A 279,579-nucleotide genomic window follows, 5' to 3' on the forward strand; every position below is an offset into this window, starting at 1 on the left:
CACCTTGCTTGCATTTACCCATAAAAAAAATAACAAAATAATTCAAAGGGAGAAACAACTCTCTCGTTGAGAAGCTTACTGTTATTTTAATTAAGTTCTCCTGAGATCCCCTCTCTAAGCAGCAGCTTCCCCTCCACCACTGGAAAGTGGCCAGGGACCCCACTAAACATCGTCTGAACTGGTCTGAGCTTTTCTCACTGGAGAGATACTCCAGCGAGCACTTGGCAGTAAGTGTTTTGGATTAAGCCAAAGGAACAGTTAACTGCTCACTGCCAGGCTTTTTGCAGCACTAAATTTCTCACAAATGGGAGATGAGCCTCCTAAATTGCCACCTTCTGGCACAGCAGCCGATTTTCACCATCCCCAGGCCTTTGATATCAGCTGGATGGTAGGCACAAAGCTGACTCATCCGATGTCACATGCAGGTTAAGGCTCTGTATGTGAGTCACTCCCTGTCACAGCGCTCTGGTGGAGGTGACAGCCGTGTCATCGGGAGTATTGAAAGCCAACAGAGTAACTGGGGGAAGAGGTAGAAGGAGGAAGCAAGCGTAATCACAGTTTAGGTAGGGGATGAAAGGTGGGACGACCACGATGTAGTCCCAGTAGAGAGTAAAATTGGCAAACAAAATCAGCCATTTAGGAGCCCATCTGTCACCTTGCAGACTAATTCACCGGGTACAGAGCAGCAGACACTGTCATGAGGTACTTTATGCCCCAACCCAAAATGGGGGAGCACAGAGGAGCCTGCAATCACAGCAGAGCAACCTGAGCTTAACCCCAGGTGCGCTGACAGCCAGTTATTAGTCTGTACAGAGACAGGGCAGCGACAGGTGATTTTTTACTCCACTGGGGAGCTGGTGGGAGCACTGCAAGTAGTTCATTCCCAAACTGAACAGTTCTCAGGGTATCGGAGCACTGCTGGGATCAGACACAACCAAATCATGGCATTTCTTTCAACACTGAAAAAAAAAAAAGTCTGTCTGATTTTAAGCCTTAATTCATGTTGGTTTGTGTTGAAGTTAAAATTGTATTTGAAGGTAACTACGGAAGCTACTGTCACACAGGCGCTGCTGTGCGAGCCACAAAGGGTGACGAATCCCTGCCAGCGGAACAGCAGCGGGAAACACAAACGCAGGCAGAGATGACTGCAGCCATCCCTCCCACCGGAGTTCAGCATTGAAACACTCAGGAGATCCAATTTGCTGTCAAAAACCTGTTTTCACTACAGCAAAGTGAGTACAAAAATAGCATTAAGCAAAAAAAAAAAAAATCCAACTCTATTCAAGTATAAATGAAGAGAACTAAACTCCCAAACTAGCATGCTTGTGACAGCTTGCTGAAGTGCCGCCCGCAGCCCAGCCATCAAAACACCAACACTTCAGGACAAACAGGAGAGCGGTTTTTTCCCTGAAATTGCGGGCTGGGCAGTAGAATTTGGCAGTGTTTATGACATAACCTCCTCCTCGGCTTTTTAAACATTATACAAACAAACCTTGGAAAGATATATGGATTTATTTTGCCCAGAAAATTGGTTTCTGTCTAGAATTGTAGTAGAGTGAAGCCTTTCTCTTGTCCTTCCCAGCCTCCTATCTCCAGCCAGCAGCACGAACCAAAACACCACCAATGCAAACAGCACCTCACAAGGGTTCTTTCCACTAGATTATATCTCTGCTTACTGTGGAAAACAAGCAAGAGGCAAGTAATTATTTGATTTACACCTTAGCATGGAAGTGTTATTGCCCCATACAAGACAGGCATGAAAGCAAACAGAGACCATGATCTGGAGTGTATTTATTTTCTTCTCCTCAGCTGGAAGACCCACCTCAGTACAAAAGTCATGTTGGGAATCTCTATTGGGTCCACATGCCAGAGAACACAAGTATTGTATTTACAAATCACAGGGAGAGGGGAGTGAAAATATATCTCACAACCAGATGAAGCCACCCAATAAGCATCTGGTTTTGCCAAAAATCAGAGTTACAGATCTGGACTCATGAGACCAACACCCTCCTTCCAGGTAGTTGCTGTAGTTAGACACAAGCGAAGGTGTGCGTGAACTACCATTGGAAAAGAACAAGATGTTTCCCCACCACCACCAAAAAACCTCAAAAGCAGCCTTCTCCACCCAGAAGAGAGTCTCAAAAGAGCCACCACAAGCCCTGCTTGTTCTCAGCCAGGGCTTCAGCTAATGCTGCTTTAGAGGTGAGTTACTGTCACATGCAATTAACACCTTCAGTCTAATAATCCTGATGGTGTTTGGGGGCATGTAGCTCAAAAATGCACCCTTCTCTCCTCTCTACACCACTCAGTATATACTCATTTAAACCCAGCCAGCAGCACACTTAAGACCAAACTAATTGCAGGGTTTACCTGGTTGGCACTTTACATCAGGGATGGCCGCTTTGATCTTATTACCATTAAATAGCATTTTACCTCCTCACCCAAGTTCCCAGCTAGTGCAATATTTGATTACGCTTCCCTAGGAATTAAGCGGAACAGGCTGCCTTGACGAGGAGCAGACTAGGTGGACTACCTGTGCCGCAATTCAGTCTTGATTCCTTAACATTTCGCCACAACCAAAGGTCCGATTTTTTCCCAGAGGCAACACCTTTAATCTTAAATAACTCTGTAGACTGAACAGAAGAAAAAACTGTCTCTTAAGGTTACGGCAAGGGCTCTTCCTCTACCTTCCTACTTGCTAAGTGCTCCCTTGTACTGACTTGGCACACCAGCGTCTACACAGTCACTTTAAATACTCACTTACAGGTTAATCCACTGATTTATTTTTTTCCTGTGAGTTGCTCTAATCATTTGAATCCATTTAATCCTCCTGAATTTCCATTTCCTGCCTCTGTGACTTGATTGTCATTATGCACTGAGCAATTGCCACCTCCCCTGGATAGGATTGATAGGTGCCTCTAAGAGAGGTCAGGAATTTTACATGCTGAGAGGTCCCCTCTCAGTAACCTGTGGGGTTCAGCTGTCGAGTTTGCAGCAGTTTTGTGTCCAAACACAGGCTATTCCCCACATGGTCACTGATGTCCCCTTTCCTGCTGTTTTCCAGGTGCGCTGCATCCTGTCAGGGATGAAGGGGAGAGCAGCCCGCAGCGCTAGGGACAGGAATGAAGCCCGCGGCTCCAGGGGCACGGTAAGCTGTCCTGCTGTGTCAGCTCCTCTTTCCTGAGGATCCCTTTTGTCATCAAAGAGCATTAAGCATTATTTCACCAGGCTGCCACCACTCCAAGAGCTCAGTGGAAACAGCTGCTGGAAGCTACCATAGCCTGCCCCTATTGCAAGTTACCCAGGCATGTGCATTTCAGCTCTAAAAAGTTTTGTTCCATTTGGCACCTGCACTGTGAGGTCTCCATCACAATGAACCTGAGTGCACAGGTTGAACCAAGCTCCCTCCACTCCCCTAAAGCCAGTTGTGGTCAACAAGCGGGAGCTGAAACTGTTGTTCCCGGTAGCATTTGCTTCTGTATTCCAAGCAGCTTGTGCTGAAAAGTGTATCTATTTGATGGGCCGTTAAGCTGTCTTCATCTGTTAGTTTGATTATGTCCCTTAAATACCATAACCTGTACCAGCCCTACCACAACACTGCTACCAGCAAGTGGCTGCAACAACCTAGTTTTATCCACCAGAAAGCAACAAAAAACCCCAGGCACCCTCTAACCACATTGACCAGGGTCACCTAATGACTAGTAGCATTTTAAGGAAACCCTCGGCGTCAGAGATTTTAGGCTTCACTTGTGGTGACAGTTGAACACACAGAGTGCAGTCCCTCTTCTAAAGGCAGCATGAATGATTTCCTTCGAGAGAGACAACTGCTTTTCTGTCACTGCAGAACTCTTGATACCTTTCACTTACCACGCCAGGAAGCTGGAATTAGTCAACAGGCTCCAGCTAAAGTCCTGCTACAAGGAGAGGTCAGGCCAAAGTTTTCAAAAAAACCTTATCCTTGGATTTTAATGCCATGTGGGGAATTATTTCAGTCTATAGTCATCTATCAGCATGGAATTAATTAGTCACCTCTCTTGGTTTAAGGGCATTAATGCATCTGATAGTGGCATCAGCTACTACCAGCCTACCAACTGTTTAACTTCCATATCAATGGGGCATTTCTCACCCAGCACACATGAAGTCCTGCCTTCAGTTTGCTGCAGTTCAGGGCCTTCAGCGGGCCAGTGGCCAAAGGCACAGATGTCCTGGTGGCCAGGACCCTGTCAGACTCAGCCTACGCTCAGCTTGCCCTTGAGGTGCCACAAGCAGGGAGAGCCAGTCCCGTCCTGTTTCTTCCGTGGCTATGGCTGTACCGCACAGGCATCTTCATCTCCTGGGGAACTGCAAGTTCAGGGTCAGTTTTCTCACGATCCACATAGAAACCACCCATCCATAGAGCCTGATGAGGTCAGATCCCAGGTCACAAGATGACTGGAGCCACGCTGTGGAAGCAGTTGACCCAGCTCAATCCACTTGCAGCTTTGGACCAGTCTCCTCCCCATCTTTTGTTGCTCCTTTACAGAACTCTGCAAGCTGGTACTGCAGCAATGGCCACGCCACCCCAGGCAGTTTACTACCCAGCCCTCTCTCGATAACCCTGAGAGTCCCTTGGCCTTCAGCACTGCTGTACACCACCGTACAAACCATCAGCCCCAGGGGATTCAGCAGAAGTGTAAGTCCAGAAGCAAACACAGTCACTGAGGGTGACAGAACCCCATCATATGAGGACTCCTGCCAGTCTGAGGTCTACATGATTTGATTGCTTACCAAATCGCACGGTACGTAAATTCAGCTTCTAACCTTTGAGAGTCTTACATTAGTGGGGGAGCAAATAAGTTTTACTGAGATGCTCATTGAAAAGAGTAACCTCAGCACAGGAGTGAGGCCATGCAGTGGGCATAAGGGAAACTAAGCCAGGGTTTAGGACCTGTAATGGCCATCAGGGGAAATATCAGATTGCTGCTCTGCCTCAAGCAGCAAGGACTGGAAGTAAGTTTTCCTTGCCAAGATTTTCCCTGGAGAAGAGCAGCGGCCCAGGTCCATCCCTTTGGTTCGAGATGCCATCTTACAAGTACCTAACTGCAAGCCTCCAGAGATGGTTCTCCCTTGCAGAGACTTACATCCAATTAACTGACCCTTTCTCCAGCAAAATACTTGAAACTGATCCTGCTGCGCTCCATGCTCTGCAGCCCCTGAGTATGGTTCAGGCTTAAAGAACAAGGCACTATTCTTTCTGTGCCTAGAGTTCGATAACAAAAGGTACTTCGAGCTCCAGATGCTTTTCTCCTGCTGGAGGTAGTCTGCTATTGCTATACAAGCAAAACAAGAGCACGTAAAACTTTTCTTAATCACTGCGGGGGGGGAAAATGATCAAGTCACCCCTTGGAGAGCCATTCTGATGGTAATTAGTAGTTCCCTGACTAAACCAGGTTGTCCTGGACTTAAAGCACCCCAAATGTATTTTTAATGAGAGTTTTCATGTTTACTCCCTTCAAAAAAACATTGACATTCAGGTTGTGTTCTCCTCTGTGCGCGTTTGGTGGGTGATGTGAGCACAGTTGCACTGCTAGCACAAACAGAAATACAGCACAGAGACCACAGAAAACTTAATTAAAATGCTGTACTAGGCTTTCCGCACCTTCCCTCACAGCCAAGCTAACATAACTCTGATTCCTGGCATGTCAATTTCCCAGCCTCAGCAGGGCAACCGTGTTAACCAGCAGCATTTGATAACTGACCTTTAAAACATTATTTCAGCCCTCTTCAATTGGCAGCCGCTTGTCCAGACAACCAGGAACAAAGCCAAGCAAGTCCCAGGACTGGCTCTGCTCGCCCCCGGTCCACAGCCGGGCTCTTAGTGGCAACAGGCTTGGTTTGTTTCTTTTTTTTAAATAAAAGCCCGGAGCCCTGCACAGAGATCAAACCCCCAGCCCATTTAGACCCTCACTCTCCACAGCAGCAGAGATGCTTTCCCCCCCATCACACACAGTGGTCCTTGCTGGCCATACCGCTGACTTGTCCCTGCTGGTGGGAAAGTGTTGTGTGTGTGTCCCCCAGCTTCCAAACCACTAAATGCATCAGAGGCATCTCCTGCCACCCCCTGTCCCTCCCCTGTGCAAGAACTGGTCACTGCCACAGCCCTGGGACCAACTTGAGCAGCATGCGGAGGGGGGGGCTTGCCTGGCAGAAGGCAGATGCTGGCACCCCCAGGACCCCAATGCATGCGGTGTTATGTCAGGGCACCCCCCCATCTCAGAGCAGCCAGATCAGCACACCACCACCCCCCACACACAAACCTGTTGCTAACAAAGCACCTGCAGTTTCCCCTCAGCTCCCAGCTCCAGCAGAGAGGCAGGAGCAGCCCGACCCAGGTCCCAAGCAGCCCCCCCAGCCCCAGGGTCCCCCCACTTACAGGTGCCCGAGCTCCGCAGCAGCCCCTTGGTGTGAGCGAGGAGGAGGAAGGCTGCAGCCCCCGGCGCAGCAGAGGGAGAAGAGACCCCGCAGCTGCCGCCTGATGCAGGAGGAGGCAGAGAGAGGAGGAAGGAGGGACTGGGGAGCACAGCCCAGAGCCAGGCTGGCGAGCCCTGGGGCTGGGGGGGTGTCCCCTGCGGCCACCCCTGCCCTGGGGTGGAGGGGGACGCCTGCTTGGCACATCAGGACTGGCTTCCTCGCACAGCTTTTGTTGTGGAGCCTCCCCCTCCTGCTCTTCTTGAGGCATCCCTTCGCCTCAGGGAGCTTGTTGTCAGGCACCAACAGTCTTCCCGCCCCCCCCGGCAGATGCCAGCCCTCTGACCCCCCCCCTAGCCATTACAGCCAGGGGAGCAGCAGTCCAGAGCCTTCCCCGACACAGCATGGAGCTCCCGGGCTCTCCTCCTGCCTGCTGGGGGGCAGCGCTTCCACCAAGCCTCTCTGGGGAGGGGGCAAGGGCAGCTCCAGCAGCTTGTAAATCAGCAGCAGGAACCAGGGGAGAGAGAACAGTCTGTCCAGCCCCCCTACCTGAGATGGCACCTTCTGCCTTCCCTGCTTCTGCCTCCCCAAAATCCAACTCCCACCCAGCCCCATAGCCAAAGCCGGGAATATTCATCCCAACACAGTCCCCAGGAGCTTCCTTCCTCCTCATGGGGCTAAAGGGGGGAGCAAGGGGTGCTCCAGGCCCAACTTACATCTCCACAGCAAGGAAAAAAACTCCAGGGCTCTGCCTTAAATTGTAAAGCACATCCCTGCCCCCAGGGGCTTCCCCACAACACCTCTCCATGGGTACAGGTTACCAAACCAGCCCTGGGATCTGACTGAGCTTAAACAGATCACAGACATCTTACCAGAGACCAGGAGAATAAGGACTTCTGCCACAGGGCTTTAACCAGACTGAGCATTTCTAGGTGTAAGCAGTAAGACAAGAGTTAACAGGCACATCCTAAGAAGAACATGCTCCAGCTTTATTTTATCAGCCAGAAAAAGTAAAACAAAAGTAGAAATAAAAAGAGTCACATCCTGCCACTAACTCAGGTAATCTAAACAGATGACAGTAAAACTGAGACACACACAAACCCCATGATAGCAGCAAACCACTACCCCCTTCCACACACACTGCCCCACAGCACCTACATAAAAGTCCAAGGCAGTGCAACACCACCCCCCAAATAAAAGCAGAAAATAAAGAAAACAATAACACATCAAGACAAACAAGGAAGCCACAACACAGCTACCAGGGAAGTGAGAAACCAGCCCCCTGGCCGCAGTTTAAATGCAGAGCTGTGGCCAATGGGGAGGGGGGGGGCGGTGGGGGCTGCAGGTGAGGCCGTCAGGGTGATGGGACCTGCTGGGGCACTGGGGGTGCTCCGCCAGCACCTGGGACCCACCGGTGCTGACATCTCCACTGACACCTCCGGGGCTGTCAGCGTCCTTTGGGGCGAAGCAGGGACATCATCTCCATTTAGGAGGCGTCAAAGTGTCTTCTCCGCGGTGAGGGCGAGCAAGGGTGAGGGTGAGAAGCGCGTGCGTGTGTGTTCCTACACCCCACGCACATCTGATCATCCCCGTCATTAGGTCTGACTACGTGATGACTCCAGGCCCGGTTTTGCTCATCATAGTCGGAAAGCGATGGATGGGCACAGACTGCCAACGGAATGTTTGCTACTTGATTTGCCAACTGCCCTTCAAATCAACCAACGGCTGTTGAAATTAGAAAGACCCATTAAAAATAACAAATGTGGGGACAGACATGACAAGGGAGACGCTTTTCCGGATCCCGGGCCCGTCCCAAGCACATCGAGCGCGAGCACCAGGCTGTCAGGGTTTGCGGCCAGCAGCACGGAGGCAGGAGCGAGGAGGTCTCTGGATTCTGCATAGGGATGGCAGCACCAGTCTCACGCTTAGATGAGGCGTGTGTGTTTGTTTTGTAACGGTCCCATCTGGCCTGACGAAGGAAAAAAAAAAAGATCATCTGCGATTTGAAACCCCTCGTTCCACAGAAGCCTTTTCTGCCAGGAAAAAAACAAAACGTGCCCGTAGAGCTGGAGGCACCGGGTTTGCGTGTGCGCACACGGAGCGGGGCTGCTGCCGCGGGCAGGGGGGTCTGCCAGCACAGTGACATTCCCCTTTGTGTCTGCCCTGGGGTGAGCGACACAGGACTAATTTCTCTCCTAATGCTGGGGAAACTCCACTTTTGGAAGGCTCTAGTGTCCGAATTTGTGAAAATATTTACTTTAGAGCCAGCTAGGCTCTGTGGGATTCGAGGTCCTGGTGTTTTCAAGCCTTGCCAGGTGCAGGGACGAGGAGGAGCGAGACCTGGGTGTTTGACCCAGGCTGGCCAACAGGGTTATTTCATACCCTGAACGTCACATTTGATATAAATTAGAAAGTTTGCTGCGTAGTCTCTCTCTCCCTTGATGGCGGCGGTCCAGAGAACTCCTTGCTCCGGTGTGGGAGCCCTCAGCCCTTCCCTTCCTCCCGAAGCCGCAGCGCTGGCAGTGTCCCACGTGTACTGTCCCCTGCTGGGAGTGCATGGCTTCTGCTGATGGAATGGACTGAATATAATCCTTGTAGATCTTACATTAGTATCGGGATTAATGCTGGTTCTTTAGTATTATTGTTAATTATTTAGTCTTACCCTATTAAATCTATTCATATTTCAACCCTGGTGTTTCCTCGCTTTCCCCAATTCCCCTTGCCGGGTGGGGAGGGGTCCTCAGGTGATAGACTAATTGTCTGAACGACAATAAATAGTTATGGGTTTTCTCAAACCATAGCAGCATCCCAGGTGAGCTGCTCACGGATGCGACGGTGTGAATGTTGGCTTTCTGTTCCCGAGAACGGCTCACAAAGTGTCGGCGCGTTGCGGGGCGACCTCGTGGTCTCGTTTCTTCCCCTAATTCCCAAGTCTTTGAGTTGTCCAAGGGGAAGTTCCTGTGCAGGAGATGAGCTGTGCTTGGGTGTGTGTTTATAGACTTGGTTTTGTTCTGGTAGGTCCTGAAGCAGCCTGTGACATTGCTGCGGCGTGGGGTGTCACTGCAGGCGCTCGCGATGGCCTCAGAGGGTAACGACCCCCTCTCCTCTGCACGCCGGAGCAATCCTTCCCAAAGTAAACCCAGCTCAGGGTGAGTGCTTTTGGTTTTATCCTCAAATAATGCGTGTGTGTAGGGGTTGCAGCTTGCCTGCTTTCTGCCTGCCACCGCAGCCATTAGAGGGGGTTCCCTGTCCTTCGGGCAGTGTCACAGGCGCGCGTGCCATCGGTACCTGCTGCCCGAGGACTGGCCGAGAGGGCGGGATGGCCTCGGAGGGAAGAGAATAAAACCGGTGTCAAGCTGCACACCGAGGGTAAGGCGGGGAGTTACGTCGCAGCCGTGATTTCTGGCTGAGAAGCCTGGGAGCTCGTCGGGGAGAAGCGCCAGGGAAGAAGGAAGCTCTGGGTTTATTAACCCAGTGAGCAACTCGCTGGGATCTTGGGAGAGCGGGACACGAAGTTTTTCTGGTGGAGTTCTCTTCTGAAAGTTCCCCGGAGTATTGGGAAGCCTTCACCTGGCATAGTCTGTATTAGTCAAAGCCCACGTGTTCAGGAAAGGTTAATTACAAACAAATTCACAGAGATGCTGCCGAAGGACCGGGAGAGGATGCCCTTTGTAGGAGAGACGCTGCAAAGAGCTCCCCATTGCGTAGCCCGTGCAGGACGCGCCGAGGCAGGACCTCATTTTTCACTGTTCTGGAATCTCAGAAGTGTAAATACCAGGAAATACACCCAACACGTTTAGCTACGAGAAAGTATGGAAAGGGTACCTATTGGCAATGAGCAAATTTAGGTAGGGAATTGGAAAGCTTTTTCATAGGAGAAACGTAAGCAAAAAGTACCCCCGAGTATTTTTAATAGGGGGATTTTTTCAGTTTGAAAGAAATGCTCCCTTGCGAGTTCTGAACTCCCGGTGAAGGCAGTGAGATTCCTGGGAAAGCTGTGTTAAATGGCATTTTGAAAGCTGAAACGGCCGGCTTTTACACCTCATCCTCTCCTTCCTCCCGGGGTGGCAGAGCTGCCCTTTCTCTCAGTCTTTTATTAGATGAGAATTTAAAAGGAAACTGGTTTTGGCTACAGTAATTTTGTGTAGCGAGTGACAACAGCCGAAACTGGAGATTTGTTTTGAGTCCGATGGGTCGCTGATTTATTTTGGGTCAGATGGGGACGAAAATGGGTCTGCGGTGGCTTTGTCGGTGTCGGGGGAGTACGGACTTTTATATGGGGGGAGAGAAATGAGGGAAGCGTTGCTTCTAGGAGCCGAGTTCCTCATCCAGTGGGGACATTCGTGCGTCTGGGGTGTGAGATGTAGTGCGACGGCGGGACAGCGGGGGAGTTTGGACCTTCAGCGTTTGACTTGGTTCCCCACGGGTGACATTCTGCTGGCCGGCCTCCAAAACCGCATTTCAGCTGCAGGGAGGCTGCATCAGAGGTGCGGGGGGGTAAGTCCTGGATGCTTCTAAGCGCATTTCTAAACGCAGCATCCTAAAAAACTAGCTGGGCTTCAGTCCCAACAGCCAAGGCAGCACTGCTGTTGCTGGAAATTCGTCTGCGTTCATTCCTGCCTTGATTTCTCACGATGAGAGATGTTTTACTGACATACTCTGGCTTGGAAGGGAACGACCACAGCCGAAGCTTGCTACAGCCGCAGACCTGCCTTTCGGGCTCGTTTCTGTGCTTGACCTCCCTTGTGGCAGCCTGACACCGATCTGTAGGTGGTTTCTTTTAGCGGCTTTCTCTTGTTTGCAGGATGGAGACATCCATCCCCGAGGAACACGTCTCCTGTTCTCCCTTAGTCAGTGCAAAACCCACTTCTCCGTGTTTCCCTCTGCTGCTGCGCCCTTGCTTGAGGGCGAGGGTTACTCTTTTTCCATCAAAACCAACAGCAATGGGGGTTCCAGGCCCTCCGGGCAGCGCTGAGGTGGTTTTCTCGCTGCTACAGCAGTTGTTTTCTCTGCAAATTCTCGCTGCCCCCCCATTGCCCCGGGAAGGGACCCCGTGGCGCGGTGCAGCCGCTTGCCCGGGGGGTCTTATCAATGCCCTGTGGGGTTGGGCTAGTGCCTCCTCGCTCCAGCTAGCCAGCAAAGGCTGCTTTGTCCCGAGAGCTTGCTGTGCATGGAGAGAGGGAGAAGTCTGGGGCTCCTCTGCTCCCCGCTCCCCGTGTCCCAATTGGGGTGCCCCCCCCCACCCCCCAGCTTGCTGCCCTGCGTTCTTCCTCCAGCAAGGGATGGGCATGGAAAACAGGTCACCGGGCACAATCCCTCGGTTGGGTCTGGGCAAAAACCCCCCAGGTCCCTCCAGCAGGTCGCCAGGTGTGAAACACCCCCCCCTTATTCTGGTTTTGGGCACGTTAATGAGAAATTAGTCTCCGTCACCAACAGCATCCGCCCGGGCCGGGCCAGCGCTACGGGATGCTGACAGCGTTCTTTAGGCCGTTGGGTGCCCTCAGGGCCTCTCCCGGGACAGAGGGGCCGTGGCGGCGGGCTGACGAGCTCTGTCGCTGATGCGCTCCCTGCCTTTTTGGGGGAAAAAAACCGGGAATTGGGGACTCTGGGGAGGACGCGGCTGCGGGCGGGCGCGGTGCCGCCGCTCCTCCGCCAGGCGGCGCCACCGCACCCCCCGCTCCCGCCCCGCCATTGGCTGCTGCCCCGCGGGCGCCGGCGCCGCTGATTGGTGGGCGCCGGGCGGGGCCGACCCCGCCCCGAGGCGACAAGAAGCCCCGGGGCGCAGTACCGCTCGCCACCGCCAGGGGGCGCCGCCGCGGCGGGAGCAGCGCGAGGGAGCGGGCGGCGCGCGGAGGTACCGGCGGGGCGGGCGGGCCCTGAGGGGAGAGGGGGGGGGTCCCGGCCCAATGGGGGGTCCCTGACTGCAGGGGGGGTCCCTGCCGGGCCCGGCCCTCGGGGCCCGTCTCCGGGCGACCTCGGGGACCAGCCGTGACCCTAGCGAGTCCCGGGCCCGGCCGCGGTGAGGGGGGACCGGGCCCGGTCGGGACCGGGGGGTGGTTGGGCCCGGCCGCGGCTTCTGGGGGGTGTCCGGGCCCGCTCGGGGTCTGAGGGGTGCCCGGAGTGGGGTTTTTTTCCCCCCGGGTTGGGGTGCCGGAGCCCGGTCGGGCTGTGTGGGCGGTGGGGCCCGGGGTGAGGGTGTTTGGGCCCCCCCGGTTGGGGCGGTGGGGGGGCGGCTCTATCCCGGAGCAGCCCCGGAGGGCTCGGCCGGGGGCGCGGGATCCCTGTGCGCAGGAGGTGGGGGGCCCTGGGTGCCAGGCCCGTGGGGTGGCTGTGGGTGACCCGTCCCCTGGGAACACCCCCGGGGGGTCGGCGGGGGGGCCTGTGTCTGTGTTCTGGGGGGGTTCCCAACCTGCACAGGGGGACATAACATTTCTCTCTGCACTGTACTGCGTTTTGGGGGGTCGGTAGTGACTTTGTGTGGGTTCTGAGGTGGGGGACAGGGCCAGGAGGGCTTTCGGGGGCTGGGGTACGCAGCCGGGCACTGCTGGGAGCCCCATCTGAGGTCTCCTTTGGTGGAGTTAATGCGTTTTTGGTGCAGGTTTTATGGTCCCCGTGTAATGCAAGCACTGCTGGTATTCGCTAGGATCCCAAAATGAGCCATTTTACATGGCTAGCTCTGGACTGCACCCGTTTCCAGGCCAGGGTGGTTTGGGCTGCACAGACGGGGCGTTCCGGGGACACCAGGGCATGGTCTTGGCACCCAGACGCACAGACCGGATGGCTGATGGACTCAGAATTTCCAGGGATTCTCCAAAGAGGGTAAGCAGAGGTGCTGGATACTGCCCTAATCCCAGTGAGTACCAGGAGGCATGAGGAGAGGCACCTGAATTGGCTCCACCTGTGTGCTGCTGCCTGGCTTTGTCCACAGTTTCTTCTGCTTCTCAGTTTCAGGCATTGGCTGTTACTTTGAAGAATGTTTTTTATTCCTTCCTGCAAAACCCCAAGAGCTGCAGCTGTTTCCCAGCAGGGCCGAGGCTGGGGGGTATCATGTCCCCTGAGGTGCTGGGGGCAGCAGGGCTGGGACCAGAACGGCTGCGGCATTCCTGCAGGTCACCTGAACAAGAAGAGCCTTTCTGCCTTTCTGTAGCAGTTTCTGATGAGATCAAGGGTGTAATTAAATGCACAGTTAACACAGTTTCCCAGCTGATGTGTTTAGGCAGCTGTTTACCAGTCCCCTGTGTGTGCTTGCTGGCCCTGGTTTATGGTTAAGATTAGAAGTTAAAGTTTTGAATTCACACAGTAGTAGTTGTATTTGTGCATTGATTTTTACCACGCTTTTCTTTCCCGCCAAGGAAACAGACTGTTTTATTGTCCCTTTCTCTCTCTGATCCCTTCCCGTCTGTGTGCCTGACCCCGCAGTCTCTCAGCCACTGGGTTATTGCCAGGACCCACAAGTGACCATGGACAGATGCGGCACTGGCTGCTGGCCGTGATGTTTCATGGCTCTAGGAGCTGCCGGGCATGACGGCCACTCGCTCACAGGGCTGCTGGCATCGGAGGAACCGGCTGACACCGCGGCTGCTCCCACCGCTGGTTAGTGGGGACTTTGGTGGTGCCTGTGGTGACTTTGCTCGGGGTGCAGGAGAGAGGAGCGGAGCGGAGCTCCTGGGGGTCTGGGGCCACTGCAGATCCCTTGGGCGAAGTCCTGGGGGCTGACACCTCCCTGCAGGACTCGGGGGAGCCCGGGGGTGGCGTGTACCCCCAGCCTGGGGAGTGTGAAGAAAATGCCCTTCCCTAACGATGACGTCGGTCGGTCTTTATCGTATGAAAGCGTATGGACTTTGCTGATCTGTACTAGGTCCCGTTCTACACCGCAGCGTGATGAGTGGTGTTTTACTGCAGATGTGGGTGGTGTTTGTGCTGAAGTAAAACAAACTAAAGGACGTCCAGGCCCTGGACATGAAGACTTTGCTGTGTGGAAGCCGAGAGCTGTCCCTGAAGGACAACGGACACCCCAGGACATCCAAGGTAAAGCCAGCCCCTCTGACGAGGCTTTGAAACCTTCCTGCATCGTCTGGTGTCAGAGGGAAGTGGCTCTGGCCAGACGGACTGCAGGGACATCGGGATCCAGCCAAGCAGCGAGGATGCTGCAGAAATAGAGCTGCTGTGCCAGGATTTTCTGTGATCAGTAATGGGCAGGGTGGGTGCCAGTGAGGAGTGAAACGTGTTGGACCCGCACGTGTGAAGGGTGCGAGAACCCCGGGTTTGGGGAGCCCCAGTTTGGCTGGGACGCCTCATGTGCAGGAGTCAGTATTTCCTCCGGTGAGTCTGTGCTTTGTGTTCCAGCCTCTCTCCTCGGGCAGCACGGACCGAGTGCGGATGTACGGACCGGTGCTGCGCCCTGCTCTGCTCCTCTGCTCCGGGACCTCACGCAGGCAGCCGCGGTGAGTTCTCTGTTTCCCTCTCCCCGGTGCGGGATCCCCCGCGGTGCCTGGCCAGGGCCCGTTAACTTTCCTGGCGGGTTTCGGCACCAACCCTCTGGGGTCCCCTCTTGGGGGCCAACGGCTGTGGCTCGGCCAGTGGGGCTGGGGGTCCCCGCAGCTCCCGATTTCCACCATGGGATCAGTCCTCACTCGATGACGCTGGCAGCTCCTGGGCCTTGCTCCCATCCGTGTCCTCGGGGGAGGAGGGGACTCAGTGGGGCTGGGGGTCTCCTGGGGTGGCCGGTGACCCCTCCTGCTGCCAGGCTCCCTCCTCCTGGTGCAGGCACCGGCTGGTTTCTTCTCCGCAGCTCTTTTCCAGAGCGGCTGCTGGCAGGACAAACCCCTCCAGCCTGGCACAGGCTCTGCCAGAGCCAGGGAGAGCTCAGACCAGGGGAACTGGTTTGCACTGGGGTTCAGCCCTTCGGCCCTGCTCTGCATCATCCTCGCAGGCAGATGGCCCGGGGCAGGCAGCATTAGGGCACTGCCACAGCAGGGCCTTGGGCTGGCTCTGAGCCCTGTTTGAAGCTGTGCATTTACCTAAAGTCTTTTTGTTTCAGTTCAAAATGTGCTGCGGTGGGAGCAGAGGCCGCTCCAGGGACCCGCCCCAGCTCCTGCAGCCCCGTCGGTGGATGGTGAAGCCAGGCAACAGGGAGCAATGGCCATCCCAGAGCTGCTGGTCCCTCGGGAGATGTTGGTGGCCCCAGTGATGCCTGTGGCTGTGCCCATGCGTGGGGAAGGCTCATCCCAGTGCCCAGGCGAGGAGCGTGGCCCCGGGGCGGGGGAGGCCGTGCCTGGTGAGGTGAGTGCCCTGGGACAGCGGGGAGTGGAACCGGAGCTGCGCGGGGGGACCAGGACACTCGGCTCCCGGGGATGGGGAGGGCACGTGCTGCTGGTGCTGGCCCCGGCTCCACCTTGGGGCTGCTGGAGTCGGTCTGTGACGCTGCTGCGTGGGCAGGTTTTCAGCCAGATGTGGCTGTCACCCACCCTTCTGGGGAGAAACGGGACATTTCTGGTGTCCCGTCCCCTCTCGGGTGTGCGGTGCCGGGCTGCTGCTGCCGAGGGTTCGGGCAGAGCTGCCCGTGCCTGGGCAGCCGCAGGTTTGTCCGTCCCAGTGCCACCAGGAGCTGATTGTCCCACCTCTCTCCCTCTGCAGGGATGGACGGATGGACAGAGGAGCCCCAGCCATGCCGGGACCTGCGTGGGGTGAGGAGCCCCGGGAAGGAGCCGGGCTGCCTGCGCTGAGGCTGATGCTGCCACCTGCCCTGCGCCTGGTTGGGGACAGGGGACAGTGTGGCCTGCAGCCCTCCGGAGACCTGTGAGGACTGCAGCGCTCCAGGTCCATATGGCTTCAGGTCGGTTCTTTGGGCCCCCGTTTGTTTCTGTTTGTTTGTGGGTTCACTCCCATTTGTTCCCATTTGTTCCAGGTCCAGCTCGTTTGTGGCTCCTGTTTGTTTCTGCTCTGGTTCCAGTCCAGCTGATGGACGGCTCCAGCTCCATTCCAGCTCATGGATGGCTCTGGCTCATTTCAGCTCCTGTTTGCTGTGCCTCCAGCTCATTTGCACCTTCAGGTGAGTTATTTCTGCACCCATTTTGTTTCTGGTCCAGCTCGTTTGCAGCCCCAGGTCATTGTTCCTGTCCTGGTTTAGGCTGGGGCACAGTTAATTTCTTCCCAGTAGCTGGTGTGGGGCTGGTTTGGGTTTGTGCTGGAAACAGTGTTGATCCCACAGGGATGGTGTAGTTTTTGCTGAGCAGAGTTTGCAGAGCTGGGTACGGGTCAGCGGGTGGTGAGCAACTGCACTGTGTGTCACTTGGTTTTGGATATTTTATCATAATTAATATTGTTACTACTACTATTATTATTATTTCTTCCTGTGTTGTCCTATTAAACTCTCTTTATCTCAATCCATGATATTTACTGGTTTTTTTTCCTTTCTCTTCCCCAGTTTTGGCTCCAGCTCGTTTGCGGCTCCTGTTTGTGTCTGCTCTGGATTCAGTCCGGCTCATGGACGGCTCCAGCCCCATTCCAGCTCATGGATGGCTCTGGCTCATTTCGGCTCCAGCTCATTTGCACCTTCAGGTTGGTGGTTTCTGCACCCATTTTGTTTCTGTTCAAGCTCATGGACGGTTCCAGCTCGTTTGCAGCCCCAGGTCATTGTTCCTGTCCTGGTTTAGGCTGGGGCACAGTTAATTTCTTCCCAGTAGCTGGTGTGGGGCTGGTTTGGGTTTGTGCTGGAAACAGTGTTGATCCCACAGGGATGGTGTAGTTTTTGCTGAGCAGAGTTTGCACAGCTGGGTACGGGTCAGCGGGTGGTGAGCAACTGCACTGTGTGTCACTTGGTTTTTATATATTTTAGCATTATTATTATTATTATTATTATTATTATTATTATTATTATTATTATTATTATTATTATTATTATTATTATTATTATTTCCTCCTTTTTTGTTGTATTAAACTGTCTTTATCTCAACCTGTGATATTTACTGGTTTTTTTCCTTTCTCTTCCCCAGTTTTGGCTCCAGCTCGTTTGCGGCTCCTGTTTGTTTCTGCTCTGGATTCAGTCCGGCTCATGGACGGCTCCAGCTCGATTCCAGCTCATCGCGGCTCCAGCTCATGGATGGCTCTGGCTCATTTCAGCCGCTGTTCCTTGTGGCTGCAGCTCATTTGCCCCTTCGGGTTGGTTATTTCTGCACCCATTTTGTTTCTGTTCCAGCCCATGGATGGTTCCAGCTCGTTTGCAGCCCCAGGTCATTGTTCCTGTCCTGCTTTCAGCTGGGGCACAGTTAATTTTCTGCACAGTAGTTTGTACAGGGCTGTTTGGGGTTTTGCTGGAAACAGTGTTGGTCACACAGCGATGTTTTACTTTCTGCACCCATTTTTTTTGCAGGTCCAGCTCCTGGTGGGCTCCATCTCCTGGGCAGTTTTGGCTCCAGCCCATTGATGGTTCCAGCTCGTTTTCGCCTCCAGCTCTTGGGTGGTTCCAGCTCTGGCTCCAGCCCCAGCCCATCACAGCTTGTGCTTGTTCAACTGCTCCTGGCTTTTGGCCAGGTCGTAAATCAATCACTGTCATGGCTTGTATATGAATATGAACTGTCATAATTGTACACGTGTTGCCTAATGAGTGTGTAATAAATTACTAGTCCGGTGAATAAACAGTTGGACTCTCAAATGAAGTGGGAAAAGTGCCTTTTCGCCCAGAGACTATCTCAGACGTTTAATTCGGCCTGGTGCATGCCGGCGTCCCGCACTTTGGGGAACAACGCGACCGGACCCCCACCTCCGGCGGGGGTCCACGCACCCTGCCTACCCCCCCTCCCGCCCGGGCCCCAGCGCCCTCCCACCCCCCTCTGCCTCCCACCGCCCAAAGTGCCCCCCTCCCGGGCCACGGTTTTGGGGCTGAAAACAGACGACTGAGCCTCCGTTTCCAAGTCCCAAAAACGCAGCACTTGGTCATTTTTCTGAGCCCAGACCCGCAGGACTCCGCCAGCATTTTCAAGCACAGAAAACGCACGACTTAGTCTTTTTTCTGGGCTGCAGAAATCCCCGGGCTCTGCCCCAAAACTGCCCCAGAGCTTGTTCCCAAACCCCCAGCTGGACCCAGTGGGAGACCCAAGCCCTGAACCACCCCCTGGTGCCCAGATGAGCCCCAAAGCTGGGCCTGAGCACAAACCACCCCCCGGTGCCTGCTCCTGAGCCCCGAACCTGCCCCCAGCTCCCGGTCCTGAGCCCCAGATGGCCCGAACCCGGTCCCGAGCCTGAAGCTGCCCCTGGTGCCTGGTCCTGAGCCCCAAACCTGCTCCAGTGCCCGGTCCTGAGCCCCCAACAAGCTCCCAGTTCCCCGGTCCTGAGCCCCGAACCCCGTTCTGAGCCCCGAACTCTCCCCAGCGCCCGGTCCCGAGCCCTGAATCTCTCCCCAGTTCCCGGTTCTGATCTCAAACCGGACCCGTTTCCCGGTCCTGAATCCCCAACCCCTCGCTGCCGCCCCGACACCCACAACCGGACCGGACCGGGGCTCCCGGCCCCCAGCACCCACCGCTCAGCCCCGGCACCGGCTCCCGACTCCCCGCAGCCCCGGACGAGCCACGAATGGGCCCGCACCCGGGCGCTGGCGGGACGAGACGGGGAGACCCGCCAGGCGGACCCGGGGCGCCGCTCTCCGGCCCTCCGGGCTTTATTCCCCGGCGCCCCGAGCCACGGTGGCTCCTCCAACGAGACCCCGGCAGCGCGGACGAGCCTCCGGGCGCGGGCCCCGGCCTCGGTCCGACCCTCCTCCGCTGCCAGCCGCAGGCCGAGCCCCCTGCGCCTCACCTGGCCCCGCCGGGGGAGCCCAGCCCGGCCGCTGCCGCCCCGGGGCCGCGGACGGCGCCGCCGGCAGAGAACGAGCGGAGAGAGAAGGCGAAGGGACGGCGGCCGGCGGGGCCCAAATACCCTCGGCCCCGCCCCGCGCACGCGCCCTGGGGCCCCGGCCCCCGCGCCAGGCCCCGCCCCCCGCCCTGCGCACGCGCCCCGAGGCCCCGCCCCTTCCGCCCCGCCCCGCGCACGCGCCGCTTCTTCCGCCGGCAGAGCGGGGCCGGTGGGTGCGGACGCGGGGTCTTCTCCCGGGGCTGGTGAGCTGGGGACGGGGCTTGTGTTGCGGCTGAAGCTGCTGCTGCTGCGGCCGGTGTTGGGTCTGGGAGCGGGTCTGGGTCTCGCGGGCGCGCGGTGCCGGGTCCCGGGGCCGCGGCGGGGTCGGGGCCGGGGCTGGGCCCGGTCTGCCCCGAGCCCGGCCCGGCCGCCCCCGTCCCGGCGCCGCGGGCCGGAGGAGCCGCGCTGCGGGGCCGGGCCCGGCCTGGCGGGGAGCGGCCCCGGGGCCCAAGTCCGGCGCTGCCGGCTCCTGCCCGCCGGGCTCCGGGCCCGGCCCCGCGGGGAGCCGGGGGCTGCCGGGGCCGGGCACGGGAAAACGGCGGCGGCTTCGTGCGGGCGCGGAATAATAAAGGCTGGAAGCCGCGTCGGGGCGGGGGTTGCCCCCTCCTGGGAGAAGCGGGGCCGGGCCGGGCTGTCGGTGCGAGCCCCGGGAGCCCGGGCTGCAGCCCCCAGCGGGGCCGGGGCTCTTGCCGGAGCCCCCCGAAGGCGGGACTCGGGCTGTGCTGCCCGGCCCGGACACGGGCACACGGGGCCGAGCCCCCGAAGGCGGCACTCGGTGGCTCTGCCGAGCCCCAGCACTGGCCCCCGGAGCCTTGTCTGGAGCCCACGCACCCCCCCGGGGCTGGGGCTCTGCTGCGAGCCCCCGCAGGCGGGCACTGACCTCTGTTCCTGAGCACCAACACACGGGGCTCGGTCCCTGTCTCTCAGCTCTGACACTGGCCACAGGAGCCCGGGCTGCAGCCCCCAAAGGCAGCCCTTGGTCTGTCTGGGGGAGCCCTGACACTGGCCCCATGAGCCAGGTTTCAGGTCCCCAAACACAGGGCTGGGTCTCTGCTGCCAGGCCCCAAAAAGCAGCACTTGGTCTCTGTTTCTGAGCCCAAAACCTGACCAAATGAGCCCTGTCTCAAGCCCCCTGAACGCAGCACTTGGTCTCTGATCCCAAACACACAGGGTTTGGACTCCATTTCAAGCCCCCAAAATGCAGCACTTAGTCCCTCGCTCTCCACCTGCCCAAATGAGCCTGGCTTTGACCCCTGCCACCAAAACGCAGCACTTTTAGTCTCTGTTTCTGAGCCCAAAACCTGACCAAGCGAGCCTGGTTTCCAGCCCCCAAAACGCAGCACTTTTAGTCTCTGTTTCTCAGCTTGAACACGGGGCGAGTGAGCCTGGTTCAGAGCCCCCTCCCCAAAACACAGCACTTAGTCGCTGTGAGCCTTAAATGGTCCCAGTTTCAGGCCCCCTCAAAATGCAGGACTTACTTAGTCTCTGTTTTTGAACCCAAAAACTGACCAAATGAGCCCTGTTGCAAGCCCCCCAAAACACAGCACTTAATCTCTCAACCTGGCCAACTGAGCCTGGGTTTGACCCCCTGCCACCAAAACGCAGCACTCACTTACTTAGTCTTTTTTTGTGAGCTCAAAACCTGACCAAATGAGCCCAGTTTCAAGCCCCCCCCCCAAAACACAGCACTTAGTCACTGTGAGCCTTAAACTGGCCGAATGGACCCAGTTTCAGCCCCTCCTCAAAATGCAGGACTCGGTCTCTGTTTCGGAGCCCCCAAATGCAGGACTGACTTAGTCACTCTGAGCCCTGAAGTGGCCAAATGAGCCCAGTTTCAAGCCCCCAAGACGCAGCACCGAGTTGCCCTTTGTGAGCCCCAAAACTGCCTTAGTGACTGTCCTGGTTGGCAGTAAAACAGCACCAATTCTCTGTTCAGTCACTTCACTTTTTAGCTAAGCCCCTTCCAAGGAGCTGAACTCTGAAGTCACCCATCTCTTCACCCCTCTCCTCGGGGACAGCATCTCTCCTTTGTCCCCGTGGCCAGAACGGCCCGAACCGCGACAGTGACCCCGGTGTCCAGCCCCCAGAGCGCAGGACTCGGTCTCTGCCCGGACACGCAGGACGTGGGCGACGTGTCCCGGCTCCGTGTGCCGGAGCCCCAAACCCGCCGGATTCACCCCGGGCTCGGGGTTTAACCCCAGCGGGGGCCGGGGGCCGCTCGCTCACCCCCCCCCATGCAGGAGGGTGGGGAGAAGAGGGAGAAAAAGGAGGAAAAACTCGTGGGTTGAGTTAAGGCAGTTTAATAGCACAGTAACGGCAGAGAACATCATCAGAACAACAACAATAAAAAATATAACAACAACAAGACCATCGGTCCAAGGACACACACAGTAACAATGCAATAACGACACCCACAAGAACAATAAAGTATCGATCACAACAACCGCATCGGTCCAAGGACCCACACAAGGAAGCGACACAGCCCAGGCGGCTCTCAGCCCCCGGGGGCCGGTTGCCCGTCCCGTCCCCGCCCCGGCAGCCCCCGTTCCCATCCCCTCCCCGGTCGGACCGTTCCTCGCCGTGTTCCGGGCGCCGTTCCCGTCCCGCTGCCGGGAGAAGGGAGCTCCGTCCCGCCGAGCCGGTCCCGGCGCCCCCGGGCGGACTCGGGCCGTGCCGGAGCCGCCGCAGCCGCTGTCCCGGGCGGGAAGGCGGGACTCGCTGCCGGCTCCGCGCCCCGAGCCCGGCCCGGAGCCCCAGCCCCGGTTCCCGAGCGCTGCCGGGGGGCGGCGGCGGTCCGTCCCGGCGGGCGCCATTGCCCGGGTGTGGGTGTGTTCCCCGCCCCTCGCCCCGCCCACTCCTTTTATGGACATCGCCCCGCCCACCGGGGGCCGCCCCGGGTCCTGCCGCCCGCCCGCTCCGCGCTGCTCGCTCCGCCCCCGGCCCGTGGCGTCATCAGCGTCACTAGGGCGTCACCACTCACCCCCACCCCCGGTTGGCTGCGGACCGTGACGACACCGCGAGGGTGTGGCGGCGGGGGAACACCCGAGGGGGGGAAATCAGGGGAAATACACACACACACACCCCCAACGCATTTGTGGCGTCGTTTTTGACAGCGGGAACTCAGGGGTGAGAAATGGAAAGAGAAATAAACAATGGAAAGAGAAAAGTTGTGACGCTTCCCTTGATCCAGTGCCCACGGGGCCAGCAGGGAAAGGGAATAACGGGAAAAGGGGAATAACAGTAGAAAAGTTGTGACACTTTCCTTTACCGAGGACCCACGGTGCAGCCAAGAATAAAGGGAAATAATATAAAGAGAAAAGTTGTGACGTTTTCCTTGACCCAGTGCCCACAGTGCAACCAGGGAGAAGGGGAAATGGCAAAAAGGGGGGTGGGATGGCAGAGCCAAGTGACCGCTGCCTGCCCTGCGCCGGCCTGTCCCAGTCCGGCCACCCCGACCCCTCCGGTGGCTCCTCTGTCCCCGGCCAGGAGAAATCCAGGGATTTCCCGGCCGGAGCTGGGGGGGGGTCGGGGGGCAGACGCGATGCCCCCGGCCCCGAGTCACTCCCGGCCCCGTCAGCCGAGGGGGAGCTGAATGGGGGCCTTATTGATACCTGGCCTACGGTTATCCAGATCATAAATCTCCCCGGTTCTGCATTTCCAGCCGGAAAAAGCATTTCTCTGCTCCGCGCAGAGACACGGACGGGCCCCGGCTGCCCCGGGCAGGTTTGAGCCCAGAACCCGGCTGCTTCCCCCCAGACCCTCCTACGGCGGCACACCCCACACCCCCCCATAGCAATAGATACATGAAAACGTATGAATATCGATAAAAACACACACAGAAACCTCCGTCCCCTCGGGCAATGCTCGCTCCATCCCGGCCGCTCGCCCGGAGCCGCCTTTTGCCCGTTCCCACGCGTTCCTCCCCCAGTTTGGGGCATTTCTTTGGAATCCCCCCAGGGCGAAGGCGCGTCCCCGAGGCCGGGCTGGGGCTCTGGCAGGGGAAGGACCCCCCGTGTCCCACGGCAGCCCCCCCCCAGCTCCCCCTCCCCTTACCGTGCTGCGGGGAGAGGGGCGGGGGCGGCGACGGAGCCGTCGCTCTCTCTGCCGGCGGGGCCGGGGAGCGGGAGGGACCCCCCGAAGCCCAGCCCGCCCCCGGGCTGAGCCCTGAGCAGGCTCAGAAGAGCCGCCCCCGGGCGGGGGGAGCCTGGGAATCCGCCCCGAGGGGCTCCCGCTGCCCTTAAGGAGGAGTTTGGGAAAGGGCTTGTTAAAGGAGAAGCTGCTGCCTGGACCCAGCATCCCGCCCCCGTCCGTGGGGGCACACACAGACACCCCCCGGGCATGGGGACACACACAGACACCCCCCGGGCATGGGGACACACACACGCCCAGGCGCTGGATGTCATCAAATAATCCGTTTAATCGTAAGGCCCAGCAGCAGGGAGAGCCCGGGCTGGTGCCTCCAAAGGGAGGGATCCCAAGCAAAGGGATCCCCGGGCAGCGATTCCCTTGTGCCCCACACCCCCCTCACGCGCTCTCCATGGGTGTCCAACGGTGACTGTGGCTGTGGGGTCTCCTCACATCTCCTCGGGATCCTGTCCCGTGCCCAGGCGGGCTCTGCTCTGGGCCCTCTGCAGTTGCCATCAGGGCTTGGAGCCTCCGTGTCTCCGGGTTGACGTTCCTTGTGCCCCTGCCCTCGCTGGCAGAACCCGGGGAACCGGAGAGTCCTGGGCTGGGGAGAAACACGACCAAACCCTGGGGGCGACGCCGACCCCCGTCCCCGGGGAAAAGACGGAGCCCAGCGGGAACCAGCTGCTGGGAAACCACCCAGAAGAACGACTTTCCCATGGCCCAGGGCCAGCAAATCCCTTCCCTCGCGCTCAGGAGAGCCACAACCAGCACAAATCACCCCAAAGCATCGCCCTGAGTCACAATTCTACTTACAACTGGCCAACGCCACCAGCGAGGCTCTGGGTCACCCCGCGGCCGGTCCCACAGCCCCAACACGCCGCCCGGGGGCTCGGGGGGAGCCCGGGGCAAGTCCCCGCAGCCGGGCACCCCCGGAGACCTCGGGGCGCCCAGAGCCACCTCGGAGCCAAGCCGGGGAGCAGGGCTGGTCTCCTCAGCGCGGCCAGGCCCCTCCCAGCCCCTCTGCGGGGCCCACGGGGACCCCCACGGCCAGCGCTGGGGACCCGCTGCCCCAGGAGGGGGACACAGGCTCCGGCCACCCCCGCCCCCAGGAGATGGGGGGCTTCAGGCAGCCCAGGGGAGGGAGGGCAGCCGCAAAACCAAGACCCTGGCAGGGTCAACAGCTCACCACCCCTCCCTGCACCCCCCCGGCCCAAAAGCACCCAAGCCCCACACCCGACATCACATGCCCCCCTCCACCCCCAGCCAAACCCCCCCCAGCTGAGGGTCATTTCTCATCAGCGTCAGCCAGGGAGGGCCCCCAGCTGTGGGGCTGCCCCAGGGGATGCTGGGAGGGAAAGAAAAGGTGGGGAAAAAGGAAAAAAAAAACAGAAAAAAGAAAAAAAAAAGAAAAAATTGGGGAAAAAAAAGGAAGAAGAAAAATGAGAAAAAAACAGATTTAAAAGGGAAAAAATAGAAAAAAAAAAGCAGGAAAAAAAAAAACCCAGAGAAAAGGTTTGAAAAAAAGAGAAAAAAAGGAAAAAAATAGGGAACAAAAAAAAAGAAAAAAGTAAAAAACCAGAAAAAAGATGAAGAAAATAAAAAGCACTACAATAAAAAAGCATAAGTATAAAAAGTAAAGGTGGAAAAGCAGCAGAATGAGCAGCAGACCCACCTGCCCCCCCTGCCATGGGCAGCCGGTGGTGGGGAAAAAGCAAAACAGGCCCTGCAAAGCCCAAAAAAAAAAAAAAAAAAATCAATGCAAAAAACCACCCAAACCCCCAAACTCCCCAAACAAATCACACCAAAAAAAAAAAAAAAAGGGAAAAGAGGAGAAAAGCAGCAGCGGGGTCTCCCCGGGGGTGCTGGGGACGGGGCGGGGCGGGGGGGCGGTCAGGGAGAGGGACAGGTTTGGGGGGGTCGGACAGTGCTGTGTTGGTGGGGGTGGGGGCGATATTATGTGATGGTGGAGCATCGCTGTGATGGGGGGGGCACACACTGCTGTGATGGGGGACATTGGTGTGAGGGGGGACATTGCTGTGATAGTGGGGACATACTGTGTGATGGGGGGGCATCACTGTGATGGGGGACACTGGTGTGATGGGGATGTCGTCGGGGGGGCAGAAGGGGCCAGTGGTGATGCGCCATGACGTCACGGCGCCGGGTGGTGACGCAATCCCGGAGCAGGGGCTTTGCCCCAGTGACACCCCCCCCGGAGCAGTGACACCCCCCCCGTCTCCGTCCGTGGGTTTGGGGGGGGTTTCCCAAAGTGACGGTTCTTGGGGGGTGACAGCAGCGTTGGCAGAGATTTGGGTGGGAGCCCACGCGGCGGGGGGGGAAGCGGCACCTCACGCGGGGTGGGCGCGGGTTGGTGTTGGCTGTGACAGGGAGAGTTCCTCCCCTGCCAGAATTTCCTCATTCCCTCAGGATTTTCCTGACATTTCCTGCTCATTTGCTAATTATTGTCACCTGCCTGTGCCGCGCCTTCCACGCAATGAAAAGAGCGAGACGGGGCTGGGGCTGGTCAGAGCTGTTTGCCAGGATGCTCTTCTGGCTGTGTCTTAGTTCCGGGGGAATAGAAAGGTCCTTCCTATCCAGAGCCAAGGACACAAATTCCTCATCTCCTGGCGCCTCGCAGCCCGCAGAGGTCGTGTCCAAGGCTGCCCTGGCCTGTGGCATTCCAGGTGGGAACGATGTCATCAGGGAAGAGGGAGAGGTGCTGATCTGTATGGTGTAAAAATCCGCTCTGCGTCGATGGGAAGCGATTCCCGGGTCCCCAGCGCGGTGCTCGGACATCGGGGCAGCCGGGGGCTTTGCCCCAGAACAAGGGATTTTGTGTTCTCTTGTGAGATGAAGCTCAAATGTGTCGCTGTGTCTCAACGGCTCCTCTCCAGAGACCATGGAGGCGATCCAAAGGGGAAGCCGCCGGCAGCACATTCTCTGTCCCTCCTCTTTGTGCCATCACTGCCCTGTGTTGGGTTTCCCGTGAAATTCCCGGAGCCAGGGAAGGGCAGGGAGAGCTCCCTCTATGCCACCTGCAGATGCTGCTCCATGGGAGACGTCTCCAGGGCAGACACGGTCTCCGTGTCCCGCTCCGCCCCACTGCGCACCAGCGGGGAGGGACGGAACGGGCCCTGGGAGGCATGGCGGGGCCGGGCTGGGCTCCGGAGGGCTTGGAGAGGGAGCAATATTCCTTATATCCCAAGGTTCTGGCTGTACAGCAGCCTCTGGGGCAGTGGGAGGGGACGGATGCCTGCGGAGGCTCTCCGGAGCCCGGCAGAAGAGGGTGAGGGCCACCCCAGGGAAGAGGCTGCGAGTTTCCCTTGGGAAACACCTGAGGGATTCCAGCCCGCTGCAAAGGGAGGGGGATATCGAGCAAACCACCCGGGACTCTCCAAAACGCACGTCCTCGGGCTCAGGAAGCACCTGCAGGGTTACACAGACTCCCTGGGATATTGTCTGGGATTTACAGAACCGCTTTCCCAAGCCACGGGAACCTGGGAGCGTGTGGAGCGTAACCAGTTGCCGGAGGAAGGCACATGGAAAGCGCTGAAATCCCTGGAGCCGCCTGCGCTGGTGGGATGGACGTGGTGTAAAACCTCTGGGGACAGGGAATCCGGTCCGGCATTCACGGATTTGCTCATTCTGACTAACCAGAGTTTTGTCACGGGCCGGGAATACTCCAGAGAGGGAGGGAGATGCCGCCAGGGCCGAGACGGCCATCCCCTGCCCCCGGTATTCCTTCAGTTTATTGGGAACTCATCGCCTGCCGTGGCCATCACTGACCGCAGCCAGGAAGAAGATCCTGGGCTCCGTGGTCCCTCTGTTCCCGGGGGCCCCTTCCTTGCCACCAGGTTTCCCAGGAAATAAAAGGAGGACAACTTTGAGTGCCCACTTTAGGGTTTTATTAATAATTTTTTTTCTTGGCTGCTGTTGTTTGTTATCCGCTGCGTCGTAGTCTCTGCGGGGAGAGCTGTGTCTGAGAGCAGCTCCGGCGATGGACGGCGGCCGCTCTCTCCTCCCCTCCAGCAGCGGAGCCACTGCGGGGGGACAACGCGGGCGCAGGAAGGGCTGGGATTCATCTGGAGATGGTTTAAGGCGTTTGGGATGGGGACTAGGATGTAAGAGACCCTCCTGCACCCTTTGGAGGGTCACCATCGCGTAGAAGTCTTGGTGGTTTGGGCCCAGCACCTGCGGGCTACAACACCCCCAGAATGGATCGGTTTCAATCTGCCATTCGAGCTTTGATTTCATGTGAAATGCAAAGCGGTCACCCCAAAATGGAGGGGAAGGAGTGGCGGGGACTCTGCCCTACAGAGCAAATCCCGGCTTTTTCACACGCGCCTACGTTCGGAGCCATCACCCCTCGGTTTCCCAAGGGCTTTTGCGCTTTCCTTACGAGGCGGAGCGTGGGGAAAAGCAACGGGCTGAAATATTGGGCCTTGGACCCAAAAGGAAAGGGAGGAACTGGCCCATGTGGCTCTCAAGGAAACGCAGGGCATCTGTGGGGGCTGGAAAAACCACAGGGCCAAAAGTAAAATGCAAATATGCCCCCCTTTATTTATTGGTTTTAAAAGTCATCCAGGGTGACACATTCCTGTAACTGGAAGGACAGAAATCTCTCTGGGAACAGCCTGGAAATCTGCTGCTTCTAAGCGAAGAACAGGCTCCATCCATGGGGAGGGGGATTTCTCTTCCACATCTGGGCAGCCGCCTGGTCCTAAAACTAAATCGTTCCGACAAAGACACAGATATTTTCATGTGAAATTTAAAATAGAGATTTCCGCCCCCCCTGCTCCCTTTTCGCTGCAATGGGGTCCCGCCCCCGCGGCACCTGCCAGGCGAGATCTTACCTTGGGCAGGAGTTTTCTCCCAGAGAATTAGGGGGAAAACCCCCATGTGAATAATACATGGAAGCGCGAAGACCCTGGAAGAAACTGGCCCTGTTTTGTGCCACGTTAATATCAATTTGCCTAAACCTGAACTTCCTTTGGGCACTTGAAGGACGCGAAAAGGACAAGGACGACTCCTAGTTGGAATAGAGCTGGTCGGCACCTTCCTTCAGGGGCTGGTTGGAGCTGCTGGAATCTGCCTTAATGGCAACTCAAATGCCGACAGGCTCCGACTGTCCCTTCAAAGACACCCCTAATGCTTTCTGAGAGTTAAAAACTGAATTTTGTCACGTGAAAAGCTCCCTGCCGCTCTGGCAGAACTGTCTGATCCCTATTTGAGGCGGCTCTCACCTGGTAACGCCTTGAAGTTGGGGCTTCCCGTTCAAATTCCTGCCCCGCAGGTATTGCTGTGCCAAAAAGCCCCCTCCAGTGGGGCAAAAACGCAGCCTGGAATCTTCTTTAAGGCTCCTGGTGATGCAATGTCAGCATTAGCGCTCTCTGCACCAAGGTGAATGCCACTAGACACTCCCTTCAGGTTTGCTGGCCCAGCTTCAAACTGTCGGGGACGTACCCAGAGACCGTAATCCTTGGCAGAAGGTGGGAAAACAGAGGTTGAGCTGAGACCTGAAGCCAAACTGAGTGACACAAACTTCTCCTGTCGGTGCAGTAGGTTGGAAATTTGGCGTCTCAGCAGAGCAGTAGTAGAAACTAGGTAGAAACTCCTTCCTTTCCCCCTGTTTCCCTGCAGCCCGGCCTCTCCGACGGCAAAAGCAGGGCCTCAGTGGTTACAAATCAAGTTATTTAATTCAAAGGAACATTTTTTCCCCCCCCACAAGACAATTAATGTCGTGCCCGGGATGTGAACGGCCCTTCGCTTCACAAAGGACGAAACTGAAAAACACGAAACCCAGAGCCTGCCCTGTGAATCAAAGCAGAGAAAGACTTGTTCTGGTCAAGATTTTATTGCTCCGTGCTCCCCAGTACAACCGACAGGGTCAGTGGTGTCCACTTTATAGAACGAGAAATGAGCTTGGCAGGAAAGAAATCCAAAAGGCACAAGGGTGGGGTGGCTGACACATCGGAAGGCTGTGCCACCATACAGAGAGACCTGGACAGGTTGGAGATCTGGGCAGAGAGAAACCTTATGAAGTTCAACAAGGGCAAGTGTAGGGTGCTGCACCTGGAGAGGAATAACCCCCCGCACCAGCACAGGTTGGGGGCTGACCTGCTGGAGAGCAGCTCAGTGGAAAGAGGCCTGGGAGTCCTGGTGGACAACAGGATGACCATGAGCCAGCAATGTGCCCTTGTGGCCAAGAAGGCCAATGGCATCCTGGGGTGCATCAAGAAGAGTGTGGCCAGCAGGTCCAGGGAGGTCATCCTCCCCCTCTGCTCTGCCCTGGTGAGGCTGCACCTGGAGTACTGTGTCCAGTTCTGGGCTCCCCGTTCAAGAGGGACAGGGAACTGCTGGAGAGGGTGCAGCAAAGGGCTACCAAGATGATGAGGGGACTGGAACACCTCTCTTATGAAGAAAGCCTGAGGGATTTGGGTCTCTTCAGTCTGGAAAAAAGACGCCTGAGGGGTGAGTGGGTGTCAGGAGGATGGGGCCAGGCTCTTTTCAGTGGTGCCCGGGGACAGGACAAGAGGCAATGGGCACAAACTTGAACATAGGAAGTTCCACCTAAACATGAGGAGGAACTTCTTTACCCTGAGGGTGGCAGAGCCCTGGCACAGGCTGCCCAGAGAGGTGGTGGAGTCTCCAACTCTGGAGACATTCAAAACCCACCTGGACGTGTTCCTGTGTAACCTGCTCTGGGTGACCCTGCTCTGGCAGGGGGGTTGGACTAGATGATCTCCAGAGGTCCCTTCCAACCCTATGATTCTATGATTATCTACCCCCACGGGGTGTGTGTGTGTGTATATATATGTAGAAGATCAAGACAGAGAGAAAAGAGAATTGGGCTTTTGGGGAATGGGAAAGACACACAGACACCCCATTTGTCTGTCTGAGGCTCAGGGATTGTCGGTACCGTCTACACCCGAGTTTCTGGGCCCTTCCGAAGCCTGGCAGAAAGGCAGCAGCGATGCGTTAGCGGTGTCAGTCCAGGGGTTGGGTCACGCCACGGCCCCACGGCATCCATCCCGCGGCCCCGCGCTTCCCCCCCGGCATTATCCCACCCGCCGCCTCCATTCCCTCCCAACGCCTTCTGACAGCAACTCCCACCCTGCTCTCCTCCTGGCCATTCCGCTAAATCCCTACAAACGCTTCTGGAATTTAAGCTTTCGGGGTCCCCATCTGCTTGAGAGCGCTTTAGAGGTCGGTATCCCCTGATCTGTTAAAGGAGTCAATCGCCAGGACTTTTTACGGGGAAGGAAAAATTGCACGCCAAACTTTAATAACCTCTTTAGAAATTAAAGGTGCCTGGAATAAAAAAACCCCCAAACTGTCATAAGACTTTTTTTTTTTTTTTTAAAGAATAAGATCAACAGTTTCTCTACAGCAGTTGAGTTAGCTTAAATTTCTGTTCTGTGCGTACGACCCAGCACGTACAGGTACCTAATTCCATCTCTCTCTTTTATCTTGGCAAAAAGAAGAGTCACCTGCCCCTAGTGTAAATAGTTAGGACACAAAATACTATCAAGAAACCAACTTTTAATAAATCTCTTTACTTCTCAATGCTATATACAAGTACTTTACAGCAACCCGCAGGAGAGGGTGCGACGGGGCGGGCTGTGAACAAGATGGTCAGGGACAGAAACGACTCGTCCCTTATTGCAGGCAGATGCCTTGTGGGGCTGGAGAGTTTGAAGGGAACCGCGCCGAAAAATAAATCTCTCTCTCACCTTCACATCAACGCTGCCGGTAGGAAGGGAAAAAAAAAAAAAATCCTCTTACTTTCAGTCTTGCTACAGCTATTTCTCGTCAGCACCTGTTCCACCTCCGGATGCTTTTTTCAGCTTCGGGAATCACCGCGGGAGCGTCTGGAGAAGAGAACGGGTTGGGGACTGGGGAAGGTGACAGCGCTGACGGCACGTCCAGGGTTTCCTGCGCTGGCGGGCGAGAGGAGAGGGACGGGACGGGACGGCGCTGCTGCTCCTCCGCGGGGCGCGGGGCTCATTCCACAGCCGCCCCCCGGTATTTTTCCAACCTCCGACGACACCAAAGTGTCTAAACCTGCTTTGGACGGGCGGCTGGCTCTACGCGGACTCCTACCTTCAGCTTTACACCTTTTTTTTTTTTCTTCCCCTATTTCAAAAGAAAGCGTCACGTTGGTGATACTCAAGACAAAAAAAACCCCTTTCCCAGTGTCAGCAGCTAGAAACGGAACTCCTCCTTTCATGATAATGCTGCTTTAAAAATCAACTCCTGGGATGTGAATAAGGCAGCACTCGATGGCAGGCACCCAGCAAGTGTCCAGAACGCAACAGAGGTCAACAGTTGTCTGACAGCACAACACTCTTCAAAATAATCCTGACTTTCCGCAATATCCAGTATTGACACAGCAGCTGCAAATTCGCTCAGACAATATCCCTTTAGAGAGATAAATCAGCAAAACGAGTCTTACGGAATCAGTCCTTCCATTGCAAAAAAAAAAAAAGAAAAAAAAGTGTTTTGTATAGTGTAAACGTCTGGTACCTCTTGGAGTGGGGCGTTTTCTACGTGTGAGCCCTAAAACCCAAAAATAAGGAGGTGAGTGCTGAGGTCATGGCCGGAGCGATGCCCTTGGTGACTTCTGCTCGCGGGCAGGAATAGTCTTTGGTGCTTGCCTCCCAGGCGCTGAAGCTAGCCAGATAACGCAGTACGGGAGGAGGATGGGAGCAACCAGAAAGTGACCCAGCACTTCTCGTTCGTCTCATTGACAGGGAAAAGGAGTCGATGACCTGCAGCGTCCTGCTTGTGGAAAGCAGCGTGCCCCAGGGCATCCAGAAGGAAGGACGTGAAACCCAAAGTGCCAAACAAAGCCTCTTCCCGTGACTCTCCTCCACGAGGCGTTCATCTTTCCACGGCGGAGGACCTGGAAGGCCAGCTCTTCTCAACGTGCTTCTTGCTCTTCCCGGAGGCTCTCGGTGGCGAAGGAGCACCCGCCGTGGTGTTATGAGCTGGCACCACGGGAAGAGCTGCTGCCAAGGCCAGGGCACCATGAGGACCGAGGCTGCTGCTGTTGGAAGGCGACTGGTGTAGCCAAGCAAACAGCCTAGAAGTCTTCCTGGCTGGTGGAGCTCTCCATTGCGGAAACTCAGCGCCTTTGGGCTTGGTGTTGGACGGGGAGACGTGCGTATCGGCGTCTTCTTCCCAGAGCCTGCCCGGAGAACTTCTGCCAGGCTGGAACTGCGCGGAGCGGGGCACTGCAGGCGTTGGCATCACCAAAGCCCTGGGCAGGTCGCTCTCCTCAAAGACGACGTCCTCAGCAGCTGGGGCCGCTTGGGTGAGGAAGGGGGGCGGGAGGGTGCTGCTGCGCTTGCTGCAGGACTCGCAGCACAGCTTGTTGTAGCCAGGGATGGAACAGGAACGGGCAAGCACTTCCATTTGACAGGAGATGGATTTGTCTCCCATGCAGGGCTCATCTGCAAAACAAACGTAAAGTCAATTGTAAACACAGCGAAGAGCACCCAGATGCCCAACAGCATTTAGGTGGGCACCCAGAAAGTTCTGCCTGCGTTTCATGAACGACTGGTTACTCGGAACAGGCAACCTGAGATGCTTCATCCCCCGACAAACCCTAAAAAATACCCCTCGCTGGGAACCAAAGAAATGGGCAGTCCCTTTGAAAACGTCAGCTTCTGTGCACAGCAGAAGCCAAGAGCTGCGGCAAGGCATGTTGTATTTGCGGAGGGCCACAGACGTCCATTTCCAGTGCTGACCTACCAGAGCTCCCACGTACCCACCACAAACCACCTTCACTTCCAGCCTGAGGACGTTATCCATCATTATCTATCAACAGGATTTGATAAAAAAGGAAAGCCAACATTTCTAAAGCATTCACTCCCCCCACCTTTTACTGTTCCACTTTGGGTCATTTGTCATTCGTTACGAGAAGGTGCTACATCATCGGTTTACCTCCACCACAGGGTTTGTAGCACTGCGACCAACTCTTTAACACCCACTCAAAAGTGTCTGTTTCTTCCTGCAGGACATTGTTGCTGTTGATAGTTGGTACCGAATCCTCGTGAATGATGTATTTGTAGGTCAGGCTGGATCTCGTGTCATTCTCCCGAGGAACGATCTATTAATAATTAAACGGAAACAGTGGGACAAAACCAGAGCTATTATTTATTCCTTTGCAAAGTAAAGAAACCAAGGCCTGGCTCTTAGGGGAAACACGGAAGCTGCTGGTTAACTCACTGGGGAAAAAAAATTGGGTTTTGTCTTCACAGTTAGAACTAACGATAGTAAGATCAACAAGAAATGGACTGCAACTATCTCACTTCAAATGAGATGCATTTCTAGGCCAGCATTCTAAGCTGGCCAAGCAGGACACCATCATCGGGGACGAAAGGATGGCGTGGCCACATCGTTTACTTGGCTGAAGAGTCTGCTCTCAGACACGGTTTGACATGCAACGCGCTTTTTTGGGCCGCTGGAAGTGTCCCACTGATGTCCGACAACACAATACGGGGCTTCTGACGGACTCATGACATGAGCAGGCAGCCGTTTCCAAAAGAGGGTGACAGCTAGGGAGAAAAGGGCTTCAGGCGACCAGCCGTCCCACCACACGTGTCTTTGGGAGAGGCGTCACACAGCGGGGTTTTATCTCAGCACAAGCTCCACGCTGGCCGTAGACGTTTTATGAAAGACAAACCCACCACATCCCCACCGCTTGACACGTAACCTACCAGCACAACCCCCGCGTCGTGCAAGGGCCCGTCCGTGTGGAGGGTTTTGATGTTGTCTTCTATGTTGTACTCCCACTCCACGCCCAGGTCGAGGAAAGATTGGGATCTGGCCTCCTCCCCTTTCCCGTTCAGAATATAGTGTCCCGTAGCCTGGTTCTTAATTGCTGAAAGGATTGAAAACAGCAGCAGTCGCGCCTCCCATCACATCGTCGGCCATCACGGTGAAGATCTCATAGGTGGCCTTTTGCCGAGAGCCCCAGCGCAGCAGCAAGGGCTGTAGATGCGTTGCCGCAGAGAAAGGCCCTCCAAGCCCACCTCATGCACCCGCCAAATTCCAGTTTGATGGCAGACGTATTCAATTTTGTACCTCCTTATCCACGTGAATTAAACAGAGATAGAGAGCTAGAGACAGGCCAAAGCTCCTCTTCCTATGCAATGTCCCAATTCCCCACACGAGCTTAGTTCCCAAGAAGCACGAGTAGGAGCTCAGGTCAAATCTTCACAATCACCCGTCTTCCTTATTTGCATAAGACCAACATCATTATTACTGGGAATGCCTCTTAGTATAACAGGCTCCTCAGCAGACTTCAGCTGCACTTCTTAGTTTCCTCAGATTATGAAAATGACAACTTTTGCATCACATTTTAGTTTCTTTTGAGTACGTATGTACGTACCAGCTGCTAAAATCGGTAAGCAAAGAGCCGAGGTATTTGAAACCCCGGGAAACTACTTGGGTTTGGGTTCCTGCACCACACCTTGAACATCACACGCTCTCAGGATCATTATTGTTATTATTACGATGGTCCAATTAGAAGCCAATACATTAAAAATCTGGAAGGTGGATTCTCATTTTTTCTTTTGTCCAATTTTTTTCCAATGCACCATACAACACGATGAAAAACAACTAGGCAGAAACCTTCCAAGTTCCTGGGATTACAGCAATCCAAGCGCAGGAGCTCTGCGGTACCTACTGAGTAGCTCCATGAAGCCGCTTGCTGCCAAAGCAAAGCTTTGCTTGTCTCAAAGGCTACGCTTGGTCCAAAATGAAGCTCTTGGACCTCAAAAGCCAGCTTTCCCCCTTTGACATCATCACAGTTGAAACAAATTCTTCTTTTTTTTTTTTCCCCTTTCCTATTCCTACTTCTTTTCCGTAACTAATCCAACTCTGCCTGAAGGGTTTACAACTCAGACGCTGCCCTAGGGCACGAGAAGCTGATTAAAAGGACAATAAAATCCACAGAAGATCTCACCCCTCTCCTGTGAGCTAAAAATCCCTTGAGCGTTAGAAAACGGTAAGCAGTAAGATACAAACTCGTTGATGACGCTATGACCCGTCCTACGTGGGAAACATCTGAAATGAAATGGACTGCAAACATATCACAAGTTCCCCAATCTGCTTTCCTTAAAAAAGCTGTTGCTGACCATCTGCAGCAAATAAGAAGAACTAAAGACACTGCATTTGAGTCACGTAATAGAATACATAGTTTTTACCCATTTAAATGTGAGTGATGACGGTATTTTCTTAGTAAACATGCAAATTAGGATCCGTTTAATATTTTAAAGAACTCAAACGAGAAGTAAATACTTGTGCGCTGAGCTTATGCTGTAGGACTCGGGCCCGAACATGCCATTTTTGAGTGCCCATCTTTACCCTGAACACTTGAATTTGGGTATCTCCTTTCTCAGGTTCTTCTGCACGACTGCCCCGTGCTTCTGCTTCTCACCATGCCTCAAAGCCAAACCTGAGGAGAGAGACACTTCCCAAGAAAGTGAGGAGAAGCCTCGTCTTCTTGGATAAACACATGTCGAGCACCAGGAGGGATGTCAAACATCTTAAGGTACCCTTTGGCATGTGTGGCAGTCAGTGGAGAAAGCAGAGATGGACAGAAAAAGTAATAGCCATGGTTAGGAGCGCGCCACACGATCCAGCTTCCGCTTGCAGAGGAGTGCATCCATCACCAACAAAGAAGCCGGGGCAGAAAGAAAACGGAGCAAGTAGTTTGTAACGTGTTTGACGGGACCTCCTTGCGTTTTTCCTCTTTTCGGGGAGAAAAGAGAAACCAGTTACAAACCTATTTGCCACTTGCCTAGCTGCACTGCTGTAGGCCACATCCGTTAACAATTCAGGCAAAAATATGTTTCCTATGTTCCTCGGCAAACAAGGGGGGAAAAACACGCGTTTTCCTGATTATTTTTTCCAAATCCCTCATCAGCCAGGCTGGTAGATTGGAGTTTACTTACTGTCAGGTTAGACGTTAGCCTCTGAAGTGTGTCAGCTTACCTCCCAGACACCAAAGCCTGGAGCAAGGTGCGTGTAGTGCGGAGCGTTTTGTCGCTACACATCCACCTCTACGGGAGTTCACCCAAACTACTTACGACTGTGGATGGAAAATGCATCCATTAAATTGCTGCTGCTGAAGCGACGGGGCTGAATTTGACTCTCCACAGCTCAAAGTAAAAAGCTGTTCCCAAAGGAAATGGTTCTTCTTTTAAATTCCAATTATTTATCAGTCCAAACCACGGGTAATCAGTGTGACATTAAGTAGGTATTGCCTTTAGGAAGACTAAAATCCCTCCGGGGGACCTGTCAACAGGCACTTCCAACAGGCAACCTGTCAACAGGCACTGGATTGCCAAAGTTACGGCAGCAACAATAAACATTCCATAAACACTTCTAGCACTTCCACAAACTTCTGCAACTAAGTGGCCGATGAGCAGCAGCAGTCCTTGCTCTGTCTCCTAGCACTGATTCCTGCATTATTCCATGTCCGATCCATCAGCCTCCGGGGAACCATCCCTTTCGGAAAGGCGCTCTAGTCTAATTAGATAATTACAATCAGCAAACTTTTCCACTTGGTTTGTAATTATTAATAAGCATTTTCAGCAGAGTATTTGATGTATTTTATTTCCAGTCGCACGTTAGCTTATCTTTGTCCAAGTTTATTTTGGCTGCTCACTGCCCAACTGTAATTATTAATGCTGCAGTAAAGCTCGTTTCACGGCAGCAATTACCAGCCTCTCAACTTTAAATGCAGATATTCACGTTATCTGTGCCTCAGCCTTTCTCTGCTCCGTCTTAAAACGCTTAGTCCTATCAGACAGATGCTCCTGAAATAACCGGAGATACACTTCCCTGAGTAGCTTCCCCAGGCTGGAGAAAGAAAAAGCAATACGGGAAAGCCTTAACAGTACCCAAAGCACAGCAAAATGTACAAGATGATACTGCCCTGGCTTAACGAATAACTGACAACATAGAAATTGCAGAAGTCGTCCAAAGAGATCCTGAATTATTATTGATAGGAAACGTGTTGCAAAACGCCCCAGAGCGCAGCCTGAAGATTGGAAGCGGGCGACTCTTAGTTCTGAGCGAGAAAAACGCCATCAGGTGTCCCACTGCGCCTCAGTCACACACCTTAAAGGGTGCGAGAAAGGAGGATTCCTGCCAAAATGGTTTCATATTTGGTTCAGAATTCAGCTGAATGTATTTTTGATGTGTTTATTTGACTAAAGGGCTGTGATTTGTGAGAAAGCGTCATAGAAACCCACATGGACAGGAGGATCCACGTGCTCATTTCCTAGGCACAGAAATGCAGATTTCCATTTAAAACTCTTTGACTTTAGGTTGGAGAGGAAAAGCTTCATCTTTAACGGGAGAAAAAAATGTTTCCTTTAGGCCTCCTACAGTGAGAGGCACGCTACCCTTAGCGCCAGGGAAGCACCTCCATTTCTTCTGCATTTCCCTGCGAGAAAAGTTGGGTTTTGTTTAGCCCAGCTCAGCGTATCCCCACGTTATCACAAAACACCGTCTGGCTGGGCTTCAGCACGCCCAAAGGAGAATTCAACACGCCCTGCACGGTATTTCTCGGTACACTTGACTGAGCAAGCTCTCATCTAACAGCTCCTTCAAAGGACAGAAATAGTACGCTGTCTTAAAAATGGCATTTCCTTATCAGCAACTAAACTGGTTTTGCACATGAGCTGACAAATTGTGTTTCGCTACCCGAAAGTCAGTTGTGTTTCTGCAAAAAAGCCTGACAGGAAGAGCGGAGAACGATAGAAATTATAGCGAGCAGTGGGAAAATGCTATTCCTACCAAGCTTTTTGGGAGTGCGCGTGAAGGTTCCCTTCACCGTTCGGCAATGAAAGTTATCCCCGCCGCAGACGCCACACTTATCTTCCACCTTGTTGGAGCCGATCTCCTTGTCACAACCCACTTTCTGCAGGAGGAAGAGCAAAAACAAGAAATAAGAGAAGGCATTGTCATCGGTCGTTGGTTTCAGTTACGGTGGGAAGCCATCGCAAAATCAGCGCGCAGAGGAAACCACTGCCCAACGCTCATCTATTTTGTTGAAACACAAATTACTTGCAAATCTGGTGCTGGAGAGTGGTTTTCACGTGAAAAATAGGGAGTGATTCTTGCTTTATGGTCACGGACCTTCAAGACTAAGATGGGAAAGACAGAAAAATAGACACAATTCTTTTCAGACACGAAACCAAGTGCATAGAAGGCAAACGAAACCATCAGTTGAAGGGGAGGGGAGTGTTTCCATGGAACAGGTTCATTTAAATCTCAAGGAATCATGAGAAATACGACACTGCAAATATCTAATTTGGAAACATCTGCCAAGTCTACCTCCGGCCTGTTGACGGAGCTGTTGTGGGCGATGCTGACCAGAGCCATTCCGTGACTTGGCGCAGCTCAAAACCTCAACCGTGACCTTGGGCAGGTGACACTCACCGCGCGTTCTCCGTGGACACAGATGCTGTAGGGATCTTTATAGGAGCAGCGAGTTCCATCATGTGCCAGCTGCTTCATGGACGCAACATCTCCGGTTTCCTTGGACTGGCAGTACAGGTGGCACCGCTTGTTAGCTGAGGGAAGGGAATTAATTGCATACATTAACAGCAATCCAGATGCGCTTCAGGAAAATATCCCACTAAAGGAGTGAAGAGAATACGACAGAGATAGAAAGGACCTTTTACAGACAGCTATGGGGGGGGAAAAGGGCACTAACTTGCTTTTCTGTGGATTACGGGCCTATCGCTTTGAGATATTCCCACAGAAATCAGTTCCCTTCTAAAGAGGCTCCTCGGACTGGGTTCCCGACTATCCTGGAAGCAGCTTTCACTCCGACGCTGTTGGGAACGGGGCTGAGTTTACAAAACCACAGGGATGCAGAAAAACGACACCAGAAAAATGAATCCGTGAGAAGGTGGTGCTAAAGCCCGGGAAAAAGCACAGAGGATTTGGATCTCTGTCTTTACCCTGTTTTGAAAATACCAGCTGAACACGTATTTCCTGGCTAAGGCTGCATCTAACTCCTTAGCGCATCAAACCCTACGAGCACCCACCAGCCGTTCCAGCAGGAGCCACGAGCCTCTCGCTCCAGCATGTGCTCACTGAGAGGAGGAGGAAAGTCAAGGGAAGCCTAGGGTTGGGGAAACGACAACTGTCTCGCATGGCACCCGTTCTTTCCTTCCGGGACCATCCTTTTTTCCTGCTTTTGAGTCAAGACCCTGGTGTCCTGGGTTGAGCGACACAGGACTAATTTCTCTTCCCATGCTGGGGAAAACTCCACTTTTGGAAGACACTAGTGGCTGAATTCATGAAAATATTTACTTTAGAGCCAGCTAGGCTCTGTGGGATTCAAGGTCCCGGTGTTTTCGAGCCTTGCCAGGTGCAGGGATGAGGAGGAGCGAGACCTGGGCACTTGACCCAGGCTGGCCAACAGGGTTATTTCATACCATGAACGTCACATTCGATATAAATTAGAAAGTTTGCTGCGTAGTCTCTCTCTCCCTTGATGGCGGCGGTCCAGAGAAACTCCTTGCCCCGGTGCCGGAGCCCTGAGCCCTTCCCTTCCTCCCAAAGCCGCAGCGCTGGCAGTGTCCCACGTGTACTGTCCCCTGCTGGGAGTGCACGGCTTCTGCTGATGGAATGGGCTGAGTATAATCCTTGTAGATCTTATATTAGTATCGGGATTAATACTGGTTCTTTAGTATTACCATTAATTGTTTAGTCTTACCCTATTAAATCCGTTCATATTTCAGCCCTGGTGTTTCCTTGCTTTCCCCGATTCCCCTTGCCGGGTGGGGAGGGGTCATCGGGTGATAGACTAATTGTCTAAACGACAATAAATTGTTATGGGTTTTCTCAAACCATAACACTGCGCAAGCTCTGGGAGATTCCAGGATTGAGTTGTACTAACGGCAAGCAAGAGGACGTACAGTCAGGGTGCTCGTCGGGCAGCCAGTGGTGCTTGCTGTTCTGATACTCGAAGTGGGAGTTGCGCTGCTGACACTGCTGCGCTCTGAAGTCCTCAAAGTGCTTGGGACACTCCTCCGTATTGCAAAGCTGAAACTCAAAATTGACCCCAGCACAATCTTCGCCTCCATTCATGGTCCTGCGAAGAGAAGAAGAACATTCAAGAGGTTCCAAAACCCTCTGGGCGTTAGGTCTGGGGACTCCTCTTCTGTCTCAGGTGAAATCTCCCATTCTATTTTAAGAGGCAATTTTGCAAAAAAGGCACGTGAAGTGACAGAAACGGACACAGAGCAGTCACCCGCCACAGATAACGCACTTGTGCAATAACCTCCGCGCTTGCCCATCCATCCCCAAGGCAAACGCTGAAATGCAGAATTAATCCCCGTGCACGTACAGGCTGCCAGCTGTGGATTTACAATTCGAGATTATCTAAGTTCATCCTGCAGCTTGCTAAGCTCACACACCACGTACTCTTCACTCTCTTACACAGCAGCTAAATCCTTGGGATGGTTTTCCACAGGCTTTCCCTCTGGGAATTCCTGGATTCCCCAAAACCGATCCTGGCCCCCTGCAAAAAGCCACGTTTCAAGGGGCTGGAACAGAACGGGAATTTTGGCCGACTCCATCCAAACTGTACACGCCATTTAAAGTGACACCTGTACAGACTCCCAGTTGACTGGAACCACCCCCTAGAGCCAGAAGACCTACATTGGATTGTTGCACTGGCGTGTTCGAAAGCAAACTCCGGTTCCGCAAGTTCGGGAGCAGGAGCCAAATTTTGTCCAGGGTCCCCAGTTGCCATCCTGCTTCAGCCGGTTAGCGTTCTTCCACATGCAGTGACCTTTAGAGCACCACTGAGGGAAACGGGGCAGGGAAAACAGATGAGAACAGACACAAAACCACACCGAAGGTCCCACCGCAGCACCTGGGGACAGCAGCAGGACACCCACTAACAGGGATATTAAAAGGGAAAAATGAAGAGCTAATCCTACGCCCAGGCAAACATTCAGCCACAGGACATCTGGACCACAAGCACTAATAAGTGGTCCTACAGTAAGGGCATTATCTGCTCCCGTGGATTCCTAAAGACACGCTGCAGATGAGACAAGAACCCAAAAAAAAGGTAACAAAAAGGCCACGGAAGAGGCTGAGAATGGGTTACACTTCAACAGGGGTTTTCCATGTCCAAAATTTGCTTGTACAGTTGACAGAGTATCCCAGTGGGAAAGCATGGCTCCCTCTTTTCCCTTCCTCTGGCCCCACCCAGGGGACGCCGGGCAATTCCCTGTTTTCCTCTGTGCCCTTCAACCCAAATGAATGCAACTGCTGGGTTGTCTTTTTCAACACAAACACAGCGGAAACCCACAATACTCACTTTTCCAGGGGCACACTGTCCCATCGAGCGGAGGTCCTTTCTTAGTCTTACAGAAATAGGGGTTATCTGGATGGCTGCACCACAACTGCTCGCACAGGTCAACAGTTCGGAACTGCCATGGAGAACCATTTATGAGATGAAACTCAACATTAGATCACGCATACCTTTCAGATAAGGATTGAATCCACCCAGTCAATTCATCTCACACACGCGGTTACCAAAAACTACAGTATCTTCAGCAAGACAAGGGCAGTGCTTATTCCCTGCATCCCCCAGCTGGTGAGAAGAGGAAAGGAGGAAACACCCACAAGTGGGAGCAAAAGGAAGGTTTTTTTCTCTTTTCCCTTGGGATCACTACCACCAGCCTGTGTCACGTGGACTGTGCTGCCATCCACCTGACCGTTACACCCAATGACCCAGATGACTGTGTTTCACCCATAAACATCTCTCTCCCTTTTTATACATCTGTTTAAACTATTAACTGCTCGTCAACTCTGAGCAAATGCATGTATTGCAGCTCATAAATAAGGCCAGACACCAGCTGAACGACCGTTTGTCTTTGCAATGCCCGCCTTGGACATACCGCCGTGCATATTTTATAGCCAACGCCAACATCAAAGCAGCACTGTTCGTCCATGGAGTAATTGACGCCTGGCAGCTCGGGAAGCTTGGGCCAATCATGTTCAAAAGGGTCGTCAAGAAGACAGTCGTAAGAGCTGCGGAAAGATACACAGAAAAAAAATAATCATGAGAAGATGCAGTAATTCATATTTTTCTTTGGATCAACACGGTCATAGTACCTATTCTTAGTAAGGCGATACTCCTTTTCTCCAACCTGTTTTCTTCCTGTTTCCATAGTTATCACTCCCCAAAGCACAGGCAGATCCTACAGCAAAATCCTGGGGCTGGAGACTGTGGAGAGGCATCTCCAGCCCTTCCCTGCCCCAGAAGTACGTATGGAATTTGCACTTGACCCTCTTGTCACCAGAGGTGGAAAACAAACACTGCTCCACTCTGGGAGCCAACGGGCAACATCTCCATGGGCTTCCACCTGGTCCCAATGCCAGACCCAACACAAAGCCCCCTGTAGTCACAGGGGGTCTCTTCCCATGGACTTTGTGGTGCTTTCCAACAGGAGAGCAGTCTGAGAAGAGGCCTTCTTACCCGGCATCGACTGTATTCACAGGGATGAAGCCCTGCCCGTGCAAAGGGCGAGAATAAGGATTGCTTTTGTCTCATTCCTGTTCAACTCTGATATCTTGAAATAGCGATACTGGTGGGCTGCTCCTCCCGCACTGGGCTATTCCACTTCAATCAAGCTCTAAGGTCTCAATCAATTACTCATTGATGCTTTAGGTTACAAATAGTGTTTCTTCTGTAGGAGATGTGGGTCAACGCATGAAGTTTTCACTCAGTTTTGACTGGCAAAACCAGCTATTTGCAACGGAGAAGGAATCACAGAATTACGGAATCATAGAATGGTCTGGGTTGGAAGGGACCTTTAAAGGCTGTCGACTCCAACCCCCTGCCCTGGGCAGGGACACCTCCCACCAGACCAGGTTGCTCCAAGCCCCGTCCAACCCAGCCTCGAACACCTCCAGGGATGGGGCAGCCGCAGCTTCCCTGGGCAACCTCACCACCCTCACTGGAAAGAGTTTCTTTCGTATATCTAGTCTAAATCTTCCCTCTGTTAGTTTAAAACCGCTATCCCTTGTCCTATCGCAAAGAAGCCTGAGTAAGCACTGGGTGAAGAGGAACACACATGGAAGGAGACTAGAGACTTTTCCCCCTAATTCGAACACACGCACACATGCCGCCTTCTCTCTTCCACAATTTTCACTAGTTCCTTTTCTGAGTTTAGGGCTTCATCCTGCCAGTTGCGCAGCCTAACTCCTAGAGGAATGACAAACCTTGGGAAAACACCAGCTCCCTGACACAGAGTCTGCCAGAGCGACTCCTGCCGTGCTCCCCAGACGATGCTTTGGCGGCACCCCTCAGTGAGGAAGCATCACACTTGGTTTACGGCTTTTCTAATACAGATTTGAAGGGGAAAAAGAAAGAGCATGGTGGAGGCCAGAGGTGGAGATAGAGGTGTCTAACTGGTGCCCCAGAGCACAGAGCAGGAACCGCAAAGAATTCTGTTTCCTTTAGTAAAACGACTACCACTGAGTCCTGGCCGGGCCTTACTGTATGTGTCTTTTGAGCTCTTGGCTGCTGCCCCTGGACCAGTGGTACTGATGGAAGGCAGCCTGCACCAAGGGAGCCAGAACGCTGCCCATTGCTGTCTCGTCCCCGCAGCGGTTCCCTTGCCTGTCGTGCTCCATGCCCAGCCTGCAACAAAGAACCCGGCATCAGAGCCCAGGCATATTCCCCTCTTCAACCGGTCAAACAACTGTAAAGAAAAGAGTTTCCCATCCACATGTAACCACGCAAAATGAAACTGTCCTTTGCATTCTGCAGATATCACCTGCACTTCAAACTGATCTTCTCTGATGCCAAAACGTAAGGACTCTGAATGCTCTTTCACTTATACTTTGTTGTATTTATTATCACCAGGAATGAACCAACTAGATGATGATGACTTCTTATGCTTCGGATAAAGGAAAACAACAATCCTGCTCATTCAGACATTGAATTGTTCACGGTTGTACGCTCATTTAGAAAAGCACCCATGTAAACACAGAGCTAACACAGTTATTGTGTTGCACCTCCAAAGAGCTAACGTGGTTAGCAGGCTACGTCTCCAAGTGTGCGCCTGGCACAGCTTAACATAAAGTGACCTGGTCATCTCCAGCTGGGCTCAATTCCTCCCAGTGAGCTGCACTACTTCGGGAAGGCAAAACTCAGATCCTCAGCGCTGACGTTCATTCATGCGGAGAGCTAACAGAGATCCTTGCTTCATCAGTTACTCCCATTTTATCATTCCTGAAGAGGTGCCAAATCTCACACAACGGCACTTGGAGTCAAGGAGAAGAAAGGAGTTACGGAGGCTCGACAAGCTACTGTCTGCACTGCCTGGGCCTTCTGGGTTTTACTGACCTCTTCAAACACCTTCCCCCTCTCTCTTCCCCCTCCTTTCTTCCCCCAGTTATCTCTTCATTGCTTAAACCACTGATGCGTTCCCAGGGGATGGAAACAAAACGGGCACAGCTTTCATACAGCCACTAAAATTAAACCGCTTGAAGCAAGGAGGAGATGCGGCACCTTATTTTGTTGGTAATCCAATTGTAAAGGTCAGACTCACACGTGCCCAGTTTCATGAGCAACGACAAAAGCCGATGAAAACCCATCCTCGTGGTTGAGCGTACAGCTTCGGACTGGCTGACACATGCCGGTAACAGGAGCATGTCCTGTTGAGAGAAACCACGGCTGATTCTTTCACCCATTACATTTATTTCAAACGAGACCTCCCCCAATAAACTGACTACCTGAGAAGAACCCAGGAGTATTTTTTTCTGATTGTCATTTTTTTCTCTGTCTTTTCCTCAGGAAAAGATAACATCTTTCTGGCGACAGGGAAGTCTGCCGAACATCTCGACCTCACCACTTTCGCTCCAGGGATGCCAGCCCAGACCTAAGGAGAACTCAGACCCTTATCTGCCCCCCAGAAGGAGAAGGGAGCATGGAGGTACTGAACACAAATCTCTAAGACGTCTCCGGCTGGACAGACAAAGCACGGTCGCACCCAGACTCTTATTTAACTCTGACATAAATCACACTTGGTGTAGTTAATTCCCGTTAGCATTAGTTCCTTCAGTCATCAAGATCAAGGCGGGTATCAAAGCGGCTGGGAAGCTGTCTATGAAAAGAAACCTCCAGTGAGCGATGCAATAAACTACAAGCGAAGTTGGCCCTTTCTAACCCCGGAACAGGGAACTGAAGGTCACGATGGGTGGCCGTGCTTTCCCCAACAGGACCAGGTTTCAGAACATCTATAAAATCGAATGCTTCCTTAAGTATTTGCTGAATGAAGGCCTAGGTTGCTTATTGTCTCAGGATCACGTAACAATGCAATTTCCAAATTTTCCTCTTTTCTGGCAGATGCTAGCCGAGAAACACCAAGGCCAGAGAGTTGTGCCCCACGTCAGCTGCATTACCTTGCATACCAGCAGGCCCAAAATCTTGCCTGGTTAAGAAGACGGCATGATCGTGGTGCTCAGAGTGGTTGGGGTCCCACTTCTGCTGCTGATACGCCCAGCGGCAAACGTTCTCCAGGCTTCTCGAGGGATTCCCGCTCTCAATCAAGCTAATGGACTGAAAGAGCACTGATGAGCACGTAACGACACACACAGCTGTGTCGTGGGAGAAGTGGGAGAAGTGACTGAGCAGAGGCAAAAAACTGGCAGAACTGTGCTGAAACTTGGGCTTTTCTGGCAACCTTTTTATTCAGAGAATTTTTAAAAGCTTGATGCTCTTCTATGTCTGTTATCTCTCCCTGCATTTATTTTGCATCACCTTTTCTTCTCATCTCCTGTTTCACCTGCATCTTCTTTAGAAAGCCATATAAAAAAGACTACCGTTGTTAAAATCTTGATAGGAAGGACTGATTTGGTACAAAAGCATTCCTTCCAGAAGAGGTAAACCTCTCTACTGTAGTCGACTCTGGCTTGCACAGGCTCTGCATCGACAGCTAGTCACAGCAGATGGAGCCACAGGTGGGTAAGAGAAGATGGAAGTGTTTGGGGAGAGTGTATCAGCCCCCCTGTTTACCAAGTTATATGTTTCTAAACCTAAAAAGACAATATTCCGCAATCGTCTTTAGCAAAGACTGACTGTTGATGTTTCATGAGGCGTGTGGTAAAAAGAAGACGATTCCCTGCTAGCACGAGAGAGAGAATATCTAGTTATTCAAGCAAAGAAAAACTTGGAGCCCTGTGGCAGAACCTCCAGACGTATCTGGCAGTGTCTGTTCCTGCTGCTGCTGATCATAAAGCTCTCACTGATGTGTGGAAACAAACTCAAAGAGTTATTGAGAAAGAAGGCAATACCCACGGAACTGCAATGCTGAGTGGTCAGGGACCACCGAAAGAGGAATTCTGTCAAAAGCACCTTGCAATCCGGAAGGAAGGAGGCATGGAAGTACCATGCTGCTGCTGCCTAATTTTGGTTTATTCTCAAGAAAAAAAAAAGATATAAATCCTGCCAAGTCCAAACCTGCTTAGGATCCCTCGCTATAACCTGCTGCCCCTGTGCGTGTCTTTCTGATCTCAGTCACTTTAATCCAGGGAAGCTTTGTCTGAAGCAACGACCACGGGAGAAACAAATGTCAGTGGCCCAGTGCAGGAGACCTTTAGTTTCACAACGCACACCACAGCGCTGAAAACACCAAGGATTTTTTAAGTGTCCACTTCAATAGGTGTACTAGCTACCTCTTGCTGAAAGCAATCGTGAGGAATGTTTCACTGTTCTGGATTTTGTTCACAGAAAACCCAAATTCCTCTAAACTGAAGGCAGTGCCTTCAAGGTCCTCTCTTTTCGTTCGAGGTTTCCCCGAGGCAGCGCGGAGGAGAGGAACGCCGTGTTATGAGGGACAACCCAGCACAAAAGAAGAGCTAGCTGCAAAGCACCCCATACACCGACAGTGCCACGTTCCCAGCAAACATTACACAAAGTGGTGAAAACCCATTCTCCTCTTGCGAGGAGTGACCTCCGCACCAGCGTGGCACACCTCCACACGACAAGAGATGGGACCCCTAGAGTCACTGGGGCATAACCAGGGTGGGGGAATGAACAGAGAGGGGAGGAAGCGCGTCAGGCTTTCTCAGCGCTGCTGGCACCCCGTTTCCCACTCCTCTGCCAGTTTTCACTCTGCCTGTTTTCCCGCTGGACTGGTGGTTCTCCCAGGGATGCTCCACCGGGGCTGAGGAACCATGCTGACACCATGGCAGGCTTGGGGAGATGGAGGGTACAACTCCTTATGTGCTCCTGGTAAAGGTAAGATCAGGAAAATATCGATTCGGTCACCTCAAAGAACTCAGCTGAAGCTGCCCAGTAGTCGAGAGGCCACCAAGCTACCCAAAACAGCTCCAGGGGAATGGCACCCCTCTTACCTCCAGAGGGTGATTGTAGCCCTCAGCCCTTCTGGAAGGCAGGCTGCCAGTGACTTTGGCCGTTCATGCAGGGAGATAACGGTAAAGCTTCATCTAGAAGCTAGGGACCATGCTGGATTGTATGGCTTTGGAGTAGACGAGCCCATTTGGGCGTCTGGCTGCCAGTGCTGACCCTTCGCAGCTGGTTCTGACACATCACTGATGCTGGGTCTTCCAGCCTGTTTCTTAAGCCAAGGCTACGTACAGATGAAACACGTCAGGCCTTTCTTTAGCTGAAACATAACCTGGAGCTCCTGCTGGCACAGCAAGGCCAAGTGCATGGTTCCTGGTGAGCCAGGCCTGGCACCGAGAGCCGTACGGTTGTGCCAGCGTGGCACGGTGCCCAGGACAACCAGGCTTGGCACAGGGTTGAATGAATGGGACTTAATACTGCTTTTTTGCACTTGAGCAAAACAGCATTGCTTACGATACCTCCTTATATTTGTTCTTTTGAAGCTTCTCTTGCGTTTGCTGCATCACACGTGGCAGAACTGCCCTTAACTTCCCTGCTGGGGAAGGACAGTCTCAGCGAGACACCATCAGCCTTGCAAAAAACCCCCACGAATGCTCCTGACTTCCACCACAAATTCCCTCCCATCTCCAGCCTCGCGTTTGCAGCAGAAGATACAAGTTTAGACGTGCACAGTTCATCTCTTGGACCTTCACACCACTAGATCCAAACCTAAACCTGCTCCAAAAGACAGGGCACAATGTCTGTGGCCAAGCTCAGCTGCGTGACCAACAGCGGTCCCAGGGCCTGGTCATCTTCTAGGAAGAAGCAAAGACTGGCTCGTGTGCTTTCTGATTCCCTCAAGACTAAAAAACCAGCTCCTCCTAACAAAGATACGCAGCTACGGGACATACATTGACGGCCACGCGAGCCCTGCTGTCGACTCACTCGTGTCTCAGAGGTGATCACGGAGCAGCACAAGCATTCACTGGCTTGTTTCTCCTCAAAGAGCTTCACAGGCGGCTTCCCAACACACCACAGCCAAAGGGAGGACTGAATGCCTTGGGCTCCAAAACCAAACGCACAGACATTACTCAACTTAAAGGCCCTTTTCCTCAAAGCAAGGTTCTACAGCATCCGTTGGCTCCTGGTAGGAGAACAATTTCCCCGGCATGCTGAAACACCGCAGGGACCTAAAACGTACCAGCTCACAATGACAGAAACAGCAGGAAAGGCGTAAGACTGAACAAAGCTCCAGGTTGTAAACCTAGCAGACTAAACGCCATGTTTCAGTTACAGCGTGCGTGCACGGCTGGAGTTTCTTACTCTAGATTTATAGCACAGGATAATTCTACACAGAGTTATTACAATGCGACACAGAGTTATGCTGGAAAAGGTATCAGTTGCTTTAAATTCATTTAGAGATTTTTTTATTTTTTGCCTCTCTGATTCTAGGGATTAGAGTTTTAAACTGCTGGTCTTCATTCTGGGAGCCACAACAGGTGGGGCAGATTTTCAAAGACCCTCCTCATGTTTGTGCGCTTGGACAACTGAGGTGGGACTGTGACAGGCAAAAGCTGTGTGATGCTGAGGGTTGGGTTGGGTTTTTTTTTTAAGAAAGGACCAGGCTTTAAACATCTCAAAGGTAACTGGGGCCTTATGACAATGAGCCCATACCTGTGGGTACGCTTCGGCCCTGTGCTTCCCCCTCAATGCTTGAGGGGTCTCCTCTGTACCTAAGCGGTACGGCCTCTCACGCGTGGACACGTGTGTTGTTGGCAGCACAGTTCCTTAGGAAGGAAGAGATTATTTAACTGTTGAGGCACTGTTTTGAGAGGTCTTGTACATGACACTGAGCCCTGACACCTCCTTTCCCACCCTTGACGGCATCGCTGGTCTCACCTCTTCCACTCACCCCCTGGGAGATGTTCCACCAGCCTCATCAGAAGCAAGGGGGTTGCTCCTGTCACCCCAGCGAGCGCTCGTCCCCAGTTACCAGCACAAGTGCACTAACTAACCATAAAACAAGGACTGAAGGCCAAATTCACCGTACGTGTGATTGGGATGGGCTGTCCCTCCTCAAGCAGAACGCTGTGTACCACGGGGAGCTGAAACAGGGTTTGGGGGATGGAGGGAGAAGGTGGTTCTGATGCTTTGCGATAACGAAAGGACCAAATTCTCTCAGTCAGGAATGATGGCTGATGTGACACACAATAAAGAAATGTTACAGAGATGATTGGCAAGCCCAAGGAACTGTTTTTCAATTATTCCAGGAATAAAAAGGTGAGTGTGAAAAATACAAGAATCATTTGTACATTCATCAAAATCATTATTAATTGTAAGCCTGGTCTCTTGTAGTCTGTCCTTAGGATATTGGTTTTTCTCTCCTGGAAAACCTTATGATCGCCACAGCTTCTAAGATGTATCCATATGGGTCTGACAATTAGATGCGTTAAGAAAAAGCCGCCCATTGCAAGGGATTATACATCTCCTTCCCATTGCTCTCATGTATTCTTTCATGAGAAAAAACAGAAAACATTTCGGCTTGAGCAATTCCAGCATTCAGTGCTGGTATAGTACACGACTTTTAACGTACGGTGCGGACCGTGCTCTTCCATAAGGTGCATTTCCATAGAACCTGACAGCGTAGCTCAAGGCTGTATCTTTAAGCATAGCACCTTGCCACTGATTTTACAGCTAGAAATGCAGACGTAGACCAAACAATACTTGCTAACCCCATAAGGCACACCAGGATCAAGCGGTTCTATGAGGCTCTGTTCCTTCGCAGGTTCTACACAAAGATGGATATTGCCACGCGAATCGAGGAAGAGACGCTACTAGAAGGTTTGCTTTCTGTCAAAGGGCCGTTAGGTGTTTAGAACGCTTCTTCACCCTGCATGTTTATTCTTTAACCAGGTTTCCTTCAGAACTGTGTAGCGGCAGCAGTTGGGAATTATTAGAAATGTATCAAGTTTGCAATTTTTCCCTGCTGTTTATCAACCATTTCCAAATTCTTGCATTTACCCTAGAACGTGCCCTAGAAAACTACTGCGAAAAAGATGAATTAAAGGAACATCTTGAGAAGAGAGACCCATATCCACCAGCAGACAACATGATCCTATTTGTGTCAAGCGGGGTCTCCTGGATGCTCCTGCGAGGGATTACAGAAGCCTTTCACGCCCCAGGACGAGCAGTGCCGCCCCACGAAGGTACTCACGACGTTCATGAGGGTGAGGAGGTAGTTTTGCAAGTGTTCTTTGCTGTGGAACCGGACGACGGAGTCGTCCACACCCAGCAGCACCTCGATGTTGTAGTCGTCGTCCCCGGCGTGCTGGCATCGCCGCAGGGTTTCGTTCAGGTGCTGCTCTGCGCTGCCGTACAGGGAACTCAGCTCTCCGGGGCCGCCCAGAAGAGACCCTACAACAAATAGCAAGGCATCAACGTCTGCTTCCAGTTCTGTCTCAGAAACACCCTCCCGCAACAACATCCTCGCCTGTTCAGTCACTGCTTCTTTGGATAAAATAAACGGGGAACTCAGAAGGGATTATTCTAGTGGTGTAGGGACAGGGGAAATCACCCAAGGAGAAAATTCATTCAACCCTATGGTTCCATAATTTATCACACGGATCTTATTTCAAGCATAAAACTCATCCCTGAGGAGATTTAGGCCCAGTACTTCTCTTCCTAACCCAGAATTTCCCCCTCCTGTTTTCCAGGCGTGCGTTACGGAGTGCCACAGACACGGGATGCCTCGGCATTCCCCGGGGATGCTGCACGACCCCCAACTTCAGCGCTCGGCAGCAACGTGGGCAGCCCCAACTCACGCAGAAAAGATCTCAGCCAGCAGTGTCTTGTGTTTCCCCCTCGTACCCCACTGCTGGGACAGCTCAGATAGAGTTTCTGACTGATTGGGTTTTGTCTCTGTTTAAAAAGTAGGTGTTGGAATATCCTCTCCTGCGAATATCACAGAATACCAGGAGGGTCCCTTGAAGACATGGGTCCAGGGGCCGAGTTCAGATGGACCGTTCTCCATGGGCTTCTCAGGGGATGCATTCATGTATCTGCAATGACTCCAAAGCTACTTCTTCCACTTTAGACAGTAAAGCAACACATCACCATCGATTTTTGACAGGAAGGAAGTCCCACCCGTAGGCTACTTAGTTCTTCCTAAATCTAAGCCAACACACCAACAGGCTCTAAGCAATAAAAGCAGTGAAGGGGCCAGTCTGCAACACCCTACAGTGCAAACCAGTAGCTGTGAACTGCAGTCCTTCCCGAGGCTCCGGCTTGGAGCATCCCCATTGCCCCGCTCTTCCCTTGAGAAGGACGAGATGACACCACCCTTAAATGCACAGGGACCCTCCTGGTCCATGAAGCCAGCAAGAGCAACCAGCGTCCAATGGGCAGGATGGTCCTGCCTTGCTCTCGCGTTGACTCGTACTGCACCGGGGCACGTCCTCAAAGGACGGCACAGCTCTCAAGCCCCTTTTCTCCACACGGGAGCTGATGAAAGCCAAGGTGGCAAGGACACAAACTGTCCCCTTCACATGTTTTCAGGCGAGACTCCCAGTAACCTGGATGTCAGTTTTGCTCGTGGAAGAACAGCAGGACCAGGGCCAAGGATGCAAAATGTGCTAGATCACGCCGTAATCCATCGTGAGCAGATTCCGCTCCTGGCAGAACCGCCGGGAAGCCTCTCCCTCCTAAATGTCACGGTGGTAACACGTAAATAACTCTCCCCAAACCCCACATCAAATGGCAAGGCTGGCCCCAGGGGTTTTGAGAAGCTCAGCCCCGCCACCGTTGCGGGGAGAGACCGGCTCTGCAAACAGCTTTCCGATTCCACCGCAAGCCCTCTCGCGCTCAAGAATGCCAACCCTGTGATGGCGCACAAGTGGGAAATTCATAGACAAGCTCCAATTCTAAAAATTGCTGCAGCTGGCGCAGCGTCCAACGGAAATACACCCGTAACATCCCCGTACCGCGGCACCGACGGGACAGCGCGAGATGCCTTCGGAGAACCCACCACCCGCGCTGCGCGGCACCTCCGGTTGCGCCGTCACTTCCTTTCCTAAAAAGGTGGTTTTGCGGTTCGAGCGAAGAGGAGAATCTCTTTTTGTGTGCCTGGCAGCAGCAGCGCGGCTCAGAAAGGATTCCTTTTACTTTGCCACCCCTCTCGAATACGTAGGTGCTTTCTGCACACACGGGGTATTCTCAATACACCAATATTTTCCATGCGGGCACCCACAGAATGTTTTTCAAGTGTGCAATCCCAACAAAGCAAGAAAAAATAACCTCACTCTAGGAAGACCACTTTCGGCCAAGAATTTAAAGAAAAAAAACCCAACCAAAACAGAAGTAGTACTGGAAACGTTTTCAAGCGTTGAGCCTCCCGCCTCCTGAGATGCAACTTGCCCACTTTTCTCTGCAGAAACACCAAACCTCCCCCGGACTGGGCTCACGCGGGAAAAACCCAACCGTTTCACTCGGCGTGCAGCGTATTCCATGAAACGCACCAGGATTTCTGCAGATCCTACAAGCTACGCTTTTCCTGCTACTATGTTTTAATTTTTTTCGCCTGCCATTCTTGGCACTGCGTAAGCGCATCACTCCTTAACAGAAACGCTAACATCGGAAAACTGCTGACTTTAAGGCTGGTTGGAGCCACTTATCAGCTAGTAATTACTTATCAAGCCTCACTGTGTGCTGCCTTTGCCCATACCTTGCTGGGAAGTGAAGCTGTGGCTCCTCTCCCTAATCACACCCGCTGTAAATCGCTATGCCCTGTCCAAAAAGTACCAGTGGATTATTGCTTGTTTTTCTCTTTTCCATAATCCAGCGACTTCAGAGTCAAACAACCAGAATCAGACCCAGGTTACGCGCACTAACAATAGCTCTGGTTGCAAATGCCACAATCTGCACCCATTGCCAAGCACTTGATAGGACATACGGGCAAATGGGTGATGGTGCGACACGTGGGAGCAGCAGCCCAAGGTGGGAAGATGCCCACGTTCCTACAAACAAGTCATTACTCCTCTTTCTTCACACTGTTTTTCGTGATTCAGCCGAGTACTCGGGCGCTAGTGGGAATTTCAGAAGAGCTCACCCAGTCAATGAACCTTTTCACAGCATTAAAGTCTGTCCCAAATGCCTCAATCAGCCTGAAGGTATTTCCCGTAATTGATGACCATTAATTTTGGCTGGTTCTAAGAAGGTTGTTGGGTGCTCGCTGGCTTCAGCGGAGGCACAGGGAAGAGGGATGAGCAGGGATCCCTTCTGAGCAGCACAGAAAGCCTCCTCACATGTGTTCTGTTCAGGACATGCAATTATTATTCTTATAAATACAAAATACACACATGTCATTCAGAACCCCCCAGGCAGGCAGACGCAGAGACAAAAACATTAGGTATTTTATCTAATCCACTCCGCAGAAGACTGTCCAAGTTTGCATCTGCTCTAGGCATCACGTTGCTCCAAATGAGACTAATTACAAAGCCAACCCCTACATTTACCGCCAAGCTGCAGTGAAAACCATCTTCTATCTCCTTTCTGTGCCCAGAGCTTCCCGGCTTCAGAAGGTGAGCTTTTCAGAACGCCACAACCCCTACAATTGCGAGTTCTTTCAAAAATTTATGGACGCCGCAGCAGGAGAAGATATTACGGAAAAAAAATCTAAGAGGAGAGGTATTTACTGCAGTGAGTGCCACAATCAGTGAAGACATCAGCATTCTCCACCTGATTCACTCCGTAGGGACTTAGAGGTGCCCGTGAGAGAAGGGCAGAGCTCCGTCTGAACGCTTCGTGCACAAAATCTGTGTTCACACAGAAGTGAAGACTGTTGGCTGCGCCCGGCGAGGCTTCCACAGACTTTCTGTATTGCAATAAATAACAAACGCCACCACCCTTTCCATAGAATCATAGAATCATTTAGGTTGGAAAAGACCCTTGGGATCATCAAGTCCAACCATCAACCCCACTCTACAAAGCTCTCCCTTACACCATATCCCCTAACACCACATCTAAATGAGTCTTAAACACATTCAGGGATGGTGACTCCACCACCTCCCTGGGCAGCCTATTCCAGTGTCTGACCACTCTTTCTGTGAAGAATTTTTTCCTAATGTCCAGCCTAAACCTACCCTGCTGCAGCTTGAACCCATTCCCTCTTGTTCTATCATTAATTACCTGTGAGAAGAGACCAGCACCAACCTCTCTACAATGTCCTTTCAAGTAGTTGTAGAGAGTGAGGAGGTCTCCCCTCAGCCTCCTCTTCCTCAAACTAAACAGTCCCAGCTCCTTCAATCGCTCCTCATAAGATTTATTCTCCAGGCCCTTCACCAGCTTCGTTGCCCTCCTCTGCACTCGCCTGTGCTGAGTACAGGGGGACAATCACCTCCCTACTTCTGCTGGTCACACTATTTCTAATACAAGCCAGGATGACATTGGCTTTCTTGGCCACCTGGGCGCACTGCTGGCTCATGTTCAGCCGCTTGTCAATTAGAACCCCCAGATCCTTTTCTGCCAGGCAGCTCTCCAGCCACACTTCCCCAAGCCTGTAGCAATGCATGGGGTTGTTGTGGCCCAAGTGCAGGATCTGGCACTTGGCCTTGTTGAAGCACATTCCATTAGCATTGGCCCATGGGTCCAATCTATCCAAGTCTTTCTGTAGAGCCTCCCTATCCTCATGTAGATCAACACTGCCGCCTAGCTTCGTGTCATCTGCAAACTTGCTGATGATACAGTTTATGTCCTTATCAAGGTCATCAATAAAGATGTTAAACAGAAATGGTCGCAACACTGAGTCCTGAGGGACATCACTTGTGACTGGCCACCAGCTGGATTTAACTCCACTGACCATCACTCTTTGGGACCACCCATCCAGCCAGTGCTTGATCCAGCGGATCATATGCTCATCCAGGCCATGAGCCGCCAGTTTTTCCATGAGAATTCTATGCGGGACAGTGTCAAATGCTTTTCAAAAGTCTAGGTAGACAATGTCCACAGCCTTTCCCTCATCCAATAATCGGGTCATCTTGTCATAGAAGGAGATCAGGTCCGTCAGGCAGGACCTGCCTTTCATAAACCCATGCTGACTAGGCCTGATCCCCTGCTTGTCCATTATATGACTTGTAATGGCACTCAGGATGATCTGCTCCATGACCTTCCCCGCTACCGAGGTCAGACTGACAGGTCTATAGTTTCCTGGATCCTCCTTTCTGCCTTTTTTGTAGATGGGCGCTACATTTGCTACCCTCCAGTCCATTGGGACCTCCCCAGTTAGCCATGACTTCAGGTAGATCATGGAAAGTGGCTTGACGAGTATGTCTGCCAACTCTTTCAGCACTCTTGGATGTAACCCATCCGGTCCCATAGACTTGTGCGCATCCAAGCGGCGTAGCAGGTCACTGATCACTTTCTCTTTAGTTGTGATGACCTCGTTCAGCTTCCCCTCCCTGTCTCCTAGCTCACGAGGCTGGGTGCCCAGGGAACAGCTCGTTCCACTGCTAAAGACTGAGGCAAAGTAGGCATTGAGCACCTCAGCCTTTTCCTCCTCCTTTGTGACTATGTTTCCCTCTGCATCCAATAAGGGAGGGAGATTTTCCCTAATCCTCCTTTTGTTCTTAATGAATTTATAGAAACATTTTTTGTTATCCTTAACAGCTGTAGCTAGGTTGAGCTCTAGCTGTGCTTTGGATTTCCTAATTCTCTCCCTGCATAGCTTCACTATATCCTTATAACCTTCATGAGAGACCTGCCCCCTCTTCCAAAGGTCATAGACTCTCTTGTTGTTCTTGAGGTCCAGCCAAAGGTCCCTATTTAGCCAGGCCGGTCTCCTTCCCCGCCTACTTGTTTTTCAGCACACAGAGACAGCCTCCTCCTGCGCCTTTAAGACTTCTCTCTTGAAGTATGTCCAGCCTTCCTGGGCTCCTATATCCTTCAGGGCAGCCTCCCAAGGGATTCTGTCCAGCAGTCTTCTGAACAGGTCAAAGTTTGCCCTCCGGAAGTCTAAGGTGGCAGTTTTACTAATCCCTCTCCTTGTTTCTCCAAGAATCAGAAATTCAATCATCTCATGATCATTGTGCCCTAGACGGCCACCAACCTTTACTTCCCCTACAAGTTCTTCCCTGTTCACAAGAAGCAGGTCCAGGAGGGCACCTTCCCTCGTCGGCTCACTCACCAGCTGTGTGAGGAAGTTATCTTCCACACACTCCAGGAACCTCCTGGATTGTTCCCTCTCTGCTGTGTTGTATTCCCAGCAGATATCCGGGAGGTTAAAGTCCCCCACCAGAACAACGGCAAGTGACTGCGAGATTTCCCCCAGCTGCTTATAGAAAGCTTCATCCGCCTCACTGCTTTGGTTGGGAGGTCTATAGCAGACTCCCACAGCGATATCAGCTTTATCAGCCCTTAACCTAATCCAAACACTCTCCACCCCATCATCACTATACTTGATTTCCAAGCTCTCATAGCGTTCTCTAATACACAGGGCCACTCCTCCACCTCTCCTTTCCTGTCTGTGCCTCCTGAAGAGCTTGTAGCCATCGATTGTGGCTCTCCAGTCGTGTGAGGCATCCCACCACGTTTCTGTGATAGCCACTATGTCATAGTTTTCCTGGTGCATCATGGCTTCAAGCTCCCCCTGTTTGTTGCCGCATACTGCGCGCATTGGTACAGATGCACTTCTGTCGGGTCTGCCAGCGGAAAAGTGCAAGTATGCAAGAAACTCGAGGGCATGCCGACCTTGCAGACCTGAGACAAATAACTCTGAGGAGTCAGGGAACAGCTGGCCTTGCAGATCCCAGACAAATAACCTTGAAGAAGTAGGGAGTTAAGCAACAAGTTATAACTGTAGCTTCTAGCACACAGCAAAACTGTAGCTTCTAGCATGTAGGGAAACCGCAAGTAGGAGGGATTATTGTAATGAAACATTTAGAGCTAAGCCAATCAGAAATGATAGAATTTATGTAACTGTTAAGTAGCTGTACAAAAGGCTTTCCGATGCGTCTAATAAACTGACATTTTGCTTGCATCAAGCAGCGTCCCGTCTCTCAATCGCGGCAAATTGGTGACCCCGACGTGATGGGTTGGTGAACCGCCTAGCTGAGCGGCTTGCTGCGAGTCCCACGGAACGTTGAATGAGCTGCTGAAAGGAAGCAGGGACTGGCCAGGAATCCCTCTGGATTTAAGAGGTGAGCTGTGGGAAACATGGGGAATCAGATGTCCCCCGCAGAGAGAGACGTATATGAAGTTATGAAAACGCTCCTCCGGAAACATAAAAAAGATATTTCCGGGCAGGACTTAAAGATTATGCTTAAGTGGGTACAAATGAAGATCCCCACTGTTACGGCCTCCAGTATTTTTACCCGGGAACTTTGGGACGACGTGGGGGTAAAGTTGTGGGACTCAGCGACGTCAGGGAACGCCGAGGCTCAGCGTTTGCTTCCGTGGTGGAGAAATATCTTTGAGGCTATTAAGGCACAGGAAAGGGGCCATAAAGACTCTCCAGATACTAAGGGGGAACCTCCACCAGCTCAGCCTTTGCTTCCCCCTCCGCTACCTCTGCGACGCGCTAAGTCGCCCGGACCCTTAAAGGTCTGTGCCGCAGGCTACCCTCCTGAGGAAGAGCCGCTTGACCCGGGGCCCGTTGATCCTGATAAAAAGCCTGACTTGTACCCCCCTGACCCTCATGATACATGGGCGAATATTAAACGTCAAGCTTTAAAAGAAGGTGACTTGGAAATAGCGCGAACGATAGTCGCCCCTGTTATTTATCAAGGCCGGGGAGTGCAGTGGGAGGCTTTGTCCTTCCCGGTGATTAAAGAGCTGCGCCGTACCGTCACAGAACACGGGCTCTCTTCCCCATATTTTGCGAGCCTGCTGTCTTCTGTCTTTGATGCGTACGTTATGACTCCCCATGATTTAAAATCGCTAGCGCAACTGTTATTAACCCCTACCCAGTATTCCCTCTGGGAGTCGCATTGGAGGGGGGGCCTTCAAACTCTCCTCACCAGCTACGTGGGTCATAATAATGCTGCTCTTGCCGCACTGACCATGGAGCACCTTATGGGTACGGGTCAGCACTCTGATCCAGCGGCACAGGCTCGAGATTGTCCACGAGAGGCCCTGGAAGCGATCCGCGAAGAAGCAAAAAAGGCTTTACTCAAAATACCCGATTCCCGTAAACCTCAAAAGGCATTCACCTCTATTACGCAGGAACCTCGGGAGCCGTACATGCAATTCATTGATAGACTTAAGCAAGCTTTAGAACGCCAAATAGATAATACCGAAGCTCGAGAGATTTTGCTATTAAAATTAGCAGTTGAAAATGCTAACGCCGACTGTAAAAAATTACTTAAATCTTTGGTTGAAATGGTGGAGGCTTGTAATCGTATTGGTACTGTGGACCACAAATTTGAAGCGATGGCAGCTGCTTTCGCAGCTATGAGAGGCATGTCTGGAGGAGGAAATTGTTACGGTTGTGGTAAACCAGGCCATATCAAACGAAATTGTCTCGCTTCTAATGGGGGAGCTAAAGCCCAAGCCCCTGGGATCTGTCCCCGATGCAGGAAGGGGCGTCATTATGCTAATCAATGTCGTTCTAAGTATAATTTGCAAGGGCAGCCGATACAGGGAAACCGCTTGCGGAGCGCGGGGCAGCGAAGCGCACAGACACAAGTATCGTCGCCGGTGAATCGAGCCATGCAGATGGGTGTGACCCCGCCACAAGTCTTCGCCCAGCAACAGCCGGTAGCGCCGGATTGGACCTGGCAACCTCACACGCAGTAACGCTGCTTGATTCCTCTGTTCATTTATTAGCAACTAATGTTTCAGGTCCTTTACCCCCGAAAACACAAGGGCTACTATTAGGGAGATCATCGGTTACCTTAGCTGGACTTTTTGTATTGCCTGGAGTAATTGATGCGGATACCGTTGGGGAAATTAAAATCATGGCCCGGACCCCATTTCCCCCTTGCACAGTACCCAAAGGAAGCCGCATTGCACAATTACTATTGATCCCGCAGAACGCAAGCTCTCTTTCGCCTCACCCACCTCCACAGCAAAGACAAGGAGGTTTTGGATCTACTGGGGATCCACAGATTCTCTGGGTACAGTCCATTTCCCAGAAGCGACCGCTTTGTCAATGTACTCTTATTCACGGCACTCAGCAAGTAATCCTGAATGGGATTATTGACACAGGGGCCGATGTTACCGTAATTTCACAGGCGAAGTGGCCTCCACAATGGCCTTTGGCAGCTGTGCCTCAGGTGCTAGCCGGAATCCGAGGATGGATCAGAAGGCTGCGTGCTTTTGCTACCTTAGGCATCCCTGCACAAATCAAAACAGACAATGGCCCTGCTTATATCTCAGCTGCACTTAAAACCTTTTTTATCTCTTGGGGGATCACTCACATCACCGAGATCCCGCATTGCCCTACGGGCCAGTCCCTGATTGAACGCTCTCATCAGTCTTTAAAGCGCTTGTTACAGCAACAGAAAGGGGGAGTAGGGACAGCCACCCCTGAAGAACGTCTACAGAAAGCCTTGTATGTTTTTAACTTTTTAAATTGTTCTTTAATAGATAACAACCCTCCGATCGTTCGCCACTTTAACACAAACACTTCTTTCGAAGCCAGCGTAAAAGCTCCAGTCCTGATCCGCGACCCTGAGACAGGTAAGGTCTTGGGGCCATACCCCCTTGTCACATGGGGCAGAGGCTATGCTTGTGTTTCCACAGAACGAGGCCCCAGGTGGATCCCAGCGAAGAGCGTGCGACCTTTCCGTGAACCCCTACCACAGTCGGGCGGCCACAACACCAATCCACAGCTAGATCATTCCCCTGAACAGCATACCGGAGAACATTCGGAGGATTGATGCAGTGCTCTTATGGACAATAGAGCAGAGACTCCAGTAGAACATATTCATTGCGTCACCTGTGGTAATTGTGACCCTTGGGTTTTATGTGACTGCTATCGCTGTGGTAAGAGATGGTAGCGATGGGTAACATTGGCCAATAGATGGTGTGACAGTTGCCTAATATATGAAATATATGCAATTAGCATTGTGAGAATTTAGCATTGCAAAAAAAAAAAAAAAAAAAAAGGGAAAAAATTCCTTCAAACATCGTGATCCTGATCCTGTAAACACTTTTTTGTATATGTGCGGCCTGGACACATGCCAATCCTTTGCCAGGGTACCACCCTCACCTTTTTGACCCCCGTCAAAATGTCTGGGTTACTCTGGCCAGGTCGCTCAATACAACTAGCTTTTGTGCCAGTCTTGCTACCCCCAGCTCGCCCTTCATCACCTGCTTAGTAGGGCTACCACTGAATAACTCGACCTTTTTCCTGTTTAATAACTCTATGACAACCTTACGGAAGCAGTACAGTATTTCTGGAAGGTTTCCTTTTTCATGGAAAAATCTTAAGGACCTTTTTGAAAAATACGATAATTGGGATGATAAATTGCCAATAGGGCCCGAGCCGCAGGAAATTGACTTAGTAGATTCTCTTAATGCTTCTCACTGTTTGTTTATTGGCCTTAGGTCATGGTCGGGGGCCCAAAAAGAGGGGCGCTTAGCAAAGGATTCTCCACCGACCGCCATCTCACCTATTGGTAATGCTACCCTCTGGCAACAACAATGGTGCTTGAGCATTGCTCGAGACGCCACTCACTCAGCCCCCGGTACCATGCTCCCTAGGCGGCTCCCCTTGGGGTTCTTTTTTATTTGTGGAAATAGAGCTTGGTCTGGGATCCCTTCCAACCCTAGAGGAGGCCCGTGTACTATTGGACAGCTTAGTCTTGGCACTCCTCACTATCATCCAAGCCCAAAACAGCGGTTACGTTTTACTCGTGACACAACACAAGCATTAGATAATACTTGCGACGATAATGTTAAGCTATGGAATCGCTGGGAGGTTTTTTTCGCCTCGCTATTTACCCCTGGGGTGGCAGCAGCGAGAGCCCACAGAGACTTAGATGCAATTGCCTGTTGGGTTGTTGAGCAAGCAAATGCTACCAGCCGCATACTATCTGAGATGGCTGAAGACTTGTCTACGGTACAACACGCAGTCCTGCAAAACAGAGCCGCTATTGACTTCTTGCTACTGGCCCACGGACATGGCTGTGAGGATTTTGACGGAATGTGCTGCATGGACTTAGAGGACCACTCTTCTTCGATACGTAAGCGAATTACACAACTCCTCGCGCATTCACAAAAGGTGCAATCTGATACAGACTTCTTCGGATTGGGTGCTTTGGGTGATTGGTTTGGGCTAAAGGGCTGGCTTAGGAGCCTGGTACAATCTGCTGTACTCATATTAGTTATTATATTGGTAGGCCTTTCGATTCTAAGCTGCGCTCTTTCCTGTGTCAGGTCTATGGTGACTAAAGTTGTTCGACATACATGGTTTATTCAAAACGGCGATATTCCGAAGATTTACGATAGTGTTAGTTCTGTCCAGCTCACTGAGTATGATGACCTCTAAACCCGCGCCTCAGTTCTGCCTTTAAAGAAACAAAAAGGGGGGAGATGTCGCGTCTGCCAGCGTAAAAGTACAAGTATGCAAGAAACTCGAGGGCATGCCGACCTTGCAGACCTGAGACAAATAACTCTGAGGAGTCAGGGAACAGCTGGCCTTGCAGATCCGAGACAAATAACCTTGAAGAAGTAGGGAGTTAAGCAACAAGTTATAACTGTAGCTTCTAGCACATAGCAAAACTGTAGCTTCTAGCATGTAGCGAAACCGCAAGTAGGAGGGATTATTGTAATGAAACATTTAGAGCTAAGCCAATCAGAAATGATAGAATTTATGTAGCTGTTAAGTAGCTGTACAAAAGGCTTTCCGACGCGTCTAATAAACTGACATTTTGCTTGCATCAAGCAGCGTCCCGTCTCTCAATCGCGGCACACTTCAGATGTGCTAACGATTCCAACACCTTTTTGTGAGTGTGGGCCCCATTTCCCACCAGTTCCCTCTCAGGTGCTTCCATGATTTCTAAATGTCTGTCCCTTCTCTCAAATGAAATGGCAGAGTGAGAGTCCTCGCTACTCAACCATCCTTCAAGCCCTGGCGTGCTTCCCTTGGATTTATTCCTGACAGGCCCAGTTATCTCCCCTTCCTCCCTCCTATCTAGTTTAAAGCCCTGTCAATGAGCCTTGCTAACTCCTGCCCCAAAATTCTTTTCCCCTTCTGGGACAGGTGCGTCCCACCTGCCACCAGCAGGTCAGGTGACTCATACAGCAGCCTGTGATCAAAGAACCCAAAGCCCTGCCGATAACAGCGGTCCTGGAGCCACAAGTTGACCTTTTGCCTCTTCCTGTTAATTTCCTTATTCATGATTGCCACTGAAGGGATAGAGGAGAACACAACTTGCGTTCCTGATCCTTTAAGCTGCCGCCACAAGGCTCTAAAATCTCTTAATCGATTTTGGGTTCCTTCTACCCACTTCATCACCACCCACCTGAAATACTAAGAGGGGGTAATAGTCAGAGGAGCTCACTAGGGCCGGAAGTTTGTCCAACTCATCCCTGACCCGTGCCCCAGGGAGGCAGCAGACTTCCCTGCGAAGTGGGTCTGGATGGCATAGTGGCCCCTCCACCCCCCTCAGTAGAGAGTCACCCACAACAATGGCCCGTCTGCTTTTCCTTTTGGAGCCAGTTGTGATGCTGGGTCCATGGTGACTTGGTTTTTCTGACATTTCTGGCCTGGGTGTATCGTCCTCCCCTCCAACAGCCAGTTCCTCCTGCAGGGCTTCATACCTGTTCTGCAGGGGCAACCGGGAAGGTGGGAGGGGATTTGCCTGTTTCCCCGAGCAGGGACCTGTTTCCATTCCCCCTCTTCTCTGTGATCCCCTCCTACTGCCTGGTGACGAGAGGGGAGGGGGCCCTCTGATCTGAGTGGGGCCTCAGCCTCTTCCCTTTCAGGGAGGGGGTCCACCAGTCACTCTCCCTCTCACATTCCCTGATACTCCTCAACCTTTCCACTTCTTCCTTCAGCTCAGCCACCAGAATGAGCAGATCATTTACCTGTTCACATCCGACACAGGTGTTGTCTCCGCTGCCCTCCATGGCGAGTGCCAGGCTCCGGCACTCTCTGCAGCCAGAGGCCTGGACGCCCATATGTTTGTGCGGGGCCTCTGTCTGCGTGTCCCCACTTTTTTTAACAGCAGCCTTCGACCGGGTAGCAACCACGGCTGGATCTCTACACGCAAGTGACACCTTGTGACTCGACGGTCAGTTGGGGTGAACACTGATTGCTCACTCTGTGGCCAGGGACTAGTCCCTCCCGGAGGCTTCTTATAACCTGGTGGCTTGATCAACCGGGGGAGGTGCTGTCTCCACCCCCAGGCTCACTCAGCAGCCCACCCACCAGCTGACAGTCCTCAGCACAGGCCAAGGGCTTTTGCCGGCTTCCAAAAGCCCCAAAAAGAGCTTTTCGTCGGCCCTTTTCATTGCAGATCCCTTCCCCAGCGCAGTCTTACCTGCCCTGAAGCTGGTCTCCGCGGCAATCATGGTCTCCTGTCATCAGGTCTCGGGGCAGCGCATAAGTTGTGGCACGCTGGTCAAACCGCTGCCCGTCTGTTCAGCTGCCAGCCACCCTGTCCTTGCAGTTCTGGGTCATTTCGGTGGGATTTCTATTTCAGCTGTTATCATACAGGGTTGGGCTTTTTGTTTTTTTCACCCCACTTTACTCATCATCTTAGAGTGTAAATAAAACTGCAATTCCCAGTGAGGACATCCTAAAGAACTAACCGTCAGGTTTCCTGAACGTGGAACATTGGTCTGAAATCTGTGAACCGGTCCTTGTCCCATGGGGAGGGACGTGCCAGTCCTCCCTCTCACAGCGGCTCTTCACGTGCTGGCACACAGCAGTGGCCTGGGCGCGGGAGAGGCACAATGTCTTAGGGCCCCAGGGAGGAATGAGGATGCCAAACCTTCGGCAAAATGGAGTCTCCAGTGGGAAAAGATGTGTGAATAATTGAGGGGAGAAGACTGATGTGTTTGACTTCAGCACTGAATCCACACTCTGAGGCTTCTGTGAATTACAAGTACCTGCCTTTTATAGTCCTTGAAAAAGACAAAAATCACATCTGCGATACAACATTAAAAAAAAAATCTGTCCAAAGAAATCGTGCCACCGAACTTTTGTTTGTTTGCCTTCTGTATTGAGGATGAGTTGCTGTGCGTGTGGCGGTGCGTGTGTCTGTGTGTATACAAATATAAAATTAAAATAGGAGGTTTGACTTGCTTGTCTTCAGGTTCTTTAGATGAGAGAGATGTTGGTCAAAATTGTCAAGATGAAATTAAAACCAAGCTGCCTGGGCAGGGGGAATGTCTGGCTTTGCTGAGACGTCTCAGCCTCCTCTGTGCTCTGCTCACGCACAGTCGCACGAGCAGTCCAGGCAAGCGCAGCTCTGCTTGGAGGTGAGGGTTGACGTGGCCGTGCGATTGGTGATTGTGCCGCGCATCTCCCTTGGTAAGCGGTTGCATTTCTTGAAATACTCGACAGCACGAACTTGTCACTGTCCTCACCTCATTCCCACCTTTTGAGGGAAGACATCAAAATGTGGTGTTTCAAGTTTTTCAACCTTGAAGTTTGAAATTCAGGTGTCCATCCTGATGAGACTGTGATGCTGGGATTCATTTGTAAGTACTACTTTGGCAAAATACTCGAGCATGTTTCCAAATCCCATTGATTTTGCCTGAGGCTGGGGTATGTGTTACTGGGCCAAGTGGCCTCAGAAGCTCCGGATACCTGGTAAGTACGGATTTTCCTTTTTTCCTCTCTCCTAATGCCTGCACGTGTACTAGTCCTATGCTGCCCTCTGTCTTTGGGTTTATAACACGAAAAAGAAGACAGAATTAGTCTTTTGTGTTACCGGTTCCTTTGGCCTGACAGCTTTGCCCTTCCTTCAGTGAGGATAACTTTAATTAAGGGCAGTAACTAACCTTCTGCTAAAAACCAGGCATCGGTGGGTGTGAATCGGCACCACACACATGCGGAGGGATGAATCTCAAGGGGCCGGAGGCAGCAGTGCCCTGGCTAACGACTCCAGCAGGGCTGTGCTGTGTGTTTCTGCGGCCGTGGCCTTTACAGAGCAAGTGTATGCCCACCTCAGCTTTCCTTTTATGGACTTTCCAGGCGTTTGTCCTAATTAAGCTTGAACAGGTTAATTGGCTGAATTGTTATGGCCCGATGACAACCCGTTTGTAAAACGAATCTCGTGTCATGTGGTGTCGGAGCTGTGCTCCCATCGCACAAGAGCAGGCTGAGCATCCTGCAGCTGTCCCCGCAGACAGAGCGGAGGACATGCAGCAGACGAAGTAAACGCAACCGCGTCTGCTTCTCGTTGTGGTTCAGGGCAGGTACGTTGGGCTGGAGTTGTTGGGAAGCTGCGCAATCAGCGTTGCGTTCTGAGCACTCAATTTTACCTTTAACAAACCTTTACGTACTCGGGAGTTTCCCTGAGTCGACCAGGCCTGCCCCCCATTCCTCGGCGTCTGCCGCTTGTAGATGTTTTTGCCCGTTGACGTGGATTTTCTCAGGCAGCTCGTTTCCAACTCCTGGAAGAGATGGAATCACTCCATCCAGAGCCAAAATGTTGTTGCAAGTGGAGGTCAGACACAGAACTGAGCTCATGCAGGCGGGACGCAGGAAGGCAGCCTGATTTTAAGTAAGTGCACGCAGAAGTTCAGAGCAGCAAAGCCATCTCATAAAATTTCCCGGGGCTTTGGTAGGCTTATCGCTGCTGGGCTGCCTGCATCTCTCTTGCTAGCGCTCGAGCTCAGCCCGACTGTTGGTTTCAGAGTCTGGTGGCGATTGCGCTTTTATTTAATTACTCTTACCAAAGACAGGTCCCTGCTTTGTTTCTAAAATGATTGTTTCTTACTAACCTTCTTCCCGTGTGAGAAAATGGGTAATTACTGACCACCTTACTGCGTAAAAAAATAGGTAGTCACTGAGCTGATGTTACAGATAGTGATAATGAGGAGACGACCAGAAGTAGTTAATCACCAAGAATGGAATAACAAGAAGTAGTTGATCACTTCGAGGTTCTTCTATACGTCAAGTATGCACTCCTATACCAATTAGGACAGAGTTATGGCTACTTCAAAGAGCATCCTTACTATCTTCAAGAAGTTGGCAAACTTCCAGTAAACTTTTACTGTCCTGAGATGACTCAATACCTTAAAAGGATAATGTGAGGAAGGGTCTCCTTACCCAAACGACCACTGAGACACTCACGCTTGCGCAGAAGTGTTTTGCTGACACGGCAAAACTTGATAGGCATGTGCAAAAAGATTATTTGGTCATCCTAATGAATATGTAAACCTAGGTGGAGTTATGTATTAGGTAGGCGGAATTATGAGACTATTTTGTGTATAAATAATGGGTGAATATCCCCAGTAAGGTGTGCTAGATTCGTGGGGTCTTGCCCTAGCACCCGACGTTGAATAAAGCAATATCTCCTCTCTAAAGTACTTTTGGTTTCGAGGGCTTTTATTTCAGGTAACATTAGCTTCCCACTGCTCTAAAAAAAGAAGTGTCTTACCAGGTCGTGAGCAAGAGAAGTTCCTTGGTTTTGATGAATCAATGGCTTCCGACGTGTTCAGTCTCTGCAAGGGTTAACAACCCTGACGCTGGAATAACTGCCTCCAGATCCCACTGCATCTGCAAGGAGGTCCTGGAGACAGGCACGGCATCCCTCCAGCGCCTGCCTGGGATCAGTGTTACCTCCTGCTTCCCGGCAGCAGCCCAAGGCCGTGGGTTCGCTGCCTCTTGCTTACGTGGCACAAATACACGGTGCGTGCAGAGCCCTCTGCGAAGGCTTGGTTATTTGCAGGGCTGCATCCCCCTCGACAGGCGGACATTTCAGTGAAATCATTTTCTCGCAGCCAGTGTTCAAACCAGGAAGAAATAGTCTCTCTGATGGGACTACGAGCGCAGGCACCTATTTTGTTGATGTTTTAAGACAATGCGAGTAGCAGGTTGTCGTGGTTTAGCCTCAGACGGCAACAAAGAACCACGCGGCCGCTCTCTCAAGCTCCCCCCCACCGCCATGGGGCGAGAATCGGAAGAAAAAGGCAAAACTCGTGGGTTGAGACAAAGGCGGTTTAACAGAACAGCAAAGGGAACAGGAAAACAATGGCAATAACACGGATAGAGGAAAACGACAAACACGATGACAGTACCATCGCTCACCGGCCGGATCCGGGACGCCCCAGCCCACTCCCAAGCGGTGACTTCCCGGTTCCAGACTGGGCATGGCTCACATGGAATGGAATACCTGTGTCCCTGCCGGAGCCTGGGGAGAACGAACCCTGTCTCCGCCGGAACCAGGACACGGGTGCATCGCCTTCTAAAGACTTCTGTCCACATCGGACTATTTTAGCAGGATGTCTCATCCAAACAGTTTTGCTGCAAGCATGGCTCTATTAGGAATGAGATGCCTTTGGGGAAGAGCAATATTTAAAAGTAATCAAAGCAGTGAAAATACAAACAAGTTATCACAATGCCCTTTGAATGCAAATAACAAGCTATGAATTTAAGATTATTTGGAAAGGATGTAATTTACAAAACTGAAATAAACACCGACACATCTGAGATCCTTGCTTCATCGTGGTCTTATGGCATGTCCTGAAAAAAACACAGCAGAAATTACTATTTTAATGTAGTGATCGGAAATCTAACTTCAAGGGTAGAAATCTAACTGGAGGGGCAGCAGGAGAGCTAGGACAGGGAGGCTGAGTCCCAGAAGCTGGGGCGGCAGCGGGGTGACTCATAAGCACTGGCTGCACAGTCATGACTGGAGATAGGCGGCCAAGGGGGCTGCTCAGGAGTGGTCCAGAGTCTGGTCTTGCTCCTCCTGGAAGCCCATGACACCGTTCAAATCAGCAGGCTGGAAAGTTCGATGTGAGTAACTGTGACCACACAGGATTCTTACAGAATTATTTTTATCTTGTGTTTAAAGGATGTCCTAACAGACGTCTTTGGGTTAATGATTTTTATGGGTGAGTTCAAGGCTTTGAGATGCAGGAGAAACCTAATTAACAGAAGCAGTAACAATTCCACGTTTGGGATCGGATATGCATCACGTTTACATGCAATGAATTCATGACCCTGAATGTTTGAAGACTTTGCTATTGCAAATCCCGAGTTTAGTTTTAAATTAGAAGATGCAGCGGGAGTTAGGGCCTGCTGCCGCTGGAGGGCTGCCTCCCCACGGGGACCAGGGTGGGCTGCTCTCTTCCCTCAGCCTGGGGGGGGTTCCTTCTTTGTCATCATTATGCGGTTGCCAGTACTGGAAGAAGAAAAACGAGTTTACTGGTGTTAAATCACAACGGCTTTATATGCAGGTAAGTCATTAGTGTGTTGCCACAGTCATCCTATCCTTTTTTTTTTTGTCGATGCTTTGACATCAACATCACATTTCCAGCAATAGTGTTCCTAGAAACAGTTCTGCACGAAATCTTTGCGGTTCTGGTGCCATCTAAGATTGAGAACGTGGACACCACTCTACTGGCAACAGGGTTGTTCCTTGTAAACCTTTTTTGCAGTTTTCCCGCCAGCCTCCAGCAGCCTGAGCACAAATGTTGTTGGGGGCGGCGGCGTGCAAACTGGAATACAACAGAAGCCAGGAAACGTATTGAGAAATTTTATTGTTAGCCAGGACATCCATAGAAGAACCTGTTTGGTTCCAGAGAGGGAACCTGCACCTCTTCTTCCCACCCCTCCTAGCCTGATCAAGAGCCACAGGGGTGACCACATCCTTGCAGGGTGGTACAGCTTGCGGCTGCAATGCAGGATTTTCCCTGCTGATAAAGGCTTCCTGTTGAGAATTATACTCTGCAGAAACCAAAAACTACTCAATGTTGTAATGTTTCCCCACAATAGCATGCTCCAGTCATACTACAAACAAGGTGCTTTGAGGTACAAATGTTTTATTGCAACGTTTCATTATTTACAGTACCGTTCACTTTGTCCCTGGGTGCCACCAAAGTGCAGGCCATTTGAAACAGAAAAGCTACATGATGGTAACTCGACAGCAAAACATGGCTGTGCCTTATGCTCGCACTGTTCTGCCTCTTCCCTGGTACCGAACGCAAACAAGTGTGCCGCTCTCCCTGGTCACTTGGAACAACCCGGTAACGCGTAACTCTGGTCTCAAAGGACCGCCAGTTGTTGCTGTCTTCAAGGTGATGCAGTCTTTCCAGCTGGACTTTACTTGGAATTCGGGGTTTCTGAGTGCGTAACAAGATACCTTTGTACACAACACCGTCAAGTTCCTATTTCAATTTTTGATGTTTATTTCCAATTCTTATTGTTGCCGATTCTCTTTGGTTTATGTAAGCTTTAAGTCATCTCTCTGTTTGGAGGCTGGATCTTCCTGGCTTAACTATCGTAAAAGAGCCAGTACCTCTAGAATTACCATAGAGTTGCTACTGGATACTGAAATTGGACATGTCATCTCCTAGAATTGCATTTAAAGCTCTTTACAGAACACCGCAGCTTCTATTGTATGTTTCCATTCCGTATAAAAATGGTGATTCAGACACCACTGAAGCCTACAATTTCACACACTGTCATCTCAAAGTAGGACAAATTTCACTGCTTACTTCAAGAACGATCTCTCAAGGGAAACTTGTCTTTTCGGGGGGCGTAGTTACTACAGATTTTATTGAAGACTTGAGAATTCCAGTGTTCCAGTGGCTAAACTCAGGTCAAGAATCTTTGCAGCTTTCTAACAAGTGTATTAGCTCGAGAAAGGCCTTTGAAAGACGGGTTTCAGGCCGCGTACCTGCAATTTCCACTGCTCCCACAAGTCCCTTGGGAGGTGGGCAGTGACCTCCTCTGCTCGTTTACCTTAGTGTGCAACAGGGATGTCGTTACCTTCTAAAACGTGAGATGCTTTGTGCTACAAAGCTCTCGTACAATTAGGAAATGTTTAAGACTACATTCCCCAAAATAACTTACATTAAATGGCACTCGAGTCCTCCAGAAAACATGTAGCAGAGCTGTTGGGTAAGCCTCAGCAGTAGTAACTGCTGCTCTCTCTCCTCACCCCAGGCCTCGTCTACAAACGAGTCCCTGTAACAGTTGCCTGAAATGAGTCTGAAATTACAGCTTCTCAAAAATGGGATGAGTGCAGCTCTTGGCAGGTTTTCTCCCGTAAGCCACGCTTTTATTCCATGTTTTCACAGGCTTTTCTGTATCGCTATGGACAGAAAGCCACCAAAAGCTTTACAGTGGCAGAAGGTAACATTTTCACAAAGAAAAGTTATTGGTTTTATTTCTTAACCTACCATACAAAACACGGTGTTTAAAAGCTGTGCAGTGCCTCCCTTACTCTCCTTCCTCGGGAATTTGGAGGAGGCAGCAGAGCTCACATGCAGTCCACAACGTTGCTGGATCCTTGGCCCGCGTCCCGGATCTGGCTGCTGAGACAAGAGCACACAGCCACGCCTGCCCCTGCCCTGCAGTGTGACACCGAGCCCACCAGTTCCCACCTAAAGAAGATGGCAGAGGGGAAAAAGCAAACCAAAAATAAGTTCCTGTCCTTTCTGAGCAACTCGAAAGTATTTCTTTTCTGTGGCTGAAATTCTATTACACAGCCTAGTTGTATACTCTGCACAAAAATACACCCCGCTAGTTTATTCGCATTATTGTCCTGGTCAATCAGACTGAAACAACCAGAAGAACGTCACTTCTTATTGAATGCAGGGAAGAGGACAAGGGATGGAAAGAGGGAGGAGGCGGTGTTTAGATATTTACAACCAGAATCTAGTGGCATAAGCAGCACTCCTGCATCACTAGGCATGGACATTACTCAGTTATTACCGGGAAACAACAGAGGAACCTCCTGCTGCACACTATTCTATTATGTTGTGTTTTCATATGGGCAGACTTCCTTGCCTTATAAAGCCAAATAAAAAATTTCAAATTACCTGTTCACTATGGGATCAAATGCTTCTACTGTATTCAGGTATGCGTTGCCATTATGTCCTCCAACCGCAAAAATTTTACCCATCAGTGTCGCTATGCCGACGCCACCCCTCGGAGTTGTAAGCTCTGCTACATATTCCCATTTGTCACTGCGTGGGTCAAACCGCTCCACTGAGCTCAGTGGAGAGTTGTCATCAAAGCCACCTGCAAAGAATCACGGTATTATCAGTTTTTAGCTACTTCCAGTGCTGGCTGACATCCAGGCCTGGCATTATCAGGCTGTTGTCAGCATTCAGTGGGCTAGTGTGCAGCTCCGTTTCTTTACATGAATTTTACGAGCTCCTAAAAATTAATCTAACAGCTCTCCCTCCTGTCAGCACACAGGCATCACCAAGAGTGACAGTTTTCTTCTACTCGACTTGCAAAGAGAGGAGGTATTATTTTCTATTCTTTTTCTCCTTGAATTCATCTTACACAGAGTTATAATGAAGCAGCTTCTAATTTGGAACAGAAAAAAACTAAGAGCAGTTGAAAGGATGATCCTGATCTTGTTTTGGCTTAAGCAAGACACACTCCTGCAGTGTTTTCAGAATACAGCATTGCTGAATACTCGCGTAGCAAAAAAACATCCTCAAGTAAGACTTCAGTGATGCATTCCCCTTGCTGGGGCAGCTGTCAGAGAAGCGTTTCACTTGAAACTTTTAAAATCACTTACGATAATACACAAGGCAGAGCTCTGCAACTATCGCTATGGTGTGCTGGCATCTTCCTCCCTCAGGCCACAGGCAAATGCAAGGCGGAGCAGAACAAGACAGGCCTAGGACAACAGGCTGTGGAACAAGTGCGGTCACCGTGCAAAAAAGCTACTGTTGTCTACGCTCAAAATAGAACTAGAGTGCTTTAAAAGTGTGTGAAGTAAAGAATCATTTTCCTAAAAGGAAACCAGATTAGTGAGTCTCGAGAGGATTTCCTATGTAGACATATTGTCCTGAACCCTGAAATGTGGGTTAGAAACTGCTCTTTATTTCCTTGCTAATACACCTCCATTTAAGCCTGCCCCGGTTGTGCTTGCTTTCTTCCCTTGCCCAAGAACACAAAGTACAGGTCAGGTCTATCTGTTCCCCAGTTCCTCTAGCAGCAACAGCCTCTTCCATATGCCAGTACTTGGCAGAAACAGCACTGCAAAATGCCACATCCCTACTCACCAACAACATACAAGCAGCCGTGGAGCTCGCTGACACCATTGCCAGCTCTTCGCTGACCCATCTCTTTCACTTCCATCCACTTATCCAAATGGGGATCGTATTTCTCCACACTGGAAAGAGATGCTACGCCGTCATTGCCACCCACAGCGTAAACGTGGTTCTGTTGTATAGAGAAAGATTATTTGTAATGTATATGTATTTACTCAGCGTTTCGTAAGCAGTGGTAGGGAAACATGGTATAGCCATGCAGTTTTTACTTTTATTTAATTACAATTATTGACTCTTATTTAAGAATTCCAACAACAGACTTAATGAGCTAACAACTTGTAAAGACTATCTTCCAGTTAAAGACGTGAAAAAGTTATGTCGCGTAGCAGGTATTTTGCAGAGTATACGTGGTGCAGATGCATTCAGTACCTTTAAACACAGTAACCACGACAAACCCGAGTCTTCTGAACGAGACATGAAGCGTTAGCCTGGTGTTGTTAGAAGGGTCCTGGTACTTGCTCCCAGTACCTCAAATATTGTTGGAACAGGGAGCGCAGTTCAATTTGATAGGAGGATTCTCCTAAACAGCTTCACCTTTTGCACAGTTCCATAGGATTTTGATGACCGCAGGTGCTCAGACCCACCAGCCGCACTTTGTTTAAAATCTTGTGTTCTGCCTTGAAAAAGCACATTTGAAAAACAGGTCGGTTCCTCGGTTGGGCTCGACTTGGGAGGAAAGCGTCACTTACCACAAGGGCTACGGAGCCCACTCCTCCCCTGGGAGTGTTCATTGGGGCAACTGCACTCCATCGATCGGAATCGATGTCATATCTTTCCACATCGCTGAAGCAAGTGTTGTCATCTAAACCTCCTATTGCGTAAATGGGGCCACCAAGGGAGGCAAGAGCGATTCCTCTCCTAAGAAAACCACGGGATCAATACCTCAGTGCAAATCCTTACGGAAAGGGAACGGGAAAGACACATCAAGTGCAACGTTACCTGACTGGCACCTGTTTCAAACTATGGGGAAAAAGGAATGAAAATTTAAAAGGTGAAGTTTATAATAATAATGACCAGTGACTGTGGCTCTCCCTCTGCGCACCTCTGTCGGTTTTGCAGCTTTGTCCTGAAAGTCTTTTGTATGTTTGCAGCCTCTCATTAGAGGGGCTCCAGAGTTTAATCCTAACTTCATCTCAGCTTTCCCAGGCACCTGTATGTTACTGTGTGATCCACGAACAGGACTGTTGCAGCTAGAATATTTTTAGACTGCCAAAAGGGAAAGCTCCTGTTTAAAACATAAAGGCAGGGGGGCGTGGAATAATGTTTTGACTGAATGTCACCTAAAGCCTAAGTCCATTACTTACATGCCTGGATACATGACATTGTCTTAGTTGTTTGATTTCTCGCCACTGAATTCTACACCTCCTATTTTGTTTTATTGAATCTGATGGGGAACCAAAACCCCAACAAAGTTTTAACTTTGTTGGTATAGCTGCTGCTACAATTTGGGAATGATTTTTTGGGGGCTAATATTAATACCTATTAAAAGGCAAACTTGTGCTGGGTACTAGATGACTGAACTCTAGCGAGATTTAATTGCAATTTCTTCCATTCTGTGATTTTCTGTGCTAAAATAGTTGTCAGATTTTTTTTTTCTACTGAATCTACCAATACAAGAGCGCAATCAGTACTCCAAAATGAAAAGTATGGTCTAGAATCAGTAGAAGCATTAAGTTTCTGCTTTAACTACCAAGACAGGTGGTTTACCATTTCACTGAGAACATTCTTGTCTCATTACGCAGAGGGCAGGTTCGGAGATACTTAGGCAGGGGCAAGGGAGGCACAATCTTTCTACAGAACAGACACTGTGGCACTCTCCTGGGCTTATCTTCAATTGCCTCAGCAGATAATGTAGACACCATCAATGGTGGCAGCTTTTTTCTCAACTGAGTATTCGGACACCACCTCTGCGAATGGGAGGAGTGGAGGGCAGCCCAGGCGCAGCAGCCCTTTCAGTGACCCAAGTACTGAGTAAGAAATGTCATGGAAATCCAAGGCTGATGTTTGCCAGGAATATGCCCTGGGCTGCTGGCAGGAGGGAGGAAGAGGAGCAAGAAGCCACTTCTAGGAGTCTGGGAGCCACTTCTACTTTGATTAGGTCACACCTACAAATAGCTTTAGGACTTAGCCATGCTCAGTATTTCACTCCTACTTGTATGTGATGCTTTTAGAAACAACAAATAACAAAACGGAATGTAGAATTAAGGAGGCTGATTTAAATGACAGCAGAAACAAAAAATTACACATCTGTGAGTCCAGTACCTCCTTAAATAGAATCTTAAAGCTCCAAAGGCAAGAAAAATCCTCAACCTGCCTTTCAGTGTTTTAGTGTTTCTGGCCTTTTGTGGCAAAACCATACGCAGCCATTGGTTTCCCAGGCATGAAGTACTACACTGCGCATGTTCTGATGGCAGTTGTCTTGCTCATTCTTAAAAAGAGCAAAAAACCCACAGAAGTTAATCAGTTTCAAGTTCTTTATCAGGCGTAGCAGTGAGGCCCTAGATATCAGAATGTAAGCACAGATGGAGTAGAAGAGCTCTCTGCTCCAGAAGCCAGCCCCCCAACAAAGAAAAAAAGAAAAGGATAATAGAGGGACAACAGAAAGCCAAAGTGTAAACGTAACCAATGTCACCAGCCAGGGCCTCTCCCTAGAGAGAGGGAGTATGCAGTTTTGCCCTGAAATACTTACTGTATGTTATGCACAACTTTGTGTTTGTGCAAATATGTGATGCATGCAAGTACACGATGCAGATTTGTGTTTGCTTTACAGCTAGTTAATAAAAGCGTTCGAGAGCATAAAGAGCCAGAATAGGACAAACATATCCAAAAAATAGGACATTTTGGAAACCCAAATAAAGGCAGGACAGACGTGAAGTTTTTCGGCATCAGCAAGAAATGATGTATCACAGACAGGGACTTAAATATTGGATGACGGGGCACATACCTCTTCGTGTTCATTGATGCCTTCATCATCCACTTGTTTGTGAGCGGATCAAATACTTCCATGCTTCCTAAGTGTTCATTTCCATCATGTCCACCTACTGCGTAGACTTTACCTGAAACACAGATGCATCTTTCAATACAGAGATTGCTTGGCAACGTTTCAGCTTTCATTTATTTAATATCCCCTGACTACGTGGAGACAAAAAGCTCAAATAAAGGTTAAAGTTTTCACATGTTTCCAATATCAAGATTTTGATAAGTACAGACTTTATATTTTTATATGGTGTACTGAACCAGAGATCTGTTCTAACGTGGAGTTTTATACAAAGCTTGAGATATGCGGACAAAAAAATTTTCCCATCACTTGAGTACTGCAGGTCAGGTCAGTTTTGGACATTTATATCAGTCTCTCCAGGTTTTCTATGGGGAAAAAAAAGATCTCTGTTCTGCTGCAGCAACACAGGGGCTACCGTTTACAAGGAAAAGTTGCGTCATGGGCGCTAAGCTGCTCTGGGCTGCACAGACCTGGTTTCAGAAGATGGAGACCCAAAAATAAAGGTAAGTCTGCTCTTGGAAGAGTTGCAGTCTTTGTGACTTGTGTGTACAGAGTGCAGTATGAAGGGAGCTAGTATGAGTACTAGCAAATTCTGGGTGACTCTGCTGTGGAAGGCCATTTCTTTATAAATGGATTTAAAAAAAAATAATAATCATCACCTAGTTTGGGTTGGAAGGAGCCTTTAAAGGTCATCTAGTCCAGCCTCCTGCAATGAGCAGGGACATCTTCGACTAGATCAGGTTGCTCAGAGCCCCGTCCAACCTGACCTTGAACGTTTCCAGGGACAGGCCATACACCACCCCCCTGGGCAACCTGTTCCCGTGTTTCACCACCCTCATTGTAAAAAATGTCTTCCTTTTAGCTAGTCTAAATCTACCCTCTTTTCGTTTAAAGCCATTACCTCTTGCCCTGTTGCAACGGGCCCTGCTAAAACGTCTGTCCCCATCTTTCTTACAAGCTCCCTTTAAGTACTGGAAGGCCGCTATAAGGTCTCCCCGGAGCCTCCTCCAGGCTGAACAACCCCAACTCTGTCAGTTCGCAGTAATGTCTTTTCAGTAAGCGTGCTCTCAGATTGTTTCAGAATCAAAAACCCCGTCATGGAGAAGAAGCTTTACTAAATTGAAGAATATCCAACAGTTAAGCCCCTGCAAGACAGATTTACTTAGGGAAAGTACCAATTCCAGCAGAAGTAGCAAACAAGTGCCTTTTGAATAGGGTTCCTTGAATAGGGTCACTGACCTCCCACAGAGATCACACCCACGTGCCTTCTCCTGCTGTTCATTTCAGGGCCGAAGAACCAGTTGTTCTTACTGATAGAGTAACATTCAATGCTGCGAAATGGGTCACCAGATCCACCTCTACCACCGACGCAGAACAGCACACCTGAGGAAGACAATACAGGTTTCCAGAAAACTAGCAGGAAGATGGGAGATAAAGTTGTATAGCAGAGCGAACTGAAAATTACAGAGTTTGGGAGAAGTCGCATTTCACGTCAATGCCCTGCATAATTGGCTGCTGGATTTTGGCCTTTGCTTGGCATGCGGCTATGGCATGCTGCTATGGCAAGTTCACTATCTATGCTCTTGCAAAAACAATGCATATTTCAAATACACTTTTTGTGATTTTTGTTTAGGGAGATAAACGTTGTTTGTTAAATGTAATGATGTACAAATCAGGATTTGCAGCCTAATATTCATCACTCACTTTCGGTGTAGGTTAGACAATTTAAAAGTTAGCTCAACCTTCTCGCACCAAAAGATAAGTGTCCAGGGTTTTCGGTATAGCTTTGAGCATACTGCTTGGTCATAACACACTTAACAGTTCCAGCTTTAACACAGATAGAGCTGATCAGGATAAATAAATAATGCTTTAAAGAAAGAAAATGACGGCTAAAGTTCTGCTAGGAAAACGCAGCACATATTACCTAATTACCAGAGAGGTACACGATGGCTTTCCCAATTTTGCACCAATCACTAGTAACCACTTATGCCGAGCTATCTAACCCTGCACAGATGCGCCGCCTTTTCTCCACACCACTCCCTACGGGATAATCAGACACACATTTAATTACCAGCAGTCTGCTTCCTTGGTGTTGTGCGAATGGAGTACTCAAAGTCTGGCACTGCCCTGCTGCTCAGGTGAAGGTGGTAGTTTCTTGCTTCATCCAGCAAATCCCTACATTTTAGATTCTGCTTGACAATCTCTTCCTTTGCCACAACACCCATAAGGAAACAAATGGGCAAGAGAGGCAGCCGTACCTGACAGAAATGAACACAGTTGGAGTAACTGGCTGAACCGCTGAGTCTCACCATTCACAGTGACGCACACAGAACAGATGGCAGCTTCTGAGCCAGCTGCCAGCCCCACGCTCTTCACTAAAAAGGGTGGCTTTCGTTTGTTTTTTTTTTTTTTCCAGAATAACAGCGATACGCACAGTTCTTTTTAGTGACAAACGTTTCCTACAACCATGTGCATTTTGGCAGCAGTGGAGAACTGTCCCTCGGCCCAGGCTGAGCGGAGGAAGGAGAAGCGCTGCTGCCTGTACTGCAACTGCACCTGCCCGGCGTGACACAGGCAGCAGCTGTGACTTTACCGGGACAGCCCGTGCCACGTCAGTCTGCTGAGGGTATGAATTTTCAGCTCATTGCTATGCCAACGTAAGAGGGCTTTTGCTAGAATGGTTCATTTTCTTTGGGTGGCAAGTCAAAAAGGAAACACTGTCAGCATGAACGACATGTCCATTAAGGAGGCACTGCTAGTGCAGTAACACCTTTCTCTACAGTGGACTTGACACACTACAGGATTTAAAAAAAAAAAAAAAAAGAAAGAGGTTGAGAGCTAATCGTTTCTTTCCCCAAGTCCTTCCTGTTCTCCAGAAAAGAGCTGGTGACCAGGCTGAGGAATGGAAGGCTCTTTCTGGTTGAGGCTACAGGCGGTCACTGCCCAGAGCAATCGCCACCGAGTGACAGGGCAGATCTGAAAGACGGTCAGCCCCTCCAAGACTGCCTTGAAACGTCCTCCTCCCCAGAGTCACTTATTTCTGCAAACCTTTCATTTGTCCGTGTGAGAGAAACAGTGAGGAATATCGAGTACAATCAGGTGCAAAGATTGGACAGGCGTTAGCAGGGGGGAACTGAAGTAAACCACCATCTGACTTCCTAAGGTCTTCCTAAGTCAACGCTGTCAAGCAGCTCCCAGTTTGCTCAGCAGCAATGGTGAAGGAGAAGGCCAATATCTCAGGTGCTTCTCAGAGCAGCAGGATGGTGCTCTTATACGGCTGACAAATGTCCCTGTCTTCAAGTAAGCAAGCATCTCTACCCATTCTTCATTACCCACTTCCTTACCCAATTGCTTCTTCCTTTCCTTTGGCCTGGCTTATTTTAGGCTGATTAAAAGCACCACCGTAGCCCTCTCATAGACTCAAGAGGCAAGTGATGCGTTACAAACTCAAGGCTGAGAAATTCATAACCGCATTATAACAGCAAAACCCCTAAGGCTGATGACGACGTGGATAATAACTGTCAAGGAGCCCAGTTGTGTTTTCTGCTAGCAGTAATGTCCAAATCAACTGATGGCTCAATATACTCTGGCAAATAACCCATATTTACAGGAAGGGGTTTCCTTTTTCTTTGCTTTGTTCTAGACTCCGGTTTCCATGAATAGAGTAAAGCTGTTAATCTCACCTGCTAGCACACCCAGGCAATAAAAATGATCTAATTAAAAAAAAAAAAAATCTCAAATTATATTGCCTGTAAGTTTAATTAGAGTGTACTAAAGAAGTCGTTTTGTACCAAAAACCTCATGCTAGTCTAGAGGAAACTGAAGGGGTTTGGAAGACAGTTAATAAAAAGTTGTGATCTTTTACCAGGAAATGTGGAAAACTATGCATGAAGACAAGGACAGCAGTACGCTACTCGCATGATGCCAGTATTAGCAATTCTGCCAAATGCAAAATATTCAAGTTGGAGTTCAGCGACAACTGCAGCAGCACAGTTGATCCCACCTGCTAAGATACCTAGGGCATATTGCAGCGCATGGCAATTACCCCCTCCTCCCTAGCACAGATTCTTCATACCTGTCTCAAATACTCTATTTTAAACTCCCGTGACCAGCACATATGGAGCTTGAATAACTGAAGTACCTAATGCTTTGACAGGAGGAGGTCCAACAGGTGTTTAAATAAGTTCAGCTGAGTGACGTTTTGAGACCTATATGTGTTTCTGTCAGAAGCAGCAGACTCGCCTCAAGTCTAGACCATTAAATGGCAAACTCCTTTTGGATCCTATAGGTAGCAGTGCTAGTCTAGTGAGCATTAAAGAGTCTAGCATATGTTTCCTAGCCTGCTCGTAGGGCTAACGCATCTTGGTCTTTTGTTAATTAAATATAGGGAACACTCTAGAAGTAACACGACTTCATACAACGCATCTCCGTTACAGTTGTACTTTCCTAGTCATGTTAAAAACCTCCTCAACAGCTTTGCTCTCCTTTCTTAAGTACAGATACTTACCAGCAAGGGAAGAGAGCGTTTCAGGCTGCAGTAGTATCAAACCGAGCAAAGTGATGCCTTTATGTTCTCCACTGTGTGTAAATCTAAGAAGTTTCTGCTCTAACACAGCTGCAGCTTTTTGTTGGCTCCCCACTCCCCAGCCATGAGCGTAAAGCGAGTACTCTTCTCTCTACAGAAACTGGAGAGTACGACTTCTTCCTGATATTCGAGGTCTAACCTGCTTCCACTGTCAACTCACAACTGCGAATACCAGATGAGGCACCAACTGCTCAGAACATTTTTCATCTTGGGATCTACCTAAGCGCAAACAGCTGATGACACAACTAAACCAGTGACAAGACAGGCACGCGGCGCCTCAGCCTGCCCTACCTGTGCAAGTATTTCATCCAGCCACGTAGCGTGATGCTGTGGATTGGCTAGCAGCCACTTGATAGCAGCGCTGTAAGCTTGCTTTTCGTTTTCAATATTCAGGTCACTAGAGGACAGGAGTTTGTGGAGGTGCTGTGGTGACACGTTCACAAAGTCTTCGCACTCCACCACTTCCGTAAAATGTTCGCAAGCATACTGATCGGCCATGTCCATCAAGTCAATGCGGTTGTGACTCTCTGCAAATGCCCTGACTGCCAGGCAGTTGGAGGGATGGAAGTGCAGCTTCATGTATTCACAGCACGCCTTTGCTACCAGTTCCACCTGAAGAATGCAAGCAGCGTACAAGAGAGGCTGGACGTTATCCACTGTCAGAGTAAGCCGAGAGGAGTACACAAACTTCACCAGGTCTTCTATTGCATCGCCATCGAAGTCCCTGATCTCGATCAACGTCTGCTTGGCTTCAGCCATTTCCGAAAGAAACATGGCTCTGAAGTAAGGTATTACACAAGCTAGCACCAGTTTGTGGCAAGAGATAAGCTTCGAACCAACCTGAAAAGAAAAAAAAACCCTCAATCCTTTACTGGAATGTCAGTTTCTGCTATGATAGGATGGACAGTCAAGCTGAGGTAAGAATTCTGAACTCGATATGCACTGAGCTACTGTATTTCATTCAAACAAGTTAACTCCATTTACCCTGTACTTCTGACACCAGATCCATATATCCCAAGCAGATCTGAGTTGTAACTTGGCCGCCAGAGCAGGGCAAGGCCGTAACACAAGGAAGCGATAGCACTGATACACTGAACTTGCTTTTCTTTAAGAGCTATGTCCTATTTTTTTAAATGAAACATCCTTAGGAACCTTCTAGATGCATCCTGGAGTCAGGAGGAGATTGTTTGTTTTATGTGTATTCACACTTGTTTGCGTGTATTCACACTTGTTTGTTTTTTTGTATTCAGAGACTTTAAGGCGAGTAGGGGGGGAATTGTAAAGTGACATTTTTAGACAATTTAAACCCCTGGACTTTTACTACTGTTGAGGAATTGATAATGCTGCTTATTAGAAGCAAATTCATGTAAAACAGCACTAACAACAGCTATTACAGGGATGATTAAAAGTTACCAGTCACTTCAAGATTTTTAGAAGCTGTTTAGCTTCTAGAACTAGGTGGAGTATTCCCCATAAAGAGGAGGTATTTCTCAAAACTCTGATCAGAAAGAACAAAACAAGCTTTTCACTTATAAAATTCTAGAATTCATGTGCATTAAAAGTAAATATTGAAGGTAAAGGAACAATCCACTACTTGTCTGTGTTACATGAGTGCTTTCTTACAGCCTTGGTCAATCTGCAGTCTGCACTAACATAAAGGGATGGCTGAGTTAAGCAACGAGTTTCCCTGACAGACTCGAATTACATGTTCATTTTCAGATGAACGTGTTACAGTGAGCTGTCTTGCAATTTAAAAACACACACCAAAAAAAAAAACAAACCCAACCCCCCAAAAAAAGGATATTAAATTATAAAGGATAATTTGGAGTTTTTTCTAGCTCTGATTCACAATGTCTCTACCCTTTTAAAAAGTGTGTGTTACCAACACAAGCGTAACCTGCCTGGTGAGCAGGAAGTTGAGTACAGAAAAGAAACACACATGAAAGAGTACGCAGACTAAAAGCGAGGAAAAGATGGATGGTTCGGTGTGAGTTAATAGATCATTCCAGAAGGAACAACTCACAGACCTACCACATGAACAACAAAACCAAACCAGCAGGAGAAAAGCAGACGGTAAGTATCTGCCACTGTCTGCTTTCTAACAGGGAGTTCTTCATATGACAGTAGCAGTCCAGTAGGTGGAATTCCAGATGCTAACTCTTTGGAGCAGAGGAAGTCTCCTGGTTTATCAGTGCTACAGTGTCAGCGCTCCAACTAATTATAGTACTGATGCAAAAAGACGGTACCAGCTGGTCTGCTATATCAGGGAAAGCTCCTAGGCCATTCCCGCCCTCAGAGATTTTTTATTCTGCCCATCATCCCACTCTCTAATTAGATCTTTCTTTTGAATTAAGTGGCTTCGCTATTTTACCCAAATCTGCTTAATTTTAAATATCTAGCATGTTCTTGTATTTCATAATCAGTTTCCTTCCAGTTATTAATCTTCATATTTTAGAGTCCAGCAGTTAAATCCATAATTGGTCTGACAGCAGCAATGCCAGAATTGCTCACTATCAGAGGTCATGCACAAAAGCAGAAAGTTCAGTAGAGAAGCAGTTATTCTTAAAACATGAGAAATGCCTAAGCACTACAGAAAGAAAAATCAAGCCTTCCAGAAAATTCTAGTTCAAGATACAGTTACAAGTTATTTGAAAATCACTAATCTAGGAAACCTTACGGTACGATGTACGTAGGTTTCTCTAGCCTCCATAGATCATATTCTCTACTTGAGGACTGGAAGCCAAGTCAGGCAATCTAATATTCTTAAATTACCAAAGTAGCTCCATGAAAAAAATGCAAATGAACATTAATACAAGCCTAACTTAGGGAAAGTTAAACTGCAGCCACAGTAAAGTGCATTTTCCAAGCCAAGTTTCCCTAGCAGGAGTATGTCTATGTTTAACTATGCTTACAAAATAAGACTTTCTGCCTTTTTTGCAAGGGTGGGTGGAAAGGGAGCAAGGCGAGGATGAGGTCAAGAAAAGGGAAGAGGAGGGTGGTTACAAGTTCTGCCATGAACCTTCTTCCCCAGCATGCCTTTTAAAATGACAGATGTAAAAAGACCTGATGATGAGCTCTCAGGCGAGTTCTGTTTCACGGCTCTCGTGCTGTCCGGAGCAGCTTCAGTATTGTCCTTCAATGTCATTTGTTCTTGGTATAGGAGATATGCTTCATCTCCTTTTCTTAAAATAACTATCTTACACTAGTAAGATGTCTAGCTAAGCAATACTTCACATTTGTAGGTGCTGACAACCACTGTTAACGGATGCTAGATATAAATTTATTGTCATCAGCATATAAGTAAGACAACTGAGTTACAAAGAATGCATTAAAGCATTGCTATGCAAGAATCATAAAACTGGTTTCCTCCTCCTTTACTTTTTGTTTGGTTGTAGAACATAATTGCCTGTTTGTTTTTTTCTTTCTTTGAGGATGCTGGAAGTTAGATTTGTTCCAGCAATCCTGTGTGCCAGGAAAGATTTAGCAGAGCAACACGGGATGCAAACATTGATATAAAATTGGGGATGAAGCTGTGTGAGAACAAAGAGGCTACAAGGAGCTGAAATTGCACAGTAAGATATTGATCAACTGTGGGAACCTGCTTAGAAGGCAAGCTGGGTGAGGTCAAAGTCATGTATGTCCTCTCTCAGACTGTCAGTATCTTAAGTGTTTACAATTCAGTTGTAAACTTCCTAAATAAGAAAAAAAAACCATAAGCATATCTAGAGATGCCTCAGATCCAACAGATATTCTATGGCTTCCATACTCCTGCCCAAATTCGCAGACACCTCCAGCACACTTATTCGTAGCTTAATCTTCAAACTGTTAAATGCAATGGATGTGTGACAGTATCACCTTCAGTGTAACATCGCAGAGCTCTCCAGCTTCAAAGAAGTGAAGGAGAGAGCTGTGAAAATCCTTCCAAGCCTCATTTGCTTCAAAGACAAAGATGTCATCTTCACCGTCACTGTTGGAAGACCTAATTTGCTGCTGCTGCTGTTGCTGCCGCCTTTTTCCCTTTATCGCATGTTGTTTTGCCTGCTCTGGGACCATGGATTCTGAAGCCATTGGCTGTTTCTTCTTTCACTGCATGAATCTTCAAAAACTCCTGCCAAGACAAAATCCAGCCCATCAGGAGTCAAGTCCTGAAACGCAGTTAAATTCTGTTCATCTTCCTGTTTAAAAAAAAAAAAAAAAAACACACACAAAAAATGATGAGACATTAGGTACTCCCAGTAGCTAACATTTTGATTACATGTTATAAATACTACCTATAATCTTACTTGGGGAAAGTGGGAGGAGAAAAAGGGAAAAAAGACCCACACTCAAGAATCCTACGCAGGTACCTTTAGGAAAAGCCATCGTTTGTGAACTTGTTGCCCACACTTCTTGAAAAAAACACATGAAAAAGGAAAGGCAAAGATGTCTCTTCCAACATTCCTGATCTCACTGCTGTGGATGGCAGAGGAACAGAAGGGACACGGCCCACAGACACCTCTGCTTCTTTAGTACCTCTCATTGCTGCTGCTGCCACAGACAGACTATTGATCTAACCCGCAACAGGTGTTTTATACATATTTATTACTCTGCTTTCCTAGGTCTCTTTGTGCATTTAATGCAACTGTCAGCAAAATATAGAAAGCTTCTACAGAACTAGAGAACAAGAATTTAACTTACAGAAAAATCTTGGAATGAAAATTATTTCCTTTTATCTAGCAACCTTATTAATCCAACAGATTGATATTTAAAGCATGACAATGAGGAGCAAGTTTGTTCCTGCTTGCTAGCTTTTATTTTAGACTGTTTACCCAGCTTAACTGAAGATATTTAAGGTGTGTAAGATTTATACCGCTCAGACTGAAGGAATCTTAGCTATACTGACATCGCAGCTTTCCCACGGCTGAAAGACAGATCAGGGATACCACAGATAATGGGGAGAAGGCTTTTTCTGCCTCTGTCACTCAAATATTTTACTCTTCTTGCTACTCTGTGCTTCAGTTAGGTTAAGCTTGAAGTCCACCTTTTTATTTGAAAAAAAAAAAAGCTAAGCAGTAGGGGAAGAACAGATTTTTTTTCCAGTGCAGTAGCATATTTTAAGTTTCATCTCTGTGTGTCTAAAAGCCACGAAAGCCAACTCGGTGAGACTCAGGCTGGACATCTACATGCTTTGTGGAAGATGAAGTCCACAAGAAAAAATGATGCACTGTTTGAAAGTGTGGAGTTACTGATGCAGTTTACAAGCAAGAGTTCTGTTAGATTTTGGCATGGGAAGCAAATGGATTTGTAAGGTTTTAAGACAGAGTCTCTGGAAAGTATATTTAGTAGCGTGTTCTTCTCTTACACTGGATAGCTTTGGTTTTCATGTTTTCTGGTTAATTTATTAGGTGTTCATTCTTCATTCTACACTACGAGTTGATGACTGCTGCTGTAGTAAGCAGATGATTTCTGCTTATAGACTTTGGTGTTGGAGGAAGTGGACTGACTGAAGTAACAAAAAATTATTCTACAATAAAAATGTAAGTCACGTGTCCAGGAGCAGAACTGATTTTCTTCTGGGATATTTGGAAAGTGCCCATGCCTCTTACTAAATTTCCTACTCCTCACGCATTGGTACTGGAGTAAAGCAGGAAGTGACTGGAGGCGATCATACTTATTTCTGCTGTAGGCCATAGGGTTGTTGCCAGCTCTGTGTCCTGTGCGGTGACAAGGCTGTTGGCTGCACTGGGCCAGCCAGATCAAAGGAAGATCAAATGTGCATTGAATATTCACTAATGGTGCTGTAAGCGAGGCAAGTATTCTTCCTTTAAAAGATATCTAAGAGAAAGGTCTTACTTCTTCCAATATCACAAACTAGTTCAAAGATATTACGGGTCACGGGATATTTATATAGTTTATAGCAAGGAATACCTACCTTTTTCTGCTGAAAACATAACTTCTGTTATGACAGATTTGACAAATTAGTATACTAAGATGTCTTACTAGTTCGTTAGGAGGAAAAATCTTGGTATTTTGGTTCTCTTTCAACTTCAAATTAATCCTGCACTACTGGTACTCACCACGTTTGCTTTGTTTAACATGCCTTTCGAAGAAATCACTGTTACCATTGAAATATGAAGCTAACACAGAGCTTCAGAGGCAACCTACTGAAGTTACAAAAGTGAACATAGACAAGCAAGAGGAAAAAGAAGGAACTTGAAATGCCATACAAGGGTTTCGAAAAGCACCATGTATTACTCATTTAGAGATCAGATATAGCATCTTTAGCCTACACTTCTAGGGAACTCTTGCTTATTTTAGTCCTTAACTGACACTCTCACTTCACCGCTCCCTAGCTACTCAGACCGAACAGTATTTTTACAGCCGAGTAGAAATGCTGCTTACAGACAGAACTGCCACTGACTACTAAATAAGTTCACAGCTCCCAAGTCCTAAGGTTTTTCCATCTGGCATACTTGCTACATTTATCTTCATGCTTTAACTGCAACTGCACATACACTTTCCAAAACAATTCTGTGTCTCACCGTGAAAGAGGCTGACGATGTGTGTTTTACCTATTCTGGTTATGCCATTGCAAACACCAACACAAAACCCATGAGTCTTAAGATAAATCAGTGCTGTTGCGTGACTTTTTTTTTTATGTTTAAAATAAACTGAGCAATAACATAAAATTCAAACATAACTGATTTTAAGCGATGTTTTTCATCCATACTTGACGCTTACATCAAATGAAGCTCTTGGAGATGCTCTGAGCTCTCACCTGTAAGAAAAGAAGTTGAGTGCATATTTGGATGTATGTATTTAGTACATACTAAGCACACACTTGACACTGCAGGGGAAGAAACCAGAAATCACACCAGAAGAGACCGAGGCCATTACTTGGGCACATAGCCATAGATAGGAAAATCATACCTACTAGGGAGCTCCCAGTAGGGCAATATCAAATAAGTGTATGGGAACATGAGAGCAAGTCACTGCTCCTCAGGTAAAAAGAAGCTTCTGCGGCACATTAAAAATTAACACGTTTAATATAACCTTAAGGAAATATTCAGATAGCAATAGCTTGACACACTTCAGTTTCATTTTGATGAGACTTTGTGACAGATAATAATATCTTAGATAAGACTTTTATTCTTCCTCCAAGTCTCCAATTCAGGAATATCTTGTTTCTGTGATACATTTTGGATCATCCAAATCTTTTTAGATATCCATCCACCAATCCTTCGCTTGTCTTAATTACAGCATCTCGCAGTTTGAGTCTTCAAACAAATCACCATCTGCTGTGGAAAGTACCAGCTGTAGCCATGAAACACGCAGTCCTCCCACTGTATATATCCACTTGGCTGTTAATTGTATCTGGCTTGAGAAATAGCACTATTACGAATTATATGATTTCTCTGAAAAATGAAAGGATTTTCACAATTGGAGGTTTAAGGTAAGTCAAAAGCCACTATCATACTTAACTTCTGTAAAGAGCCAGCGTTACCAACACGGTGCACTACTAGAGTTAAACACAAAGAGAAGTAATATTACAGATGTAAAACACAGTATTAACATAATGTATTGAAGTGCGAGATACAATCTATCACAACCAGACAGAAGGAGAGAACAGATGTTTCATTTGCAGAAAATACTGCTTTGGGCTGATCTGAATGCTTAGCTGCAGGCCTTTACTGTTACCAGATTTTAAATAGAAGAGAAATGAGTTTTAGTGGTGCTTGAATCACTGAAGTCTGGAAATCTGAAGGTCACTCAGAAGTCATGAAGGTTAGTATATTTCAACTCCAAACCTACTCCTCCTTCCACCTTGAAGTGGAACAGTAAATAGTTTTGTCATTGCACAGCCTTAAAGGGATAGCATTTTAAAAGAGCAAGAAGTTGAAGTTGTATTTTCACATCTTTAATTATATAGAAGTTCACTAGTTTAAGAACCACTAGCTAGGAGGATTAATCAGCATTTAGGTTAGCATGCATGATGCTCTGTTAATTATATGCTAAGAATCCACAAACTGAGAGAGAAGGGCCATTTACAGATTTGCTCCCCAAATCAACAGTAATGCAACAATAACATCCAGCTACTTGAGGTTAGTTTACAACTGGGTGAATGCTGCAGACTTACACACACCATCTTTCCTCTCTAGAAGAAAACACCGACATGGCCATTCAAAACCTCAATAACATGTGCTCCCTTCTCATCTTGGCAATTATGTCTTCCAGCCTTGGTACAGTCTTGTATTTTGACTAGACTAAAGAGTGTAAGTGACCACCACAGAAAGTGACTGACTCTAAAGAAACTAAAGGAAGTGCCTCATTCATAACATCATCTGTTATTCCTTGTAGACAGCTGCTTGACACTTTCCATGAAGGAGTAACTGTCCGAATAAAAAAAAAAAAAAAAACCTAAACCACACGTTGTTTATAGCTCACCACTGTTTGCTGAGAGTACATCAGCAATTTTCTTGTCCAAGTTAAATATTTAGAAATATTGATGGTGTCTGCTCTTCTCAGAGTGTAGCTGTTCCAGACCCCAGAGCTGATGTTCTGGTGCTCAGGCGAGGACTGAGGACCCCCTCCTAGCTATTCCTCACTATCAAACTTAGAAAAGCAAGCAGTGATGGCAGGTCAGAACACAAGCACGTTATCTTATATCTGATGCAATTCAGGTAACAGTAACATCCTAAAGTGAAGCAATTTTGATTTAGACATTCTAACTAAATCCGAAACTGAATTAAGTGTAAAATTCCTAAAGTCACATACAGTACTTAGGTCCAGTAGAGGTAAAATGCCTCAAATAATTTTAAAGCAAAAAGAAATGGAAGACGTTAGTGGCAGGACATGAATGAACATCGCTCTGTTTTCCCCTGTCATGAAATTAAACCCCAGCAATCCTGGCCAACAGGCCAATCTAGATGTTGGAGTACACGGCTTCCTCCCCTTGCCAGGTACCTCAGGAGACAGTGCCCCAGAAAAAGGGGATCGTCCTCATTCTTCCACTGGCACAAGGAAGGAAGATATTTCAGTGATACAAACAGAAACAAAATGAAGACTCCCACTATAACCACAACTAGGCAGTGTTCAGATGAGAGGTATTAGGATACCCACAAATCCAATGCTCTTTGTGAGCAGTGGTACTGAAGTTGGAAAACAGAAGGCAGAAGTCCAGGAGAAATCGAGATAGAGGTGAAGTTTCACTAACTATCCAGTATATAATTTTGGTTACCGACCCACAAGACAGACAAAAAAAAAAAAATCACATCATGATCTGTGCAGAGAAGGGCAGTTAACTTCAGTCAGAAAACAAAAGGGCCTTTTAATTGAAAGAGATGAAAGAAATTTGCTTTCTGTAAATGCAAAGTTTGTAGCCCTATGAGCAGGGAGGTTTCGGAAGTGACTTGAGTACGAACAGAGTGCATGCATATAAATACACAAGTTTGTACATGCCGCTGCGTAAAACTAACTTGTCTAATAGAGAGCCTGATGAGTCTCTGTGGGTAATTAAATGCTGGTGTTGCTGACCACAAGGTTAGATAAGCATACGCAATGACAAGATCTTCTCCAGTTTCATCTAGCTAGTAGAACAAGTCTAGCTGTTGTCCTGTGTTGTACTAAGAAAACTCGAAGATGAGAAAAGAGGGCAGCTGGCAGAGCTGAGGAAGAGACAGAGGGAGAGAAGTAAGAGGGGCAGGAGGCAGCTGCAGTGCAAACTGCAGCCAAGCAGCAGCTTTGGCAGGGACTGCCCAAGCAGCTGTTCGCTGTTCAGTCTGGCTACAGCTGCATCACCAAGAAGGAACGCGGGGGGAAAAAACCTGGTAGACAAAATAGTGTAGAAAAACCTCAGTGCTCTCCCCTTCTCCGTTTACCAGTTCCGTGAAAGGAGTTATGGAAACTTCATGCAAAACTGCTCAGATTCCCATGCTAATTAGGTCAAATAAGACAAGGTTGGAAAACATGGGAAAGTTCAAGTTACACACTGTACTGCAAGTCTAAACCTACCATACTTTTCAGCAGAAAGTAAATTTAACAGAAAAAAAAAAATCCGAAACCGCACATCTAACTCATTTAGCTTGTTTAAAACCACCAGGCTCCCTTTTGTAGAAACCAATAAAAAAAATTTCTTAAGACAATACTAATAGACAATTTCTAGATCCTTTCAGTATTTCAAAGGTTCTTTGTAGCAAAAACTGACACGTATTATTTTTTTTGTGTTACTTGTCACACGGGTAACACAGGCCCTTAACAAGGAGAGGCACTATTGTCTTCTCTGATGGACCTGATTAAAAATAACAGTAGTTTAATGGTCTCCACAGCAGTGCCTAGTCCAGCCCTTCCTGGGAAGTGTTAACAGAGAGCAAAATAATTTTTAACTCATTTGCCAGCTGCCCTTTATCCTGGACGTGTAAATCAAGGCACAGTACCCACCAGAGCATCCCAGAGCTGTTTCCCATACACCCACCATGCCCATCCTTTCAGGGCTCCCTGCCTTAGCTGCCAACCATTATCATACTCTTGTCTAGATGTGAGATTCACTGAGGCTGCAACCTCATGTTACAGTCACAAGTCAAATGGCTCAAATAACAAAGCAATATCATCTTCCTTTTGTCCTAGAGCTGTAAGACTCCTTCAAAATCTCTTTGAAATCAGGAGCAGGGGGGGCAGAGGTAATACATTAAAAGGCTTCACAACCCAAGAAGCTACAACTATTGATGCAAGAAATTATTATTGCAAAATCTGTTTGGTGAAGCCTGTTGAGGAAGAACTAAGACACTGGCTTACATGCTACTATGCATCACATTACTGGCAGCAATTACACCATCATTATATCCTCTTGTCACCACACCGATTAAACTTGCTTTTACAAATAAATGGCCAACTAGAAAACTGGATAACAGGCTACTGACATCCCACTAACAATTTATAAAATCAATCAGGTCACGAGTACACTACTAATCACACACTGTACAGAAACTACAGGTACAACATTGGCATGTTACACTTCTTACACAGCACAAGAGTTCACACAGAGATTACAGAGGAGTCCACGCAACTAACTCAAAAACCTCAGACCCAATTGCTTAAAGGTGACTGAACCTTTTGCAGCTTAACCTCCATTACAAGCAATCGAAGCCATATATGACACAACTGGTCTGGTTTTAGCTTATTAACATTTGATGAGCTATTTTACCTGCTGTGGCACTTTGCTATAGTCACACGTGTTAATTGTTTCTTGATTATACTTCCAGAAGCCTTTGCAACAGGCACAGAAAGCCAGGTATCTCTGAATTTTTATAACTTTTACTACTGCAGGATACATAGGAACGACTAGGCAAAGGCAGAAACGCCGATCTATGAACCAGGAGGCCCTATCTGGTTTGTGAACTACCTCCACGCTCCTTAAGGATAAGAGCTTGATTAACTGGTAATTCCCTGCAGCCAGTAAGCAATCAGCTTGTGTGGAGATGTGAAAGTGGAACCTATCAAAGCAGGAAGGAAACTCAAACAAGGAATATAAAGAGCTGGTGGAGCTGCAGTATCTGAAATTCTCATTTATTTGCAAAGGAAGGAGAGGCTAGGAATTCCTGAGGCCCTCCCCAGTAGCAACAGGTCATTTCTTGCTGTTTTTTAAGACAAGAAATATCTGGTTTGGGATAACTCAAGTGATTTTACTTGTTATCCTTTACAAGATGTTAATAGTAAGCTGACCAGGGCACTAGTTTCTTGGGCTGCGGTCTCCACCGTAGTGCGTTACACGCAGCATCTTGAAAGGCGTAGACTCCCAGCCGGGTTTATTTGCGTGTTTTTGTCTCTGTGCTCAAATCGTAGCGTAGCTCCACGCTCTGTGAGCGCAGGGCTCCACGGGTGCCTCCCGAAGGCCAAGCTCCCTGCTGCTGAGGAGAGGCCAGCCCAGGCAGCCTGCCACCCGTGGGCGCTACTGCAGGGGATGTAATCCATCCCTGTGAGTTTTGCACCAATCCTAGATTAATTTACACGAAATCTACGCTCAGTTCGAGTTTCTGAAGTCAGTCCTGGCAACAGCCGTTTGCAAGGAAAGGGAGCAGGGCCCGTTACCGTCCCCCCGGCTGAGGGAGCGCCTCACAGGCGCGGGGTCCGGCCCGACCCGCCCTCCGGCCCGTCGTGGGGCGGCCGGGGGCGTTTCCGGGATAAGAACGGACGTGCGGGACCGCGAGGAGGCGAAAAAACCATCCCGTCCGCCCGCGCCGGAGCAAGCGGGGCCGCCACTCCGTTACACCTGAGGGGAGGGGGAGGCGAGTTACATAAAAGGCAAGAGGAGCCCACCATGGCGGCGGGCCTCGACCAAGGGCGGTACGGCAGCCGCGGCGGAAGGGCCTGGGGGACGGCGGCCCGGCCGGGACGAGAGACCCGTTTCCCTCCCGCTCCCCGCCCCGCTCACCTGCAGTGCAGCCGCCGAGAGCCGGGGTCCGGCGGAGGGCCGGCCGAGTAGGAGCGGGGGGGGGGGCGCGGCGCATGCGCCGGGGCGGGAGGGCGGTGCCTGCCCCGCACTACTCCGCGGCGGCGAGGTGGTGTGCGCCGCGTCCCGGGCGGGCTCCTCCGTGTGGTGCGCCTTGCAGCTTGGGCCTGCAGCGGTAGGAAAACCAGGCGGTTCTCCTCCCCTGCGCCCTGTGGTGAGGTGGGGGGGCGGTTTGTTCCGTGCGTGAGGCGGTGCTGCAGTTCGTACCTCTCTCGGCGTTCCACGGGAGCCGGGCCGTACCTGCCCGGGCGGGAGGGAGGCGTGTGCTGCGAGGGCTGGAGTGGGCCACGGCACCTGTAGTTCCAGTGCTGCCTTTTAAGAAACGAAACGGGGAAAACGACGCGCTGAGGGGAGGCCACTGCACGTGAGGGTTTTGCTGCTGCGGCAGGATGCGCTGTTAGGAAAGAGGGGGAAAAAAAACAAGCTTCACAGTAAAAACAGGAACGTGCGCTCCGTTGGTGTTGAACAGTGGGCCAGCAGCAGAGTTCTGTTTTAGGCCAGGCAGTTTATGGTGATTGCACAAGGCTTCTGCTGCTGCTCCAGGGGCAGGTTTTGCTGCAGCACTGCTGATGTGAGGTGCCCTTGTTACATACCAGTGGTGTGGTAAATAGGTAAATGTGTAACTAGAACTCCTTGTGAAGAACAAACAGCGAAGAATACCACATCCTCGGAGAGACTGGAGGGACCGATAACAAGCTTGCAAAATAAATGGAGAAGTTAAAAAAGCTTCTGCATTTATCGTCCCCAGTCCACACAGAGATTCCTCAATTATCAGCTCCAACCAGCCATAGCGGTCAAAGAGCCCGACAAACAGAATGATGCTCCAAGTTAAGGCCTTATAAGGCAAGAATGACCAAGAGTTCAGTCCTGCACGAAAACCACTAGGAACCACCCAAAACCTACCGTGAAGCTCCCAGCCGACTTGATGCGCATGTGCCAAGGTGATGTGAATATGGAAGTGATTGCTGGGAAGTGTAATGAATACGGAAATGAGTGCTGAGAAATGTAATGACCATGCATATTGTGTACGGGTATAAGTCTCTGTGAATCTCACATTTGGTGGACGTGTTAGATGGAGAGATCCCCCGTGTCCCTGGTGCTGAATAAAAGAATGCCTGCTTCTTAAGACTACATTGGTGTGAAGAAGTTCATTCCCGATTTTGGTGACACCCTGGCCATGGCTTTACTTCATTTTCTCGGACAGAGGAGAACCATACAGGTCAGCAAGAGCTGATGGCTGTGCAGGGTGGCTGATCCTTCTGTGCCAGCTCCACTTGTTCATCAAGCGGTGTATGAGAATAGTTACTCTTCTTATTTTAATTGTTCTCTAACTTTGACTATTCTCTTTCCATTAGAGAGCGGTTTCTGTGAAAAATATGTTTTCCAGGCCAATTTGAAAAGAAAACAAAAATTTGCGCCTGAGTAAAGGCACACAAGTGCTGCTGGAGCACATGCTAGGCATCCGTCCCAGGACAGTTTCACAGTGAAAATGAGTTTGTTGGCTTGCTATTATCTCATAACCATGTTTCCCTTTTCTGGTGCAGTGCCATGTGCTAACGCTTATCTCCTTTCCTCTTGGTCCATAAAAAAAGCTGCCCTTCAATGTGAAGTAGAGGCAGGCAGAACAATCCCCAAGAAATAGCATCACCTTGTCGCCCCAAAATCTGAACTACTGCAGTGTCCTAGGTAATACAGATTAGAGTGATCCCGCTTCAGACTTTGGAGAAACTGCTCTCTGTGAGTTCAGAGACGCAAGGATCTAGGAGAGCGAGGGGAGAAAGCTGTACCAGTTCCTTCCTCCCCACCTATCCACCAGCTGTGGCCCATACACGCTGCCATACACGCCCGTCAGTGCAGGAATATTTTTCCCCACTACACACTTTCCCCCAGGTTTGTTTCAGCCTTTCTGTTTGTAGCGCCTCTCTCTGCCTGTGGAGCAATAAGGGTGAGTCTTGGTCCCATTTTGCTTAAAGCTTGACTTGAGAACTTGAAAAGAGTTGGCTAGGAATGTTTTACAGGCTGTTAGAATCAAAGAAAGACCTTATTAAAGAAATACATGCCCTGTGAAAGTACGGAGTCTTCCTAAATAACTGCCTTGCACAAAAGCAAGCACAGCTCGCCAACTGAAAATGCCTTCTGCCTCCAGCCCCACAGCTAAATAGCTCAATAGTTTTTCCCGTTACGTACTGCAAAGCTGAAAGCTGGACTCTCATGCTGCACGCCAAGTTCACCTCTATAGATGTGCATAATAATTCTAGGATTTCCTTTTTTCCTGAATAGAACACAATTCTGCTGAAAAGCAGGAAGATGTCTTATAAATCCATGCTTATCTGAGAATGAGTGGCTGGAGGTTTGCAGTTCCACACAGAATACACATATACTATGTTTAGGAGGAGGTGCACATTTTAGAGTTTTTAAAGGCAAAAACATCCAACTAAATAACACTGCTATTTGAGTTGGCCTGTTTGTGAAAGAACCAGAACATTATCCATGGAAAAATGGGGATAATCGTAATTACCTAAAATATAACTATTTAATGGGTTTGGGTTGTTATTCCCTACCCCACCTCCGTGTATTTTATAGAGGTCAGAGGTGATGAAAATTCAGTAGAAAACAGCTGAAAGGATTACATGATGTGCCCAGAGTGCCCTAGTTTTGATCAACCCAAAGCATTTTAGGTTTTGCATAAATACATTTCAGCAAATTCCAATTCAGCAATGCCTCACTGGCTAAATTTCTGAATACAAAAAGCCAAGCAATCCTTCCCAAATCCATCCCTGTGTTTGAAAGGTACTAGCCTGTATGTACGCGGCACAGACGCTGCTGGCCATGAGCAGCTTCCAGAAGGCTGTGACCGGACAAACTGACACAAATCAGGTTACAGTGCTGTGGGGAGCTTTAATCTGTGCTATTAGAAATTCAATAAGACTCGATGTGACCAAGGTGAGATGAAGCCACTTAGGGACTCTTGAAAATGTTACCTATCATGATGAAGACAGTAATTATGAACGTTAAATATTGTCATTAAATACTGCTGCTAAATGTTATTCTTCTAATAATGAACATCTCAAATTTCAGTCAGGTCTGCTTATATAGTGGACAAAGAGAAACTATCACAGCCGCTCCTTTGTTTTATTCAGTGTTGATTCGGGTGGTGTCCTCAGAAGGTTTCTGTGTGCGTGAACTTCCACTCCTCTTGCAAAACAGATGGTCTCACCCACATTGCATGCCCAAGCAGCTCTGTACCCGAGTAAGCACAGCCCCCACGTTATGCAGGAGCGTGTGCTGTCAGACACAGTTATGGACCAGGAAGCATGCTAACGCTTCGACAGCATGGATGTCAAAGGATACGGATGACTGCAAAACAGTGCATGAGAATGGTGCCTGGGCATGTAGCTTACAAACACAGCTATAGGGCCTGTGATACCAATAGTTCTCTTTCATGCTTCCCACGCTGGGTGACAGAGCCTCTTGTCAGGTAGCAGGGAAGTCACAGCAGCGGTATCTGCATGCTGGGTCCAGCAGCTCAGGGAATGCATAGTGCATCCGGTACATCAAATCCCTGGGGACTTCTCACACTTCTGTGCTTTCTGGATGTGGAACATCTGCAAGAGCTGTGGAAGGAGCTCCACAGACCTCTAGCCAATGTCCCAGTGCTTAACCTGCACCATTACTCATCTGGTCTGCGGGAGACTGGGTCGGCTCCAGCAGGGAGATTCAGAGCTAGGCACTTCCTACTTTCCTCTTGGAACTTCATTCTGTTCCTAATTAACACATCGGCATTTGGGCCAGACCCTAATTGCACAGCTCAGCAGTGCTGTCATTTCCTTGGCACGAGGCTCCAGTCAGTGCTGTGGCCGAGACGGAGGAGGCAGGCAGGGCAGAGAAGTGCCAACTCCACGAGACACATCAGGGAGAGGCAGAGCGCGAGGCCAGAGTCGCTAACCTGACCCATAAGGAGTCCTAAGCCAGGGTGCGAGGTTCTGCTCTTCAAATTTGGCACTTAGCTGTAGGCGGCTCTATGAAGCTTGCTCGCAGAGGCTCCTGCTAGGCACCCATAATGATCCAGACTTTGGGATAAGGTTCAGTTGTTTGTTGTGGCCAGGAAGAGAACCGAGGAGCCCAGAAGCAGAAGGCTTGATGGTTCAATTCTGTCGCTGGTGTTCAGGAGACGAAGGCTTAAATGCTTGCTTTGTGTCTGTTTCTTTATGCCAAGCAGAAGGCTTGCAGTCTCGGGCAACGTGGAGAAGTGGCTCTCAGTTGTGACAGGCCCGTCCTCGTAGCAAGTGCTGAATTTTCAGAGTAAACAGAAGACATTAAATCCCTCTTCTCAGATTTGGGGGCTGCCTCCGAGGCAGGGAAACCAGAGTTACAAAATTACTTGCTGAACATGCATGCAAATTGGCCTCCTTTATCCTTCAGAACTCAAAATGGGCTTCTCAAATGTTTTGGGGTTTGGAAGGTCTTGGTTTTAAATACAACCCATGCCTAATATGCTTTAATTGACTTTAAAAAAAATTTTTTTTTGATGCCCTGAATTTTGCAAGCCCCTTCTTTCTTCTCCTTTCTTGGCTACAGGAATCTTGCACTTTGAAGCAGATGTTCCCGAGCAGGGAACTTGTGCTTTGACACACCCCGAATGTCCTGTTAAATGAATGTTACGCGAGCAAAAGGGAACCCATTTTTGTGTCATTTACCACCCCTTTGTGCTGCTGGGAGCACAAACTTCTACCTGTTGCCACTTAAGAGCAGGAGGGCTGGATGACGAGAGCTCTCCCTTTGCTGAAGAACCTCAGTTTACAGAACAACGTGAAATGTTTAGGTGAGCAGGATGGATTCTACTGGAAGCCACCCATTTCCAGCTGCGCCGGAGGTGACAGTGTGTTCAGACCTCCCTCAGATGGCTGCGAGCCAGCAAGTGCCTGGCACAGCTGGGAGTTGCACAAGTAGGTGGAAAGATGATCTGTGCTCTGAAGAGGTCTTTGACCCATGTTTCATCAGGTGCTGTTCTCTTGCACCAAAGGCCAAAGACCTTTGGGGGTTTAACTCCTGGTCAAGGTAGGTCCCGTCAGAGCAAGCCACTAGCTTGTGATGAGGAGCGGTGAGAAGGCCACCTGGAGCCTTCCCCTGCGCACGCTCTGCTGCCTGGCCCTGGCACCCGCATTTAAGCCCTGGCCTTGGCCCCAGCCCTTGCATGGGCTCTGCTGTGGGTGTGCCGCGCCTGGCTCTGTACCTCACGGATCCTGATGTGGCTTCGCTTCTCGGTGTGACCAGGGACCTGCCTCGTCCCTGCAGCCTGGCCTGGTGGTCGGCAGACTCTGGCTGACCCTTTCACTGTTGTGGCACCTTCTCTACGTCCTTGTCCTTGCTGAGGAGCTGCGGGGCAGTGCCCCGTCGGTGCAATGCCGGCGTCACCCCCACCTTCTCCTGCCAAGAATCCTCGCTGCCCCGCTCCCTTGCACCTGGAAGGGGCAGAGCAGGGTTGGGAAGGTAAAGAGCACGATCACACAGAGATGTTGTTGCTGCCGCATCTTCTCCAGTCAGCGAGGCAGCGTTTCAGAGAGGTGGAATACATAAGCCCTTAGGCTGATGCAGATGTGTTTGAAGAGACGGAAGTAAAAGAGGTTCTGTGGAGGCACATGTGCTCTCCGGTGTCTGGATGGGTGTAAATTAGTGCTGTGATGAATGTGTAATTAGTCAAAATGAACACGTATTCAGGAGTTTCCAGGAGTTCAGGCCTTCTCTTGCATTGTGCCCGGGTGCAGAAGCCTTGTGGATTTCAACTTAAACTTTCCTGATGCACATGAACAACGGCTTTCCCAGCTCAGCATAACATTGCTCTTTGAATACACGAGTCCGACTTAGGCATACTGAAGCAGACAGACTGCAGGATTTTCATTAGGTTGGATTATTTGCCTTGTAACGTAAGGAGAAAAATAGTCCAGCTTGGTCTGCATTCTCATGTAATAAATCACATGCTCTAGCATGCACGAAATTTAGGAGGGCACACTAATTTTTAGAGAAATACTGCACAGTTTTCACAGGAAGGTGCCTGGGAATTGCAGATGAGCAGTGTGAGAAATGATAGGCGCAAAGGGTGTATTACTTGAACCTCTAGAACCTGGTCATGACTTTCACTGCTGAAGACGCCTTTGTGTTAACAAACTGTATTTATTTGGAATAAGGCATGGTGCTAATGCATAATTGATAATGGATGTAATTAGGTATGACATTACAAATGAGGCTGTATTCTTTCAGGTACTCACTACAGAAGCACACGAAACTGCGAGTGTTCAATATAGAGCACATCATTGCTTTTAAATTGGAAAAGAGACACTGAGGTGAAACAGGCCACCCACCTGCTCTATAAATTGCTTCTTGCAAGATACCTTTGCTCTCGGGGATGAGTTTGGATTAACACGTTCTCAGGCAATGCCTTTGCACTTAAGTAGGCATCTGTGCTGTCCCAAAAATGGCCTTCGTGGGAATTCCCCTCTGCCTCAGCACTAGGAGACGGAGGCAATGCGATGCACAGACAAAGCAGCCCTTCAGACTTCAAGAGCTGCATCTCTGCTTTGTTATCACTCCACGTTACGCAGGCGTGTCCCTGCTGCAGGTGTGGAACAAACCCTTAGGTGCTTGGCAATGGGGGCCTGGAAGCATCTGTCTTAGTTCTGCTCTGCATCAAACCAGCTGTACTATGCTCAGCACATGTTCTGTTTTCACTTGCTTGTGCCTCTGGGAAATGAGAATCATTTTTCGCGTTTCACTGGGTGCTTCTCTGCCCAACGACTGCATCAAATTTGACATCAGTCAGCTTTTTCAGAACATTCAGGGCACGTTCTGGAAGCAACCTGAAAGAGATAATAACATGACAGTAAATGTAGGATAAGAGACTTAAATTATGGAGAAAAAAGCAGCGCCACAGGTGAAGGAAGAGCTGCTCTGGGAGCGGAATGTGTGCGCACACACATGGACTGAGACCAAGACTTAAACCAGGTGTTATTTCCAAAGAGCATGTAGGCCTCATCAATATGTGAATAGTTTTAACTCCAATCCCACCCATCTGCTTTAATGACCGTTCCAGGACAGGTATCTACTGGGCAGTATTTGGCTTGCAATATTGCCGCAGAATCCAGGAATTTTAATATTGAACACAGATGTGTGCATTTGCTTTCTCTTTGCTCTCACAAACCTATCTGGTTAATTTGGAGAATTCTTTGGGGGAAAAAAACAAACACCAAACATCTTTACACCTCCTCATAAAAAGAAATATGGGGTAGACCCAAGTTTGCTAGCTTTCCCAAACAGGAAATTACTGTTTCATGAGATACTGTAGTAGTTAACTGAAAACTTAATTTAGATGTTCTGATGTTAATTCCAGATTTGGAACCTGAACTGTGGTGAAAACATCCCCTCAGCAGAGCAGCTGCACTGGATATTAAAGACATCTGAGAGGACAAATCTTGCTACATGGCAGAGCTAAGCTATAGAGACGTTTTGAAGCAACTTTACCAGCCCCCGTGAACTCAGTCTTTGGTGTTGACATGAAGAAACAAATACTAATAAGTAGCAGGTCCTCAGCTCTGTCTGAAACTTCTGTGAAGCTGCGGTTTCACCGAAAGTGTTGTTTGCAGGCAAAAGGGAAATGGCGATCTGTGAGGAAAATGTGTTCTCTTGCACTCCCCCTCCCTCCCTATCAGCTTGTAGAGCAGTTGGGTTCTCCACTGAGAAGAGCTAGCTGGAGAAAGTGCATCACAAGGACCTATAAGAGGGCTCAGAAAAATCTTTATGTATGATGTCTGCTGTTGTCATTAGAAAGAATCACTGCACTATTTGGTTAACTTGTGATGTGTTGTGGAATAAAACTCAATGTGTTCTAAAATGAAACTTAATCTTGAATCAGATGTTACAAGCTTGTAACTTCAGGCTTGTACAGTCAGCAAGTTATATTTGATGCAGGTGAAAGGTTTTCAGGGTTTTTTTGTTTATTTTTCTACTTACCTTTCAAGAAGTAAAGCAATGCGTTGATTTGATGGAACAAAAACCATTTTCTGGTTGGTCAGTATTCCTTCCATCAGGGCCTCTACAACTTCTTCAATCTCCAAAATCTTTCCAAGCCTACACGGGAAAGCATACACGTAAGAGCTACTGTGGTAAAACAGGGGTGGGACCAGCTGATGTAGGATGCTTCACATATGCACAAACTCAGGTCAGTCAAAGGCAATCGCTATGTGGGTTGAAGAACACCGCAGATTTTCTTTAGCCAACGGTATATACTGGTTTTATATCGTCAGCTTCTATAGTCAGCCTAAAGCTGGGGCTAATATGTAGTGCCTTGATGCAAAGGAAGGACAGGAAAGCAGAGTTTCGATAGTTACCTTGTACTGGGGTTTTTGACAAATCCCGTGTTTATAAAAACCGGACAAAGACACGTAGTTTTTATTCCATCCTTTCCCAGGGTAGACAGCTCCTCTGTCAGAGCTTTATGAAATCCAACCGCAGCAAACTTGCTTGAACTGCAGGAGCGGAAAAAGCCCACATGAGAAGGCAGAAATACTATTTTTAACTTCCTACACCTGGAAATGGCCTAAAAGATCACACAGCACTTACTAGAAGGCAAAAAAATGCAGTCCACCTGAGAAGAAAGGGCAGGGAATAAATCTAACTTCCCCTGTGCCAGAGTGTAGTGCTGGCATCGATATTGCTGCTTAGAGCAGTACTTGTGGGACGCAGAGCGGGTGTCTCAGAAAAAGTCACCTTAGTGGTGAACAGACAGACGAATGTTCTTAGAGTTCTCAGAAAATGGGAACTAATCTGCATCAATTGATGGACTTCCTTCTAAGAATCTTCTCACGTGGGAAGAATAGGAATTCAGCTTCAGTCTGTAAAATTAAGAAGGACGGGCAGAGTCGAAATGGCGAAAAAATCTCCACTGTTTCTCATACCACGCAGGAGTGTCTTGGGACATTTGCATGTGAGCTTTGAAATAGAGGAGCGATATGCAGGCAAAAGGTGAGAAACATACTGCCACAGACACGGGAGCAGGCCAGGAGTATAAATTAACTCCAAAGACAGCGGAGCCAGAGAATCAGTTTATTGAGTGCTATTCATTTGGACAGTGTCATCCCAGTAAAATCCCTGGCTGGGGAGTTCGCACGTTGCTGACAGTGAGTGAGGCTCTAAGGAGTGTTCCCAGGGGAAGATTGCTCTGCCGGGAGCTGCTGTTATAGAAGGCTAGATCTGACGCAGAATGACAATATGCAATCTACCAGTTTTTCTGTTCACGTACAGTGATTTTTCTAGATGTGTTTCAAGTAGAAAGGCAATTTAACCTCATGATGGCAGAAGTATTTCTATACACTAGTCACTACCACAATGGTAGAAAGACCAAAAGCTACTCATTAGGGGTTTACTTTACAACACTACAACAACTCACAGAAGCGCTGCTTTCTCAGAAGGAGAAGGGAAGGGGATACCTTTTTTGCTGCTAAGCAAAAGCCTGGATCGGTGAGGGAGAGAAAAAAAGGAGAAGCTTTCATTAGTCGATGAGTCACATGACCCTTCCTTCATGCAAGCATTGCTCCTCATTCAGTCAGAGCTAATAAGCAAATCGGTGGGAACCTCCAGGCATCCTTAAGTGCTGGCTGTTGTGCTTTTTTCCACCTTGGCATGGTCCTTTGGACGTACCGTATTCAGTGGGAGGATTCTTTGAACCAAAACGTCTGTGCTTGCAGACGGCGAAGACACAATTAAAAAAAAAAAAGGAAGAGAGCAGATTTTAAAATCACTTACCAGTAAGCCACCATGAAGGAAGTCACCAAATGACCCGCTGCTGAAGCCACCGTGACAATGTGACCGTGGTTGTTGTTCATCATGGTTGGCAGAAAAGCTCTTGTGGTCTTGAAAGTCATTTAAAACAGGAGACAAAAATGCAGGGGGAGACAGGGAAGGAGGAAAAGAACAATGTTTTCTTAGGCATATTCAACACTGACCCTGACTATCATTAATTCAGTGACTAATGCTAGTGCTAATGCTATGCCCTGCACAGCACCTCAGATTCTCAGAGCCACAGAGATACCTGTTCTCCATTCAGGTGGTACAACTGGCAACCTAGTTTCCAAATGGGAATATTTCAGGAAGTCCGCTATAAACAGCAGCTGATTCTCCCATCTTTCCTATGCTGCTCTTTAGGTTACGGGTGTCAGCAGCAGCGCTGGCAGTGTCTCACCCCAACAACCTCACAATAAAACGTTTGTCAATCTATAGCTTCTCTTTTCGTCTGCCACAAACAACAAGTCCTTAACAGCTGAAACCCTCCCACTCTGCAAGCCCTGCTGACAGCTGCCCTACCCCAGGGGTCAGCTGCAGGCGTGCCAAAGACCCAGTGCCCAGCTCTGGTAGGGCCCACCTCGACTCAGGCTGCTGGGAGAAAGTCCGCAGAGAGATGAGAGGCAGCAGTCACGAGGAGGGGCAGGAGTGATGGGAGATGGGCTCGGAAGTACCTCGTGGAACCAGGAGGGAAGGCGGTGACACAGCGAGGTACAAACCGCGAGGGGAAGAGCACCCGGGGAGACTGGCCATGCTGGTGGGTGCAGTCAGGGAGGGGCCAGTCCTCACTGTGCCGCTCTGGCTGGGCTCTGCTGGGAGCTGCAGGGCTGGCCCTCCCCAGCCCTGCCCAACCCGCACTTGCCTGGCCATTCGGTGGCCCAGTGTGCCAGTGTGCCAGCTGCCTTTTGTGTGGGTCAGCTGATAAAAGCTTTGCTTTGTATTTTTCAGCCGTGTATCTTCTACTTGCAGGGTCTCGGTGCTCAGCTGCGGGTGCCGGAACTACCTGATGCGATAAGGATCACAAATCCACCTACAACAGAGACCAACCCACGCTCGGATGAAGCCGAAATGAAAAAACGGGGCCAGGCTCAGGTCAGCGTGAGTCAGGTCAATCAAGTTTCCCAACAGTCAGTCTAGCTGGGTGCCCCTGTGCTATACACGTCCGAAAGACACTTTTGTCATTCACTGGCAGCTGAAAATAATTGTTAGTCTAAATATACCTCCTCAACAACGCTCCCAAATGAAGGTAGGTATGAAGATGGTAGTGGCCCTTACCCACATGTGAGCAAGAATGTTGACTTCAAACATCCTTTCAATTTGGTGGTCCTGAGTCGAGAGCAGGTCGGCAGCTGTAATCACACCAGCGTTATTCACCAGGATGGAGACATCTCCAATGTCCTTTTTCACCTTTTGGACAGAAAAACACCAGAAAGGTGCGTGTCATTTGTTACCAAAAAAATGCAAGGCTGGGGAAGACAATTCATTCAACTCTTAGCGTTGTTGCTTTTAGGGAGAGGAAGACCCTGTGGGAGGAACTGTGCAGTAGTACCAGGAAATCTGCTTTTGATCTGATGCTTCTCCCTTAAATGCTACCAGTATTTACAGTCTTCCACACGTTGCCTACAGACACAGCGTGCTCTGTGTAGTCACAGTCGGGACTACAGACGTTCAGACTGTTTTGAGCCAGCTGGGCCATATCCTTTACAATGAAATGTTTCAAATGTCCCCACTGTTGTCCATGTGCTGTTCAGGAAACTAAAAGGTAGAAGTTCCTTCAGGGGCCGGAAGTCAAAAGAACAAACTTGGCAACGAGGCGTGATAGGCTGGAGCCTCACAAAACAGGATGAGGCTGGCTGTGATCTCGGAAGCGCTACTTCGCTCTCCGCACAGGAAGCGGCAACAAGTGGGCAGATTCCAGGGCTTGCATGATTTGCACACAACCCCTCTTTGTAGGAATGTGTCTGAGAGAAAATGGCCATGTGAGCCAGCCTCCCTACTGTGAGAGATTAGATTAAGAGCAAAACAGGTGGTAGAAGATGGAATTAGTACATGGGAAAAACGGGAACTGAGAAGGTAGAAAACATGTTGTGCTAATGACTGAGCAATTTACTGTGCGAATTCTTGTAACCAATCTGATGTGTGAATGAACTGCATGGACAGCGCGTGGACAGTGTAACTAGCTAATCAGAAACAAGCGAGTGGCGTGTACGGCTACAACACAGGGTCTAAAAGATGATGATCTGTGCTTAATAAGCGGCTTCTGTTGATTCACATTGGATCGTCTGGAGTCCAGTTATTTCTCCTCACCTCTTCTCTTGTTTTCCTGACTTGTCTGAAAATCGAGCACGTTTGGGTAAGCCTTTGGATGTGCCCTTGCTCCCCTACCTTCTCTGCAGCACTGTAGATTTCCTCCCTTTTGCTGCAGTCCACCACAAAGGCTTGAACAGTGGCTCCCAGCCTTTCGCATTCTGCTGCCGTGTCCTCAACGCCATGCTGTAAGAGGCAGAAAAGAAAGACATGCATGTGAAACCGTACCCTGCCCACGTGCTGCTGCCTGGGCACTGCGGCAGACCAGGTAGAGGCTGAAGATTTGTCCTGATCGCATAACCGCTGCCAAGCCCCTCAACAGCTCACGGCTACCCAGGCAAAGAGCTGTAGCCGGGTCCACGGGAAGACGAGTATTCCAACCTTAAATTTTGGAGCAGCGTAGAGTGACTGCCAGAAAGAATGTGGCAACAAGAGTGAGTTTGCCTTTGTAAAGCATACATAGCTAGGCTGCAGAAAGGGGGCACTCGGTGACTTTCACAGCACAGCAGGCAGACACCGCGATTGTAAGCAGAGCTCTTCAAACACAGGCCCAGCTGACTGCCCCCAGATAAGAAAAGTGCCTTCCTGTATTCACAGGCCGGATGGGAGAACAGAGGTGGGCTCCAAAGTGCACAGTGCAGAGACACATCTCTCATGAGAAAAGCATTTGACACACACAGAACAGAAGGCTCCCCTAAGGCATTATGTCAACCCGCTGAGTGAGTGCGGAAGTCACTTTGCTGTAGGCTTGTCCCCAGGTGCCAGAAAGCCGTGCCAATGGGGAGCTGTGCAGTGAAAACCCCCACTTCACAAATGGCCTGGGACAGGAGCTGTGCGCGCCCCTGGGGTGGGTGACCGGGCAGCTCCACTCCGCTCCAGCTGCTGCTGAAGGTTGATGGCCCCCAGGAACGAGGCCTTTCTCAAGGCAGTTGGATCCGGGAAGCACGCTCCTAAAACCTTCGGGATCCACCACCTCCTTCGGCATTGTATTTCAGGGCCTGCTTACACCCACCCTTGTAATCTATTTCCCAGCACCAAAGCCAGGTTCACTCGCTACTAAGTTTATTCGTTTTTCCCCCACTCCAGTGAACACGGACAACACAACAGCAGCCCTTTACACATGGAGAGACCGGTACCATGCCTCCTCCCGCCCCTCCAGAGCCTGGCCTTAGCTATGATGCCTACCATGAACAGACACTGAAAATATGCAACAATATCCTTCCTAATTATGCAACCCCTTACGCTACGCTTGTCTTGGGGTTTCATTGTTTGTTTGCTTGTTTCTGGTGGGCTGGGGTTTTTTTGCAGCTTCAGGATGACACCATGAACTCCTCTGCAGTTTCTAATCCACTGTGTCAGACGTTTCGCGTGCACTGCTGCCCAGCCACTCACTGACTCTCTACAGCAAATCACTCCTATGCACACCAGTTTGCCTTGATCCCTACTGACTGATACTCTGCATGTTTGTACCTGTCCGTCCTCCACTTGCCAATGCCTTTTTGTGCTCTAGAGCATTTAGCTGAAGTAGAGTTTGAGCTAGGGTAAATGTTTAGCAAGGAGCCCTCTACACGTGTAACTGCGCCAGAAGGCAGCGGGGCTCACACACAGCTCAACGCAGCGATGCCCATCAATATGAGTACACGGACACGTCTTCCAGCTATGTACGCAAAATATCTGGGGCCAGAAAGAGAGCACGCAGAAGGTACACCTGCTTCTCTGTAGAAACGAGCTTCTCATCCGCGCGTGCCTTTTTCTGCCAGCTTGGGCAGCGGTTCCAAGAGCAGCTTGCTGACCACCGCCCTCCCTCTCGCAGGTACTCTTTGCCGTGCTGTGCATGCTGCCTCGCTGCCTAGCACTGAGTCACTCTGGGACCCGGACACCCACATCCTCCGGTGCCAGTGGGGCCAAACCCTCTCCTGGCGCTCAGCGTCCCAGCTGGTAAGCCGACCGCAAGCCCATGGGAGCGGAGGTGGAAGGAGGTGCTGCGGTTGCAACCTGGATGCAGCCCTTCCTACACTACTAAAAGCCCGCGGCCTCGAACGTTAACAGGTCAGGACACAAATTGTACCATTACCTTATTGATGTCCCACAGAACCAGCCTGCTTTGACGCTTGGCGAACTCGAAGGCAGTCGCTCTCCCTACGCCATGGCCAGCACCCGTGATGAGCACAAGCTCTCCGCTGACAGACTTTCTCTTCACGGGGACAAACAGCTTCACAAAAGCCTCTAAGTAGGAGTAGATGAGCGTACCCAAAAACAGGAGAAGACCCACAAACGGATTCATCGTTTTTTCTGAAAGTCTTCTGATTGCAGAACGGAACTTTAATCTCTACTGACGAGGACGTGGGTTGTTGATTTACCAGCAGGTCGCGGCCCGCCGGAGCACGCCCCGTTCGCACTGTCAGTCACGGCCCTCTGCCCCGGCAGGCCTCACCGCCCCGCCCCGCCCCGGCCCGGCTCGGCCGGGCCTCAGCCTCCCCCCGCCGCCCCTTTCACGGAGCCCGCCATCGCCGAGGCGGGGCCGCCGTCGGGGCGCGAGGAGCGGCGGCAGCCAACGGTCCAACCGGCCGCGCGCCCGGCCACCCCTCCCAGTGGGCGCAGCAACCAATCAGAGAGCGGCGGCTGGGGAGGCCCCACTTGTAAGGGGCGAGGGCCGTTGGGGGCCGCGGCTGTCGGGCGGGAGGTTCCCCCGAGCCGGCCTGCAGCGGGGCGGTCCCCGGCGGCTCCTGCCCGGGAAGGGGGTAACTCGGAGCGGGCTGCCTTGCCCAGCCCCGCGCTGAACTCGCTGTCTGGTGGCCCGGTGCTGGGTGCGCAGGTCAGTGGTGTCGGAGCCTGCACCTACGTCCTGTTGTAGCAGAAGGCGTACGGATTGACCCTCTCGTTATGGAGAAGCACAGCTGCAGCTCGCTGAGCGTTACAGCTGGTAGGATGTGCTGGACGTAGCTGTCAAAGGAGCTACTGCTCTTTTGTCAAAGGGGCTACTGAAGTGTGGCTCTTGGGCAGTTTCTGCCCCTTTGGCTGAGCAAAACACGGTTGGTGGAGCTGGGAAAAAACCTCAGTGTTTCGCCCTTTGTTGTGATCTTGCCAGGTGGCATCCATCGGTGTCGCCCTGCCGTGGCTGTTCTTTCTCCCCTTTGTTTGCCCCTGCACGGGTGACAGTGTGGGTGCCTTAGTGTTCCTCTCCCAGGCCTTCATCTCAAGAGCGGCAAAGCATGTTCTTATTTGTTGTTTGCTGCAGGTGGAAGAGGGACAGAAGCGGCAATAAAAAATCGCTCATGCAGTTACTGGCAAAGACATCGTGAGGGTCCCTTCTGCTCTGTATTGTAATTCTGTCTCAAATCCTGCTGTGTGACTGCCCAGTCGCTCAGTCTCGTGAGGTCCTTGAGCAGTTTTCTTCATGTTGAGTCCAAGTCCATCCTTCCTTCTTTTGCATACCTTGGTGTGGTCAACAGATTTGTCACCTACCTATCTCTTCCAGGTCACTTAACGAAATCTGAATGGCACAAGTCCTTTCAACCTGTGGGACTCCACGGGTTAACTCCTGGCTGGCTCTTCCCTCTTATTCTGTCTTTTTAATTAGTTATCCATGGTCAGACTTTCCATCTTATGCTATGGCTGCTTAGTTTCCTCAAGTCCTTTGGAACATGCCATGAATTGGGTCGTCCATATCTAATTGACTCTAAATGGCACAACTCACACTTGGACTTTCTTGTGTGTAATGAAGTATCCAGAACCTTAACCAGAACAGAAATGCTTAGAGCAAATGGGAGAAAACTAGTTTCAGTTGACCCATGCGCTCTAATGGTGTAACTCCATGGTCTTATTTTAAAAGCATTGCTGACCTTACTCCTTTGCTTTTCAGTTAGAAAACTAGATGCATCCAGGTCATGTTCATAACGTTACTTACGGATATTTTTGAGCTGGTTGGGGGAGAGTGAAGGCTGCATGAACATCTGTCCTCTGACCAAAATGAGTCCCCACTTAAAACTAGAGCCGTTGAAAAGGATTTTTTTTGTACCGATGTTTTGGTTGCACCGTTGCTCATCTTGTCTGCAGGAGACTGGGTCGGCTCCAGCAGGGAGATTCAGAGCTAGGCACTTCCTACTTTCCTCTTGGAACTTCATTCTGTTCCTAATTAACACATCGGCATTTGGGCCAGACCCTAATTGCACAGCTCAGCAGTGCTGTCATTTCCTTGGCACGAGGCTCCAGTCAGTGCTGTGGCCGAGACGGAGGAGGCAGGGAGGGCAGAGAAGTGCCAACTCCACGAGACACATCAGGGAGAGGCAGAGCGCGAGGCCAGAGTCGCTAACCTGACCCATAAGGAGTCCTAAGGCAGGGTGCGAGGTTCTGCTCTTCAAATTTGGCACTTAGCTGTAGGCGGCTCTATGAAGCTTGCTCGCAGAGGCTCCTGCTAGGCACCCATAATGATCCAGACTTTGGGATAAGGTTCAGTTGTTTGTGCTCTGAAGAGGTCTTTGACCCATGTTTCATCAGGTGCTGTTCTCTTGCACCAAAGGCCAAAGACCTTTGGGGGTTTAACTCCTGGTCAAGGTAGGTCCCATCAGAGCAAGCCACTAGCTTGTGATGAGGAGCGGTGAGAAGGCCACCTGGAGCCTTCCCCTGCGCACGCTCTGCTGCCTGGCCCTGGCACCCGCATTTAAGCCCTGGCCTTGGCCCCAGCCCTTGCGTGGGCTCTGCTGTGGGTGTGCCGCGCCTGGCTCTGTACCTCACGGATCCTGATGTGGCTTCGCTTCTCGGTGTGACCAGGGACCTGCCCCGTCCCTGCAGCCTGGCCTGGTGGTCGGCAGACTCTGGCTGACCCTTTCACTGTTGTGGCACCTTCTCTGCGTCCTTGTCCTTGTCCTTGCTCGGGAGCTGCGGGGCAGTGCCCCGTCGGTGCAATGCCGGCGTCACCCCCACCTTCTCCTGCCAAGAATCCTCGCTGCCCCGCTCCCTTGCACCTGGAAGGGGCAGAGCAGGGTTGGGAAGGTAAAGAGCACGATCACACAGAGATGTTGTTGCTGCCGCATCTTCTCCAGTCAGCGAGGCAGCGTTTCAGAGAGGTGGAATACATAAGCCCTTAGGCTGATGCAGATGTGTTTGAAGAGACGGAAGTAAAAGAGGTTCTGTGGAGGCACATGTGCTCTCCGGTGTCTGGATGGGTGTAAATTAGTGCTGTGATGAATGTGTTAATTAGTCAAAATGAACACGTATTCAGGAGTTTCCAGGAGTTCAGGCCTTCTCTTGCATTGTGCCCGGGTGCAGAAGCCTTGTGGATTTCAACTTAAACTTTCCTGATGCACATGAACAACGGCTTTCCCAGCTCAGCATAACATTGCTCTTTGAATACACGAGTCCGACTTAGGCATACTGAAGCAGACAGACTGCAGGATTTTCATTAGGTTGGATTATTTGTCTTGTAACGTAAGGAGAAAAATAGTCCAGCTTGGTCTGCATTCTCATGTAATAAATCACATGCTCTAGCATGCACGAAATTTAGGAGGGCACACTAATTTTTAGAGAAATACTGCATAGTTTTCACAGGAAGGTGCCTGGGAATTGCAGATGAGCAGTGTGAGAAATGATAGGCGCAAAGGGTGTATTACTTGAACCTCTAGAACCTGGTCATGACTTTCACTGCTGAAGACGCCTTTGTGTTAACAAACTGTATTTATTTGGAATAAGGCATGGTGCTAATGCATAATTGATAATGGATGTAATTAGGTATGACGTTACAAATGAGGCTGTATTCTTTCAGGTACTCACTACAGAAGCACACGAAACTGCGAGTGTTCAATATAGAGCACATCATTGCTTTTAAATTGGAAAAGAGACACTGAGGTGAAACAGGCCACCCACCTGCTCTATAAATTGCTTCTTGCAAGATACCTTTGCTCTCAGGGATGAGTTTGGATTAACACGTTCTCAGGCAATGCCTTTGCACTTAAGTAGGCATCTGTGCTGTCCCAAAAATGGCCTTCGTGGGAATTCCCCTCTGCCTCAGCACTAGGAGACGGAGGCAATGCGATGCACAGACAAAGCAGCCCTTTAGACTTCAAGAGCTGCATCTCTGCTTTGTTATCACTCCACGTTACGCAGGCGTGTTCCTGCTGCAGGTGGGGAACAAACCCTTAGGTGCTTGGCAATGGGGGCCTGGAAGCATCTGTCTTAGTTCTGCTCTGCATCAAACCAGCTGTACTATGCCCAGCACATGTTCTGTTTTCACTCGTGCCTCTGGGAAATGAGAATCATTTTTCGCGTTTCACTGGGTGCTTCTCTGCCCAACGACTGCATCAAACTTAGCATCGGTCAGCTTTTTCAGAACATTCAGGGCACGTTCTGGAAGCAACCTGAAAGAGATAATAACATGACAGTAAATGTAGGATAAGCGATGTAAATAATGGGAAAGGCAGCACCACAGGTGAAGGAAGAGCTGGTCTGGGAGTGCAAGTGTGCACAGGCAGCCTGAGACCCAGACTTAAACCAGGCATTATTTCCAAAGAATCCCTAGCCCTCTGTCTATTTTAACTCCAATCCCACCCATCTGCTTTAATGACAGTTCCAGGACAGGTATCTACTGGGCAGTATTTGGGTTGTAATATTTCTGCAGGATCCAAGTAAGTTCAATATTGAGCAGAGGTAGGTGCGTATCGAGTGTTTTATGCTCTGAAAAGCAGCAGGCCTACGGAAGGATGAGACGTTAAAACTCAATTGCAATTTCCTCTCCTAGGATTTCTTCTCTTATGAGTCATGTCTCTTTGTTTGCCTCTGCCCCAAATTAAGACAAAAAAGCAAAGTTATCCTAAAGGCTTTGACAGCATTAGGTTTGACTTGTCTATGCTTCTGCAGACTTCCACTGTCAGCATGCAGCTCTTGGACATGCAAAAAGGCTTTTTTCCCACTGTCTGGTGTCAGGTTTTACAAACAAGATGTTACCAAGTGTTTCATGAAATACTGCTGAAGTTAACTGAAAAGTTAACTTAGTTGTTCTGATGTTAATTCCAGATTTGGAACCTCAGCTCTGGTAAAAACACCTCCTCAGCAGAGCAGCTACAGTGGATATTAAAGACGTGTGAGAGGACAAATCTTACTCCATGTGGCAGAGAGAAGCAGTAGAGCGCTTTTGAAGCAACTTTCCCAGCCTATGTGACCTCAGTCTTTGGTGTTGACGTGAAGAAACAAACACTAATAAACAGGTTCTCAACCCCGTCTGAAACTGAGCTGGGGCTGGTGTTGCAGTGAAACTGTTGTTCACAGGCCCAAGGGAAATCATAGAATCATGGAATGGTTCAGGTTGGAAGGGACCTTAAAGATCATTTAGTTCCAACCCCCCTGCCATGGGCAGGGACACTCCGAATAGACCAGGCTGCTCAAAGCCTCACCCAGCCTGGCCTTGAACACTTTCAGGGATGGGGCATCCACAACCTTCCTGGGCAAGTTGTTCCACCACCTCACCACCCTCACAGTAAAGAATTTCTTCCTAATATTTAATCTAAATCTACCCTCCTTCAGTTTGAAACCGTTATCCCTTGTCCTATCATTACACTCCCTGATAGAGAGTCCCTCCCCATCTCTCCTGTAAGCCCCCTTTAGGTACTGGAAGGCTGCTATAAGGTCTCCCTGGAGCCGTCTCTTTTCCAGGCTGAACATTCCTAACTCTCTCAGCCCATACTCATGGCATAGGTGCTCCAGCCCTTCGCTGGATCATTTTTGCAGCCCTCCGCTGGACCTGTTCCAAGAGGTGTATGTCCTCCTTGTGCTGAGGACTCCAGAGCTGCACGCAGTACTCCAGGTGGGGTCTCACCAGCGTGGAGTAGAGGGGTAGAATCACCTCCCTTGACCTGCTGGCCACACTTCTTTGGATGCAGCCCAGTATGCGGTTGGCTTTCTGGGCTGCAAGTGCGCATTGACAGCTCATGCTGAGCTTCTCATCCACCAGCACTCCCAAATCCTTCTCCTCAGGGCTGCTCTCAAGCCATTCTCCACCAAACCTGTATTTGTGCCTGGGATTGCCATGACCCAGGTGCAGGACCTTGCACTTGGCCTGGCTGAACTTCATAAGGTTTGCACAAGCCCACTTCTCTGGCCTGTCCAGGTCCCTCTCGATGGCATCCCTTCCCTCCAGAGTGTAGATCACACCACACAGCTTGGTGTCATCAGCAAACTTGCTGAGGGTGCACTCAATCCCACTGTCCATGTTGCCAACAAAGATGTTAAACAGCACCAGGCCCAGTACCGACCCCTGAGGAACGCCATTTGTCACTGGTTTCCACATGGACATTGAGCCATTGACCACAACACTTGGAGTGTGGCCATCTAGCCAGTTCCTTATCCACCGAGTGGTCCATCCATCAAATCCATGCCTTTCCAATTTAGAGACCAGGATGTTGAATGGCAATCTGTGAAGAAAAAGTGTTCTCTTGTTCTCCCTCTCCCTCTCTATAAGTCTGTAGAGCAGTTGAGTTCTGCACTAAGAATATTTAGCTGCAGAAGGTGCATCACAAGGACCTATAAGAGGGCTCAGAAAAATCTTCATGTATGATGTCTGCTGTTGTCATTAGAAAACCACTGCTATTTCATTACCTTGTTATGTGTTCTTCTCATACTAAAATATTTCATGTGGTGGTTGTTTAAAAAAATTGTACTCTCTCTTGCAGACAGTTACACATTATCTAGTTACTTTGATATTGATCTCAAACCTGGACTGATAAATTGCTGAGTATAGTCATGTCAAATACTGAAGATAATACAAAATAAATGAAACTGGGTTGAATGTGAATTTCTGCTGTCCAGCTGTCATTCCAGGGTTTCTCTATGCTGCCAAACCATATCTGTTACTACCATGAGTGCAAAATGCGGTTTCTCATAAAGTAACTCTTAATCTTGAATCAGATGTTACAAGTTTGAGGGCTGCATACTCAGGTATTATGATATGGTATGTTTCCCCTTCTCCCCTCCTTTTTTTTTTTTATATACTTTGCTACTTACATTTCAGAAAGTAAAGCAATGCTTAGATGTGATGGAACAAAAACCATTTTCTGGTTGGTCAGTATTCCTTCCATCAGGGCCTCTACAACTTCTTCAATCTCCAAAATCTTTCCAAGCCTACACGGGAAAGCATACACGTAAGAGCTACTGTGGTAAAACAGGGGTGGGACCAGCTGATGTAGGATGCTTCACATATGCACAAACTCAGGTCAGTCAAAGGCAATCGCTATGTGGGTTGAAGAACACCGCAGATTTTCTTTAGCCAACGGTATATACTGGTTTTATATCGTCAGCTTCTATAGTCAGCCTAAAGCTGGGGCTAATATGTAGTGCCTTGATGCAAAGGAAGGACAGGAAAGCAGAGTTTCGATAGTTACCTTGTACTGGGGTTTTTGACAAATCCCGTGTTTATAAAAACCGGACAAAGACACGTAGTTTTTATTCCATCCTTTCCCAGGGTAGACAGCTCCTCTGTCAGAGCTTTATGAAATCCAACCGCAGCAAACTTGCTTGAACTGCAGGAGTGGAAAAAGCCCACATGAGAAGGCAGAAATACTATTTTTAACTTCCTACACCTGGAAATGGCCTAAAAGATCACACAGCACTTACTAGAAGGCAAAAAAATGCAGTCCACCTGAGAAGAAAGGGCAGGGAATAAATCTAACTTCCCCTGTGCCAGAGTGTAGTGCTGGAGTCGATATTGCTGCTTACAGCAGTACTTGTGGGACGCAGAGCGGGTGTCTTTCAGAAAAAGTCACCTTAGTGGTGAACAGACAGACGAATGTTCTTAGAGTTCTCAGAAAATGGGAACTAATCTGCATCCATTGATGGACTTCCTATTCTTCCCACGTGAGAAGATTCTTAGAAGGAATTCAGCTTCAGTCTGTAAAATTAAGAAGGACGGGCAGAGTCGAAATGGCGAAAAAATCTCCACTGTTTCTCATACCACGCAGGAGTGTCTTGGGACATTTGCATGTGAGCTTTGAAATAGAGGAGCGATATGCAGGCAAAAGGTGAGAAACATACTGCACAGAAACGGGAGCAGGCCAGGAGTATAAATTAACTCCAAAGACAGTGGAGCCAGAGAATCAGTTTATTGAGTGCTATTCATTTGGACAGTGTCATCCCAGTAAAATCCCTGGCTGGGGAGTTCTCACGTTGCTGACAGTGAGTGAGGCTCTAAGGAGTGTTCCCAGGGGAAGATTGCTCTGCCGGGAGCTGCTGTTATAGAAGGCTAGATCTGACGCAGAATGACAATATGCAATCTACCAGTTTTTCTGTTCACGTACAGTGATTTTTCTAGATGTGTTTCAAGTAGAAAGGCAATTTAACCTCATGATGGCAGAAATATTTCTATACACTAGTCACTACCACAATGGTAGAAAGACCAAAAGCTACTCATTAGGGGTTTACTTTACAACACTACAACAACTCACAGAAGCGCTGCTTTCTCAGAAGGAGAAGGGAAGGGGATACCTTTTTTGCTGCTAAGCAAAAGCCTGGATCGGTGAGGGAGAGAAAAAAAGGAGAAGCTTTCATTAGTCGATGAGTCACATGACCCTTCCTTCATGCAAGCATTGCTCCTCATTCAGTCAGAGCTAATAAGCAAATCGGTGGGAACCTCCAGGCATCCTTAAGTGCTGGCTGTTGTGCTTTTTTCCACCTTGGCATGGTCCTTTGGACGTACCGTATTCAGTGGGAGGATTCTTTGAACCAAAACGTCTGTGCTTGCAGACGGCGAAGACACAATTAAAAAAAAAAAAGGAAGAGAGCAGATTTTAAAATCACTTACCAGTAAGCCACCATGAAGGAAGTCACCAAATGACCCGCTGCTGAAGCCACCGTGACAATGTGACCGTGGTTGTTGTTCATCATGGTTGGCAGAAAAGCTCTTGTGGTCTTGAAAGTCATTTAAAACAGGAGACAAAAATGCAGGGGGAGACAGGGAAGGAGGAAAAGAACAATGTTTTCTTAGGCATATTCAACACTGACCCTGACTATCATTAATTCAGTGACTAATGCTAGTGCTAATGCTATGTCCTGCACAGCACCTCAGATTCTCAGAGCCACAGAGATACCTGTTCTCCATTCAGGTGGTACAACTGGCAACCTAGTTTCCAAATGGGAATATTTCAGGAAGTCCGCTATAAACAGCAGCTGATTCTCCCATCTTTCCTATGCTGCTCTTTAGGTTACGGGTGTCAGCAGCGGCGCTGGCAGTGTCTCACCCCAACAACCTCACAATAAAACGTTTGTCAATCTATAGCTTCTCTTTTCGTCTGCCACAAACAACAAGTCCTTAACAGCTGAAACCCTCCCACTCTGCAAGCCCTGCTGACAGCTGCCCTACCCCCGGGGTCAGCTGCAGGCGTGCCAAAGACCCAGTGCCCAGCTCTGGTAGGGCCCACCTCGACTCAGACTGCTGGGAGAAAGTCCGCAGAGAGATGAGAGGCAGCAGTCACGAGGAGGGGCAGGAGTGATGGGAGATGGGCTCGGAAGTACCTCGTGGAACCAGGAGGGAAGGCGGTGACACAGCGAGGTACAAACCGCGAGGGGAAGAGCACCCGGGGAGACTGGCCATGCTGGTGGGTGCAGTCAGGGAGGGGCCAGTCCTCACTGTGCCGCTCTGGCTGGGCTCTGCTGGGAGCTGCAGGGCTGGCCCTCCCCAGCCCTGCCCAACCTGCACTTGCCTGGCCATTCGGTGGCCCAGTGTGCCAGTGTGCCAGCTGCCTTTTGTGTGGGTCAGCTGATAAAAGCTTTGCTTTGTATTTTTCAGCCGTGTATCTTCTACTTGCAGGGTCTCGGTGCTCAGCTGCGGGTGCCGAAACTACCTGATGCGATAAGGATCACAAATACACCTACAACAGAGACCAACCCACGCTCGGATGAAGCCGAAATGAAAAAACGGGGCCAGGCTCAGGTCAATGTGAGTCAGGTCAATCAAGTTTCCCAACAGTCAGTCTAGCTGGGTGCCCCTGTGCTATACACGTCCGAAAGACGCTTTTGTCATTCACTGGCAGCTGAAAATAATTGTTAGTCTAAATATACCTCCTCAACAACGCTCCCAAATGAAGGTAGGTATGAAGATGGTAGTGGCCCTTACCCACATGTGAGCAAGAATGTTGACTTCAAACATCCTTTCAATTTGGTGGTCCTGAGTCGAGAGCAGGTCGGCAGCTGTAATCACACCAGCGTTATTCACCAGGATGGAGACATCTCCAATGTCCTTTTTCACCTTTTGGACAGAAAAAAAACAGAAAGGTGCGTGTCATTTGTTACCAAAAAAATGCAAGGCTGGGGAAGACAATTCATTCAACTCTTAGCGTTGTTGCTTTTAGGGAGAGGAAGACCCTGTGGGAGGAACTGTGCAGTAGTACCAGGAAATCTGCTTTTGATCTGATGCTTCTCCCTTAAATGCTACCAGTGTTTACAGTCTTCCACACGTTGCCTACAGACACAGCGTGCTCTGTGTAGTCACAGTTGGGACTACTGACGTTCAGACTGTTTTGAGCCAGCTGGGCCATATCCTTTACAATGAAATGTTTCAAATGTCCCCGCTGTTGTCCATGTGCTGTTCAGGAAACTAAAAGGTAGAAGTTCCTTCAGGGGCCGGAAGTCAAAAGAACAAACTTGGCAACGAGGCGTGATAGGCTGGAGCCTCACAAAACAGGATGAGGCTGGCTGTGATCTCGGAAGCGCTACTTCGCTCTCCGCACAGGAAGCGGCAACAAGTGGGCAGATTCCAGGGCTTGCATGATTTGCACACAACCCCTCTTTGTAGGAATGTGTCTGAGAGAAAATGGCCATGTGAGCCAGCCTCCCTACTGTGAGAGATTAGATTAAGAGCAAAACAGGTGGTAGAAGATGGAATTAGTACATGGGAAAAACGGGAACTGAGAAGGTAGAAAACATGTTGTGCTAATGACTGAGCAATTTACTGTGCGAATTCTTGTAACCAATCTGATGTGTGAATGAACTGCACGCACAGCGCGGGGACAGGGTCACTGGCTAATCAGAAATAAGCGAGTGGCGTGTACGGCTACAACACAGGGTCTAAAAGATGATGATCTGTGCTTAATAAGCGGCTTCTGTTGATTCACATTGGACCGTCAGGAGTCCCGTTATCTCTCCTCAGATGGTGACCCCGACGTGAGACCAATTGGCGCTTGGCTTGAGCAACGGAACGCGAGGGGCGGAAGACCCAGAAGGAGATCCACCGGCTGGAGGACGGCTCAGCTGGACTGAGACCGGGCGGATTGGGCGGCAATCCGGAATAGAGGAAACAGACGACGTGGCCACGGACACCCAGAGAGAGGTGAGCAGCCGGGGCAGGAGATGGGGCAACAAGTGACAAAAGAAGAAGAGGCTGTATTAAGGCTTCTCCTGCATATCCTAAGAGAGGGGTGAAATACGATGAGCGTATGCTCCGAAGGTTGTTAACCTGGTGCAGAGAGAACGGATTTGCAACAGAGCCCCAGACAGCTTTTAAACCAGAAATATGGGAGGCTGTTGGGAAAAAACTGTGGGAAGTGATAAGTAAAGGAGACAAAGAGGCATCACCGTTAGCGACGACATGGTGGTTAGTGTTATCGACCTTACAAGATATGAAGGCGGAGCGAGCCACGGCGGCCGGGGCTTTTGCAGCGTTACAACCCACGGGAGGGGGATCGAACAGGCCAGGTCCGAAGGTCTGGGACGATCCCCTGCTGAGCCCCTCTGCTCCACCTGAGGCCGAGGGAGGAGGCAGAATGTCAGCAGAGAAGGACAGAGCTGGAGCTGTTTGCTCCTGCCATTGCCCGCCTCGCCCCCTCCCCTCCCCAGTCGTCTCCCTGAGATGGAAGTGCTGGTTTTGTGTGTCTGCTGTGGAAGTGTGTGTGGGCGCCAGCTTATACCTACTGATCAGCACCTGTGCTACTGTTTGCTTTTTGTTGTGTGCAGTGTCGTTAGGTGACTCCCCTTGAGCAGGTGTTCTGCCCGGTGTGGTGCTGTTCTCGTATGCAACTAGGGCTGGCACTCCATCAAGTGAAGAAGTTTGTATATAAACAATGTTTAGACGTAAGGCGAGCGCGCCCCAGGTAGATACACCAGGATGGGCCGTAGAACTGATGGAAGTCCTGAAATATTGGGGGAGTTTTCACCAGCCGACACGTTTACGGTCTCGGGAACGGCTCGCCTGTGGAGGGCGTATCGCTGGTTGTTTGTTGTTTGTCTATAAGGTCATGGTTGATTGGGAAAAGGAGTTGAGCCAAAATCTATAGGATGCTCTGTAGGAAAATAAGAAACTTAAGGAAAAATGAGAAACTGAGCTCTTGTTGAAAAGGCAGACTTTTATGTCAGTTGTAAGTGATGGAAAGAAAAAAAAAGAAAAAAAAAGAAAAAAAAGGAAAAAAGAAAAAAAAAGAAAAAAAAAAGGAAGGGAAAAAAAAAGAAACCAAACAGGAACAATTAGATGGGAAATGTGCCACGTTAGCACAAAAGTATGCCATACGCATTACGAGAAAGCATCAGAAAAAGAGAAATAGGATACCTGATTCAAAGCAGTACCATAGAGATATGGTTTTGGTTTTTCCCTCTATGTGTCTATGTTATTGCATGCCTTAGTAGATTGCTCTGTGTTATACCCTGCGGGACTAAAATGAACCCCAGCAGAGGCGGTCTCTTGAGCAAGGGGGTGGAATGTGGGAAAGCAACGAAAGATCGGCGAGGAGGATTGTAAATACACTCAAGGGACTCGCACCTGGGTGCTGGAAAACACCTATATCACACCTATTGTTATTCAGTCTCGGGTGCTGGCAAGAAAAACATTTGGATGACATAAGCCTGTAATGGAGTCACAGACACCTTATCCAGCTGCTCGAGAATCTTGGCCTGTTGTGGAAGAAGATCAAAGCACAGTACCAGCAAGAACAGGGAGTCCGCGTGCGCTCTTGCTAACGAGGACTCTTTTGCTGCCAAGGATTCGTGATAACAAGGACTCTCTTGCTGCGAAGGATAAGTTTAACGATGCGACTAGTCCAGCTATGTCTGAGTTATTGCTAGATGTAGATAGTGTTCGATATGCGATGTTGCAAAACAGAGCTGCTACTGATTTTTTGCTTTCAGCTCACAGACATGGTTGTCAAGATTTTAAAGGACTGTATTGTATGAATCTAAGTGACACATCCATCCATGCCCAGCTGCAGGAACTGCACCCACCAAACCAGCAACTTGTGGAGACCACGGGGTGAAATCTCTTTGCTGGCTGGACTTGGGGGTGGGGTGGGTTGAAGCAAATTATACTCATTGCCTGTGTGGAAGGAATTTGTCTGTTATGTTTGGTATGCTGTTTGCCGTGTTTAATAAGCATTATACCATCAGTTGTAGATGCCGCTTTGCATCATACCCTTGTACGAGTTGTAGAATATGTTGCTCTAAAAACTATGTGTGTATCCATGAGAATCCGACCCTCACAGAAGAAGATAACAAGAAGGGATTACAACAATGGAGTCACGTATCAGACAGCCGCTGTTAGCAAAGCTGGATCATGAGTTTGGTGAGACTCACTGCATACGCTGGCCACGCGTGCGGTGACTCGAGCCTGTACTTTTCTACTCAATCCAGTGCAGGAGAGTCTGGTGGCACTCGCTGCGTGCACTGGCCACGCGTGCGGCGACTCTAGCCTGTACTTCTCCACTCAATCCAGTGCAGGATATAGGGGGGCTGTCTCGGGTCAGAGAGGGGGAGAGAGACATGAGCGAGGGGGAGAGAGACGTGAGCGCACTTTGAAGATACAGGGGATGCCCTGAAGCACTGTGTCTGCCCCCGCCCCCCCCATAAGTTCTATGTTCATTAATCCCAACAGCTCAGAAGGCATTACAGCATGTTGCAAGATAAGATATAGTCTGCTACTGCTGCAAGACGCGTTGAACACCTTCCTACAAGAATTTCAACTTTATGCCCTGATAGGACAGTGGGATGATGCACTCGCAAAGAGCCTGACTGCATTAGGGTGGGTATTTATTGCCTTAGCAGGGTTCTTTTTGATTCTGTTTTTAATTGTGTTTAGTATATAACCTGCTAAGAGCGTCACAACGAGTAGAAGCACAAGTCATGGCAACCCTGTTAATAAATGGTCTGGTGTTAAACAAAAAAGGGGGATATGTGGCAGATCTACGAGCAGAGGCCTGCGTACGGCCAAAGACACAGTGGGCAGAGCACACAGTAAACACAGAGCCAAGAGAACAGTTCATACCCTCACTCCATCCTCTGACGACCATATAACATTTTCGAATCTCGGACAAAGAATAGGGCTAAGTATTCTTCCTTCACTAGGAACAGCAACGGCATTAAATATGTTGAATAAGATAGGGTGTTGGGCAAGTAAACAGATAAACCTTACAACTGAAATCATATCTAGCTTGCTTGCTGATGTTGATAGCATTCGGCATGCTATGTTGCAAAATCGAGCGGCTATTGATTTTTTGCTATTAGCTCAGGGTCAAGGATGTGAAGATTTTGAAGGTATGTGTCGTATGAATCTTTCCGACCACTCATCATTCATTCATAAGCAGTTACGGGATCTGAAGGATAACATGTCCTAATTAAAAGTGGTCAAAAATGGTTTCAATGATTAGTTAAACTCATGGGGTATAACGGGATGGTTATCAGACTTACTAAAGCAAGGGCTCATGCTATTATTGGTTATATTATTATTGATTATGGTAGCCTCGTGTGTTCTCCGCAAAGTGACTGACATGATAAAAAATGCCATGCATAAGGTCTGGCTGGCTCAAGAAGAAAAAGGGGGTATTGTAGGAATGTATCTGAGAGAAAATGGCCATGTGAGCCAGCCTCCCTACTATGAGTGATTAGATTAAGAGCAAAACAGATGTACGGCTGTGTACGGCTACAACACAGGGTCTAAAAGATGATGATCTGTGCTTAATAAACGGCTTCTGTTGATTCACATTAGATCGTCTGGAGTCCAGTTATTTCTCCTCACCTCTTCTCTTGTTTTCCTGACTTGTCTGAAAATCGAGCACGTTTGGGTAAGCCTTAGGATGTGCCCTTGCTCCCCTACCTTCTCTGCAGCACTGTAGATTTCCTCCCTTTTGCTGCAGTCCACCACAAAGGCTTGAACAGTGGCTCCCAGCCTTTCGCATTCTGCTGCCGTGTCCTCAACGCCATGCTGTAAGAGGCAGAAAAGAAAGACATGCATGTGAAACCGTACCCTGCCCACATGGTGCTGCCTGGGCACTGCGGCAGACCAGGTAGAGGCTGAAGATTTGTCCTGATCGCATAACCGCTGCCAAGCCCCTCAACAGCTCACGGCTACCCAGGCAAAGAGCTGTAGCCGCGGTCCACGGGAGGACGAGTATTCCAACCTTAAATTTTGGAGCAGCGTAGAGTGACTGCCACAAAGAATGTGGCAACAAGAGTGAGTTTGCCTTTGTAAAGCATACATAGCTAGGCTGCAGAAAGCGGGCACTCGGTGACTTTCACAGCACAGCAGGCAGACACCGTGATTGTAAGCAGAGCTCTTCAAACACAGGCCCAGCTGACTGCCCCCAGATAAGAAAAGTGCCTTCCTGTATTCACAGGCCGGATGGGAGAACAGAGGTGGGCTCCAAAGTGCACAGTGCAGAGACACATCTCTCACGAGAAAAGCATTTGACACACACAGAACAGAAGGCTCCCCTAAGGCATTATGTCAACCCGCTGAGTGAGTGCGGAAGTCACTTTGCTGTAGGCTTGTCCCCAGGTGCCAGAAAGCCGTGCCAGTGGGGAGCTGTGCAGTGAAAACCCCCACTTCACAAATGGCCTGGGACAGGAGCTGTGCGCGCCCCTGGGGTGGGTGACCGGGCAGCTCCACTCCGCTCCAGCTGCTGCTGAAGGCCGATGGCCCCCAGGAACGAGGCCTTTCTCAAGGCAGTTGGATCTGGGAAGCACGCTCCTAAAACCTTTGGGATCCACCACCTCCTTCGGCATTGTATTTCAGGGCCTGCTTACACCCACCCTTGTAATCTATTTCCCAGCACCAAAGCCAGGTTCACTCGCTACTAAGTTTATTCGTTTTTCCCCCACTCCAGTGAACACGGACAACACAACAGCAGCCCTTTACACATGGAGAGACCGGTACCATGCCTCCTCCCGCCCCTCCAGAGCCTGGCCTTAGCTATGATGCCTACCATGAACAGACACTGAAAATATGCAACAATATCCTTCCTAATTATGCAACCCCTTACGCTAGGCTTGTCTTGGGTTTTCATTGTTTGTTTGCTTGTTTCTGGCGGGCTAGGTTTTTTTTGCAGCTTCAGGATGACACCATGAACTCCTCTGCAGTTTCTAATCCACTGTGTCAGACGTTTCGCGTGCACTGCTGCCCAGCCACTCACTGACTCTCTACAGCAAATCACTCCTATGCACACCAGTTTGCCTTGATCCCTACTGACTGATACTCTGCATGTTTGCACCTGTCCGTCCTCCACTTGCCAATGCCTTTTTGTGCTCTAGTGCATTTAGCTGAAGTAGAGTTTGAGCTAGGGTAAATGTTTAGCAAGGAGCCCTCTACACGTGTAACTGCGCCAGAAGGCAGCGGGGCTCACACACAGCTCAACGCAGCGATGCCCATCAATATGAGTACACGGACACGTCTTCCAGCTATGTACGCAAAATATCTGGGGCCAGAAAGAGAGCACGCAGAAGGTACACCTGCTTCTCTGTAGAAACGAGCTTCTGATCCGCGCGTGCCTTTTTCTGCCAGCTTGGGCAGCGGTTCCAAGAGCAGCTTGCTGACCACCGCCCTCCCTCTGGCAGGTACTCTTTGCCGTGCTGTGCATGCTGCCTCGCTGCCTAGCACTGAGTCACTCTGGGACCCGGACACCCACATCCTCCGGTGCCAGTGGGGCCAAACCCTCTCCTGGCGCTCAGCGTCCCAGCTGGTAAGCCGACCGCAAGCCCATGGGAGCGGAGGTGGAAGGAGGTGCTGCGGTTGCAACCTGGATGCAGCCCTTCCTACACTACTAAAAGCCCGCGGCCTCGAACGTTAACAGGTCAGGACACAAATTGTACCATTACCTTATTGATGTCCCACAGAACCAGCCTGCTTTGACGCTTGGCGAACTCGAAGGCAGTCGCTCTCCCTACGCCATGGCCAGCACCCGTGATGAGCACAAGCTCTCCGCTGACAGACTTTCTCTTCACGGGGACAAACAGCTTCACAAAAGCCTCTAAGTAGGAGTAGATGAGCGTACCCAAAAACAGGAGAAGACCCACAAACGGATTCATCGTTTTTTCTGAAAGTCTTCTGATTGCAGAACGGAGCTGGGCCCTGAAACGCCTGACGGCGGCACAGCAGGCAGGGGCGTAGCGGGGGAGGCACGGCTGTGCGGTGATTCACGGCTCATGGCCGCTCCCGCACGGGCTCGACCGACCGCTCCCCTCCACCACCGCCAAGGGGCGCCTTCGTCCCTCCGGAGCACGCTCCGCTCGCCCTGTCAGTCACGGCCCTCTGCCCCGGCAGGCCTCACCCCCTCGCCGCCGCCCGCCCCGCCCCGGCCGGGTCGGGCCTCAGCCTGCCCCCGCCGCCCCTCTCGCGGAGCCCGCCATCGCCGAGGCGGGGCCGCCGTCGGGGCGCGAGGAGCGGCGGCAGCCAACGGTCCAACCGGCCGCGCGCCCGGCCACCCCTCCCAGTGGGCGCAGCAACCAATTAGTTCCGGCGTGTCGTAGTTCCGATTGGTGTTGCTGTGCCCAATGGAAGGGGAGCTTGTAAAGAGGGCCGTTGGCGGCGGTTGGTCGTGAGGGGCTGCCCTGTCCTGCGCTGCCCGGCTCGTTGCGGGCGCCGCTTGGAGGGGCGTCGGCAGCATCTCGCCGGCTCCTGCCCGCGGCTCGGAGCGGTGTGTCTCGCCCAGCAGGTTCAGCGCCTGCTTCTCACGCCTGTGCCCGGGCCCAGCTCTGCGGAGCTGAGACGGGGTTGCACCTGCCGAGGTGGGGCCGGTGACGGCGTGGATGCTACTTCTCGCCGGTGCCCCGTATGCGGTGGCTGCGCACGGTCTCGCTCGGGCAGTCGCCGTGTTTTCTTTCACCGTTGCGCTGTCTGCCCAGCCTGCCCGGTGTGCTCTCCAGCGCCACCCGTCCCTCAGGTATCGTGGCCTGTTGGTGGTGAAGTTGGGCCAGGCTGGGGCTGGTGCTCCTGAGTCTCGGAGCCTGCCTGAGTCGGTGGCTCTGCTGGCGTTTGGACCCGTTGAGGTGGTGCCCAGTTCCCAAGGGAGCAGCCACGTCATCGCTGGGCCAAGACCTCAGGGCTGCCTTGCCATCCTTTGCTAGCTGAGGGAGAGCTTGGCGTGGGATGTGCTGTGTAGCCGAGGGTGTCCGCTTTGGACATGGCAGAAACAAGAGTCAGTCTGTCCTTTAAACTGATGCAGTTCTTGAAAAATATGAAACTGATGTGACATTGACCTGCTGTACGGAGGCTGGCACCCTACCAAGTCTGCCCTCTTCCCCATCTCTGTTAAAGATTTTATGAGCCTCAAGTGGTTTGTGAGTTGAATTGTGCTCTTGAGAACATCACCTCAAGTTGTGATAGTATACGGATGCTGTAACTGTGACCAATGAATTCTCAACTTCAGCGTGAAGCAGAACCTACTCTCCTAGACGCACCTGAAGATTTCATAGCATGAGTGAGGAGTTTAGACCTGGAACTGCTGTTTTTGTAAAAGCCTAGCCTGTTCTGGGTTCAAATAGCAAGGTTAATACTTAATGTATGAGTTGCTTCTTTCTTTTTTATCTGAAACTCATTGGTCCCATCATCACTTTGCTCAAATGTTAAGGTGTTAAAACCTGGATGCATTTTTGCAGAGGAGATAGATTTCCTTATATGCTGGAAGTGATTCTTTATTGATTTAAAAAAAAAAAAAGCATTTAACGAAGAACTTGTATCTTGCTTTTAGAGTACTCTTCTAGGTTAGAGCTCCTTGCTGAGCTTTGTGCCTCTTATCTACAGTAATCCTGTTTATTTTTGTAATAGTTAAAAGAAAAAGGTACCGGAAGGCTGCTTTGTGTGTTGAAATCTACATAGAGTTTTTAAGAGCTGATGATCAGGCACTATAACCTAATCTGCGGTTAAGTATTTTATTGTTGACTGGTCTTTCAGCTCCCGAAAACCCGTGGCAAAATAAAATCGCTAGAGGTCTCAAGTATTTTTTTCTTTTAACTAGTTTGACAGTTCTACCCTTATTTGAAATTGAAAAACAAAGTATGTGTTATCCTACGTGGTGTTGCACAAAATGCTATTTTGCTGCTCGCAGCAATTTGTAGAGCTCTGTTGCTCAGGCTTTTGGATGTTTCGTTCTTGCTCTTACATGGCCTACCACTAGATGTGAGAGCAGGACTCTTGTAAGCCTGGATTGGTTTGTTGATGAAATGCCCACATGGAGATTTAATGCTTAAGCAAGCCTTCCTGCTGCATTTATGGTAAATATCTTGGAGGTGTTCCTTGTATATTATTAATAACTGGTCAGTGTTCCACACAGTCTGGAATGGCAGTTCTAGTTCTCTGCTTCTCACTATGCTATGAAATCTTCATGTGTGCCTAGCAGAGTACTCTTCTGCTTCAAGAAGCTGGAGGTAAAATTAAGAATTTGTTTGTCCAGGCATACATTTGCATGATATCTGAAAGAAGCAATAATATATTACTGAGAGCTGTTTAGTGGAAAAAGCCTAGTCTGTTCCATTTGCTCTAATGTACTATGCAGATCTGGAATTAAGTAACAAGGTTAAAACCTAATGAATGAGATGCCTTTTTCTTTTTTTTTTTTTCTTTTTTCTTTCAGTAACTCATCTGCAAACTGTTGGTCTCGTCTTCATCCTTTTAACATGTTCAACAATTATAATAAGTTCTACCACAGGAAAGCTCTTACCTCCCCATATCCAGGATCACATGTTGAGCGTAGCCAAGTTCCTGAAGATAAAGTGAGCTGGCTGATTGAGTGGAAAGATTATAATCCTGTGGAGTACACTGCGGTGTCTGTTTTGGCTGGACCCAATTGGGCAGATCCCCAAATCAAGTGGGTGGAAATTGTGCCTCTCTTTCTCCTGTGAACATAGAAGCAGGAAATAGTGATCATCTGAGTTAATAAAATCATTGGCTTAAGTGACGTGTAATTCTACAGTGACGTGTGAAAGTCAAGACCTAGAAAAATGGTGGTTAGAGAACTGAATGGTTTGGGTTAGCTGTGAAGGTCTTTGACCCATGATTTTACTGAGCTGGTGATGGAGGTAAGAGTAGTGTTAATTGGAATAATGGACGGCTGTTGGTGCTGAGTAGTGCTGCTTCTCTGTGTTGTAAAGAGCTAAGTAAAACTCTCCTAATTCTGCTCAAGAATTTGGGAGAACACTTTCATAATATACTTGCTTGTTTGTTTATGGATTGAAAGCAAGATGAGGAAAGAATTAAAGTAGAATTGTAGTTCCTGAGTTCAGTGCTCTGACTGAGGCAACATGACAGGTTGAATGCATGACTGTAATTCTCTTTTTGTGAATGTCTACATCCATTTTTATTGATTCTATGAATATATTCTCCTCTCTAGGAATCCTGTATGCTTCTTGGCTAGAAAGTTAGATGCATGCATCTAGTGTAACTTGTGATAATGGGAAATGGTGATTCCTGTGTATGCACATCTGTGTAGAAAGATCAGAAGGTAATGGCCCTTGAGGTTTCAGCCTTACCTTCCTTGTTTCCCGTTGCTGTGTGAGCATGTGCTTCCATCTGGTTTAGTGTTCTGCGGATTGCACGGCATGCCACTTCTCAGACTCTGTAGGGCTGCTGATGTCAGCAGCCAAGGCATAGCTGGGAAAGTGTCAGGTAATCTTCTAGTAGGTGTTAGTAATACTTGAAAATGCAGAGTCGTTTTTTAGGTATTAGTGTAATTTCTCAAACAAACTATGTGTGCAAGAAGCTAGTCAGTAGTTTGAAATCTGTGATGGTTTGAGAGAAATTACTTTTGGGAAAGCAAATACGCTTCTGTAGACAGGTAGCTGCTTCTCTACCAGTTTTCAGAGATGCACATAGGAGATTGGCATTAAGCTAATTTTGAAAATTGGTGATTATTAGCTTGTAACTCTGATAAATCATATCTAATAAAAAATTCTGCTCATTTTTTTTAAATTAGCAAAATCTCTTTTAGTTTTATCAATGGATAGTGTCCTATGTTCTCTAACCTTAACAAGAACACATTTGGAACACTTTGGCTAAATGAAAATCTGGAGAGATGCAGTATTAAATACTTTAGAGGGGTGCACTTATGCCTGCAGAACTAAATACGTGACTGTCATCAGTAAATGTTGAGACTTTATAGCCTTCTATAGAAAAAGGAGGGCCTACAATTTTAAGTTCTGGTGAAAACTGCTCACTGGTCAAATGGTTCTTGCTGATCTGGTGGTTAGCCTTCAAGCTTTTGTGGGGCAGAGGGGTGTTTTGTGTTTTATAACTTACTGCTGTTAAATTACTCTTTCCCACACAGTGATAAAGGTTTTTCTCCCAAATTCAATGAGAGAGATGGAGAAGTGGAGAGGAAGAGTCTGAATGGCTTGTATGTGGTTGAGAACGGGAGACCCCAGTGAGTGCTTTTTGTTTGCATATTTAGTTCAGTGATGTAGTTTCAGAGCCCTTGCGGGTCTATCAGTTTTCATACATGGTACCTGCTAGAACAAAATCAAGATAGTCTCCCCTAGAGAGAAGGAAAAATGATACCTCAGAGACAGAGAGTTCTGTCTAGAAGAAGGTTGTGGCAGAGAGGCACTACGTCTCTGCCAGCACTACCACAACAGAGGGTTGTAATGACACTGGAGTTGAAGGGGTTCTAACGCTGTTAGTGGTAGGGTATGTTGAATTAATTGTTTCCACAGTTTGACCAGGTCTTGGGCTCTGAAGCTTTTGTACCGCTTGTGTGCTGTGTCAGAAACGAAGAGTATTTCCTTCCACTGACAAATCCAGACATAGCACAGATGGGTAATCTCACCTAAAAATAATTTCTTTTCTTTCTGCCGTTTGTACATAATTGAATGCTCTGTGCATCTGTAGTCTGGAAAACTAGATTCCATTTTCAGATGAGGTTGTGTGCACAATGGGAGTAATGCTTCATCGGGAGTACCTCAGGACACAATATCTGGGAAATGACAAGGCCATTCTATATATTTCCTTCCCGTGTACTATCAAACACAAAAAGGTTGATGAAGGGGGAAAATCATGCCACATTTGGTGGCGCCAACTGTGTGTTGCTATGCTTTCCTTTGTTGTTATTTAACCTTCTCTAAAGCTGCTTTTTGAAAATACTTTTGAATGTGGGGAAGTAAATATGTTTAATGTACTGTGCCACTTATTTCAGAAATCCAGTGGGAAGGACTGGCCTCACAGGCAGAGGATTGTTAGGGCGCTGGGGACCAAACCATGCTGCTGATCCTGTTGTGACTAGGTAAGGGCCAGGTGACTGAAAATTGCCCTGCAGTAGAGCAAAAAAACTATGCATTTTGCTTTTTCCGTGCATCTCTGGACAGGATATTATTTTTCACAGGCCTTTTGTGTATGTTCCTTTATGCGTAAGCCCATTCAGACATGAGTATCTGAACTGAGAGATACATGGACATGTGGAACATGAATTTCATATTTTTTTAGTCTTTGTCTCTGGAAAAGAGTAAGGACTCACTGTTCATGACAAGCAATTGCTTTGGAAATGCTGAGGAAGTAGATTAAAAAAAAAAAAAAACAACCCAGGAAGTGTAATTCAATAGAAATACATTATAAAAATAATCTTCAGTAACGAATGCAAAAACTGAAAGGATTGCATGATATTTTGATACTGGTATGTGATACGCCAAAAGACCTTAGATGAGGCATTGCAGGAATAGGTTTTTCTGTGATAATGACTCAACTGCAAAAAAAAAAAAAAAGCAGTGTGCCTGCTTTTACACTGTAAGAAATACTAACTTGGCCTAGTATATTGTAGGAGGAGGTGGGGTTAGACTCTTTTTTTTTTTTTTTCTATTATCAGTCTATGCTCTGTTTTAATGGTGCGTTTACTAGCAGGATCTGTGTGTACATGCTAACTATTTACACAAAGAAAGCTTTCAGAAAAGATTGTGTAGTTAACAAAGGTGCAAGCTCAGAAGTGCCATACTGAAGATAGAACCATTGTGAAAATAACGCTAGTGCATTTTACTACGTCCCCTTTTCAGAAGGCTGCCAAAGGTACTGAGTTGTTTCCTGAAAGTAAAAGAAATGCTGGTTTTATTTTGTATTTATTTAGGTAGCTTTTTGCTTTAACTTTGGTAGTTCTTAATTCTTTACTGAAGGCAATGGTGAGTGTTTATGGCCTTGTGCTGGTGCTGGGTGAGTGGTTCAGAGGTGTTGCAGCCTGCATGTACCTTCTGTTCTAGCAGAAGGCGTACTTATCCTCTCATTAACGCACAACTGCAGCTCAGTGAGCATTACAGCTGATAGGGTGTACTGGACGTAGCTCTCAAAGAAGCGGCTGCTATCACAGGGCTACAGAAATGTGGCTCTTGGGTGGTTTCTACCCTTTTGGCTGAGGAAGACAGAGTTGGTAGAGGTGTGCAAAACCCTCTGTGTTTTACCCTTAATTGTGATCTTGCCAGACAGCATCCATTGATGTGTTGTCGTCGTCATCCCCCGTCATCCTTGTGTCCCCCCGGACTGTTTCTCCTGCTTTCTTTGCCCCTGCACAGGTGACAGCATGGGCGCGTTGCTGTTTCTGTCCCACGCCCTTGTGTCAAAAAGCAGCAAAGCATGTTCTTGTTTGTCGTTTGCTGCAGGTGGAAGAGAGACAGAAGTGGCAATAAAATTGCTCATCCGGTTACTGGCAAAAACATCTTACAGTTCGTAGCTATCAAGAGGAGAGACTGTGGGGAATGGGCCATTCCAGGGGTAAGAGCAAAACTCTGGAGACAATAGACATTTTCCTACTGGTAAGACCACAAGGTGTGCGCGTGACAAAAGAGTGGTTTTTGATGAGTGGCCTTGCGTTGCAGAGGTGAGGAGAAATGCTCCTTAAACTAGCTTTGCCCAAGCGCTAGCTGGTGTGCCTTCTGCTGTTTGCCTTGCAAGGTGGTATTCGTATTTAATTCTGACCATGTCTTTTGCATGATGCAGGCACAATTTAATCCGTTGCAGTTCTTGAAGGATGTGCATGCTCACTCTTTACAACTAAGTGCAAAGTTATCCCATGTCCAGAGTATGGTGCAGACGGATGTAATATACTAAGAGCCAGTCAAAGGTGACTAAAAAGAAGTGGAAGCTGAGGGATAGTCCCCTTTTTTTATTTCCCTCTCTCTAAGGGGATGGTGGACCCAGGGGAGAAGGTTAGCGCTACCCTGAAGCGAGAATTTGGGGAGGAGGCCTTGAACTCCTTGCAGAAATTGCCTGAGGAGAAAGTGGAATTGGAGAAGCAACTCCACAAGCTCTTCAGCCAGGAACACTTTGTGGTGAGCTCTGTGTCTGTTGTAATAGCCTCTTGAGCTATGCATGTAACTCACGGTTGTATGGAACTTGAAAAAGTGTGGCTGAAATGAAAAGAAGCTGTGATGTTTGGGTTGTCATGGTGGTGGAAACGGAAGGGACTGTTGAAAACTCTGTAAGGGCAAATGTGTCAGAGGGAAAGCAAATATCTTCTTATTGACTCCACCTTGTTTGTTGTGACACTGAGCTTGTTTTTGGTTTGTTCGGGGCCTTAGGTGTACAGAGGATATGTGGATGACCCTCGTAACACTGATAATGCCTGGATGGAGACGGAGGCTGTGAACTATCACGATGAAACCGGTGGGTATCTCCATGTGTGCTCTTAGTTGCCTTTTACTTTATATGTTGATTTGAAATTGTGCTGTATGTTGGGCTGAGATTGGCAATGAAATTGGGGGAGCATGCAAGTCAGGTGTAAAATATTGGACTAAAACCAATGGGCATGAGAGTCTCTTGTCTCCTAAGATGTTCAGCCATGACAGGTAGCTGTCATTCCCCGTTGGTTTCTGTCAATCTAGAAATAAGGAATGTATGGACTTTGCCTGAAAATTATGTATTCATTTGTTAGCTAGTTCTAAGCTATGGGCCATGTGCCTTCGTGTGGATGTTGAACATTGGACAGGAGTTCCTTCTTGTCACTGTATTTATCTTGAGTTGGTTTAATTTCCCTTTTTAATGAGTCTGGGGTGGAAGGATAGTCTGTTTCTTCTGTTATTTTTCCATTAGTAGTTAGTGTGTGCTTCAGAAGCATTGTCTCTGGCTGCTCGTGGATTTTCATTGCATTTATTGCTTTGGTCTTTTAATTGCTCTGAGACCTTTTATCTCGGTTACTCTGCCAGAGTTAATTATTGGACCTTATTTTACTCGTATAAATCAGTAGGAATGGGCATACATTGCTAGTTCTTTGATTTATCTTAAAAAGTGAGAGATGAGGATCCAAGATAATAGACTAATCTGTTCATATAGTGACACTTCCACTGTGTTTTGGGTAGTAGGTACCAGTGGTGAAGTTTCACATGTCACTGGTCCTTGATTTATCAGCCCCCAGAAACAGTGAAGATACTGTTCCTTTGATCTTTGTTTCTAATACACATTTTGTAATATTTTTAAAAGCTTTTCTTTGGCTGTTGTCTGTGAAGTCCTGGGACTCTTTTTGGAACCAGAGCAAGAAACTTCAGAGAGCAGTTCAGAAGCCTTTCTGCATCCCTCCTTAAGTACTATTTTTGATATTGGGGCGTCTAGTAAAATTGTAATTATCCTGGTGTTTCATAAGCACATATAAGTTTCAGAATTCGGTTTGACCAGTAGAAGAGTACCTGAAAAGGAAGCAGTCAAATGTTAGCCAAACAAACATAAATCAAGGCAGAGGGATGCGTCTGGTCACGGGTTTCTCGTTCACTCTCCTTTAGTTCGGACCTTAAAGTTTTTTCTGGGTCCAGGGCATCTGACAGAGCCACGTGGAGTCGCTACATGGTGTTACACTCAGCAGCTAATTGACTTTGCAGAATTTCAATTTGTTCTTGCAAGGATTTTATTTTCTCTCCTTCTGTTTTCCTGGTCAAATGTCTATCCTCCTGGGCTGCAGTCAGTGCTGCCCCTAATACCGCACAAACTATAGCTTTTCCTTTACCGAACCGCAACTTTGGCTCCTTCGCAAGGGTAGTGATATGACTTGCCACTGGTTCTGGATTGTGCCAATTATCATGGGCCCAGACCATTCCCGGCGGAGTAGGACATGCCTTCTACTCCTTCAGTTTTTCCAAAATTGGGGAGCAGTCAAGCACAGACATTTCTGGGGCCGTTATGGCTTGCTACTGCTCGAATCTCCCCTGGCTTATAGCTGAGAGGCCACTTTCCGGACTCTCCCTGTCCACAGCCGGATAGAGAACTGGTATCCCTTAGGCCAACGGGTAGCAGTCAGGCCTTTGCTCCTGCTCGAACCTCTCCCAGCGAGGCTGCTTCCTGATCCTGCCTGTCCGACCAATGCTGGATAGAGAATCGGTGTCCCTTAATACGGGTAGCAGTCAAGCAGTAACCCCTGCTTGAACCTCTCCCGGCTTATAGCTGAGAGATCATTTCCCTTAGGACCTTCGGACATCGAGAAAATCCTGTCCGTGACGCCATTAGGATGTCACATCCCATCTCTCAGTAAAGAGAGGGGGTAAGTGACTTTAGATTCGTAAATTCTCAACGGTGCAGACTAAGGTGAGATAAATCTCAAGGTCCATATAGACCATCTATAGGTCCATATAGCTTACCAAAATGTTTAGTATAGGTCTTACCAAGTCCGTGATAATTGGTTAGGTATATAACAAATTATGGCAAGTGGTGAGGTATGCATTGTGTGACTTAGAGAAAAGAGAAACTGAGGGATAGAGAAAGGAAAAGATGGAGAAAAAGACAGAGATAAAGAGATCACCAGTCCTGGTTCCAGCGTCTTTTTCAGGGAATCTTCCCAGGCATAAAAATCTTCCCAGGCATGGTCGTCTTCTATTGTTTCTTCTTTGTTCCCCTCTAGGGGCATTTATTTGCCCCTTTTATGTTTGCTGAATTAGCATGGTCCACTCCCCTTGCTGAGGACAGCCTCGTCTCAGGTTTCTCCCTTCTCCCAGGTGATGTGTAGCATGATTTGGGTCGAGAGATGAGTGCCATAGACATACATATTTAGCATGATCTCTATAATCTTCATTAGCATATGCAGGGTGTGCGCTTTCCTATGCATTTCGCGGATAATGAAGCAAAGGTCACTCCTCGGACACAATGGCCTTGAGAACGGAGAACTAGCAAGCTCACCACACGAGTGGCAGAACTATCCTGTCTTCACAAGACAGTTCTCCCACACTTTCAGGCGCCAGAAGTGTTAGCCTTATCAGTTCTTTGAAGGCCAGGCCTGCATTATTTATTTCCTTGTGAGTGTTTGAGGCATTCCATGGAAGGCTTGGAGGGCCTTCTGCGCCTCATCAGGGAATTTATGGCCTGTCCCTTACAAGAGATTGGCTAAACTTGTGGTAGTGAGTACACGTTGTCATAATAATTTCTATTACCTTGTCGTGCTGCTGATGGTACTCTAGGAGTGGTGACAAGGAGTTAACACCACCTCTGCCACTCAGATTTGCCTTAAAAATAGTGCAAGTATGAAAAAGGTTTCTGGCACAGAATCCATGAGCAACTTAATTGGTTTCTCTCTGAGAAGGAGTTGAAGGTTTCTGCCTGTGAAGGAGCCATGTGGAAGGGTGGAACTCTTCAGATGTGAGAAGAAAAACCAGGAAAAAGATGCAATAGCATATCCTAAGTCTTGTTTTTTGAACAGGTGAGACAATGGATAACTTGCCTCTGGAAGCAGGCGATGATGCTGGAACAGTGAAGTGGGTTGACATCAGTGAGAAGCTCAAGCTGTATGCAAATCATAGCTACTTCATTAAGCTTGTGACTGAAGAAAGGGGAGCCCACTGGAGTGAGGATCCTGGTCCTGGGTGCTGTGAGTGATGTAAACAAGGAACTGACTGACACCAAGGGGAGCTTTGAAAGTTTTCCAGCTTTGAAACAGATGACACTGCCCTTCTCAGTGAAAATTCCATGAAATTCAGCTGGCAACAGCACTTGTCAGTGATAAATAGAGGCTTTTGCTTAAATAGAGGTTTTGCTTTCTTGTCTTCACTATTTGCAGCCATTTCATCATAATAACTGCAGATTTGCATGACATCATTGGGATTATGACTGGTTGTAGTTCAGAGACTGTTCACATTTGCTATGTATTTTTGCACTGACTTCTTGATAGAAGCGTGAATCCTTAAGGATGTGAGACTTGTAAGATGATAACCTAAAGAATGATTTAAATTAAGTGCAACATAATAAAGTGAGTTGTTTCTCTTAACGTGTCTTTTCATTGATTTTTTTTATTTTTTTTTTTATTTTGAGAGATTAGTTTTCACACTTAATTGCTTTTTAGCTTACAGTATGGATGGTAGTCACATCGGAATGTCTGACAGCGCCCCTATCTAAAAAGATAACTGTTGGGGGATGTAACCTGATGACTGATTTTGGGAGCTGGGTTTTGAGGTTCCTCTCTTCCCACTGCTTATGGCACTACAGCTGTTGGGGAGACTGTGCAATAAACAGCGTAATTGGAAGTATAATCTTGTAACTTGTGCTTTTTTTGTTTTAATGGTTTACGTAATGTAAGTTGCAGTCAGGAGGCTGACGTGTGTCTTCTATGACACTTATGCTGATAACAAGATGCTGTGGTTTAGCTCTTTGGCCCAGGTATCTATGAGGCTGTGTCAGAAATGAGTCCTGTTGTCCGACTCACTTCTCTCTGGGGTACCATGTCACCGCAAGACTTGTTTTTCAAGGCCCAGGACAGTGTTCTGGGCAGTGGCATGAGGCACAGGGTATGTTTCCAGCCATCCAGTGGTTGCTTCCACCATTGTGAGCACATAGCGCTTGACGGGTTTGTGGCAGTGTGATATAATCAATCTGCCAGGCCTCCCCATATTTATATTTCAGCCATCGTCCTCCATACCAAAGAGGCTTTAACTGCTTGGCTTGTTTGATTGCAGCACATGTCTCACAGTCATAGAGGACCTGTGCAGTAGTGTCCATGGTCAAGTCCACCCCTCGGTCACGAGCCCATCTATATGTCGCATCTCTTCCTTGATGGCCTGAGGTGTCATGGGCCCATTGAGCTATGAATAGTTCACCCTTATGTTGCCAGTCCAGACCCACCTGAGCCACTTCAATCCTAGCGGCCCGATCCACCTGCTGGTGGATCCTCCGTGGACTGGATCTGATGTTCCTCCATGGACCCATTCTTCGGTACATGGGCATCTACATGGCATACTTTCACAACCAGATTCTCTATCCGGGCAGCAATATCTTGCCATAGGTCGGCAGCCCAGATGGGTTTGCCTCTGCGCTGCCAGTTGCCCTGCTTCCACTGCTGTAACCACCCCCACAGAGCATTTGCCACCATCCATGAGTCAGTGTAGAGATAAAGTACTGGCCATTTTTCTTGCTCGGCAATGTCCAAAGCCAGCTGAATGGCTTTCACCTCTGCAAACTGGCTCGATTCACCTTGTCCTTCACTGGCTTCTGCAACTTGTCATGTAGGACTCCACACAGCAGCCTTCCACTTCGATGCTTTCCCACAATCTGGCAGGACCCATCAGTGAACAGGGCATATTTCTTCTCTTTTTCTGGCAGTTTATTATATGGTGGGGCCTCCAAAAACTCACAATGCCTAAGAAAGCTTGTGTTTCCTTTTTACTAGTTGGTGAAGACATAGCTGCTATTTTGTTGATCACATCCATTGGGATCTGATGGCATCCATCTTGCCATTTTATTCCTAAAAACTTGATCTCCTGCACAGGTCCCTTGACCTTACTTCATTTATGCCAAAACCAGCTTTCAGAAGGATTCGGACTATTTTATTCCCTTTCTCAAAAACTTCTGCTGTGTTTCCCCATACGATGATGTCATCGATGTATTGCAGATGTTCTGCAGCTTCACCCTGTTCCAGTGCAGTCTGGATCAGTCCATGGCAAATGGTGGGGCTGTGTTTCCACCCCTGGGGCAGTCGATTCCAGGTGTACTGGAATCCCCTCCAAGTGAAAGCAAACTGTGGCCTGCACTCTGCTGCCAAAGGGATTGAGAAGAATGCATTCGCTATATCAATCGTGGCATACCACTTGGCTGCCTTGGACTCCAGTTCGTACTGCAGTTCTAGCATGTCCGGCACAGCAGTGCTCAGTGGTGGCGTGACTTCATTCAGGCCATGATAGTCTACAGTTAGCTTCCACTCTCCATTAGATTTTCGCACCGGCCATATGGGACTGTTAAAGGGTGAGCGAGTCTTGCTGATCACTCCTTGAACCTCTAGTTGACGAATCAGCTTATGGATGGGAATCAGAGAGTCTCGGTTAGTGCGATATTGCCGCCGATGCACCGTTGTGGTAGCAATTGGCACCTGCTGTTCTTCGATCCTCAACAACCCCACAACAGAAGAGTCCTCTGAGAGACCAGGCAAGGCAGACAACTGTTTAACTTCCTCCGTCTCCAAGGCAGCTATGCCAAAGGCCCACCAGTACCCTTTTGGGTCCTTAAAATACTCTCTCCTGAGGTAATCTATAACAAGGATGCATGGAGCCTCTGGGCCAGTCATGATGGGATGCTTTTGCCACTCATTCCCAGTTAGGCTCACTTCCACCTCCAGTACAGTCAACTCTTGGGATCCCCCTGTCACCCCATAAATACAAATGGGTTCTGCCCCTCTATAGCTTGATGGTATTAAAGTACACTGCGCACCCGTGTCCACTAGAGCCTTATACTCCTGTGGGTCTGATGTGCCAGGCCATCGAATCCACACCGTCCAATAAACCCGGTTGTCCCTTTTCTCCACCTGGCTGGAGGCAGGGCCCCTCTAATACTGGTCATAGTATCTGTTACTCACTTCTTGCAGAAATGACTTGGAAGTTCCTTCAGGAGGATCAGAAGCAAGATCAGGCCTTCTGCTCTGTCTGGGGAACTGCCCACTGGAAACTGGGGCAGCTCTTTTCCTGGAGGGATCCCCTTTTGTGGTTGTCCTTCCTTGCAACTCCTGTACCCGTGTCTGCAGGATCGAAGTAGGTTGTCCATCCCACTTCCTCATGTCCTCCCTGTGGTCACGCAGGTAGAACCACAGGGTGCCTCGTGGTGTGTACCCTCTGTACTCTCTCTCTTGAGTGGGGAAATGCCTGCTCCTAATAGCTGAGATGCTGGCCTGTGCAGGTGGGAGTAGGAGATACTCTTTTCAAGTTGCTGGACCTTCCGCGACATTTTCTCCACAGCTGAGACAAGGGGGGAAGAGAGACTTTTCATATGGCCGGAGCCGGCCAGCCACCTCATCCACCATTGGTCCCTCTTCGCCTTTCCATTCCATTACTGCCAGTGAGTTGGCATATGATGATGTGCTGCGTACAAACTTCCACCACGTGGGCCTTGTGCATTGCACCTCATCAGGGTCTCTGGGTAAGTCTGCATTGTCCAAGTCATAATAAATCATCTCCCGCACGGCTAATTCTCTCAGGTACTGGATACCTCTTTCCATGGTAGTCCACTTGCTTGGTTGACATACAACATCCTCACTGAAGGGGTACCTCTCCCTCACGCCTGACAGGAGTTGTTTCCAGAGGCTGAGGGCTTGGGTCTTCTTCCCAATTGCCTTGTCAATGCCGCCTTCCCTAGACAGGGATCCCAGCTGCCTGGCTTCCCTACCCTCTAATTCCAGGCTACCGGCCCTGTTATCCCAACAACAAAGTAGCCAGGTGACAATGTCCTCGCCTGAAAGTCGGCTAAAATCTTTTCGCATATCCCGCAGCTCACTCAAGGATAGGGATCGGGTAATTATCTCTGGTTCTGCCTCTTCCTCCTGCTCTTGTGATGACCCTGGTTCATCATCATCTCTTACTAAGCGAACTGATTTCTTCGTGTACTTCTTCTTCTGTATGGGGGCAACTGATGCCGGCACGGGTTGGTTCCCTGGTTCAGCGGCAGTGGCTGCCACCGGGGTTGGAGTAGCCGCAGTGCCTGTTGGTCTGGTCTCCACCTCTCTCCCCTGCGGGTGCTGCGTAATGCTGAGCAGTGCCTGGTAGGTACCAGCCAGGGCCCAGCACAGTGCGGTGAGTTGTGCCTCTCTAGAATAGCCACAGCATTTTCCCTTCAGATATTCTGCTAGTCTATCAGGGTCCTGTAATTGTTCAGGGGTGAAGTCCCAGGCCATTGGAGGCGAGAATTTCTCTAGGTACCTGCCCATGTTCTTCCACATGCCGTGCCACCCCTGACTATCCAGCCTCGGAGCAGATCTCCGGGTGGCAGTCTTAAATAGCCGTTTAACCCTAAACAGGACGTGGAACACATTCAGCAGACATAACACTAGGAACACGCTGGTTTGAGCATCCCAAGGATATTCAAAATTCTCAAAAGCTGTTATACCCGGCCTGAAGGAGAAAAGGGAGGCAAAAGAGCTGGGGAAAGTGTCCCCCCCTGTTTCCCCCACAGACTGGGTGTAATTATTAATAAATTCTGAGAGACGGTGCCCAATGTACGGACAGGACAGCAAAACCACATAAACACCCCAAAATAGCTGTCTGAACAGTGATGTTATCATATCATAAACAGATATCGCACAGGACAGCGGAATGATAATCCTGATCCCTCTTCCAGACCCGATAAACAGCATCGCAGGGAGTACATAAGCCATATACGAATTTATGTAACACAGCCATGAGAACAAACCAAGCAACATGGCGATCCGCGACTATTTAACTAATACAATAAATGCATACAACAAATTCATTTTTTACAAGCTCTAGTTGGATTCTGTCGTTACCTCAGCCCTTCGAGCCCCACGTTGGGTGCCAAAAAGGACTGTCGTGGTTTGGCTTCAGATGGCAACAAAGAACCACGTGCCGCTCGCTCGGGCCTTCCCAACAGGGGAAGAATCAGAAGAAAAAGGCAAAACTCTTGGGTTGAGACAAAGGCAGTTTAACAGAACAGCAAAGGGAACAAGAAAACAACAACAATAACACGGACAGAGGAATATGCAAACATGATTACAGAACCGCTGCTCACCGACCAGACCCGGGACGCCCCAGCCCCCTCCCCCAGCAGCTCAGGGTGGGCATGGCTCACATGGCATGGAATACACGTCCTGGGGAGAACTAACCATGTCCCCGCTGGAACCAGGACACAAGAGCTGCACAACAGTCGCTGACATTTCTCCCTGTGTTTTTAATCGAGGGGTAATTGCTGTTAATTGTGTAATAATGTCAAGAGTTGATGACAGTAATAGCTAAAAGTTGTGGTTGAGACCTGGGGTGGGGATCTTAATGAATTTTGAGCCATGTGTTGAAGTAGGATGGTGATAAATGTCACGGTCTGGAATTACCTTGTGTAACAGCACTCTGGCATGCTCGTGCATGGTTGAGTCTGTTGACGACATCCTGCTTACCTAGTGAACGAATTTAGGGCTTGCTCCTTTTCAACACTACCCCTTCCTCCCAATTAGCTACTGAAATCTGGAGGAGTCATGTGTGTTTATACAGGGAACTCTGGGAATCTTGTAGAGTTATTAGTATGTTCCTTTGAAAGGAAAAAGTAATGCTTTATTTCTAAATTAAGAGTAAGAGTTAGAGTTCTTAATTTTTCTTTCAATCCTTGCTCACCTCTTGCTGCACATTTGATTTCTTCTGTGGTCTTACTAAAACAGCTTAAATGCTTTCTGTTGCAGTAGAAGCTGCCATAGACTTGGTTCAAGTCTTTCTTCAAATTGTAGGTAAGATCTAGTGGCTGCTTAGGCAGAAACGATTTTGATTAATCTGTCCTCAGCGTACATAGTATGGAGACTGGGTGATATCTGGTAGGTCCATATCAAGACCTGAGACAACCTGTGGAACTCAGAATGGACAAAAGGCATAGCCAGCTTCAGGAGTTCCCTTCCCTCTCTACTCCTGGTCTTTGGAAACAGGATCATGGAAATGACTCGGGTATAGTTTCCTCTTAAGAAAAGATGAAGGCAACTAAGAAATTCGATGCTCAGCGTTTATTCAAGCTTAACAGATAATCAGACAAGGTTTGAGAGAGCTGTGCACTGTAACCCACACCAGCTTCAGAGGCGGGCATGCGAAACAGGACGTGGTTGTTACTCATCCGCAGTTTCCAGTGCACTGGTGAGACAAAAGCTGGGAAGGAGCTGTAGGAAGTTGAAGGCTATCTAGAAGCAACTGCATTCCGTAGGAGACATCCATGGTTTTCCAGGTGTCTTCAGAGTAAGAAGAGAATGGCAGGTTAGAATTAATAGCAGTTAATTACTTTAATGTGCAATCCATACTTTATGCAGAGCAAGAACTTAGCAGTGTAGTTGGGTTTTGAAAGCATGACCACAAGAGCAGACCCTTAAGTTTATGGGAGGTGAATGTGCAGCTCCTGGTGACTGAGAACAAGAGTGACTATACTGCGGCATGTCAAAATAGGATGATTTTTTTTTTCTTTAATTGTTACTGTTTACGTATGAAGCACTTAACACAGTGTACAGTACTGAAGATGAAAACAGGATAAAATAATGTCAATTCTGAAAATCCCACACTCAGTGAGACAGAAAAACGGCACTGGTTCCATAGCCAGTGTGTTATTCCTGAAAAGCAAAATTTCTGTAAAGAATCTTTTCAGTCCTTACTGGTCTTATGTTAAAGCCTTTTTTTGACAGGCTAAGCAGACTTGGCTATATGTTTTTTTTTTAATTGTCATGTTTCCAGGAAAGCTTTCCGGTTAGGCAGCGTTCAGTTGGAGTGTGTGATCTTAGACAGTACGCTGTATGTAATGCAGTTACTTTATGCATATCCCAGTACCTTACTAATCAGATCTTGATGCTTACTTGTGTCCTGAAATTTGTTGCATAACTACAATATTGAAAGTTTATAAGTAAGTAAATGTAGTGGCGTTTCTTTTCATTTGGCAAATCTCCTGGAAAATGGTCAGCTTCTCTATAAGGGTGTTGTTAGCTTGTATATTAATGCAAATTAGATGTGTTGGAAAGTGTCATTTTTCAGCCTTATGTGTTGTGTCTCTAACTTATCCTAAACTAATTTTTTTAAATATCTAAGAGATCATCTATCCCCAGGGATTGGGATACCCAGACAAATGCTCAAAGAATATCTAAGGAACAGCAGCGGAATTTTGAGAAAGTTTGTAACCTCTTTTCAATCTGAAGAAATAGAGGTGGTTTTGTATTAAAAAATAACCAGTTACACCATAGAATGCACGTCTGCTAATTAGAAAGCGGAGTGGATTACTCTCCTTGAGCTTCAAAGATAAATCACAGTCCCTCCCCATCTCCCTTCTATGGTAGTTTGTCGTTCAGAAGCCGCTCTCTCAATATCCCTGATGGAGCGCTCCCTGGCTAGCTAGAGCTTCCTGCAGTCCTATGTCCCATTGTTCTACCAGACAGTTCAGTCACCTCAGACTTTGGCTTTGTAAGCCTGCAGAGCACCCCTGAAGTTTCTGCGTAGGAAGAATTCACGGAAAGCTATCAGGAGCCTGTATTGTTCCTGTGAAAGAAAGTCATCTTGCGTCAGTATTTTCCTGTTCAGTACCAAAATCCCCAGTTAAATACAAATGGATTCTGTTAATTTAGAAGGAAAAGTTTTACGTCCTCTGAGCTGTCCGAGCTGTCCGAGCTGTCCGAGCTGTCTGAATTCCCCGAGCTATCCGAGCTGTCTGAATTCCCCGAGCTATCCGAGCTGTCCGAGCTGTCCGAGCTGCTCGAACTGCTTGAACTGAGGCTTTCGCTACTGCTGTCCTGTAGAAAAAGAATTTTGTTTTAGAGTAAGGTGTAATTCCTCCTGCTTGTATTTCTTCAAAAAAAAAAATAAAAAACTATCAAATACTTCATTTTGGTTTTGATTTTTTTTTTCTTTTGCTGTTAGAAAGCAAAGATAGTTCTGCAAAGGGAACTTATTAATCTTCAATGTCTGTAATACTGTCAGCTGAAATAGCTAATTGTTGTGGTTTTGAGGAACCCACAATAATTTATTGTTGTTTAGACAATTATTCTCTCACCCGATGACCCCTCCCCACCTGGGAACTGGAATCAGGGAAAAACCAAGGAAACCCAAGGGTTGATATATAAACAGATTTAATAGAATAAGACTAGATAATTAACATTAATGATACTAAAGAACCAGTATTGATCCTGATACTAATATAAAATACACGAGGATTATACTCATCCCATTCTATCAGGAGGAAGCCGTGCACTCCCAGCAGTGGACCGCAAATGTCGGACACTGGGAGCGCAATGGCTTCGGGAGGAAGGGAAGGGCTTGCGTCCAACACCAGGGCAAGAATTTCTCAGGATCACAGCCATCATAGAAGAGAGAGAACTTCGCAGCAAAGTTTCTAATTTACATTGAATGTGACGTTCATGGTATGAAATAACCCTGTTGGCCAGCCTGGGTCAAGTGCCCAGGTCTCGCTCCTCCTCATCCCCACACCTGGCAAGCTCGAAAACACTGAGACCTTGAAACCCACATACCATAGCTGGCTATAAAGTAAATATTGTCACAAACTCAGATATCAGGGTCTTCTAAAAGTGCAGTTTTTCTTAGCATTAGAAGAGACCTTACTGAAAGAGAAATTAATCCTGTGCCCCTCAAACCAGGACGCTAGTGGAGAAAATACAGGCCCTGTTGTTGGGCTGGGTATGAGCTTGTTACTAGTGCTTAGAATTTATTTTTTTTCTTTAAAGTTTAAGGAAGACTCAATAATGTTGAGAATCTAGAATAGTAAAAACATAAATCGGTTTAGACCTGTACCAAACACGAGTGTTTTTAAGCCTGCTGTATTAGTTTAAAAGCTTGTGATTTCCAGTTTGCAATGTTAACGTTTCCCACATTGGATGCCCGTTTAGTTTCTTCTTCAGTACTTACTGCGTTCGCAACAGCAAAAATCACGCTCAGAACACAAGAAAACAACAGGAATTTCATCTTGAGAGGGAGTCCTGTGGAGCAGGTTAAAAACAAAGAGTTAGTGTCCTGGTTTTGGCAAAAGGAAAGACCTGGGGGGGGGGGAGTATGGCTCTCCTCTGCACAGAGAAAGGAAAGTCAGACAGCAGGACCTGTTCCGAGTTGAGTGCAGCTTGTGGTGTGACCTTAACTGTCATCTCTGTATCTTAGCTGCTCATGTACGTGGTCAGAATAAGCTTGCTATCCCTCTGCTTCCTGATGCCTTGTCTGTGTTTTGAAATCTTGTCAGCATTTTACTTATTATTTTCGTCTCTGATCTTACCTCTTTCTAATGTTACTCTTTCCTATTTATGGAAGCCTTTTGCATTTTTTTTTGTTTTAAGCAACAGCAGAGGATTGGTATTTCTCTGAGTAGTTCTTGTCACATTTTCTTTTTTTTCAGACTCACAGAATGGTTGAGGTTGGCAGGGTCATCTGGAAATCATTTAGTCCATTCCCTAGACATGCTCAAACAGGATCAGCTAGAGCCAAGTTGTCCAGGACTGTCCAGCCAGGTTTTGAGCATTTCCTGGGACGGAGAATCCACAACCTCTCTGGGTAACCTATGCCAGCACTTGAAAACTCTCACCGTGGGAAAAAGTTTTTCCTTCCCATTCACAGTCGTGCAGTCTACAGCCGTACCCCAAATGATTTTTTTGTTACGAAATTTAGTCTAGGTAATATTAAAGCGTCTGTATTACCTTTGGATTGCATGTTGAACAGCTCGTCAGTGGATCAGACGAAGTCGGCTGGCTCCAGTGATGGTGTTGGGTGAATGGCCGGTGTCTATATATACAGTTTTGAGTACCACGGCCACGTGAGCTGGCGCAGGCAGGACACAAGACATCATGAATCATACCTTCTTAAGACCTTTTGGATGTTTAGTTTACTTCTCAGCTGATAAAGAAGCCATTTTTTTTTTCTGTGACCCCTACTAATCCTTGGAGGATTGACAGTTTTGGCAACGGAAGTGTGTATCTGTGTTATAAAAGGAATATTTGTTGTGAGTTTTTTTTAAATTTAGGTATTCTGACTGCAGGGTTCTGCACGTTAGTGACGCTGGAGGAACACTTGGGTGATAATGCCAATAGTACTGAAGCTGCTAACTGGAAGGGAGTGTTACATACTCAAAAATGACCTCCTTGTTCCTGAAGAAATGGGAACTTGTAAATTAAAGTCATTGCTGCCTTTTGAGGCCAGCTGTGTACCAGCAGCATACTCACAGTTTGAGAGCTGTGTTTTCTGATCTCTGACTATATGCAAGTTAAGCAAAAAGCCATTGGGAGACAAGTCTCTAAATAAGTTTTCATTTACAGTGTTTGCTTGGTCCCTCTGCTTGGTGATTATTTTAGTAGAAAAGTCTGAACTGGTAAATAAGAACTTTAAATTAATAGGTGTATCTGGGGAGAATCTTGTAGGGTGCAATTCAGAAGTTGGCATTATGTTGGATCTGTTTGAGACCACTGACATCAACAGTTCATCTCTGTGCCCTTTTCTGGGGACATGTCTCAGAGCATAAAGCATAATATGTACTTGTTGGATCACGCATGCGCTTGCAGATTAATAAGGACGCAAGGTGAATTGTACATTTGTTACAAAGCATCCTATTTGCCTGTTGTGGGGGCAACAGAGTAGATATTGGTCATAAAGCACAGGGATGAAAGAGCAGAAAGAAGAAAACATGCTTTTTGTAGGATTTTCTACGTTGGTGTGTTTGTGTTTGCACAGTTAGTTGTTGACTAGTTGGAAAGATTGTCCTCATCCTCAATGAAAATAACTATTAACAGTGACTGTAAAAAAACCCCCCAAAACAATACACCCCCCAAAAACCCAAACAAACCCCAAAACCAGATAGAAATGGAAACGTCCTTCAGATATATTTGGGAAATGTGCTGAAATGCTAATTGGTTCTTTTCCTGTAAAGTAGAAGCAAAGCCATTGAGAGGAAGAACATTTTTTCCAGACTTCATAGCGTGAGGATTTTTTTGGGGGGGAAGCATTCCTATAAAGCTGATCAGTGTTCTGCCACAAAGTGTAAAATTGCAACCCCACACCTGTTGGTATGGACTGTTGAGCCAGAATCCACAGGTGAGGTGGGCGATCACCTCTGTGTCCTTCTTTTTGGAGTCTTCCATGTGGCCATGCAAGAGGACTCAAAATTAAAGTTAATGCAAACACATCTGGTATCAGTACAGTGCTGATAAGGAGATTGATCTTTGAAAAGGAGATTCAGATGGCCGAGTCAGTGAGAAGAGATAAGATGTTTAATTTAGGTTCATTAAATCTAAATGAAGCCCCCTTGATTAGGTTCATTAAATCTAAATGAAGATGCCTTGGTTGAGGAGGATCAAGTGAGAGATCAATTAGGTCAATTAGATATCCACAAGTCCATGGGTCCCAATGGGATGCATCCGAGAGTGCTGAGGGAGCTGGCGGAAGTCATTGCTGGGCCACTCTGCGTCATCTTTGAAAGTTCCTGGAGAACAGGAGAGGTGCCTGAGGACTGGAGGAAAGCCAATGTCACGCCAGTGTTCAAAAAGGGCAAGAAGGAGGACCCAGGGAACTACAGGCTGGTCAGCCTCACCTCCATCCCTGGAAAGATGATGGAACAGCTTGTTCTGGGTGTCATCTCAAGGCATGTGGAGGAAAAGAAAGCTATCAGAAGTAGTCAACGTGGATTCACCAAGGGGAAATCATGTCTGACTAATCTGATAGCCTTCTATGATGGCATGACTGGATGGATAGATGGGGGGAGGGTAGTGGATGTTGTCTACCTTGACTTCAGCAAGGTGTTGGACATGGTCTCCCATAACATCCACATAGAGAAACTTAGGAAGTGTGGGTTAGATGAATGGACAGTGAGGTGGATAGATAACCGGTTGAAAGACAGAGCTCAGAGGGTCGTGATTAGGGGCACAGAGTCTAGTTGGAGGTCAGTGACGAGTGGTGTTCCCCAGGGGTCAGTACTGGGTCCAGTCCTCTTCAATATATTCATCAATGACCTGGATGAGGGGATAGAGTGCACCCTCGGCAAGTTTGCTGATGCCACAAAGGCGGGAGGGGTGGCTGACACACCAGAAGGCTGTGCTGCCATTCAGTGAGACCTGGACAGGCTGGAGAGTTGGGTGGAGAGAAACCTTATGAAATTCAACAAGGGCAAGTGTAGGGAGCTGCACCTGGGGAGGAATAACACCCCGCACCAGTACAGGTTGGGGGCTGACCTGCTGGAGAGCAGCTCTGTGGAAAGAGACCTGGGAGTCCTGGTGGACAACAGGATGACCATGAGCCAGCAATGTGCTCTTATGGCCAAGACGGCCAATGGATTCCTCAGGGGAATTAAGAAGAGCGTGGCCAGCAGGTCCAGGGAGGTCATCCTCCCCCTCTACTCTGCCTTGGTGAGGCCGCACCTGGAGTACTGTGTCCAGTTCTGGGCTCCCCGGTTCAAGAAGGACAGCAGGGAACTGCTGGAGAGGATGCAGCAAAGGCCTACCAAGATGATGAGGGGACTGGAACACCTCTCTTATGAAGAAAGGCTGAGGGATTTGGGTCTCTTCAGTCTGGAAAAAAGACAGCTGAGGGGGGATCTTATCGACACTTACAAATACTTACAGGGTGGGTGTCAGGAGGATGGGGCCAGGCTCTTTTCAGTGGTGCCCAGTGACAGGACAAGAGGTAACGGGCACAAACTTGAGCATAGGAAGTTCCACCTAAACATGAGGAGGAATTTCTTTCCTGTGAGGGTGGCAGAGCCCTGGCACAGGCTGCCCAGAGAGGTGGTGGAGTCTCTGTCTCTGGAGACATTCCAAACCCACCTGGACACGTTCCTGTGCCCCCTGCTCTGGCAGGGGCTTGGACTAGATGGTCTCCAGAGGTCCCTTCCAACCCTTGCCATTCTGTGATTCTATAAATGGAAACAATGAAGTCTAAAGAAGGCCAATAAAATTATCACTAACTTTATTTTCTCTACTTCACAAAATGAAGAAATAATAAAGATTAAAATATTTATAAGTTAAGCGACAATAGTAACAATATATTGTTATATGATAATAATATAACAATAACAATCAGTAACGAGTACTGATGGGGAAACTAACTTTCATTTATCCTTACTCTTAATGTTCTTAAAATTTGTAGAATAAATATTGGTGGTGCTTGCCCCCTGGCGAACTGCAAGAGCTCAGGTGAAAATTTTTCTTGTACTGTAACATCTATCCATGCATACATTAGCAAATGCTCCTTCTCTGTGTCCTGCAGTGGAAAATCGGAAGTGGCAGCATCACCGAGAATGTCGAAACAAGTGGGATGCTGATCTGCTCTTAAATGCATTAGGTGCTTCATATATCCACAGCTGTAATCATCTTGGTGGTGGTGGTTGTTTGCCCTGGGACTGTTTAAAGGAAAATCTTCCCTGTTTGCCCTGATAAATTTCATTCATCTTTTTCTAGTACTTGGTTTGAGCGGAGCAATGGTGAGTGTTAGCCTTAGTGGGGCACGTCTATCCCTTGTGAGTTGTCCTTGTGTGAAATATATTTGATTGTTTTAAGGTGGCTGACTCTTAGCTGTAGAAAGAACAAATAAGCATCAGGCTGCAGCGAGGCAGAAAAAATGCTGTCAAAATTACTTTTTCCTGGAGACATTTGAAATGCCAGAGAAAGGACCTTTTTCGAATTGAATTAGCACAAAGAATATGCTTTTGTACATGCAGTCCAGGTTGATTTATATACGCTGCTGTGTGATGTTACAGAACGTGAAGGGGATGACAAGTCAGGCTTACAGGAAACGCTGTCAGTGGAACTGGTTTTGGTAGGAAATAATCTTTTGTTTCTGTAAGTGCCTGTGTTGAAAATAATATCTTGATTCATTGTCTCCCAAGGAAGGCTTGTAGTTGGACTAGGATTAGAAGCCTTTGCTAGTTCAAGAGAAAATTAAAAAGGGGCTTCCACAATTCAAGCTACCAAACCAGCATTTCTGAATCCTGTTTTCTTTTCATTAGAAAGCTGAAATGGTTCAGGTGAAATGTGTTTTCTGATCTTCCTTTGTAGGAATAGCGTTTGGGGCTTCTTGCTTACAGCAAAGCATACCTGGAGCGTTTTCAGTGAAGTGCTTGGTTTAAAATCACAAAGTTAATGGCATTCAGGAATAATCTCATTCTGTCCTGTTTCTTATGCCTAAATTGTGCCTGTCTTCAGGCAAGCAACAGTTGGGATATGGTGAAAGAAATAGTTAGCATTTCTTTCTCGGGAAAAATGGTAGCAGTAGTTGGTGCTTCAGTGGGAGGAAGGAAGAATGTGCCTGCTAAGGAGGTTAAGGAGGTGTTGGAGCTGTGATATCCTCTACTCCTTGTGATGGTGGATCTGTTGCTAGTCAGTCTTTTGACTCGCATCCACACTCACCGTGCTCATACAATTAGCTCGTTACGCAGTTTGTCAGCAGGAATTCTGCTGTGTGGCACTGGTACTTATTACTATTGTGTTTCAAGAGGCGCGGGAAGAAGTATCAGAAAAGCGCTGATTTTTTTTCACATATTTTAGGAATTGTGGTTTAAGGGCTGGTGTATGTGATCTACACTCTAGTTTCTTATCCTCCCTTAAATCAAAAATGAAATTTTTGCCTTGATACATCTTATTTGACAAAGTTCTGACAAAACCCGTATATCTAGGTAGACTTTCATTTTATTTGAGGCTTCTATGCAGAATGTTAAACTGACAATACAGTAAACAAAGGAAACAAGTCCTATTTCAAGGTAATCTTCTTCAATGTATGGTAAAACCCACATCTTATAATTCTACTGAAGAGTTTTGTAAACAGCTCAGTCATCAGGTTAGTACTATGTATTGGTTCAGAGAGATCATGGATACATGTGGGGGAAAACACTGGTTGTTTAGCCACGAACCACTTGAAGGAGTTAATTTTTTCTGCTGTTAATGAACGTAGAACTTTTCAACACTTGTGTTATTTGATAAGAATGCAGTGAACCGTATGCCACCTTTGTCTTGAAAACTATGAAGCTGTTAATTACAAAAACAAACAAGATTCACTTATTTCACCAGTTTTAGTTCACGGCTGGGATTCTGTTCAGCCAAGCTCAGAACAGGAGATTTTCATTTATGTCTTCTGCAACAAAGAAGAAGAAAATGTTATTAACATTTGATGCTAAGGAGACATTTTATGCTGTATCACTATCAAGAAAGTTTCAGCAGGCTCATGTATCCCTGAAAAAAAACCCAAGTATGGGTGCTACTGTCACATTCAGGAGCCATTAATTTAGACCCTTCTTGATGTAGGTTCTTACTTGCGTTAGGCTTCCTTGATCTGTTTGTGAGGCAAGAATCCCTTCCAGCTCCCTCTTCACAAATGACTGACACTTAACCCCTCTTTGGATGAACAATTATTGGCAGCAGTACATGTGTATTATGGTAACTCCTCACAGCTTACTTCCACACATCATTTGTGTGTAAATTGTCACCAGAAGAGCTGGAAAAATTCTGGGAAGAGTGAAGGCTCTGCATGTCTGACCTCTCACCAGAATCAGCCTCCACTTCAAATTAGCGAGTTGCTGCTAATAGGGTTTTGAACAAATTTCTACAGCACACGTGTTTAGCCAAATGCCTCCTGTCACACAACTGTTCTAGGATTAACCTGTGCTATTGCTACCCTTGCTTAACGACGGGCAGTATTGTTCAGCTGTCACTCAGGGCTAGATCAGAAGAAGGTAGATTGCAAAAGAATGCCTTAGGTTGAATGTAGTTATGTAAATCTCAAATTGCTGTCGCAACAGCTTCTGTTCAGCTGCTGCCGAATTCTAGAGACATCACCAGCACAGTAGTACCTAGTTTTTCTCTTTCCTAGAGAAGTCTCTATGTGGATTGAGCTGAACCAAACATACAGCTAGTCCATTTAGGATTCAGGAACTGTCTCTGCCTAAGCCTCATGATGCATGCAGTCTGGTGGTCACTATCTGCACACACGGTGCATCTGACAGATTAGGTAAAATACACAGTTTGGCCTCCAACTACGGCATGATAACACTGGGTGTGTTGTATATAGTAATTTAGAGGTGAGCATAGTTAACTCGAGAAGTGAGAGATCTTGATTGTTTTTCGTACTTGGCTTGATATCTTTGCATTTTCAATCAGTATGCTTTGACCACTGATTTAAAAGTACAAGCTCGCTTTGCCTTTCCTTTGGCACAGAAGGCTAAAATGGAAGTGTTTGAGAGATAGACATGCAGAACATAGAGGTTCAAACACCACATAGGAATGATTTGGTACGTAGTACAAACTACATCCCGAATTTTTTCTCATGGAAAATATGACTTCTTCCTATAATAATAAATTCCTATAATAAAACAGTTCAGAACATTGCACCTTTTGCAATCTTGCCATTACTATTCCATTTGCCTCTGTGCAAAGTAGCCATGAGCTTCTGGCTACAATTTCTTTCCGGTACATTGTGGTCTGAGAATGTGCCTAGTCTTGATAGGAACGTCTGCCTGTTCTTTTATGTTTACCTTCCTTAATCCCAAAGCAGTGGCACCATTCCTTCAAATCAATTAGTTTATCTTGGTCTCCATCGCACTCTTGGAAGAAACGGGTTATGCAGTGTTCCATGGGAACAAGAGAGGCTCTCAAAGGCGCAAGCTCCGAGTGTGTTAATAATCTGAAAGAAAGAGCAGGTATGTAGAGCTGTATTTCATTAATAAATCATCGGGATCATCAAAGATGATGTAAGCTGCTATAGGAAATGATAATGGTGGCTTTGACAGAGATGCCCCAGTGGATCCTGTTGTGGTGCTTCTGTAGTTAATCTGTCCCAGGTTGTCACGATGATGTATAATACCTGATAAACTAAAATGTTTTAACTGCTATTAGTTCATTAACATTCTATATTTTTTTTGTAGAACAAGTATTACTGTGACTTGTTCACAACTCATCGGTTGTGGAGTATTGCCCTTAATCTTCAGGAGATCAAGCTTGCAAAGGTGCTTAGCTATGTTCTGAGACCGTAGGTGTGATCAGCATGAGGTATTGAGGGCCTGCAGCCTTGAAACACGGATCCAACCACCGAGAGCCATGACCAACAGCATGAACTGAGTCACATTCTCCGAAGCTGTGGGCTGAAGTCCTCTGAACTGTGACACTAGTGCTGTCTTACCATATCTGGTCCTTGAACTGAGAAACTTCTGTAGTATTAGTTGAAAACTATGGGTATCTCAGCAATGAATTATTGCCGACAGGCATCTGCCCTTTATACTTGGCGTGTTGCTCTTAGCTTCGGTAATAACAGGATCTTGTGAGCCGCTGTCTTCCAGGATCAGGGTGTTAGTAGCTATTAAGACACTGTAGAGCTTAATGTGTAATACATGATGATTATCAAAGGCAAGAGGACAGCAGGTCCTGACCTAAGACATGGCTCCAGCAAAACAACGAGGGAAGTTCTATGTTAGAGATGAATGCTTCCGTAGAAAGAGGGGGATACTGTCTTTTGTCAGCTGAGGGACTGGTCCTGTATGTAGAGAATCCTTCAACCGGTTTAGAAAAGTAAAACAGCCTGAGCTTAAGCAGCAAATTGGGAGTGAACCCACAAAGATTTTTGTTTTTATTTTTACCTGTCAACAGGGTGCTGATCAAGCTGATGAAACTGCCAATGCACAGGATACACATACATGTGGTAATTTTTCTCAAAGTCGTGCAGGAGCAGCTCAACCGCGTGGTCACCAGCCACGAGGTGCTTGTCATTCTGGTAGATTTTTTTGACCTGAACACAACAGAGAAATTGATATTTTTTGTTTAGGGATGAAGATCTGTCCTGAAGAAAGAGCTATCCAGCAAGAAGGTGGTTTAGAGAAATGAAACTTGATAAAATACCAGTGGGGAAATGCGTTTTAGTGTCTGTGGCCATACACAGCATGAAAAGCTTGCCTGAAGTAGTCCAGATGATTTTTGTTGCTGTCTATTTCAACTTTGGTAGTAACTACAAAGGAAGTGAAATTCCTGTGGTCTAATCGTCAGACTTGGCTAAGCGGGGTGGTAGCCTCAAGTTGAGATGAAACCAATTTTATCACATTTGTTGATTTTCTGTCCTGAGGCAAGCAACTCGGCTTTTGGTGTGAAATAAGCCATCTCAGAAATCATCTAATTCATACCATTTAGTATGAGATGTTCTGGGTACGTCAACGTCCCTCTTGGTAACTGTGTAAGTAGTATTTAGTGTTGCTCAAGCACATTTTGTATAAACCTGCTGTGACCTACTGCGTGCAACACCTACTCCAGAGTTAGAGTAGCCCAGGACTTGGTTTAACTTAAACTAATTTCTAACAGTTATGGCTTTTTAGAGCAGGGGAGGTCAGCTGACCCAAACCAGCCAAACGGGTATTCCATGCCCGGTATATGGCGGGGGAGCTGGCTGGGGAGGGGGAATCACCACTCGGAGTGGGCCGGGGCTTCCTGGGTCCAGTTGGTGAGCGGTGGTACATTAATTGCGTTTTGTATATTCCTTTATCAGTATTATCATTTTCCTCTTCCTTTTGCTGTTCTGTTAAACTTGCCTTTATCTTAACCCACAAGTTTTGCCTTTTTCTTCCGACCGTCCTCTCATTCCAGCCAGGGGTGGGAGGGGTGAGCAAAAAGACCACATGGTTCTTTGTTGCCAGCTGGGGCTAATCCACAACAGGCAGTCATGGCATTTATATCTTCAAAAACAAACTACTGTCACCAATTCACTTGACATAAATCCTTCTCTAAAGAAAAGACCCAATGGTGATAGATGCTTACTCCATTTCAAACCAATATGTAGTGTGATGCCGCAGGTCTACTGGATGGTAGAAAGCTGCTCTCTTCTAGTAAAGCTGAGCATCAGACTTGTGTAATTTTTTTAGCCCTTGAATATCACAGTGTAGATGGACAGTGTATGGGGCTGAATTAAAAAGTGCAAACGATACCCTTAACTGTTGAGTCCATTTTCAGGTACTTTTGTATTGATGGTCCAAGTACAAGGTATGTCTCAAGAACAGAAGAGGAGCTACTTTAGGTCGGTCCAAGGCAGGCATCCCCTGCCTCCATGAGGGTCCCCTAAACTCTATATTGTAATTCTGTCTCAAATCCTGCTGTGTGACTGCCCGGTCACTCAGTCTCGTGAGGTTCTTGAGCAGTTTTCTTTATTGGGAGTCTAAGTCTGTCCTTCCTTCCTTTGCATACCTGTACATTGTAAGCAGACTTTGTCCCTTACCTTCATCTTTCAGGTCACGTAACGAAAGCTGAATGGCCCAAGTCCTTTCAACCTGTGGAACTCCACAGGTGAACTCTTGGCTGGCTCTTCCCTCTTATTCTGTCTTTTAATTAGTTAGTTATCCATACCCAGACCTTCCATCTTATGGCTGCTTGGTTTCCTCAAGTCCTTTGGAAAGTGGCATTGACTGCATGAATTGGGTCATCCATATCTACCTATTAGTTGATCTTTCCAAGAGGTTTGTCACAAAGTACTTCCCTGAACAGAAGCTGTTTCATGTCTTCTCAAGTTAACAGTGTTTTTTTAGGTGTGCACTAGTTCTGACTTCTCTGGCAAAAGGTGTCTCAGCTTAAATGAGTGCGAGGGGACGTGTAAGTGTATTTTGCAACTTGTGAATCTAATTGGACCTAAATTGCCTTGACCAGAAAGGGAATGCTCATATAAAATGGGAGAGCTCATAAGATGTGAATCACTTTTTTTTTTCCGCATGGTTGGTCCGGCTCTAACAATGTAACTGCATGGTCTTATTTGAAAGGGATTGCTGACCTTGCTCCTTTGCTTCTCGGTTAGAAATCCAGAAGTATCCAGATCGCGTTTGTAATATTGCATAAGGATGTTTTTGAGCCAGTCACGCATCCGGAGGGGGAACTGATCCACTTCATAATCAGTACAGTGGGGGATGTCTGTGCCAAACAGGAAAGCTTTTGTTAACGAGTGATGTGTTAAGTCCCCATTCAAGCATTTCTGAGCCAAGTTAGGTTTGATTCTCACTAACAAACTTCCAGTTAAGCTTAAAATTGGTGGAGCTGTTAATACGTAAAATTGGGAATGCAACTAACGGGTTCAGTTATAAATCTACAATTCTTTGGCGCACTTGCTTAAAAAGTTGTGCAAGCCATGGCCTTTATATAGCTGTGCAGCTTCTGAGCAGAGCTGTGCAGTGAAACTGTTATCAATTGCATGAAAACAGAGTTCTTAACAGCGAAGGAGTATTCTGGCTGAGGGTGCACTTTCCTGTCAGGGTATGCAGCAATTGGGGAGCTTGGAAATCAGTTCTGGCTTTTAGATCCTGACTTCTGCATTTGGTATCTAAGTAGTTTGTTGTTGGTGGCGGTTTTTTGTTTGTTTGTTTGTTTTTCCAGCCTTGACATTTTCATTTACTAACTGGCTGTACATACTGGTTTTCTGGTCAAGGTATTAAAAAAACACCTCAGCTGCTATAGCGATGGGAGCATGTAAGAGAGTGCAGGGGGAAGACAGGGTTGACAAAAATTGGGGAAAGCACAGGAGGGATGTCTTTAGGATTCAGGTGGTTAATACCCTTAATTATAGAAAAAACGACTTCTTAGACATGCTTAGAGTTTAGGTCTTAATTAGCACATAATTGATGCAGAAGGGGGGAGAGCACAGGAAGAAAGCAGATGGATAACTTAGGGGCTAGCTGGTGGTTATGGCTACAGGCTCTTTATACCTAGGTGAATTCTTCATAGAAAAACAACGCTTACATTTGCAGGAGCCCATATAGTCTAGGTGCAGCTGGCGTCCCATTTTTGTCCCTTCAAGTTGACATTTGGTGCCGAAGAGTTGACAGGTGCCATCGTAAGTCTTATTATCCGTACCGCAAACCTAGAGGTGGAGCGAAAAAACGAACCCACCCCCGCCACCACCACTGTGTTGAGAAAAATTCTGGTCGCTCATATAGGCATTACAATAATAAAGTATCGTTAACATATGGTGTAGCACTTGTGAATGCCCGCAGGGAATACATGTTATCAGAAGTATTGAAAATTGTAGTTGTTCTGTGCCTGCATATGGATTTGTTGTCTGTACTTACGTACCCAGTTTCGAGACACTTGAATTTATTTTTGTGTGGTAGTAATATAGTTTATGGCATGTAACAGGATTATTACACTAGATATGTACTAGTATTCAGTATGTGCTCTAAAACAGCAAGTGGATAAATAGAACTTTTAGTGACAGGGAAAAGCTGTGATCCCTGAGAGACTAAGTGAAGCAAATCACTTTAGGTACTAGACAGCTACATGTGTTTATACTAACATGTTCAAACTATAGTCAGTGAGTTTGGGTACTTTATACTTACTTTTACAATTACTGGAATCACCCAAACCCACTTGCATACTTTTTAGGATAGAATTATTCTAAATCATAGCAGGGGAATATGTTATCCCGTAAACGTCTTAGTTGGCTTTCCCCCATGCCATGCACTGAATGAAATACTTACACGCTCATAGTCCTTGGTGGAAGGGCAAGCAGCAGGATCTTGGCAAATACAGCTGGGTTTCTTTTGTTTGTCCACATGGCAGACTTTACCTCTTTTGCAATGGAAGTTCCTGCATGAGTCTAGCGGTCATAGCAAGAAGGAGGGACTGTTAGAGGGGATGGGACGAAGACAAGTGGTTTTGTCAGGTATTACTGTCAGTCAAAGCAAAACACAGCCCAGTATTCACCTAGAAGTCAAGTGGTTTTTGTTGAAGTTTGTTAAAATGCAGCTGGATCTTGTATTGAATAAAGCAAGACAAAATTTAAATGAGGATTTTTGTGAGACGTCTAGCAGTCCCAGGTTTGAGTTGGATGGGGGAATAAATTTCTCAGAAAAAGCTACTTCTACTCTAAGGACTGACATTTACTTCCAACTTCCATTGGTGAAACATACGCCATCTGTCTTTTCTGAATCCAGCACTGACGCTTGTCCCATTCCTAGTTGAATTCAAGAAACCGTTCTGAAACTGAACGGTTTCAATGCCAGGTAATTCCCATTCCTGTATAACTGACACAAAAATTTGTGCCCTCTCTACAGCTGTTTTTCACAAACAAATGAAAAAGGGTGTATGGAAGGAATTCTGTGGGAACATAACTGTGGTGCAGGATTACGCGCAAGCACAGTTCAGTCATGTGAAATTGCGTGCTGCCAAAGGCAGGAAAGAAATGCAGACCAGCAGATTCCCCAGCTGCAGGGAGTTAGCAGTTACATGATGGCTTCGCTTGTGGCTTACCCAGGAGAGCCTTCTCACTCCTGTTGCTTGCATTTTCCATCTCACCATAGGAGCTGCCTGTAGTCTTAACCTGTACAGTCACAGAGACAGAAGCAGAAGTTGTGGGAAAGCTTGGGAAGAAAAAAAATACTTGGACAAAAATTTTTCAGATACAAATACCAAGCTGTCTGAGTCACAGTTTGCTGTGCTTGCAGCAGAAAAGACGTTGCTATGCAAAATGTGTGAGAAGTGCCTAAAGCTTCTGGTAGTGTTAAAGTGCTCTGTTATTTGGAGGGGGGGGAAAAAAAAAAAGTGGGCGGTGGAGAGAGCGAAACAGGTGCTCAGCAAGGCCTGATCCCCTCGAGGTTCTGCGGTACTTGCTTGACATACAGTAGTGGAGTGCCTCCAGGTTGGCAGAATTGGTGCTTCGAGTTTTAGTTTGCAGTGGGGCCCTCCAGGTCAGCGAGCACGAACTGCCTCTCAATAGTCCCTGGGAGGAGCAGCACTGCGAGCTGCCGGCTCAGACACATCAAGCAGGAGGAGAAGGGAAGGACGCGTCTTCAGTTCTGACCCTTCTTTGCTGGTGTGGGGTGGTGCCTGCCCTCTTTAGAATGGATGCCTCCTGTCATATTTTTAATATCACAGATCCTTATTTAACAGCCATAGGAAAACTCACTGCTTCTGAAGAGCACCCCTGATAGTCCACTGGTTATCTAACAGCTGACCAGGGTACAGGAGATCTGGGTGCAACATCCTCCTTTGTCTCAAGGGACAAAGTCCACATCCTTCATCTTGTGTAAGAGTGCCCTAGCCACTAGGATGGTAGTTATTCCGGGTGCTCTAGTGCTGCCTTTCCAACCTGTTCACTTGTGCATGGTAGTGTTTAAAATATTTGGGAGAGAGGAGCGAACAGGCTTTCCTAGTTGGCTTGAGAGACTGGGTTCCGGGTTTGGTGTCTGTCTATCCGTATTTATTTGTATGTTTCATTACACAGCCCACCAGGGCTGGAGCTCTTACATGAGTTGTGCTCACTTCCTTTCTGGTGCAATTCATCTAAATGTTGTCTATGAAGTGACACAGCATGAACCAGGTGAATAGTGAATAAAAGGGGAGATGAGACTTCTGCATATTAAGAAATTATTACACCTGTTTTTCTCCAAAATGTTTTTTCAGTCATCAGGAATTTAAATTTGGGACTGGTTCTCCACTGCCCATGCCCCCACCCCACCCCACCCCCTTTTTCTAGTATTTTGACTTTATTTCAAAGAGAATTTACCTTATCTTCACTTTCCATTGAATCCATGCTCTGAACAGAGCTACTTGTTTCCAGTTGTTGCTCGCTGTCAGAATGAGGTGGTTCACGATCGTAATCATCTTGTTCAGAGTGAATAAGGTCTTTAATCTTGACATCTTGGTAATCCTCAGTCTCTCTACGAACTGCAGTGTCATCATTGGTGGTTCCTTCCTCCTTGTGGTCAATACTGGTGCTCTCCTGGTCATTACTCTGGATTCTCTCCTCTTCCTCATAGGCTGCTTCTTTCCAGGTATTGCTGAGATCTTCCCTGCTGTTAACATCACCACTATCGTGACCATCATCGTCAACATTACTGTCTTCTGTATCTTGTGTTTTCACCACTGTGTTGTGATCACTCTGATAGTTTACTTGAATATTGTCTTTCCTCTCTTGGCTTTGCCACTTGTCATCCTGATATTCATTATGGGTTTTTTGAGAGACAGGGATTTCTTCTTTATATGGCTTCTTCTGGCTGTTCTCCCTTTCTTCTCCTAGGTCCAGTTTCTCGCCATGTCTCTTGGTTATCCGCATTGGTTGACTGGAATCTCTCAGGATTTCATCAGACAGCATACGGTTTTCATTTTGCTGCCTTTTGTATTCGTTACCTTGATTTGCCTGGTGGCCTTTGTGTTTTGTAGCTCTGTAACCAGTTTCTTCACCCCATTCCTCATCCTCTTCTTCCACACCTTCTTCTTCCTCACTTTCACTGTTTTTTTCAGATAGGCCAACTGTATTTTTATTATATTTCCATGTGTTATGCTCATGATAAAGACCGAGAGCATCTGCTGGATTTTCTGCATTGCCCAGATCATGTCGATTGGCCGTATTGCCGTGTTTCTCGTGCTGCCTAACCTGGTAATGCTCAGAGCTGGACTGTTCTCTGCCGCTGCTTCCAGAGTCGCTGTCCTGGTTGTCAGAAGCCAAAGCTGGTTTATTGTGCAGTGCAAGGAAATTGATGCTTTTTAGGCTATTTTTCACTTGATGCTCGCTACCAGTTCTTCTTTGTTTTCTAATGGTCTGGGACCCACCCCTGTGCTCAGTGTCTGGTACTGATACCTCTGGTTTTAGGTTTTTGTGACTGGGCAGCAAATCACCATTGTCTACAAACCCTGCATTCTCTTCCTTGGGGGCTCCAGGGTGGATGTCTTCAGTCTTTAAAAAAAAAGTTAAAAATTAGCAAGTAGATTAATAAATCGGAGAATTTATTTGAAGTCAATGTAATGTTATTTTTGCCTTGTATGGCAAGGCATGACACTGACTTTATTTGTTTTCTTCGTAAATGCTCCTCTTAAGCTAGCCTAGAGCATGAAATTCCCAGCCATTTCCATTGCTCAGCAAACGTCATTTCCATTTCTCAGCAAATTTGTTGTTCTGTCCCTTCTTTTATTGATGGGGCTTCTGAAGTCTGTGCAACTCTGTTTAAGATCTCATAGGAGGTAGATGCATACGGGTGTCTTGTGAAATCTTAACATGCTTCATTAGTAATTCAGTGCCGTAAATTCAGGCACTTGTAGGCTGCAGTAATTGTCCCTTACCTCAGCGATGGGGGATCTGATGTTCATCTTCCTACACAGATAAATGGGAGGCCTGGGAAAAGAGGGGCAGGGGGAGAGACGGCACCTTTCACAAGGTGCCATGGTAGTAATTCCTGAGGAGTGCACTGCATCTTAACTATTTCATAGGCAACGCAGTCACCTTCTTTGAGTCTGATACGTCATCGCTTCCTAACTGAATTCATCAGGAACTACTGAATTTGGTGGCAACTACTGTATCATAAACTCACTGGCAGAAATCATAGGTGTTTGAGAGGCTTTTTTGTCGTTGTTGTTTTGCGTGCTCTCAAGCCAATATCAAAACTAGTAACTTCAGTGGGAAAGGTTACAATGCTTGTGGAAAAAGCAGGTACTAAAATGACTGTTAGCTCTTGCTGCAGCAATTGCCTTTCGGCTGCTGTTAGCGTCACAGCAGCTGCCAGGTGAGTACAGACACTTCCAATAGCAGCAACGTCTGATGTGTTTCTGAACACCACCTATGGATGTCTAGAGTCACTTATTGCCTACCACGATATGGCACGGGATGCTGATTTTCCTTAAAGCTTTCAGGGGATTTATTTATGAAGATGAGACCTTCTCAGTGCCCCAGTTGCTGGAATAGCATTTCCTTTAGCGTGGGCCAAGTCACGACTGCTTGGAAACAAACACTCTACTAACCAAATATTTCTACAAATTAAAAAAAAACCTAGTAGGATTAGAAATCGTAACTTGACTCTTGGCAGATCAGCTGTATCCTATTTGCTAATGTCAAATTGGTATCTGAATGTTTTACGAGTTTGTCTTTTGCCTATTGTACTTGCTGATGCAGGAAAAGTACTGTATCATTTCCAACTCTAACTTTTTCAGGGAAAGGTTGTCTGCTCAAATCTAACAAATTCAGTGAAGAGCTTTTCCAGATTAAATGCACGTTTCTTGAAGACCTTGTAAAAAGTGATCTATGCGTAGCAAGCATCTCAAGCTGATATTAAAACATTTGAAAATTAAGTTTCAGGAACGTGGTTTTTTTACACGTGTTTTTGGGCGCTGCTGTGTACAACATTTTATATGCCTTCAAATGTTAAGAAAAAAAGCAGACTTCTGTGAAGGGCTTCCAGTTTTATAGAGTTTAAAAAATACAAGACCAGGCAATTGTCTATTATGGGTGCCTGTATTTGAAGCAATAGTTTGAGAAAGGTGGGGCTCATGTCTTGACAGGAAGCCTCATTATGCACCACCGACTCAATGCAGAGATGTGCCTGGATCCGGCTTTTAGCTGCTGCTTTTTGTTATACCTTTGTCCCCAGGATAAAATAAACTTTTAGAACTTGGTTGCTTGTGAAGATACTTGGGTCTCTTAATATGATGGCAAATTTCAGTCAAGGTAGCTGTAATTTGCTACTATTAGGGGTCAGCTGGCCTTTGATAGATGTTGCGCATTAACTTGGAACTGATGATTCAGAGGGGAGATTTATATTAGAAATTAGGAAGAAATTCTTTACTGTGAGGGTGGTGAGGCACTAGAACAGGTTGCCCAGAGAAGTTGTGGCTGCCCCATCCCTGGAGGTGTTCAAGGCCAGGCTGGATGGGGCTTTGAGCAGCCTGGTCTAGCGGGAGGTGTCCCTGCCCAGGGCAGGGGGGTTGGAACCAGATGGTCTTTAAGGCCCCTTCCAACCCAAACCATTCTATGATTCTGTGATGCGTTGGGTGTTGCAATGTTTTGTTTTGATTTAAGTGTCTTCTGTGTGAATTGTCTCCAGGAGACAGCTGTAGGCTGCAAACTAGTGTTTATACCATAATTTGTTCTGCTGGCTATTTCATTAGGAAAAGTTAATTTTTTGATTTTCATAATGCAGGTCACCATCCAGATTGATGTGAAATGCATCTGGAAAGTTGCACAGAGTGGGATATAATTCATAATTAAAAAAAAAAAAAAGGTTAGCATAAGAGTTGTGATTTTGCATTTCTTACTATAGACCATGCTCTGAATTTAGTTGTTCCGAAACATTCATTGGCTTGGAGCCAAGGTCTGTTGTGTCCGAACCACAAATGCTCACCAGAATGGCGCAGTAAAAAGGAATTTTAATTTGTGTGAACCGTGAGTGGGAAATTGTGAGCTCTGTCATTAGCACGCCTTTATGGCACAGGGCTGCTGAAGACTTCTGTCTTGTTACCATTGGGGCTGCGTATCCAGCTTCTCAGCCACAGTGTACTTTTCCAAGATGAGCTGTAGCTGATGTGAATAATGAAACATATGGTGGCTAGAACTCTTATGTGTTTGAGGCTGCATATCACTTGGTGTGATAAATTCAGGATTGCATCCTCCTCGTTTACTGCAGCAGCGATAACCACAAGCTTGACTGTCAGTGGAGCTTATTGTTTGTAAGAATATGGGTGTAAGGGTTATATGTGGGGATTCATTTAAGGTAATTTTTTCAAATAAGTGAAAATTCTGTTCTGAGCTTTAGATTTTATCCTGTTCTGTTTCTAGCTATGTAATATGCGAGGCATGAGGTGCTTGGGTACTAATTCTTGGGGTGAGGGGGCCTACCTTTTTTTTAACCTAAATCAATTTGCCAATCACTAGATATGTGCTGATGTGTTTTATATATTTGAGATGAATAATATAGGTTGCCTCTTAATGTTTAAAGAACAAGAAGAGTACCTTTTCAGGAGTTTTCTGTCCATGGGTTCCGAGTTTGTGGTTTAAGGGATGGGTCTAGAATAGACAAATATATTCAATATCTGCATGTAAATAAAAATCTTGTAAATCTTGTATAGGTCAATGGGATAACATAGCGTATTCACAGAACGGTAAATTAAGTGCCCAGTAAAAATAGCATGATGAGGACTTACTGGAATAGCAAAAGTGGATCCTGCAAGACAAATGAAGAGAGCTACAGCCTTCATGCTTTTCGGGTCTCGTAGAGGACAACAGTTAACAGTAGAGTGGTAGGTCTTAGAGCTTTCCTTTCTGCAAGCAAAATGAAAAGAAATAAAGTTAGGATTTGGGTATAATGGTCTAGAAATGACTGATGGAAGCAATGTAGTGGCTGCTGTAACCTCCTTAGTCTGAAGACCCACAAAATTTCCGTGCAGTGTCCAGTTGTATGTAAACTCAGATGTTAGACCGTCTTATCTAGAGGACGTTTTGGTCTAAATTCTTTTACAGCACTTAAGCTGTGCATTGTGTTCACAAGCTCTAGTGGTGATAGTGAAGGGCAGAGTTATAAATGTACATAGGTTTAGATCTGTAAATCTTTATCCAGTCTTCTGAGGTACTACTTTGTGAAAAATGTCCTTTGTTTATTTAGTTCCGAGAGAATGCCTGTTTGTGGTGTCTCTAGGGCCAAGGTGTCTCCTGGCTGCTCTCCTTGTGGCTGTAGTAGGAAGAATCAAGTGGTGAAGTTCTGCTCAGCAGGTCTCAAAGAAATGCTGTCCGGGCTACTCCACGGACGTGTGCAGTCCTGCTTTGGAACCAACAAATCCAACTCTGCTGTGCAGTAGCGTGCGAGACAGATGGCTGGAAGAACATGCAATGCATTAGGAGTTTCTTCAGTCTATGCTAATATTCTCACGTGAGTGAAAGACAGGCAACTCATTTTTACCAGCATTTACCAGGATGTCACCAGCAAATTTTCTCACTTTTGCAGTGCACATGAACTGAAAGTTTCTGTGGGTGTAGCTGTGTCACTGGGAAAAGCAAAAATAAACGAGTCATATTGTTTCTGTTTCCCTTTCTTTTTTTTTTATTATATTGCTTTCTTGTTCCTTTTTAATTTCCTCTTGTTCTTTTTTCTGTATTCCTACAGAATCAGTAGGATTTTTCACGCTGCTTCTGCCATCATTCTACTGGCTGTTCTTCCTTGGAAATTGTCTTCTTGGTCTTCACCCCCCATTGCCCTTTAAAATATTTTACTTTCCACCTAACACATGTCCTTTTTCATTGCTTCCACCTTTCCTAATCAAGCACTTATGACTGTGTCCTTAGTCGAAGAACATCGTGTCTTTTGCTGCTTGAACTCCCTGGCATACGAAAAAAATGGCAGTGATTTCAGCCTGTTAGGTCAACCATATTCAATCACATAAGGCTCAATGTATGGTTTTAAAGTGTTGTTTACCCGTATGTTTTTTCTTGGGGAGGGGGAGGAACTCAAAACCCCGAAAGGAGAATTCCAGGGGAGCTTGTGTTTATGGGAGCCACAATGGTAAAGCAAAAAGCAGTGATTTTGAGCATTACGTTGATTTTTGGTGTAGAAGCTTCCAAAAGCATCCTGGCTACTGCTGTGCTTAGATCTGCAGTGTACGCTTTGGAAGATCCCTGTATTGTACATTATTTAATGTCAATATCTTTTAGTTAATGAAGAGCAAAATACTTCATTAATGGGCCATATCTAGGATGCAGACCATTTTTCTTGCAGTTAACTGATTCAGTCCCCAAATTTTCTCTTATCTACTTGTCTGTTATCTCTTTGGCATCCAGAGTTAGTTGTTTAAGACGTTTTTAGAGGGAAAGACAGAATACAACGAAAGCCGTTAATGAGCATATGCAAAGTGCCTCATTGTGTATGGGCAGTCAGTTCAGATCAAGGCTAGTTTTGTTCAACTGAGGGTCGTGCAGGTGGCTTGCCAGAAAGGCAGGGGCATAATCCCATTTCATGTATAGACTAAAAACTGTATACCATGCTTTTGAAGGCCTGGCAAGTGACTGAGGAAAGTATTTGAATTAGCCAGGTAGTCTAAATTTCTGCAACACAACTCTGGGCATGTCATTTAACTGAGTTTCTGAAAATCTCATTTGTCATATTTGTTGGGCTAAACTAGTTTGAAAGCTATAAATGAAAAGCTATGCATGGTAAAAATTGCCTCTGCCACCTTTGTCCAAATAATGAAAAAGTGGTTGGAATAAATCTAAGTTAAGTTGTCAGGGCAGGTCTTTTGTATTTTTCTCTTAGTAACTAGCTCACAGTGGCCCATACGAGGCATAAGTCTTTAATTACTGAGAAAGTCTGACGCCTTGAGTGGAGTATAGGAACATAGTCTAGTTGAGTATCTTTTTTTTTTCTGGTCATGATAGTCTAAATGAGTCGCAAGGATTTATAATATTTCTTCCCGTAGGATAATCTGCCCCAAACATTAAGTAGCATTTCAACTCTTAAACTCTAATGCATGTGCAAGTACTGCCAGTATTAATTCCTGGGGTTTGCCTTTCTGAATATGGCAGCAATACCAATTCCTGCACAATAAGTGTCTCTTCCCACTGTTTTCAGAGCACGGAGTTTTGGGGTTTAGACGGTGCCTCGTGGTGGACCTGGCTATTCTAAGTTAACCATGTAATTCTGTGTCTCTAACAGTCCCATTGTGCAGCCAGTGTAAGGGAACTGCTTGCAGCTGGTGGCTGGAAACTGCCAGACAAGTTCAATAGCCATAGTCACAAAGACTTTTTTCAATGCTGACGTACTCATGAAGGGAGAGCAGGAGGGGAAGCTGGGATGACTGTTACAAAAGCTGCAAAGTCAATCACAACAGCCACTTCAAGAGGGAGGAAAAAAATAAATATTTGTACAATGGACTGTGGTCCCTTCAGTCCTCCAGGAGCGAAAGGAATATTTCTGTTGGTGTCACTCCATGTTAGGTTAGACTATGGGGGCTTGTTTGTGCAATATGCCAAGTCCTTTTGCCAAGATCCAGGAGTACCTTTTTGCTTTCTATAGATAATCCACGTGAAGGGTTTTGGGTGGTTTGCTGGAGCAGGAGCCAAGGGATTTGCAGCTTGAAGGGTAAAGCTCTTAGGGAGGGGAAAAAAAACCACAAGGAACTCTTCCTGCAAGCCTACGGCCCTTTTTGCTGCAAAGGTTGTGGCTCATGGCAATGGGATTTTTGTAGTCGCTCGTTTAGTCTTTCAGTGTTAGAAAGGAAAAGCCATTTTTGTTGAAGAAATAGAATAGCCAGCCTGAGCAGGTGCAGAGATGAAGAAAGCTCTTGTGGAAGTAACTAAGCATTAGCTAGTTGTCATATGATGCAAGGATCTGCAGTGTGACATTCACTTTTTTCACACTGAAATTTAAATGAGAAGACACTTTGTTCTTGCTTTAATTTCCAAATTTATCCTACAGAACAGAATTTCTAAAAACAAGCTTTTGTAACATATAAGATTAATAGACCTGTCAGTAAAGAACTATTACACAAGAAGATATTTTAAAAGCAAGCAGACTTCCCCCTGGAGAAATGCAGTCACCATGCTCTGCAGGAAAATCTGTAGGAAAACTTAGCCAAAAGATTAATATGAAATCTCTTGAATATGATTATTTTTTTTTTATTTTTTTTTAACCGAGAAATGACGACTTAACAATACTTCAGCTTGGGGTATTGAGAAAGCAATACTAACTTAGGCCCTCCACCGCCTTTTCAGGCTTGGAAAGAAGAATCTGTTTTGCCTGAAACTTGGAGGAGGCAAAAGCTCAGACCCCTTCATTCCATTGCAGTGGGTTCCCAGCAGAATACACGTAGCTCAGCTTACGATGGGGGGGAAAAAAAAAAAAGAAAATTGCTTTTCTTGATGTGGATGTGATAATTGCTCTGAGTCAGCAACTCCTGAATGACCCTTTTTTCAGGGGACAGTGCACAGCTGCTGAGCTGAGATGGAGCTAAGGGTGCTTTAGTGCACTCAGTCTTACTGAGCACAGGCGCAGTGGGCCGTGTTAGACGGCTCCAAGGCAGGATCCTGCTGCTGTTGCACAGTGAAGTACATCCAGCTGGTGCGAGCCCCTGCCGGGACTTGAGCAGCGTTGCTTTATGAAGAGGAATTGCCTCTCTGAGTACGGGCTGCGCACAACAGCCCTCCGTTGTCATCTCTCTATGCATCTGAGGGCCTGCTGAGCGTGGTGAACATCAGTCCCAGGCTGTGATCAGGCTTCCAGAAGTGTTTGATGGGGTAACCGAAACCTCGGAAACATCAGTAGGTTTTAAAAGATTGAATGGTCATCCATCTACTTGGTTTGCTGAACTTGCAGACAGTAACACTTTCCCCTCCAGTAAGGAGAGCTGGAAAAATGGATCACAAGTTAAATGTTGATTTATCCTTAAGGTAAGTGCACTAAAAAAAGAAGTGACATTTAAAGGTTGATGATTGTGTGTCTTCTGTTTGAAAACTCAGAGGTTATAACTCAACAGCTCAAGTTTCAGCTGAGATGACTGCTGTCGTGACTTTGGCCGGACTGGCCAAGAAGAACGATAGATGGCCCTTCCCACTCCCTCTCTCCTCAGAGAGGAGAGGAAGAGATAAGGAGATTTACGAGTTTAGAAAAAGAACTAAACTACTTTAATGAAAATAATAATAAATAAGAAAATAGTAAATAATAATAGAATAATAAAAAATAAAGAAAAAAATATTATACAATATATACAAAACTCTATCCAACTCCCAGGATGACGATCACATCACCAGCAGGCACAGGGAAAATCCCAGCCTGGAGTCAGCAATGGACAGGAGCTGAATTCCGGAACTAGAGTCAGGAATGCTCCGATCGGGATCAAAGGCAGACGAACAGACAGGGTCCTCCTCAGATGTCTGCCATTGAAGAAAAAAAACGAGCCAGAGCCCCCTTGCCCCTTTGATCCCTCAGCTTTTATACTGAGCGTGATGCAGATGGGATGGAATACCCTGTTGGTCAGTTTTGGGTCACCTGTCCCGTCTGCTCCTCCCTGCAGGTGGGACCCCACTACGCTTCTCCGCTTCCGACCCTCTAATGGGGCAAAACAGGGAAGTTAGCTGACCTTGGTTGTTACAGCAACAAGTCTAAGCAAGAGCCTTTGCGCATATCGTTCCCTGGTATAATCAGGTCTTATCACTCTGAGATTGAACAGTTTCTGAACAATATGCAGTTAATTTCAGAGTTTAGTCAGTTAGAAGAGGCCCAGCTAAAAAGTAAAATTACAAATCAGAAAATTGGTTCTGTTTTACCTCAAACCAGGACAACTGCTCACGTCCTTCAGCCTTCAGTTGTGGAGACTACTGCTCAGGGGTTTTTTCACTCCTTGTGGTTCTGCAGTTGCTGGCATCTTTGCTGAAACCCAGGCAGTGCACTCTTGGGGATCAAAGAGACTACTCTTGATACTCAGCTTATCCTTGACAAGAAGCCTGCCCAGGGGCTGCTGTTCTAATAGTGTGTCAGCAGTCACTTGAAATACTGATCAATGACATTATTTTTGTCTAGAGGGCTTGAAGTAATGGTATGTGTCGTGCCTGCTAGTCTTGCCTGTCCTTCTCAGCTGTGCTGTACCCCATGCGTTTTGTACACCAGACCAGCTCGGTCACCCAGGGATTTCACCAGTATTCACTGTTTCTCATTGCTCATAGCAGGAAGTCTGCATCTTTAATCAAAAATTAGAGAGAAGTTCAAGAATGGATGAGACGCCAAGTGCAGTGTTTCCTACTGTTCTCGTATTTTGTTTCTGATTCAGCATTGCTGTCAGCCACTGAAATAGCAAACTCGTGTGGTTTTGACCTAGCAGGTTCTCTTGCTTTTTGAAATGCCGCCCAGAAGTGATTAACTTGCAAAGGCTGTGGCTGAAGGTGACGAATACGTCATGTTTAACTCAAGAAATCATGCAGACTGACCTACTTTCAGCTCTAGCATTGGCAGAAAACTCCGCGTACGTAGGCTTCTGTCATTAGACCTAACTCTAGAAGCCGAATTTGCCCAATCTCCTGCCATGACTAATGAGCGTGGATGTTGTCTGGCATTTAGAAAAGAGATCTGGAAGACAATGGGTCAACTTTGGAACCCAGTTTCTCATTGTGTAGAACGGGCATGAATGCTCATTTCATTCTCATGAGGATGAGACTTGGGTAATAAGCTTCTGTAAAACCTTGTCAGGTGAAATATTTTAAGGCACTATGATTTTCATTATTATTAAAATGACAGACGAATCGAAACTTTCATTGAATTGAGCTTTCATTCATATATACCCTAAGAATCATTGGGAAACCATGTAATGTGATTTTTTTTTTTTAAATCAGCCCACTGAAATTTTTTTTGGACTGCAATAAAATGTGATGTCTTGTAATTGTGGTAGAAGGTCTCTGTGTGGTGTTATGTCAAGCTTGTTAGCAAGAAATGCTGATGCCCACATCCTCAACTGATAAACGCTGTAAAGCTGTAGTCCTTGTAGCCAGGTGATGATCCAGCACTAATGCTCCGAGTGGATGGAGTTTGGCATGCAAGTGTTTGTTTGCAAGGGGAAATTCATGGGTGGAAACGGAGAATTCTCCATGCAATGCCTGTTCTTTCTGTGACCAACATGTACGCGCAATACTCTGGAATTGCAACTGGTACAGCACATTCTTATGCCTGGGTCTGTTTCAAAAGCCCTCGTGAGAGTGGGTGTGTATACAAGTCATATGCGTGTATAGCTGGTTGATGTGTATACATATATAAAAATAAAAGGCAGACATCTGATCTGAGTAAAAGAAGAGATTGTAATAAGAGACTAAATGCCAAAGCATAAAACTATTCCACTCATTCTGTACCAGTAAATATCTGCTAATGAGAATTGATCCCTTTGACGCTACCAGTTCGACAGCTACGAATGCCATCGACTGTAAGTCCTTGACGGTTGAATGCAAAAGAACCCCAAAACAACAGCATTTCAGGACATGTTAAAACGTGTTTGTTTTTTTTTAAATAAACCATTCACATTAACTTAATGTAATTGTTTAATCTGTTACAATTCCCTTCTACCATTTGATTTTGTTTTCTACTTGTTGAGATCAGTGTTTTTAGGGTTGGTTGGGTTTTTTGTTTTGTTTTTGTTTGGGTTTTTTTTGGTTTGTCTGTCTGGTTTTTGTTTTGTTTGTTGTTTTTTTTTTTTTATACAGAGCCCTGTGGTGTTTAAGTCCAGCTCAAGCCAAAAAGAGCTGCTTTGATTTAATTTGGGAAAGGTCAAAATGAGTCCTCTTTAGTAGTCAGGATTATTTTCTGTATTTCATATCAATTGCGGGATTTTGTCGTTTCACAGAATCTGCATTTCCTTCACGGTTGCACTGTTTGCTACATGTTTTTACCGGTTCTGCTGACACCTTTCTGAAAGGTTCCCCCAAGACCAGCCACAGTTTCTGTCTCTGCTCTCAGTTATGGGGAAAAAAGAAGGGCGAATCTGCATTTTGTGGCCTTGTCTCTTGGATTAAGGTTCCTGAACTGATATTACAGGAGATTGTGATAAGTGTTGCGAAATCAGGTTGCACCGTGGCTTTCAGCTGGACGATTGTATGCTTCTGCAAGAAGCATGTATTTTGCTTGACTGTTGTTGGACATTGCAGAATGCTTTATTGTTTTGCAAGATCACAAGATGATTGTTTTGCAATGATAAGCAGTAAGATAAAGGCCATCTTCCTCAACACAATAACTATACAGTGTTTTCTTTTATAAAGAACATTTCTTTCTGTTCTAGTTATAAATGTCTGAAATGATTTATCCTTAAAACAAACAATGATACTCTATGAAAGCTTCAGCTATTTCACAGTAAGTGAAAAAGAAAATTACAGAGGGTTAGATATAAGGTATTCTAAGGTTTTAATTAAAAATAAAGAAGAAACCATACCATAGCAGTAGAAGAGGTGCTCCTTCTTGGTTAGTCACTGATGAACTGGAAATCCTTGAGCCTTGCAAAATCTTGCTGCTTTTCCTGTGATATATTTTGGTGAATGATACGGACTGTCTCAGCAAGCGTGTTTTGCTGTAAGCTTCAATGAAGGAAGACGATACTCTATGGGTCTTGGTAAAACTAGAGGAAACAATCTCCTAGGCTTCCATGGGTTGAGGCGGGGGGTAACGGGCTAGTGTAATTCTGCTGAATTAATTGAATCGGAAAGACCATTCGGTGTTCACAGGCTCCGGGCCAGTGGAGCTCAGCCATTGTGTGGGAAGGACATATTTGGTCTTTTGTGGGGAAGGGAGCCAAAGGGAGCGGGTGTAATCATTTCTGCCACATTGGCTGGCCCCAGAAGAGCTGAACTAAGGGATCAGCCAGGACAGTCACGTTGTGGGGGCCTGGGGGAAAAGTATAGCACAGAGGATGCTGGCTCTTGCTAAACTTTTCAGTGTTTTTTCAATATACTGTACATGGTGTGTGTAAGCCTGTAAAAAAGGAAGAAGGTAGAGGACTGAAGAGCGAAGCTCTAAATTAAAAACGTAAAAGTAGGATGGGTTGGAGAGTCTTGCATAACTCTTCGGAGTGGGCTATTTTGAAGCTGTTGCCATGGCTGTGCAGTCTGTTCGATAGCGACAGTACATAGCAAGCTGGTATAAGTGTGAAAACCTGTAGAAGTGGTGCCTGCCTGCGACAGATTATTTGTGGCTTTTGGTTTTGTAATGATTCAGTATTAATGAGTTTAATCTTTGGGGTTTTTTTTTTCTTCTCATTTCATTGTTACATCAAATGCACCCCCTGAATTAGAATACTTTCTGGGAGGTTCTCAGACCAGAAATAGTGGGGTGGATGCAGCAATGTAAGAATAGAGGCACTTCCAGTGGCACACGAGGTAGAGTCAGCAGATCAGGCCTCCAACTTCCCATTCTGCCAATATCATGTCTTACTAACGAGGATGCCTTACATATTGTGCTGACTCGATTGCAAAAGAAGTCAAAGTAAAATGAAATGAAGTGTACGAATGTTAAGAACTGTAATGCAAATGCTGAAAATTCAGTCATTTTAGATAATGTTTTAACAGGTTGGGTTTTTTTTAAAGTTACAGTCCTACTAGCTTCTACTCTGTTCATCCCAAAAGATAATAGACATTGTGAAAGTGATTAGATAAGACACAGTGAGAAATGTATGAAAATTTACCATGTTTTTTGTGGCCAACTGTGAAGTTTATTGTTAATAAAATCGAAAAAAGTGAGAGGCTGAAATCACAGCTGAGCCCTCTCTCTGTAGACCAAGCAGAAAATAAAACTTTGACAAAGCCCCATGAGAAATTCTTTAAATCCCTTCCCCTTTTATCTCTGCTTCTTTGCCTGGAAACTAATTCATGCCTATTGGAGTTGAAATTGTGCTGGTCTGTCTGCCAGTCTGCGTCTGAAAGGAGCGGGGATATTCAGAACTTCCCGTTTGTTTTTTCTTTTGTTGTGCATTACTAAAAGATGATTGGTTTTATCTATTCAAAACTTTGTTGTGTGCCATGAGCATCCCTCTTTGTACTATCAGCTTAACTTTATTGGGGGATCAAAGATAAGTGTTTTTCTGTGATTTTTAAATATTCTAGGTATGGACGGATCCTCAGCTAATAGAAGAAAGATATTTAGGTAGCTCCCTAGAAATTAGAACAAATACACCATGCTAGTCTTACGGTAGCTAAGTATTTATCTCTTTTTCTCGTAAGATTTTCCAATAATGGCTATTAACATTGCCTTGAAATTGTTAATTCACAAAAAAAGTGCCCGACTGTGAAGAACTCTGCAGGAACTTGAAGCTGAAATTTGTAGGGGTTTGAATGTTATTGATGGAAAACATGTATGGGATTTCTAAGCTTTGCCTGTTTCTGTGTTCAAACAGCTTTCTTGGGATTTAGGAGGTGGGGGGGAGGAAATGTTTTGGTTTTCAGGATGTTGAAGGACTATACATTGTTTGTCAAAACTGTTACATATTTGCAAAATGTTTCATTAAATCAAAATTTCTGGTTTTGTGTTTGATGACAAAATGCTTTGGCGGGGAAAAGATCCCGGGTTGTTTTCCGAGTGTCATCAGGAGTTTTGAGCTTGTCTCAGAGCCATCAGTACCAGCAAGGAAGCCTGTAGCTATTCCCACTGTGTCAGGTAGCATAATTTTTGGAAATCCTTTCATTGATGGATTAACAGTTCTCTCGCCAGAAAGAGGTGCTGTACCATCGTGGTGAAGTATGGGGACGAGGGGGAAGCCAAGTAGTTGCTGTGCTGGGAAACTGAAACCTAGAAATTATTGTGATGACTCATTAGATGATTTAATTTGGAAAGAGAATAATTACATCCTGTCCCCACCTCTATTTTACCCGGGAGGAAGGACTTGAGCACTAGCGTGTTTGAAAGCCAGGTGACCTTTTAGTGAAGTATATGGCTGCGCCAGTTCCAGCTCAACAATAGAAGGGCACGAATTCATTTAATACCAGTATTACGCCAGAGGTCCTGATATCCTGGCTTAATCTTTGCTTTGCTTTCCGTTCGTGTTTCAGTGCTGTGCTTGTAGCCTATGTGCTGGATACAAACACGTGGGATGCATCTCAGCAGCCGTGTCAGTGGAGAGACGCTTGCTCATTTCACTAGACTTTGGACTAAACCCCAATTTAATAAGTTATGACCAGATATTCCCCGAATTGCCTGATCCATGTGTGGCCGTTAGGCAGCAGTGAACATGATAGCTTCCGTCAACACGTGCTTGAGAAGCACTGATGTATCACTGTAATTGGAGAATCAGTGGGTCCCATTTTGGTTGTCTGTGGTATGGTGCAATTATTGATGTATCTCACACGAAAGGCCCGGTTTCATGTTAGGCTCTGGCTCTTTAATTGCAGCCGACGCTGTTCTGGTGAAGTTGTGCATTATCCAGCAGGAGGGCGGGAGAGCTGGACACCTGGGGTTCTCCTTAAGAGTATTTTCATGCAAAATTAGTGCTTACTGCTGAATATTACATGCCGGTCCTCAGTAAGTATAACCTGCAGTGAGGAGAAGAGGAGGATGACTCTTGGAAGGAAAAAAAAATACACGTAGAGGAAAGTGAAAGAGAATATGCAGCAAAAAATAAAGAAAGATTAAACACGGAAAATTAGACAAATGAGACAAATGAGTGAAGTGAAAAAATTTTATTTGTCCATGTCTCACTGTGACAGCTGCTAAACAGACACTTGAAACAAAGGAAGAAGAGGAAAAGCTCAGAGAATTTTGTGTTACATTTATTAATATGCCCGGCTTGCATTGTATTCCCTGGCAGAAAAGGTCTGTGGGTATGACTGACTCTGGTGGAGAGGCTGTTAGACTGACAAGACATTTGTTTTTATTGGCGCCGTCTGCACATCTGCATGCTTGGTGGAACCATAAGCCTTCAGATGTCTGCCCACAAGAGAGTGGTGTTGAGCCATCCACTTCCCTACCAGGTAAGAGGGTTCGATTTACTGTTCTTTTTTAATGTAAAGTATGTTTTAACCTCGGTGCTAGTTCTGATTCACAAATAAAGTTTGACTTTTCCATCAAATATGCTTTAGCCTGAAATGAAAACAGTGTTAAGTAAATTGGAATTCATGTGGGGGTTTTAGAGTAGACAAAGAAACTGTGCACATACACTGAGTATTGTATCCATGATACCATACCAAGCTTATGCGTCCCCGCTTTTTCTCTTTCTACTGGTGGGGAAAAAAAACCTAAACACCACAAAACAACAGTTGACTCTGAAACAGTTTGAGTCTGATTATAGCCAGGGCTGGTCATGCAGTGCTGATGTGCATGCACCATAGCTTTCCAGGTTGTTGCAGATCATAGTCTGCCAGATGGTGTTGATAGGGCTCTAAGCATATCTCTGGCAGTTATTAATTAACAGCTGATGAGGAAATTAAGGGAAGTGAAACTTCCTTACCAAATGGTGCACCTGAAGCCTTTTGTGAAGCCTGTGAAATGGCCTTCATTTAGGGTACCATATAAGTAGCTTGGATTCTCAAAAGACCATGGCCTGTAGCAGCTCCCTTTTGAAATGTTGGCAAGTATCGCTTGTCCTTTCCTATTGGAAATAATTGCTTGGGTTGGTGTGGGCCATAGAGGCATTTCATGGGGAATTTAGTTTTGTTGAGAGTTAGCCAGGTAGAAAAATGGGTTGGAAACAATGTTGGGGAAAGGAGGCAACTGGTGCCTCCAACCAGCTGTGTTCAACCTCAATTCAGTTGTGCTGTATCAAAGGACCACTGTGAGGGATTTCCTGTGCCCTATTTTGAGGAGGCAGGAGAATATCTAGATATGTTGGTATATGGCCAGTTGTGGCTCTTTAGGTATCTTATGATAGATATTCATAGAATCATAGGGTTGGAAGGGACTTCTGGAGACCATCTAGTCCAAGCCCCTGCCAGAGCAGGGTCACCCAGAGCAGGTGGCACAGGAACGTGTCCAGGTGGGTTTGGAATGTCTCCAGAGACAGAGACTCCACCATCTCTCTGGGCAGCCTGTGCCAGGGCTCTGCCACCCTCACAGGAAAGAAATTCCTCCTCATGTTTAGGTGGAACTTCCTATGCTCAAGTTTGTGCCCGTTACCTCTTGTTCTGTCACTGGGCCCCACTGAAAAGAGCCTGGCCCCATCCTCCTGACACCCACCCTTTCAGTATTTATAAGTGTTGATAAGGTCCCCCCTCAGCTGTCTTTTTTCCAGACTGAAGAGACCCAAATCCCTCAGGCTTTCTCCATAAGAGAGGTGTTCCAGTCCCCTCATCATCTTGGTAGCCCTTTGCTGTCCCCTCTCCAGCAGTTCCCTGCTGTCCATCTTGAACCGGGGAGCCCAGAACTGGACACAGTACTCCAGGTGCGACCTCCCCAGGGCAGAGCAGAGGGGGAGGATGACCTCCCTGGACCGGCTGGCCATGCTTTTCTTGGTGCACCCCATATACATATTCCCTGTATTCTGATAGGGAAGTTTGCCCAAGTATTTTTGCATGCATTGCTTTCTAAACAAATTTGTCTACTGAAAATATATCACTGATAATTATATTGTTTATATAATATATGTGTATATACATTACATCCTCTGGACTAAGTAATATTAGTCCACTACTCCTTCCTTCTATTCTGCCTCAAATGAAAGAAAAGTCAACTGCCTTCTGAAGGTTCCTTGTACTGAATTTGGACAGAGTATAAAAATGAAATTTTTGTGTTCTGAAAAATTAAATTTCAGCATAGCTTTTTTTGACTCTAAAAGCTGCCCTTCTCAATTAGAGATCAGCAATGTCCTGAGCCCTTTCAAGATTAACAAGCATCTCTTAAGACGGAGCATAATAATAAATGCAGGTGAGCTGATGACGGATGCTTTGAAACTGAGCTATCTCCTGAGAGGCTTTTCAGTGAAAAATCTCAACAAAGTGTGGCATGTCATTAAAAACATCTACAAAATCACAGAGAGACTAAGTTAAAAGCCCTCCTATGTGTTCTTTTTAGCCCGTTACTTGGTCAGCTCTGTATCTAAAAACAAGCTCAAGAGCCATACAGGCTACGTGGTTTCACAGTTTGTTACCAACTAGTCCAGGAGCCCCCCATCATCAGTGTTGTATTCTGTATAACGGGAGTTCTGTTTTCTTGCCCATTATAATTCCTTTATTTTATTATGTGGCATTTTCCAATCCTTCAGCAATCTCAATTTGTCAAAACTACATATTGCTTTTTTTAGATATTGCTGCTCTTTTTTTTTTTTTTCCTTTGATTTATCTGTATTAAATGATGTACTGAATGTATTTCTGTGTATGATTTTCGTGATGCCTGAGGAGAGAACAAGTGCCAGCAAGGACTCTTGTCACCTGAACGTATGGACGTGAGTTGCACTTAAACTGCATGGGAACTGACTCCGAAATGGGCCAAAGCTCTGATGAGGCTGCCTGTGTGCTGCTGCTAAATCAGGCTTTTGTCTTTCGAGGCATGATGCAGCTCGTGTATTAGAGACTCTCATCCTGTCTGCTGGGAGCTGCTGCGCTGGGCTGTGTCATGTTTGACCACATTGCCTACATAAGCTGAAATTAAATGTTTAAAAAAGTGGTAGAGAAATAAACATCTTTCCCAGCCCAGGAACATTTGACTCCCATTGGGGAGGAGCTATTTTAAAGCTCTGACTGAGGGATGGCTATTTTTGCCCTCCAGCCAGACAGACTCAGCTAATGGTCTGTATTGTTCAAAATGTTTTGTTGACCAAATTCTTAAAAAGTGGAAGAAAAAAGGACAGGAAAAGCCCTTAAACCGGCAAGAGGTAGACATGGCTCTAAACTGAAAAGACGCCGTCTGTACCTGAACCCTGCCTACCCTGAACAGTTTGGGGCTGTGGAGATGTGCTTTGTCTTGCCATATTATTCGAGTGTGCGTTTGCTTTAATGATGAGACACAGAGACTGAGGTCAGCATGGGTTTTTTAAGGCGATTCTGCTGAAAGCCCTCATGTTACACAAGTCACGCAATCTCCAAGTATGGCTCAAGAGTTGCTGGTTATTTCACTTAATCATTTCAGACACACAGTGCAGTTAGAAGCTTTCGTGGAAGCGTAATGCAGAAGCAGACGGTTACACGGTGGAGACTGCTGTCCGAGTAGCGTCAGATGTCGTTGTGGCTCATCTACCTTGTTGCTGATGTTCCCACTGAGTACTTGCCTTAGGACTGCCTGTGTAGATGGATTTAAGTCTTAGGGCGGGCGGTCAAACACGTTTCGTATTATGGACGGATGCCATTTCATTCGGCATTGAACCCGACTGCCACCTGAAGCAGCTCTGCAGCTGTTTGGGAGCACCATGAAACAAATGTAAGTGGAGAAAAAAGCCATATCTGCTTGTGATGGGGAAGTTGATGTGAAACACACGTCAAGACTCACAAAAAGGAGTTTGTCAAGACTGTTTGTTTAATAGGTGCTGTGATCTTTGGTGATGACAAGCAGCAAAGCCTTTGTCCATGGGGAGGCATAAAAATTGTGCAACATTGCATTTAATCTGTTCCTTGTTGATTCAGGAACAGCATAGCCTTAGCCTGGAGCATCAACATCTCCTGTCCTGGTCCTGGTTCTGCTGCTGATATTCCATATAGACTGTAAGTGGCTTATTTCGGTTCTAATACTGGCTCCCTCTTGCTTAGGAATCAGCGAAAACGAAGTGTGGTTTTGTACAGCTAAACAAACCCTGCCCTGCTCCTGGGTCCCTCTTGCCCTGCCTCCAAGGCAGCATTTCAGGGAGCTTCCCTTGCTGCTGGGAGCTCTGGGACAGCAGCTCTTGGGTTGTTTTTCAGTTGTCTGAGGGCAGCTAGGCATTGCTCTGGAGCAGGCAGCTGCTCTCGGGGGTTTGCAGGGCACAGGAGGGTTTCAGTGCTCCCCCGTGGCATTGTGCCCCCCAGCTTCTGCCCTGGGTGACCGCTCCTCTCTTCTCTCAGGTTTTTCCCTTGCCGCGTGCATCTTCGACTTTGTGCAATTGCCTCTTCCTCAAATAGAAATAAACACCAAGGAACGTGTGCTATTTGTGACAGCGTGAAGGTCAGGCTCCTATCAGATCTGCCATCTGCACGTGTGATGTCTCACTGCCTCTCGCAAAACCAAGAGGTGTCTGTGGGTGGGTGGGTGTAACGTCTGTTGTTCAGCGAGTGAAGGGTTTAAAAATAGCGCTTATGAATTACCTGATAGGAGCAGTTTTAGAAGGCAGGCCGTGCCTGGGACATTTTAGTTTTCTGGTGGAAAGAAAGGTAATTGAAGAGATGTTTATTCTAAAACAAAATTAACTAAACACGAAAGGAACGGGACGCTAAGAGGAGATAAATATCTTGCGGACTCGGGCAGCATCAACGTTACAGCGGCTGGTGGTTTTCATTGCAGTCCCGTTGCCTCTTTGGGGTAGCTCAGGTCTCTGGACTCGTATTGGAGAGAGGGGACCAAAGCAGGTGAGCTGGGCAGGCTTTTCCCAGGGCGACAGGGACCTTCTGGCAAGAAGGGAGGAGTGAGAAACACTCTTACCATAAGATGTCCATGGTGTCTAGCTCCCCCAGCACCAGAAACACAAAAGACATTTAGATGGGCTTGTTTTTGTTTCCCTTTTAGGCAATGTTTTGGGCTCAGTGAAGGCTCAATGTAGTTGAGCTGGTTTAAGATGTGTGGCTGACCGATCCTCAGTCAATTCCTTGGATTTTTACACAAATCCATCTCACCTCTTTTGTACGGCTTCTAAATTAGTTTTTGAGCGAAGGCTTCGTGGACGACTCCAGATGGTTGTGTTTACTCTGGATATTCAAGATGTATCTCACCTAGTAAAACTTTGATTTAATTTATTTAATTTTCTTGTTATTTAGTTTTATTTAAAGAGCTTTGTTTGATCCTTTGATTTAATTTATGTAATTTTCTTGTTATTTAGTTTTATTTAAAGAGCTTTGATCCTTTCCTTGCAATTGCAGAAACTCCTTGGTAAATTATATAGCACTCTTATAAAAGTGTTTCCATTTCCTTGTACCTAAATGAAGTAAGGATAAGGGAGGAGAGCTTTCTTTTGATAGGCTTTTTTTTTTTTTTAATAGGTCTGTTTCGGTGTGTTTTATTAAAGGGGTTTTAGACATCTATCTTTTAATCAAAGACTGGTATTCATTTCCAAGTACCCTTCTCTGGTGCTGTAGCAACAGCTTCCTGTCTGAATGAGTTATACTAATTTCAGTGCTGAAAATCCAAAAATTGCTGTGGGGAGAGGAATCAAATTATAGTTTTACCATGGGATGAGGTGGTGGGAAGGAGGAGGATGCTGCACCTTCTCCCTGTGTGGGCACAGGTGCCCGTCTCCCTGGGCTTAAAATGAACCAGGACCCAAACCAGGAGCAAACAGAGCACCGTGCAGAGGCACCATCTTGCAGGGAGCTGTGACCGCCGCCTGCCTTTTCCCCCAGAAATTCAGCTCCTAAAGCGCACAGCCAGAAAAAAACCAGCCTGTCAGCAGCACCACACAGCCATCACATCAGGTCCTAATCGTTACAGAAAAGGAAAGAAAGAATAATAACTTAGAATATTTCTACATGTAAAATTCTCGGTAATGCCATACCTTTGCTAGTTTCTTTGTTACCTCTAAAGCCAGAAGCTCCAGGCCCAAGTGCCAGGGAGCTGCGCGTAGCCAAGGGGTCTGCAGCATCCAGCACGTGCCCATCTCTTGCCCCCCACGCCTCTGCCCCTCTGTGGTGCATCCCGCACCTCCATCACGGCAGCATTTCCCTACGCTGCATCTCTGCGTTGCCGTCATGGCCGTACATCCCACGTCAGCTGGAGAAATGGCTGTCACAGCCAAACCTAGTACAACACGTGCTTCGGGAAAGCTCAGACAGAGCAAGCCTGGCTGGCGTCAGTCCCCAGGCCGTGCCGGCTCAGCAGAAAGCCTACGGCTGCCACCAGCAACAGCGAGGGGCTGCCCTGGTACAGCACCCAGCTGGCAGGGGCTGGTTTTACTAATGGATTGATGCTGGGAAATGGGTTTTCCTGAAAAGTACACAAAAGTGACTGTTTTTTGACATTGCCTGTTCAAGCACACCGTTTGCATTAATGCTCGACCAGCTCTCGCTATCTTTATTTTGGGGTTTGGTTTCATTCAAAGGAAAAGAAAATTGTGAAGAGGAGAATCAAACCAAAACCTCCTTTTATTCCATTTATTCTTCTGTTGTGTGACCAGGCGTTGGAGGGAATGGAAAGATTTGAGCTTACCTACTGGAGCACATTAGTCATATGAAGAGACGATGGCTGCGGGCATGGGCAAGATTTGAACATGGGCTGGGTAGTGAAGTGCTTAAGCTCACGATGCTGAGAGGAGTATGGGTGAGATGGATCAGTTTTTTGTGATTCTGGCCCAATTTCTTCAGCAAGGAGTGCCTAGACCCTGCTGAAGGCAGAGGATGCCCTGGTGCATAAAGTGGGGTGATGCTTCCTGCTCCCGCCCCACGTGGCTGGGCAGACGGAGGAAGTCCTTTCATGGCTCTGCATTCCCCTTTGGGCTGCTTCTGGAGAGGTGCCTGGCGGAAGACAGAGGTGGTGATGCCACTTCCTTATAGAAAGCCACCAACGGTACCGTGTAATTACATCTGGGCAGAGCGGAGCTGCTCCCACAGCACAGGCACCTTACAGTTAGCATACGTGATTTGGGAAGACGTTTCAAGAGGAATAAATACTAGAAACCCTCAGGAAAGCTTTTGTCAATGACTTGAGCCCTGAAGTTACTAAAAAAAAAAAAAATGAAATTGTGGAAGAGTGTTGTGTACCTGCTCCAGGGGTGGGACCACGCAGGTTGGGAACAGGCAGCGGTTCTTGACCCTGCTTCCCCAGGCAGCACCTTGCCTGCATCTGTTTGCATCGGTCTTCCCTGCCCCATGATCGAACATATCTCCACATCTTTTTCTTTGTGACTAGTTATGCAAAAGTGTGAATTCTGTGCATGAGGGTAATTGCTTATCCAGTATTCGCTTCTCATGAGCATTTTTTTTTTTTAAGATTTCTGCTTGTATTATCTCCTGGGCAATACCCTTCTATGCGTTCAGCATGCAGAAAAAAAGCTTTGTGTGACAAGAGTGGTTTCCAGTGGGAATAGTGAAGAGGAAATAGCCTCAGTCAAAAGGTTGCGATTAGCACGAGCAACCACACGTACGTAAGTCCTTTGAGGTGCACCATTGAATTCAGCTGGAAGTTTAACAGGGTGTGAATATACTTGTCTAGCAGAATTAGTCTGTTGTGTAAGACTTCGGTCTGTCCTTTATGGTGTGCTCATTTACATTGATTGGTACAGAATTACAAACAATAACTAGGGGGAAAAGAAAAAGCTTTATTCATGAATAGATCAAACAAGGAAGGGTGTTAAAGTCATCGTGTTGTTGAGAGCGAGCAGTTGATCCAGCCCTATAACCGGTGTCTGAATTGAGTAAACCGATTCCTGGGGTGAATCTTCTAAATCTAGGTCTTAGAAGCAGTAAAGGTTCAGTTCCTATTGCAGTCTGCGTGAACGTGGAGCAGAAATGCAGGTTCCCATCTCGGGGTCGGGAGTGGCTGCCATCAAGTGCTGGGGTGATGTTCCTGAGCTGCCTTTTAGTGCGCTGGCAGCACGCGGTGCACAGCCTCCCTGGGACATGCTCCCCACAGCTTCGGCTGCTGCTTGAGCGCTCGTGTAGTTTTTGTCACCCCCGGTCCCCCGTGTTGTTTTCAGGAAAAGTATTTCCAGTTAATCGTTCCAGGTTTCCCCTTGTCCCTCTGACATTCAAAACATTGCTTCCCTCCTGCCACCCCTAGTATCTATACACTCTTTTCGGAACTAAGGAAAGCCAAGAAACATCTCATTGGATTTAATACTTGTTTCTTACTGAAAACAGTTTAACATAAGCCTGTAGATTCCTAGGCAATGTACAATAACTTCTATGGGATTTTTATTATATAGACTGTTATAAAACACGGAATATCATGAAAGATATGGGTATGGGACTCATGTAACAATAGTTAAAGAGTTAGATCATCAATTAAGTGAGAAGGATTTGCCAAAACACCTGTGTTTTGGCTTTGCTAAGCATTTTGGCATTGGAAATGAGGCTGTTCCTGGTGAATCAAATAGGAAAACACTGTGCCTTCCTGTCTGGAGAGAGTGGAAGGGCAGCGATGGGCCTCCTTAGCTATTGCAAAGGTGCAGGCTACATGCCTGCCTAGAGTGTTTGTGGGAAAGCAAGGGCACATCTGGATTCCTCCTTCCTCCTCCTCCTCCTCTATCACTCTTCTGCCCTAGGCATATTTTACCAGAAGGTTTGATTCCCTTCCCCGCCATGGGACAAGCAGTTTGGCTGTGTGCGGTGCGGATGCTGGGCTGAATGAGACCAGCTCAAAAGGAAACTCACCCAATGCGTGATATGGCCCTACAGTTGGCCTGGAGTTGTGTTTTGAACCATGAGTATTTAATTACTTTGTAAGCGCAGGAGGAAATTTGCATGTAAAGAATTTGGTCTTGACTGTTGGGAAGTGCTTCTGCTGTCCCAGACTTAATATCTTCTGTCTTGCTTTTGTTTTCTATGGTTGTATTGGTTAAGGCTTCTCTGTTTTGGGTTTGATTTTTTATTTTTAGGTTGTTTGGGTTTTGGTAGTGGGCTTTTTTTGTTTGGGGTTTGGGGTTTTTTTGAGGTTTTTTGGTCTTTTTTTTTTTAAAAAGTTACTAACATTTTGAAGATTTAAAAAAAAAAATAAAAATGAGTGAGGCTAAAGAAAAGCATGCCGTCAGCATTAGGGGAGAACATCTCAGGTCAAGCATTTCAGGGATTTAGTCCAAACTGGACAAACTTGGAGATATGTCTATCACCCTAAGCCAGACCAAGGGGGTCTTTCCAATGGGGCCTGGCACAGGACACATCTGCAAGGACTGTGCGAACCTTGGCATGACAGATGATGCTTTGACTGTGTGGCAGGCTTTCCCCACCCAGGGTTAGTCAGTGATGGGGACCGTCTTCCTCTGTTGTTCTCAGGCTGGCTGAAGGTTGGGCTGCCCCAGCCCACAGCTGCTCAGCGTATTCATGAGATGAAGCTCATAGTGGAGTAAAACGCGGCAAACTGGCTTCTGCCTTTTGGAGGTAGGAGTCAAGTTGCTGCTGGTCACTTGTTCAGGGCTGCATCAGTGGTGTCTCTCCAGCTTTTCCAGGCTCCCAGAGAACTGTGGTAATGTTTCCTGTCCAGCTACGCCAAGCAGCGATACCCTTAGACCAAGTGAGCCATAATGACAGTACAGGAACCAGAGAGTGCTGACCGCCCCCAGGAGGGGAGGGTCTGGCTCTCCGCCTTCATCCCTCCAGCTGCCAACCCCGTCCTGACCTCTCTGCCCACTTCGGGCAGCCTGTGCCTCAGCATCACCTGTTCTCTCTCACGCAGTCCCTGTTTCAGACAATCGTTTCAATCGCTCATTTCCTTCCGACGTTTTATTTTTTTTTTCCCCTCCAACAAGAAGTCAGAGTACTGTCAAACATTTTATAGACGTCTGGGAGCCGTGCGCGGCGCAGCTGGCTGTATTTCAAACCTGCAACTTGGAGCAGGTCACCCCAAGCTGCCAGCTGATGCGAGGGCAAAGCGTGCCCTGGCTCGCTGCTGTATTTCATTTCTCGAGGGCGCTGACATTGCGCTGCTTTGCCGCTGTCTGGCACAGATCTCTGTGATTCCAGTTGGAGCCAGGGCAAGGGCGGGGAAGCGTCTGGAGACAGCTTTTCACGTCAAGGCACTGTTAGCATTCCGTTTCCAGCTTGTGACTGACAAATACTTATTGCTCCCACCTCCCAAGGGGACCGACTTCTGAGCAGGGAATGATTGTAGAAGATACCGTCCTCTGAATGAGATTTCAGGAGCTGTAATTCCCCGTTGCTGTCGCTATGATTACTGCTGTCAGTGACGAGCTATTGAGAGCCCAGCTGCACTGGGGCTGCCTGATGCCCGTGCCAGCAGTGTCAATACCGGTCCCCGATGCGGGGCAGAGCTGGGCGCCTGTCCCTGCCCTTATGTTGATGGGGGGCAGTAAGCTGGAGTGGTGCCTGCGTGCGGGAAGGTGCGTTAGATCTGACAGCGGCCAGACAGAAACTAGGCACCTGGTCCGCAGCTGATGAAGTCATGGCCTCGAATTAGTGAATTCAGCCACGTTGGCTGATGAATACGGATTTATAGGACCTGAGAATCCGGTCACACACATCTGGGAGAGACGGCAGAAGGTACCTTCCCAGCCACGACTTCCAGCTGCAATGGGCGCAACGCGAATACCAGTTATTGCTCCGTGCGCTTTGCTCTGGCAACAAGTAGAAGCACAAACTGCAAAGTAGCACAGAAAAGGTACAACAACTGTGAACCTTCATCCAAACAGACCCTCAAGGCCACCTGCTGGTTTTGCGGCTCCCCTGCCCAGAAGAGGCTGGAGGCCTGTGCGTGGAGGCAGTGGTGAGGAGGGATGGGGGCTGTGGAGGGACCAGCCTTGTCCTGTCCCCAAAAATGTAGGTGCAAAGGGCTGAGCAGCCTCCCTTTGTACTTCCCGGCTGCTGCAGGCATTTGGGAAGGGACTTTTGCATGTGATGGTTGAGCGTGCCTGAAAATCAGCAGGTGGCAATAGGAGTGTACCCAATTATTCACAAGTAGCACTTTTGGCTCCTGTAAAAGAAACGGTGCTGGCACCTGTTAGGAAAAGCACATCTTGCATCTGGAAAAAGTAATCGTATCGTTACTCCCGTAGTTGTTTTTAATTTCGAGAGTTAAATGCTTCTCTCTGCGCAGAGCCCAGCCTGCAGGGCTGGGTCCTTATCGTCCCGACCCTCTGCCTGCCGCCTCCGGGAGAGATGGGTCTCGTTTTGACAAGTGCCTCCGCGTGGCGTTTCCTTCTGAGGGAAAACCATGTGCAAAGAGCCTGAAGCCTGTTGCTCCAGGAGGCGGGGTGGCATAAAAATACTAGAAAAGGAAACGAAGGGAGTGTGGGGCTGGCCCGGGAGGTGGGGAGAGGGACTTTGGGAACTTGCTTTGCGTGCCTGTTGGGAAAGAGCATGGTGCGTCTTGTTGGTAGGACAAGACCAGCATGCTGGTTGCCTTCCTTCGGCGGTGTCATGGAGACTTCAGACACTCTGTGGTGCATTGCAGCCTGAAATAGGTACCTGAAATGGGGCAAATGATTGGTGCCTTAAAAGTGCTTGTTTTCTCCGGCTGTAAAGGAAACTCCATGGTAGGTACACCAAAGGGCGGGTTAATTAATGATCCGACCCCTGTGCTGTCGGGGGGCAAGGGGAGAGGGCAGTTGGTCTTGTGCAGGGGTCTGGCGTTAGGGGGACCCTCTGTGTGTCTGTAATTCAGGGCTGCAGGGCTCAGGCTTCTATGATGTGTTTTTTTTTCCAGTGAGGAGAAATGGCACATTTTAAAGCCTTAGCAAAACTGAACTTGCGCACGCCTCCGTGCTGTGGAAAAGATGACGGTAACCGCCATCTGCCATATATCACGGCGTTTGTAACTTTGAGGCTTGCTGCCAGGAGGAGTTGGAACATCAATGCCGTTCTTCAAACACCTAAAATGTTATCATTAGCCCACTGCATTGTGTGGGGCATCAATGCTACGAAACGCAGGTTTCGCAGCATTTACTCGGACTTCAGGGAACGGGCACGACGCCTCTGCTCAGATCCCTTGCAGGTGTGGCGGAGCCAAATCCAGGCTGCTTCTCCCCCCTGCACCCACAGCCACCAGCTGTGGTCCGTCCACCGGCAAAGCAGGTAGCAACGTGGGAACCTGACTGATTTGCAAGGTTGAGCACCCTTTTTTAGAAGAGCAGCGTGGGAATCACTCCCTTGAGCTCTGGGTAATTCCTGGTGCTAACATGGCACGTACGGGGGAAACGAATATTTAGGAGGCAAGGCTTTCCCTCCTTCTTCCCAGTTGAAGACACAGCACTACGTTGTAGCACCTGTCACCGGTATCAAGTGTGCCTTGAGTCCTGCTGTCATCCCGCTCTCTCCTGCTCCAGTTCATTCATTGATCCTTTTCCTTTTGATGCTGCTGTCAAAACCCGCAGGTATAATGAGAGAAGTGCACCAACAACAGCAATATTACAAAAATACCTTGAACTGAAAAAAAAGAGGGAATGGTGGGGTTTTTTGGAGCAATATTAATTTCTTGAGTTTTCGATGCTGAGATGTCTCAATGGGAGGATGAGAGCAGCTGTTGTGTGCCTCCACCTTCAGCTTGCCCCCTGCAGTGCCATCTTCTGTCTTGGTTTTGGCATTTCTAATCCCTCTTGCTGTCTGGGCTCATATCTCTTCTCTGTCCTCATGAAAACCGGCACAGTCCAACTTGTCAAACAGAAAAGCGATATTCCTGCGTGTTCTTACCAGCCCTGACAGTCCTCTCATCTCTGACTCAGCCACCTGCTCCCTGGTAGCCTGAGGATGCCAGCTTTAGCCTGGCCGGGTTTCCCCCCCATCTACCTTTCCATCTACGCTGCTTCCCATCCCAGCCGTCTCCAGGGACGGAGCATCTTGGGAGAGTAGGACTTGGGGAAATGCACAGTGGCATTTAAAACACTGGTCAGCCAGCCACTTCACCCACCTGCAGTCAACTTCTCACCTCTCGTGTAACAACAATAATCCAAAATATTATTTGTTTGGCGGGTTTTGTTGGGGTTTTGTTGTTGTTGTTGTTGTTGGTTTTTGTTTTTTTAAAGGCTTATTGTAAGGTTACAATGTGTGGACTTGGGGTTACCTTTCCTTGCAAAATAAAGGCAGAGATGCTCGAGCACTCCGGCTGATACTGTGGGATGCTCTCTGGAAGGGATTTAGAGGCCAGACCTTGGTCTTTTGACCCATGGCTATTAGAGATTGCAGGGACTTGGGGTCAGGTCAGGGTGCTGGCAGCGAGCGCTGTGGGGTGCGCTGGTGCCACAGGCATTCCAGGGCCACTGGAGGGGAGGGAGGTGACCTTGGGATGGGTGGTTGGTGGTCCAGCAAGTGACTTGTGTTATAAAGAAGCTGCGTGCGCACAGCTTGGTGTTTATCCCCTTCTCGCACGGCGGCACTTAGACACAAGGCAGCACCAGGTCTTTGGGGGCTGAGTTAAATGCAGGTTTGATGTAAAAAAACCCAAAACAGCAAAACATGGTAATTGTTGGAGGTGCCTAAAAAAGGTTGGCAATGTGAACTCATATCTGGCTGGGGACAGGGGTATAATTTTGTCACAGGTCAAGAGGAAAATACGTCCCACGTTATCTGCGGCAGGGGTCAGGTAGGAAAGAAGAGGGAAAACATCTGCCCAAGGTGTGCGTGCGTGTGAGAGTGAGCAGCTTGATGGTGCCCGTCTGGAGGCCGAGGAGCTGTGGGGAGAGCAGCGGGGCCAGGGCGGCGCCAGGGCGTCCCTGCATGGGGGGCAAGAGGAAGGAGAGAAAAGATGCTCCCACACTCAGCACCTGCGTGGTCCTTGCACAGTCCTCACAGGGCAGACACACACGGTCCCCCGGCTGGTAATGATGGGGGTAAAAGGCAGGAGATTGTGGAGGACGAAATTAAGCGGGCATCCGCAGCAGCCGACTGGCATGTCTGGTTTCACAAGATACTCTGTCGAGCCACAGTCCGCCGGGGGATGCTTTCTGGATGCTGTTGTCCGCAGATGATACACCCCAGGCAAATTCAGACAGTCTGCAGTTTACAGAGCCCTGTCTCAATCCTGACCCTGTGCAACTTGCCTTAAGTCACTTATTTTGTAGTGCCAGTGTCTCCTGCGAATGAATCTCTGTAAACCGGCAACCCTCGCCATGTCCCCTGGGCGGTGTCCGCATCTCTGGGAATTTGGGTCCCTGCACTGAGGGCCCATTGCAGGTGACTGTGGTTTGCCAGGGCTTTACAGCAGGGCAGGCCGGGAGCCATTTGCTGCTGAAGACGAACCATGTTTCACGGGCTTCCCCTGCCACGGTGGCTCCCTGGAGCAGGGCTCTGCTCTCTGGAGGCCTCTTTCTTCTACCCAGGGCAGCCGAAACACCTCCTCTCTCCCAGGAAGGACGTACAAACGCTCCTTGCAGAGCATCAATGCCCTCATTTATACTTCCCCCCCAATGAAACACCCCCAGGCACCTTCCTCCTGACACCCTTGCCCTGTGGCCGTGCCCATCATCCCCAGCTTGGCTGTGGGGAGAACCCAGTTTGCAGAGCAGAGACGCGCTGCCTGCTTCAAAGCAACCTATTTGCATTTGTGGCGTGTTTTTATTAGCAGAGGGGGGGTGTTGCGGGCACGGAGGATTTAGCAATGGCCAAATACAGGCAAGGAAGTCGTCTTCCTTCCACCCAGGCTGGGGCAGAGGGAAAAGCCAGGTTGAAATATTCAATATTCTGCCCCAGACCGGGGAGTGCTGGTCCTGTCCTAAACCACGCGGGCAGAGAGGTGCGGTTGGACTGTGTCAGGGCGCGCGTTGGCGGGCACGCGGAGGTTTGCAAACTACCTCTCGCATTACCTGTGAGCAAGCAGGGTCTGGCTGCGCTGCCGGCTTACTGTGTTGTTTGGAGTAGGCAATCCGTACTGCACCAACAAACCCTGGGGTATATGTGCTGCATGTATATGTACTCATATATATACTTGCATGTACATGCCCATGCCTATACGTGCCCATACGCATACGCACGTGTTGTTGCCCATGTTTTCCAGAGCGGAGGTTTCATCCCCTGGACAGCAGCTGGAAGAAGCGCTGGGGGTGAGATGCTCCCTGCGCAACCTGTGTTTAGCGTCTTCTTTCTCCCTTGCATGAGTGCATGTGAGGGCATGAAAAGAGGCATGTCCTCTCCTTCTAGCACAGCGTTTTGTGCTTCTGCCCCGAGGGGCAGGCTGAGTCCCGGCAGGGGAATGGGCCCACGTGGGTTTCAACACCCTGGCCCATGGCATGGGGCAAACTCCACTCCCAAGTGCACTCGTTGGGAGGATGCCATCCCTGGGACGGGGTCTGGTGCTCGGCGTGGGCGACACTATAGTTGTTTGTGTGTGTCACGGCGGGAAGTGTGTGAATGGGATAAATTTAGCAGTCAAAACACAGGGCCGGCGCAGTCGGTCATTAACTGCCAGCCCATCTCGTCATCCTGCAACCACAAGGAGCTTTTTTGGGGCCGGCGTCCCAGCAGAGGCCAGAGGAAGCGTGGGAGGCCAGTTCCCGGTGACACCTCCGCGTACGGCAGCGCTGCCCGACGGTGCCATTGGCTGCCCCCTGCCCGGGGCCGGCACCGGCCAGCAGTTAAATGCCCGTGCGGCCAACACCAGGGCACACAGCCCAGGGCATCCCAACGCAGGCAGCCATCTCGCCTCATCCCAAGCACCAGAGGAGACACTGGCTTGCACCATACCTCAAGGTAAAGGTTTTGGTTTCTTTGGGTTGCTTTGGCATTGCCCGGAGTGCAAATGGCAAGATTTGGGGACAGGGGTTGTAGATTTCCTCTTAAGTCTTGGTAGAAAGCAGGAGACACGTGTAAGCTGGGACGTAGGTGATGATTTGTAAGGGAAGAAATCAGGAGCGTGGGTCTTTTTGCTCCAGCACGTTTCGGGTGCGGGGTGATACGCGGTGCAGTTAGCATGCCCCGTGGGGATGCGGTGCTGGGCTGCTTAAGGGACTTGAAAAATGAGAGCAGAGCTGGAGGAAAGCCCCCTACTGCTTTACCTGCCTGTGCGGGCAGCAGTGCCACTGGGGTGCCAGACCGACCCCCTGGGGATATAACTCTCCGCGGGGTTATCTTACAGGGGTGCTCCACTTTGGGGCGGTGGGAAGTTTTATGGGGCTGGGGGGACCACGCTGGATAGGAGGCGCAGCTTTGTAGCCCGCCGTCTCATGGTGCTGCCCATCTGTGATGCCGGCTCCCATCATGGCCACTGAGGTTGGCTGGGTGGTGAGTGATGTTACCGTAGGAAGGGGGAATTTGGAGCAGCTCTCCCACTCTCCGGTGATGCTTAGACAAAAAATCTGCAAGAACATGGCCAGGTATTTCAAATCCCAAACTAAAGGGAGGTTCCTGCATAGGAGGTGCCAAGAGGTAGCACGAGGACAAATCCTTAGCTTGTCTGATGACATGCTAGGCTGAGCACCACATGCTGGTATGGCAAGGCTGTGTCAGTTGAAAGGGCTTTCTGGGGCCAAGTTACAGCCAGGGGCGTGTGCAAACGCTTTGCTCTAGCGTTCAAATGCTTTGTTCCCTGTTGCAGCTGCAGGGACCACAACCGACATGAAGGCTGCATTTCTGGTGCTGCTCCTCTGGGCCATAGCCTGTGCTCACCCGGTAAGTACCCACCGGACAGGTACTCAAACCCCGAACCTGGCAGTTTCGCCCAGCCAAGGTGCACTGATGAGATGTCTCCTGGATGTGTTTAGGTGCCCAGCCGCCAGCTTGCCCGCCCCCGCCGCAGCGCCCAGCAGGAGGTAAGCTTGGGGGTGCCCCAGTCCCGCAGGTGGCAGCCGCTCATGGAACAAGTCTGGGATGGGGAGCCATCCCCAGGCAGGCATCCTTGGACCAGGCACCTGGGGAAAGAGCTGCTGCTTCCTAGGGGTCTTTGAGCTTTGCCCGTCTACTCAGGCTTTCCAAGCTGTGTTGGTTTCATCTCATTTCAGCTTGCCTCCCTGTGCATGTTCCCAATTCACCTGATGCATTCTGCTGCATTGGTCCTGAAAAAGCAGTTTCTGTGCTCTGAACCATCGCGGTTTGGGCTTTTCTGGGTTGCCTTTTTCTTGGTGGCTACTTCTTTTTTTTGCATCAGCAAAAACAACTGAAGGACTGAGGTGCTGAGCAATGAAAAAGGCTTGAGAACTTGCATGGCTTAGGAGCAACGTATCATCCTGCAGCAGTAGCAGTGAATGTGTGGTGGTGTTTGATAAACCAAGGCACCGTGTCATGTTTTGCCTCCAGGACACAGGAAGCGAAGATTACATCAACAAGCTGGGCAACCTCCTGGGTGGTGGAGATGGCAGACGTCCTCCTGCCAGTGTGGAGAGGGGGGACAATGCCCTCGCCAGGGACCCAGCAGGTGGGAACGCCCTGGGCGAGGAGCTGAGTGAACATGGTGGCCGAGACAATGGAGGAAGATTTGGGGAGGCTCAGCACCGGAACCAGGTGGACCACAAGGACATGAGCGCCCGGGTTGGGAACAGCCTTGGTTTCCTGGTGAGTGAGTGGAGAGGGATATTTTGCTCTGCCAGGAAAGCACACTTAGCCCCAAACCTGATTTGTGGCTAAGTGATTTTATCTATGATAAATCTGGTGTCAGTCAGGGTAGTGCTTGGCGTGATAGCGCCTGTGACCTGCAAGCCTTTGCATTCATCTCCACAGGAGGAAGATGCGCATGATGCTGATGATGGTTACAACAGAGAGCACCTCGGCACTGGAGTCAGTGGGCTTCCCTCCCATGCTGGCGGGCTCCTGGACGAGGAGGACGACAGTGGAGATGACACCTTCGATGAGAATGGGGAAGAGGAGGGGGGTGAAGGTCCTACTTACGTGGGTCGTCCTGATGGGGCAGGCGAACATGGCCATGACACTGGCCGTGGGGACACCGGGGCTGGTGGAGGGCATGGCGACAGCAGCAGCAGTAGCAGCAGCGAGAGCATCGGAGCAGACCACCGGCAATACAGGAGCTACCTTGGCAGCCGGTATGAGCAGACCTACAGGTGGGGAGGGGGCAGCAGCAGCAGTCAGGAGGAGGAGGAGAGCTACAACTTCGAGGATGAAGCCATGCAGGGTGATGATCCCTCTGTCTTTGACAGCCCAGGCAGCAGCTACAAGGTGCGCCGTGCTGGCCCCCATGCCCCAGGGAGGAGCCGAGAGAGTGGCTGGGGGGCTGGCTCCCACCGCTGGGAGGAGGGTGACAGCAGGTCCCCAGAGGTGGAGGATGCTGACTCAGGACAAGACAGACCATCCACAGAGGATGACAGTCAGTCGGAAGAGCCTGTCACCAGCGAGTCAGAGGAAAACAGTGTCAGCCGCTCCGGGGAGGACAGGGATGGGGAGGACAGGGATGGGGAGGACAGCCCCTCCAGGGAGGGAGAGGGCAGCGAGTCCAGGGAGGGCACCACCGACCAGTCGGATGAAGAGCTGGGGGAGTCCCCAGAAGACATCTCTCAGGAGGTGGTGAGCACGTCGAGTGAGCGCAGTGGCAGCCGGTCCCGGGAAGGGCAGGAGGACTGGGAGTCTGCTGAGGACAGGAGCGCTCCATCTGTGCCTGACAATGACTCTGGGGAAGACGATGGCGACCAGAGCAAGTCTGGGGAAGATGATGGCGACCAGAGCCAGTCCACGGAGGACACTATGGAGTCAAAGGAGGACAAGAATGACTCTGATTCTGATGGGGATGTGCCAAACACATCAGCCGAGAGCCAGAGCACATCCCCAGAGGATGACGGCAGCCAAGAGGACAATGCAGGCGAGGACAGCAGGTCCACAGAGAGCAACAACAGCGAGTCCCCGGAGGACGATGATGATGACGATGAGGAGAGCCACTCTCAGGAAGATGCCACCCGCGAGTCCAGCAGCCGTGGGGACAACAGCTCGCTGCAGAGCCTAGAGAGCGGGAGCCACAAACGGCGGCCAGGTGCCTACCGCAACAAGCCCGCTGCTGACTATGATGACAACGACTGCCAGGATGGGTACTGACGAGCGCCCCACAGCTTCGTCGGTGCTGGGGGCATGGGGGGAGGAGGGGTTTAATTTATTTGCTGTATAGCCTGGTTGACTTCTTCCTGAGAAGGTGTTGCGGATAAAATGGAGGCGGGTCCGCCGGGGCTTGACCTGGGCACACCGCACGGGGTGCCAAGTGGGAGGTGATGCCAGACACAGGGCAAACGCCAAACCGCAGCAAGAAAAGGCATTTCCTATACCAAACTGGAGTGCAGCTGACAGCTGTGAGTGCCAGCAGGGTGACGCTGCCTGCTTGCCGCAAGGGCACGGTGGTGGCTTGGCACTCCGGGAGCTGCACCTGGGCATGCTGGGCAGAAAGGCCCCTGTGTTCACCCTTTGTATTTACCTATCACTGCCTTAAAAGCGTCTGCCCCGACTCCAATGGGAGCTTTCCGTTAACTCCACATCCCGCACATAAGGAGGAAAAGCTTAGAGCTGGTGTGTGCACGCTGCGCGTGTGCTCAGTGGTGCGTGAAGTACCACTTCAGTACGGGATGTATGTAATATTTTGTAAGAAATGTACAGAAAGCATTATATGGTATCCTTTTTGCACTTGTATTTCAAAGCTGAAACGTGCCTTGTTGTTTTCTTTAACTACCATTAAAACCATTGAACTCCACAGTGGTGTGAAGAGTTGCTCTTTTTCTTTCCCAGGGGAGTCGGAGTCAGGAGCTGGGCTCAGACGTGAGCGATCAAGGAGCAAAGGTGCAGGCTGTTTGCATGGGGAGCCGCAGCACGCTTGGGTGAGGGGGAAAGCAGAGCCTGAGGGGTGTTCCCACCCCTCTATTCCCAGCCATTCCGAGGGCTGCCCCTGCCCCTAGGTGACCCAGCAGTGGGGAGATGAAGCTGGCTAATGACCGCAATAAGCTGGGCCTGGGGCTTTGCTATATTATAGCCGTCACCTGCTGCAACATGAGCAACGGTTGTTCTGTTCTTCCTAAGGTGGTAGGAAAGAGATGCCCCACGGCATAGGGGATCTCCTGGACTGGTGGCCCTGGGTGCCTACGGTGGCCCCTGGGGCCAGATCACCTGCAGCAGAGATGCGGGTGAGTAGGGTAAAAGGGGTTGATGTGGGCTGTTTGTTAGATCATGGATAAAAAACTCTTTTACTCAGTGTGCCTGAGCGCCTTTTTTTTTTTTTTTTTCCTCCTACCAGCAAGCAAGGAAACAACACGTTATTTGTTTAAAATCCCATCCGGGCCCTTCTTACTTGTTCGCGTGTGCGTGACAAGCTGTACAACACAGGTATCGATGCTGACAGAGGAAGCCGCAGGCTGTTGTGTAGCTGCACAGTTTCATAGCATGGAGTTATGTCTCTGCAGGGGACGGTCTCTGAGGGGTCGGTGCGAGGGGGTGCGTGCCGTTCAGCTGCCTTGGGTCAGCGGTGGCATTACCGGGCATTGCAGTACTGAATTCAAGAACCAGTAAAGAAATGAAATATTTTTTTACTATGGATAGCAAAACTGCAATTAACTTGTAGGGTCTTTCCGTCACTAAAAAAGCAGGGAGCTGAACAGCTCCTGGGTTTAGTGGAATTAAGTGTTTTAATTTCCACCATGCGCGTAGGCTTTTTCTACTTCTATATGAGATCAGCTCTGAAAAGCTCAGCTTCCCCACGCTGCTGCCCTGGGAATGAGCCACTTTCCTGACCCCACCTCCTCTGCCCCACTGCTCCCCACTTCACAGTGGATACCTCAGCTGTGACGTGCCCTCATTTCTCGGACGCCTTGCATTAGCCGCACGGGGAGTCGGGGATGCTGTGACGCCGGTGAGGCCAGCCAGGGTCGTGGGTACCGAAATGCTGGGGGTGAAAGACAGCGAGCACGGGTTCGGTTGCAGCCCCAGAGGTGCAAAAGGGGCTGGGTGACAGTTGTCACTTTGGTTTAAAGTCATGGTAAGGATGTATTTGCTGGCTGTTGAGAAGGTCGGCCGCTGCTGTGAACCCTCTCGTGTCCAGCAAGCGGTGCTGGTGCTCAGGCAGCGGCGACATTTCGGTGCCGGCTCCGCCGCGGGGCCGGGTGGCATCCCCGGGGCCATCAGAAGGTGGTGTTTTGCGTGGGGACAACTGGTGGGGATGGGGACCAGGAGGGTTTATTTGCGGGTTCCTCAGGGAAAGCGAGGGGTGAGCCCAGCCTGTGAGCAGGTTGGCCAAGACATTGCAAGGGCAGGACGAAATGGGCTCCTGAAACTGTTTCTTGCGAGTTTGTGGGTGACCCTCTGTCTGTCCTCATCCTATTGTGAGTGGTGCTGGGGTGAGTGGCAGCATGGCATGTGTGGGGAGGGGGCCACTCGCCTTCGTCCGTCCCCCCGCCAAAGCTGACAGCGAGCGCTTGTCCTCCTCTTATTTCATGCACGGAGAGAAAAACTGTGTTGATTTGGCTTGAGTTTGAGTGGGAGGGGTGTGTGCCTTGCAAACAGGGCATGCAGCACCCCGCTGCACCCCATGCTGGAGGGGTAGCCACCTGCGCTCCCGCTGCACGTGGCTCCCCTTTGCGTGACTTCCCAGGGGATGTGCTGCGGTCGCACGCACGTCCCTGCCAGCGAGGCCCTAAATTTTGCCTCCCGCTGGCTGGCTGCTCCCCAAAGGCCAGGGAACCGGTGCCAGAGCTGGCTGCTGCCTGCCGGTCCTGTGGGACGGCTTCCCACGGGACTGTCCCTCCTGGGCAACGCAGTGGGGGGGAAACTCAGCCCTTCTGCGGGAAAACCTCCCGTCCGGGCGCAGGGATGGAGCCGTTCATGGTGACCCCGTGCAGGGACATGCCCAGCACCTGGCAGCATGGATCTGCGAGGATGGCCAAGTTTAGGGGGATGCTGGTGGCACTGGGCTGTCCCCATCAAATGCTGTTCATCCATTTACGAGCGGGGCCACCCCGCTTGCCGTCCAGAGAGGCTTGGTGGTGGGCAGCACTTCACAGGGTGAGGTTTTGGGTGGCCGGAGATAGTCTGGCCAAAAGATGCTGGCTTTGAGGATTTTAAGGCGTTTTTAGTAGCAGCCCTTGTTGTGCCCGGTGAGCATCCAAGGGGAGTGCTCCCACTGGCTGCTGTCGGGCAGACAGGAAAAGCAGCTGGGAATGTTGGCCATGGGCTCTGCTGTCACTGGAGGTGTTCCTGCATCCCGTTTTGGGCTGATTGTGTGATGAAGTTGCAAGGGTCAGCTTGCCTGGTGGGTTAGGAAAGGATAAAAAATGTCCACGTCAACGTATGCGTTTTTCTTATCCACCCACATGGCATTTTTTGTGCGTTGGGGGTGGCCTCCAGGGCTGAACGCGGTGATTTACCCAGGAATCAGCATTGGGGTTTAAAACAGATATTTTCGGTCGCATCTGGGTTTGCGAAAACATGAGTCTGCATCATCTTAAAAGGAAGGTTTCTTGGGTTTTTTTTTTTGTCCTTTCCAAGAAGGAAAAAAAAGTCTATTTTTAATAAGTAGCTGGTGTGGCCGAAGCGGTGGGAGACAGCAGTGCTGCGTTTGGCTGCAGCAGCCGGACTTGGGGCAGCCACAGCATGCAAGCTGCGTTTTTTCAACCCCCTTATTTTCCTGGCTTTGGTGGGAGAAACGGAGGGACCCTTACAACCTTCCATCCAGCAGCATCGTTTTTGGCAGCGCAGCCAAGCGCCCTGGGCTTCCCATGGCAGGCTGAGTGCCACAGCTGGCCGCAGGGCTTCTCTTTGGCCCCTGTTTGTCTTGAGCAAAATGTCAATATCCGTGGAAGAAACAATCCGATGGGATTGTCTCTTCTGTGTCCCCTCCGATGGGATTCAGTGACGGGAACCGCTCCTTGCCAAGTGCGCAGTGAGGTCGGGAGAGTTTTATTGTGTTTCTCTGCCTCTTTCAATGGGGAGGAAAAACCTCTGACGGAATCGCTGCTGCCATCAATCTGAACAATCAATCAGCCATGGGAAAAGAGCATCTGACCTCAGCGAAACACCAAAATATTACAAACCTTTCGAACGTTCTAAGGAAATTTTTCTTCCAGCTCCCTTTACTGCCATGCACTTCAATGGCAAATAACTTTGCCCTCCCCTGCTCAGCCGTGTCCTTGGAGTTTTGTGGTCCCCCCAGCACTGCCCCAAGGAGTTGGACACCACAGGCCGGCATGTAAAGCACCTTAGCATCCACCTGTACTGCACCCCTGAATTCGTGGCGGAGACCTGAAAACTGCAGAGCGCCCGAGTGTTTTGCAACGCAGGTTTTTCTGTTATCACACCCTGAAATACAAAGCTACAAAGAGCTGTTGATTTGTTTTAGCAGAAGGCATCAAGTTGCTGAAAACAGGAGCTGAACTTGTGTCTGGGGAGCGGAGGCAGCACCTGCCCTCTCCTGTTGCAGACCCAATGCTATTTTCACCCGCAGAGCAAAAAGTAGGCTCGCTACAGAGTGAAAACTTTCAAAGCCTTCTTTTTCAAAAATAAAACTAGTGCCTGAGCATTAAGGTACTTATTGCAACAGACGTGTCCTTGTCTGTGTATGTATGGGTATACAACTGTTGTGCGACTCATGCCTGTACACAATAATAAATAATCAGTGCAAGCGCAGCAGCAGTTCCTGCTGAGACATGTAAATATCTACTTTTTAAGCCCAAAGGGGGGGTTTTTTGCAGGTTTGAGCAGGGCGTGCAGCGGCAGGGAGGTAGGCAGCCACCATCAGCGTAAGTGCCGGTAGCAACGTTCCTCCACGCCATCCAGATGCCTGACTGTCCAGGGGCACTGATTTGACTTTGGCAGAGAGCTCAGTTCCTGAGCTGGGTGCGCAGGTTATCGGTGGGTGTCTCTGCAAGGAACCTGGGCTCTCTGCCTGCTCTTTTTCTGAAAACGGGGCCTTTTGGGGGGTTTATTTCCTTTTTCACTCATATTTCTGTTGTGCGGCTCTGTTTGAGGACTCTCACATGTGGATGGAGGCAGAAGGCTGGTGGTGGGACCAGTATTAGTAACTTGTTCTAGTTGGTGCACAGTTTCTTCCTCCTGAAAAAAACACCTAAAACAAGTAAAAAACTAGAGGAAATATGATACACAGATATTGCTCCAACGTGTGAGGACCTGGGGGGGTGGTGAGTGCCGGGATTTGTGATAATGCTGGGACCTCGCCTCAGTGATTTGCTGGGTTTCTGTTCCCCAGAGTTCAGTATGCCTCAAAGTGCTCCCGTTACAGAGCTACCCATGCCCCGTGTTTTGCGTAAATAGAATTAATTTCTTTTACCTGGTTTCCTATCTCAGAGAAAAACGAAAATCATATGAAACGTTTACGTGCAGAGAGGGCCAATATATAAAGGTTGTGTACTGAGTTGATATGTGGTGGATTTTAGGTGTTCTGCCCTCCCACTTTTCTTCTAAAATCCACTGCTTGCAAAAAAATACCAAGCCGTGTGCCCAGTGGGTGTTGGGTTTGTGCCGCGAGAGGCAAAGAGGGATGAGAGAGGGATCCCTTATTCTTATGCTGTTGCTGGTGCACCCTCTCCTTGCTCATCACTGGGGTCCCCGGTTCATGGCCGCGGCACGCGTGTTCCTGTCCCCGACAGCATGTGAGGGGAGGTGGGAGCCGGGGCAAGCTCTGCCTCTGGTGCCCCCCACGCATGTTTCAGGGGTGGCCTGGCCATGGTGCTTCATGGTAGGGGTGCCCCTTTCCCCGGCTGCAGCAGCGGCACCTTGGCCTCTCCCCGCCATGCTCAGAGTGACCTTCTGGTTTTGTTTTCTTTATTTATTTTTGGCCCTGAGGTTTCCTTCCAGAATAGCTCCAGGGTGTGGAAATAGGACGGTGTGGCCCCGACCACAGCCTCGGCCCCGTGGTGGACCCAGGCAGGACGGGAGCACGCTGCTCTTCTCATTTACCGCCCTGCAAAAATAATAATTAAATTTGGACATAGGAGCCATGTCAGCCTGTGCCAGACAGGGACGCTCTGACCACGAGGTCTCCATGTGCTCGGGCGATTACATCAAAACCATTTGCAGTGCCCTTGCTGGGCCATGACGGGTGCGAGCCCACCCGGCTGCGGCACAAAGCTGGTGCTAGCAGCTGGTGCAAACCCCATCAGTGATGGGTCACGGGACCAACGGTGGGGCTTAGGTGCAGCAGAAGCTGCCGGGGGGGGTTCAGCGTCGTCTGTGCGATGCCCCCCAGCCCACTTACCAAAGCATGTAACGAGCAACACAGCAGCGTCCTTGTCCACGGTGAAAAACCGATGGGCGTGCAGAAGGGAAACCATCGCATTTGCATGCGTGGGCTGCGTGCTGCACGCCTGCCTCGTCACCTCAACCTCCTCCTGAAAAATGGGGGTTTGCTGCTCTCACCTGTTAGCACATTCCCTGGAGGCAGGCGAGCTGTTCCGTATTTTGCTTCCAGCTGTTTATCTGCAAAGGCGAGATTACTTTCATAACGCTCTCAGATCCCGCCATTACTTTTAATAACGGATACCAGACACTGCTTTTGGGCAAACGGGTGATCTCTCTAAGCCTCGGAGAGCCAGAGGTGTTGCGAAAGCATTAAGACACCAATGACCCAACCCTGAGATGTGATGCTTTTAAAAATTTATTTATTACTATTGTTATTATTTTAAATGTAAGTGTTTCAGATACGTTTGGCCGACTTCCTGCACGGCGCTGTGAGGTCGCTGCTGCCGGTGGCAGCACCCGCTCCCTAGCCCAGGAGCTAAACATAGGCGCTGGCCGCGCGAGGCACTTCAGCACACGTTAATTATCCTGGTGCTTTTTAGGGAACTTGGGTGAAATGTGTGTTTTTTATAGTCGGTTTTCTTTTTTTAAGCAGCCTAGAGCAGCAGCCCTTTCATTATATTAAAAATCGCCTCCCACCAGCACTCTCTGTTCCCCGTCCCTGACAAAATTCAAGCTCAAAGCTGGGCACGCGCTTGCCGCTCTCCTGCGCAGGGTAGCCCGTGACGGCGCGGGGCAGGGGGAAGCCAGGCTGCCTCTCTCCTGTGCCCCCTGCATCACCCCCCAGCAGGGCGGCCCCTCCAGCCACCCCAGCCCCACGGGGCACCAGGTCCCTCGCGATGCTGGTGTCTCTCCTCGCCGCCGGCTGCTGTGTTGGCATCAGAAAACTGCATGGCTTTTTTTTTTTTCCTTCTTTTTTTTTTTTTTTTTTTTTTTTTTTAATGTGTGGGTTTTCCTGGCCCAAGGCGCCAGCCGAAAGCCATGGCCAGCTCCAGGCCTCCCTTGTAATTACAGGTCCTCACGGTGACACGAGGGCTTTGAAGCCTATGGGGGCAGTCGCAGCAGCTGTGCCCTGCAGTCCCGGGGTTGGCAGGGCAGGCAGGCAACCCGGCTTCTGCCAGGGCTGTCAGACCCCCCAGGGGGCTGCAAGGGACCTCTCCCTCCCCAAAAGCACATGATGCGTGTGGCGCTTCATCAGCAGTGAGCAACTCCCCGCGATGTACCAGTCAAGGTGGTGATGAGCAAGAAGACAAAATAGCAACCACAAAAAATAAAAAAAAAAACAAACAAACAAACAAGCTTTATCTTACTGGTCCTAATCTGGGAATTTGGTTAACTGGAAATCCTTTGCTTCCCAATCAAATTCAGACTCAAACTGGGCTCCCCTGGCTATGGGTGAGGCTTTCAGCAAGCATAGCCCCTGGCTTCGAGCAGAAACATGGGTGTTCAGGTCTTCCACTGCAAAACAGATTTTTCTGCCCTAAATAACCATAGTTTTATCACCGGCTAACCTGCGCATCGCCGACCTGCTTGACGGCATGTGTTTTCCAGCTCTGCTCTTCCCTCTCTGAGGGTTGTAAGGCTGAAGGCGTCGCGTGGAGGATTTGTAATTCTCCTTGCCGCTGCGGAAAGCAAAGCTGCATTTGGTGAGGAGTTGTTCCCCTGAGCTGCTGCAGCCTGGGCACGCGCAGGAGCGGCAAAGGGGCCTGTGCAAGAAAAATTTGGGAAAGAGGGAGCAGCGGTGCACTGCAGAGCTGGGCGACTGAAATCGCATCAGGAAATGATAAATATAGGGAAAGGAGAAAGGATGTCCCTGTCGAGATGGGTGCAGGGGGGCAGCGGCAGCACCCACGTGCCCCCCTCCCCTGCCATCAGGTGCGGGGCAGGAGAGGTGGGCTCCAACCACCGGCCGCATCCTGCCACCAAGGTCCTCGCTGAGCTTTGGGTGGCCACGAGGGTGGTGTTTTTGCATTTTTTATTTTTTTTTTTTGCTGCAGGCAGTTATTCTGCTTTGCTGGGGACATGTAGAGAGCTGCCAAATCTCAGCCAGGGAATACCTGATTTTGGACTGTGGAGGGCCTGTGTGGTTCAAGGGGCAGGAGAAACAAAGCAGACTTGCATTTTGTAGCGTCGCTGTGGCAGAAATGGCTCTCAAAGGGGGACTGGTGACACCTGTATCCAAGTCTTTTTTTCTTTCCCTGCCCTTCCCAAGGCCCATTTCACCTCTGCAGGCAGCCTGGAGAGGGACTTGTTTGGATTTAGCCTTTTTTTGTCTAACGGCTATTGCCCGAGTGGCTGTGGAGCTGGGCCTTTGAGGTTGGTCTTTTTTGTCTTCTTAAAAAAAACAGTGACAGCATTTCCCAAAAAGGGAGGTAGACACCCCCCCCCCGGAGAACAGATTTCCCAATATTTATTTTAATTTAAACCCAGAGTGTTATTATACCCTCCAGCCTCCCGGCCGTTCCTCTGAGGCCAGACCCTCAATTAAGTGGTGCAGTGCAAACCTCCCCGGGTTTGGCAGTGGCGTGGGGCGCTATGTTTGTGCACCAAATCTGCCAGTATTGAATTTTGGGGGTTTTCTGGCACACTCCGGCGGGCTGGCGTCATTCTGGGCAGGGCGGTGACTGGCTGGGAGGTGGGGGGGGGGGTGCAAAAATAGACCTTATATCCCAGCGGGGCAGCAGCAGGAGGAAATCTGTGCCGGCTGACTCGGCGGTAGCCATCGGTGCTGTGGTGGGGTAAGCTTGCTGCTGCTTTTCCCAGCTGGGTTGTGCATTGCTGCCTGCTTTTTGCAGGGGGATGGGAGGGCTCAGCTTGCTGGGGGGGCTGAATGCTGCTTTTGCCCCTTTCCTGGGTCCGTGGCTTCGCGAAGCACTCGGGTGGAGGGGATGAGCATCCAGAGCCTCGCTGCATGGCCGGGGAAGCTAGCGTGTGGTCAGCTGTTTTCTAGCCCGAGTTAAACAAAAATGGGGAAAGTTCAAGCGCAGATAAATACAATAGCAGCTCCCTCCAAACCTCAGCGCAGCAGATGGTGGGTTTAGCCGGAGGAAAGGTAGGAAAAAGGAAGATTTTAGTGGGCCTGACTGAGCCCGGAAGGATGCCAGGAGCGGAGGATGGGGCGCTGCGGGAAGGGTCAGGCGTGCTCCTTGCCGGGGCTGGGATGGAGCAGGGTAGGCTGGGTTTTGACGCTTCAGGGATGCAGCTTGGACCTGCCCAGAGCCAAGCCTCTCACCCGGTATACGCCTATGGGGGGGCCTGGCATTGGTGCCTCGTCCCTGCTATTTTTGTCAATGGCAGACTGTAGAAGCCGATTTTATTCCTTTATTTTGTTTGCTTATTTATTTTTCCTCAACGAGGTGAAACTCTTCTGTGGTGTAATTCCCAGGGGCATTGCTCCCTGGGCAGAGCCCGAGCAGAGCCGTGGGAAGGCGGCCGCAGTAGGCAGCGCTCCCGCCGGCCGCTCCTGTCGCGTCTATGGCGGGGGTTGGTTTTCCCACTCGCTCGCCGGCAATGGGGAAGCAGGAGAGAGTAGCCCTGCTCAGGGCAAGCAATGCATCCACTACCAGGTGCGACTCACTTTCCTGGTATTTCGCGGCTTCTTGAAAAAACAAAATGTATTAATGGAAATTGAGGTAGATCGGTCAAAAAAAAAAAAAAAAAAAAAAAAAAAAAAAAGGAGGACTCGGGTCTCCAGAGGGGTTGGGGTGACCCCATCAAGAGGTGGCTGGAGGCCACCCTTCTCCCCGCTCACCCTTGTGGACACAAACACCTGTGTGGTTGCATTCTAGACGAAAAGCAAGCCCTCACCATGTTCTGCTCTCCTAGAGTAAGCAGCCATGAGGACTGCCCTGGTCTTCGCCTGCCTGGTGGGGATGGCGTGTGCCTTCTCGGTGAGTGCTGGGCAGCCGGGGGAACCCCTCAGCCTCGCCAGGGCTGGTGTGGGGCATATGCCAACCCAGCTTTTCCCCCAGGTCAAGAGCTGGCTGCGGCGAGCCAATTCGGATGACTCAGAAGAAAACGCGGTAGGGTCTCCCCCCACCCTGCGTGCCCAGCCCCACGTGGCGCTGGCCTTGAGGACGAGGGCGTTTCAGTCAGTCCTGTACCCGAGCCCCCAGGCTGATGGGATTTACCCTCCTCTTCTCCTGGTAGGTGTTCAAGAACAGGCACCGCTATTACCTGTACAGATACGCCTACGTGCATCCTCCGCAGCGACGGTACCAGGTGGGTGCTTTGGAGGGGTTACTGATGCTTCACCCCCCACCAAATGCGGAGATAGTGGCCCAAATGACATGGGGGCACAGTCTGCACCCCATCTGCCACTGGCCTGTGGGGTTGGCCTGAGACCTTCGTGCTCATGACACCAGTGGAGACCTGCCAGCAAAGCTATGGCTTGGTTTTCCCTCTCCTTAGGGCAGTGACTCATCGGAGGAAGAGGGGGACGGCTCGGAGGAGGAGGAGGAAGGGGGGGTGAGTATGTCAAACCAGCAGCCTGCAAAACAAATACAGGAAATTGGGAACTATCTTTTGTTTTGTAGTCTCTGCTCATCAGCATTTGTGAACGATGACCGCCCACAGCCTTGCACTCTGGATACAACTGGATTTTCTACTCTGGGCTTTATTTTATTATTTTTTGTATATTTTTGTTCCTTTTTCTTCTTCTTTTTTTTTTTTTTTTTTTATTTTTTTAAGAGGATGGGCGGGGAACCAAACAACCCGGAGACAAACTTTCTGGGTTTTGAGCCATTTTCAGTGGCTCAGAAAGGAGAAGGGTGGGCGGAAGGGCAGAAGCAGGGAAGCTCACCCGCAAGGTGCTGTTAGGTACTTCTCTCGCCTTTCCCTTTCAGGGTGCATTGCCCCCATAGCGCTGATAAAATTGCTATGGAAAATACAGTTACGCTCTGCACGAATGCATGTGGAGGGACACAAACTGGTGCTATATTGGGAAATGCATGTTTGTACCAGCCCAGCCGGTAACACTCCTCCTGCCCGCTGGGTCAATATAAGCTTGGGCACCGCTGCCTTTGCAAGATTCACCCTGGTCCAAAATTAAATGCCAGGGATTACAGAGGTCTCTTGTGCTTCGCTGGGCTTCAGTGGTCTCAGGCAAACAGGTGCTTTGAGACAGGGATCAGGCATGCTTGAAAACCTATTTGTCAGGTCTAATCACAACTTTTTTTTTTTTTTTTTTTAGTTTAATGATTTGAATGCTAACTTCAGGGGTCTTTCTAACAGGAGTGTAAGCCTGGTTATCTCATCTTAAAACCTCCTTTGGAGGCCCACCTGGGGCTGGGGTGCAGCACGAGGTGGCCCCCATCTCCCAACCACCTCTGCCAGCCCCGGCACCTCCCTGCAATTTGCCCCGTTTTGCCTGTTCCTCTCACCTACCACTACGATCATTAGGGATAACTTTGAGTAGCGGCATGAGACAGCCAAAGGGGGAATTTCATTCCCCACGAAAAAATTAAGCGATAAGCAGGAACGCAGCTGTTGTTCGGCCCTTTCATTTCAAGGGCACCAGAGCAACGGCCATTCCCAGGCACGGATGCTGTGTGCCTTCACTGGCAGGGGGCGGTCAGCAAGACAAATCACGATGAAAGGCCCCAAGGTCAGTTATCGGTATGTAAAGAGCACCACTACATCGGCTGCTAGATGGGGGGCATTGCTTCCATTGGCACCGTGCAATTTGGTGGCTCCTCCAGTGGAGAGGAAAACAGCTTGGGTTTTCTTTGGCATCAGATGCACCTTTATTTTAAGTGTCTGAGTTGGCCCAAACCACCAGGGTGAGCATCCTTAGTCTTGGCACGAGAGCAGCGAGGATTGCCCAGGGCAGGGACGGCAGTGACCCCGTGTCTCCCCACCACGGCTGGGTTCGTTTGCCAGGTGCTCCTCCTCCCGGGCTGGGAACAGGGTGAGCTGCCCCACCAGTTCCTCAGTGGTCGCTCCAGGCTCTGCTCGCGTCGTGGTTATTGATTGCCCTTTCTAGCGGCACGGACTGCCGTGCACCCTGCTGAGAGACCCGCTCCGCTGCATGGTCCCTGGGGCAGAGTGGTGCTGGTGGCTTATTGCTGGTGGGGTTCAGACTCACGCCTGGCTTTGAGGCCTCACACTCTTGCCAGCCAGCTATACCTGGTTTGTATTGTGTCTGCATGTCGTGCGCCCGTGGCTTGCTTTGTTTATTGGAAACCGGGAGAGGTAACTTCAAAAGCAAACTTCTAGATGCTTTGTAAAGCCAAACGCGTAGCCAGAATGGGAACACCCAACTCCAGCCACCACCACTTAATTGCATGGCTTGGGCTGCCCTGCTGCAGCTTCTCAATTTCAGCCTGGGGTGAGATCCATGGGAAAGGAAGAAACTTGGAGCAGCACCCAAACGCTGCGAAGGGGAGGCTGCGTGCCCCGCTCACTCTGGGAGGGCTGCGCTCTGTTCACGCTGCTGACCACCTGCCCCATGTCCTCTCCCTGTCCCTGCAGGAGCCATCCCATGCTGGCATCGAGGCACCTGGCCACCCTGCCAGACCAGCCCCCGGGGACAGCCAGGGCAGGCTGGGAGAAGACGTCACATCCCCCCAGCAGGTGTGGTTTTGGGGGGCTGGAGGGGAGCACCCATGGTGGGGGGGATACGTTCACTGCATGCTTGCTTGCACCCATGGGATGCCCTGCACCCTGTTTCTGCTTGGGGGTCTGCTACGCAAGATGCCCACAGCTGGGCTCCCTCTGGTGGGAGGGACAGAAGGGGTACCCCAAAAAGTCAGCCTTGCTATGCAAGGCACGGGGGGGATGCTCAGCTGTGCCCACACCTGCCCCATGCCATGTGGCACTGAAAAGCTGCAACCTCCCGACACCCACCTAAATGCTGTGTTATTTCCCCCTCCGCCAGGGCAAGGGCTGTCAAGGGCCCCCGAAGGGGGGCAAGAACAGCGCTGCTGGCAAGGGAGATGACTCCGAAAATGAAGACAGCGACGAGAATGAGGAGGAGGAAGAAGAGGAGGAGGAAGAAGAGGTAGCCGAGAATGAGAATGGCGTCAACAGTACAAGCACCAACACCACTGAGGGGGCAGATGGGCCTCATGGCAACGGCACCGCGGTGGCTGAGGAGGGTACGGGTGTGGCGGAGGACGAGGAGGAAGAGGAGGAGGAAGAAGAAGAGGAAGAGGAGGAGGAGGAGGAAGAGGAGGAGGAAACTGAAGCCACCACCATAGCCAGCACCACCAGCGAAGAGGGGCTGTCCCAGGGGACCACCATGGGAGATGTGGGACCAACGGACGCCACCACGGCTGGGGAGCAGTGGGAATATGAGGTGACGGCCGGAAGCCATGGCCAGGGGGACGGAGGCACCACTGATGGCAGCTATGGGGAGCAGGACGAGTATGCCCGCGGCGACAGCTACCGGGCCTACGAGGATGAGTATGGCTACTACAAGGGGCACGGCTATGATGTGTACGGCCAGGATTACTACTACAGCCAGTGAGCGGGTCGGGGGTGGCCCTGGTGCTGCCCCGTGCCTGCCTCATCCCACTCAGGAATGTGCATCTGAAGGCCCACTGCAGCCACCGCGTGCCAGAGGGGACAGCAGGCTGCTTGTGATATGCACCGGCTCCGTCCCAGGCTTTTTTTTGTTTTTGTATCTCACAAAGCGAAATGAAATAAAGCAACCGAACTGAGCTTGTTGGTGACAAAGGGTTTGCCGCTGCATTTGCTGGGGTCAGCAGGGCGGCATGGCGCTCGGTGGGCGGAGGGGCGCCGGTGCTCGTGCTGCTCAGGGTTAAATCTCTTTGTTCCAGCTCAGACGAACACAAAAGGAGGGAGGAACCGAAAGGCTAACTAGGAGAGCCTTCCTCTGCAGAGTCCCCTCTGAAAAATGTAAGGGCATTTTTAAGGTCACTGCTGTGGAGTACTGCCACACCTTGTGTAGAGTTGACATGAATTTGCAGTATGTGGGCGACGCTAACTTTACCACATCTTCCACTCCTTGGTAGCGTGCCTACCACAGCCTGATCATACGCCAGGCAGTATTAATAAAGACATTAATTTCTCTTTCTGTGCATCGCTAGCTGAAGATGCACACCCCTGTAATAAGAGCTTTGCTTCTGCATCCCCGCACCAGGCCTGTGGGTCCCACCGAGGTGGGCGCCTCGGACACGTGTTTCGGACATCAGCGTTGCAGCCCAAAACGGTCCACGTCTCTCTGCACAACACAGTCTCGTCCCCAGGGCAAGACAGGGCTGTCACAGTGACAGCAGTGCGTCCGCTTGACTCCTGCGTCAGGGATGAGGGATGGGGATGCCTGGCTCGTGGTCCCCAGGATCCCTGCCCAGAGTTACCTCCACAAGGAATTGTGGCCCCAGACAACTGGTGATCAGCACCAGGCATTGGAAGGACCAAATTCTGATGGGTTTCAGGGAGGTGCCCCCATTTAGGAAAAGCGATGGCCCTCACGTACGGCTTACGGCAGGTACTGCACTCCCCTTGCGCTCCTGGAAAGGAAACCTGCGTTCAGCTCCCGATATAGGTCCAACTGCAAAACGAGTTTCTATTCTTGCAGCAGCAAGCTGCTGGCTGCTGTACAAAACCGCCTTCGTGTGCCAAAGCTGGGCTGCAGCTGCCGGGGTGGGCATGGGGTGCTGCCTGCAGGGTGGGCACCCCCCGGGCTGAATCCCTACAGCAGCACTGGGGAGTCCCGCACATGCTTGCCGCCGGCGGGGGGAACGCGAGACCCATGGTCCACAGCCCCAGGGGGTGCTCAAAGACGTCAGGGAGCCAGAAGAGACAAAGGGCCCTGGCGCTGCCGGGGGCTGGGTCCTGCTCCCATGGGGTGCCCTGCCTGGTCCTGTGTGCGTCAGCCCCCCCGGGCAGCTGGCCAAAGCTCTGCCTCCCTGAGCCAAAGCGCACCGGCCGGCTGCTCCGGTACCCGCGGGGCAGCACCTGACTGCGTCTCTCTGGCTAGGGGGAAAGGGCAAGAGTCCTCCTGGCTCTGAGATTTGCTCCTGCCTGAGGCCGGATGCTGATGGTTTAAGCATTTCTGCTGTTAATGTAGCAGTGATGCCTGCTCCCAGGGTTTGGGTTGGGATGGGATAGGAGCTGTTGTGACCATCAGGGCAGTGAGCAGCTGAGCCAGGCTGGCCATGTGGGGACCAGCGATACCACCAAAGCTAGAGGAGGGCAGGAGGAGAGTATGTACGTTGTGCACATCCTTGCAGCGCCTTCCCGCAGCAAACGTGGGCTCGGAGGAACCTGTGCAAGCGGTGCATGAAAAAAAAAAAATCCTTTTTCTTTTTTTTTTTTTAACCAGTCTTCTATTTTGTATTTGCACCGGACTGGAAGCAGGGTGGTTGGGGTTGAAACCCGAAAAGCAAATGTCAGAGACTACGGCATGGCCGCATCTCTCAGCTTGACCAAGGCTGCCCCATGATGCTGGTCGTGGCCACAACCCGGCCAGGCTCAGTGTGTCACCCTCCCCTCTCTGCAGCCCTGCTGGCTTTCCCATGTCAGTCACAGTGAACACGCTGCAACCCACTACACCCCCTCTTATCAATATCCTGGCTGGATGAGTGCCACGCTAAGATCTGCGCTAATCATCGAGCAATTTCACCTTCAGAACAGATATTTATAAACTGTGCTTTCTGTTTATCCAGCCAGGTGGAACATTTGATAGCTGTCTTCCACCACAAACACATTTTTAGCTGGAAATTACTCCCCCTGGTTATCTGCGGGTGCTGCCAGCCCTGACAAATATCCCTGGGCAGAAGCTGATTGGCTCCGCACGGCTGGGGCCAACTTTAAATTTCAGCAAAGTGGGCACAGCCTCCACGGTCTGCCGCTGGGATCTGCCTCCGACAGCGAAAGGTAATCTTACCTAGTTTGCCTACACTGTCTCTCCCCAGCTCTTCGGCTCTGCCTTCCTCAAGCAAGGCATCTCCTGCGTTCACTCTGGGCAAGCTGGAGCGGGGGTGAGGAGACAGCCCGGGCCTCAGCTGCGCGCACCTCTGCATTGCGCTCTCTTAAGCTTTGTAACGCTGATCCTTGTGCCTGAATTTCCTTCCGATGTTTTCTGTCGTTGCACGGCTGAAAATAGTCTCCGGGCTGTACCTCCAAGCCCAGGCCAGGGCGGATGGGTGAAATGAGAATTGTCAGCCGACAGAGCTTTTGTCTCCTGCCATTTAGCACTGCAGTTGGAAAGAGCATGCGAGTTTCTTAATTCAGACTTAACGGGTCAGCCTGCAGCAGTTTTGGTGGTCATTTATTGCAAATATCCACCCGAGCTGCTTTGGCAGAGCGAGTTAAGAAACTTTTAACGCCTGGTGCCAGAGCACCCACACGGTGCTGCTGGCTGCGCACGTGTCCTTGCTCACCGCCATACGCACATGGCAAGCACATCGCCTTTGCTGCAAGGAGTGCAGAGAGGCAGAGCGACGCTGAGGGCCACCGCAAAGGCTGGGGAGAGCTAGGGTCACTGGATAACCCCACTGCCATGGGGGCTGTGGGACCGCAGGAGCTTTTGGGTTGCCGCTGACCGGGACTGTTGGGAACCGCGAGTGCTGGGAAGACAAACTCCGGTGACGCTTTGCTTTGTGCCCCCAGGAGCTGCCCAAAGATGCAAACAGCCCTCCTTTGCTTGTGCCTGTGCCTGCTCAGCACGGCCCTCTCGACACCCGTAAGTATGGCTCTCCTTGGCTTCCCGGTGTGCCGCTGAAAGCGTGGGGTGTACCTCCCAGTGCGCTCCAGTGCACTTTCAGCAGCAGGAAAACATGAGTCGTACTTGCATATAGCATCGCTGGGGCTTGGGGCAGGGGGAACGGGTTTGAGGTGCTGGCACAGAGGTGAACCCAGCAAGAAAAATATATTAGCACTGAGGTGCCTGTGCATGTCCCTTTAATTCAGCAGTTCGGGCATTGTGCAAGGGCCCATCTGGGTCGCTGTAGCTCTTCCCCTGGGTTTCTGCAGATCTGGGATCTGCTTTTGGCCTGGGAACAGCCCGAGCGGAGCCACGGGAAGGGAGGTGTGGGGAGGATGCTCACCTTACCCGTTGAGGGTAACAGGGTCGGAGGGGTGCCGGCAATTGTAGTCCAGCTCTCCTAATGTGAAATTCAGCCAGATGTAACTGAAACACAGGGCAAACCAAGATAAATGTAATAGCAGCCATTTTTGTCCTGCCTAACTGTTGCCCAGCACAGCTAGAGTGAAAATCTGCTCCTAGCAAAGGCTTGCTTTTGCGTCAGGGTAAGGAGGAGGGAAGCCACGTCTCCCCCCCCAAGGGCTGGGTCCTGTCAGTGCGTTCTTTAGCCCCCAGGGCAAGTTTGTATAAATGGGTCTGTCACAGGGCAGCATGTGGGAAGGCAATAAATCAGTGCCGATTTGCTTCCCAGCACAGAAGAGAGACGGTTAATATTCTGCTGCATAACCAAGTCTGTAATCCAGCCTTTGTTTACAAACAATGGAATAACCTGGGAATATTTAACACTCCGGGGCACATTTCTGCCCCTTTCAGCTAGCTTGGAGTGCTTCAGTGGCTGATTTTGCTGAAACCGGAGGGGGCTCTTCTCCATGTGGCCCTCTCCCCCTCCAGCACGTAGGTAATGCCCCGAAATGGCTTGGTGGGTCTCCCACCTCCAGATCCCCCATCCCCGAGGGATCCACTAGCCAATACATCCCTAAAGATGCCAGGATAATCAGGGGAAGCCAGTTAAGAAGTTCCAGGCTCCCACTGCAGCCGTGCGTTGGAGCATTGTGGTGTGAGCAGTGGTGCCATGTATTAAAACCACTCTGCAACAAAAATCCTCCGCAGCAGAATCCAGTACAAGGGTTTTTGCAGACCAACAGTATCCTGTGAAAAGTTGCATGCAATGCAAGCATGCTGTAGCAGAATTTGCGATACTTTTCAGATCCTGGAAACGGGTTTTTCACCTTTTCTACTACTGCTGGCTTTAAACCAGCACCCCAGGTAGTGCCCGGGAATTTATTGGCTTACCAACACAGTTTTCCCACCCTTCCCTGGACACTGTGGTGTGCCCATCACGCTGGGCAGGGCAGGCAGCCGGCAGCAGGCATTGGCCGCTACCTGGGTGCCGCAGCAGTGTTTGACATCTCAGGTCTCGCTTGTGTTTTGTTGTCCACAGGTGCCACCGCCACTGCCTGGGAGAGCTGTTGGGAACTGTGTGGGACAACACCGGGTAAGTCCCCCCTGCCCAACCCGGACCCCGTGGGGTGCCCTGCACCGGGGCGCAGGGAGAAAAAGCCGCTTTTGGAGGGCAGCCCCAGTAGCTGTGGAAAAAGATACTGGTCCCCTCACACTTGAGCAGCCCTTAAAAAGAGCAGGGGAGGGGAAAGGTGTGCTGTGCTCAGGCAAGGAAAGGGCCTCCCCCCACTGGCTGCTCCTCTGCCCCTGCCCAGCCACAGGTCACAAATGCTTGGTGTACCTACAGGTGAGGTTGTAGAAGTCCCAGGCCCAGCTGCTACAGGGTTTTTTTCAAAGTGTATCAGTGTAAAATGCATCAATAGCAAAATTCAGATAAGTAGTGTGGAAGAAAATGCTTGGTTTTGCCAACTGGAAGACAGATGCTATCCTTCCAGTGCTTCGGTTGCCATCAGTCCTATCACTCATGTCTGATGGAACCATCAAACAGGTTGTTTATTGACGCCATAAGCTACCTTGAAAAAAACCAAACAAAGAAACAAACAACCCACAGTTCCTGAAAGCAAGCAAAGGTGGTAAATGAGCCCAAGGGAAAACCAAACCCTGAAGCCCTAGATGCGAGCGCCCGCATCCTTCCCAGCTCCTTGCCTGCACTTGTGGCCACGAGGTGGTGGGAGCTCCTGCCCGTCCTGGCGACCCATGGTGCTGGTGAGACCCTGCTGTGGTGCCAGGCACAGCAACAGGAGATCCTGCTGTCACATTTAGTAAGAAAATTGTGGCTTTTGGTCATTTTCTTCCCCACCAGATACTGCTGAAAGGCTGCAATGCCAAGCATGGCTTCTACGTTTTCAAATATGTCTATTCATTTTCAACGAGGAGGAACCAAACGCAGATAAAGGTGAGGCAGCATGGCAGGACCCCGGCTTGGCTGCGGTGCCCCTTGCAGCTGGCAGGTGCTGGGGCTGACCCTGACCTCCTTCTCGTGTACTGCACAGAAGGAAGAGGCTGACAGCCAAAGCATCGACCCCGGCCGCCAGCTGGGCGACTACAATGCCAGGCCGGGGCCGACGGAGGATGGGGCAGCGCCGGAGCAAGGTGACAATGACAGCACTGATGTGATGGAGAACGGGACCGGCCTCAAGCCCGAAAACCGCAGCGTCACAGGTTTTGGTGGGGATGTTCTCAGTCCTCGCCCAGGCACCAGCACGCGAGCGCGTGGTGGTGTCGGTATCGCAGGTCCCACCCCTGCCAGCTCGGAGGGTAGCGGCGACCTGGATTTGGTGGTTGAAGTCGAAAGCAGTGTTTCCACTCTCCCCCAGGGCTCCGGTGAGGCCATGGCAGGGAACAGGTCTGATGTTAGGAGTGAAGACCGGGAGGATGGTGCCCCCAGGGGCATTCCAGTGGAGGGGGCCATGACAGCCGGGAGGGAGAGGGCACCCACCACTGGAGGGGCTGGGGACGAGGGTAGTGGCGAGGCCACCATACCTGGCCAAGGGCGGGAGGGCGTCATGCGGGGCACAGGGACAGGAGGTGCTGCTCTCACCTCTGTCACTGAGAAGATGGAGAACGTCCAAGTTGACACCAAAGGTGTGGATGAATATGCTTACATCCCTGACCCAGGCAGCGTCACTGTCACCCATGGGAAGGTGGGTAGCACAGTGGGGGACACCAGCTTCACCCAAATCTCTTCGGACAAGGACGACGAAGTCAACATCTTCATTGGGAGGGCCAACATCCATGTGGGGGAGCAGGAAAACACCCAGGCTGGTGCCACTGTTGGCAGCGAGAATGACAACATCTCCACTGCAGGAACCAGCAGTCCCTTGCCCAGGGTGCGCGTCACTGCAGCACATGATAGCAATGACGATGATGGCATCCCTTCTCACAGGCAGCCTGAAGTACCGGCCACCACAGCCACCCCAAGGCACAGGGACAGCACCAGGAGCAGCCCTGGGGATGGCCATCCCACAGGAGATGATGCGGATGGTGCCACCACCATTGGTGACAGAGAAGAACCAGTGTCTCCCAGCCCCTGGAAGGTCACTGGTGGTGAGGGGACCATCCCCGTGGAGGCTGGCATCCGTGAGAAAGGTGATGATGAGGCAAGAGGTGAGGGGCAGAGGTTTGAGGAGAGGCCAAGCCGCCTGGCTGTCACCACCCCCCGCCAGGGGGGTGCAAAGGATGCTGTTGCCACTGTCCCAGACAAGGGGGCCAGCATCCACCTGGGCACCACCATGGCATCCCCCGGGGTGAGCGAGGACAACTGCATCACCACCCTGGGGACAGCCAGCAGCCGCAAGGCAAGCGAGAGTGCCATGGTGGGGAGAAGGGGGAGCGGGGAAGTGGGGCCAGCCACCCCCCAGCCCCACAGGGAGAGATGGCCTGGGGCGGGGACAAGGGTCCAGGTGGGTGGAGCAGGGATGGAGAAGACACCCAGGGTGGACAAAGCGCCATCCTCACGTGGGAAAGCTGGCAGCCAGGCATCAAGTGGGGCCCAGGTGAGTGCTGGCAGCCGCGGCAGTGATCCCGCAGGCAGGCCACGTGCCACCGAAGCTGGGGGCAGCCCCCCTCTGCAGGCAGGGCAAGCGGGGGCCAGCGTGGCAGCGGGTAAAGGCCAGGAACGGGGGCGAGGTGGCAAGACCGGGGTGGCGGTGCCGGGGGCCGGGGGTGGCCGCCTCCCCGGGCGCCATGGCAGGAGGCTGGGGGTGGGAGCACCGGGGGCGTTTACAGCGCTGGGCCAGAGCAGGCAGCTGGACCAGGTGAAGCGTGCCGACGAGCTCCACATCCGCGAGCGGTCGTTTTACACCCTCGGCAGGGTGGCGGGCGGCCCTCGAGGCCCCTACACCGGCCCCAGGAGTGCCGACAGCAGCCAGTCCTCTGAGGGCGAGCGGGGCAGCCAGAGCGACAGCCGACAGACAGGACTGCAGCCCTCGGGGTGGGGAGCCCCAGGGCACCCCCACGGCCGCTGGAGCCGGGGGACCCTCTGAGGGGCTGCTGGTATCCACCCCAGCGGGCCCCAGCAGTGGAGCTGGGGGGTCCTACATGTCGCGTCTCCCTCCAGCATCTCCGCTGCAGGCACTGCTCCTGCCTGGGCGAGAGGTGCCCCGCACGTTGGTGGGGGTTGCGCAGTGCTTTGCAGCCCAGGAGCCAAAAATCACTGGTTCACGCAATCAATCCTGCTGTTAGTTTTGGGGGGGGGGGAGGGCTGCGTCTGGCACTGCGACAGCCATGCACGGGTTTGCTGTGCTAGACAGCCATGTAACAGCAATCACGCTCCGCGGCGTAGGGTAGCGCTGTTCGTGCACTGATGCGAAACAAGTAAATGAACAGCGAGAAAAAGCCTCTGTCCTCACTGTTCCACTTCCAGCCTAATGGAGAAATAAAGGCATTTCTGTACCTAAGGCTCTGCTGACTTTGATGTTTGCAGCGTGAGTTTAGGCAGCCGCTTTGCTGGGGTGAGGGGGGGCTAGTCCCTGGGCACAGGGGATTTCAGGCCCCAGCGCATCCCTGGCCCAGCCATAACCTCTGGGGCTGCAATTTGACCAAGCAGCACCGCACATCCCTCCCTTGGGGTATCAAACCCCACCCTCTCCTACCCAGGGCCACCTGCCTCCCCAGGCAATTTATCTTTGCTGAGGAGCCCCACAGAGCATCTATCCCCTCAGCTCATCTCTCTCTCACAGCAAGAAATCCCCATCACACCCTCAAGCGCGTTGACAGGGCACTTGCTGGCCCTGCTGCACTTCCAGCAGCACCATAAGGCCCTGGCCACGCCACCGCCATTCCCACCGCTGGGCCCTGCACGTGAGCCAGGCTGGGCTTCGACATGCTGGAGCCGTGCCGCCAGCGGTGCCCAGAGTTAATCACTGTTTATGCAATTGCAGGTTGCTTTTTCTGTCCGAGAAGCTGCTAAAAGGGGTGTGCTCGGCAACACGCCGGAGCAAACGGCACAGTGGGAGCGGCGTGGAACCTCGTGGGGAGAAGTGCCACTCTCAGCACGCCGGGAGGGGACTCCCCGACGGGAGACGGGGTGAGAGCAGCTACGATGTCGGCGACGTACCCGCAGAGCCCCTGCTCCCCTACCCTCTGCACGGCCACATGCAGGCAAGGCGCAGGTCCCGTTTCGGGCCGTAGGCTTAGTTGTTAGGGATCATGCATGGGTGATTGATGCTGGGACCACCAGGACAAGGATAACACTGTGTATCTCGCTGGTGCTGTCAGTAGCACCAGCTGGTGGGGCTCTGCCTCGCTAGAGCTCGTGCTCTCCAGCAGAAAGGATCAAAAATTGCAGGTGCCCACTACACCCCACACCAGGGCATCAGGCCCCAGTGCCCCCAGGGGAGCTGCGCTGGGCAGCCTGGTGCAAATGCTGCGGGGACACGGAGGCTTAAGCAGCCTGGGGCAGGGATTTGCCTGCAGCTTCTCAGGTTTGGGACAGCATCCGTAAGACGCCCAAAGGCTCAGGGACCTCCTGTGCCAGCCCCCCCAGCTCAGAGAGAAAGAGGCCACAGGGCTGCTGACAGCCCGGGCTGGATGGCTTGCCCCTGGAATTGCCATGGCAGGTCACCCCCCAAGTCTGATGGGTCACGGTGATGATCCAGGGAGCTCAGGCTTGGTGTATGCCGTTGCCTGGCAAACGAAAGGTGTGGGTTTGGGGTCTCACCGCAGGCAGGGCTGGGACTGACAGGTTTGCAGCCCCATGTGGACCCGATGTGATGCCCAGCCAATTCCATCCCCAGTCCCGATTGCATCCTTGTCCACGCCGTTAAGCAACATCCATAAGCAAGAGCTGGGCACCATCTAGTGGCGTCAAAAGCCTTTTGCTGGGAATGGTTTGTGCCTGTTGAATGATGCCCAGCTCTGCCTGGGGCCAGGATGGGCACTGCTGCCCCCTTGCCTCTCTGCTTCCTTGAGCTCCCAGGGAACCTCACCTGAATGGTGAGGTCAGGTATAAAACGGGCTAGTTCAGGTATAAATGGCATACATTTATAAATCAGCGCTACCGCCTTGCAGAGCTGCTGTTAAAGCACCTGGCATTTCTGTGCAGCGACTCTAGTTCTACGTCCTGGGACACGCGGCATTTTGGGATGTTTACCCCAACCCCCCTCCTCACCACCACTGAGGTGCCGGGCTCTGCTCTTCCAAAACTTGTGCCAAATAGCACAAGCGGACACTGAATGGATGAACTGGAGCTTTCCCAAGGAAAGGGGTTTCCTGGAGTGTTGCAGCAAAGGGGGAGCTGGTTTTTCCTTGCAGCGAAGGCTGGGCTGGTAAGCGCCGGCGAGGTGGGAGCTGCTGGCAGGGCGGCTCACTGGCACCTCCCATGTCCCAACACCCACAGCAAGCTTACAACTGGGATAGATGTGGGCCACCAGGTCTGGGAGGTGTTTCTCTGCAGCTCTTTGTTCTTTGGCTCTGTTAAGTTGTGTATTCGGGGGAAAAACTTTAATTTAGACCTTTAAAATGTATGTATTTACTTCACGGAATCACGGAATCACGGAATCTTCAGAGTTGGAAGGGACCTCTAGAGATCATCTAGTCCAACTCCCCTGCTAGAGCAGGATTGCCTAAAGCACATCCCTCAGGACACCTCCCCTCAGCATCCAGGTGGGTCTTGAAAATCTCCAGAGAAGGGGACTCCACACCCTCCCTGGGCAGCCTGTTCCAGTGCTCTGTCACCCTCACTGTAAAGTTTTTCCGTGTATTTGAACGGAACTTCCTATGTTCCAGCTTGTGCCCATTGCCCCTTGTCCTGTCGCTGGGAACCATTGAAAAGAGCCTGGCTCCGTCCTCCTTAAACCCACCCTTTAGATACTTGTAAACATTAATCAGGTCCCCCCTCAGCCTTCTCTTCTCCAGGCTAAAGAGTCCCAGCTCTCTCAGCCTTTCCTCGTAAGGGAGGAGCTCCAGTCCCATAATCATCTTGGTTGCCCTACACTGGACTCGCTCCAGCAGTTCCCTGTCCCTCTTGAACTGGGGAGCCCAAAACTGGACACAGTACTCCAGTTGTGGCCTCACCAGTGCAGAGTAGAGGGGGAGAATGACCTCCCTCGACCTACTGGCCACAGTCTTCCCTATGCAGCCCAGGATGCCATTGGCCTTCTTGGCGACAAGGGCACACTGCTGGCTGGCTCATGGATAATTTGCTGTCTACCAGGACCCCCAGGTCCTTCTCCTCAGAGCTGCTTCCCAGCATGTCCGCCCCTAACATATACTGGTGTTTGGCGTTCTTCCTTCCCAGGTGCAGGACCCTACACTTGCTTTTGTTGAACCTCATTAGGTTCTTCTCTGCCCAGCTCTCCAGCCTGTCCAGGTCACGCTGGATGGCAGCACGGCCCTCTGGAGTGTCGGCCACCCCTCCCAGCTTGGTATCATCAGCAAACTTGCTGAGGATACACTCTGTCCCCTCATCTAGGTCATTAATGAATATATTGAACAAAATTGGTCCAAGTATTGACCCCTGAGGGACACCACTCGTTACAGGCCTCCAACTGGACTCTGTGCCGCTGATCACAACCCTCTGAGTTCTGTCACTCAGCCAGCTCTCGATCCACCTCACTGTCACCTCGTCTAGCCCATACTTCCTCAGCTTCCTAATGAGGATGTTATGGGAGACAGTGTCAAAAGCCTTGCTAAGGTCAAGGTAGATGACATTGGAAAGAAATTATCTCTAAAATTATCTCCAAAAAAGCCCAGCTTCCCTTACAAATACTAATTGTGGGGATGTGACCAGGAGAGTATGGGTTGTTGCTTATTCAGGTAAATGTCATGCTTAGAGGAGAAACATCTGCTATTGTGGGCTATCACTGATTTCTAGAGCTCTCACGTGTGAGGTGCAGAGGGCTTTCTGCCGCAGCTCTGGCAGCGGAAACCCTTCAGATTTTGCAAAAGTGGATTTCTGTTGCCGTTGCTTTTGCACATGGGCCAGTGCATGCAGCAGTACTGGGAAAAGCAGGTGCTGGGTCAGCTCCCTGATGAGTCAAGAGAGCGAGATAAGGGCAGGGTTCACCGTGGCCCCTCATTGGGGATTGCCACAGCAGGCCAGCTGGGCTGGGCTCAGGTCAGGTCAGGTCCTTTCCCCAACGCACACGCAGCTGCAAATGTTCTTCATTGATGTATCTTGGAGCAGCATCCTCATTAAGGAAAACTGCTGAATCCAGCTATTCAGCTCCTTGGGGAAGACTCCTTATCTTTTCCAGGAGGGCAGCAGGTGGCCGCGAGCGGCTCCTTGTCCTAGGCACTGCTGCCAGCTCCTTTGCAAATCCACCCTCAGCCCGGCTTGGCGGGCTCTGGGTGCCGAGGCCACTGGGGCAGGACGGGCTGTGGGGCCGGCAGCTCTGCAGGTACCAACACCAGCAGCAGGGTGTGAGCGGGGCTGTGTCTCCCTGGGTTTGCTGGGCAGGGTGGAAGCAAGGGCCAGCCTGCTCTGCCCTGCCTTTCCTCAGGTCTCTTGCTTAGGGCAGGCTTTTACCCGGGCAGGGCAGGGACTGGGAACCTAGCTGACTTCCCAGTGCCTTTGCTGTAAAGTGGGGAGGGGGGGACGATGAAAAAAAAACCAAAAACCAAAACACTAAACCTTTGCTACATGTCTTAAAAATAGTTCTTTTGGTAATTACTCTTTCTGGCTTTACGCCTTGTGGCTGCATCAGGGCTTCTAAGAGGAAGCGAGCTGCTCTGCCGTGGGTGTTTCGTGTGCTGCAGCCGGACCTCTTGTGGCTGTGGGCTTGCGGGCACCCGGCAGGCATCCTCGGGTCCCTGGGCATACTGAGTGAACCATCACCTCTCCTCCTTACGGTCTCTAACATGCCCTCAGTCACTTCCCAGCTGTTAATCTGGTGGTGACGATGCTGTAACCTCGGTGATTAGGAACCTGTTGCCCAGGAGCCTAGAGGACTTTGAGCCCCTGGACAAATAGTGCAAATGAATGTCAGTGGGGTTTTGGAAAATGGTTATTAACATTCAGCTTGTTTCAGGTCTTAGAGGATGCAGAGGTGTTTTTATAAAGTGAAGGACTTTCATTTGCCTTGTGTTGTGACTTATATAGCCCTGCTGAACTGAGAATTAAGCCATCTCTTCTCTTGGGGGGACAAAAGTGTTTTTCCTCAAATAAGATGGGTGTGGAGAGCAGAAAAATCCAGGCTTTTGTGAAACTGTAAAAAGATAGCAGAGGCTTTGGTATGCAAATCCAGGTACTGGATACCAAGTTCCCCAGTCTTTAGGGGAAAATCCCCTGTTTGGGTCATTTCTGCCACCACTTTCCTCCCCTTGCTAGTGCTCACAGTACCTGGACTGGTCCAGTTCAAAACTTGGAAATGCTCCAGTAGGTTTTTGGGGGCACTGACCCAGCTCAGTGCAGTGGACATAGATTCAGGACAGCTGTGTGAAGCTGCAAAGTCCCTGGAAAGGTGTTTTCTTCTGTGGTGACAATTGAGGTCCTGCCGGGTGGGATGATGGGTGTGCTCTCTGGGAGGAAAGCTACGGTGCAGGTGCAGAAAACCCACCGTTATCTCAGAGCCCACAGCAGCTATAAATAAGCCCTCCCATATACACCTGCATTTCACCTCTTGGTCGACGTGCCAGAGAAACCTGCAAACATAGTGGCTTTACACCCTCCCTTCCACCAAAAACCTGATCCAAGGACAACTTTGGGGCACAAAAAGTACACGTTCAAGGAAACCTGGAGGGATGTCAGTCCTACTTGGCGTGCTTTGTAAATAAACATGAGGGGTGTGTAATGCAAGAGCACGTATGCTTGGCTCCAGCTGGGCTGTTTCTCTATAGCATGTTGTTTTGGTGTGTGTTCTGGATCAGAAATCTGTAGGTTTGTTTTTGTACCAGCAACTCAACCACTAAACTGCTTAACCTTCTCCGCAGTCAGTGCCTTGGAAAAGCCAAACGCAAGCAACTCAGACTGTATGAAAACATGAGCTACAGACTGGCCTGAAAGCCAAAAGAAAGCTGTAATTTACTGGAAGGGAAGGTCCTCTTTAAATTTACAAAAAAGAGCATATATAGAAACCTAACAAAAGCATGTAATGATTGTCTGGCAGGGACCAAGGGATGCTGCTGCGGGAAGCAATGATGTGGATCAGCCATCACACGTTAAACACAGTTTGTTTTGGTCAGGTCATGATCCCACATCCTTGCTGAGGAGCATCTCTTCCTGCTACTAAAACTGCAGAGGTGCAGTTAGAAAAGCAAAAGCTCAGCTTGAATTGAAACTGGCCTGAGATGTCAAACACTAAAAGAAAGGGTTCTTCAGGTATGTAAACAACAAGCAGAAACAGAAGGAAAATATTGGCCCGCTGTTAAACAGGTGAGGTGAATTAGTCACCAACAACGCTGAAAAGGCAGAGGTTCTCAACACTTTCTTCGCCTCTGTCTTTACCAGCGCTGTTGGGCCCCAGGCCTTGGGAACAACAATCCAGGTTGATGCAAACACACAGACCCACTGCAGTGAAGGAAGAGTCGGTATGTGATCTATTACAGGAGCTCTACCCCTATAAATTGATGGGGCCTGATAATATCTACCCGAGGGTGTTAAGAGAGCTGGCTGACATAGTTGCAAGGCTGTTCTCCATAATCTTTAAGAAGTTGTGGAGATCTGGGGGCCATCCCAGAAGACTGGAAGAAGACTAATGTCACCCCCATCTACGAGAAGGGCTTAAAAGGAGGATCCAGGAAATTCCAGACCCATCAGTCTTACTTCAGTCCCTGGGAAAGTTATAGGACCAATCCTCCTAGGGGCTATCACAAGTCAAATGAAGCACATGATTGGTAAAAGCCTGCACGGATTCACCAAGGGTAAATTGTGCTTGACAAACCCGATCGCCTTCTACGACAAAGTAGCCTCTATGATATTTCTGTCGCATGCCTTGCTCTACCTGTAGCTAAAAGTTATGGAGAGAGGAGTTAGTGATGCTGGCTGCAACATACTGCACTGACATGCCTGCAGCCACTAATTCCTGCATTAAACACCTGACTTCTGTCTGAGCTGTAGAGCGTGCTTTGGGACTGGAGCACCTCCCTTATGAGGGAAGGCTGAGAGGCCTGGGTCTGTTTAGCCCAGAGAAGAGAAGAGTGAGAGGGGATCTCATCAATGCTTATAAATATCTAAAGGGCAGGTGTCAAGAGGATGGGGTCAAACTCTTCTCAGTGGTGCCCAGAGACAGGACAAGGGGCAACGGACACAAACTGGAACACAGGAAATTCCATCTCAACATGAGGAAAAACTTCTTTGAGGGTGGCAGAGCACTGGCACAGGCTGCCCAGAGAGGTGGTGGAGTCTCCTCCTCTGGGGATATTCAAAACCTGCCTGGACGCGTTCCTGTCCAACCTGCTCTGGGTGAACCTGCTTTGGCAGGGGGGTTGGACTAGAGGATCTCTGAAGGTGCCGTCGAGCCCTTGCAATTCTGTGATATGGTTTTTAGTTGCAGCGTTAACTCTTGAAGGTGAAAGGTTTAGCAGTGCAAAGCGGCACTGTAAAAAGCATCTTGCTCAACTGAAAGTAAAGAGGGGCTTGAATCTGTAGGGCTGGAAACAGAAACTTGGCTGGAAAGGGAATGCTTGTGCTCAGGCAGGATCAGTCATGTAGCTGAGGAACACAAAGGCTTTTGACTCTTCCCTGTTTATTTTCTATTAGAGCAGCTGAATGCAAACGCTAATGTCAGTAAAGTGCTGATCGCTACTGTGTCCTGAGCAAAGTGGGGCTGGGCTGCCTCCCAGATGGGGGCACCCGGGGGGGCTGGGAGGAGGTGGCACATCCCCAAGAGCCTGTGCAGAAATGTGGTGATGATCCAGCGTGGGGTTTGCTGACTGTCATGGTTTAACCTCAGCTGGCAACTAAGATCATGTTGCTTGCTCACTCCCCCACCTGCCCCCAGTGGGATGGGGGAGGGACTCAGAGGAGTAAAAGTGAGGGAAAAACTCATAGGTTGAAATAAAGACAGTTTAATAGGTAGAAGAAAAGCCACGCACACAAGCAAAGCGAAACAAGGAATTCATTCAGTGCTTCCCATTAGCAGGCAGGTGTTCAACCATCTCCAGGAAAGCAGGGCACCATCACACGTAATGGTTACTTGAGAAGACAAAACACCATAACTCTGAATGTCCCCCGCCTTCCTTCTTCTTCCCCCAGCTTTATATGCTGAGCATGACGCCATATGGTATGGAATATCCCTTTGGTTAGTTGGGATCAGCTGTCCCGGCTGTGTTTCGTCCCAACTTTTTGTGTACTCCCAGCCTACTCGCTGGTGAGGTGGTGCGAGGAGAGGAAAAGGCCTTGACTGCTTAGCAACAACTAAAAACATTAGTGCACTGTCGAAATTATTCTCATCCCAAGTCCAAAACATAGCACTATACCAGCTCCTAGTAAAAAGGGCAACTCTAACCCAGCGAAAACCATGACATTCTCCATGCCTTATTCTATACCATTTACATCACTCTTGGGTCCCACACTATCCAATACATTCTCGTTAACCACCACCCCCTTCCCATCCTTGATACAATACACAGATATCTTTCCCCTAGTTTATGGACGACCCCTCTAAAACATCCATAAACGCCTACACAACGTCCACCGAGTTCATTTAGTCCACGACTTTGGGCTCCCTCTGTGATGTATGGCAGAGGAGCAGGAGTGGTGGGGCTATGTGTGGAAAATGCCTTGGGAGAAACTCGATAAAATAGTTGCTGTTGGCTGCGTATTTGAGCGGAGTCCGGCTGACAATGCACGCTGTACGTGCCATTGATCGCAGGGACACCTTTAAGCAAGCTGCAGAAATTCAGAGCGCTCTGTGAGCACCAAGGTTCATGCCACAAACTGCAGTTAAGTTTATACTCTAAATTTTTGAGGCAGATCGCACCAAGTTCTGCTTGCAAGTTCGTTCCCTGAGGATAATATATAATTAAGTGATCAACCTCATGAAAGTAGAGCTGATGCAGGTGTATAGATACTGGCATGCCTGCTCCAGCAGGAACCATTGCCACAGACTTGGGCAGAAGGGTGCGTAATGCTGGTGGGGACAGGGTGGCTTGGGGCCGTGCTCTTTCCTTCAGTTCTGCCTCTGACTAACCTTTTGGAGTGGATTCCTCCTTCTTGTTTTGCTTTCTCTCCCCCTTTTCCAGCTCAGTTTCCTGAGTTACCTGTGCTTCAACCCTTCTCCCCTGCCAGCCTTCTGACTTTTCTATTTGCATTTTTCCCCTTAGGCCTTTTTTTCCACTCCTGTTTTTCCGCTATGCATTTCCACCCTGGTGTTTCATTTCTCCCTGCTCTACCCCCTGTCAGTGCTTGCCTCCTCTGCTCCATCCTGAGTAAACTGGTATGCTGGCTTCTTACTCTGACTGTCTAAAATCCCCAGCCAAATGGACGTCAAGAGATTCCTTAACGAAATTCCTTAGATATCAGTTTTGGGGAATAGTGTCCTGCTTATTCAGTGTATCTGGTTCTTCTGTGCTTCCAAGCTTCATTTTCTGCTTCTTGAAATAAGCCGAAACAGGAGTGAAAGAAAGATGCTGTGAGGAAGGCTGCAGGGGACACCCAAGAGACCCAGCACTGCCGTGGCCTGACAGACCTCCTCAGAGTCTCATTTGCTGCCTGGAAAATCTTTGCCTTTATTCCTGTTTATTATTAATGCATCTGAATCAAGATCGTCAGTGCAAAGGAATGGTTCTTGCTGTGAAATGGTCACCTGTGAAAAAGGAAATAACTGCTATACTGGTGATGAGAGAAGTCAAATGTTGAAGACCTGTAGGATAGTTTGCGCAGGTCCCACCTCCACTTAGCAGCAGGAAGCTTGTGCTGCAGTTAACGAGGGACGTCTCAGGCTGGGTTTCCCTGGACAGGCTCCCTGGGTTTCACAGACAGCTCCCATGCAGGGAGGTTAAGGTATTGGGAACGTAAATGGCTAACAGGCAGGTATGTTGGCCTTCAAGCTACTTGCCCGAAGCAAAGTTTCTTGAGGTGCGTCACAAGCAGCTGATGATTTTGTTACCTCGTTCGGACCCAGTGACTGCCCTTCTGCCTCCCGGCTTGCGTGGGCCTCCTTTGGTCACTGGAAACCAGCTCTGACACACGCCTGGGGGCAAGATGGGATTTGCTGTACAAGAACTGGTGAACAGCTGCTGCTCTCGGCACTTCCCAGCAATGAGTAAGTCATACTGGAAACGGGTGTCAGGAAACTTTGCCTTTCTCCTGGGGAAAAAGTGACTTCTGTCCCCCCTGGGTGCCCTCTCCCTTGTCAACAGCTATGGCTGTGGTGGGTACCAAATGCGTTTGAGGTGAGATGCTGTGATACACGAGGTGTAACATGTTCTCGCCCTCTCCCAGCTCCCTGCTCAGAGGATGTCTCTGCTCCCTGTTGCCCACCCTGCATAGCCCCTCTCTGTAAGCCCTTCCCCCTTGTCCCCATGTTGTCCTGCCTGCCCTTCCCGGTGTGCCCTACCAAAGGGATTTTTGTGGAGGTGTGCTCGAGGGAGGTAGTTAATTTTTGGCTTCCTGGTCACCGAGCCAGGAGTAAGATTTTAACAGGGACTCTGCTAGACGAGAACTGTTTTGCTATTGCTTAACTGGTGGCGCCTGGCTCTGCGCCACTTAAAACAAAAGGCCAGACCCCAGAAAAGAGCAGACCACCGCTACAGTCACTGGAAAAACAAAACCAGGACCGTTCTCCATGCAGTCCAAACACTGCCCAGGCCCGGAGTTTCAGAGCTAGAGTTGGTAGGTGGAAGCGTTTGTTGGAACGGAGGTGTTTGCTGGGATGGAGGCTTGTGTTGCTCCACTCAGGGATGTGGAGGGGAGCTGGGGGGCGTCCGTGTCATCCGTCAGAGTTTTGCGGCGAGGGAGAAGCTTTCATCCTCTCTGCTGCAACCCACGGCCACTGCATCCGCTTCTCGGGTGGCGAAACCGAGGTGCTGATGCCCCAGGGACTGAGCTCTGTGGCCAGGCCAGGCTGGGTTGTGCTGTCTGGGCAGCTCGCTCTGGCACACCTCGAGGGACGGGAAGGTACTAGCTGGGTTTGGCAGGAGCAAGCTATGCACCACACTTCATTCCTGACAGTCCTGTTCGTTTGAATGCAGTCTGAGAGTTCATGATTAACTAGAAAATGAGATTAAGTTAACAAGGTATGCATTAGGACAGCAGTGAGATTAAATCTCTGTGTTTTTAATGACAGCAATAAAATACTACTGCCTCGTGGTACAAAAGCCTCACCAGGAGCTGATGTTAGCCTCGGTTTCTCTCCTGTTCAAAGAGCGCAATGTCAGGGACAAAGTGGCTAGTACACAACTTCATGTCAGGGCCTTATCCAGGGCACTGTAAAGGGGAAAGCGAGGGGGCCCCTTCCCAGGGACGCTGGGTTCAGCAGGCAGAGCCGTGCAGGGCTCTGGCATGGACTCACTCTGTCAGGCTGTTTTCAAAACAGCTACTCTACTTCTCAGAGTTTGCAGAAGATTTGCAATAGCCATGAGGACCATGGAAAAGATTTTTAAGGGCTCAGAGATGTAGGAGGTGCAAGGGCACAGGTCCAAAGCTAGCCTCTTCATGGGGAGATAAAGTCCTGAGGCTGTAAGTGGCTCAGTGTGGGACAGCTGGGTCTCTGTGCGGGTGACAACCCAAGTACCTAGAGCAGCTGCTGTGGTGTGCTTTTCCAAGAGATGAGATTTTTTTTTTTTTGATCCTCCGCTGTCGTTAACCAATTCCTGAGTGTGATTTGCATTGGAAGGGGAATGGTGATGTTGCGTGTTTCTTACCCTTTCTGCATGGGGGATCTGTACCTCTAGAGCCTGCTGTAGGCTCTGGCCCTTAGCAAGGGCCTGTGACCAGTCAGCATGCCAGGCACGAGGGGAAGATTTTGCTCAAGGTGCATGGCATGGGTGATTTTTTGTACCTCCCCTTCTTGCAGAAACCATAGAAGCACTAGTTTGCGGTGTAGGTAGTAAAGTGCTGGTATAACGCAATTCGTTTCATATACAAGTATCTACCGATAGCTACCCGTGTTTTCCTAACACTGCTGGATATTCAATGTTTGTGTGCTTGAGAGAGACTTGTACTTGGTGCTGTTCCTATCTTGTAATGGTGTGCTGTCATTAAAGACCCTCAGGAAGACAAAGCTTGTATTGGAAAGATGTTCTGTGGCTGGCATGAGCATCTCCCTCTTTCTTTAAAGAGAGTAAAGCACTGTTCACCCTGGAGCCTGCTCTCGTTAGGATGAGACACAGAGCACTTTGCTGCAGGAGTTGACACACTCACCTTGCTGATGTGACAGACAAAACACGATTCATAAGCCACCAGCCTGGCACTGGAAGGCTGCTGGAAAATCACAGTTTAAAAGCTTTACGTGTTACTGAAACAAAGCAATCTGTCACACCTCTGGAGTAGCTCAGAATTGATTTGCATTTCTTTGTGTTTGATATACAATGGGGCAATTTGGACCTCAGCTCCTCCTGACAGTCAGGTTGTTTCTCCAAAGCCTGCAGGTGTTTGGTCTGAGAGATGTCTACCTGCAATAGGCTTCAAAAGCAAACAAATGCACTCAGCCGTTGTCTTAAACCACCTCCCCGTGAGTTGGCTGGCTCCGTAAATTGCCTGACAAATTTTTTTGTCCCTTTCCCTGCTTGTTTTTTTCCTTAAGAAACCTCCAAGCCTTTTTGTACACCCTGCCAGGCCAGGGGAAACGCGGGTGCGACTGTGACCCTGTGGCAATCCCAGTGATTACTGTCAGTGTCAGATGAACGCCGTGCCCAGCATCCCCGCCCTCCTTGGACCTGCTTACCCGTGTCAGTCCCTTGGCCAGGCAAGGACCACCTGGGCCACCACAGCCCTGGGTGTTACGGATGCATCCTCTGCTGTCGGCACCCTGCTTGAGTCAGTGCCAAATGCAGGAGTGACAAGTATCGGTGCTGGTTTAGAGTTTGGTGCCTCGCGCGTGTGGCTAAGGAAGGAAGTGACTTATGTGCTTGTGACTGGATTTTCCTTGCCTTTTGCGCTGGCAGGCAAGACTGAAATGCATCTGATGCCTCGGACTGCACGCAGCTTGCTGGCACTTGCCCAGCCATAGGTGGACAGAATTGGGGCAGGCAGGAGGGCAGCTGATGGTGTCTTGGGAGGGTAGGGGTGTGCATTGGCTGCGGAGAGAAACAGTCTCAGCATATCTGTCCTTGGCATCTGCTCCTGAGGCAAGGCTAGACCTGTCACGGGCTCCACAAACAGAGCTAGAGGAGGAATCCAGTACTAAATGTGCACTGTAAGCATCAGGTCTCTGGGAAAACCCTTGCTGAGCCACAGCCATCAATGTTGTGTTGTGACAGAGTAAATCACCAGACAATGGGCCAAAACAGTGTAAAACATATGCAAAGGAACACCTTTCAGATTCCTGGCTTTCATCAGGAATTTGACTCAAGAAGCTCTTCAGATTTTGTCAAGTGGCCTTTGTGCAATTACCTGGAAATCAAAATATTTAGTCTTCTTTCCACCTTCCCTTCTTTCTCCTGTGTTGCTCCTCTTGTCTTGGAAAATGTGGTGTAGATCTTAGCAAACGCCTTCCAGGTAGGATGGGGATACCTTCTGATAGATACCTACATATCTTCGGAACAAGTCCAAGGGAGGGCCACAAAGTTGATCAGAGGGCTGGAGCACCTCTCCTATGAAGACAGGCTGGGAGAGTTGGGGTTGTTCAGCCTGGAAAAGAGACGGCTCTGGGGAGACCTTATAGCAGCCTTCCAGTACCTGAAGGGGGCCTACAGGAGAGATGGGGAGGGACTCTTCATCAGGGAGTGTAATGATAGGATGCGGGGTAACATTTTTAAACTGAAAGAGGGGAGATTTAGATTAGATATCAGGAAGGAATTCTTTACTGTGAGGGTGGTGAGGCACTGGAACAGGTTGCCCAGAGAAGTTGTGGCTGCCCCATCCCTGGAAGTGTTCAAGGCCAGGCTGGATGGGGCTTTGAGCAGCCTGGTCTAGTGGGAGGTGTCCCTGCCCATGGCAATGGGGTTGGAACTAGATGACCTTTAAGGTCCCTTCCAATCCAAACCAAACTATTCTATGATTCTGATATCTAGAAAATTAATTTTAAAAATATATGGTATGTGCATATACAGCTTCTGCTTAGCCATGTGCACTCCTATAGCCTTCTAAGGCATGCCTTGACTGTTGGGAGAAGCACCCCTCGATGTCCCTAGGTGGCTTTGCCACCTCCACTGGGCAGTGGCGGTGACGCTGCTGCTGCTACAGGTTCAGCACATTTCTTGCCAAGATGTGCAAGCCTGCCTGGAGCCCTCGGGGACACAGGGACACAGCAGCGCGCTCCTGTGTTCGAGTGTCAGGGGAGAGCAGCTCTCAGACAAACGGGTGTTGCTCCCATGTCGTCCCTGTCAGACCAGCTTTGTTTCACTTTACCTGAGCTAGGTAGGATGCGAGGAGTTTGCTTGTGCGACGTCATTGCCTGCTTTTGCCCAGTGGTTTATTCAGCCTTGCCGCTTGTGCTACAGTGTCTTTTCTTACGGATGGAGGCCAGAATATTTACTTGTAAATTCCTGCAGTGACTTAAGAAAATAAGGTAGGAAGCAGCTGATATTTTTTAAGGTAGGTTGGCTTAGAAAGATTTACAGTAATGACTATTGAGCCCAGACACAAACAAGTTCAGTAAGTGTGTTATACCTACTTATGCTAGTGAGGCTTTCCACTGACAGAATGTGATTTTTCATTTTCATTTAATGATTGACCTTGTTTGGAGAGCAGGGGAAAGTAAATCCTTTGTTATTTGAGTCCTCTGTTTCCATCTTGGATTATACGTTTTGCATGTGTGGACACGTTGCAGGGAATTACCCATCTGGTAAAATGACCTCAGGCCAGGAGGTGCCTTCCCACTGCTTTCCTAGCTGCGACCGCTCAGCCATGTCGTGCTGCACTCTGCTTCTCTCAACAGCTCCCCAGGCCCAGCTGCATGCGTGTTTAAATGCTTTTCCACCTCAAGGGCAATTGTAAATACACAGTGAAACGTAAAAACGGTCCCACGTTTGGTCAAGTTCTTCCATGGTTAGGAAATGCTTTTGCAGAGAAAAGTTTGATTCATTTCTTTGGCTTTGAAGGAGTATTCCACATCTTTGTGTGAGCCGTGTATGAGGAAGTATATGTATCGGGTTTGTCAGAACTGAGTATTTCTATGTAAATTTTAATACTACTTGAGATCAGAACAGGATTTACTATGTCAAACAGGATCACAAAGCATGTGCATGTTGTGGCATATGTTCAGTCTTTGGAAAAGTGCATTTATAGATCGGGGGAAACAAGTTGCTTTCAGTGAGCTAACTGTCATTATAGGTTACAGCAGCCCTTCCCAGACCACTGGCTTAAACAGGAAGGGAAAGAGACGTCTGCCCTGTCTTCGGTTCGACAAACCAGACTCGTCACTGTATTTTGAAATGCACAAACCAGTGCCCAAAATAACTCCATTCTTGTGCTTCAGTTTATATTTGCAACTATACTTTGCAACAGGAAGAAAACTATGTTAATTACACTTCACAGAAGAAACGTTTCTCTTGTGCTTTCCTAGAACGTTCTGTAGGGAGATTACTATGTTGAAATAAAAAACCAAACAAATAAACCAATAGCTGTTTTCATTGGAAAGCCTAATTTCCGCCTTGCCGCTTATTAGAGTAGGGCCTATGCTGATGAAGAGATTTCCTGGAGCTGAATAACCTGCACACAGAATCGCTCCTGCTGGGCACAGGCCCTGCACGATGACAACATACAGAAGTGTTGGTAGACCCAGCATGATAGATGCTGACCCTACCGGGCCCTTGCTGAGAGGGAGCGTGTGCGTGGGTGAGACCCCGCTGAGGTGGGCGCCATGCACAGAGCAGAGCAGTTGGGTTACACCACGCTGAGTAACCTGAAAAGCTGCGACGTTGCTTCCTATGTACAGAGATGCTGAACAGGTCTCAGGCAGGAAGGATCCCACGCTTCTGCTTTAATTCCATCAAATCCAGAAAAGTCATTCCTCTGGATTCCTACAACAAAAACTTGGAGTGGGGAAAAAAGATAGTGGACAACAGGGAGTTTGTATTTCATTGAGAGGGAAATGGAGAGATACTATCACTGGTCACTTCCAGAAACAATTTCTAGTTTTTTTAAATACCTGTGTGTTTCTAATCCCTTTTCCATCAATGGCTCAGCTACTTTGACCATCTTGCTGTCTTTCAGAGTTGATCACTGGGAGGAGAAATCCTGTTTCCAGAAAGCCAGGAGATGTGCATGCAGCCTAATGCAGCTGGGGAGCTCCTGTCTCCCTAGAGGGCACAGACCTGTTCACCGCACAGTAAAACAAAGACAGCAAAGTCTGAAACTGGAGCAGGACAAGAAGCCAGTGCTCTGGGGCGGCTTTCTTAACTGTGAGCAGAAGGGTGCTAGAAAAACTTCACCAGCCTTGCCATCAGGATTCTCTCTGTTAAAATCAGAATACAACTTGTTAATACCAGTACCAGAGGGGCTGGAATACAACTCATAATTGTGAGCCAGGCTGCCGTGTTTATACACGGCTGAATTGTGTAAATGGCACACAAAATACAAAAATGGCCCACAAAAAAACAATGGGAAAGCCTGTGCATAATTTAACTCTTAAAGATGGGGGGGTGTAGTTAGAGCTCATCCATGTGACTTAATGGAAAATTCCAATTCAGGAGCAATAACTGCAGTTGGCCAAATGCAAGCTGTTAGGCTCGGTAATATCTAGAGCTGGTCCCTCGGTCTGATTTGTGCAGGGGGTCAAAGTAGAAGATGGTCTGGTTTAGCTTTAAGAATCCATAAATCCTCACCCTCTGGTATGTATCATCCGTACGCTGTGGTAATTGACTCTCTTAGTCTGTCCGTATTACAAATTCAGGCCTGGAAGAGTTGTTGGCTTTCCAGGAAAGATCTTCTGGGTATTCACCTGATAGCCCAAGCAGCTGCTCAAACATGTAACAAGGGAGCGCGCAGGCTTGCTTTCACCCCCGTTAATTACTATGCAGGGATGGGACAGGGAAGAAGAGAAGCCCAAGCAGACAGGCTAATTGTTGGCAGGCCATATCGTGGTGAAACAGGAGCAGTCCTGCCGTCTTAAGCTTCAATTTGCAGTGTCTGTGCAGCCCACATAATAAAAAAAGCCACCCTCTTTCCTTGCCTCCAATGCGCAATCTGTGTATGTGCGAACATAGCTGTTTTACACTGAAATCTATGGGGAAGACTTCCTGTTAAAGAAAACCTACAGACAGAGAACGCAGTTACTTGGCCTGGTGATTTTTAATTTTTTTTTGCTATTTTGCCTGTGTATTGGTCCTTGCTTTACGTGACGATAATGATGGGAAGTCAAAGTGTTAAGAGAAATGCTAGCATAGTTGTGAGTTCAGAGTGAGATTTTTAGTACCTTTCAGGCACCTGTGCCTTGTCTGATGTATTGGTAGTGTCAAGCCAGGAGATGATAAACAAAATAGGCAAATTATTATTGCACCAGGTCATACGGTTAATAGTCTTTACCCACTAACCGGACCTAATAACTGTATGATCAATAAAAGAAAGCTTGTGCCCATACAGTAGCTTTGCAAGACCAGAGCCATCATGAATATTATTTTTGCTGAAAATTATTTAAGTCACATGCTATAACATCAGTATGGGAAAGGCAGGTATGGCAGACATGAGGTTAAAGGAAAGGCTACTTCAAAAAAATCTTGCCATGGTAGTTTGCAATTCTTAATATTTTGATGCTACTGGGTTTTTTTAGTTATCATTGGAAAACCTACATTATTCCTATCATCGTAAGACCCCAGACAAACCAGCAAGCATGCCTTGTAACGTGCCTGTAAAAGCAGCAGTGTTATAGCCTAACAATGACACTCATGGCACTGGCCAAAAAAAGCTACGGTGAGTGTTGCCTGGACAGCCCGCCTCCTCTCACCCTTGCTCTGAGACTCGGTCCTGCGTTTCCTCTTGTAGGTATCTGCGTCAAATGGGACTGCCGCTGTGTTACACTGCTCCCTCTCATGACAGCAGCCACCTAGCAGAGAGGTAGGATGAATGAATCAACTGATCTGAAAGACTGGAAGGTACACCTAAAAACATCCACTGCGTCAGCCTGGCTTCTTTGCCTAGGGCAGAGGCAAAGGAGACATCCATGGCTGTGAATATTTGTTGAAATTAAGCTCTCCTCTTTCTATCTTTGCTCAAGCCTGAAACAGGGGGCTCGGACTAGTCTCACTGGGGCTTGCCATGGTGCAGCGCTCTCTTTTGATGTTGATTTTGGGGTATTTTGTGTTACTTCCACGTGACTCAGGACTCCAAAATTTCATATGGTCCAGAAAGTGGAATTTAAAATATTAACTCTATGTGTGTATGTACATTACGATATATGTGCATCTCTCTGTGTGCATATTGCTGTGGCTGAGTCAAAGCAAAGCAGTGCTGCTGATCAGAATTTCAGCCTGGGATGTAATTATGCCTCCAACTTTTTAATCAGCAAAATTCTAGCCACTTTGTGCATGGAGGCCAACACCGGGGTGTCTCTCTATACCCCCTCTGTCATGGGGGCAGTTAGCTTCTTTTTGCAAAAGGTGAATATAGAAGGACCTGTTCTGCAGAGTCATTTATCTAAGGAGCTTTGCTAGCCGAATGCTGACCTGCAGCCAGCGCTGTTCTTTGCTGTAGCCACCACACTATTTCTTTTCCTCTGTTTAGCACACCAAGGGAGCCCGGGTAGCATAGCTGAGTTGATATGCAGTTGCCTGCACTACTAGGGTAGTGCAGGAGTAGGAAGTGTCAGGGATGCGGGCAGCGGCGTGGTCCTGCAGGGCTCAGACATATAGATTCCCATGGGCTGTGACTGCGTTGGTGCCAATGAAGGTACAAATGCCAGAGTTTCTATAGTGCTTCTTTCAAGGACCGGCTGCCATAATAACAAATGCTTTCAGCATCCTGCTTCAGGCAGAGTTATCTGTTGACAACACGCCTCCTTAGATCTGTGATTTGTATGATTTCCAGCCTAGGTTATCCCACGTGGCTCTGCTCTATTACTGCCCTGCTGCCTGAGGTAAGACCAACACAGTTCCAACAAGCAGTTGTGCTTCCTCATTTTGTCTAATCAATTGCTTAGATGAGATTTAGTCTGTTTCAACATCAGTTATTTTGGGTATAGCAGATCAAGTTTCTCCATACAGAACGGATGTTGCTTCCCAGAATTGCTTGTCATCCTCTGTGTTCACATTTTCCATGGGTGAGGAGAAGTCATTTGACTTCTTTGTGATAAACAAGACTCAGTGAGGAAAACAGCAGTTCTGCCTTGTTATTTATTGACTGGTAATGCTCTTCCTAAAGCAAAGAGCACTGATGCCACATACGCTCCTCAAGAGTTAGTGCCCCGTCAGCTGCCCCTTCTTATTGTTTACTTCAGAGCCTGCTGATTAACCCAGTTTCTTAGGCTTTCCTTTCCTCTAGTTAATGTATAGCTGCAGTTTGCTTCCTGCTTTGCATCCATATGCCAACCACAGCTTGCCATTTATTCTGCCAAATTTATAGCTACATGCTCAACCAATAATCTGGCTAGGTAGCCAGTATGAATTATGTGCAAAATGTTATTTCCTAAATCTGGATGTGATTATCTCTCAACTGTGTCCTTCCAAAAAAGCACTTCCTTTGCAAAAGAGAGCTGGTAAGCAAGGAAGGAGAGTAGGGGCTTGCCAAAAGTGTTTGTGCTGCTGTGCTCCCGTACCTAGCAGGCTGTCTGTCCTCCCGGCTAGCTAAGCTCAGTGTCCCTCTGTGCAGCTCCCTTGTTATCGCTGGCTGCTGGGCTCCTGGTCCTCGGTGTTGGGCAGGGTCGGGGACTGGCCGGTCAAGGAGGTGACAAATCTAGGGAGTAAGGAAGGGTACGTTACATACATGAGCTGCCAGATCAGCAGATAGTACACTGGTACTTTCCAAAACAAAATCTTTTTGCATTCCAGTCCTGCTAAAAGGGAGGTGGGAAGGAAAAGAAAACTGACTGAACAAGAGAGGAGCGTGGGAGGGGAAGGTACCTTTCTAATGAAAAGAAGCCTTTTAACTTTTTTCCCAGACACTTCTATTACCCATCATCTGAACTATTCGGTATATCAATTTATCCTATTTACTTGAAAAAATATATAATTAGGAAAATTAACATCTCCTTTGACTTGCTCATAGTAATACCAGCCAGGTGTGAGTTACTACTTCCCATTCCATCCAGCCCCCCCCCCAAGTTTTTAAAAACTGAAAGGATTAATACAATTTTAATATGCAAAACAGAAGGAGAAATTGCTGAGTCTGAGTGATGTTCTCTAATGGCACATTGATTCCGTATTGAACAAGAGGTGGCTACCCCAATACCCCAATTAAGATGAAGTATCCTAACATGCAGGAGATGTCCCAGCTTCCCAAGCCAGAACCAAAACAATCCATTGCTTCTTGCAGAGCTCCTGCCTGGATGGGTTTCGAGGGAAAACAGCCTCATCACCTCCGAGTCTGAGCAAGCCGTGAGGAATCTCTCTGTGACTCAGTCAGGACAGCAGAGGCCTTGACCCTAGCCTGCTGGTTTTTGGTTCCCCCGCAAAATCAAATCAGCTTCTTGGCCAAACAACTTCCTCCCCAAATCCAGTCCCCAACTCTTTAATTTCCCTTCACCAGGCCCACAGATGGGTTTTTCCTCCCACTCCACCGGCAAGGGCTCCACACCCTGGCACACAGTGCCCAGGAGATGTTTGCCTTCACGCTGACTCAGTTCTGCATCCGTCTCACCTCAGACCACAGCAGCCCTAGACTCGGAGCTAAGAAAACTGTTCACAACAGAACCCGAATCCATGTGAGATCTGAAGGGTCTGGTGTGCAGCCCAGCTTGGGTCTGAGGTCAGGTTTACTGACAGGGTCACAACCTGTCCTAGCAGTTCTGCACTGCTTGTGCAGCACACGCTTCACCTTCCCCAGACCTTCTGGAGACAGAAAAGTCAGGGCAGGCTGCAGAAAAGATGCCTTGTGTACAGATAACCACAGATATGCGGGCTGCGATCCTGTGTTGCGTAATGCCCGGCACCTCTCCAAATTGTCTGTTTTGCACTGGTCCTTTCCAGGAGGCATTCAGAAAGTGTGCCTTGTAAAAGGTTTGTCTCTGGGATTGGTAGCAACCTTTTTTGGAGGCTCTCTGCTCCTCATGCTGTGAGCCTTGTGTGGTTGTGTATGGAAACAAGACATGAGCTCAACATGGTATATGGGGAATGCAAAATCAAGGCTGTTGTGTGATAAGGATTACCAGGGCACAGTTGGGACTCTCCTTCTGCCGAGCAGGATAGGGTTGTAGGGCTCATCTCAGTTATGCACAGAAGCAGTGCGTGGGTGACTGTGGACGAGGAGTTGGCCCATCATCTTCCCTGTCCACCTCTTCTCTGTCATACTGTGCTGTAATCTGTTCTGTTTCTTGCAGTGAGGGGGTGGCTCTTTGTGCTTTGCCAGCGGAGATTGGTGAAGATGCAAGCGGAGGGGTGCTGAGTGTGCAGAATTGTTCCTGTGGTGCCCTGCCAAAAGTCCCTGCACTAGGTGGAACAGGCATCTTGTGACTTTCCAACAGTTTCACAATGCAGCGCAAGACGACGCTGTTCTTTCCATGCCCATTCTGCATATTCAGACGTTTCCATTAGTATCCTTTCTCACTGGGAGGAGAAAATTTTGCTGTAGGATAGGAAACAGGGAACTGAGGTAGCAGGGAGGAGAGAGGGGGAAACAACTTGTCACCAGGTTTTTACAATGCTTGTCCAAAAAGCAATCTTCTGTGAAGCTATTTCTTACCATCAAATTCCGCTCAGTGTTCAGACTGTGAGCCCTGAGCTGGAAAACTGATGGTTACTTTCGTATGAGCATGTAGAGGATTTAAGCACACACACCTTGCATGCTTTCCTTCATCCCGGAGTGTCATCTCCGCAGCAGCGTTCAGGCTTCAGAGGCAGCTTCTTAGGAGAGCAGATTGAGTTCAGCTCTCATTGAGAGGCCCAAAATCTCATCCTCCTGTTCTCAAACAATTGCCTTTTGAGGGTTACAAACATCACGTGGCACAATCATGAAAACATGATGTACACCATACAGACTTTCATTGGTTGCTTGCTTTTGTTTCTAATAGTAGTTCAGACTATTACCGTGTTTATTAAATTTCTCAATTCAAACAAATGCAATTCTTTTTCTGTCAATTCAGAGCTGAAACAGAGCCACAAAAACAGCACTGGAAAATCTGGTGTTTTGCTTTTCACACTGGTAACTATGATGACCTGAAAATAACACAGAGTTTCTGTGCTGGTTTAATTCCTGCTGCCGCTGCTCCATGGACTTCAGTATTCAAATACGTGAATTTCAACAGGGAAAAAAGATCCGGAAATTTTTTTTTTTTCTAGCTGGCTGTAAAAGTGGAGGGAGGAAACGTCGGTAGGGCTCCATTTTAGGACGCTACAGACAGCTGGAGTGTATTTATGCTGCAGTAGTAGCAGCCGCTCGGCTCTGTGCAAGCTGGGATCTGACTGAGGCTATTCAGCCTCTAGTATTTGTGGGCCACAGCTGTATGGCAGTTTCTCAAATATTTATTTTTTTTTTCTTCGGTTTCCAAAGCTGTTCCGAAAAAGGCATTTGAAAATGGGAATAGGTAGCGACGAGTCTCAGAAGTCAGAGGAGACAAGCGAGCGGGCTCTCTTTATGCAGAGGGAGATAAGGACAGACCAAAAGACTGTGCTATCTGTCAAACACTGCCACCATCTAATATGCTGGCCACTTATGGTGGTGTTTCCCAGAAAATCTCTGTTCTGTCTCAACTCATCACCTGCTGCAGCTCTAAGTTGGTGTTGTGCCTAGTTCTGCAACCCCTCGAGGAATGGCTAGGGCCAACTCTGGTAAAGTAAGATACCATAACCCCCTTTATTGCCTGAATGAGGGCTAAATTGAGCTCGCCTTGCCAACTAGTCGTCTCAGCTGCACTGCAGATCAGAAGTGGCAGGGAGAATGGAAGGTCACGGACTCCTATGTTGTTCTGAACTGCCCTGTCACTCCACAAGAGGTTTTGCTTGGGAGAAAGCTGCTGCTGCTTGTTTGATTGCTGCTCTGTTTTGGAAATGCTCTAAGTGGTGCAAAGAAAAAGATACACAGCTGCGCTGCACAGCATGGGTTATCAGGGTGCTCTGCTCACACGCGTAAGGAGCAAATCTCCATCGTAATCTCTTTATCTAACGGATCTGACACCTGTATCCCTTCTGCATACCAAGTACTCTCCTAGGCCTGGACACAAATGCTGTGGTGGTCTGTGTAGTCTATTTAAGAAGCAGAAGGTTTTTTGAAGCCTACCAACTGCTGAATGTAAGTTTTTCGCCACTTTCGAAGCTTTCGCTAGGAAAATTTAAGGGCTTTGGGGGATATATTATATCGGCTAACGTGCTGAGTTTCAAAGTACTTTTCAGGAGTGTTTTATGGTAACAATGCAAGGAAGTTTGGGTTTTCATCTGTTTTTCACAGAAACCACTGTTTACTAAGTCTGCTTTTCTTTGGGACGTTTAGTTGCAAACCAGCTGTTTCTAAGAATGCTGCCAAGCTGGGGTTCCTTGGGGCTTTTACTTGATGGCATTCTTAATGCTGATGAAGGATCAATCTCTCTCTCCCAGTCTTTGCCACCTAGAAGACGCTGCACTGGTTTCTCCTGAGACTTGGTTTTTCGGTGAACAAATCTAAACAAAAGCCAGCTCTCCTGAAAGTTGGGCATTGCAGGTCACTGCAGGCAGGCTGGGATTTCCCACGCTGCTCAGAGATATTGACAGGCATCGCGCTGATGTCTCAGCTCAGGATCTTAGGTACATGTCGGAGGTTGCACAGGAAGGCACTGCTAGTGCGACATGAAACAGCAGCCTAACCACATGTTCCTAACACAGCCCAAGGTGGAAGAAATTGCGGTCAAAAGCTTTGTTTGACAGGATAGCCATGTAGAAAATGTCACTTGCAGGCAACAAATTACAGCCTGTCTTGGTCACGCTCCACACAGACCCTGACAGCTCTTGAAAGCTGAAATCATGTACCCTCCCACTTGTATAAATTCAAGCAAGTTGCTTCTGCCGTGCCACCACCAGCCAAGCGCTCTCTCCAGAACTAGGTATTTTAATGCGGGACGTAAAAATGGTGAAAGTTTTCCCCTTTCTGCCCTGCTTGTTTTTTATCTCTGAGAGGTCGAGAAGCACTGCCTCCTACAAAGGCAAAGGATTTTTCAGCTAGATGAAATGATTTACAGGATGAATAACCACATAGTGATGGGTATGAGACAATTGCTAAATTTACTACAGCTCTGTACTGGCTGATCTTGCATAAAATGAAGCCATTTAGCAGTAACTGTTGCTTCACGTCCTGCTTCTGGATTACTGCAAAACATGACTGGTGTTTCTTTGTTCATACAAAACCAACCATATATCTTTGGCAACAGTACTCAGAAATGCTGCCACCTCCCAGCACACTGGAAATATCAGTTGTTTGTCAGAAACAATTCCCTGGGGGTCACATAGCATCTCTGCTAGGCGACAAGTGTTCCAGGCACTCGGAAAACATTTGCCTTGAAAAGCCACAGTGATAATTGACCTGTACAGGAAGGTCTTTAACAAACTGCAGGAAGCCTGTGTTTCTAATGGCAGCACTGATAACTGCTGCTGAATTTGGTGAAACAGGTTGTTTACAAGTCCTGACATAATATGTATTTTTCCTGAAAGTCTGATAGACAGTAAAATGCCATTATGCAGATTGCAGGTGCTGGAAGGTTACTGTTTTGGCCAGACAACAGCTCTAGGGGATTTTTCAGTGTAATGTTGTTCTTCAGTTTCGTGTCTCTTGATGAATGATTGGTAGAGAAGTAGGTTTTTGCAGGCTTAAAATTTCATACAGTGTATGTGGACAGGAGAGCAGGACTTGGCATACCCAGTCTCACTCACATTCAGTGGCGGGAGCCACCAAGCTTGTCTTGGTCTCAGTTTCTCGCTCAGATGATTGTCAGATGGAAGTAGTTTTTCCTTACCAGTCGGGGGAGCTGCAAGATGCACTGTTCGTTTGTATCGGTGTTTGGGATCAAAGGTACTCAGCTCCGTAAGGGCCGGTTTTGCCGTTCCCTGGAGTCAACAACAGTGGCCTTTTGAAGCAGTCCTCATTACTGTGTAATAGTGATGTATTATAATCTGGGTGTATCAGCTACTACAGAATGCTCAAGCTGAAACTTCTAAATAGCCCCCACTTACAGCTCGAGTCCTGCATCTGCATTCAAGGGCTTCAGTAAACTATTTGGTTTCCAGAAGCACTGAGCTGCAGATACGATGGGAGGAAAGTCTTTCCTGAGTTAGTAAATAATAACGGTTACATAACTCCAAAAATAAAAGCTAGGACAGTCCTCATTCAGGTAGATGCATACATGGGTTTATGGACATGCAGAACTATTAAATGATATCTTTCTATCCAGTTCTCCTCCTAGGATATTAGAATACTCTATTAAGCAGACAAACTTCTCGGTGTTGCTGCTCTCAGCTCAAAAATATATCTAGCCTGGTGTGTTGATGTGATGGGCAGGTGCTGAGCTAACTTGCGTATGTTTCCCATGGTGTTTCTAAACACGCCACAGAAGTGTTAGTAAGCACAGGATAATTGGTAACATGGACTGGGACAGCAAGGTGTCTGTTTTGTTGCTGCTTGACTAAGAACACATCAAACATTAGTTGGGTATCAGAAATGAGGAGAAAGATAACCGCTTAGTTATAAACAGTTATAAACATTCTGCCTCCTAAAAGTGCTATTTGGAATGTTTTCCTGTGTTTGAATGACACCTCATTGTCATTTTAAAGAAACACAGAATGGAAAACGGTCTGAGAGTCTTATAGCACATCACAGATGAGGCAGAATCTATCCAAAGCTACGGCTGTCCAAGTGAAGCGCTGCAACAACAGATCTGTTGCCCATCAGCAGGGCTGATGCACTGCTCTGTAGCAGACATGGGATTTCATTCCACGATGCTTCCCAATGCTAATCATGGCACTCCTCATACTGGAGCTACAACTGGTGGGGTTTTTTTTCCCCTTTTCCTTTTTTTTTTAGCTTGAAAAATATCTGGCACCTGGTCCCTGAAAAGGGTTCTGGAGCAGGTTTGGTGCAGAAGACAGCTGTAGCAGGTGATTCAACCGAACAACCTGAGAGAGTGAATGAAACTAGGAAGGACCCAAGTACAACTGAATAATGGAAAAGGAGTGAGAATTTCTGATGATGTTGCACAAACCCTGTTTAATTAGCCTATCAGTGGCTCTTGTGTACCTTTACAAACAAGTTTCTGGATGCAGAATGCTTATTGAGACAAACTAATATTAGATATATTTTTGAATCAGTTCAGACCAAAAAGGCAAAAGGCCATGTTCTGCACCCTGTCTTTGTGATTCCTGTTGCAACATACATACCCTGGAGAGCAAATCTACACTTTGTGGAAGCATTAACCCCTTTTTAGGGAGTTTTGTATTCAGATCTCTTTCTTCCTGCGCACATTACGTACTCTTACCCCCTACAGAACAGGGCATGGAAGGTTTCTGGGAAACTGGGCTCTGCCTTTTCACAAAAGGAGGACAGACGTGCCCTGAAGTCCTCCTACACGATACCAAATGCTGTGCATTCAACAGACCTGCTGGTTAATGATCTTGCCCATAAGTAATGTTTTAACCATAGAGTAGCTTTTGTTTGCTTCAAAAGCCACAAAGCCAAAGAGGAAGTGTAGGAGAACGTGGGCAGGATGGTGGCCAGGAGCCTCATGACCTCATCTTTTTCCGCCACACGGGGATTGGTGGCCATGGCTGGGACAGGGTTTAAATTCCCCGAGGTCGGAGATGTCAGGCAGTCAGGGGACGAAGGGAGAAAGCCAGAGCTGCTGGTAGCCAACTGGCTGGAGCTGTTGCTGGGATCACTAAGAGTGTTCTTGTTGCAGCTGACTCTTCCAGCACCAGAAAAAGGTAATTTTTTACTTTTTTACTTGACATGTACCATTCTGTCTGCAGCTTTAGTCAAGGAAGCATTGGGCAGGAGATCTTTGAAAACTGCTTCACTAGACAGGGATGTTTGATGTTTCTCTGTGGAAAAAGGTTTGCTTTTACAGGAGCAAGGTTGCTTTTGCGATGCAAGGTATTACAGACAATCACAATTTTAAACCTTTGTCCTGATAGATGTTGGGAGTAGGTTACTATAAACCCAAGCGCTGGAAACTCAAAGCTGGTCCTTGAACACAGAAAGCTTCCTCCCTCGTGTAACCACTGCCTGGCAGTGTCCCTGTTTCTCCTGGCAGGCTTGCAGTTTGTGCTGCGCGCTACTGAACGGATGGGACACGCGCCCTTCTCTGTGTAACTCTTGAAATTGCAATAGCCCTAACAGAGCGTCCTGTCTCAGGGCCAGCTGCACTAATGTATTTTAAATGTAGTCTTAGTAGCCTTTCTTTCCTGCTATGATTTAGTGAAGTTTTAAATGCCTCTTGTTCATTTATAAATCGGTTTAATTTCTCTGGGATGTTCCTTACCCTGGGAATTGGTCTGTCAGCACCAAAATTTACTGTAGCTCAGCACTCTCCTAATTTCAGCAGGAATCACTCATTTATTAAATTGCTAACGCTACAATGTGAGCAGATATTTCACTTCATCTCTTGCACGGAAACATGGGTTATTCTGTTCAAACTTCTGGAGGGGGAAATAAAGGTCTATCAATAAAAGCAGTTTATGTTCATATAAACTGAATTTACTCACAGTCACTCCAGTTAATAACACTGAAAACTAGTTTTAAAATAACTGAAAAGAGAATCCAAGCTGAGTTTGTCTTGTCCTGTCTCTTCTGACAAAACGATATTAAATGAATAAAGATAAACCAAAGCTGATTTTACAGCACTCAGTTTTTCACAAAGCTTTTCCTTTGCCAGTGCAAGTTAGTAGATGACAGAAGGAATCCGCTCGCCTTCTCAGTGTGGCTACTCACACTACTGCTCAGCACTTCTCAGTACCGGGTTTTAAAATTCATGAAGCTTTTGAGTTGCTAAGTCATTACAAAACCAGCTGGGTGTCGGGTGGTGATGGAGGATAGAGGAAAAAGATTGGCATGGGCAGGTTGAATGCTTAGCAGAGAGCTGGTCTCGGCACGGTGAAGCACCCAGGAGAAAGAAAAAGCCTATGGCATTTTTGTGGTATTTTACCTTGTTGACTCACTGTTGCAAAATATTTTCTAGGTAAAACCTCACAATGAAGGTGGAAATTCTGTGTTTATGCCTTATCAGCATCACCGCTGCATGGCCAGTGAGTAAATCACAAATGCATATTAGCAATCGCTTGCATATTTTCTGTGCATATTAGCAAGAAATTAATACTGACAAATGCTTTGTCTCTTTTCTTCCTTCAAGGTGAGTAAATCCAAGCAGCATGCCATTTCTGCCAGCTCTGAAGAAAAATATGTAAGCTCCTTTTGTCTTTCTATTCATTTTCTTTAATAAATTATTTTTTATTATTCTTTTCTCTAATACACGTTGTCCGATACTTGTTTTATGATTGTAGCTGCTTGCAGAACATGTTCTCACCTGGCTGTTATGAGCCAGTTTCTCAGGTAGCCAAAGCAGAGAGCCACTGATGTCAGTAGACTTTTGCTACGTTAGGCGTCCTGATTTTTGTTAGCTGAATCTCTGAATCAGGACTAGAAACCTTTTTTCTTAATGAAAAACGTGTAAACTGTCAGTTAAAAAGATTAAAGGACTGTAGCATGGCACAACTACTATAACCCACATTCATTAGTGGGGAGCAGATGACAATATTTGGTGTTGGAGGAGCACTTTAATCCAATTCCCATGATTTCTTGGAGTGGTGTGATGAATGCTATTAGTCTTGTATATAGCTATTTGATTTATTCTCCATCGCCAACTCCTACCCATGCCAAATCAATTCTTTGCTCTGAGAATCAGCTACTGCTTTTAGTTTAGAGTTTTCCTGATGGGGGAGATAAATCACTCTTGGGAAAAGGACCTGAGATTAGCAGAAACGATGGACATGAGATAAAACTCCAAATTTCACTCGAAAAAAATGAGCTGGAGAAACTGATGGGAACTTCCCCAGCTCTGCCAGTGTGAGAGGGACATCTTCTGTATTATATTGTTTGCATATAATGTTCATCTGGGATGACGGCTTGTTCTGAGTCCTCTTCCTGCTGCAATTAATTGCTGAGGACACATCCTGTACAAAAGGAGTGTGTATTGCAGATGCCACATCTGCCTGAAAACAGAGGTTGTGAGGCAGGCAGCTTTGCCTGCTCCTGCATGCTCCTTTGTGGATTAAAACACACACACACCCCTCCATTATTTTTTTCTCTCTTGAAGGACCACAGAGGCCATCACTCACACAGATATCATCATCATCACCACCACCATGGGAATTCTCAGTTTTGGGAGAGGCTGCAGCACCCACAGAATGACCTGGCGTCACCTCAGCAGGTATGGGCAACTAACTGGAAAAGAAAGAGCATCTCTCAATGCCAAGATTAGGATTAAGTGCTTAACGAATAGCCAATATGCTGATCAGCTCTACTGTACATGGCTTTGTGTGCTAATAGTGAGTTGTATGTTGTTTTCAGACTCTCTACTCTTCAGAAGAAAGCGTGGATGACCCAGTACAACCGGTAAGTGTTTTAAACAGCAAAATATCAGCTGAATGCTGCCGGGCAGCCGGTGTGTAGCAGCATTTATTTTCCGCAATCAAATGCAGTTCTTGTGGTCACATCTCTCCCTAAATGAAACAAAGCTTCAGGCGGGGTGAGGCAATTTCAGAGCAATTCATGCATGTAGCTCCTCAGCAGTGCATAAGCCCTGGATCAGCAGGACAGATACCAGTCTGCACATCTCACATATATGTTCATTTGCCTGATGCATAATCAATGTTTTCCAGCACTTCCCTGATGTGTCAAGCAAGAGCCATGAAGATGTGGATGATGACGATGATGATAACGACTCCAATGACACGGATGAATCCGATGAGGTTGTCACGAGTTTTCCCACAGACATTCCAGTAACAGTACCCTTCCCTCCTTTCCCTTTTACCCGGGGAGACAACGCTGGCAGAGGCGACAGCGTGGCCTACAGGATGAAGGCAAAAGCCGCAATGGTGAAGTCTAGCAAGCTCCGCAAAGCTGCAAAAAAGGTGAATAGCGCTGAGCAGTGGGTACCCAGGTTTTTGGAAAAGGGTAGTGAACTTGAAAACGGAGATGTTATTTTATGGGAAAATTGAGATGTTATTTTATTGGTGGGGGGAAGGCAGGCATAAATGAAGGAATGTATTTCCTTTCTCTGGAGAGAGAAAAGCAAATCAGGGGGTATCTATGGCCAGAGGGCTGTGGATGTGCCAAGGCGGGAGCATAGCACGCTGCTGCAAGCTACGCAATACTGCAGTTTGCACTATCATGATGTACTTGCACACATGAAATCTGAGGCCAGGATCAAACTTGAGTTTCTTGTAATGTGAAAAGTTCATGTAACTCCATAAAAGACCACAGTGTCTCCAGGCAGAGATATATCATGCAGGCTTTGAGTGTCCCTGCAGCCCACGCAGCTTGCTTTGGTGCAGTATGGCAGCATCTGTTGACAGATCAGTTCCTCAGGAGTGACAATGGCTCTTTCTTCTTTTCCTTTCTAACACAGTTCATTGTGTATGATGCCACCGAGGATGATGACAGCGCCCTTGATGCAGACAGCCAGCAAGCAGGGCTGTCCCGGGAGGATTCTGCTGCCCACCGCTCCCTGGAGAAGCATGCCATCAGCAGGGAATGGCCTGACAAGAGCCACGAGCAGGACAGCAGTGAGCTGGACAGCCAGCAGCGTTATCGGAGCGTGGAAAACGACAGCCGGCAGAAATTCGACAGCCATGAGGCGGAAGGACATGATAGCAAGGCTAGTATCAGAGGGGATAGCCACCAGAGCATGGAAAGCAGGGAGAGTCAGGTTCATGTTTCAGCTGAGATCCCCGACGATAACAGCAATCAAACATTGGAGAGTGCCGAGGATGCTCAAGACCATCACAGCGTTGAAAATAACGAAGTCACCCTTTAAAGGGAGACAAATGTAACGTTTCCCTTCTTTTTCAATTCCTACCTAAGGGGAGGGGGGAGTAGCTTCATTTCGGGTAACTGTTTGTAAATGTAGAGCGCGTGGTGACTTTTCGGGCTTGGGGCAGCTTCTTTACCCAGTGGCCTCCCCTCGGCCGCCAGCAGTGCCAGCCATCTGCGTTGTGCCGGCCTCGCGGGATGCAGGCGGCAGAGGCATGGGGAAGCGAGGCGAAGGCTGTCGGAGGCACAGAATGAGCGTTACCTCTCTGGCATGCTGCTCTCTGTACTGCCAGCCTGTATTTTGCTGTAACTGGATTTAAATAAAAACACAAAACCCTGGACCTGCGGGCTGCATTACTGTTTGCCAGACTGGGGCAGCGGGGGAAGCTTTCGGGCTGCATGAGAAGCTTTAATACCTCTTCTCCTTAAAATTATGCTAAATAGCGGCTCCCCCGGCAATTTATTAAGTGGTTAAAACCCCTTCGCGGGGCCTCCTTCTGCTTTTGCCGAGGGTGAGCAGCGAGCTGGCCTGAAATACCCGGCGCCGGCCCCTGCACCACTACCGCCTCAGGGCTTCCCGCCTCACGGCTCGGCTCCGGCCTTCAAGCCTAACGGCCACGCCTCTCTCCGAGGGGATGTGGAGGGAGGGCAACTACATCTCCCTCCGTACCCCGGGCTTTCCGGGCCGGCGCCGGAGGGCGGGGAAGGGGCGGAGGCGGCGGCGCTCCGCCCCGGGCGGCGGCGAGCTGATGGCGGGCCGCGGAGGCTGCCGGCGCGGACGGGAGCAGCTGGAGCTGGAGCGGCTGGGCGAGGCGGCGCGGGCCGGCTCCTGCCCGCCGTCGCCGCCGCTCTCTGCCTGCTCGCGGCAAGCCTGGAGCCGGGACAACCCGGGCTTCGAGCCCGAGGAGGAGGGGACGGCGGCGGCGGCGGCGGCGGGGCCGGTGCTGGAGATGGACGTGGAGTGGGGCAGCCCCGCGGCCGGCACTTCGTCGTCGTTGGGCAGCGGTGCGGTGGGTCAGGGCGGCGGCGGGCGGCGGCAGCGGCGGCTCCCCGCGGGGCGCGGCGGGGCAGAGGGGCCGAGCCGCCACCAGGTACCGGCCGACGGCGCCGCGCCCCGCCGAGCGGCCTGGGCCAAGCGCCTGGCGCGGCGGCTGCGAGGTGAGAGCCTCTGCCCCCCTCCCCTCCACCCTCTGCCCTGGCCTCTCCTGCCGGAGCGGGGCTCCGGGTCCCTCGGCTCCTGTAGCTCGGGTGCCTCTTCCTGTAGTCTGTCGCCGAGAGGAACGTTTATGGGTTGTTTGTAGTCCTTTTGCCTTTTCTTCCATCCAGCCTTTTGCTGCCTGCCCTCTTTTTCCACTATCCGTGTTCTTTTTCCATCTCCTGTCCCCCCCCCGCCCCTTAACGCACATCCATATTCTGATCTCTGTCCTGGCTATGCCCGCAGCACGCACAAATGCACACACACCTCTCTCCTTTCCTCTGGAGCATAGAGCTCTCTGCCTTCCAGGTCTTAGTCCTGGCTGATTCCGGTGTAAGAGACTCTCCTGAGTAGTTTTTGGATACATGTGGCTTTTCCAGTCAGGTCTTTGGAGAGTTGGAGCAGTAAACTTGTCTGTCTTTCTTTTTCAATGCTCTCTGTCCTATAAAAGAAGTAGTTAGGATGGCATTCGTGCTTAGACTGGGGTTGTTGGGAGGGCGTTTTGTTCCCTTTTGCTTTTCTGCGGTGTTGCACAGTGCCTTGGAGCTGCCCTCAATTGTTGAGATCTGCCCGTTGATGCACAACTGCTGACTGGGGACGTAGTTTGGAGCATCAGCGGGAGCACATCGAATGAGCATTTGGAGTGTCATTCTAAGCTGTGTTAAGTCTGTGCTTGAGCTGCCCCTGCACAAAGTTGATTTGACGCAGCAGAGAAAATGGTGGATGGGGCGTTCTTTGGATTCAAGGTTGTGGGAGCCCATGCGAGGAGCCCCCCTTCCTTTTCAGAGAGGCTTAAAACATCAGCATCAAATCGTGAGGATTTTAAACACGGGATTTGTTTAAGTATCAGACAAAATCTTTATAGTTATAAAGCTGCAGGAAAAGTTTTTTAAACCATGTTTAGAAAATAAGATTTCTTGTAAAATGTATTTTTTCTGAAGTGATAGATAGTACTGTTACTGGCTGGCACAGCATCAGCAGAGATGGCAAAACGAGCTTGATTTTAAGGAGGGGCTTGCAGATTAGGCTATTATATGTCCTGTATGTCTTCACTTTGATTTTCATGTGCATTCAAAAATCATTTGCTGTAATGATTTGTCTGTCTTCAGCTGTCTTGCACCAAAATAAATCCCTCTTGATCATTGCAGTGTTTTACTTGGATGCAAATCGAACTTGCAGAGATTATGGAATAGAGCTTGTTTTCTTTTTAGCAGATCTTGTTGGGAGAGTGTTCAATGAACTAAGTAACTTCATAACAAGAGACCAGAATGGCCAGGAAAAAAATATCAATGATAATTATGTTATGCGTGAACTGGCACTGCTCTGTTTTTGGTCTTCAGTGGTGTATTTAGTTTAGTCTGTGGCTGAGATATGTAAATTCCTAGGAAAGGAGCTGCTTTGTATGGAGAAAGGGAAGTCCTTTTATAAAAATTCTTATCTAATAGACTGTTTGGATGCTCCCCTTACACTAGTTGTTGCTGAGGAGGAACGTCCTGCATACGCTTCTAACAGTGGTGAAAGGTAGTGGTGTTTGGATGTGAGGTGAGTGTGAGAGTGACTCTGTCATCACAACTGGCATAAGTTGCTACTGTTTTATCTCTGTCATGGTTTCTGCAGTAATAATCAAAACGGATTATCCTTACTAGGACCAGTTTTGGTGCTGGTTTCTGATCCATTTTGAACCTGAAGGCAGAGCTTAATAATGTGATTTGTGTAAGGTTAGAATATTCGCAGATGGAAAGAATGAAGGTCCATCAGACAGACTTCTTTATTCTCTCCCTCCCCCCCATGAGATACCATGCTAATGCAGGCTTTGTAAAATGCTTGGTTTAATCATCTGTAGTTCATCTGAGTCTACAGTTTAGGCTTGGTTTTGGGTGCAGGAAGGTTGCTTATTATGGTGCTTTTTTCTAGTAGTGTTTTTTGGTTTTAAGCCTATATATGTATTTTCACCTTGTTCAGCTGAGCAAGCAGTGTAACCAAGAGGAACTGGCTTTTGGTGAAGCTGTGTGCTGTGCTGGCAGAATGAGCTCAGCTGAGTCTTCATCGGCATCAACATCAGGCAGGTGTTGCCAAAGAAGATGTTCTGGCCCTGATAGATGGATCCCTGGCCTGTCCTGCTGCCTAAAAGCAATGTATCTTGGGCTAGAGCAACCAGTTTGGGAGCTGATGAACATCCATAGCTTCAATTTTTAATTTCTGCTTTCAGGCTGAAGGATCAGGACCACCTTTGACGTGGTGATATTAAGCATCCTTTCGACGGGTGTGGTTCTCTTTACACTACTGGGTATGAGCTTATTAATCAAGTGCACGCTGTGTGGAGAATGACGCAAAGTTACACATTCTTGCAGTGCAAGAAAACAAAAAAGAATATTTTCAATAATGGCTGCCTCTTGCTGTTCGAGACAGTGTACAATGGTAGTATTCTATTTTTAGCTGTAAAATGAAAAGACTTGGTTTCATGTTCTAGGAATGTTCCGAGTGGATTTATCCCTGTGGTTACTATCCACAGTTTCTGCTGATTTCCGACCTGCTTAACACTGTGTGTTTATAGGCAAGTGTAGATGAAGTTCCTGTACTAGACAGATCCTTTTCTTGCTCGTTCATGAGAATGTTGCCATTAATTCATAGGCACAGTAAATGGCCAGGTGTGACTTGTGCTGTGGAGGTACCGCAGGGTGCTGTACTTGCCTGCTGCATAGGTACTAGCCTTCTCTGAAGAATGTGATTGCTGCAGGCTGCACAGCGAAAGGGCTGATTTCAAGCCTGAAGTTAATACAGAGCACTTGAAGCATTACTGAGGTTTTAATACTGGAAAGAGCACTCAGTAGTTCTTTTGACATTTCATGGATAGCCGTGAGGATCTTTGAAGACTGGAAAATGGCATTCTCAGTTTTATTTCAAGATCACTAGAGGAAAGTTAGCATAGAGTTATTTAATTAAATGCCATTTTGCTAGACAGTATTCAACAAGAGGGATTAATCCTTTGGATATGAAAAGTGATAGTGTTACCACAGCTAAACAAGTTGCCGCTCATCGAGTGGGGGATAGCGAACGACAGCTTACACTTTTCTTGTTGTCAGTTGTGAAATAAAAATGCAGACAGGATTTAAGGTAATGGGATTTTGGTAATTGCAACTGTAGGGTAGACTGTAACAGAAGTCACTAAGTGAATAGGAAGTCAGTTACTTCACACTACCTGTATTTTAGGTTCTTCTCTTTGTGGATCCTTTTCAGATTCTAACGTGAGTCTCTGTGAAGTAATTTTAGTCCCTCTAGTTCTGTAGATCTCTTCAGCAAACATCCCAGATACTGAGGGGAGAGGAGGGGATGAATATGCAACTCTGTCAAGGAGAAAGTCATCAAAAGTTTTGACGGGTAAGAGCAAAGTCCGTTTCCAGAGCCAGGCTGGAAGGGTAATCTGCCCCTCAGAGCTGTCACCTGGCCATTCACATGCATCAGTACTAAGGAGTGTATGTGGGATATTTCTTGAAAGATTTCCGTAGTTAGTGTTAAACAGAAGTATCAAATATCATTTCCAGTCACTTACTAATTGTTAACGTTCATGAGGAATGCACTGTTACATTTTTACTGAGTTGAACTAATGCAGGCTTCAATTGTACCTTACTAAGGATTGTGCAACTGCATTCTGTTGTTGTTTTGGGACAAAGCGTCTTTGCCCAAGGGTCACTTTTCCTCTCCTTCCAGCCCCATTCTTTGCCCAGCATCTGAGTTTCTGTGTGGGCAGAGCTGTTAGTGATATGTATCTTCGCTTGAGTGCTTTCAGAACTTAAAAGACTTTTACATAAATCTGAATGACTTTGTATGCATTCTGTAAATTATAAACTTGGCTTTATGATTATGTAGGTATATGTAAGTACATATACTTTATATATCTTACGTGTGTGTATATATATGTATATAACATTTTTTGTATGCGTAAACAGAAAGATTTGAATTTCCTGTTTTACCTAACAAGCTAGACTCTTTATTGTACAATGAAATTTCATCCGTGTTTGTTTGGGTTTTCTTCACTTGCATTTGATCATAATTTTTTGATAAGTCTTCTGAGTTTGTATACTCTTTAGGTAAGTCGTTTGGGCTACAGAATGAGTATGAGAGAATTGTTATTTGCAGATTTCTTTGATAAATGAAAGAGTACATAGATTCTGTCAAAAAGTTGATTAATAGAAAACTTATATAAGGAATGAACTGAAAATGATTAATCAAGGCTAGGAACTAAACGTTTTTGGTGCTTGCAGTTGATGTCAACTGAAATCCAGCACTGCTTACTGCTACTATTATTGATGCATTTAAACCATTATTCTAATAAGACAAAAAGGGGAATAATCTATATATCTTCTAAAAACGTAGCAACTAATGAAAGCTTTGAGCTAGCTGACAGGCAAATCCTGAGTTCATTTAACACAAAGATCAATGTATGATCTCTGGTGCTGGGTTTGATTTGTGGTTTTTTTTCCTTCACATATAACTTTCTGTTCCTTGCTGACTTGATTCCTGATTATTCTAATATGACAGAATTTGAGCTTGCAGGCTTTCTGCTCACCACATTTCTTATTGGTGAGTAATGTGCTGACAGCCGGGACTCGGCTCGCTTGCCAGCTTAGCTCACTGGCTGTTCCAGCCTTTTCGTCCTCTCTTCCGTAATGTTTTCCTGCCTTTATTATGAGGGTTGCTAGTGCAACGTAGTGCTGCGTTAGAGCCTGAATTTATTGAGTTCTTTATTATTAGTGACTCTGTGAATGTGCTTGGGTTTGTGTTTCTGTCTTCAAGAATGACCTAATGGTGAGGATTTTGCATTCTGTGTAGCAAACTTGCAGTCTTTATCTGTGAATTTTCAGACCTAGCCTTAAAGAACAGCTTTGAAAAAGCTCTCCTGTTTTGGGGGTTGACATTAGTGAAGGTTGTAAGTTACTAATTAAGAGTGTGAACAGAGATTAATACTAGGACTATTAGTTCATGCTGTGCCTATGCTAGAGAAGTTTCCTGGTTGGCTTTGTGCTTAGGTCACAACTTAAAAATGTGGTAGCTGAAAGGCTTCTAAAAACATCTAATACCTTTTTTCTTTTTTTTTTTTTCTCCTGAATACACCTCGTATTTACAAGTAGGGGGAAGAGTTTCCCTATTCCCATCTCTTTGTTAGCAAATTAAGCTCTGCAGCAGGCAAATGAGCCCTTTGTCCATCTTAGTCTTACAGCAGTCGTTGCAAAGCAACTGAACTCTCATTTTGTTGTCAGTTTTATAACGCGTTTTGGCTATCCCTTGTTGCTGTTCCATTTGACTTCAAATTACAGTGGTATGTTTGATGGATCAAAGGTTTTTTTTCTTAGGGAGTTTGACGTTACTTCATTTCCATCTACTGAGAACGTAAAGCATGTTTTAAAGGGTTGTCCGTTTAAAATACCTGAAAAGGAAAAGGGTGGAAGTTTGGTGCGCTTCTGTAAGAGTGAATTTCTATTTTTATATGCTTTCTTTCCCACCATAAACCAAGGTCAAATCGCCTTGCTTTATTTAGGCTTAAATGAAGAGAAGTTTCTTGAAGGTAGCAGTTCTGGTCTGAACATCAGCAGCTGTTCCCAGCTTTTTTTCTGCTCTGTATTAGGAAATAAGTATGGTGGTTACTAATTGCTTTTTGTCCCAAGATCACAGTATCACAGAACGGTGGGGGTTGGAAGGGACCTCTGGAGATCATCTACTCCAACCCCCCTGCCAAAGCAGGGTCACCTAGAGCAGGTTGCACAGGAACGCATCGAGGCGGGCTTTGAGTATCTCCAGAGACGGAGACCGCACAACCTCTCTGGGCAGCCTGTGTCAGTGCTCTGTCACCCTCGGAATAAAGAAGTTTTACCTCATGTTGAGGTGGAATTTCCCATGTTTCAGTTTGTGCCCATTGCCCCTTGTGCTGTCACTGGGCACCACTGAAAAGAGTCTGGCCCCATCCTCTTGACACCTGCCCTTTAGATATTTATAAGTATTGATGAGGTCAGTTATTTCTGATGGTTGTTTCTTTTAGAGACTTGGTTTAAAAGGTCCTTTTGCTTTTCTGTTACCCTTTCGGAAGGGATCACCAAAGTTAGTAACTTCTGTCATCTTGAGAATGTCAAGTATATGAAGCTAGTAACAGGCAGCAGTAGTTCAGCTGATGCAATTGCCTAGTTTGACAGCTAGATGGTAGTTGCTCATTTAGGCTGCTGGTAATGTTGCAATGATAACTCTGTTGTGCAGGGAAAGAAATTATGTAGAAATACTCACCAAGATCCCTGCTGTGTCTCTGTTGGACGTGCCTTGCCTATTTGGGAGAGGAAAGTTGTGATTTGTTTTCTTTAAAGTATGTTTTACTGACATATCCTCCTCTCAGATAGAAAGTTCGTTAAGACTTCTAACAAAGGTTTGATACTAAGCGTGTATTTTCATTCATCTAACAATGATTTTCGTATTTTAAAAAAAAAAAAACAACAAAACACTGCACTGCATTTCTTGAAGGGTGGCTATCTGTGCATGTCTTTGTATACTTGTATCTGTTTTCATACCATGTGGTTTTAAGTGACAGCACTTCCCAGGAAATCTTCAGTAGATTCTGGTAGGGCTCTGCTGAGCTGTTACTAAATTATTATGGTATCTCATGAATAATTAATATTGCCTTGGGCCCTCTTCAGCCTATGGAAGAAGAGTTTGTTCTTGCTTGAACTTAGATCAGTTTAAAATCCATAACAGAACCTGCAGCAGAAATGACGTAGGCTAAACTTTCGAAACCGCTTAACGTATTATGTCACTTGTGTATCTAGTATCAGACATCTGAGTACATCATTATACGTGTTTTCCTTTTAAGGTCTGTGGGGGACAAGACTCATGGAAGAAAGCAACACCAGCAGAGAGCGATATCTGAAAAGTGTTCTGCGGGAGTTGGTTACGTACATGATTTTCCTTGTGGTCTTGTGTGTCTGTAAGTACCCTGCAGCTCTAATGCATCCCATTCTGTGCTATCTGTGATTCCAGAACAAAGGCTGTTTCAGTGACGTGGGAGAAGAATTAACGGGCAGGCGTGTAGGGAAATATTTGAAATTAAATCTTTCTCTTGTTTCTGCGCATGGATTGTTGCTTGAGATTTAAAATACTGCAACTTTCTGTGCCTTATCAAGTGTTGAACGTTTAAGCAGGATGATAATATTCTTTGTTTTTAGGGAGCATTTTTTTAATGTAGTTTCACATTGCAATGTTTCTGCTATTCATTTTGAAATCACTGAACAGAACTGCTTGCTACATGGGAAGAGTAGGAGTTAGTCATCTAGGACAAAAAATTCAATTAAATCACTAATTTTCAAATTTACCACCAAGCTTATGTACAAATCATTCTAAGAATAAAAGTTCTTGATTGTAGCTGGAAAGGTAGAGATAATGCTAGCTACTTAGAAATATCTGATAATCTGTGTCTGCATGATGTTGTATGTTTTAAACGCATCTGCAGCCTATATGTACTCAAGTGTATATGGATCACAGACTTCCATAATTTAAGTGTATCATTGGTTTTGTTGTCTATGATATCATATGAAGTATCGTACCACTATAAAACACAGAACAGAGTAACATTCAACCTACTTTTTTAAAAAATTATTATTATTTTATTTTATTTGGCTTTTAAGTAGGTGACTGCTTTAAGGTAGATGCTCTAGAATCGACACTGATGATAATGTTAGCAGATTCTACTAAATACAGACTTAGTACAGAAGCGAGGAGCTTGATGGATTTGCAACTTCATATGCAATAATATTGCTGGACCCAAATGGATTTTGAGAAAGCAGTCCTGGGCTGCATCAAAAGAAGCATGGCCAGCAGGTCGAGGGAGGTGATTCTGACCCTCTGCTCTAATGAGACCCCACCTGGAGTACTGCATCCAGATCTGGAGTCCTCCACACAAGAAGGACATGGACCTGTTGGAACAGATCTAGCAGAGGGCCACGAAGATGATCAAAGGGCTGGAGCACCTATGCTATGAGGACAGGCTGAGAGAGTTGGGGTTGTTCAGCCTGGAGAAGAGAAGGCTCCGAGGAGACCTTATAGTGGCCTTCTGGTACCTAAAGGGGGCCTACAGGAGAGATGGGGAGGGACTCTTTGTCAGGGAGTGTTATGATAGGACGTGGGGTAATGGCCTCAAACTGAAAGAGCGTATATTTACATTGGATATCAGGAAGGAATTCTTTACTGTGAGGGTGGTGAGGCACTGGAACAGGTTGCCCAGAGAAGTTGTGGATGCCCCATCCCTGAAAGTGTTCAAGGCCAGGCTGGATGAGGCTTTGAGCAGCCTGGTTTAGTGGCAGGTGTCCCTGGCCATGGCATTGGGGTTGGAACTAGATGATCTTTAAGGTCCCTTCCAACTGGAACCATTCTGTATGATTCTGTGTGTGATCTGAATTTGCTGTTCTCTTCTCAGGATGAAGAAACTTAGTGATGGAGCACAGATGTCACAGGATGTATATCACAGGCCTCACACAGCACCATGAACAGTTGTGACCGGTATAGTGTATCAGTTCTGAGAATGGTCGTCTTTTCTGGCCTTGGGAACTTGAAGCCCTTATACAATTCTATTTCAGGATTTCTAAGGGCATGTTCATATATTTGCACAAAAACAAGCAAGACAATGCAAAATAGAACTTACTATGGAAGTGAAATAGATGTTTTATTTGGTTACTAGGGAGATTAACAACAAAATCTGTATGTATTAAGTTAATCTTTGGACAGCTGGTATTTTTTAAGCCTCCAATTTTTAGTATGGGCAGTTCTTTTCTAAATGCCTACAATGTCAGTGATCTTTAAGTTGTCATATATTATCAGTTGTAACAGAACAAGGTGATGTTTTTATTTTTAGTGAGAGAGATTTTTGGAGTGGAAAAGAAAATGCAAAACTACATTGGTAGACTGGCTCTGGGAAAGCAAGTCTGCCTTGTTTGTCTGGAGTAGAATTACTTAAAAAAACCCCGAAACTCCAAACCTCAAACTTTATACCGTTGACACAACTGTTTTGGTGTTGTACTGCAAGCGTAGTTATATACTAAATATCATGGTTTTTCCTTCCTGAGTCCTTCAAGAATGCTTACTGCAGGTTTATGGACAAAGTAGTGTAAGACTGCTTGTGGCTGGTGTGCTGTACCGCTAGGAGAGGTGACCAGTGAGGGACTTGAAATGAAAATACAGTGAAACTGATTTCACCAGGAAAAGTTTGACTGCAGGCTGTTAACAATTCGTTTTGCTATAGGAAAATATTTTTGGTAACAGGGTAAAGGAAAAGTGCAGTGTGTTAAATATCTACAGATATTGTAAGTCTTTAGTATTTTTCAATTTTACTTTTTAAACTTTTTAATTTTACATGTGAGCGATAACTATGGGACAGACTGATCTGTGGTTTGGCATGCCCTAGGAGAGAGCTTTCCAGTGCAGGCTAAATGCTACAGGCATTTCTTGTACTCTTGTATTTTTGAGAGTATGTATTTAGAGAGAATCCAGGTATTGCATTCTCCTGTGATACATTCCATGTGTCACAGCAGAAGTCTATTAAAAATAGTTCTTGTTCTCTAGTTGCTAAAGAAAACTACATTTTCTTCCCTGTCATAAAATATTTTTATAAAATTGTCAAATTTGATGGAGATTGTTCAGTGTAGACTTAATCTTTCGGGCTTCTCTGAATTTTAGCCATAAAATGGTTTTAAGTATTTATAGGCAGTAACAGTATCAGTGCCAGAGACTGGTCTCTCAAGCCGTCTTGGCTTGGTACGTCACTTTATAATTTATGCTCTGTGGTCCTCAGTTCCCAGTGTGCGGGAAAGCAGTAAACACAAATAGTCATTTATCTTCTGTGGGGAGATTCTCTTAGAAGCACTGCACGTCTTGGGTGGGATTTTATTTTCTAATCATAGGTGGCTAATGTCATTCACGGTGCCCTGCGATATCCTGGTTGACCGTCATTATCTGCTCAAGCAGAGCATAGTTCTCCCGAGGTCTTGTGCCATCCGTGCCAGGCCTCCACGGATGCCTTGGATAGCACAAGTCACCCGAAAAGGCACTAGCTGCCTCTCTTCAGCCTGCTGAATTGTGCCTTTGTTTTTCTTGAAGGTAGCTTTTGTAGAAGCATTAATAATAGAACAAGATGTGGGAAAGAGAACTGAGTATTTAAAACTGATCGATTAGTCTATTCTGCGCTGCTTTTTGTATTTTAATCACAATTGAGGGACAAATGCCGCTTGGTGTGGATTTTGTTTTGTTCTGAAGCTTAAACTTTTCAGTGTAAAATCTATACAAATACAACCCGATGTATTCAAACCAAAACAAGCAAAACACTTTTTTTTTGCCTTTTTCCTTTTTTTTTTTTTTTCTTTTCGTTCCCCAACCTCTTTACCTCTCACTCCTTACCAAATCTTTTGCAGTGACTTATGGGACAGTGAGTTCCAGTATGTACTATTACACAAGGGTTATGTCACAGCTCTTCCTGGAAACACCTGTATCAAAAATGGAGAAAACTGATTTCAAAACTTTGTCCACAATGGATGACTTCTGGAAGGTAATCTAAAACCAGGTTGTTTTTTTTAATCTCTCTGTTGCTGTGATTTGCTTGTCCTGTCATGGCCTGTAAATTAACCTGCAGGATCTTTTTTCTATTTCGGTAGGGGTTGTGCATGAAGAACTATGTGCACAATGTCAAAGCTACGGAACAAAATAGGCCTTTAATATATGAAAGTTTAGAACCCAGGTAATGCCAGTGGGGCAAGGTAGGACAGGGTTACCTGTCTTTGTAGGACAGGTAACAGTGAGGCCTTGTGTCAGAAAAAGTATCAACTGCAATTCTAACACATCCATGGAATGAAGATTTATAAAACTAGTGCTGGCAACGTGCAAACTAAAATTCTGTCTTCCCTCCCCAGTTCACAGAAGGCCCTTTGTTGGATGGTCTTTACTGGGAGATGTGGTACAACAACAAAACCATGTCAGAAAACAAAAGCTTTATTTATTATGAGAACCTGCTCCTAGGAGTGCCTCGCATTCGGCAGCTGAAAGTGAGAAATGGTTCATGCTCAATACCTGAGGATTTAAAGGATGAAATCAAAGACTGCTATGATGTTTATTCTGTAGCTAATGAAGATACTGCTCCGTTTGGACTTCGGAATGGAACAGCGTACGTAGTATTCCTGTAGACACATTTTTTTTTTTCTTCTGACCTGGGTTACGTGGAATTACACAGTAAGTCACTTGGCAGAGGCAACTCTGCGTTTGGTGTATTGTCTGTCTGTAAAGCCAGGTACATCCAGAGCAGCTGCCAGTTCTGTTCATGGAGAAACCTTACCGAACTTGGAGAGGACTGTGCTCTTAATCCACTTGAGTTTAGGTGCTGTCCTTGTGCCATTGGTAGCTGTTATGCTTGGGAGACACACTGTGGCCTGAGTGCAGCACTGCAACTCATGAGCACCTGTTCTTTAATTCCAGATTGTATTACTGTAGTGGGTTTCACTGGGTTGTCTTCCCTGGCTAAAAATGGGAGTAGCACTGCCTCTCTTGGAGAACAATGTGTGAATTGAACTGTAAAAGGTTTTGGAGGTGGAACATAGCTATGTAAAGCCCAATTTTCTTTCTTTCCCTGAGGATAAAAATTCTGTGGGAGTGGGACTGATGTGTTCTCTTTTCACAATTAATATACTTGTGACTCATCTTTCTATCTTAATTTTGTTGTATTAGTCAAAGGGACTTTGTAAGCTTTTTCTCCAGAGTACATCAAAACTTTCTCCACGTACCTCTTAAATGAAAGCAGCTGTATGTAACTGATAGGGTTTCGTTGGTCAGGCTTTGTTGGTGTCTGGTTTTTTAATTATAATTCGAAAGTGGGAAGACTAATGTGCTCTGTTTCACTTACTTCTGAACTAGTTGGACGTACACCAATGAGAAGGATTTGAATGGGAGCAGCCACTGGGGCTTGATTGCCACGTACAGTGGGGCTGGTTATTACCAAGACCTCTCAAGGACCAGGGAAGTGACAGCTGTACAGATTGCTAGCCTTAAGAACAACCTGTGGCTGGACAGAGGGACCAGAGCAGCTTTCATTGATTTCTCTGTATACAATGCAAACATCAACCTATTCTGCGTGGTCAGGTATGAACAGAACCATGACGGTATTGAAATGGCACAGTGTAGGTTGTAGACTTGGGGTTTTCTTGTGATTGCTTTGTTTTGAGGACATGGGTAAGCGTATGTTTTGTATAAAGGAGACAGACAGCTGAAGTGGCGTGCTTCCCTGTCAAAGAAGTGTGACTCCACGTGGCAGCTGCATTCATCATCTGGAGGCAGTTCTGACTTTCATGATGCCGCAGTGGCTTGGGTGCAGTTTGCAGCTGACTCCTCTAGTGAGTTGGCTTATTAAAGTAAATGCAGGGATATACAACATCAGTCGTTAGTTTAGACATCATGAAACAGATGCAGATGAAGACACGTCTTTCTGTCTCTGTTTTCTCACTGTTTTTGAAATGCTTTGGGTTTTAGTCAAAATTGAGTGGTTTGGTTTACACTTTTTGTTCTCTGTAGTGTCTTCTCTGAATTGTATGTGGGCTTTTGCCTGTTTCTGTTATTTAAATAATTATGTAAATAAAACCATGTATTGTTTCGTAGTGCTTCTCATCAATGCTGTGTAAATAAAATTTGTTTTCTATGCCTTTTTTAAATGCAGGTTGCTAGTGGAATTTCCGGCAACTGGAGGCCTTGTTACGTCTTGGCAGTTTCAGCCAGTGAGGCTGATTCACTACATCTCCACTTTTGACTTTTTCCTGGCAGCCTGTGAAATGGCATTTTGTCTTTTTGTTCTTTATTATACGGTGGAAGAGATCTTAGAAATTCACATTCATAGACTGCATTACTTCAGAAGTCTGTGGAATTGCCTTGATATCCTTATCATTGTGGTAAGTAGTCTTTATAATAAGGCTAAAATTGCTTTCTGAAATGTACTTTGTGGGAGACGTTAATGACTCAGTATTTCTATTGTGGGTTTAAGGGATAGGGCCCATAATTAGGAAGGGTACTTACAGAGTATTGGGCAATTCAGTCCGAATAAGACAATTTTAGTCTGTGTTATAATGTTGGTGTCTTGCAAACTTGCTTGTTCTGTCTTACGTGGTTTCAACCTTCGTATCCTGGTGAAAAGTTACAGAATATTTGTCAGTATGCTTTTCCAATTTTTGTCTATAAAGGCACAGCCATTGTGGGAGGTTACAAACTCGCCATCATTTCTCTTCTACGTATCTGATACAGACTATTGCTTTCAAGTAAGAAAATGCTTTAATTTAGAGTAAATTTAAATTTAAATATGCTTTAATGTAGTGATCTGCATTTGGAGGAATGGGACTGGAATTTGAATATGTTTGCAAAGAACCACAGAGACTTAACGGGGTATTAAAATACTTAATGCTAATGCCAAGTATGAAGAAGTGTCTCAAAATTGTAGAGTGCTAGCAGCTGTCAGGGCTGCTTTCTTGGTTAAGTGGACAGTGTTGCACACTAGTAATCTTGGTGTAGCAGAAAATCTAAGCTTCGAATTTAAAGCTACGTAATGTAATTCTCTCTGGATTTATAACAAGCTGAACTTAGCAAAACTATACAAAGCCAGCAGCGCTGCAACAGTTCCAGTCCCACGCTCATTTTATATCTTCAGGCTTGAACAAGTCTAAGTCTTGAAGTTAGTATCTGTAATCTAGAGAAATCATACTTGCATCACAGTGCTTTGTAAATGAAGGACCATTTAGGAGGATGTTTACAAGAACCGGGTGCCATTTGGTATACTTAACAGTGGGGGCGGCAATGAGATACTTTGCTGTTACAGTCAGTGAAGTATATTCAAGTGTGAGCGTAAAATTCAGTTCACACAAAGGGTCAAAATTCTGTGTTTATACCTTGTCTGAGGGACATTGTTTAAATTTAGGATTATGTACTTTATGACTCTGTATACATGGTGAAGTGTTCACTTACACTGATAAAAAGTTCATTTGCAGAGGTCAAAGGAAGAACCTTGCCCGTATGGTAAAACTGCAGCTTCTCTGCTGTTACTTGTTCTGGGGAATACTAGGCAGTCTGTATTCCAGAGAAACTCTAGTACCTTTTTGGCTGCTGCTGTCTCTCTGCTCTTTACTCTTTTTCACCTTTGTCTCTTTGAGTTGTCATCTTTCTTTCCTTGCATTTCCTTCTGTGAGACAGCTTTATTTGTCCGAGCCCGCTAGGCTTCACCATCATCTTGTTCTTCAACTGTGGCAAGGAAAAGATTTCTAAATCTTTTTTCTCCCAGGCCGTTTATCTGTAGTGCAGGACTATAGTGGTTTTGTTGTGAAATGCATTTTCTGATAGGATCCAAACTAGAATTTCTGGACATATCTCAAACAGCAGCTGCTGGGCTGTTAAATTACTCTAGAGTGAAAGGTGGTGAAACCTGGCCCCCTCCGGCCCCCACAGCTGCCTGGCCGTAAGCACTAATTTGATCAGTAACCAGTGGGGTTGACACTGAAGGATTGTGAGAAGCTTGTATCAGTGATAATTTTTTTTTAATATTATTTTTTCTTCCTGGGCTCTGTGCAATCCCTAGCTGTTACTTTCCTGTTTGAAACTTTGGCTTTGTAGTCAGAACACCTTGAAAACAATATATTTGCTTTTACTTAAGGCTCACATTATGGTAGCGCTATAAATAACATAAAGTTCCTCTTATCTTGGAATCATAGAATGGCTAGAGTTGCAAGGGACCTTAAAGATCACCTAGTTCCAACTCCCCTGCCATGGGCAGGGACACCTGTCTCTAGACCAGGTTGCTCAAAACCCCGTCCAACCTGGCCTTGTACACCTCCAGGGTTGGGGCATCCACAGCTTCTCTGGGCAGCCTGTTCCAGTGTCTCACCACCCTCGCAGTAAAGAATTCCTTCCTAGTATTTGATCTAAATCTGCCCTCCTTCAGTTTGAAACCATTACTCCTCATCCTATCACTACCTGATAAAGTTTCCATCCCCATCTCTCCTGTAGGCCCCCTTTAGGTGCTGAAAGGGGCTATAAGGTCTCCCCTGAGCCTTCTCTTCTCCAGGCTGAACAACCCCAACTCTCTCAGCCTGTCTTCATAGCATGCATGCTCCAGCCCTTTGATCATCTTCGTGGCCCTCTGCTAGATCCGTTCCAAGAGGTCCACGTCCTTATGTTGGGGGCTCCAGATCTGGATGCAGTACTCCAGGTGGGGTCTTGTGAGAGCACAGTAGAGGGTCAGAATCACCTCCCTCGGCCTGTTGGCCACGCTTCTTTTGATGCAGCCCAGGATGCGGTTGGCTTTCTGGGCTGCAGGCGCACATTGCCAGCTCATGTTGAGCTTCTCATCAACCAACACGCCTAAGTTGTTCTCAGGGCTGCTCTCAAGCCATTCTCCACCCAACCTGTATTTGTGCTTGGGATTGTAGGACCTTGCACTTGTCTTTGTTGAAATTCCTGAGGTTCACACAAGCCACCTGTCAATCAAGCCTGTCCAGTTCCCTCTGGATGGCATCCCTTCTCTCCAGCGTGTTGACCACACCACACAGCTTGGTGTTGTCGGCAAACTTGCTGAGGGTGCACTCAATCCCACTGTCCATGTCTCCAACAAAGATGTTAAACAGCACCAGTCTCAATACTGACCCCTGAGGAACACCACTTGTCACTGGTTTCCACATGGACATTGAGCCGTTGACCACAACCCTTTGAGGGCGGCCATCTAGACAGTTCCTTATCCACCGAGTGGTCCATCCATCAAAACCATGTCTCTCCAATGTAGAGACCAGAATGTCATGTGGGACAGTGTCCGATGCTTTGTACACGTCCAGGTAGATGATGTCAGTTGCTCTTCCCTTATCCACCAGTGCTGTAACACCATCATAGAAGGCCACCAGATTTGTCAGGCATGACTTGCCATTGGTGAAGCCACGTTGGCTGTCACCGATCACCTCCTTATTTTCCATGTGCCTTAGCAGAGTTTCCAGGAGGATCTGCTCCGTGATCTTGCTGGGCACAGAGGTGAGACTGACTGGCCTGTAGTTCCCTGGGTCTTCCTTTTTTCCCTTTTTAAAAATGGGCATTATTTTTCCCCTTTTCCAGTCGTCAGGAACTCCACCAGCAGGAATGTCTCAACTTTATCTGATGTGTGTGGCTAAAACAAGTATTTTCAAAATGCTGGTCACCTCTTGTAAATTTGTAACTTTCTTTTGTATCTTTCCCAGCTCTCTGTGGTAGCTATAGGAATTAGCATCTACAGGACATCAACTGTTGATACGCTCCTAAAGAAACTGCTGGAAGATCAGAACTCGTTCCCCAACTTTGAACCTTTGGCGTATTGGCAAATGCAATTCAATAACATCACTGCAGTCACTCTGTTTTTTGTCTGGATTAAGGTAACTCCAAGACGCATACCCTTTTTCTAACACTATAATGTAAGCAGTATTCTGAGCTTCGCATGATATATTATTCGAGGTTTTCTCGTGTTTCTCCTAAAATTGGTCGTACGAGAAAGTCAGAGCACAGGGGTAACTTCTTGCAGATTAAAAGCATGGTTGTAATTTGCCACAGGTTTAGTCAGCCCTTTTTTGGGTCTAAAAGATGGAGTCAGTGCTAGCGCTTTGTCACAGCAGGCATATAAAGAAATGTTTTTATTACTCCTGAACTGATAAGTCAGTAATTCTTACAGGGTACTGCTTTTTCCTAGCCTGGTTTAACTGTGCCCATTTTATCTATTCAAAACTTCTGAATCGCTAGAAGATTTGGTAAAGCTAGTCCAATTAATTTGAGATATATTACTTTAGCTAAACTTAGTTTCTCTGTTTTATTGCCTCCTTTCTGGTGGTAGTTCTTCTCATGTCCATACTCATTTCCCTGTCCTCCGTATGTATAAAGTTGCAGAGGAACATTTAGTTAATAAACTGTTTAATGGGGAAAAAATATAAGACCAATGGTAAGTGAATTTCCAAAGTGATGCTTAGGTTTATCAAGCAAGTTAGCTAACCTCTTACTGTTTTATAAGACAAAGCTGCATCTAAATTTTGCATCATGGTTTAAGAAAAAAAGTGGCTCATTTATAAGAAAAATTGGTAAACTGCAGAGTAACAGAATAATGCAGGTTGGAGGGGACCTCTCTCTAGTCCAGCCACCTGCTAAGAGCAAAGTCAGCTGTGAGATCTTTTCTCACATTTTACTGCTTCATAGCTAACATCTTCATTCAAGATAGAGAAATAAATAGGCTTTTGGAAGCATTTTGTTAACACTGCTCTGAAGCCGGGGTGTCAAATAGAGGAGTGAAAAACCAACCAACCAACCCCACACCCAAACCAGAAGTTGGCGTTCTCATGGTATTTTCTTTGCATTTCAAGCCTTGGTGTTTTTTAGGAAGTGCTACCTTTCTAAATGTAAATTAACTGACTTCATCTCCAGTCAAATTCAGTAAGATGTCTCGTGTGTAAAAGGCTGGAGGGTGATTTTGTTAAGAAGTTGTTATCTTCCTTGTCTTTACCAGTTGTTGGTTTGTTGTTTTGTTTTTTTTTCTTCCAACAGCTTTTCAAATTTGTGAACTTCAACAGAACAATGAGTCAGTTATCCACTACCATGTCTCGCTGCGTCAAAGATGTCATTGGCTTTGCTATTATGTTTTTTATTATTTTCTTAGCATATGCTCAGTTAGCCTATCTTGTCTTTGGCACTCAAATTGATGACTTCAGCACTTTCCAGGACTGCATGTAAGTACAAGGATAAAAAATGCAGAGAATTTCTCAGTACACACTGATAAATGGGTTTCGTTGCCCCATCAGAGACCAAACAAATGCTATGATATCCATCTAAACAGCTCAGCTGCAGGCATATCACTGTTGATGTAGCTCAGTAGCATATGCATTTTTTAGAACATTTTTAGTTCAAAATCTGTCTTTGTTGTGAGATTAAAAATATACTGTAGACAGATCGGTGAACTAAAAATGTCAAGTTTTGGTTGGTGGAAGAGACATGGGTTTTGTGACAGTTGGTCACATTCCTAGGCAAAGCAATAACTCTGTCTTCAGCAGTTTAATGACTATATGCTTACTTACGTTTGTAATGCTTACTGAAATGTTGTGTTGCATAATAATGCTGTGTTCCTGATAGTATGTGTAGTTGGTTGACTCGTAAATGGAGTCCATTTTAGACAGCCAGCTAGTAAATTTGTAAGTATCTGCTGGAATCCAGAGAGAGAAAGGACTTAATATAGGGTTGTTAATCAGTTTTTCCTGTATTGCTTTGGTACAACATAAGCTGATTCTACCTGAGGTAATTACCTGGTTGTTCAGTTATTGATTTCCCCTGCCCCTTTACGTTGGGGCAGCGTTGCAAAAAGTTTCTTGTAGAGAGCAAGACAGCTTTAGAGGGGAGAGTGCTGGGGTAGTATGTACACAAGAGGCAGAAGGGATAGGAGAGGGATGGGAGTGGGTTTTAAAGCTTTCACAATGGTAATCGTAGGTTTGCTCTGCTTCCTCTTGCCCCCAGTATCAATTCTGACCAAAAGCCAGAAGTAACCACCCTGGTGGTGTTCTGTGCGTGTGGCATCTGACTGCAAGTTTGGTTATGCTTAGAGATGGGCTTGAGGAATTGACTGTTGCAGTGCCTGATAAAGTATTACAGTAGCACAGACCTCTCTGCTGCCCGTCAATCAGACTGTTAGGGTAAAATAGCTTGAGAATTCTTGCCCGCCTCCAAAAAGTGTTTTGTTTCAACTCCTGGATGTGTTTTGTTTTTTAAGATTTACTCAGTTCCGCATCATTTTGGGAGACTTCAACTTCACAGAGGTTGAAGAAGCTAATCGAATTTTGGGACCAATTTATTTCACTACATTTGTGTTCTTTATGTTCTTCATTCTTTTGGTATGTACACCTTTGTTTATGTGGGGTGGGTAGGTGGCCATTCTGGCAACTCTTGTTCTTTGATTTCTACTGCTACCTGGGGCTTTTTTTGATAACGGTGAGCGTGCAGTCCATGTAGGGGCCTGGCTGTTACATGGCCAGTCATTACACTCTTTCATTTTTCCTTAACTTAAAATAGATTTGCATTGTATGTTTGTTGCCATTCCCATATAGTGCTCCACACTGTGGGTTTTTTTTAAATTTATGTTTTTTTATCATTATAAAGCATTTTTTATTTCTAAAATCTGAATAGCGCCTGGTTGGCAAACACAGCAAGCTCGTATCTTTTGGTCAAAAGTAGCTGTAATGTTCCATACAGGCTCCTGGTTTGTAAAGCGCTCTAATGCGTGGCTGGCTGTGTTTACAACAGCCTAGTTCATGCAGGTACCATGCAGCTTGTCTGCTAGAAAAGCCTAATTCATCACCAGCGCAGCAGCTTTCAGATAAGCAGGTTTGCCTGCAAAGGCCTCTTTTCTGTCATCTTCCTTCTTCAGGGCAGAGTTGGGCCCTGTCTTTCTCACCTTCCCAGTTCAACTTATCTGAAAGGCAGCATATAGACGTGATGGTCTGACAAATAAATTCAAACAGTCAGTATTTTGTGAGGGAGTATTTCTTTTGTATACTGTCTGTTAATACTAGCACTGAATTCATATTACAGTCTTACTAATAATTTATATAACAAAGTGGAGGGAGGAGATTTCTTTTTTAGAAACACAGGAGCCCAAGTAAATTAGGGTTTTTTTATGCCAATAAAAGTGAAAAGCCCCAGTATCTTCTACCTGGATGCATTTTTCTGTTAGTTTGGTACCAACATTAATATATACAGTAATTTTGTTTCTAATGATATCACCAGACGGCAGCTGTTACGTAAGCAAGAAATCCTCAGATTGTTCCCCAAACCATATGTCTTGCTGATTTGATAAATGTGGCAAGCCTTAAAGCAGGATTTTACTAACCTTAAAATACTACAGCAGTCCTGTATCATCGTACCTTTTAGTTATTTAATGACCCTTGTACTTAATGAGGCTTTTTATTATTCTTTGAGATGAGGAGAAATGGCATACAGATATTATCTGTGGGAGAAGACTTTGTCTTGGCTGTTCGCTAGTAAGGAAGCAGAGAATCTGAAGTGTTCAGTGAGAGAGACCGGTGGTCAATCGGAAAATAACATATGGGTCACTCTGGCCAAAGAAGCACATGAAGCGGGTTTTGAAGCACCTCACAAAATCCAGAGGAGCAGAGGCTGGTGTCCCGCAAGGGGAAGAAATATTTTTTTCCTAAGGGTTACCAGAAAGCACTGGAGTATGAAGGCACAGCAGGTTATCCAAAATACTCGTTATAATTTGTGTGCTTATTAATATCTGCACATCCTGTCATGTGGCTGGAATGAAATGTTGCTGTTGAGATCAGTCTGAGACCTGGAAACTAAGTTAGAGAAGATGGGCAGGAAGCACCAACTCTTAACGTTGCGCAGCTGAAAGCAAAACAGACAGTAGTCAAGTTACTTCTTGGTTCTCTGGTGTCGGGCAAGAATGCATGAAGATACAGCATTGGAAGATTGTTGTCCTAAAGCATTTTTTTTTAAGTCCGTGAGGAAATAGAGGTTAACATTGCCTTTCTGCATGAGTGACATATCGAACATGCCAGTTGTTGTGGTTTTGGCCAAATTGCCCAATGGCTGGCGACAGATGCTCCCCCCAACCTCTTGTACATGGAGAGGAGGAGGAGAGAGAGATTTACAAGTTTAGAAGAAACTAAACTACTTTAATGAAATATTAATAATAAAATAAAAAGGAAAATGATATACAAAACTGTACTAAGCTTCCGGGATGACGTCACCAGCAGGCACTGGTTAAGTCCCAGACTGGACTCGGTGATGGGTGGGAACTGGATTCCACAGCGGGAGTCAGGAACACACAGATCGGGATCAAAGGCAGATGAACAGACGGGGTCTTCCTCAGACGTCAGACACTGAAGAAAAAAGAGTTGACCCTTTGATTGCTCAGCTTTTATACTGAGCATGGGGCAGATGGGATGGAATACCCTGTTGGTCAGTTCTGGGTCACCTGTCCTATCCACTCCTCCCTGCAGGTGGAACCCTTCTATGCTTTTCTGTTTCTGACCCTCCAACGGGGCAAATAACAAAATTAGCTGACCCTGGTTGTTATAGCAATAAGTATAAGCAAGAGCCTCTCTGCATAACATTCCTTGGCACAAACTGTAAATATTGGTCTTATCACTCTGCGAATGAACCGTTTTTGACACAACATGCTGTTAATTTCAGAGAGTTAGAAGAGGCCTAGACAAGAAGTAAAATTGCTGGACAGAAAGTTGGTTCCGTTTTACCTCAAACCAGGACACCAGCAAATTGAGTAATTCTTTTTGAACTTGAATGACCAGCTTGCAATTCAGTCATGTTTTCTCCACGTTCAGCAGGACCTTTTCAGTAATAACAGCATGGCTCAAGTAAATTACATGCTTGGCATGGGGTTAGTGAGACCAATTTTTCCTCTTTTGTCTGAACAAGTGACCAAACTTTTCTCAGAGTTGGTGGCCTGCATGCCAAGTGTCTGATTTTAAGCTTTTTTGTTTTTTTTAATTTAGCGTGAAATGCAAGCAGAGCTGTAACTATGTAAGAACCTTGTGCTTGTGCTTTTTATTACAGGATGAATAGTTAACTTGATTCCTCAGGCATTTTTGTTGCCAGCTGTGTTCCTTAGATTAATTCACAGTTGTTATCTTTGTAAGTTTGGCCTGGCAGGTAGAAGGCCAAACTTCAACATAAAACATTAAACAGACGTGGTTTATTGCCACTGCTGTGTGTAGGCATGAACCCTCTCTGGAAAGCAATTATCCAGTCATGTTAGTAACTGGTAGCCTTGATTAAAAGTTGTTATGCTGCAGTGCATCATATTTCAACATCTCAAGGTCTTAATGTTGGTGCTTTTTAAACAGCCCACCGTTTTCTCCTGGCCCTTTTTAAAATATTCAGGTGTAGGTCTGCACATGAAGGTCATAGGAGTAGTAGGGCTCAGACTTTTTGGAATTTTCAAGTGGGCTTTTTCGTTTCTCTCATGAACAGAACATGTTTTTGGCCATTATCAACGATACATACTCTGAAGTCAAATCGGATATGGCACAACAGAAGGCAGAAATGGAGCTGTCTGACCTTATCAGAAAGGTAAAGGAAACGTTTTGTTTGTTTGACATCTCATTCCTCACATCTGAACGTAAAACGCTGTATAAACTGTACAAAGTAAAGCTGGCAGCAGCTGTTGAAAATGTCTCTTAATTAAAATAAATGAATCTGAGCTGAGTGTAAATTAAATGAATGGAAACTTTCCGTCGCAGCGTATTTTAGTCACTGAGACTTTGTATTGAATGATCAGCCTACTGAATACGACAGAGGATTTGTCTGTCTCGGTACATACAGAAATATTGAACTGCTGAAGCAAAAGTGCTGTTTGGTTTGGTCACAGAATTCAGAATTACTTCGTTTCGGGCAATAAGATGAGGCAAGTCTTGGATAATGTGTTGGGAGCCAGAAAGTTGTACCTGTTTTGTCAGCATTATTTGAAACTGTCACTTACCTGGCAGTAACTGCCAAAGGTGTCTTATTGGGCCAAAATACTCCATTCCTGCTGACCTGCAGTGCAAATTGAATGATGAAAGCCTGACCTCTAACTGCAAAGGTATTTGTGTGTTGCTCATTTAAATGCTGAAATAAAATATGGATAAACTGGAGGAAAAGACAGATTCTTGCATGGCTTTTGGAACTCCCTGAATGATAGTGTACACTAGCTGATTTTTGTAATCAAAAAAGTTATTGGACATAAAGTGTTAACATTTCATGACAAGTAAAACACAAAATTTCACTTTTTCCTTTAGGGCTACAACAAAGCCATGATCAAACTTAAATTGAAAAAAACTACTGTCGATGACATTTCAGAAAGTCTGAGGCAGGGTGGGGGAAAACTAAATTTTGATGAACTCCGGCAAGATCTGAAAGGGTAAGGAAGCTGTTACTTCTTACCTTAGATGGTATCCCCAGAGACAAGTGATATTAAGTCTTTGAGGCAGGTTTCTCGTGCTTCTGTCGTGTGGCTGGCAAGAATACACTAGTGAAAAAAAGAAAACAGAGTCCTTTTGGTTAGTGGGTAACAAAGCACGTGCTTTTCCTGTATCTGGTGGGAGGTTTATGGAAACAAACAGATGTGTGCAGGTAAACAATCTTTGCATATTGCACAAAGGAAAATTCAAACTGTCGTATGGGACCGTGGAAGAAAAGAGAAGAGTGGGAAAAGAATGGTCAGTTTGAGACGGCAGAGAAGCCTTAGCTAAGGAGGTCTGCTGAGCTCTGGCACCTGGAGTCTGCACTATGGCTGGTGTCACTGCAGTGGGGTGGCATCCCACACCGGAGCAAGGATTTGGTGCTCTGGGGCCCAGCCTTCTTGAGTTGCTTTGTTGTGGGGGAGAAAGAGTCTTGAGGAAGCAGAGGTCTAAGGCCTTTGAGGAAATGGTAGTGTTTCTATCGGAGCCACTGCAGGAGTTTGTGAACAGGCAGGAGTCCAAGGAAAGGGAACAAATCAAGGAGGGATAAAAGGGGTGGTTGTGAAGGAGCAGGGTGCAGTCTGGGGGAGATTTTTGCTCTTAACTAGTAAAAGGTGAGGGCTGAGCTTTTTGTTGTCAATGTTGTGAATTCATAGGCAGCACTGGGATCAGTTGTGTCCTTGGCTTGGGGATGAAAGTCTCTTCAGGGTGAAGTGTTTTTCTAATACTTGAAGTTCATTCAGCATTTGAAAAATGGAAACTAAGGGAACTGTTTTTACTGCCTTTTCAGGAAGGGGCACACGGATGCAGAGATTGAAGCAATATTTACTAAATATGACCAGGATGGGGACCAGGAATTGACAGAGCATGAACATCAGCAGATGAGAGATGACCTGGAGAAAGAGAGGGTGAGCTTAGCATTAGGAGTGGTATGCCACCAGCACAATCTGCCAGCCTTCTCCCTGTGCTGGTTTGCTGCCCCACAAGAATCCACTTGTTTCCTTTCACATTTTCTCTCATCCCTGGCTGCCTGAGCAGAACTGTAAAAAGGCAAGGGGGAGCTGATGAAGGGCAGGAGGTCTTAGACCTTGATGCTCCCATCCCCGTGTACAGGTGAAAGTCTTTACATCATCTCTGTCTGTGGCTTGTGTTTTCACAAAGGAGGATCTGGATCTGGATAGGAGTTCTCTGCCACGTCCTCTGAGCAGCCGCAGCTTCCCCCGAAGCTTGGATGACTCCGAGGAGGATGAGGATGAAGACAGCGGACACAGTTCCAGGAGGAGGGGCAGCAGCTCTAGTGGGGTTTCCTATGAAGAGTTCCAAGTGTAAGTTTATCCTGGGGGGATAAATCTGCACGGTGGTGTCTTCCCCCGCCCTGGGTTTTCTTATTTCAGTTATATAGTAGTCTCTTCTATAACTCAAATTATTATTATTAGCAAATTATTCATAAAAAGTGTTATGTTTTTAAGGTGCTTAAGTCTCTCCTTTTAGTATCTTTCAAGTAATGCCTGAACTGGAAATACTTTAGAGAGGATTATGGGAATCAGGAGGAAAAAAAAAAAATTATTTTTTTTTTTCAAAAAAACCCCCAAACCATATCCTTAAAACTCAATCATTGAAAAGACAGAGAAAATAATCATGCTACAATAATACCAGGAGACTTTTCCATGTTTTTTCTTTTTTTAGTAGTAAAACCTTGAGGTTGTTTTAGGTTCAGTGAGAACTTCAGCTGTTTTTTAAATAAGACTAAGGTACTTGCAAGCATGTATTTTGTCTAAAATGATAGATTTCCATATTAATTAATTACAGCAACACTAGCTGAATGAAGAATTTGAGTAACTAGAACCAGTGAATTTTGATGAGGATGCCCTAAAAGCAGGGAAAAGAGAGTGGAGTACATGCTTTTTTTTCCCCATCTGTTTTACCCCTGTGTTATCTTCTTGGTCTTGTGTACCTTGTCCCTTCCTGGAGAGTAGGACTTATCTGTGGAAAGTCAGATGAGTGCTTGAATTAAAGTGCTGTCTCATCCTTATCTGCTCTGTGTGTTGACACGCTAGAATGATACTGACTCGGAAATGTCAGAGTCACTGAAGCTCATGCTTGTTGCCCTCAGGCTTATGAGGCGGGTCGATCGCATGGAGCATTCTATCGGCAGTATTGTCTCCAAGATTGATGCAGTTATTGTGAAGCTTGAAGCGATGGAGAGAGCCAAACTGAAAAGGAGAGATGTGTTGGGAAGACTGTTAGATGGGGTGACAGAGGTAAGAAACCCACCCTCTCCTGTCTGGTGACAACCTGCATGGCTTGCTTACTGTTGACACTTCTTCTACTGCTTGGCTTGGGAGGGTTGAGGAAGTGGTGGTAAAGATGAGGTGGGTGCTTTGGCAGTGGCCAAGTGACTTCAGTTTTGTATAAGGAAAACATGAAATTTAAAACATGAAATGTTAGGGACATGATGTAAATCTCAATATGACAACCCATCTTAGAGCAGGCCTGTGTCACGCTGAGGCAAAAGAGCACCATTTAAACCCCTGAACTGCACAGCAGTGGTGTTCGGTAGTTGAAGCAGCTGAAGCGTCTCATTCGTCCCTTGGTGTCTGTTGGGATTAATACAAAGCTTTTTATGGACTAGTCTGTTAGAGTCTGGGGGATCCAGCCCAGCAAGCCCACGCGGCCTGCTCTTCTCCCATGTTGCTTCCGGGATTGTGTGTGGCGGGTGGAAGCAGATAACTTCTGTCACCAGGGTTATCTAGCTTCTGTTGCCTCCCCTCCCACCTTCTCTTTCTTGAGGGTCCTTTGGAAGTGACCAGCTGGACAAATGTGTTACTTCTGTCAACTTCCTGATGGAGCGAGAAGATGCCGAACAGGGCTGTTAAGGGTTGGGCAAGGTGGACTGTCTTGGTGGGTTATGTAGGTTAGATTTGCAGATGCCCTGTCACAGGTATGGTGTTGTTACAGCCAATAATTCTGCTTGATTCTTCAGATGGGGCTTCCTTGTGGGCGTGCTGTCCTTAGTATATTTTACATTTCTGGACGTGGGTTTTAAATACCAGAAACTGTAGTACAGATTGTGTTTGATAAGTGAAGGTGGCAACCTGGGCGTTACATCACGGGAAAAAACAACACTACTGCAGTAGCTGTGTTTCTTCATTAGCCTATGGAAATACTTAAGTGGCATAACAATTTCCTGTGTTTGTATAGGGTTTTGCTTAGACTGCCATTGGGAAGCTGCGCTTCCAGCTTCTGTCCTTTAATCTGTTTAGGATGAAAGACTGGGTCGTGACAATGAAATCCACAGGGAACAAATGGAGCGACTTGTGCGAGAGGAGTTGGAGCGATGGGAATCGGATGATACGGCATCCCAAATGAGCCATCGTTTGGGAACACCACTTGGACTGAACGGCCAGCCTCGTTCGAGGAACTCTCGGCCATCTTCCTCCCAGTCAGATGGTATTGAGGGGGGAGGAGGAAATGGGGGGAATAACATCCATGTGTAGAATTGACTTTGTAGGTGATTCTAAATATTTCAGGGCAGTATTAAGCCAGTAAATATGGTTTGCCGGTATGAGGTGATCATCCCGATCAGATCGCTGAGGACAATTTTCACTGGTGGGCAAAAGTAAACATTCTCTTCATAAGGCATTTTCAGACTTATTTAAGCCATGTGTCACATTCAAGTTACCAACAGTGAGAATGTCAGCCTTGGAAATGAAAATGCAGAATGGAAACCAGGTGTGACAAAACCTGCCTGGACAGAATTTGGTTCCATATGTGTGTTATGGAGAACGCTTTAACAAAGGGCAGCAACCTTCAGACAAACAATGTGCCGCAGCTAAAACGCTCAAATGAAAGGCTGTGCGTTTTCTGCTTTCTGTTGGAAAATATGATTTTTAAATGCTTTTAAAAGCAACTTAAAAAATAAGATGGCATACAAACTTATTGTCTCATTCATTATAACAGCTGACTTTTTCAAAGAAAACAGCACTTTGATATACTTCAAGTTTCTACCTGTTTTTCTGAGTTATTCTTAGTGTACAAACGTTTTAATTAACTTAAAACATTCTTTTTTCCTGTTTTTGAGAAATACTATGTTTCTTTAAACAGTAGAAAGTGCACTTAGTTTGTACAGCTGTAAATCACATTATTCCACAATAGAAACTGTACACATTATGTGGCTTTGCATTTCATTAGCATTTCAGAAATAGTATTTGAGAACTGCCTCTTCTCACCCAACTAACATAATCATTTTGAGCTTTGTTGCAAAGTGCCCGTTTTTAATATTATGTTTTCATGATCTGAGTGTTCCTGGGATAAACATTCCACAGGTTCTTAGGTAAATATGGTTACTTTGCAGAAAATGTATTCTTTAAAAGCACACAGAATTGAAAAACGCTATCTGTTCCTTGGATGTGAAAGGGAAGAGGGCAGAGAAGTTGCTGACAGTTGTGAAAATCCAGTCTCGTACTCTATCAAGCTCTAATCACATCTCAACTATGTAGTCTGGTTTTACATTTAACAGAACTGCTCGTAAAATTATTAGGTATATTTCTACATATGCTTTTCTGCTGAGGTAAAACATGTAATTCCTTCGGAAAGGTGTTTGCAGTGTAATCACTGGTTTTTAGTATTTCATTTCCTCTGCTTTCCATGTCATAGAAGCTTTGTTTTTGAAAGGAGATGCAATGCTGAAATTACATTGGTTTCCTATAGAAAGCATTGAGGCATAGTATTTGCAGTTTTGCCTCGCAACGTGTTTGTGGATGTGGAATGCTGGTTTAGGAGAGAGGTTGTCAATTGTGCTTTTTGCCTGAAGTTGTCTTGTATTTAACGACTTAAGAGCTGGTGTAGAGGAAAATGGAAAGCTACATAATCAAACAGATCTTAGCTATTAGCAGGGTATATAGAGGGGAAAACGCCTACTTAACAAAATATAAGTAGTGTGTATGTGTTATGTTGGTGCTTTTTGTTTCAAAAAGCAGTGATTGCCAGGGGTCAGCACCTTTTCTTGTGGTAGTACTGCTTAGGCAAAGCTTACGTTTTGCCTGTGTTCTTACAACTCCGTTGCCTGGATGTACAGTGACTCAGAATGCCTTGCTAAAACTAAACGGACTACGTGCCTTTCCCTGTTTTTAAGTTTATGAGAAACCATATGCACAGAAACTTAATTAACGTAAGGTAGAGCAGGAGGAAGTTCAGCGTGGAGACTGGAACTTCTTAGTACCTTTGGCTCGAGAACAGAATGATGTGGGAAAACAGGTTGTGATTCTTGGGAAGTATTTTTTTCTCTCTGTGGGTTATTTTGTCCTGTACTAGAAAGAAATTCATGCTCTTTCACAAGAGACCCCATCAACTTCCCAAAACAGCGCGTAGCACAGTGGTTAGGGCATTTGTGTGAAACAAGACACTGGGGCTAAGCTCTGTCTTGCCTTGATTGAAAAGTTTTTGGACCTTAGAAACCTTCCTGAGGAAAGCTTTTCTGTGTTGAACTGGCATTTCTGACTTTAAACGAACAAACCAACCAAAAAAACCACAAGCTGTACACGTGGCCAGCTGGTGTGCAAGGAAAATAGAAAATGCAATACAAAGCAATTTAAATATGCATAGCCTTGTCTTTATATTCATAGCCAAAATGTGTAGTGTGTTGGTATGTGACATGATTTACAGTGTAAACTTTGAGGCATGCTAACTAATTACACATGTGTAACATGTAATTGGTGTTGGGTTTCTAGGCTCAAGGGACCCTAAATGCAAAGATGGTATTTAAATAATTGGCTACTTCAAATCGATGACTGTGGCCAAATGACCCAAGGTGAGTTGTCCGGCAGTCAGCTGGAACCTTCCTAAGAATACCTTGTGTTAAGGCTTGTGCCTGCGGCCTGTAAAGTATGTGGCCCTCCGAGGTTTATGGCAGCGCGGGCTGGAGAGCATGCAGGAGTGATCCAGTGGTCGTTTATCGGTGAGGCAGGGCCTTCCTGAGGGGAACGAAAGCAAAACTGAACCTACGAGTATGGTTTTTAAATAGGTTTCCTGTAAAAATGTGTCTTGCAAAATGTAAATTCAGTCGTGCGGTTCATCTTTTATTTGTAGTATATGACTATTATGGAAATGAAAATATTTGCATTCCTAGCTGTCTTTGTTGAGGTATATTTCTGTAACGTGTCGTTACTTAATAACAAACTTCATCTTGAAGTGCAGTAAGTTTTCATGGGGTACCCGTGTGTGCTGATAGTGGGACTTGCAGTAAGTGCATGGCCACTTGACAAATGTTACAAACATTCTATTATTTCATTTTTCAACTTTAGATTATAGCATCATTTGTCACTTAATACAAAGATAAAGTTTTTGCATAGTAATGTACAGTGTTTGGTGTTATTAGGAAGCTATTAATTATGCAAGTCGTCTACAATGATCAAGAATGTATTGATCTGTAAAACTGAGCACTTTACTTCCTAATAAACGTTTTATATAATCTATAAAGCAAACATTGTGCCATACACTCAGTTTGTTTATAACGGAACATTAAGAATCCTACATTTTATTTGTGTGTGTTACTTCTATGTCATAGCTTATTCTCAGAATACCTAACAATGTAAAAAGGAGTACGGGGTGTAAATGAACAGAGAGGACTGGGCTGATCCTACTGCTTCATTGCCCAAACAGTACTTTTTTTTTTAACACTTTATTTCACATTCGCATTTGTGCAAATGCCCAGCCCTATTTTCTGCTATTTCAGGTAGCAGCTCCCACTGATAGTAACACTGTCCCTTTGTTACTTCACAGTTGCTGTCTAAGTTAACTTCTCTGTTCTCTTTTATTTTTTTTCCCTTTGATACAGGGAATCCCACAGCATCTGGAGGATTGAATGGTCCTTAGAAATCCCAGGCTCGCATATAAGCCCCATAGTTCTGTCCGGGCAGCTGCCTCACCGGCTCAAAAGTATACCATAGTAATGAGAATTGAATGCTTAATGTAAATCTGTCTTAGTCTTGAATGAAATGCATACATGCGGAGTTTATTATGTATATTAAGCCTTTAGTCAGGGTGCTATAAAAGTCACAGTGTGGGGGAAGCGGGAAACTTTTTTGTTTAACACTGTGTATATGTTGCAGTGTTGCTGACTTCTGAAAATTTCTTAAGGAGGTGCAGTTTGAGATGTGTGTTTGGAATAAGAATCACATAGTTCTTCTATCTCCCACGGGCATCACTTGGATGCCTTGTGTATTCAAATACTCTTCTCCAGTAAATCTAAATGAGAACAAAAAATTGAGAAAAAGGAAAGAAAGTTAACGTTATGATAGAACGTCTGCATGCAATTATTACTTGTGTATTTAGGCCCCCACGGGGCTTTTTTTTGGTTCCCTGCTTATATAGACCATGCAGTGTGAGTGAAAAGGATGGCAACTGGAGGTGGAGGAGTCCTTCTCTGGAGTCCGTTCTGCAGGCACTCTTCAGGAGAAGTTTAGTCTGTTTGTGTCCCTGGCCCTTCCCCATACAGCATTTCTCGCCCTGCTGGGGGCCCCAGGGCAGCGCCGAGCCCCCTGAGAAACACAGGTGATTGGGGCAGGAAGATGGGTCAGCAGCACTGCTGTCCAGGAGGGAAGGGAGAGCCTAACATTTCAGAGACACTTAAGTCATAGAAGTCTCTCTTCTGAACCAAATTGCTGAAATTCTGATGCTCGCAAACCATTCTTGCCTTTCTGCACACAAACTACATTTAATTCAGAAGCACAGGTGTCTTCTGTTTTGCTAAAAATTTTCTTTAGCAATAGCTCAGATTATGCCCTGGTCTTACCTGAGAGACGCTGTGGAAGGCTGGAGGAAAAATCAGCTCTCAATTGCTGGCAAATAAATGATGAAGTATTACTTACTAAAGCGTGCTAAATAGAAGAAAACATTACTGCTGTATACACCGTGTAAACATGAGTTCATGCTCTGTGTCTTCCAGAAAATACATTTCAAAGAAAAATAAATAGTTTGCAAAACAAACCAGTCTTCTACAATGGCAAAATACAAAAAAAAAAAAAAAAGCTGTCAGAAACTTTTTTCTCTTTGTGGAAACTTAACAAAAGTATCAGCTTGGGTTCTGATCTGTTTTCAGGAACGTAGGAATGCATTGGAGGATTTCTGATCTCACGGTAAGTCTGTGTACCTCTGTGCCATAACGGTCCTTCCAGGCTTTAAGCACTGCTCGTGCAAAACAGGTAGGGAAAGGCAGAGGGACTGCTCAGTGGCTCGTGTGGTAGGCCGACATTCAAGAGAGTTGTGTCTCTCTTCTATGTGTCACCTCACCCTGTTGCGTTAACACACAAATTCAGCCGGTCACGGCTTGGTTCAAAGGACTGGTGTAAGCATGTTGATGCTTAAGTGTCAGGAATGCTAAAACAGCAGTGGGATCACAAGCAAGTTTTCCTCGGACAGGAGATTTCTGGCAGCTCCTCTGCTTTGCTTCTCCTTTAAGAAATACTTGGGGAGACTGAAACTGCATCCCAGGAAGCAAAAGCAGGCCTGAAGGTAGCAGACTTGTGCCTTCTGTAACAGACTGAACTTGGACTTGATGTGAGAGCAGCTCTCCTGCAGCCAGGTGTTCAGGTGTTTTGGAGCAGGCCTACCAGCAGTTGGATGCTAGGAAGAAAGCAAGAAGTTTTTTGAGACTCGGGGGGTACGCTGGGTTTGTGTGGCTCTCAAGAAGTTATTAGTAATAAACGCAATACTTAGATTGCCAAAGGACTGATGGTGACAATTTGCATCAGCCACAGTTTTGCTGGTGACATTTTGACAAAAATTTAGACCAGTGAATTCACCCATTTGCAAAGCCTTGCAATGAGTAAAAAATAGATTAGCAGATATTTCCAGGGACTAAATGTTCATTGAAAGACTACTCGCGCAAAACAGATCAACAATATTAAACTGTTATAGAGCTAGAATTTGTTTAACCGCTGTCTAGATTTTGAGACTTCTACTGCTGCAGACCCAGAGGAACAACTGACTCCAGTGAGCGCCACGGCTGGGGCTTCTTGGTGGTCTCCTTCCCCAGCTGGCAGCACCCGGCCTCTTCGCTCCCTCCCAACCATCTCCCGACGCAGGAGGAGACGGCCCCAGATCCGAAAAGCTCTCAGCCGAAGTAGATTTATCATATAGAAAAGACATGCAGCTCTTCTGGTTTTAAAACTGTTTTATGTTACTGAGCTTTGAATGCTATTACTGTAAAGATACTTGCCCTGCTTGGCCAATTAGTCCTGCTAAGCCAGGTAAACATCAAGAGGAGATTCATTTAGGAGCATTTCCTTTCCCTATATGCCCCATTTCATCATAGCAGTGCTTATCAAGGGCTGAGGTGGATTTACTGAGGCGTGGCTCTGGAAACTTGAGCACAGATAACTTGCTTAAGATTTGTGATACTTCTACCCCTTTTTTCTAAACAGGCAGCAAGTCCTCTTGCAAGAACCTCCAGCTTCCATTTCAGAAAAACGATTGCTTTGTCATCGCAACCCCCAGAAAGCAGGGAAGGAATCCTTGCATGAGTCATGCATTTCTCCTGGTAAGAAATTTCCGTTTCTTGCAATGTTCTTGTGACGTTAGAGCTGTGTAATAAAGGCCAGTTGGGTTTTGCTTCATTTAAAACAATTAAGTTAAGAAACAGGTTTGACAAGGATTTTTGCTGTCTGTCTGTGAATTCATGCCCAACGAGCAATAGGAGGGAGACTCAGACCGGGAGAGAAAAAAGCATTTATGTTATGTTCATAAGTCTCTTCCCTTTTTTGATAG

The 279,579-nt window shown here is 48.0% G+C and overlaps 14 protein-coding genes across 29 annotated transcripts in view; 8 read left to right on the top strand and 6 right to left on the bottom strand.

Annotated features, from left to right (window-relative positions):
• The window catches only part of NPFFR2 (neuropeptide FF receptor 2), a 20,144-nt gene extending 13,421 nt beyond the window's left edge, over positions 1-6,723 (bottom strand). Inside the window, exon 1 of the mRNA XM_074588520.1 lies at positions 6,413-6,723. Within this exon, the coding sequence (XP_074444621.1) occupies positions 6,413-6,718 (306 nt within the window). The 5' untranslated portion in view covers positions 6,719-6,723. The remainder of the gene's footprint in view (positions 1-6,412) is intronic.
• A 24,205-nt stretch (positions 6,724-30,928) lies between these two features.
• On the bottom strand, positions 30,929-64,411 carry LOC141743935 (A disintegrin and metalloproteinase with thrombospondin motifs 3-like). Its single transcript, XM_074589015.1, is given in 16 exon segments — positions 30,929-32,915; positions 33,409-33,574; positions 34,185-34,348; positions 35,941-36,027; positions 38,278-38,401; positions 38,923-39,056; positions 40,413-40,588; positions 41,158-41,303; positions 41,825-41,840; positions 41,842-41,936; positions 42,408-42,540; positions 44,012-44,155; positions 45,069-45,174; positions 45,922-46,116; positions 51,029-51,280; positions 64,345-64,411. Coding segments are annotated over 16 exon segments (2,541 nt in total). The 5' UTR covers positions 64,376-64,411; the 3' UTR covers positions 30,929-32,343.
• LOC141743936 (endogenous retrovirus group K member 8 Gag polyprotein-like) lies at positions 57,858-62,739 on the top strand. Of its 2 annotated transcripts, none has more exons than XR_012587278.1 (2): positions 57,858-60,407; positions 60,599-62,739. XR_012587278.1 is itself a non-coding variant. In XM_074589016.1 (2 exons), exons 1-2 carry the CDS (start codon positions 58,070-58,072, stop codon positions 60,444-60,446), a joined length of 1,581 nt encoding a protein of 526 aa, XP_074445117.1. In that variant the 5' UTR covers positions 57,858-58,069; the 3' UTR covers positions 60,447-62,739. The 2 variants fall into 2 exon arrangements, 1 of the variants encoding a protein (XP_074445117.1); XM_074589016.1 differs by having other exon boundaries at positions 57,858-59,646; positions 60,443-62,739.
• Positions 64,412-69,788: 5,377 nt separating the features above from the next.
• On the bottom strand, positions 69,789-93,283 carry KLHL8 (kelch like family member 8). Of its 6 annotated transcripts, none has more exons than XR_012587199.1 (11): positions 93,050-93,164; positions 84,499-84,818; positions 80,935-81,483; positions 78,130-78,316; positions 77,298-77,441; positions 76,005-76,116; positions 73,750-73,918; positions 73,013-73,172; positions 71,810-72,011; positions 71,168-71,371; positions 69,789-71,079 (listed from the first exon to the last, which is right to left on the bottom strand). XR_012587199.1 is itself a non-coding variant. In XM_074588745.1 (11 exons), exons 3-11 carry the CDS (start codon positions 84,709-84,711, stop codon positions 71,248-71,250), a joined length of 1,860 nt encoding a protein of 619 aa, XP_074444846.1. In that variant the 5' UTR covers positions 84,712-84,751; positions 87,364-87,400; positions 93,050-93,280; the 3' UTR covers positions 69,789-71,247. The 6 variants fall into 6 exon arrangements, 5 of the variants coding, with proteins under 5 accessions (XP_074444846.1, XP_074444844.1, XP_074444843.1 ...); XM_074588745.1 differs by adding an exon at positions 87,364-87,400 and having other exon boundaries at positions 69,789-71,371; positions 84,499-84,751; positions 93,050-93,280; XM_074588743.1 differs by adding an exon at positions 87,364-87,400 and having other exon boundaries at positions 69,789-71,371; positions 93,050-93,085.
• Positions 93,284-99,278: 5,995 nt separating this feature from the next.
• On the bottom strand, positions 99,279-107,801 carry LOC141743809 (estradiol 17-beta-dehydrogenase 11-like). The gene is made up of 7 exons (XM_074588780.1): positions 107,340-107,801; positions 105,344-105,451; positions 104,234-104,365; positions 102,923-103,029; positions 101,509-101,646; positions 101,132-101,248; positions 99,279-99,981 (listed from the first exon to the last, which is right to left on the bottom strand). The coding sequence occupies exons 1-7, from the start codon at positions 107,547-107,549 to the stop codon at positions 99,894-99,896; spliced, it is 900 nt and encodes a 299-aa protein (XP_074444881.1). The 5' UTR covers positions 107,550-107,801; the 3' UTR covers positions 99,279-99,893.
• A 3,118-nt stretch (positions 107,802-110,919) lies between these two features.
• LOC141743808 (estradiol 17-beta-dehydrogenase 11-like) lies at positions 110,920-124,934 on the bottom strand. Of its 2 annotated transcripts, XM_074588779.1 has the most exons (8): positions 124,313-124,934; positions 122,316-122,423; positions 117,360-117,491; positions 116,049-116,155; positions 114,634-114,771; positions 114,257-114,373; positions 113,509-113,667; positions 110,996-111,618 (listed from the first exon to the last, which is right to left on the bottom strand). In XM_074588779.1, exons 1-8 carry the CDS (start codon positions 124,520-124,522, stop codon positions 111,531-111,533), a joined length of 1,059 nt encoding a protein of 352 aa, XP_074444880.1. In that variant the 5' UTR covers positions 124,523-124,934; the 3' UTR covers positions 110,996-111,530. The 2 variants fall into 2 exon arrangements, with proteins under 2 accessions (XP_074444879.1, XP_074444880.1); XM_074588778.1 differs by lacking the exon at positions 113,509-113,667 and having other exon boundaries at positions 110,920-111,618.
• NUDT9 (nudix hydrolase 9) lies at positions 123,834-135,639 on the top strand. Of its 6 annotated transcripts, XM_074588776.1 has the most exons (9): positions 123,834-123,940; positions 124,052-124,287; positions 127,066-127,299; positions 128,755-128,850; positions 129,619-129,705; positions 131,063-131,174; positions 131,585-131,731; positions 131,981-132,065; positions 135,076-135,639. In XM_074588776.1, exons 3-9 carry the CDS (start codon positions 127,109-127,111, stop codon positions 135,249-135,251), a joined length of 894 nt encoding a protein of 297 aa, XP_074444877.1. In that variant the 5' UTR covers positions 123,834-123,940; positions 124,052-124,287; positions 127,066-127,108; the 3' UTR covers positions 135,252-135,639. The 6 variants fall into 6 exon arrangements, with proteins under 6 accessions (XP_074444877.1, XP_074444875.1, XP_074444872.1 ...); XM_074588774.1 differs by having other exon boundaries at positions 123,839-124,287; XM_074588771.1 differs by lacking the exons at positions 123,834-123,940; positions 124,052-124,287 and adding an exon at positions 124,845-125,376.
• A 14,315-nt stretch (positions 135,640-149,954) lies between these two features.
• SPARCL1 (SPARC like 1) lies at positions 149,955-171,493 on the bottom strand. Of its 2 annotated transcripts, XM_074588960.1 has the most exons (11): positions 170,947-171,478; positions 163,201-163,318; positions 163,010-163,063; positions 158,798-159,967; positions 157,543-157,612; positions 156,771-156,889; positions 156,034-156,154; positions 155,075-155,211; positions 152,910-153,058; positions 151,812-151,960; positions 149,955-150,415 (listed from the first exon to the last, which is right to left on the bottom strand). In XM_074588960.1, exons 2-11 carry the CDS (start codon positions 163,252-163,254, stop codon positions 150,387-150,389), a joined length of 2,052 nt encoding a protein of 683 aa, XP_074445061.1. In that variant the 5' UTR covers positions 163,255-163,318; positions 170,947-171,478; the 3' UTR covers positions 149,955-150,386. The 2 variants fall into 2 exon arrangements, with proteins under 2 accessions (XP_074445061.1, XP_074445062.1); XM_074588961.1 differs by lacking the exon at positions 152,910-153,058 and having other exon boundaries at positions 149,957-150,415; positions 170,947-171,493.
• A 17,352-nt stretch (positions 171,494-188,845) lies between these two features.
• LOC141743821 (uncharacterized) lies at positions 188,846-190,354 on the top strand. The gene is given in 5 exon segments (XM_074588813.1): positions 188,846-189,449; positions 189,451-189,795; positions 189,797-189,866; positions 189,869-189,892; positions 190,278-190,354. Coding segments are annotated over 5 exon segments (867 nt in total). The 5' UTR covers positions 188,846-189,098.
• Positions 190,355-190,361: 7 nt separating this feature from the next.
• Positions 190,362-193,810, top strand: DMP1 (dentin matrix acidic phosphoprotein 1). Its single transcript, XM_074588962.1, has 4 exons — positions 190,362-190,810; positions 190,903-190,950; positions 191,435-191,689; positions 191,855-193,810. The coding sequence occupies exons 1-4, from the start codon at positions 190,757-190,759 to the stop codon at positions 193,172-193,174; spliced, it is 1,677 nt and encodes a 558-aa protein (XP_074445063.1). The 5' UTR covers positions 190,362-190,756; the 3' UTR covers positions 193,175-193,810.
• Positions 193,811-203,193: 9,383 nt separating this feature from the next.
• IBSP (integrin binding sialoprotein) lies at positions 203,194-207,037 on the top strand. Of its 2 annotated transcripts, XM_074588964.1 has the most exons (6): positions 203,194-203,253; positions 203,335-203,385; positions 203,513-203,584; positions 203,774-203,830; positions 205,835-205,936; positions 206,241-207,037. In XM_074588964.1, the coding sequence occupies exons 1-6, from the start codon at positions 203,200-203,202 to the stop codon at positions 206,829-206,831; spliced, it is 927 nt and encodes a 308-aa protein (XP_074445065.1). In that variant the 5' UTR covers positions 203,194-203,199; the 3' UTR covers positions 206,832-207,037. The 2 variants fall into 2 exon arrangements, with proteins under 2 accessions (XP_074445065.1, XP_074445064.1); XM_074588963.1 differs by having other exon boundaries at positions 203,209-203,385.
• A 2,893-nt stretch (positions 207,038-209,930) lies between these two features.
• Positions 209,931-214,480, top strand: MEPE (matrix extracellular phosphoglycoprotein). Its single transcript, XM_074588496.1, has 4 exons — positions 209,931-210,014; positions 211,477-211,530; positions 212,299-212,391; positions 212,489-214,480. The coding sequence occupies exons 1-4, from the start codon at positions 209,955-209,957 to the stop codon at positions 214,478-214,480; spliced, it is 2,199 nt and encodes a 732-aa protein (XP_074444597.1). The 5' UTR covers positions 209,931-209,954.
• Positions 214,481-241,370: 26,890 nt separating this feature from the next.
• Positions 241,371-245,951, top strand: SPP1 (secreted phosphoprotein 1). Its single transcript, XM_074588495.1, has 7 exons — positions 241,371-241,505; positions 242,759-242,825; positions 242,930-242,980; positions 243,893-244,006; positions 244,147-244,191; positions 244,458-244,709; positions 245,207-245,951. Exons 2-7 carry the CDS (start codon positions 242,772-242,774, stop codon positions 245,612-245,614), a joined length of 924 nt encoding a protein of 307 aa, XP_074444596.1. The 5' UTR covers positions 241,371-241,505; positions 242,759-242,771; the 3' UTR covers positions 245,615-245,951.
• Positions 245,952-246,245: 294 nt separating this feature from the next.
• Positions 246,246-278,482, top strand: PKD2 (polycystin 2, transient receptor potential cation channel). 2 transcript variants are annotated; one of them, XM_074588746.1, is made up of 15 exons: positions 246,246-246,768; positions 253,656-253,769; positions 257,242-257,375; positions 257,737-257,987; positions 258,731-258,955; positions 259,527-259,755; positions 263,068-263,238; positions 264,392-264,573; positions 265,605-265,725; positions 268,847-268,945; positions 269,653-269,774; positions 270,605-270,722; positions 270,976-271,139; positions 271,928-272,075; positions 273,078-278,482. In XM_074588746.1, exons 1-15 carry the CDS (start codon positions 246,246-246,248, stop codon positions 273,309-273,311), a joined length of 2,835 nt encoding a protein of 944 aa, XP_074444847.1. In that variant the 3' UTR covers positions 273,312-278,482. The 2 variants fall into 2 exon arrangements, with proteins under 2 accessions (XP_074444847.1, XP_074444849.1); XM_074588748.1 differs by having other exon boundaries at positions 246,349-246,768; positions 270,979-271,139.
• The last annotated feature ends 1,097 nt before the right edge of the window (positions 278,483-279,579 follow it).

The sequence above is a fragment of the Larus michahellis genome, chromosome 5 (assembly GCF_964199755.1).
Source record: "Larus michahellis chromosome 5, bLarMic1.1, whole genome shotgun sequence".
In the NCBI taxonomy this organism is placed as follows: domain Eukaryota; kingdom Metazoa; phylum Chordata; class Aves; order Charadriiformes; family Laridae; genus Larus; species Larus michahellis.

What these genes read in the sequence shown, in the direction of transcription:
- SPARCL1 (XM_074588960.1), bottom strand. Translation starts at nt 163,254, where the DNA reads ATGAAGGCTGTAGCTCTCTTCATTTGTCTTGCAGGATCCACTTTTGCT. An exon ending in CAATGGAAAGTGAAGATAAG is followed by an intron (nt 157,613 to 158,797) that starts GTAAATTCTCTT and finishes GTGACTGTACAG; the next exon opens with GTTAAGACTACAGGCAGCTC. An exon ending in CCGAGAAGCAAAGGAGCAAG is followed by an intron (nt 153,059 to 155,074) that starts GTCAGCAATCCC and finishes TGTTGTGTTCAG; the next exon opens with GTCAAAAAAATCTACCAGAA.
- LOC141743809 (XM_074588780.1), bottom strand. Translation starts at nt 107,549, where the DNA reads ATGAATCCGTTTGTGGGTCTTCTCCTGTTTTTGGGTACGCTCATCTAC. An exon ending in TCCTTCATGGTGGCTTACTG is followed by an intron (nt 101,647 to 102,922) that starts GTAAGTGATTTT and finishes CCGCTCCTGCAG; the next exon opens with TTCAAGCAAGTTTGCTGCGG. An exon ending in GTCAAAAACCCCAGTACAAG is followed by an intron (nt 101,249 to 101,508) that starts GTAACTATCGAA and finishes TTTCCCGTGTAG; the next exon opens with GCTTGGAAAGATTTTGGAGA.
- LOC141743808 (XM_074588779.1), bottom strand. Translation starts at nt 124,522, where the DNA reads ATGAATCCGTTTGTGGGTCTTCTCCTGTTTTTGGGTACGCTCATCTAC. An exon ending in GTCAAAAACCCCAGTACAAG is followed by an intron (nt 114,374 to 114,633) that starts GTAACTATCGAA and finishes TTTCCCGTGTAG; the next exon opens with GCTTGGAAAGATTTTGGAGA. An exon ending in ACAAATGGCGTTCCTCAGGG is followed by an intron (nt 111,619 to 113,508) that starts GTCGGTACTGGG and finishes TATCTCTTTCAG; the next exon opens with GTTGCTTCCAGAACGTGCCC.
- SPP1 (XM_074588495.1), top strand. Translation starts at nt 242,772, where the DNA reads ATGAAGGTGGAAATTCTGTGTTTATGCCTTATCAGCATCACCGCTGCA. An exon ending in GCATCACCGCTGCATGGCCA is followed by an intron (nt 242,826 to 242,929) that starts GTGAGTAAATCA and finishes TCTTCCTTCAAG; the next exon opens with GTGAGTAAATCCAAGCAGCA. An exon ending in CCAGCTCTGAAGAAAAATAT is followed by an intron (nt 242,981 to 243,892) that starts GTAAGCTCCTTT and finishes TCTCTCTTGAAG; the next exon opens with GACCACAGAGGCCATCACTC.
- PKD2 (XM_074588746.1), top strand. Translation starts at nt 246,246, where the DNA reads ATGTGGAGGGAGGGCAACTACATCTCCCTCCGTACCCCGGGCTTTCCG. An exon ending in GGACTTCGGAATGGAACAGC is followed by an intron (nt 257,988 to 258,730) that starts GTACGTAGTATT and finishes CTTCTGAACTAG; the next exon opens with TTGGACGTACACCAATGAGA. An exon ending in TGTTTTTTGTCTGGATTAAG is followed by an intron (nt 263,239 to 264,391) that starts GTAACTCCAAGA and finishes TTCTTCCAACAG; the next exon opens with CTTTTCAAATTTGTGAACTT.
- MEPE (XM_074588496.1), top strand. Translation starts at nt 209,955, where the DNA reads ATGCAAACAGCCCTCCTTTGCTTGTGCCTGTGCCTGCTCAGCACGGCC. An exon ending in GCACGGCCCTCTCGACACCC is followed by an intron (nt 210,015 to 211,476) that starts GTAAGTATGGCT and finishes TGTTGTCCACAG; the next exon opens with GTGCCACCGCCACTGCCTGG. An exon ending in ACTGTGTGGGACAACACCGG is followed by an intron (nt 211,531 to 212,298) that starts GTAAGTCCCCCC and finishes CTTCCCCACCAG; the next exon opens with ATACTGCTGAAAGGCTGCAA.
- DMP1 (XM_074588962.1), top strand. Translation starts at nt 190,757, where the DNA reads ATGAAGGCTGCATTTCTGGTGCTGCTCCTCTGGGCCATAGCCTGTGCT. An exon ending in GCCGCAGCGCCCAGCAGGAG is followed by an intron (nt 190,951 to 191,434) that starts GTAAGCTTGGGG and finishes TTTTGCCTCCAG; the next exon opens with GACACAGGAAGCGAAGATTA. An exon ending in GGAACAGCCTTGGTTTCCTG is followed by an intron (nt 191,690 to 191,854) that starts GTGAGTGAGTGG and finishes TCATCTCCACAG; the next exon opens with GAGGAAGATGCGCATGATGC.
- NUDT9 (XM_074588771.1), top strand. Translation starts at nt 125,243, where the DNA reads ATGCTACTTCTCGCCGGTGCCCCGTATGCGGTGGCTGCGCACGGTCTC. An exon ending in GGGAATGGGCCATTCCAGGG is followed by an intron (nt 131,175 to 131,584) that starts GTAAGAGCAAAA and finishes CCTCTCTCTAAG; the next exon opens with GGGATGGTGGACCCAGGGGA. An exon ending in GAACTATCACGATGAAACCG is followed by an intron (nt 132,066 to 135,075) that starts GTGGGTATCTCC and finishes TTTTTTGAACAG; the next exon opens with GTGAGACAATGGATAACTTG.
- LOC141743936 (XM_074589016.1), top strand. Translation starts at nt 58,070, where the DNA reads ATGGGGAATCAGATGTCCCCCGCAGAGAGAGACGTATATGAAGTTATG.
- IBSP (XM_074588963.1), top strand. Translation starts at nt 203,236, where the DNA reads ATGGCGTGTGCCTTCTCGGTGAGTGCTGGGCAGCCGGGGGAACCCCTC. An exon ending in ATGACTCAGAAGAAAACGCG is followed by an intron (nt 203,386 to 203,512) that starts GTAGGGTCTCCC and finishes TTCTCCTGGTAG; the next exon opens with GTGTTCAAGAACAGGCACCG. An exon ending in ACGTCACATCCCCCCAGCAG is followed by an intron (nt 205,937 to 206,240) that starts GTGTGGTTTTGG and finishes CCCCTCCGCCAG; the next exon opens with GGCAAGGGCTGTCAAGGGCC.
- KLHL8 (XM_074588741.1), bottom strand. Translation starts at nt 84,711, where the DNA reads ATGGCTTCAGAATCCATGGTCCCAGAGCAGGCAAAACAACATGCGATA. An exon ending in ACCAAGGAAGCAGACTGCTG is followed by an intron (nt 77,442 to 78,129) that starts GTAATTAAATGT and finishes TGTCTTCCTCAG; the next exon opens with GTGTGCTGTTCTGCGTCGGT. An exon ending in GCATCAATGAACACGAAGAG is followed by an intron (nt 73,919 to 76,004) that starts GTATGTGCCCCG and finishes TGGTTTTCTTAG; the next exon opens with GAGAGGAATCGCTCTTGCCT.